Here is a 288,358-nt window from a genome sequence, read left to right on the forward strand (position 1 = left end):
AGGGAAGGACAGGAGGGTGGGCAGGGTGATGAGGGAGGAGGAGGGGAAGAAGATATAGAAGGATGGAGGAAAGGTGGAAGCAGGGGAGAGAGAGATAGAGAAAGGGAGAGAGAGAAAGATGGGAGAGAGGGGAGAGGAGGATGGGGAGAGAAAGAGAGAAAGGGAAGAGAACTGGCAAGGGAGATGAGGGGGAAGAGATGAAGGAAGTGGAGGTGGAGGAAGAGGGAGGGAGGAGGAAGAAGAGAAGGAGGGAGAGGATGGAGAAGAGAAATGAGGGAGAGGACAAGGAGGAGGAAAGGTGGATGCAAGAGGGAGAGAGGGAGGAAGAAAAACTGAGGGAAAGGAATAAGAGAAAAGGAGGAATGAAGGAAGAAGGTAGAGGGAAGAAATCGAGGGAAGGGGAGGATGGAGGGAAATGGAAGAGGGAGGGCAGAAAGAAGAGATGTTGGAGGAAAGGGGGGAGGACTGACAGGGAGATGAGAAAAAGAGATGGAGAGAGACAGCAGAAGGGAAATGGGGCAGGGAAGGGATGGAGAAGGGAAAGGGAAGAGGGAAGGAGATGGAGGGATGAGGAGAGGAGGTGAATGGAGGGCAAAGGGAAGGGAGATGGGGAGGAAGGATGGGAGGGAAAAGGGATGGAAGAGATGGAGGAAGGAGGGATGGGAAGAGGAAAAGGGATGGAAGAGACGGAGGAAGCAGGGATGGGAAGAGGAAAAGGGATGGAAGAGATAAGGGAGGGGAATGGGAGAAGGAAGAACGTTGAAAGCGATGGAGGAGGGATGGAGGGAGGAAGGATGGGAGGAGGAATAGAAGTGATGGAGGAAGGTTGGAGAGAGGAGGGGAGGAGGAGGAGGGATAGAAGAGATGGAGGAGGGATGAAGGGAAGGGGAATGGGAGGAAGGATAGAGGAGATGGAGAGGAGAGGGGGAGGGAAGGAAGGGAAAGGGTCACCGGGGCGGTGTGGTGTAATGGGAGGAGCACTTGATTTGGAGTTGGAGGACCCCGGGTTGAACACCGGCTCTGATATTTACCTGGGCCCTTCAGGACGGCAACTTCCCCTCGCTGGGCCTGAGAGTCCTCGTTTGTAACGGGAGGGGCGACGGCCGCCTTCGAGGCCCTCCCGCAGGCACGCGTTACCTTTAAGGCAGAATCGATCGCCGATCGCGTCGATCCCAACAACTCCCGCTTTCCCTCCCGCCTTCCCCTCGGTTCACGGCGCGGGCTCCCGCCAGGTCCTAGCGCCTCATTAGGCACCCAGGGGGAGGACCCCGAGCCAATCTCGGGCCTCGGGGAGGCCGCTGACGCCACGGGCCGGAAGCGAAGGCGGCCAATAGGGCCAGGATGCGATCGGCGCTCGCCTCGCCAGGGCTGGAGCGCGGGGTTTTGACTGGGACGCCGTCGTTGTTGTGACGGGCCCACGCCGCGGCCGCTGCCAAACGGTTCCGGGCCCCGCACGGTTCCGCCCGTCGTGCCCGCCCCCGCCCCTGCCCTCTCCTCCCCTCCCTTTCCCCCGCCTGGCGTCGGCGCGTCCGCGGCCCCATGGCCTTCGCCCCGGTAAGGACGGACCAGCCGGGCGGGGGGAAGGGGCGGAGCCTGGGGCCGGGGTGGGGCGGGGGGAACCGGGACGGGGACGGGGCGGACCCCAAGGCTCCGGAGCAACAGCTACGCCCCGGCCCGGTCAGGCGGGGAAACTGAGGACCGAAGCCGGGAGGCCCCCTGCCCAGCCCCGCCTCCTGGACTAGGGAGGAAACTGAGGCACGGGCGGCCTGGCGGCTTCCCCAGGGACACAGCGCAAGTTGCAGCAAAGCCCGGGTCCGAGGTCGTGGCTGGAAGGGGTCCGAGGGGTCAAGTCCGTCCAGACCCTCGTTTTACAGGGGGGAAACTGAGGCACAGGGAGGCCACGGGACTTTGCCCAGGTCTCTGAACTGTGAGCCAGAATCCTCAGGGTGAGAGGTGGAAGAGATGTCAGGGGTTCTCAAGTTCGGACCTCTGATTTTTGCAGAGAAGTAAATGGAGACCCTGGAAGTCAGTCAGTCGACACTTATTAAGCACCTACTATGTACCCAGCACTGTGCCAAGCACTGTTGGGGGTGTTGGGGGTACAAGGAAAGGCAAAGGACAGTCCCTGCCCTCAGGGAGCTTCCTAGTCTAATGCAGAAGAAAAGCAAATAACTGGACAAATATTACAAAGGGAGAAAGAGAATAAGCATTTATTAAGCACTTGCTGTTTTCCAGGTACTGTGCTAAGTGTTGGGGATACAAAGAAAGGCCAAAGACAGTCCCTGCCCTCAAGGAGCTTACCATCTAATGTGAGAGAAAAGCAAACTGTGGAAGATATTACAAAGGGAGAAAGAATAAGCATTTATTACACACTTACTGTTTGCCAGTTACTGTGCTAAGTGTTGGGGATACAAAGAAAGGCCAAAGACAGCCTCTGCCCTCAAGGAGCTTACAATCTGCTGGGGGAGACCACAAGCAAACACCATGCCGCACACAAGCTATTGGTGGCATAAATAGGAAGCAGGAGAGGAGAGGAATTAAGAGGGTTGGGGGAAGGCTTCCTTTAGAAGGTGGGATTTTAGCTGGGCCTTAAAGGGAGGGGAGGTTCCTTGTCCCAGAAGCTGGTACTCCAAATCCCTTTAACTGTACCTTTGGATGGACACCAGTCAGGACCGGGACCTGTCCATTGTTTCAGCCTCAGAATCATCTGCTGATGGACACTTATCACAGTCGGGGGCTACAAGGGACCTCATAGAACCCGATGATTTAGAGCTGGAAGGAAGCTTTCAAGTTCTAGTCCAACTCTCATTTTTCAGATGGGGAAACTGAGGCCAGAAAGTGGAAGTGTTTCTGAGTCAGTGCCAAAGCCCAGACTTGAACCCAGTCCTCCACTTGCTGCCTCCTTCATATGAAAGTCAAATGTATTGAATGCTGTCACTTTCATTGGAATGTAAACTTCTTGGAGGCAGGGACTGTTTTTGCTTTCCCTGTGTATCCCCAGTCTGTAGCATAGAGATTGACAGAGAGTTAAGTGTTTAATAAATGCTTATTGAATGACCAAAAAACATGTCTTCCAATTATTAATTTTATCTGTACTCCCAACTGTAACCATGGACAGCAGCCATACTCTCTCCAAGCCCTGTCCCCTAGAGGAGGTTGCCCCAGTCTCAGAAGCATCCTCTGGGTTAGTACCATCCCAAATTGGGGCTTGAAAGAAACTCATAGGACCACAGGATTTGGATCTTCAAGGGAGCTTAGTTATCATTTATTCCAAGGGTTCTTAACCCATCTATGGTCCATGAACTCTCAAGGGCTTCTGTGGATAGATTTCAAGGGATACTTGAACATGGTTAGGGAAAAAAAAAATACATCTTTTTCACTAACTTCTACCTGCCTTTTATTGAATTATTTAAAAAACATAGTTCTGAGGAGGGATGAAAAGACATTACCAGATTCTGCCTGGGAGGGGTTCCATGCTGCAAAAAGGGTTAGAAGCTGCTGATCTGGTTGAGCCCCCTCACTTAATACTACTCATCTGAGGCTTATTTGGAAGGAAATGCTTGATAAACATTGCACTGTTTTATGAGTTGTTATTTATATATGAGGGAGATTGAGTCCCGAGAGGGGAAGGGATTTGTTCTATCTCTGGCTTTTGGGTTCCTTAGCCCTTCAGATCCAGTTGTAATAGGAGAAATGAGTTGTGGGTGGGGTTTTTTGGTTTGTTTTTTAAGATTTAGAAGATGTAGATTCAAATCTTATCTACCTGTGTGACCTTAAGGCACCTCCCTAGGTCTACTTCCTTATTTGTAAAATTAAAGGTGGGGCAGCTACAGAGCTCTGAGCCTAGAGTCTGTAAGACCTATGTTCAGATCTAGCCTCCGACACTTACTGTGTGACTCTGGACAAATCACTTAACCCTATTTGCCTCAGTTTCCTCATCTGCAAAAAAATGAGCTGGAGAAGGAAATGGCAAACCACTCCAGTATCTTTGCCAAGAAAACCCCAAAAGGGGTCACAAAGAGTCAGACACCATTGAAAAAAATTACTAAACAACAACAAAACTAAAGGTGTGGTCAAGAGGACCTTTAAGCCTCCTTCCAGTTCTAAGTCTCTGAGGTTAATTAGCTCCAGAGCTAAGAGACCTTAGAGATGATCTAGTCCAACCACTTCATTTTACCCAATAAAGAAACCCAGGTGCTGAGAGAAGTCAATTGCCCCAGGTCAAGCTGAATTTGAACACAGAATTTTCTCATTCCAAAGCCCAGGGTCCTATATCCACTCCACCCAGAGGGAAGGTAAACTGGATCCCCACCTTACCTCCAGTTTTCGAAGGGGGAGCTTTATGTGAGAAGACCTGGAGGGTGGAAAGGGCCCATTCGTTTACCTTTTTTGTAAGGCTTCTGCTGTTTTGTAAACTGCAGGGCTGAAGGCTCCCCTGTTTGCTGGAAGTCTATTAAATGGCTGGGTGGGTAACTGAAAAGTGAATTTCATTTCCTGGATGAAATCAGGGGCGCCTTTTGAAAACCTGGTGACCTCTCCTTCCAGGAGGATCCAATTTTGGAACGTTATTTCAAAGGCCATAAAGCTGCAGTGACTAGTGTGGATTTCAGCCCCAATAGCAAACGACTTGGTAAGTGTCATGCACCCCTTCCTCGGTTTTTGTTTTATTTTTTTAAAAAAACTGTACAAATGGAGAGCTAGCTTAATGTAAAGGACAGAGCGGGGAAGTTGGAATCAGGAAGGGGCGGGGCTAAAATCTGGCTCCAGACACTCACTAGACCCGGAGCAAGACCCCTGCCCTCTCTGTGCTCAGGTTTCTCACCTGGAAAACAGAGGGGTTGGATTGGACAGCAAAGCCCCTTCCAGCTCTGAACTAGGTTTTGTGGCACATTTGTTCTGACCTTAGCAAACCAGTTTGCCTCTGTGCCTCAGTTTCCTCATCTGCAAAATGGCGGGTTTGGGCTTGACCTCGAAGCCGATCCAGCTCTAAAGCAGTGATCCTTTAAGAACTGCCAGTTTGAGATCCACGAACTTGAACTTGACCCAGCCGGGAGATTTCCGGCCGAGGGTGGGGATGGACAATGGGAGCCTGAGAGTGGGGGGAGGGCGGGGGTGGAGTATTTCCTCGGAGTCCAGCTCGGAAAAGCCCCTCCCCGTCCTGGCCTGGGGGTTGCGGGGAGTGACTTCGGGATGGAGCCAGCCTTTCCCAGGCGTGGATTTGGAGGCGGGGTGGAGGGGTGCGCTCCCTCCCCTCACAGCTGGAGACGCAGCTGGAACCCAGACCAGGGGCCCCGCCCGGGGAGGGCCGGGGGAGGACTCAGGGAGGGGTCAGGCTCGGGAAGAAGGCGGGTTTCTGTGTCCCGTGCGCGCCTGCGTGTGTGCAAGTGTGCGAGTTTGTGTGAGTGTGACCCGAAGTTGCCCGGCGCGCAGGAGGAAGTAGTGAGCCCCCGGGAGTTTGGGCTCTGGGTTCCCGCCGCGTGTGGGGCGGCCCCCCAGCAGCTCCCAGCAGCTGCACAAACTTTTCGGGCGGCGGGGAGGGGGAGCGGGCAGCGGACTGCACTTTGGGCAGTCCCAGGGCGCGCGCGGGCGCGGGCGGCGGGCGCGCGCCACTGACCATGAAGGTGCGCGTCCCAGCCAGGTGGGCTTGGCTCGGCAGGGGCTGCCTGCTGCTGGGCGCCCTCATGGTGGCCTATGCAGTCGTGGAATTGTCCGTGTCCTCGCTCCGCGCCCCTTCTGGAGACATCTTCACCTCCGGCAGGTGGGAGAGAGGCTTACCTGGCCCCGGGGCGAAAGCAGAAGACTTGGCCCAGCCCCTCTACGTGAAGCCCCCGCCGGACTCCGCGGCCCCAGGGGAGTGGGGAGAGGCGAGCCACCTCCAGCTCCAGGGGGACGAGGAGAAGCAGGCAGAAGAGCTCATCGAAAGGTATGCCATTAACATTTACCTGAGTGACAAAATCTCTCTGCACCGGCACATCCGGGATGATCGCATGTACGAGTGCCGGCTCAAGACCTATGACTACCGCAGGCTGCCCACCACCTCGGTCATCATCGCCTTCTACAACGAAGCCTGGTCCACTTTGCTACGGACCATCCACAGCGTCCTAGAGACATCCCCTGCGGTCCTCCTGAAGGAGATTATCCTGGTCGATGACTTAAGTGATAAACTGTATTTGAAGGCTCAGCTGGAAACCTACATCAGCAATCTGCAAAGAGTTCGTTTAATTAGAACCAAGAAGCGGGAGGGGCTGGTCAGAGCCCGTCTCATTGGAGCGACTTTTGCCACAGGGGAAGTGCTCACTTTCCTAGACTGTCACTGTGAGTGTAACTCAGGGTGGCTGGAACCTCTGTTGGAGAGGATTAGTCAAGATGAATCCGTAATCATTTGTCCTGTTATAGACACAATTGATTGGAATACATTTGACTTTTACATGCAGGAAGGGGAGCCGGTAATTGGGGGATTTGATTGGCACTTAACATTCCAGTGGCAGGCAGTCCCTGAGCATGAAAGGAGAAGGTGGAAATCCAGAGTTGACCCCATCAGATCACCGGTTATGGCAGGAGGGCTATTTGCTGTCAGTAAAAAGTATTTTGAGTACCTCGGTACTTACGACACAGGGATGGAAGTATGGGGTGGTGAGAATTTGGAGTTGTCATTCAGGGTTTGGCAGTGTGGAGGGACCCTGGAGATTCACCCCTGTTCTCACGTAGGGCACGTCTTCCCAAAGCGAGCCCCCTACGCCAGGCCCAATTTCCGACAGAACACAGTCCGGGCTGCAGAGGTGTGGATGGATGAATATAAAGAGCACTTCTATAATCGAAACCCTTTAGCGAGGAAGGAAAATTACGGTGATGTGTCTGAAAGAAAATTATTGAGAAGACGGTTGAACTGCAAGAGTTTTGACTGGTATTTGAAAAATGTATTTCCTGCATTGCGTGTGCCAGATGATAGACCTGGCTGGCATGGGGCTATTCGCAGTGTGGGAATATCTTCGGAATGTCTCGATTACAAATCTCCAGACCGTGATCCCACAGGAGCTCATCTGTCTCTGTTTGGATGTCACGGACAAGGAGGCAATCAGTTTTTCGAGTATACGTTAAAGAAAGAGTTACGTTTTAGCGTCCAGACAGAATTATGTGTGATGGTCCCCCACCAGAAAAATTATGTTGGAATGCAGTACTGTCCTAAGCAGGGGTCGCCTGTTCCTGAAGAGATTATTTGGCACTTTAAAGAGGATGGAACAATTTATCATCCCCAATCTGGTCTGTGTGTGAGTGCTTACCGTACATCAGAGGGGCGGCCTGATGTACAAATGAGAACTTGTAACGCCCTTGATAAAAATCAGATTTGGAGGTTTGAGAAGTAGGCTGGACACGTGCACAGTTGTGTTTATAATTTATGGTAGTCTCAAAAAAAAAACAAAAAAGCAGCCTTGTTGAGGATTGTATTTTGTTAAAAAGTTATTTGAATGTAGACTGAAACCATTCCAGAAAAGCTGTTTCATTATCTTGTCTAATACACTGAAACTGGTGGTGGGCCCAAAACCACTTTTCATATCAGTAGATGCCTTATAGACTGAATTCATTTTCTAAGCCCAATCCAACCTGTCCTTGGCTGAATTCTTTGTATGGTGAGAGAGCCCCAGAGGCTTTTAGGTTCCAAACTTACAGTTCAAGAAATAAAAAATCAGCAGTATGAGAAATGGCTGATATTAATGCATAAATTACTGACATTTGAAGATTATGTGCAGTGTGATTACAGTAAAACTGGCCTGGTAAATATAAGATTTTTATTTCACCCACCAATTTGAGTTTTTAGAGTTATAGTGTTTAAAAACCAAACAGGTGGAAGAGTGCATCATTAGCCTTTGTTTGAATGTTTAATCACAGTTCTAGAGCAATTGGATAATTGGGTTTGGGAATTATGCAATTTAATGCTCAGAAGGCTCAAGAAATAGATAGGTGTCTAAATGAAATGGAGAGGTATCTGCAGTTTTGAAGTCACTGCATTTACCTCATGCATATTGATACCTCTCATTCTGGCTTAATAAGAAATCCCGGTGAATTCCTTTATACACATATACACATGCTCATTCTCTTGATGCAGTTCTTTGATTTCATAAATAGAGGAGAACCAAGGGGGTTCTTCTCCTCTTTTTTAAATTAATGTTTAATCATTTAAAGTAAACACAGTGGAAATGTCCCTGAAGCTAAGACCAACAGTATTTACATTACTGTGTGAATCTGAAAGTAAATAATTTGACCAAAGTATCTGTAAGTATTCTTTCTCTTTATGGCCATTGGTTAGGAAAATTAAGTATTTCTTAGCCCTGCAATCTTCAAATCACTTTCCGTTTTTCCCAACTTATCATATGTAAGTGTCGTTGATCGACCTACCTCCCGTCTATGAAACTTGAAAAGGGTTGTTTTTGTTTTTAAATTTTAAATGAGCTGAGCTCAAACTTCTATTATGTTTTGGTTGGGGAATGAATGTTAGCTGTAGTTAGCCAGTCACTATGTTTATATGGTTTTGATAACTGTTGAATAAACTTTTAAAAAAATTTTCTAAAGTAATCTTTTGAATGAAGAATAAGAAATGTTTCCCAAACAAAATTATTTGAGAAGCATTGCAGCATTGAAAATTATATTTTCAATATTAAAAAAAAACTTGTTCTATTTTAATTTGTCTTGTTTCTTTCTATGAGACTGTAACCAGGGTGAAATGAAAAGTTCCCAGTTTATAAAGACATGATTTTTAAACTTGAGGCTTACCCTTCACTTTTTATTATTTTTATTATTTTTTATTATTAATTTATTATATTATTTTTATTGTTTTAGGGGTTTATTGACTCAGGGGATGCTACCATCCATTCTACAGTTTGCTTTCAGAACATTATTTAGCTCGCAACACTTCCAGTGTTTAGGTGTACAGTGACATCAGAAGCGAAACTGATATCTTCAACTCCTGAATTACTGTGACATTTTACTTGGCCACTGTTCTGTTAACTTGTTTTTCTAGCCAAAGAGAGGCCTTTTAGAAAGCCAGACTTCTCTAGATATGAAACAAGAGTAACCTTGTAGAAAGAAACTTTAGATCGCAGCTTAGCTAGCATCCTCGAATGATTAGAAAGGATGCTGCCTCCCTGGTTATATGCCGTGGGTGAAGAGTCAGACCAGGGGAGCCAGGATCAGTCGATCAACACTCATTTATTAAGTGCCTTTCAGTATGCTAGGCATTGTGCTGGGCATTGGGGAATCCAGAGCAAAAGTGAAACAAACCAGAGGGGCCAAACAGCTTTCACAACCTTGAATAAGCTCATCAGAGTCTGGATCCACTTTCTAGTTTGACATGTTGTAAATTTCATATCCAGTTCTCAAGTACAAAGTCACAGTCTAAGGTCAAATATAAATTATTATTTTTTTGCTACCTGAAGTTTGTGTTTCTCTGCACCATCTGTCTCTTGTATGTGGACAGTTTAAATCACTCAGATAGTCGCTTTAGTAAAGTTTTTAATGAGATAGGAATTTGAAACTCCCGGTCAAAATGAGGCATGTGAACTGTGAATTAACATTGTGGACTTCAGATTTCCACACTGACCTCCATTAATATGCATAAACTCAGTGTGGGTATTTTTAATAATAAGGATGTGCACCTCAAGACAAACTTGCAACTGAATTTAGTTTACCCAGAAGGATCCAATTCACTTTATGTTGAAAAAGTAAGAATCTCCTTGGTCTTTATATGTTTGGGTGTTCAGTTGTCAATGAAAATTTGTACTTTGTCTTGAGTTGCTGTTTTGAATAATTTGTGAAAGAATGTTGAGATGTTTTAGTCTATTGTGAACAAATGGCTCTCTGTGATCAGTTAGAATATAGACCCATTTTTTTTTCCTCATGGTTTTAAAAGTTGCAATGGAGGAACATGAAATAAACTGTATAGCTTTTTTTTTGTAAACAAATGCAGGTGCTTTGATTTATCCTCAGAGGATCAGCTGTCACCGAGAGCCATTTTTGATAGTGGGCAATTTCACTTTATAGTTTTCTCATTCATTCAGTAAATATTTATCAAGTGCCTACTATGTGTCAGGCACTGTGCTAAGCACTGGGGGTACAAAAAGAGGCAAAAGATAGTCCCTGCCTTCAAGGAGCTTACAAGAGCAGATAACATGCAAACAAATATATTCAAAGCAAGCTATATACAGGATAAATAGGAAAGCATTAACAGAGACAAGGCTTCCTGTAGAAGATGGGATTTTAGGTGAGATTTAAAGAGAGACAGGGAGGTCAGTAGCTGGAGTGGCGGAGGCATATCAGGCATGGGGACAGCCAGAGACAATGGCCAGAGCCCAGAGATGAGTATCTTGTTTGTAGAACAGTCAGAGGACATGTTGGGGTATAAGGTGTAAGAAGACATCTTAAACTCATTATGCCCTCCGCTCCAGCTACAGACCTCCCTGGCCCACTGTGCCACCTATCAAAAATTTACCAAAACTATTTTGATTATGGCTCTTGTTGGGAATCTATGTAGGTAAAGGGGCCAGGGTGGGGGAAAGTCATGTATGTTATCATGTTTGATCCTTACAACAACCTTGTGAGATTTCAAATATGAGTAATTATCTTCTGACCTGTTGAAGCTTCCCTCTAGAGTATGTGTAAAAGAAATGTGACTTTCTGAGGTGCTAGAGTGATTCTAGATGGTACTGCTGCAGTTAGGTCAAAGGGAACAGTTTTCAAAATGGAAAAGCAAGAGAGATTATGGTTCAGAGAGAACTGAATCCTACTCTAGGTTAAGAACTAAGAAGAGGAGTTTGTCCTTCCATCTCTGCTAGCTAGCAGATCTGTCCTCCTCTCCATCTACAACAGGTGTCCCTATTTTCTTTCCTCGTACTCTCCCCTTAGCCCCTTACAATCTGGCTTCTGCCCTCGGCATTCCACCAAAACTGCTCTCTGCAAAGTTTCCAATCATCTCTTAATTGCCAGATCTAATTCTTGTCCTTCTTGACTCCTCTGTAGGTTTGGGCACCGTTGATGACCCGCTTCTCCTTGATACTATCTTCTTTCTAGGCTTTTGAGACACTAGAATTTCTTGTCCTCCTCTCATCTGTCTGATAACTAAGTCTCCTTTGCTTCATCCAGATCACGTCAGTAACCATGGGTGTCCCACAGGGCTCCGTCCATCAATACTGTTTCACTTGGTAATCTCATCAGCTCCTGTGGATTCACTTATCTCTGTGCTGCTGATTCTCAAATCTCCTTATCTATAGCCCTAACCTTTCTCCTGACTTCTACTCTTACACCACCAACTACCTATATATAGAAGATCATGAAATGGAAGTCCCATAGACATCTCAAATTCCACAAGTTCAACATTGACCTCTTTATCTTTCTTCCTAAACCCTGTCCTCTTCCTAATGTCCCTATTATGTCTGAGTGCACCACCACCCTCCCAGTCTCCTAGACTCCCAACCCAGGTGTCTTCCTTGACTCCTCACTTGCTCTCCCCATATCCAGTCTCTTGCCGATGCCTGTTTGTATTGAATTCATAACATCTCTCCCATAGGCTCCCCTATTCTCCTCTGACACTATTCACCACCCTAGCGTAGGCCCTCATCACCTCACTCCTGTATTGACTCAGTGGCCTCAAGTCCCTTCCCCACCACACTCTACTCTCCACTCAGTTGTCCAACTTACCTTCCTAAAGTACAAGTCTGACCATATCATTGCTTCTATTCAGTAAATTCATGTGGCTCTCTCTTGCCTCCAGTATCAAATAAAGAATCCTCTTTTAAGGCCCTTCACTGTATGGTCACTTTCTCACACCAACCCTCCCCTTTCACGCCCCCAGTACTCTGCAATCTAGTAATGCTGGTCCCCTTTCTGGTCCTCAAACCCAACTCTCCATCTTCAGAATCCAAATTTTTACTAGTTGCCCCCATGCCTGGAATTCTCTCCCTCCTCACCTCTGCCTCCTGGCTTCCCTGGCTTCCTGCCCATCTCAAAAAGCTTACCTTCTGAAGAAGGCTTTCCCAGTCCTCCTTAATCTTAGTGCCCTTCTTCTGTGATTCTCTCTGATTACTCATTTATGTAACTTGCTGTGTACACAGTTATTTGCATGCTTCTTGGGAGAAAGAGCACTTTGGGCCTTTGTATCCCAGCACAGTGCCTGGCCCATGGTCATTGCTGTTTACTAACTAGAGAAGTGACATGATTGGACTGGTGCTTTAGGAAAATTAAATGGAGGATGGACTGGAGGGGAGAGAGACTTGAATGGGGTTCACCGGCCAACACACTATTGCAGTGATCCAGGTGTGAGATGATGAGGGCCTGCACCAGGCTGTGGCTGCGTGAGGAGAAAAAGAGGTGTGTACAGTGAGTATACTGGGAAGAAGGTGGGAAGACCTACAAATTAATGACCTTGATGACAATAGTTAGCAAAATTCTAGAGTAGATTATTTGGATTATTGTGAGCATTTCAAATTAGGAAGCAGGGATGACCTGGAGCCAGCATTGAAGTCTCTGAGAATGCCAAAGTAGTTTTATTTGGTTTTTGGTAAAGTAACTAGGTTGATTGGTCAAGGGAATAGTGCAGTATTCTGGATTTCAGCAGACATTTGGCAGAATAGCGTTCAATATCTTAATGAACATGATGGAGAAATGGAGGCTAGATGAGAGGAGTTAGGCAGATTCGTATGTGATTGGACAATCGCATCCAATGAATACTGATTAATACTGATTTCAAGAGACACCTATAGTGGTGTAGCACAGGGCCATCCTTGGCTCATCTTTGATCAATGACTTGAATGAAGACAGAGAGTATTATCATAACATTTGGAGATGACCCAAAATGGTTGTCTTAGTTATTAACATTTCTAATACCTTAGATGATAGCACTTTAAGCTTTGCAAAGTGCTTTCAAGTTTACATGTGTTAACTCTTTTAGTAGTGTAAAGCAAAAAATCTTGCATTTAGGTTAAAAGAAAATCAACTTCAGAAGTACTATAAGGATGCCTGACTTCAGGGTATTTTGTGTGATGAAAGGTTTTGTTTGACTGAAAATTCAGCATGAACCAATTAAAAAATCCAGTTCAAATGGGGACCTCTTCTAAGTACCTGTTCACTGTGTGAAATCACCAAATAAATCCACTGAGTAAATTAGTGCTTTGTGGCAGGTGTGTGCCCCAAGGAGGCAGGTAAGGGTCCTTTTCCCTCCTGCACAGGTGACTCGGGGCAGATTCACAAAGGGAAAGTGTTTCTTCTTAAGAAGGATCCTGGAGCCCCTGGGAGGAAGGTCCCAAACTGCTCAGTTTAGGAGCTCCTCCACTACTGAAGGAATTTTTCTGGTGCCTGCAGCCTTGGGGAGAGACTGGGTGATTGTGCTGACAGGAAACCATGGCCACCTGTGTCTGACTAGCTTTTTGCTGTTCTCCCTCCCAGCCTTCCTGCTTTCTCTGTGGTTGCCACCCCCTCTCTTTGCCCCTTTGCTGCAACCCCAAAGGCCACATCTAAGGGCCTATGAATTGGCTATGTGTTCATCAGTACTTCTCAAGAAGATAATTGCCCATTGGGTGATGAATTCACATCTTTTCCAGGAAATTTCAGCAAGGCCTCCTAAGTGGGAATGTCAAGAATGCAGAACAATGCCTGGGTGTACCTGCCAACTACATTTACAGCTCCCTTCTTTTGACCTTTTATCTCCAAAGGATCCATTCGATGATGAATGACAGAAAGCTGCTGACATTTTTAACTATATACCATGTTTATCCAGGGTGGGGTTTCAAATGGAAATACTCAAAAGCAAATTCTAAGCTGGCACAGGACTGCACTGACATCAGTAATTAAATAACCTTTTCTTTTATAATATATATTGGGCTTTGGTGTGACCATTTCTTTCCTGGGGAAGGACAGTGCAGAAACAAGGAACTAAATGGTATGTAAATTGCAAGTATTTTACAAGACTGAGATGAAATAAGAATCCATAAAAATCCCAGCTCTACCCCTCACCCAAATTGATAGTAGCATCCCATGTATCTGCTGACTGGCCCGTTTTTCTTTTCTGTGTCATCACTATTTGCCTCCCTTGGGCCAGATGAGGTTCCTAGGCCTGGGGCAAGACAACGAGGCCCAGAGAGGTGGAGGGACTTGCTAAAACTCACATAGGTGACAAATAACTCAGCTGTGTCTGAGCAGAGAGCCTCGGACTCCAAGTTCACCATCCTGAGCTTCCTCTGAGCCTGACCAGTCTTTACTGCTGTATCTCACAATGCAGATAGAGGTCTCCCTGTCTTTCATGGGCTCTTTATTGCTGAATATATGCTGAGTCACTGGATCCAGCAGCCAGTGTTTATGGAAAACCTAACCGCAAGCAAAGCACCTGGGCCAGGCACTATGTGGGGAGCACATGAAAGATGGGAGAGAATCATAGAATCTCAGAGAATATCCAGTTAGACTTAGTTTGTTTGTGTCCTGGCCCTCAAGGAATTGACACAATTAAACAAGATATAGGAACTAAATGAATGAATGTCGTGGTCATCCTTCCAAGTTTGTCTGTTTAACAAATTCAATTCAGCACGCATGTCTGAAGCCCCCTATATGCAGACACTATACAGGAGGTAGAAAGATGAAAAAATGAAGTCCAAAGACCAGCCTAGCTAAGATTAGGTATATCTAGATGCTTAGCTACCGAATGATTGATTTGGCCCCCCAAACTCTTGAAGACCATTTACTAAGTGTGAAGAGCTGGGCCAATAGACAGGAGAATAGCTGTTCTTATGAGAGCAAGGGTGACTATCATTTAGTAGCATTACCAAAAAGTCATCTCGGGCCAGCGTACTAGAGTGCCATTTAATTCAGATTCTAGAGATAGAAACTTCATGATTTTGTTAAAGCTTGGCAGGAGCGCCTCTTACATGTCCTTCAATGATCTAAAGCCCATGGTTTTATCAGGATGAATGTTCCCTCCTCCAGTGGAGATCGAAACTCCTTCGTGTCTCAGAAGATGGTTTCATGAATTGCTGCGACTATCTCTCTTCTATATCACACCACTGCACATCCAGGGATCTTTATATAGTGTATTTCTAAAGGGGGAGGTGGAAAAAGAGATTGCCAAGAAAATTAAAGGAGGAATATTTAGCCAACTTTAGCCAACAAATATTTATAAACTTGGAAATCTCTTTAATGTTAGTTTTTATAGAAACAAATGTATTAAGTACAAATAGTTTTAATGTATTTGTTAAGGAAATTATAAGATTCTTTGTGACCGACCATAGCTTATCTCCCCTCCCCTCTCCCTTTAAGCAGTAGGATCATAGATTTTTACCTTGAAGAGGCCTTAAGAGGTGGTCTTCTCCAGCTCCCTCATGTTACAAGTGAGAAAACTAGGCCCCAGAAAGGTTCCACAGACCTGTACAACCTGTGGCTTGCCAGAGGATTTCCTCTACATACAAAGGATGTTTTCCTCTACATTTTTCTCAGACCACCTGAAATCCTTTGGCATGCTTCAAGCAAGCATTGAAAGCCTGGGTTAAGAGATTTTGTCTGAACCCAGGTCCTCTGACTCCAGATCTGGCCATCTATCCCCTTTGCTGTCACACTATTTGTTTATATATAATTTGAAACTAATACAACTACATGGGGTGTATGTGTGTGTGTGTGTGTGTGTATGTTCTTTCAATAACACTGACTCCTCCGTTAGTGAGAATTCTTATGTTCACATGCAAGTAAACATGAGGAGATTTTCCTAATTCAGAGATAGAGGCAATGTTTTTGTATGCTGTGACCACTGCAAGTGTTTGTTTGTACCATAGATTGCACCCCCGAACCCTCTCCTCAGAAGCCTCAGTGCTGTTGTTTGTAGATGCTCCCTGGATTACTTACCCTTCTCTACCTAGTCATGAAACATTTACTGGTTCTCACTGAGTAGACGGTCCAGGACCTATGCCAAGGGGGTTGCAAATAGTAACAGTTCCCATTTACGTAACATTTTAAAGGTTACAAAGCATTTTTTATTTTCCCCCTAGATTACAGATAAAGTAGGAGGCCGGCCTTAGAATCGGAAGCGCTGGGGTCCAGTGCTTCCTCTGAAACATTCTGCATGACGGCCAAACTGATGAAGCTGAACTAAGTAAGACAGTAAGGAGTTGACCAGCACGGATGGAGAGTTTCCTCAATGGAGGCTTCATATGCAGATAAAATCAGTGGTCTAGACTTAAAAAAAGTAATTACAGATGAAGAAACTAAGGCTTGAGGTCAAGGAGCTTACTCATTGGTCATAGAATTAGTAGGTGTCATGGACAGGTCTTGAGCCCAGTACCCGAATACTAAGCCGTCCCTAAGGAAATAGCGTCAAGGTGGCAGTTTAGTGGTGTGGGTTTCTTTTTTATTGTTTTTGTTCATTCTTCAATGTAGCTTTAGCCACCTCAGCCCCTACTGTTAACTTATTTGATAAGACACATTGTAATGAAACTTAGATACTTAATTCTCACTCTTTCCTATGTACAGTTAACTGTGGGTACAACCCGGATAGTTTTGCTTTAACCAAACAACGATTGTCTCTTGTGTTCTTGATAGCCAGTGCCTCTTGGGATACCTTTCTCATGCTATGGGACTTCAAGCCACAGCCTAAAGCTTTCCGCTACGTGGGTCACAAGGATGCTGTGACCAGCGTACAGTTTTCGCCGCTTGGAAACTTAGTGGCATCTGCCTCACGAGACAGGACCGTCAGACTGTGGATTCCTGATAGGTGAGCGTACCTGACGGAAATGGATGTTTTCTGAAGTTGAAACGTGAGGGGAAGGAGGGAGTGTTTGGCTATGGAGGGCTTTGGCTGGATTTGATAATAATAACAAATAGCCTACAATTATATAGCTCTTACTATGTTCCAAGTGCTTTACAGATATCTCCTTTGGGGGCAGCTAGGCAGCCCTGGAGTCAGGAGGACCTGAGTTCAAATCCAGCCTCAGACACTTGACACACTTACAAGCTGTGTGACCTTGGGCAAGTCACTTAACCCCAATTGCCCTGCCTTCCCCCCTGCAAAAAAACAAAAACAAAAAACAAAGAAATATCTCCTTTGATCTTCACAACAACTCTAGGAGGTAGGTGCTGTCATTAGCTCCATTTCACAGATGAGGAAACCGAGGCAAACAGAGGTTGAGTGACTTGCCCAGGGTCACACAGCTAGTAAGTCTCTGGGGCTGGATTTGAACTCAGGTCTTCCTGATTCTAGGCCTGGAGCTCTATCCACCTATCTGCACCATTAATCCATATGATCACAAAGAAAAACATAATAAAATCTTTACATTAGAATTGATATTTATACATTTCCTAGAGCCTCCAAATTGTTGAATCACTTAATTATCCATACTAAACTTAGTTTCAATATAAAAAAGACTTCAAGCCTTCCATGGTCCCTCTGTCCCCCATTTGCTTAGCTGAAAACCTCGCCTTATATATACATCACCAGAAAATTGGGGGGATTGGTCAAGGGGTCACTCTTCTCTCCTGTTCTACATCTCACATCCCTCAAATGTCTTTCCCCACCATGGGCTCCTTCACCCCTGCTTCACACGAGATAGCCCTTCTCCTTGCCAAGGTAAACCCCTCTGCATGCACAAATTCCCATTTTTCATCCCATCTTCCCTGGCAGAATGCTCCCTCTATCATCCCCATTTATCTTCAGTCTTTCCCTGCCCACTGCTACTTGCCTGCAAACATGCCCACGTCTCCTTCATCCTTAAAAATCCCACACTTCATCCATCCTCCTGTCCCTGATAGCTAGTGGCCTATAGCACTCCTCCCTTTCATGGCTAAACTCCATGAGGAGGCCATCTACAGCGAGGTGTCTCCACTTCCTCTCTTCAGAACCTCCTGTCCTCATCATTCAATTGAAATTGCCTTCTCCAAAGTTACCAATATTCTCTTAATTGCCTAATATGATGACCTTTTAATTTTAATTTAATTCTTTTATTTTTTATTCTATTCTATTTTATATTCTTTTATTCTGTTCTATTTATTTTATTTGATTCTTCCATTTACCAAAAGTCTATTTTCTCTCCTTTCCAGCTCCCACCCATTGAAAAAAGAAAAAAAGCACAAAACCGTTATCACAAATATGCAGAGTCAAGCAAAATAAATTTCTGCATTGGAATGACCTTTTCTTAATCCTTATCCTTTCTGAACTCTGCTGCCTTTAACCCTGTTGACCATTCCCTTCTCTTGGATATGCTGTCCTTCCTCTGCTTTTGGTGTCACTGTTCTTCCCTGGTTCTTTTACCTGTCTGACCACACCTTTTCATTTTCCTTTGCTGGATCTTCATCCAGGTCACACCCACTGACTGGGGATACCCCCAAAGCTCTGTCCTTGCCTTCTCTTCCTCTGTTTTGTGAGCTCATCCAGTTGTCATTTCTCTTGTTTTTGTTTTTAACTAGTTTGCTAGTTAGATGAGCATAAGGTAGCATTTCCAAGTTGTTTTAATTTGCATTTCTCTGATGATTAGAGTTCAAACAAATTTGTGAGTCAAATCTATTTTTAACATTTTCATTCAGGCCTTTTATCAACTGTTCCATCCAGGCTAAAGCCCTGTCTTAGGTACACTCTGAACCATGAGTATAAGGTGAGAGAGCCACTGTCTTCTGCCCTTCCTATACCGCACCTGCATTGTTGTGTTCAGTTCTCGGTGCCATATTTTGGGAAGTACTCTGAGAAGTCAGGAGGCTCCAGAAGAGAATGGCAAGATGGTAAAGGGCCTCAAGATTCCACTGTGTAAGGATCAGTTAAAGAATTGAGGATATTTAGCTTATGATGTTTCCTGGGAACATCATAGCTATCTTTAAGTCTCTGAATGGCTGTCCTGCAGAAAAGGGATTAGATTGGTTATTCTTGGCCTCAGAGGGCAGAAATAAGAGTGATGGACAGAAGCTACAAAGAGGCAAATTCAGATTTGATATGAAGAAAGAATTCTAATCATTTATAGCAGCAAACATTTGTTAAACATCTCCAGGTGGGGAAATTCAAACATGAAAAATGATATAGTCCTTGGCTTATGGAGCTTATAGTCTAGTGGGAGGGGGACAGATATATCATGTACACAGGTAATCAGTAGTATGCTGGAGCCAGCTTGTAGGAGCTCAAAAGACCAATTGTTAAATTTTCACTATGAGTATTTACATCTTGGAAATTGGCAAATGCAAAAAATCAAGGCTTGATTTATTATTTTGTTGATTGTCTAGACTTTAAAAAATGATGGATAAAATGTTAATAATGCAAATTAAACTTTAAAGTACATACATACCACCTCCCCCCGCCAAGCTGGTTGTTAAACATTTACCAGCATACCCCTGGGTATGTTTGGTATAGTTTAGCATGTGATAGGCAAATTGCTATGAGAAATGTAAAGAGGGAGAAATTACTTTCTTTTCAAAAATAAATCTTATTGGTGTATTTTGTATTTTTTTTTTGTTGTTGTTCAGGCATGTCCTACTCTTCATGACCCCTTTTGGGGTTTTCTTGACAGAGATACTAGAGCGGTTTGCCATTTCCTTCTCCAGCTCATTTTACAGATGAGGAAACTGAGGCAAACAGGGTTAAGTGACCTGCCCAGGGTCACACAGCTAGTAAGTGTCTGAGGTCAGATTTGAATTCAGAAAGTTGAGTCTTCCTTACTCCAGGCCTGGCAGTCTATCCAGTGCACCAACTTGCTGCTAGGTGGCACAGTGGCACATTTTGTTTTTACTAGCCCTAAATTTCACTCTGTATCCTTCTTCTTCCTTTTAGAGAGCCATCCCTTATTATAAAAAATTTTAAAAGGAAAGGAAGAAAAAGAAGAGAAAAAATGTAGTAAAACCTATCAGTACATTAAGAAAATGGGACATTGTATGCAAAGTTCCAAGTCTTTGGTGAGGAGTGGAAGGAGGTGTCTTCTCATACCCAGGAGAGATCATGGTCACCCAGAGAATCAGGGAAACTTCATGGAGGCATCTAAGTTGGGCTTTGAAGGAAGTGAAAAGCTTCGACAAATGGCAATGAGAGTTGGAAGAAGAGTCTGCTCCAAGCACAGGGGGCCGTGTGTGAGTAGAAGGCCGAGAGATGGGAAAGGTGCCGTGAGGACATAGCACAGAGATGAATCTGCTTTGTCGGGGCATGCCTTCCAGCAGGGGAATCAGCGGGAAATTTGGTAGGCTGCTTGCCAGGGGAGGAGCTGAAATGTTATTATGGAGGAATTGGGAGCTGGTGAGGGTTTGGTTTGGTTTGGTTTTTGATAGAGGAGTAGCATGATTGTAGTGGTTAGGCAGATTACTCAGGAAGGAACGTTGAAGAGGGATTAGAGAGGTCATAGTTTGCAGACAGGAAGGCCCTCTGAAGGTTATTGGCATATTCTAGGTGGGAAGAGTTAAAGGCATTAAATAGTGGTTACTGTGGGAGTGGAGAGGAAAGGCTAGGTATGGGAAATATTGTGGAGCTAGAAAGGTAAGCTTTTGGCAAAGAACTGGATGTTTGGGGTAAGGCACAGGGAAGATCAAAGATAGTGCCAAGAGGGATGTTGAAGGTCGTGTTCACAGAGAAAGAAAAGTGTGTGGGGGAAGATGTTGATTTTGAAGCATTGAGCCATCCAGGTGAAGATACTAACCAGGCCACTGGAAATGATGACAGTGGATTCTAGGGGGAAATCTGGGGTGGAGAGCTGGGTTTGGGTGTTCCCTGCAGAGATATTGAAGCTGTATTAACAGATGAGATCACTAAGGAGGAGAGTGTAGATAGAGAAAGGGCAGAAACTTGTAGAACAGATATATTTAGGAGGCAGGTGGAAGATGAAGACCTAGAAAAGAGGAACAAAAAAGGAGTTAATGGATGAGGAGAACCATGAGAGCCATGTCTTGGAAGCCAAGGGTGGAGATGGTGTCAAGTTGAGGAGGTGGCCAAAAGAAAGTTTAAGGAGACCAAGGACAGGAAAAAAATGCACTCAGGTTTGTCAGTTAGGATATTATTGATGATCTGGGGGAGAGCAGTTTCTTTTTTCTAATTTTTAAGTTTATTTTTAACATTTATTTTTAAAAATTTTCCTTCCAAATTCTCTCCTTCCCTTCCACCTCTCCCCCATCTACTGAGAAGACAAGCAACATGATATCAATTATACATGTGAAGCCATTTTCAAATTAGCTATGTTGCAAAAAACAAAAAACAAAAGGTAAAAAATACAAAGAAAGGGAAAAAAGTATGCCTCAATTTGCATTCAGAACTCATCAGTTCACTCCCTGGAGGTAAATAGCATTTTTCATCGTGAGTCTTTTAAGATTGTCTTGTATCATTGTATTGCTGAGAATAGTTAAGTCATTCACAGTTGATCATTGTATGGTATTGCTGTTACTGTGTACAGTGTTCTGGTTTTTATCAATTCATAAAAGTCTTCCCAAGTTTTTCTGACACCGTCCCCCTTTATCATTTCTTATAAAGCATGATGGTATTCCATCACAGTCATATACCACAACTTACTCAACCATTCCCCACATAACAGTAAGCACCCTAGCATACCCAGAATGGCCTGTTAGCACAGGTTCTTTGATCTGCTTTTATTAATTACTTTAATTAAACACATATATCATTCACTTAGTTCAGGGTCAGCACCCTGAACATAGAGAAAATACAAGCAGAGAAATTAGCACTGATCAACAGACAGGGCTTCCAACAGTCTGAGAAATTAATACATACATAATCACCAGAGAGGGAAGCACCAACATCTGGGTTTTCAAAGCCCGGGGGGCTCCTTAACTGCTACTCAGAGTCTCATCTGGCCAAATCACATAAACATTCTACCCACGAGTGAGCCCCAAGGCAAAATACCAACCTCAGAGTACACATATAGTCAGAAGGTATCACAATGCACATGCTTCAGTGCCTAATTATGAAAAGGCGTGAAAACCTTCCTACAAGCAAGCTTCCCCTAAGCAAGGTTTCCTTTTAAGCAAGTTTCTCCTGCAGTGGGCTCCATGTGACTCAGGAGATTTCACAGCTATGAGCTGAACACGTCACATTAGCCTATTAATGAATGGGAAAGATCTTCCTATTCCATTAACATTAACCACAATTGATGGACATACTTCAATTTCCAATTCTTTGCCACCACAAAAAGAGCTGTTAGAAATATTTTTGTATGTATAATGTCCTTTTTCCTTTTGGGAAAGCAATTTCAATAGAGTAAGGGGGAGCAGACTCCCCAGGACTGAGTGGGTGCTGAAGAATTAGAGACATTGAGTACAATCCAGGACTCTTCTTTCCAAGCATTTGTCAGTGAAGAGGAGGAGAGAGTGAGGATGTGGTAATAGTGTCGAGGTGGTGGGTGGGGGTGAGGGAAGCTTAGTTTTATTTGAGAGGAAGATACAGATACTTGAGACCTGAGTGTATAGAGTGGAAAAATAACTAGTAGAGAAGGAGAGATGAAAGATGTAGGACAGTGAGGGAATTAATGATTTCAGGGGTAAGAGAGCAGGAAAAAAAGGTCAAGCATACAGTTGGAGGGTCTTCTTCTTAGGGGGTCTTCTTAGGGTGGCCTTCTCTTCCTTTAAAACTGGATGGATAGAGAGGGTGGATAAGAACAGTGTGAGGACTGGAGGAGGAAGGGACATGAGGGCATTCAAGTTGGATGATCTCAATAAAAGTAGGAAGTTCATGAATGAATGAAAACATGTTTTAAGTGCTGACCATGAGCTCCATGCTGGGGCCTCACACAGAAAATGAAGCCCATCCTTGGGTGAGAAAACTTCTGTTGGATGGTTCAGCTGCAGGGCAGATGGAGGGGCCTGGAGGTTCTCAGTGTGATGCAGCAGCATCTTTGGAGAGGGAAGGAGGAACTCGTGGAGTTGGGGCCTTGAGAAGAAATATGGTTCAGAACCATCACCATGGAGAGCGCAGTAGAGAGTCAAGAAAAGGAGAGGGGAAAATGGTTGTTTGAAGGGACGGGAAAGAGGCAAAGACGGTTCTGAGGTTTTGAGCCTGGTAATTAGAAAAACCGTTACTTCTGTAGAAATAAGGAAGTGAAGAGAAAGGAGCTTTGAGGGGAAGATGATTTCAGCTTTGGATGTTTGAGGTTTGAAGTAAGGGAAGTATAACCAGACAGTGATAACTCAGCAAGTGCCTGAAAAAACAATCCATGGAGGCCTGGGGAGAGGTTGGGGGTGGAGATGTAAACTTGGCAGATATGTATTGAAGCCATAGGAATGATTGAGACCACCAAGGATGTCAGCATAGAGAATGAGATTGGCCTGGGACAGAGCTTCTTCGATGAGGGGACATCAGTATGATTATTGAAATTTTCAAGCATGGAGGAAGGGGTGAGAATAGAGAAGACTGAGAGTCAGGCTCTAACTCCTTGAAAAGGGGGAGAGAGTGACCTGAAGACCATTATATTGTGATGACAGGGATAGGAACCAAGATATGGGATCATACTTTTCAAGCTATTTTCTGACCATTCCCACAGAAAAGGTGACAAACTTCATAAGGAACCACTAGTGTTAACACAAGTAACTGATTTCAGATTTAGGATTATAATCAGTATTTAATTTAATTGACATAGCTCAGATTGAGGCAAAATTCAAGGCAAAATAGCCGTCTCTCCCTGAAAATTCCATTCACTTTTTAACTATATCATTTTGTGAAGCATTTTTTTTTTACTTTGACCATAATAAAATCAAAGCAAAAACAGAATCCAAAACTTGTTAGTGTCGGAGCCTGTGCCACCTCTTGTAGTTACTTCTTTGATTCTAAGGATAGAAAAATTTTCACTTAGGGAAAGGAGAAAAAAAATCTTATGGCTTATCTTCAGTCTCCATAACTTTTATTATTATATGCATTTCTTATAACATGTATATTTGTCAGGGTACAAAGGGACCCACGATGTTGTCATAAGCGTCTCCTAGTGTCAGGGCATCCTCCACCAATGCAGAACGCAACCTACTTTAAATTATAATCTGAGAAAATTGTTTCAGAGTCAAAGAGGTATGTGACTTGCCTGAAGTCACACTGCTTATTTTTGTATTTATTTTTAAACATAATTTCTTAATTCACATTTGTGTTTTATTTCAATGTTGAAAGAAATCAGCCAGGAATCACCCCAAAAGAAAGTGCCCCTGCCCTGTAGTGAAAGCTAGGCTCATAGGAATACCCCTGCCACTCTTTGGGTAGAGATGGATCCCTTTCTATTGGAGACAGATGGAAGAACACACAGGTGGGGCACAATCTATACTAGTGAAGGGCAGTGATCCCACTGAGGAGATCAGGTGCTTTGGAGTAGACACTTCAAAGGCATTTAAGTACCAACTACTTGTAAGAGGTACAAGTTAAAAAAATAAAAGCAATTCTCAAAAAAGAAATTGTACTATGGTCATTGAAACATTTAATAATTCTATTTTATACTTATTTAAATTTAACAGAGAATCAAAAAGTTTGCCATTTCTATAAGAGGGCATTGCTTTAGAGCAGGGTTCTTCACCTTTTTGTGTTGTGGCCCCTTTGGCGGTCTCTTGTGAAGCCTACAGACTCCTTCTCAGAATCATATTTTTACATGCATAAAATAAAATACAGAGGATGGCAAAAGAAACTAGTTCTGTTTATCCTCCATCCAAGTTCATGTTTTACTCCTGAAATCTTCCTGTGGGCCTCTCGGGGGACTGTAGACTCCAAGCTAAGGAGCCCTACACTAAAGGCAGCCACAGTATAATGGACTTGGACCCCTAGGCCTAGTATCCTGATCTGCCACTTGGAACTGTGTGACCTTAGATAAATCACTGAACCTCTTAGGGTATCAGGTTCCTCATCTTTAAAATAAGAGGATCTGCAAGACAGCTCTGAAGGACTCATCATGAAAATGCTCTCCCTCCCCAGAGTAAGAACTGATGGAATCTGAATACAGATTGAGGCATTCTTTTTTTACTTTCTTTATTTTTCTTGGGTTTTTATGTTGGTCTATGTCTTCTTTTACAACATGGCCATTGTGGAAATATGTTGTGGATGATTATACATGGATAACCTATGTCGAATTGCTGGCCTTCTCAGTGACGAGTGGGGAGGAAGAGAATTTGGAACTCAGTTTTTAAAATAAATGTTTAAAATTGTTTTTACATGTAATTGGGGGAAGTAAAATATTAACTTTTTTAAAAATAGAAAGTGAAATAAGAGGATCTGACTAAAAAGTTGATAAGTTCCCTTCCCAGCCTTAGTGTCTATGAATCAGATGTTTGAGCCCCAAATGTTTCCAGCGCTCAGAGAATAAGTAGGGCAGAGTGACCAGGGCTTTGTCTGGCACTGGGCAGTTTGCCCTATGACAGGACATTTAAAAGAGTTATAAAAAGCAGAATGATTGTGTTTTTCAGAGGAAAGAGCCAGAGGGTGTGGTACAGATGGGGTTGGCAGACAAGACAGGGAGAGGAAGCTGGGGAGCAACTTGATTGTCTCCTACTTCCCTCAGGTAGTTCCCAAGTTTGTGGGGCTCAGGTTCTGGCTAGGCCTCAGGGTGGAGAGAGAGCCCAGGGCCTGGCCTAGCAAGCCTATCCTTCTAGGGCTGACAGCTGCGACTTACATGCCACCTTGGAAGAGAGGGCAGGCAGATCAGGGACCAGTGGCAGGCTGGGAAGAGAGACAGTACATTGGCTCTGACATGCCTTCTTGAGGATACTTCCTCCTCCCTGATCCTGAGGGCCTTGTGTTTCCTCCCCAATGTTGCCTTCTCTTGATTCTCACATCTTTCCCAGGCATTGAGCAGGGACTCCAGGGGCTGCCCTCAGGAAAGGGAAACATTCAGACCTGGGCATTCTCTGCCGTTGAGTCAGGATAGTAACGTGGGAAAATCTTACCACTGCTGCTTACTTCCTACGTGACCTTGGGCACATCTCCTCTATAAACCGAGGGGGTTGGCTAGCTGGCTTCTGATGTGGGGTGGGGTGGATTTCAGGTGAGACAGGAGAAGATGCTTAGCCCCAGAGTCCCTGCTGGAGGGCTGCCTCTTCCTCCTTCCCCCTTGGATCTTTTCCTCAAAGCTTTGCCCTCCCAAACTGCTGAGCAGAGGGCTGTATGTGGGGTGACCTTGGGGCCAGGGCCTACCTGGGAGGATGGAAGAGCCCCTCTCCTTCCTTAGCTGCTTATGCCCAGTCATGAGACCAGAGACCGCTACTTTGGAAGGACTGATGCTCCCTGCACCCCTCAGTACACCTTGTTCCAACAACCTGGCTGAAAGAGCACTAGGCCAGGCGATTCTAATCCCTGCTTTGACACTGAGCCTCTGTTCCCCTCTCTGTGAAATGAGATGGTTGGACAAGGTTTTCCCTGAGGTTCCTTCTAGCTCTTGCAGTCTGTGAGTCTGTATGATTTGGGCCTTATGTAACTTTTATCTAATTGCAAATTTCTAGGTCTTTTTTTTCTAGAGAGTAATCTGGCAATACATAGTAAGAGTTACAAAAATAATCCTGCCTTTTAAGCCAATATCTCCATTAATATAACTAAACCTTGATACATTTTATCAAAAACATTTAAAAAAATCCATTCCAGGATTTTTTATAACAGCTTTACATATAATAACAAAGGACCTGAATGTCTAACAGTTAAGGATGGACCAAATACATTACAGTACACTATATCAGGGAATTCACATGAAAGAATATTATTCATTTAAAAGGGACAAATATGATGTATTCAGTGAAACCTGGAAAGACCTCTATGAAATAATTCAAAGGGGAAATAACCCAAATACAATGCTAGGAGGACCAGGGAATGAGAATGAATGGCCAAACCTTTGAAGAGGTGATTGAAATGATGTTACGGTGCTGAAGGAGTCAAAGCATCGTGGTACGATGGAAAGCTACTTAGCTCCAAAGTCAGGACTTTGGCTCAAATCCCAGCTCTGCCCCCTTGGTACCTGTGTGTTGTCAATCTCCCTGGCTTCAGATTCCTCAAGTCAAATGAGGGAACTTGGATGCGATGGCCTCCTAAACTCCTCTAAGTCTTTGATCGTATGATTCATTTAAATGTAAATACTTTCTACACAAGTTGACTATGTAAAATATTAGATTTCACCTCAGCTTGGCCTTATTTTCCATAAGAGTTGAACTAGCCTCTTGGACCTGGGGCATTTGTTTCCCTCCTCTGTGAAAATGAGAATTTGAGCTAGATGATCCTTTTCGTCTCTTCTAGGTCTTCACTGCCCTTCCCTAGAGCATCTTTCCATTTGCTATAAATGAATACTCTCTCCCTCTCCCCTTCCGTAACTCCCAGTAATCAGGTTTCTTGGATGACAGATGCGAAGAGACACCTCAACTTAGCACATAGTTATTATCAAGAATTCGTTTAACTAGGAAGCTAATAAACAGCACTATCTATTCCTTGGCGGAGGGGGGTTATGGGTGAGCAGCTTCCACAGTGGTGGCCTCGTGGTATCCTAGAATCTCTGTGTCCGTCCAGGTATAGTGTTAACCTCTCTCTTAGCCCACTTTGGACCCCGTTCCCCCAAGTCTTTCATGGCACTTGCTCTTGGAGACATTTGCAATGCTCCTTCCAGGCACCAAGATTCACAGTTAAGGCTCTGCCAGCGCTTCCTAGCTACATGACCATGGGGAGGTCGTCTACCTTCTGTGAGCCTTAGTTTTCTCATCTCACAATACTGTGGTGAGGGAAGTGCTTTGTAAACTGGAAAGCGCTTTATAATTATGATCTACTGTCATTATTGTAACATAGCATGATTTAAATTCATTATACTCTGGGAAGATCTGTAGACTGTATTGTTCTGGTGTTATCAAGCCCCAGAACACAGATGGCATAGCTTTCTGGAAAGAGGTCTCCACAGAGTTTGGCCTGACCATTGACATGGAAAAGACCAAGTGCGTGATAAATGTTGGTTGTGCAAGTTGTATCATGTACTTGGATGGACATAGACATACCCACAGATACACACATATTTGGGACAAAGAACTCAGGCCCAGAATTGAACAGAAGGAGGAAAACCAGTTAGACTGACTTCAAGAAATTGCAGACCCCAAGCTTCCCATGGAATTAATGGCCTAACTCTTTAATGCTGGCATTGCTGTAGGGCAGTGAGACATGTATTAGAGTAGTCTCTGAAGAAATCAAAAGAAAGATCACATGTAGGTCAGGGGTGGGCGTGTCCAGGCTGCAGCACATAACCAGTGAGAAACTTTGAGGAAGAACAAGAGTAAAAGATGGCATCAGGGACCTTGTGATGAGAACAGAAGATCGGCTGGTGCTGTGGAGGAAGGAGCTATGACAGATGGCTAGCCAGAGTACTCCACTGGCACCTTTGTGTTGTCAGGAGAAAGGGAAGGCCTCTGGCACATTTGTAGGAACTTAGGCTAGTACAATGGTCGAGTCACCAGGAATGACTCGGGGCATGGATGGGCCACAGTCTGCACCACCGAAAGGCATTTCCAAATTAAAAAGATCACAGACCCCTTTTTGTATTTATTGACCTTTGGACTAAATATACCATGTGGCTAAAATGATGGCTTTACTTGAGCATTCACAGGAATTTATAAACATGAAGACAGCATTAACAATAAAAGTGTCCCTGTGATTCACATGTTATCTTGTTGGCATAGGTAACTCCCATGTGGGAACCCCACACTCATGCAGATTGCAGCCCATTTGGGACAGTAGACTAGCTCCTAGAAGTTATTGGAAGCATAACGATTCAGTGGCTGGCCCAGGGTCACTGAGTACAAGTCAGAAGGTGGAATTTGACCCCAAGTGCTCTTGACTCCAAGTCGATCACACCATTCTGCCCTCCAAAAGGGGAAACAGAACAGCTACTCACAGCTAACCCTTATAAAACAACTACACTATGTGCAGGGCACACAGCTAAATGCTTTACAAACATCTCATTTGATCCTCACAACCCTGGGAGGTAGGTACTTTATTATCCCTATTTTTCAGATCAGGGAACTGAAGCAGACAGAGGTTAAGTGATTTGCCCAGTGTCACTCAGCTAGTAAGTGTCCAAGGCCAAATTTGAACTCATATCCTCCTGACTCGAGGCCTGGTGTTCTTTACAGCTTGCTGTGCCATCAGCTTGCCTTCACATGATTTTATAATTACTCAATAAAACAGATTGAGGCTTATGCAGGTTCTGAGTTGAATTATTCTAATCTCTTCATGCCTGAGACTTTTGGCATGGCATTAAATAAATTCTATTTCCTGACCAGTTTCCCATAAGATATCACTAATGTTAATACCACTATCCGAAGGGAACACTTTCTAAATCTTAGTTATTAGCAAGATAAGAATGTTTTGGGAAAAATTAGGACTTCTCAAAGCTCTTTCCAACCCAACCGCAGAGTTCTAGGCTTCCTTCTGGCTGCAGTCTCTGCCCTGCCCCTTAAAAGGGAGCAGTTATAAGGGCCTCTTATAACTTCTCCCATTTCTTTTTTCCCTTCCTTCACCTGTCCCGAAACAAAGAAAGCTACAGCAGCAATTCCGTACTATTGAAAAAGGAAGGAACAGAGGCCAGAATTGCTATGATTTCATTGGTCTAGGAACCTCCTGAGGGAGGAAACACACACCACCCAAGCAAACCTGCCTGTGGCTGCTCCGCATTTTCTGCAGTCTTAGACAGTGGCCTAGATCTCTCAGAGGTTAAATGATTTGTCCAGAGTCTCACTGCCAGTATGTATCAGAGGCAAGTCTTCAACTCAGGTTTTTCAAGGTCTAAAGCCAGCTCTCAGTATCCTTAAGAAGGAAATTATATTAAAAACTATTTTTCTTTTATTTCATCTAAGGGACTGGGATAGGTGAAAAGAAGGAGGAAGTAGGTAACAAGGAATGTGTTTGCAAGGTCTTGGCTAATGCTGATTAATGTTAGCAGAGGCGGTACTTGGAATACACAGTGTGGAATGAAAAAGCTACGGATGGGACGCCTACTCTTTTTCAGAAAGCACACACACACACTCACTCTCTCTCTCTCTCTCTCTCTCTCTCTCTCTCTCTCTCTCTCTCTATTTCTCTCTCTCTCTCATTCAAGATCACGTTTGTGTGTTTTCTCAAAACTTTCTTGCAACCCTCTGTTTAAGAACATCAAAATCTTGCTATTGTCTTTATCAGTTGTAGCCTTAAATTCTCCCTCACCACCCAGAATAGCAGGGTGAATGCACAATGTCTGGCAAACAGCCATTCAAAATATTATTTTCTTTATTTCTGGTTTAAAACTTAATAGCTTAATGCACCGGGGGGGTGGGAGGGAGTGGTGGTGGGGGACCACCTGCTAGGATTAGTTGTGGTTTCTATTACCAAAGCAAATTTTAAAATGCAGTGTCATAAGGACAGGTGTGGCAAGATCTTTCCAATTCTTTCTATTTCAACAACAGGTGATTTTTAATAACACTTATTTAAGTCAGTTTGCTAATTCTGAATGATGTCTAATTTAGTGTATTCTAACAGCCTCTGTGGGAAATATGTTTCCAGGAAAGGGAAGTCTTCCGAGTTCAAGGCGCATACTGCCCCTGTCCGAAGCGTAGACTTCTCCTGTGATGGCCAGTTTCTTGCTACAGCCTCTGAGGACAAATCCATCAAAGTTTGGAATATGTATCGGCAGCACTTCCTGTATTCCCTGTATCGGCACACACACTGGGTGTGCTGTGCCAAGTAAGTTTAAAAAGATTCAAGTAAACTTACATATGTGCTTCCTGATGGGTGTCAAAGTTTCCAGCAGCATCTATATTTCAGAATCTTTTTACATTTTTTTAATGTATCAATAACAAAAATTAGGAGGGGAAAAACCCTTTTTATCAAAATACTAATTTCTCTGCAGGGGTCCTTTTTAAAATAAGTAAATTCTGCAAGTGAGAAGCAGCATGGCATCCTTATAGTCAGGAAGCTCTGGCTTCAAGAGATATCACTAACCTATCCTGGCTGTGTGACCCTGGCCGAGTCCACCCTTCAATGCCCTGGACAGGTGACTTTCTAGATCTAAAAGTTGCCAAGCAGGTGCTAACCTGCAAGAAATACCCCAACACTCTATGGAAAATTTCAAATTTACATAATTTACAGTATAGGAAATAACTTGTTTTGCATTACCTTGAAGTCTCGAAGGTAAAGAACTTTTGCTCTGGGGTCCTTCATCTGGCTGGTGGCGATACTAGTGCAATGTGATTTCTTCATTCCAATTCATGCGTGTGTTATAGACCAAGGCTTCTTAAACTTCCCCCTTGTGACCCACAGTTTAATAAGCATTGTAAACAGACATAAGGAATGAAAAGCTAAACGGGCACCTGGGATGATCCTCTGAGGGCTCTGCAGACATCATCTTGTTGGTGGTGTTCATAGCATAATACTGAGCATGTTACAGTCTTCATCTTTTCTTTATCTAAAGTATTCAACTCAGTCTGTGTATGTGAGTGTTTAACTGGTCCTGATTTTATAATGGAAATCAATGGGAAAAATGGATGGGTGGGTGGATGGATGGGTGGATGGATGAATGGATGGATGAATGGGTGGATGGGTGGATAGATGGGTAGATGGATGAATGGATGGTTGAATTTGGGTGCGTGGATGGATGGATGGATAGGTGGATGGATGGATGGATGGATGAATGAATGAATGGAAACAGGGATAAATAGGTAGGTAGATAGAAAGAGATGATAGACATGATAGAGGGAGAGAGGAAGAGAGAGAGAGATGACAAGGAGATAGATGGATAGATAGAAATGATAGAGGTAGGTAGATATAGAGATGACAGAGATAAATGGATGGATAGATAGGTAGGTAGATAGTGACAGACAGAAAATAGATTAGAACTGCTAGATGGTTGGATAGAGATGATAGAAATAGATAAATACAGGGATGTTATAGAGATAAGTGGATGGATGAATAGATAGAGATAGAAGGGTAGATAAAGCATTTATATTAAGCCCTTAATGCCAGGCACCATGCTAAGTGTTGAGAATACAAATATAGGCAAAAAAGAAACTCTCTACTCTCAAGGGTACATTTTTATGAGAGACGATTACATACCAAAAGGTGCTGGAAAGTGGCGGGGGGGGGGGGGTGCAGTCCAAGGTATATGAAAAAGTTTAGAGAATAATTAATAGGACTAGGAGAGAAATGAGTATGGCTGACCCAGGCACTTCCTGAAAAGGCGGTCCTAGGTAGGAATTCACCTGCCAATTAGAGGAAGGGGCTACAGGAGTCAGGGCATCTTCAGGGTGAGAAGGCTGCTGGCTCTGAGGTGGGAAAGTCTGAAGAGTCAGGGGTAGAGGTGGGGGAGAAGTGAATACATTGAAGCAAAGTATTCCTTAAATACAAGCTAATAAGTACATCTAAATAAAGGAGTCAAGAATTGCTGGGACAATGTAAATATTTTGAAATTGGCAAAGTAAAGGCCATGAAAGGAAATTACTAAGCAAAGAGGCTACTTGAGACTTGTTTTTAAAAACTGAAAGTGGAGAATCGAGACAGAGAGAGTCATGTACATGCCACAGAGTCCCCAGCTTATTAAAAGGGACATTAAAAAGTTAAATGAATTTTATTTTTATTGTCTTAATTTTATTCCCATAGGAAAAAGTCCCAGAAGCCTTGTTTTCCACCCGCTAAAATGGAAATGGAATCACTCTAAAGTTCTAAATGAACTATCCTTTCCCCTATACAGTGAGTTAGCACTAGTACCAAACTGGATATGATTAGAGAGACTTAGAAGGAAAGGACTCACCACTGCTGCTTCCTTCCCGTTGCTCGCAGCATGGGGAAGGAGGTCATTTTAGTGGGGGGAACACTTGGAGGCCGACATTTTGACATTTGTACAGTTGATTTTAATAATGATCGTCCTTTCTTTGACACTAGTCCCAGAGCTGAATATGGATGTCTTGTTACAAACCAAATTTATTCTGTACTTTATACAATGTCGATGTCCCTTAAATGTAAAATAAGGTTACTAATGATTCTGTCAGCGCAGCCTGGCTTAACTCTTCTTTCTGTTTTTGGAACCGAATTTATGGAAATACTTTGAAGATAGGCCATCTCTACAGAAGTTAATGAATGAACCTTCTGTACATATGGACTTCCTTCTTAACAATGACTTCAAATTCAGTGCAGATTATTTCCTAGTTTCTTAATTGCAGAAGATTTTTTTTAATAAAAGTTAAGTTATTTTAACTTGCATTGAAACACTTATTGTAGTCTTATAGCGACATTTTATTTTTAGGTTGTGCAGTTTGTATTTACTTGATTTTTTAAATTCTTTCTATTGTTTTGAGTGAGAAATTTGATTCAATAAATATTAGGTGCCTACTGTGCTCTAGGGACTGGGAATGCAAAGAAAATAATGAAAGTCTCTGCCTTCAGGGAGCTTATGTTCTATTAGGGAGATATTACACACACAAATAAGTGGAGTATGAAAAAATTGAGGGGGGGAGGGAGCAGTAACAGATGGGAGAGTCGGCAAAGGCTTAATGGAAGAGGCCCCTAATCTGGGTCTTGAAGGAAGATCCAGTTCCTGAGAGGCAGAGATGAAGAGGAAACCCATTCCAGGCACAGAAACCAGAGTCTCTGCGACTGCACAGAGGGGGAAGTGGAGAAATGAATTCAGTGACTGGCTGGTAACTCAATGTGGCTGAAACACAGAGTTCATCAAGGGTAGTAGTATGACATAAATCTAGAAAGAGAGATGGGAGCCAGGTCACGAAGGGCCCTAAATGCCAGGCAGGCTAAGGAGTTTTATTTTATTCTCAAGGCAGTGAGGAGCAATTTTGAGTAGCGATGGCACCTGTTCTGCCTTGGGCAGTAGGTAGATGATTTTTGTAGTTGTAAGGAGGTAGAACGAAGATGGGAGAGACTCTTGCCTTGAAGGCCCACTCTGCTGGATCTTTCTGCTTTTTTCACCATCCATCTAACTCTTTTCTTAGCTCCAAAGTAAAAAACCACCCATTGCTGAGATGCTGTGTGCTTGGTGAGCTGAGTTAGTGATTCCAATGGGATGACCAGTTAGGAAGCTATGACATTCATCCCAAGATGTGATGAGCACCTGGTCTAGGGTGGTAGTACTTGAGGGGAGAGAAGGGGCTGGATGTGAGAGATGCTGTGGAAGACTTGGAAACTGAGCAGGTGTGGGAGGGGATGGAGAGGAAGGAATTAAGGATGGCTCAGAGGTTATGAACCTGCATGACTGGAAAGATGGTGTTGTCCTTGACCTTAAAAGGGCAGTTTTGAAAAGGAGCAGATTCAGGAGGAAAGAGAATGAGTTCTGTTTTATATATATTCAATTTGAGGTTTCTATGAGATGTCCAAGAGTCAAGTGATGTGTGACTAAGGTTCAAGAGAGAGATTAAGGATGAACATGCAAATCTGGGAATCACCTACATAGAGATAGTACCTGAAAACAGGTATTTGCAGAGTTGTTGAACTATCCAAAGGAGTATTTGTAGAGAGAGAAGAGAAGAAGGCTCAGGACAGAACTGGGAAAGATTCCCACTTGGAGAGGGCAGGAGATCGGTTAATGATGAGCTAGCTAGTAAAGGAACGTATTAGCGGTCTGACTGGTAGGAGGAAAACCAGGAGAGGACAGTGTGCCTGAAATGGAACTTTGACCCCACACATTGGGATCGTCCATTATTGTTATCATTCTCACCAATTTTTTTTTTCCCAGCACTCAGCACAGTGCCTGGTACATAGTAGGCACTTAATACATGTTTATTGACTTTATTATTAAAACTTAAATAGTTTGTTTGTTACTTTGAACTTTATCTTATGAGACTGGTTTATAAAAGACTATCCAAATTATTTGATCCCAAATTTTCCTAATATAATAGAACTGAAAGGATTGTTAGAAATTATCTCATCCAAGCTCCTGCTAGCTGTTATCATTCTAGATAATAGATAATAATAGATAATAGACTCTCACCCTTCTACTGTGCTGCTGATTTTATCATCCTATGAAATTCTGTTCTGTGGCCTTCTATAAATTCTCTCTTGGGAGATGCCCTCAACGGTCTTAAGCCCTTCTGCTGAGAGTGTTAATATTTAGTGGATGATTGTTATTACCTACTCTTGTCCCTGAGTACCCATCCCCTTTTCTGGGTACTTTGTTGATGACTTTGAAGCCTTCTCTCACATCCAAATACTGTTATTAATGTACTGTCACTTGACTTACGCTTATATTTTTCAATTGCCTTTTGAATCACCTACCATTTAATGGAACCATTGTCTCATGATTCTTAGCCACATGGCCCCATACCAGCAGAGCATTGGATTTTGCAACAGCAAAAAACTTGGATTCATTAAAAACCCTGTGCAGTTTCACAAATAGAGATCAATCTGATGTTCTCCCCTTATTTGATTGTGGTCCCAATTTGTAGCATATGCACACACACACACACACACACACACACACACACAGTCCCAAAAGTCTTAGTGCAGTTTGAAGCTTTAAAAAAACAATACGAAGACTTGTGGGACACTATATATGTGCTGATGGACTGACTCAATGGGCTGCTCTTCCCACTTTATATTTTCTGGGCCCTTTGGGTTTTTCTTCAATTCTGTTTTTGCAGTGTGGATGTTTAGGCAAATCTCTTTCTTAAGGAGACTTTGTCGTGTTCCAGAGTTCAGTGAAATGAGCACAGTAAAAAGGAACCCTTGGAGAGCCTCATCATCACTAGGCTGTCCCTTTCCAATTTAGTCTCTGCACAGGACATCCACAACATCAGTGAACAGCTTAGGTGAGCACATCTCACTGAATATGCCTCTGCTTGATGTAATTTCTCAGCTGACTGGTGAACAAAGTTATCTCCACGATGGCATCACAGATAGAATTTTGAGTGATTTTCACATTTGGGGGGAGCCATTAAGACCACATTTTGTTTTACATTCTTAAGATGATTTGTTAAAATCAACATACAAACAATACAGCGAGTTCTCATATTCACTTCATCCCTCAGTGTGATAACTATAAAGATATAGTCTGCTGTGGAAATTGCTCATTTCCATCTCACATTTTCATCATGGATACTCTTGGTGCATGCAGAGAACATTCTCATAAAGATTTTTTAAAGATGAGAAAGTAAGCAAAGGAGGTGATCATGGTTGTCTGCTTGTTGCCATTTTGTTTTTATAAAAGTGCCATCTATGATTTTTTCCAGTCTTTTAAAATCATTTTCTCTCCTTTAAAATTATTTCACCTCTAGCACAGATTTTTTTTCTGCGTGTATCTGGTTAGATTCCATTTCTCTTCCCTACAAATGACGTTGGGAAGATGTTTCATTGCTAAGTTCTCACAGAGTACATTGGCTCTTGAAATGGTAGAGTGCAAATGTGACGGAGGTTGTGGTTGAAAATAATTCACCATAGGAATGTCAGCCTTCTCTTTGAGTTCATGTTTGTTTGTTATATTCCTGCCAATTTCATTTACAAAAGCACAGTATAATTTAGCTTAGCCAGGCTCATGCAGGTTCATTTTCTCCAGTGGTTTTCACTGTTTCGTGAGATTACTGCTCATAACCTCCCATCCTCATCCCCCTCCAGAATGTTTCACGAACTAGTGAACTGGTGGTGTTCTTGTTGCAGTGGCTGATCATTTGGCAGGGAGATGCAGGGTTTCCTACTAGAAGTGGTTTCTGAGCACCAGAGCCATCATAGAGTGAGGCAAATTAGGTACTCAACTGAGGTGCGCAAAACTGGAGGGTGCCCAAAACAGACTACAAATATGCATCTACTCTCTCAAGCTGATTAGCCCCGCCCACCATTAGGTTAGTGGGTCACCCTCTTGCCTCGAATGCAGAATTAGCTAATTGTGGTGTTGAGGGGCCCCTTTGGCCTCCTTCTGCTGAGTGTTTGGGGCTGATTCAACTTCTAAGATGTGGTCATTTTCATGTCTGTGGGTGTTTTTTCCTTCCAGTTTTTCAGAGCTTACAATGTTTAAACAGGTAAGGGTGGAGCTGCTATATTTGCACAAATTGTTTCTTGCCCGTAAGTGCCCCTTCCTCTAACTTACTATTGACTTTGGACTTTCCACTCCCATGGAGTCGGGGAGCTGAATGCTGAATCCGAAAGGACTCCCACGTTAGTGACCTGTCATTTTCTCCCCACTGAGTTACATAGTTTCATTTTTTGTCATGAACTGCTTGGGTAATATTCCTCAGAGCCTCCTAATAAGTAATATGTGTAACTGCCCATATCGCCTCGGTGTGAGGAGCACTCCACAAGTCTTAGAGCACTGTAATAATCAACCTGATTTATTATTATCAATGAGCACCATTAATATTAGAATTATTGATGAGAACTACTAACCATAACTGGTTATCATCAATTCTTTGAGAATGAAGGAGAAAAGAGATCTGAAGGAGAGAGGAATCCTGGCCTGGGTCAGGAAGTTCCGTGCTAGATAGGAAGCTTTCTGAATAGGAAGTAGCAGTTTGTGTTTGTCCACGGGTGCCAGCAGTTCCTTTGTTTTTCAGGCATGTCCAACTCTCCATGACCCCATCTGGGGTTTTCTTGGCAGAGATACAGGGTGGTTTGCCATTTCTTTCTCCAGCTCATTTTACAGATGAGGAAACTGAGGCACACAGGGTAAGTGACCTGCCCAGGGTCACACAGCCAGTAAGTGTCTGAGGTCGGAGCCACCTAGCTGTCCTTAATAATAATAATAATAATAATAATCATGATAGCTAGCATTTATAGAGTCCTTCAAGGTTTGCAAAGCACCTTACAAATATCTCATTTGATCCTCACAACCATGCTGGGGGGTAGGTACCACTCTTATCCTCATTTGATAGAGGAGGAAACTGAGGTACACAGAAGTTAAGCGATCTGCCCGGGGTCATGCGCCTAGCAAGTGTCTGATGCAGAATTTGAACTCAGGTCCTTTTGACTCCAGGCCCAGCACTCTAGCACCTGTGCCACCTTGCTCCTAGCGGGTGGGAAATTGCCCAGGAAAGCTCAGAGGGTGAAGACAAGAATCCCTGTGTTTGGTGACTCCCTGAGGAGGCTTTACTATCCTGGAGCCCGTGGTCCGGCCTTGAGGGAGAATCTTCTAGGACCTGTTGGACCTGAGGATTGCTCCTCGATTCTGATGATTCTCACGGGCACAAGAGAGCCAAGGGATCAGAGGAGTCTTGTTAATGGTTATGAAGTCCTAGGCAAGAGACGAAAGCACTTCAGGGCATGGGCGTGTGGTGAAAGCATCCCATCCTGCCACTGCGCCCCAGAAGAGAGAGGCCACTTTGGGAAGGTCTGAGGACAAAATGAGCGCTTCTTTGTTTTTTAATTTGGAGGCAGTCAGGATTAAGCCACTTGCCAGGGTCACATATCTAGTAATTGTATGAAGCCAGATTTGAATTAAGGCCTCCTGACTCTAGGGCACCACCTAGTAGCCCCATGACTGGGAAGGTCTGACCCATAAAGTAGTGGCAGGAGACTCCTGGCCAAAGATGGGGCCTGCTGAGCACAGTCTGTTAAAAAGACATTTACCCAGAGTCTTAAAAACCCACCAAAAAGGCTTTAAAAACCAGCTACAGAGCTACCAGGCTAGATAGGGTAGCTAGAGTGCAGGAGAAAGGGTAGCTTTGCAAGGAACAGATCTAGGGAGAAGGTAAGAATTTATGACCAAACAAGAGATAGAGAATGTTATGAAATGCAAAATGGATGATTTTGATTACGTGAAATTAAAAACATTTTACACAAACAAAACCAGTGCTACCAAGATTTGAAGGCAAGCAGAGGGACATCTAGGTGGCTCAGTGAGTACAGCACCAGCCCTGGAGTCAGGAGGACCTGAGTTCAAATCAGGCCTCAGATACTTGACACACTTACTAGCTGTGTGACCTTGGGCAAGTCACTTAACCCCAATTGCCCTGCCTTCCCCCCTCCAAAAAAAAAAAAAAAAGGAAAGCAGAAAGCTGGGGAACAATTTTTACAGTCAGTGGTTTTTTGATAAAGGCCTCATTTCTCAAATATATAGAGAACTGAATCAGATTTACAAGACTACAAGACATTTCCCAATTGATAAATGGTCAAAGGATGTGAACAGGTAGTTTTCAAATGAAGAAATTAAAGCTGTCTATAGGCATATAAAAATGCTCTAACTCACTATTCATTAGAAAAATGCAAATTAAAACAACTTTGAGGTATCACCTCACACCTATCAGATTGGCTAATATGACGGAAAAGGAAAATGATAAATGTTGGAGAAGATGTGTGAAAACTGGAACACTGTGGCATTGTTGGTGGAGTTGTGAACTGATCCAACTATTCTGGAGAGCAATTTGGAACTATGCCCAAAGGCTATAAAACTGTGCATACCCTTTGATTCAGCAATACCACTATTAGGTCGATCTCCCAAAGAGATCATAAAAAAGGGAAAAGGACCTATCTGTACAAAAACACTTATAGAAGTTGTTTTGTTTTTGGTGATAGCAAAGAATTAGAAATTTAGGGGATGTCCATCAATTGGGGAATGGCTGAACAAGTTGTGGTATATGAATGTAATGGAATACCGTTGTTCTATAAGAAACAATGAGCAGGCAGATTTTAGAAAAACCTGGAAAGACTTATGTTGAACTGCAGTGGTGGGATTCAGCCAGTTCGCACCAGTTCGGGAGAACTGGTACCTAATTTTAGGTTGAGTTTGGCAAACCAGTTGTTAGTGGGGGGCTAACCGCCATGTCAGTGGTGGTGGCATCTCTGCTTGGTTCCGTGGAGAGCAGGTTGTTAATTTATTTGAATCCCACCACTGCGTGAACTGATGCTGAGTGAAGTGAACAGAACCAGGAGAACATTATAAACAGTAACAGCAACACTGCGTGATGATCAGCTATGATTGACCTAGCTCTTCTGAGCAATACCATGATCTGAGACAATTCTAAACGACTCCTGATGGAAAATGCTATCCACATCTAGACAAAGAGTTATGGAGTCTGAATGCAGATCGAAGCAGACTATTTTCACTTTTGGTTTTTTTTTTCTCATGGTTTTTCCTTTTTATTCTGGTTCTTCTTTCACAATATGACTAATGTGGAAATATGTTTAACATGACTGTACATGTATAACCTATATCAGATTGCTTGGGAGGGGAGGGAGAGAGGGAGAAAAATTTGCATCTTAATTTACAAAAATGAATGTTGAAAATCTCATCTTTACATGTAATTGGGAGAAAAGTACTATTAAATGTTTAAAAAAAGAGTAACTCTAGAGGAGCGCAGACTTTCACCAGAGACAGTACGAGAATGCAGCTAGTCATCAAACAACAGCCTTAGCTGTGCACACAAGTGTACTAAGTGTGGATCCTAGAATCACAGATTTGGATCTGGAAGGGACCTCAGATAATAGCCAGCATTTACATAGCCTTTAAGGTTGCAAAGCACTTTACAAATATCCCATTTGAGCCTTACAATAACCTTCAGAGGGAGATGTTATTTTCCTCATTTTTTCAGATGAAGAAACAGAGAGGGTCAGAGACTTGTCCAGTATCACACAGCTAGTAAATGTCTGAGGCTAGATTTGAATTGAGGTCTTCCAGCCTTGCCACCTAGCTGCCTCAGAGATCATCAAATGAGGAAACTGAACAGTTTAGAGTTTAAAATCTTTACCCAAGGTCCCAGGGCTAGCAAATATCTAAAGTATTCCTGACTCAACTCCAGTCCTCTCTCCCTCTCTCCAATCTGCCACATTGGAAACCCAGGAGGTACACTAGAGATCTGAATGCAAAGAGACAAGTTGGTACCATCATCAGTACCAGTGAGACTTGGCAGATGGGTCTAGGAGTAGCTCCCATTCAGAAGTAATCTTTTAGGTGAAGGTTGTGAGCTAACCTATTAAAATGAATAACAGCAGGTGTAAAGCTATATAGGATCCTAGATCTAGAGTGGGAAGGGACCCTAGAAGTCATCAAGTCCATTCTTCATTTTACAAATGAGGAAACTGAGGCACAGAGAAGTCGAGGCACTTGTCCAAGGTCACACGGAGAGTGAATGATAGAGGATTAATTCTAACTTCAGAGGACACCTGGTTTCAAATCCTACTTCTAGCCACTGCACCATGCTACCTCCAACATTTATATAAAAACATCCACTTCACAAGTACAAAACAAAGCAAGGCTAGACAAGGCTAGAAAAAGGTCTGGGAATTTTAGTGGACTTTGAGCGCCATGTAAATCATCGGTGTAATATGGCAGCCTAATGTGATCTTAGGCAGCATTCAGAGAGGCATTGTTCCCAAGAACACGGAGCCAATAATAACATTAGTCAACTCTGCTTAGGCCCCCTCTGGGTAGAATGTTTTTAGGAAGGACTTGATAAACAGGAGAGGGTCCTGAGGAAGGCAACCAGGGTGGTCATAGACTGATGGATTTAAAACTGGAAGGAAACTTAAAGATCCCAGGATCCTAGGTTAAGGGCCAGGATGAACGTTAGGAGTCATCTGGTCCAAACCTTTCTTTTTACAAATGAGAAAATAGAGACCCAGAGAGATAATACCTTCTTCAAGGCCACACAGTAGCAGGAGGCAGAGTCAAGGCCATGAATGCCTTTCCCCTGACTTCAAATCCAGCCCTCTTCCCATTGCTTCATGTTTCTTTGGAACATAGGAGCATTATTTGAAGGAACTTGGGATGGTTAACCTAGAGAAGAAGCATCCTGAGGGGGAGTATGAGAGTTTCCTTCAAGTATTTGATGGGCTATTCTATAGAAGAGGAGCGAATGGCTCATATCCAACCATAGCCAGACTGAGGAAGTTCCCAGTTGGCTATATACCTTGCCCCCAACCAACTACATCTGAGTTTGGTCCTGGGCATGACATTAGAGGGAAGTAACTGGCAAATTTGAGCACAACTGAAGGAGGGTGACTAAGAAGACAGAAGGACTAGAAGCCATTCCCCATACCTCTTGAGAATTGGTTGAAGGAATGGGGATATGTTGCCTTGAGAAGACTAGTGTGATCCTGATAATTGCATTCGTGAAACTGAAAACCTTATTTGGCTCCAGAGGCAGCTAATAAATAGAGGACCAGTCCTGGAATCAGGAAGACCTGAGTTCAAATCCAGCCTCAGACACCAGCTGTGTGACCTTGGGCAAGTCATTTAACCTCTATTTGTCTCAGCTTCCACATCTATAAAATGGGGATGATAATAGCATATACCTTTCCAGGTCGTTTTAAGGATCAACTGAGATAATTGTGAAGCACTTAGTACAATGCCTAGCACATGGTAAGTCTTATAAAAATCTTAGCTATTATTCCTCATAGTGGTAATAATAATAATAATAAAAAATATTATGATTGAATTGAATTATACCACAGAGGTACCAAGGGAAATTCTAGTCGTTAGTTTGTCAGCCAGAACAGCTTCAAAAGGTCTTACTGGGCTCCCATTGAGCATTTTCTCCCTCTACCAAAGGCCCTTTGTTATATTGTGTTATTTTAAATAATTACACCCAAACAATTTGCATCTCTAGTCCACCATCTCTCTTTCAAGAGGTAGAACATGTGATTCATCATTGATCTTTTGGACTTACTTTTGTTCATGTCATGAACCATCGCTCTTAAGTCTTTCCAGGTTGTTTTCCTCTGCAGTGTGATAGATTACATAAATTGTTTTCTTGACTCTGTTTTGTTTACTCTGCATCAGTTCATACAAGTGTTCTCAGGTTTCTCAGAATCCGTTCATTTCATTGTTTCTAATGGCATAAAATACTTCATTGTGTTCACATACCATAATTTGCTTGGCTATTCCTCGCAGTTGACAGGTACTACCTTTGTTTCCAGTTGTTTGCTACTGCAAAAAAAGCTGCCATAATATTTTTATACAAATGGTTCCTTTCTGTCTTTGATCTCTTCGGAGTACAAGACTTGTAGTAATATCACTGGGTCACAGTTTTGTAACTTTGGGGGTATAGTTTTTAATTGTTTTCTGGAATGGTTGGATCAATTAACAGTACTTCCACTAATGGATTAGTGTGTCTTCCTTCTCATAACTTCTTGAAAAATGAGTACTTTCCTATCTTCTTATCTTTGCAAATCTGATGCATGTAAGGTAAAACTAAAGAACTGTTTTAATTTGCATTTCACTTATTAGTGATTTGAAGCCTTTTTAAAAATAGGACTGCCTATTCATATCTTTTGATCATTTATCTATTGAAGAATGGTCCTTGTTCTTATAGATTTCAATCGGTTCCCTAGATATCTTGGATATCAGATTTTTATGAGAAAAGTTTGGTACAAAGAATTCTTCCCTGTTAAATTATTCCCTTGAACTGATTTTGTGCAAAACCTTTTCAATTTTATATAATCAAAATTGTCCATTATATTTCCTGTAGTTCTTTCTATCCTTTGGTGAAGAGCTCTTCCCCTTGCCTTGGTTATGGAAAGTATCATCTTCACTGTTCCTTTTATTTGTTTATTATATGACTTTTTATGTCTAGGTCATGTATCTGTTTGCAGCCAATCTTGGTATATGGTTTGAAGTGTTTGGCTAAGCTGAGTTTATGCCAGACCACTGGCCAGTTTGCCTAGCACTTCTTGTCAAAGTGTGAGTCACTACCCTTGCAGTAGTTGGAGCCTTGGATTTATTGAACACTATACCACTTAATCTGCTTGCTTCTGCATTTTGTGTACCTAATTGGTGCCACTGATCAACTTTTCTATTTTTTAACCAATACTAAATATTTTTTTTGGAGGGGGGAAGGCAGGGCAATTGGGGTTAAGCGACTTGCCCAAGGTCACACAGCTAGTAAGTGTGTCAAGTGTCTGAGGCCTGATTTGAACTCAGGTCCTCCTGACTCCAGGGCTGGTGCTGTACTCATTGCGCCACTTAGCTACCCCAGTACTAAATATTTTTAATGGTTACTGCTTTTTAGTGATGTAAAATCTGGTCTTGCTAGGCCTCCTTGTTTCTCTTTTTCCCGCATTACTTCCCTTGAGATTCTTGACCACGTGAATGAATTTTGATATTTTTTCTAGTTCTGTTAACTAATCCTTTGATGGTTTGATTAGCATGGCACTGAATGATTTAATTTGGTTAGCATTCTCCTCTTTTTTGTTATATTTTTATGGCTCAATCACAAACAATTAATATCTCCCCAATTATTTAGGTTTGTCTTTATTTCTATAAAGTCTTATCTTGTACATGTAGTCATATTAATGTATATTTTGGTATATGGAGTCCTGTTTTATAAGTTCTGTAGTTATTTTGAATGGAATTTCTCTTTTTAACTTTTCCTGTTGGGTTTTGTTGGTGAGGTATAAAAACATGAGTGATTTATATGGGTTTGTTTTATATCCTACCACTTTGTTGACATTATCATTTCAATTATTTTTTTAGTAGAATATCCAGGATTCTTTAAGTAAATCATCCTATCATCTGCAAAAACCAATATTTCATTTCTTCTTGGACTATCTTTTCTGTCAATTTATTTATTTTTCTTGTTATAGCTAGCATTTTGACAAATATATAAAGTAACAGTGGTGACAATGGACAACGTTACTTTATCCCAGTTCTTATGGAAAATGCAAGGCCTTTGCATTTAGATAAATAATTCTAGTTTTGGACAGATAATACTCATTTTTGGTTTTAGATAGAAATAATTTCTCATATTAAGGAGCAGTCCATTGATTCTTATCCTTTTTATTTTTAACATAAACAGGTGTTGTATTTCATCAAAAGTCTTTTTCTGCTTCTGTTGATAAAATCAGTATGATTTTCATTGTTTTTGTTATTAATATCATCAGTTATACTTATTATTTTCCTAATATTGAACCAACCCTATAATCTTGGTACAATTCTTGGCTATGCTGTTGTAGCCTCTTTGCTAAAATCTTTGCCATTATTTTTGCATATATAGTCATTAGAAGTATTGGTCTACAGTATTTTCCCCTACTTTTTCTGTCCCTGGTTCAGATATCAGGATCATATTGTCTCACAAAAGGAGTTTGATAGGATTCTTGCTTTTCCCATTTTTGTGAATAATTTATTTAAGATTTAAATTAATTTTTTGAATGTTTAATATAATTCTCATAAATTCATCTGGTACTTTTCCCCCTTCAAATTGTCTCTAGTTTTGTCAGCATATAATTGGGCAAAATAGTTTCTAATTTCCTTTGTTTCCTCTTCATTTGTTTTTTTCTTACCTTTTATATTGACAATTTGATTTTTCTATCTTTTTAAGAATCAGATTAGCTAAAGGTTCAAAAAAACCATCTCCTAAGTTTATTGATCAATTCAAAGGGTTTTTAAAAAATTTTCATTTATCTCTTATTCTTAGACTTTCTATTTTTGTGACTAATTGTGGTTTACTATTAGTTGCTTCTTGGGGTTTTTTGTTTGTTCATTTCATTTCCAATTTATTGCTCTATTCTTTCTCCCTTTTGTTGATGAGAATGTTGTGTTTAAAATGTAAAGTTTTTCTCCTAAGGATTCTTTTCAGTGTTTTTCCAGGGATACATGATTTATTCTTTCATAAATACCACCTGCTTACTAGAACCTGTCTTCTTGTGCTTTCCAGATTTTCAGCTGATGGAAGACTAATAGTATCATGTAGTGAGGACAAGACCGTTAAAATCTGGGATACAGCCAATAAACTGTGCATTAATAGCTTTACAGACTCTGAAGGGTACGTCAAGCCATTCTGGCACATTTGGGTGCTTGTGCTTTATTAAAGAAGATTTACTCTTCTATTATTGCAATCTTTGACTTAATGAAAATGACAGTGCCTGACATCTGATTCATTTTTCCTGATAGGTTTGCGAACTTTGTGTCTTTTAACCCCAGTGGTACGTGCATAGCTTCAGCAGGTTCTGATCATACAGTGAAACTCTGGGATATAAGAGTAAACAAGTTACTTCAGAATTACCAAGGTGATAATTTCTAAAGCATAGCCAATCAAGTCTTTCTAGAACCCTCCTTAAGCCTCTGAACCTCTTTGTGGCCCGGCCTGGTCCTTTTAATGAGTCCCCAAAGTGGTACCAGCCTGTCTTTGTTCTGGTCTGAGAAAGTCCACAGGCCTTAGGCAATTACTTTCTTTACAGTATCCCAGGGATATAAATAGAGAGCCATTTCTGTTGATTTTCTTTTTCAGGTAACTAAGTGACCATTGAAATGACTATTTTCTTTCACTTTTTAGCTGGCCAGCACAGATTACGTATCCTTATTTCTATCATGAATAGACTTTTAAAAAAAAGTCTCTAAGGGGTTAGGAACGGATTTCTGTTGCTCTGGCTCCATCCGTAACTGATAAGATGAGGTAGGTGCCAAGGGTGGGAAACCCAGGAGTGCTAGAAAATGGAGGAAAGGTAATTCCCTCCACTGTAAACAGATCCACTGCCACAAGATCCCAGGTTGTAAGTTTACTGCAGGTGAGCTCTAGAAGCCCAGGGTCCACATCTGAATGAATGAAATGCATTTATTAAAGACTTATTCTTCTCCTCAAGCACTGTGCTAGGCCCTGGGGACATAAATACAAAATTGTCTTTGTATCTCCCCTGTTGTCTAATACAAGGCTTTTACTCCCCTTCATAGTAGGCACTTAATAAATGGTCACTGGCTGGCTGAATGAGCCCTGTTCTTTGGGAATACTGCAGGGTCTGCTTGTTGAACAGCATACTGAACCTTACAGAACTTAACTAACTGTGGTGACTACAGCCTGAATTTAAGGCAGAAATGCATTGATTTTTTTTTCATTTTACATCATGTGTATTTTTCCATTTCTTAAGGACAATTTCTCTTCTGCCACTTATTGTGTTTGATGCCTTCCTTTTCTCCCCTTACTAATTAAATTAGTTTTTAAATTTTGAGCTAAGATATATATATAAATATATATATGTATATATAGATAGATATAGATGTGTGTATATATAGATAGATATAGATGTGTGTATATATATATGTGTGTATATATATATATATATATATATATATATATATATACATACATATACATATATTCCAAACTAGTAATAATTACTTGACAAGGATATTGGATATATAGCCAATAACTTAATAATTACAAAATGAAATACATTACACTTCCATGACACGCTCCCGTTTCCAAGAGCTCTTGTCAAACTAGACCAGAACCACATCTCCTTGATGTCAAAACAATCACTTAAGCCAGTTATTCAGATATTTTGCTTACATTATATTTTACTTTAATTGTTAATAGAATTTAATTTTATTGAGACAATCTGCAACAAAACAACCTCCTTTAAAATGAAATTTTTACTCTCTTACAATGGGGTAAAGATACTGCTTTGAAATTCTAGAACCTATTTAAAATATTTCAAAATGTGATTGACATCTCCATGTCCCTTTTTTTCCTCATGTAAATCAGTTCACAGTGGTGGAGTCAACTGCTTGTCATTCCATCCTTCGGGTAATTACCTCATCACTGCTTCATCTGATGGCACCCTTAAGATCTTGGATCTCATAGAAGGAAGACTCATCTATACACTTCAAGGACACATGGTACTGGCAAAGATATTTTACATTTTTAAAAAGATATATTTCTTTAAATCCCAACAATATTATGTTTTATTGTCCCTCTTGTTGCAGTATGTTTTTTGCTGCTGTTATCAAAGAAGTTGCCTTTATGTGATTACATATCATTTCCAATTAAACAACTTCTAATACTGTGATTTGTCACTGGATATTCTTGGTATTTCTCTCATATCCATTAGCTGCTCAATTAACCCTTCATTGTATTTGTGACTATACAAATAGGTTGGATATAATCTGTTTTTCGAGAAGGATTCTTGAGTAATCTTCTAAGTGCATAACTTCTGTAATTTTCTCTGGGGCTTTCTTTATATACTTGAGATTGTCTTTTTCCAAAATATGAGTTTACAGATTGGATCTTAAAGTAGAATTGTGCTAAATGTACTAAAGGAGAAATTGCTCATTCTGCTCCAGGATGGTATGTTATACATTTCCTGACTTGTTTCCTACTTTGCTCACAGCAGCTGGTGAGTCAGGTAGTACAGATGGTATCATTCCCATTTCCTAGATGCAGGAACCGAAGCTTCATGAGGTTTAGCAACATGCTTGTGGATACTAAATGTCTGAGATTCAAACTCAGCTCTCCTAACTTTGAGCCCAGCATGCTTTCTGGTATACCATATTTAAATTAGATAAAGCAGAAATAGATTATAAAATTTTTTATAATAACAAAATTAGTAGCCAACAGACCTAGCTAGATATGCGAAAGAAAATTATGTGTTCCAGAAACAATGTTATGAACTTAGATTAACCTAATTCTAAACATTTCTGCTTAGAGAGCAGTTCAAAGATAGGCAGATTTGCCTCTGTGTCTCTGAAAATTCTCTAACAAAATCATTTTAGAGGGAATCTCCTCAAACAAGATGAAATAAAAACAAACAAGAATAACTTAGCATGTTATCAGACCTCAGAGAACCATTTACTTTTAGTCATTCATTCTCCATTTGACCACCCTTGGCCTTCTAAAGATTCCCGTTGTATCTAGTGAAAAGTGAACTCAAGAGACAAGAATCAAGGCCTTTTTCTTCAGACTGGAGAGACTCTGTATGTTTCCACAGATAGGTAAAAAGAAATTTAATAGGTTAGTGAAAGTAGTACATAGAACAGGAGGGCATGTCCAACATAATAGTAGAGAGGAAAATGAGAAAAACTATACAAGTAATTTTTCTTAACTATGGTTGTTGTAGCCTTTGAATATGTGGCTTCAATGGTAAGTTGAAATGTTCCTAAAAGGAGGGTGATGAGAAGCTGGACCTGTCAGGGGTGGGGCAGCAGGAATGCAGGGCATAGGCCTCCCCCTCCACCTCAGCCCTTCCAGCATCGCTAAGTGCTCCCTTGAGGCTTACTGAATGACTCCGCTGCTGGCTGCCAGGGGCAGGATGGGCAGTGAAAGGAGAACCCTCCCCCTAACCTATCTATGGGGAATATTTTCATCTGAGATGGAGTGAATGAGGTCAAGATGCGAGAACAGCCCAAGGAGCCCTTTGGTGTAGCTGCCCCAGACACACTGATCAGGCAGTGTCACAAAGGAGTGAGACACAGACACTCCGGTGGAGGAGGACACCTAGCAGCAGATGTCAGCTCTGACAGGAGGGACAGCAGCGGGTCAGGGAGGCATAGATGATAGCTTTGGAAGCAGAGGAAGGCAGCAGAGAGGCCTGTGGCTGGTCAGCAGGAGACAGAGCCACGAGGGTGCAGCCTAGCAAGGATGTAAACCTGAGAGTGCAAGCTCTCCAGGATGCACCCATTCTTCCACCGGCTGCAGAACAGCCTATGGCACATTGTATCCCTTTGTTTTGGGGGCTGAGAATTATTCTCCTAGACAGTTTTCCCTTGTTATTTACTTTTATGTACTGTACTAATTTAAAACTTTGGTATTTGATTTATAGTTCTTGGTCAGCAGAGAAGGTTGGACGTGGGGTGAAGCTGTATTTGCATATGTTTGATTTCTCAAAATTCCCCACACTGAGCATAGGAGTACAGAGGAGTTTCGAAGTGATATGAAAACTGTCAGCATTTGTAGGATGGGTCCCATCTTACAGGCCCTGAGAGGCAATGCGTCGGGTAGAACACTCCACCTAGACATAGGAGACCTGACTTTTGAATCTTGCTTTGATGCTTTCCAGCAGCTGCACCATGGGCAGGTTACTTGACCACTCAGAGACTTCATTTCCTCATCTTTAAAATGGGCCTAATAATATTATACTACCCACCTGACAGAGCTATCGTGAAGTGCTATGCAAACTTTAAAATGTTTTATTAATGTGAACTGTTGTTTTAACTTAACAAAACCATTCCACTTAATTACAGAGATCATTGCCTAGTATAAAAGAAAAATTTTCTGATTTCTTATGAAACATGTTCCTAAATTTAATTTTAGAAGCTTGGAGGTGAAAAGAGTAGTATGTGAGGATTTTGAGAAAGCTCCAGTGGTTTACTCATGAATTGAGGTATACTTTATTTGACAAATATGGAGTCTTCCAAAGTCTTCTAAAGAGTAGAGATTACAATTATTCATATTCTATTTACCCATATTATTTTGGAGGTGAGACATCATTGCTTTTTTATTCTGACTCAGAAGTTAGCCTAGAATCGGTTAATTCCTTGATTCTATAGGAAAGTAATCATGTTTCACTCTTGGGTAATATATGTGTCTATGTCTGTCTGTATAGATAATGATTAGGTTGGACCAGCTGGTTACTGAGGTCTCTTCCACTCTGTGATTCTGAGGCTATAGCCTCTTAATCTTCCTCTCTGTAGATCTCTCTATCTCTGAGACTGAGACTGAGTCTCCCTTTCCCACCCAGGCTGTAAATGCAGCAGCCAGTCATAGGCTCAGTCCCAGTATGCCTGGAAGGTATGACCTCCTCTGGTTTTCTGACCTGAGTGGGCCCACCCCTCCTTAGGTAACCTCGTGGCCTTGTACTCCCAGAGGCTCACCGTGTTGGTTCTGGACTTTGCGCAGACACCCAGTCGATTGGCATTAGCCCTAATGCAGCCCAGCACTCCTGAGCTCAAGCGATCCACCAGGCTCAGCCTCGCTGGCCACAAGGTGCACCATAGGTATACACCACCAGACCTGGCTGTTTCCTTTTTTTTTCCAAAAAGAATGCTTGGTAACACAAATACATCTTTAATTTGTGGAACCTAAGGAAGCATATCAGAGTGAAGTAAAGAACATTGTGATATTGACGATAAGATGACTGGGGGCATGGGGCTGACTGGTTAGGCAGGTTCACCCTGCTTGGAGGTCTATTCCCAGGGTTCAGTTCCTTAAGTCTTGCGCTCCTTTCCTTCTGCATCTGAATCTGCAGCTTCTCTGAATGCAGCTGCTGCCATAAGTTTTATAAAGGTGGTGGTTCCTGTGTATAGATTGTTTTGTAAGTGGAACATTGTCCATGTTTGACTTAGAAGCTAAATGAAACTGAACTTGGGAAAACAGAGAGCAAACATAGTCTTTTATGTTAAGCTGTTCTTGAAAGGGCAAATGCCATATGCATTTCAGTGTGAAGTGAGTGTCAGATTGATGACCATAACAAAATCTAAAGGACTTTTAATTTATTCACTGCATCAGTGGTAGAAGCAGACAGAGAAACGCAATGAAGAGTTTGGAGTAGCAAATGACCTGTGTTCATATGTAGGCGTCCCAGCCCATTCCTTGAAATGTCTGCTGCTAATACGAATGCTTCCCAGAGTGGAACTCTGAAAAGAAATGCTTAAAGATAAAAGAAATTATGATATATTTTCCTGTTATAATTTATAATTGGTCAGGGTTACTTTAAGATTGTATGCTAGCCGTCAGCAGCTAGTGTTCAACCAGGGGTCTTTTATAGTCTGGTTTCTATGAAGTGAGATGAAAAATAGACTGTCGTTACTCTCTACAACCTTGTTTCTCCTAGAACATCACTGATCATGTCTCCTTTTTCCCTCCTGTACCCTCTCCTTCCCTAGGGACCCGTCTTTGCTGTTTCCTTTTCCAAAGGTGGTCAGCAGTTCACATCTGGAGGTGCTGATGCTCAGGTTTGTGAGCCCCCTCAACTCTCTGGGATCCTTTATCTAAAGGAAATTCTGACCTCAGCCGAGTTTGACGCTGCTGTCATACTATGCATTTTTGCTATTTGAGACAACTATTTGAGACATCTCAAATCTGAGATGGCCTCAAGGCACCTACTAGATGTGTCACCCTGGGCAAGTCACTTAACCTCTGTTTGCCTTAGTTGACTCATCTGTAAAATGGGGATTGTAATAGAACCTACCTCCCAGGGTTGCTGTCAGGATAAAATGAGATTATAGTTATAAAGCTTCGCATAGTACCTAGCACACAGTAGGTGCTTAATAAATGCTAGCTATTATTATTGTTATTATTATTACTACTTGAAGGTAGATTTGCCTGTTGGCAGTAGCCAAAAGCTATTCATAGCTGAATAAGATGGGTGATCAAGCTCAGTGATACCATTTGAGGTCAGAAATATGACAAATAATGGATCTCTTTCTTTTATTTATTTTTTAATCTTGATCATAAACTAGCCTTTGTAGCAATTCCTCTGAAATAGCATTTCCAAGTAGCGAGAAAGTACCAGATCTGGTGTCTAAAGGCTAGAGTTTGAGACCTGGTTCTCCTGCTTCCTTGTAGTGTGGCCGGGGGCCCTGCCCAAGGCTTTAGTTTTCTTCTCTGTATAGTGAGGAGTTGGACACAAAGGCCCCATTGGTGCTTCCCACCGGGACCCTTCTGTGATTCTGTGGTGTTCTGAGCATCAGCAACAGTGGCAGAATCAGTTCATTGTTTCCCGCCTTCTGTGCTCTGAGGAATGCCATGAGTTCAGATGTATAAGCTCTGCTCTGCTTGATACAGAAATCATGACTTTATGGAGTCACTCAAAAAACACCTTGTATTTGTATCGCTTCTCATAGTGTTCAAATTGGAGTCCAGCTGTCTAGTGGGAAGTCACCATAATGTACCAACATCTTATAAAACTAATTAGTCATTGGGATTCCTTTTAAAATCGATACATTTTTCATTTTTATCCTGAAAACATTAACTGTCTTTATTATTCACTTTTCTATAGATTTTATTGTGGAAGACAAATTTCGATGAAATGAATTATAAAGATCTTCTGAAAAAAAACATCAAAAGGTTACATTTTGATGCCCCACCTCATCTTCTTGATATCTACCCCAGAACCTCTCATCACCATGATAGAAAACCTGATTCAATTGAGGTTAGTATTCACTGCTTCCTGAGAAGGTTAAGGCCGTCAGACCTGAGCTCTCTCTTTCCCCAGTCTGTCCGTGTTGTCATCTGTCTCCTCCCTTCCTGTCTCAGAGGAAGAAGCATCCCTTCTCTGTTCTAATGACCTCGCCTCATCTGATCCTCAATCCCGTCCTCTCAGGTTCCTCTCAGTTCTTGGTTCAGCACATCTCCTGCCTCTCTGGTACATTCACTTTCTCCCTCTCTCTTGTACATTCACGTTCTCTCTCTGTCTCCTGGTGCCTTCTGACTTTTCATACCTTCTTTCCTTTCTTTGCTTCTGGATCTCTAAATACATGTATTTTTCCTCTTACACCACCTGCAGTGGGATTTCGAGTGGCCACAGAAATGCTCACTGAACCCATTGGCCGCCATCCTGTGTCACTCCTTTTCACTGCCAGGCCCATACCATGAGTCATCTAGACTTTTTTACTTCTCCATGTCACTTGTTTTCCACCTTGATCACTCTAGAAAACGGTCTTCTGAACCTCCTAGTTACCAAATCCATTGGCTTCTTCTGAAAATTCATTTTCATTGACCTCTCTGCGTTTGACATCACTTCATTCTTCTATAACTCTATCTTCCCTTGGTTCCATGACAAAATCCTTATGGTTCTTACAAGCGGTTTGCTCTAGCAATTCTCTAGGAGAGTTATTAGCTAGTAAGGCCAAGGATTGAGTATCTGACTTATGGTAAGTATGGAGAACAGGAAGAATTCATCTAGCAGAGAGTAACCACCTACTGTACCATATAAGCCACTGTGCGAGGAACTTAGGATACACAGTCAGAAACAGAGGAACAGGAACACGCTTAAGATGCAGGCTGGTCTCCCCCTCAGGAGAAAAAGCAGAGGGGCTTAATAAGGAATGCATTTCCCCACCTCTGCTCTAGAGTCTGTCCTCTCCAGATCCTTTCACTCATCTGTGTGTTTCTGACTCTCAGTAGCATGGACGAGTCTCTCTTACTAATTTTGTTCCTAGGGTACTTTGGTGAGTGAAAACGTCCGCATGCCTACCTCTGCTTAAGTGGCATTGTTAGTGCATTGTCATAATATGAGGCATTTGGCAGGATTACATGGAGTTTTTCTTTATATTAGGTGTTATTTTGGTTGCCTTGCTAGTTAAATGCCTCTTAGATTTGTTGTTTATATGAGTTTAAAGTGCGGTTTGGAAGACTTTTAGTACACTCAACACTTAGGCAGCATTTTTAAAATTTAACACTATAAATAAATCATTTTAATTTTTAAAAGTTAATAGCTAGTAATAACAGCTAGCATTTATATGGTACAAAAGGTTTACAGAGTGCTTTACAAATAGGAATTCATTGGTGACGCCTTGCTCGGAGAATGCGAAGGCAGCTTTTTACCGCCTAATGAAATGAAGAGAGGTCATCCACTGCTTTCCCAGGGCGTGGATCTAACACATGCCAGTGAACCTCTCAACACTGAAGATTCCAGATCCTTGGACAAAAATACTGGGGACTTTTGGGACCCAGAGGATATTAGCATCATTGCTGTCAACTGAGTGAAAGCCTCGGGGGTGTGCTATTATTAATCATTATCCCCATTTTACAGATGAGGGGACCATGCTCAGGATCATGCAACTAATAAGTGTCTAAGGCTGGACTCAATCCCAGGACTTTCTGACTCCATGTCCGGAGCACTGTCTACTGCTCCATCTAGTCAATAAGTCAGTAAACATTTATTAAGCACCTACTGTGTGCCAGGCCTAAACTTTGGAGATACAAAGAAAGGTAGAAGATTGCCCCTGCTCTCAAGGAGCTCACAGCCTCATAGGGGAGCCATGTCAGTAGCTACATTCAAACAAGCTATATGCAGGATAAAATGAAAATAATCTCTAGAATTAAGAGGGGTTGGGAAAGGATTCCTACAGAAGGTAGGATTTTAGCTTGGACTCATAGAAAGCCAGGAGGGGGAGATGAGGAAGGAGCATATTCCAGACATACAGGACAGCCAGGGAAAGCCCCAGGAGTCAGGAGGTGGAGTGTCTTGCTTGTGGAACAGCCAGGAGGCCAATGTCACTGGATCAAAGTTGGAGTATAAAGGAAAGGCAGGAGGGCCAATTAATGAAGGGCATTCAACACTAAATAGAGGCTTTGATATTTGATTACGGAGGTGATAGGGAGCCACTGGATTTATTGGGGATGGAGGAGAGGTGACAGGATGGCTTTAGGAAAACCACTTTGGTAGCTGAGTAGAGGATGGGATGGAATAGGGAGAGACTGAAAGCAGGAACCCCCCTCCCTCCCCCAGCTATTGCCAGGCCTTGAAGTGATGAGGGCCTGCGCCAGGGTGGTAGCAGTGTCAGAGGAGAGAAGAGGGAGTAATTGAGAAATGTTCTAAGGTTAAAAATGACAGGCCTTGGCAACACTGGATGTGGGGGTGAGGGGGTAAGGAGTCAAGGTGATACCTAAGTTGCAGGCCTGGGTGACTGGGAGGATGGCAGGGCCCTTGACAGTAATAGGATAGTTGGGAAGCAGGGAAGGTCCGATGAGGAAAAGTAATGAGTTCAGTTTGGGAAATGTTGAGTTTAAGATGTCTATAAGAGATCCAACTTGAGAGGTCTAATAAACAGTTGAAGATGCAAGACTGGAGGTTAGAGCCAGATAAGTAGATTTGAGAATCATCAGCATAGAGATGGTTATTGAATCCAGGAGAGCTGATGAGATCACCAAGGGAAGTCAGATAGAGGGGGAAGAAGAGGGCCCAGGACAGAGCCCTGAGGGACACTCATGGTTAGTGGGCATGACCTGGAGGAGAGCCCACAGAGGAGGCTCGGGTGAGTTAGAGAGAGGAGGGGGAGAACCAAGAGAGAGCAGTGTCATGAAGACCCAAAGAAAAGAGAGAATCAAGGCAACGGGCTGTCAGTGGCTTCAGAGAGGGCATGAGGGAGGAGGATTGGGAAGGCTCCATTGGATCTGGCAATTGAGAGATCAATGAGAACTTTGGAGAGAGCAGCTTCAGGTGAATTATGAGGCTAGAAGTCAAACTGTAGAGAGTTAAGAAGAGAGTGACAGGAAAGGAAGTAGAGGCACCTGTAGATGAGGAGTTGGGCCTCAACAGGCAGGAGAGATATGGGATGATAATGGGGCTTCTGAGGATGAGAGAGGTGGGCACGTTGGTAGGCAATAGGGAAACAGCCAGCAGAAGGATGGAGAGATTGAAGATAAGCGAGGGAGTGGGGATGGTGGAGGGGGCAATCTCCTGCGGAAGACAGGATGATAAATGGGGTCACTTGTGCATGGAGAGGGCTTGGCCTTGGCCAGGAGAAGGGCTGCTCTTCTTGTGACACCAGGAGATCCAGCTGCTTCCATTGCTTAAACTTCAGCAAATTGTCAAGAGCCCTGCGGAGAGCATCGTACTAACTGTGCATGAGTCTCTATTCCAAGCCATCCATTTTACAGATGGGAAAACTGAGGCCTGAGGTAGGAGGCCACGACTTGCCTGAGGTCATATGGTGACAGAGACTGAACTATAAAGGCTTCCTGACCCCCTCTAAGTGTGTGAGGAATGAAGAAAAGGGAGGGCCGGGACCACCCCAACCCTGGAGTTCAGGGGCTTCAGTGTTCTTCTGTTTCCCAGCCTGGCTGGTCATCCTGGCCTGTGATGCTTCAGCTGCACACCTTCCCTGGTTTCCTCCTGAGACAGCAGATCAATACCTCTCCTTAGTCTTGGGAGAACTAGAGGGTGAAGTCTGGCTGGTAGTAAGGAGCTTTTTGGAATCTTCTCCCACACCTCGAACAAGCTGTACCAGTTCCCTCCCCTTCCCCTGGCTTGTCATCCTAACATAGTCATTCATTCATTCTTCATTCATTCATTCATCATTCATTCATGCACCAAACATTTATGAAGTCCTTACTGTGTGCAAGGCACCACGTGTGCCAGGCTTTAAAAGTGCAAAGACAAAACCAAAAACTTTTGCTCTGAAGAAGTCCACTTAGATCCATAATATAAGGAGGAAGAGAGCCCTAACAACTAGGAGGATCAGGAAAGGCTTCATGGAGGAAGTGGCACCTGAGCTGAGCCTTAAAGGAAATAAAGGATCCTAAGAGCCAAGGGAGTGTGCTCCAGGGATGTGGGATAGCCCACTCAAAGGCATGGAGGTGGGAGATGGACTGGGAACAAGCAGGAAATAAGTTACTTTGGCTGCAGTTTAGAGTTCACCAGACAATGTAAAAGAGGCCTAGAAAGAGAGGATGGAGCCAGACTGTGAAGGCTTTCAGAAGTCACATTAAGCAGTTTGTGCTTTTTGTCTGAGAGGCCAAAAGGGAGCCATGGAAGATTCTTGAGCAGGGCAGTGACCTGGTCAGACCTCTGCTTGTGTAAAGAAATATTTTGTTGTATTATTTGGAAAACTTTATTTATTAATATTGTTTGAACCAAGCTTTATGTGGCTAGACATTGTCTAATGCCTAATAGCTAGGTTCAAACTATTAAGAAATAAGTTTTTTTCTGAGCAATAATAGAATATTTCCCTACAATATTTTAAAATTTCTTTACAATTATTAACACAATTTATATGTAAAATCCTTAATCCAATTTTGAGAACTGATTACTAAAATGTACTTAAGGCTTATATATCCCATTAGGCATATTTGGGAACTGATGAGAGAGAGAGAGAGAAAGAGAGAGAGAGAGAGAAAGAAGAGAGAGAGAGAGAGAGAAAGAGAGAGAGAGAGAGAGAAAGAAAGAGAGAGATTCTAGTTCTTAGAGAAAACCTTTTACATATATACATATATGTGTGTATGTGTTTGTATATGTGTACATACATATATACATATATATGTCCTAGCTCTTAGAGAAAACAATCTGATCTTGTTGATTTCTCAAAGTTTACATTCCATCAAAATTTTAGACTTGCATTTTTATCCTATCTACCTCCTTTTTTTGACAATATCTATTAACACCTTTACTTGTAACCCCCCCTCCTTCCTCACAACCAGCCAAACTTCATTACCTAGCTTTACTAAAACTAATGATAAATTGTGATCCTGCTGATTCAGGTAAAAAACTAAGAAAGGTCTCCAGCTGAAGCACGTCAGATCATGGGCCAGGATGACCCGGTCTGACTGAGAAACAGAAACTATCAGAAGACTCCAGCTCCCACAGTTGGGGTGGTCCAGGTCCTTGACGTTCTTTATCCCTCAGACACTTAAAGGACTCCCCTAACAACTCTGGACTAGGAGTGCTATGCCTTGCATTGACTAGGAACTCCTGCTGGTGTCCTGAGAAAACCGTCCACTCGATACCTCAGTTTACCTCTCCGTAAAAATCTGCCTGAGCCTGCGTCAGTGGATTTGGCAGCGTAGCTTAAAGGACGAGCACTTGGCATCACTGGCGTGTGAAAAGCTGCTGAAGCAAAAGGCATCTGAGCCTCCATCTGTCGGTTTCTTTCTTAAGCTCTTCTTAAAATAAAGTGAAGGTGTTAAGTTGGGGGGAAAAGAGCACCCCTTTTCTGCATGATGAGCATCTAAGTAAACGAGCGAAGTACCAAAGTGCTTCTCTGAATACAGATCGATTTGATTTTCAAATGACATTCATATAGATCTTTAAGGTTTGCAAAGCATTTTACATACATTATCTTATTTGCTCTTCACATCCCTGGGAGGTATGTTATTATCCCCACGTTACAGATGTGGAAACTGAGATTGAGGTTTGGTGACTTGCACAGGATCGCACAGCTACTAGGTGTCTGAAGGGGGTTTTGAACTCAGGTCTCCCTGACTCCAGGCATACACTGTTCCACCTAGCCTAATAAAAGGGAAAGGCCCTCATGTGAGTCAAACTAGAGATTGTTAGTTGGTTCATTTAAGGTTAGTTTGAATCTAGCTTGTGGTAGTTTTTGTTTCTTTTTTTATTATTATTTTTGCAAGGGGTTGGAGGGACAGAGAGGGGAGCATCGAATGACTTCAGATCCCTGCTTTCTGCCAGGGCTCCAGGTCAAACAGTTCTATAGCGAACTCTTGCAGCATGTTTGGGTAGAAAGTAAATTCTAGAGACTTGGACAGTATCAGGTTATGTTTATTACTTTGGAGAAATTTGAGACTTAGTGTGTTTTCCAAATCAGACCTTAATGACCGAATCGAATGGGTATAACGAATGAGGGATGCAGGGAAAAGGCAATTGTATATTATTGACTTATCTGATGAGCTTTCTGGCAGTAACCCGGGAATCTCTTAACACATTTAGCAGCTTATTTTCCGGCAGGATGGTTGATATTTTACTGTGTGTTTTCTTTGAGGCTCATTTGGAATTTACATAGTGATCTTAATCTTTCCATGGAAATCATTTGGCCTCTTTAAAAGCCCTCTCTCCCCTCCCCTCCTAACCCCACCCCACCCCCACCCTGTTTGCTAAGCACTGATGTTTCTTTGGTTCAGGGATATTGAGTCCCAGCCAAACCCCATCACCACCTGATTGGAGAATGAAGTGCCTCATTTCTTAATGGGCGGAGGTAGCAGCCACAGGACTGCTTCGTAAACAGCAGAAAGGAGACAACCTGAGCAGATGTATGAAGTGTAAAAGTTCAGGTTCAGGCACTAGCCGTGGGTAACATTTCCCGGTTGTGAGACTAACTCAGATATACTGAAATAAAAATGGGCAGGTTTCAGAGTAACTTACTGGATGGACAACTCTTGACCTAGGCCACCTTGCTTCCTAAAATGAAATAAAAACAACTTTCATTGGGTGGTAAGAAGTCCTAGAGGAAAAGAAGCAGATTCTAAGGATCTTGTACATGCTAGTTAAGAAGCCCCATCAGCTGGCTTTCACTGTGCCCTCCCTGGTGCTGGACATGGGTATTAGAATTCAAGCATGCTTGTGTGAGATGGTGAGCGGAAGGCCCCCAGAACAGTCTTCCTTCCTCCATAGCTGTTCATGAGGAAGGGACAGCCGAAGGAGCAAGGCTCCTGGGAAGGGACCTCGGAGGCCATGCAGTCCAACCCTTCATTTTACAAATGAGACACAGGGAAGGGAAGGGGCTTTCCCAGGGTCACCCAGGTTGTCAGTGGTAGAATGTGGACCTGGTTCTCTGACTTCAGAACCAGGGCTTTTCCCACTCGACCAGGCTAGAGGTGAAGCCCAGTGTTAAATTGGGTATGTTCTAGAGGAGAGCACCTCTTGCAGAAGCCAGTATTCTAGATGGCTTTAGAGAAAGATTCAAAATCATTAAGAAAAATGCATTCATAAAATGTTTTTTTCAGTGCTTTGGGGATTTGCAATCTCCATGCTAGATCTATTAAGTCTGTATTGTTCTCCCAGGAAATTAACAAGGCCCATAGCTCAGTAACTGTGTGATGCTGCTTTATGGGTGTCTTGGAAAGGGCTTTTAGCAGATCCCTACAAGGGATCAGTTTATTTTCTAAAGTAAGGAATTTGGGTGTTCATTGCCAGCTCTTTGGAGCAGGGGTGGGGAGCCTTCAGCCTCGAGGCCACATGTGGCCTTCTAGGTTTTCAGGTGTGGCCTTTCATCTGAGTCCAAGTTTTACAGAACAAATCCTCTTATTAAGGGGATTTGTTCTGTGAAGTTTGGATTCAGTCAAAGATTTTTGCCATTGATCATACAGGTAATTTTTACTTTTAGCTTAGGGTCCTGCTCTGGTACCTGCTTTGATTCTCCAGTGATTATAAAATCCTAAGTGGTACTAACTGAATTTCTTTTGTACTTAGTTATAGGACTGAATAATGTGAATTATTAGCGTTTCTAGAGATTAGCTGGAAATGTTGCTTTTGTTTGCTCTCTTGGAAAAGGACAATGAAATTATTGGGGTTTTTTCCCCCAAATCCAGAGATTGAAACTTGTATTGGCCTGTGCGGTAATAGCTCTAATGAAGCCAACTCTATGAAATGTCAGTTAATTTGTTGTGTTTAGAATGCAGATGTTTTTCAAAGCAGCCTCTGAGATGTTAGATACTTGTGAGTTCAGGTGACTGACTTCAGTTGTCCTTACGTAATCTGATTCTGTCTCCATGGGTGCACAACGCCTGGTGTACGCTAGATGGCAGCAGATAAAAGAAAATAAAGCATCTGCTCTGCTCTCTGAACTTGGAGAAGAAGACTGGCCTCCTTTCACTTCAGCTCCTTTCTGTCCCTGGAATGAACTTGGGACTTATTCAAAGCTGCTTGGCAGGAAGGAGCCGGGGTTTGCATTCACCTCGGCGGAGTCACGAAGGAACATATTTCCTCGATGGCAGAATTGCAGCGAGGTTGGAGCCGTCCCCCTCGTTCCTGCCCCTACATCTGTAGGTCCAGTCATCCACAAGTCAGAACCGGTCTGGACTGGTCAGGGCAGGGTTATGATGAATAACAATGATTTATCACTGGGGCAAGAGTACCAGGGAGAGGGGAAATGCACCAACTCCTCCACGTTTGGGGCTGGACTTATAGAAATGTTCTTACTGCTTATAGAGTCATGGTTACGGTTACCTAGCAACTAAAGCGTCTCAAAAATGAACCTATTTTTAATTCACCGTGCATTTATTAAGATTGTAATAAGTACAGGGCACACATTTTGATGGATCTGTGAACTCATCAATGTGTAAGGACGCTGGCCCATCCATACACTCTTATCCTGTGTGACTGGTCCATATCCTCCCTCCCATAAATTCTTCCCTAAGGGGCCACCCAATGTGCTGGAGGCCCTCTGCATCTCTTGATGTTTTGTGAACACCAGTAGGGTACCAAGGCTATCCGTCATTTTATCCCTGGTTCATTATGTGACTAGTCCAGTTCTGTGGTGTAGAGGGGAGCACTGAACTTGTTGACCTCTAAGGTCCATTCCAACCCTAGATAGACCTATGACCCTGTGACCCCTAAATCCAAAGCATTTTCCACCTTACCTGTCATCTAGTTTTATTAGAGGCCAATGATATCAGTAACGTGTGAGTTATCTTCCTAAGAGTGATCAGGTACTGCTGTGCCCATGCGGCACCAAGCTGAAAATGCCATCCATCTGGAGGCTCGTCTTCTCCTCTGAATCAATTTATACTGTACAGCCAGATGACAGGGATACGGAGCCCCTTTTAGCCTCTATCCACATTGACTGTCCTGGCAGTGCTTCCAGCTCAGCTCCTCAACTTCAACCCAGCACAAAAAGTAGGGTCTTAATGATAAAGATGAAAAAACAGGAAAAGGCATGTCAGCAGAGAGGAAAAAATGGGAAATGCCTCCTCTGCCCCACCTCTCCCCCCAACTTTCTGCCCTGGAAAGTGGTCATAGGATCCCAGATGTCCAGCAGGAAGGGACCTTGGAAGCCCCTCATTCTACAGATGAGGAAACATGCCAGAGAAGTGACTGGTCTAAGGTCACAAGTTCAAAGTAGTAGAGCCAGGACATGGAATGTGGCTCCAACCCTAATGCCTGTGCCCTCGCCCCTCAGGATATCAACAGTGCACAATTTAAAGTTCTAGTGTTGATTTAAAAAAAAAATAAATGCCTACTCAAATACCCAAATCTGAAAACTTCTGACAAATATTTTTCATGAGGTGACAACCTGAACGTCATACATTTTAAAATGTAGTACCTTCTTCCAGAAAACACTAACATTAAGCTTTTTTTACATACAGATTAATCCCAAGCTTGAAGTGGTAAATTTACAGACTTCTGACCCTCTTGTTGTGGATATTCTGTCTTCCGAATCTTCGAATACAACGGTAAGTTTGCTATCAAACGTACGTGAAAACCCTGATTTAAAAGAAATAAATGAATTTCTGTTTTATGAAGGCTAATAGCAGGTGAGACTCATCATCTCACATTTTAGAAGAGGAGAAATTTTGTATTAGGAAAGCTTATTTTAATGACCACCAGAGGGAGGTATATTCACGAAATGTGGTGCTGAAGGCCCAACTCTCTTCACCCTGAAGCTCCTCTAGTCCTTGGTCTCATCATTGTTGGCCCTATTAAGGTACCACTGGGGTGGCTGACTAACAGCTGCCATCTAACAGATGGCTTGCTTTGTGAGTCACCTTCTGTCCAGGCTTCCAGCCTCACTTCTGGGCCCCCCTTTCTTCCATGGCCGCAGGTCCATGTCATAAACTTCGTTACACTCCCTGGCTGACTATGCCCAATCAGGACTCCCCATACTTGCTATTTAACTCAGAAACCTCTGATACTAGGACCCCGAATGTTCCATTTCCTCCTGGATGATGGCTTATTTGTTTGTTCTGTAAATCTCATGGTTTTTAGACCCATTTAATCCTCACAGGACAAAAAAAAAAAAAAAAACAAAAAACAACCTTGCTTAGATCACTGAGGCTCCTAAGTCTTTGCTAGTGCAAAGCAGGCCCCGATTGATTGGTGTCAGCTTTGATCAGTCACCTATAAGGTAATGCCTCTTTTAAAATACTGAATGTTCTCACTAAGTTATTAATTCCTGTCAGCAACAGAAGTATAGACATTGCCGTATGAACAGTGATTGCTAGGTGACTTCTGGAGTCAGAAAGATCTGAGCCCAAATCCGGCCTCAGACACTTACCAGATGTGTGACCCTAGGCAAGTCACTTAACCTCTGCCTCCATTTCCCCTGCTGTAAAATGGAGATAACAAGAGCACCTGCCTCAGATGAGATAGTATTTGTAGAGGGCTTAGCACAGTTCCCTGGCACATAATGGGTACTGAATAAATGTTTACTCCCTTCTCTACTCTCCTGCAGTGATCATCTAGACACTCACACATAATAGGTACTTACTAAATGTTTATTCCCTTCTCTGTTCTCCTGCAGTGATCATCTAGACACTCATTAAGGCTGTTGTCAGTGGGAAGAATGTAGTATGAAACAGGTCGGTTAGCCAAACGGGGCTTCTAAAGTGGTGCTGCAAGGGAGCTTAGTTCACATAGTCCTGAAGGGGTTCCGTTGGAAGACCATCTTGATGCCACTGCCCAGCTAGACCTCCATAAGGGAGTCTCTCTTAGGCAGGCAGTCATATTGAGGGGCACCTAGAGAGATGATTCCCAGAGTCCGGAATCTCAGGACAACAAGGGTTCTGGAGGTGGCCCTGTGGTCTGAACTCACACGGCAGGAAGGGTGAGCATTGCATAGGTGTGTTCGTTAGCTCACTTTGATAAAGAGAAGCATGGTTTATATTAATTACTTTTCTTCACCAACCCTTTGGAGGAGGAGGTGCAGGCATTTGTTGCTGTTGTTTGTCCTTCATTCTCGAAGAGGACCGTGACATCAGGAAGGTGATGCCATGACTTGCATATGAATTGGAGTTAAGTGAGGGAGGGCTGCGCAAAGTCACCAGCCTCCTCCTTCCTCCAGAGCCATCTGGGTCTAGTGGCCAGATATCCATCAGGACAAGTAGAGGTAGCCCCACAGTCATTTGAAAGATGAAAAAATAGGGACTCCGAGAGGGCAAGAGACTTGCCCAGAGACACACAGCCTGGGCTCAGATTTTGTGCCATCACAATAATGCTCATTAATAGCATGAATTAGATGGGGAGCTCCTTGGGGGCAGGGACTGTCTTTTGCCTTTCTTTGCATCCCCAGCGCTTAGCACATTACCTGGCACATAGTAAGTGCATAATCAGTGTTTACTGACTGACCGACTGAGTTGGTAATTTGTGATATTTAAAAGAGAGGAGACATGTCAGCATCTCAGAGCAATTCTGTCCTTACTATTAGTTCTAATGAGGTATCTCTCCCCTATCCCCTATACAGCATTTTTTAGTGGCACATGGGTGCAGGTAGGAGTCATAATCAGTTTTCCCCCCATTAAAGGGGTCTTTAGGTATAAAAAAGAAACCAATGTAAGATTCCCCTGGCCTAGAGGATGCGCAGACAACCCAAGGCCCCTGGTCCAGAAGCTGAGCTGCGCTGCTTTGAGACAGGCGTTTTCAATAGTCAAGTATATTAGTGGCACCCAGCAGCCCAAGGGGCAGATGTCCTTTATTGCCTACATGGGACAGAGAGATGGGTTTGCTGGTGGCAATGAAGCAGCTCAGTCCCCCAGAAGTGTGTAAGCCCCTTTTATGCCTATCTTTGTATCCTCAGTGCCTTGTGTATCAGAGGGACACAGACAGACAGACAGACAGAGCATTGATTAATCACCCGGCTATGTGCAAGGCCACTATACTAAGTACTGATACATGTAAAAGCAAGCCAGACAGTCCCTGCCCTCAAGAAATGTAGATTCCAACCAAAGAAGGCAGCACATGGAGCAGTGGGAATGTAGTCGTTGGAGGAAGCAGCCTGGTGGTCTGGTTCTTGGCTCCACAAAGGATCACCCACCAGAGCCAGGGGATCTAGCAGTGTAGTCCCTTTAAAAATGCTTGTTGAATTAAAATGATTACTTAACTAAGCTGGATTGGGTAATAGCAGATTTCTCTCTAGGAGATGTCATAAAAATATGCCCTCTACTGATAATAGCCTTTTATGACAACAAAATATTGTATAGACATCATCTCCTCTGATCCTCAGAACAACTCGGTGAGGCAGGTAGCAACTCGAGGATCATCATTCCCATTTTCACAGAGTTTAAGTGACTTGCCTAAATTTACACATTAAGTAAGTGACCAAGCAGGGACTTCCACATAGACTTTCTTTTCCCTACGCTACCAGATTGCTCCTCATAGGTCAGAGTCCAGATGGCCTGGACCTGTGCTTCCCAGGGCAAAGTTACAAATGTGCTGCTCAGTGAAAAACGCTGAAAATCACTCGTGTGGGGGTGGGGGTGGGGGGAGTGAAATAATTGGTAGGAAGGTAGGAACTGTGCTAAGCCCTCTACAAATACTATCTCATCTGGATCAAATTGTTTGGTCAATATGAAGTCCAAAAAAAGTTGGCTATAAATTGGTCTTAGATTGAGCCTAGATCATACATTCATAATTAAGACTTATATGGGTAAATTATGTACTGCAATCTTATAAATAGCTATTTGCCCTTTGGAAACGAGTAAAGAATGCTGATTTCGTTTATTTTATGACTTACTCTCTCCCTGGAGGTATGGAGCCTCATTTAAAAATAATTTTGGTCCCTGTAAAGTTTCAGTATTTGTTTTCTGAGCTGCTTTGCTTTAAACATTCAGGATGTACATGAATTCTTTAAGTAGATCATGGGACAATCGGTTTGAAAAATGAAATGAAATTACTTGAAACTAGTAAGCCATCTATTACTCTCTGTTAATCAGTACTTTTAAATTTATCTTCATTTTCTTAAAGGGCAGCTTTCCCTTCTCCCTTCTTCCAACAAACCATTTCCCCCCATAATCGTAAAGGGAAGTTATGTCTTGGCATAAGGCACGTTTGAGTTAAATCCTTTTTAGTGTTAAGTTTGCATGTGACTGTAACCTAATTATACAGGGAAATGTAGAAGGTCAAAAAGAGCAGCGTTTATATGGCTTTTTGTAGACGAAAGGGTTTCCTGAGAAATATCATCAGAGTAGGATTTTTAAAAGGATTTACTGTCAAATCTTAATGGGTTAGACTTCTTTGTAGGATAAGATCATGTCTGTCTCTTCTTTGTTACAGTGGTTAAGAAATAGTTTTCCTGAATTTCCTCTTTGATCACCTGATTCGATGTTATTTCCGGGCTGGTCTCAGACTATACTACAATTGACTGCAATTTTTCTCTCCTTAAGTATACCCATGTGTCATTTTAAAAAGAAAGTGGAAATACAGCGCTTGGTATCTCTGTAGATCTCAGAGAAGACTCATAAAGTCAGCCACTAAAGTGATTTCCCTAAACTGTAGCTCTGACCACGTCTTCCTCCTCTTCAGTAAACTCCAGGATAAAACAAAAAGCCCCTCCCAGTGTGGCGGGGAATGAAGTCTCATTGTGCTTACGCTCTAGGCTCCAGCCATACCACACCAGGCTCCTTGCTGTTCTCACACACAGGACCCCATCCATCTCCTGTGCCTTGGCCCCCACTTTCCCCCATGTCTGGAATGCACATACTCCTTATCTCTGCCTCTTACAATCCCTTTTTTTTTTCCTTTATAACTAAGCTCAGTAGCCTTTCTCTGTTCCCCCATCTGCTGGTGCCTTCCCCTCCTCCTGTGGCAATGTTTTAAATATACTTATATAGGGATATGTTCCCCACCTTCTTTAGAATGTCAGCTCCTTGAGGACAGCTGTTCTTATTTTGAATTTTGTATTCCTAGCCCCTCACATAGTGCTTGGCTCATAGGATAAAGGGTTGGGTTTTTTTCATTTTGGTCTGTTTTTTTTTTAATAAGGACTAAACATGGGAATGTTTAGTCTAGAGAGAAGGCTTAAGAGGAATTTGATTTGTTTTTGAGTCATTTTTCACTCATTTCTGACTCTTTATGACCCCATTTGGGGTTTTCTTGGCAAAGATACTGGAGTGGTTCGCCATTTCTTTTCCCTAGCTCATTTAACAGATGAGGAAACTGAGGCAAACAGGTTAAGTGACTTACCCAGGGTCACATAAGTGAAATGTCTAAGTCTTCCTGATTCTAGGTTTGGCACTCTATGCACTATGGCGCCACCTAGCCACCCTCAGGAATTTGAGCTTACTATTTTAGGGGCTTAATAAATAAAATACTGATGCCAGATTACCTTTTATCAGCCAGACCTGGAAGGACTTCAGATAGTATCCAGTCCAACTCATCTCTGAAGTAGGGGAGAGGGGCAATGTGCTAGCATGAAAAGATTTAGAGAATTAGAAAATTAGATGGATTTAGAATCAGAGGACCCAAGTTCAAATCCTGCCCTTGTCTCTTACTAGCTGTGCAAGAAGAACATAAGCAATTCTAATAACTTCCTTCGTTATCAGTTTCCTGAACTGTCAATTGAATGCATTGGACTAAAAAAAGCCTTGGTTTCCTTCCAACTCCAAATCCATGATCCTCTGAACTAGGGCTGCCAAGATCAAAAGGAAAAGAACCCCCCAAAGTTGTCCTGGAAGCCAGCTGCTGATTTCTGTGTGGCAGGACCAGCCCAGCTGCTCAGATACCAGCTGGTTGGCAGAACTGTCTCCAGCGGTCTCTACAAGCAGTTGGTCATCTAGCCTCTGCCTGAAGGCTCCCAAGGGTTATGCGCTCCCCCCACATGAGTGGTAATCCATCCCTGGGTAACTCAAACACTTTCAAAAGGAAGATTATTTAAATTTCTTTTATACTGATTTAATTTTTAAAATTTTAAATAATGAATTTTTCATTCTAATCTCAGCAAGACAGGATACCTTGTCATTATTCACTGAGGATGTGATAGTTTCTGGATCAAAAGAGAACATTCTCTTACTTGGCCACCTTGGTCACCCGATCTATCTCTATTAGACTTTTTCTTGCAGGGGTCACATCAAAACTGTCCTGTGTGCATTAAAACCTTGTTCTTTGGATGATCTTGAGACTAAGATTACAAATGCAATCTCTTCAGTCACAGTCATCAACAAAGTCCAAAAATCAACAGACTATGGTTACGTTGAATTTTAATGATCAGTATCTTAAAAAACTATATAATCTTTTAAATGTATTTCTGGTACATTTGTAGCATTTATACTTCTGAAGTTATCAAAGCTTAAGCTGCACTAAAACTTCTGGGACACGCTGTATTCCAGAAGTGTTCAGTCCTGGGTAATGTGTACTGAGCCAGTAACCTCCATCACTCTGGACTCAATGTTTCTATTATTAATGTAAATAATAATCATGAAATTTCGGGTCCAGACAAAAGAAATTTCACACATTAGCTTTCTGCCTACCATGTCCCAGTGTTGCCTCATTAGATTGTAAGCTCCTTGAGGGCCGGGACTGTCTTTTGCCTCTTTTTGTATTTCCAGCACATAGCACAGTGTCTGGCACATAGTCGTTCTTAATAAGTATTTATTGGTTGATCAATTGTTGCTCAGAAACCAGGACAAGCATGGCACCCACGAGTCAGTCAGAAGATAGTATTAGAGTACCTAGCCACTCTTGATGAACTCAGGTCGCTGGGACCAGATGAATTTCATGGCTGGAGAGTGGAAGAACTGGTGGGTGTGATTGCTGTGCCACCATCAGGGAGATTCAAAAGAACATGTTAGGGGAAGAAGTCCCAAAGGCCCGGAGAAGGACACACACAGGTCCTGATTTTGAAAACAGAAAGAGAATCATCGGCAAATGTTGAACCAGGGAGCTGGATTTGGATTGCTGAGAGAATTCCAGAGTAGATCCTTAAAGAGATGGTCAGTAACATCTAGAAAAGGAAGCAGTGATTCCAAAGATCTAGCATGGCTTCCTCAAGAACAGGTCATGCCAGTTTAAACTTCTTTCTTTCTCTTTCTTTTTTTCTTTCTTTCTTTTCTTTTTCTTTCTCTTCTTTCTCTTCCTTCCTTCCTTCTTTCCTTCCTTTCTCTTTTTTTGATGGGGTTATTAGATGAGTGGGTCCAGCTAGATTTCAGCAAAGCATTTAATGAAATGTCTCACACCGTTCCTGTGGAAAAGATGGAGAAATGTGGACTACAGGGTGACCCAATTAGATGGATTCAAGGCTAGTTGAATGGTTGGATTCCAGGCAGTCATTACTTGGTCAATGGCAGCTTGATGTTGTCACAGTCTCCAGTGGAGTGCCCTGGGGATCCACGCTTGGCCCTGTGCTATATAACATTTGTTTTTATCAGTGATTCAAATACAGGCACAGATGGCCCAAAGCCAGGAGGGGTAGTTGACATACTACAAGACAGTCAGGATCCACAAAGATCTTGACAGTGTAGAGCATGAGGATGAATCAAGTCAGATGGAATCGAGGAGAAATGGCAAGTCTTACCCTGGAGTTCAGACAATCACAACGTGTCTTACCTGTTCCCTTTGGCCCCAGAAGGCAGAACCAGGAGCAGTGGGTGGATATTGCAGAGGTAAATTTAATAGTGTTTGAGGAAGAAATTCCTTAGTGGGGGGAGGGGGGGAGGTCTTCTTTGGCACAGGTTGGACTGAATGGCTTCTGAGGTCCTTTCCACTTCAGACCTGTGCTTCTCTTTGGAACAGACTGGTTTATTTACTTCTTTACTTTGAATCCCACCAGAAACACCAGGTGCTTCTCATACCAAGTCTAGCCATATCTTCCCCATCCAGTTGCCTTTTTTTAAAAATCCAAGTTAAGGTTAGAATGTAAAACTTGTATTAATTGCTTTTAAATCTCATCTCATTAAATCCAGCCCATTATTTCTATCTGTAAGGATCTGTTTTGATCCTAATTCCATCATCCCTCTGTTCATGATCCATCCTTTCTCATTTTTTGACATCTGCAAATTGTGTAAGCATGCCATCTCAGCCTTTATGCAAGTCATTTATAAAAACATTGAACTGAAGAGGAATGAAGACCAGACCCTTGACCTTAGTTAGGGAAATTGATAATCAAGAACGTAGACACAAAAAAGGGACTAATTACTCATCTGATTGTAATTTTGTTAACCTTACTTTTTATGAAGTTACTCTCAAGAGTGAGAAAATGAGATAAACAGCTATCCAACTTTGAAATGCTTTCTTTCCCAAATTCCTGAATCTCTATCCTGATGCTATACCCAGGGAATGAAGTACTGATGACCAATACTCATTTAAAGTTCAGCGTCATGTATTTAAAATGTCCTAGTCTTCATTTGTTTGGTCCCATGGGTATGACATCATATAATCAAAGATAGGCTGTGGCATTTAACATACCGCTAACATGGTTTGTGTAACATGTGGCATCTTTCATTAAAACAAAAACCACTGTGGCAAATTTTGGTTTGATTAATGCCACTGTTCTACCTTAATTATGAAAATATTTTCTTTTTTATCTTGAACATTAACATGATTTAAAAATCCCCAGGAGTCATAAATGATGCAACTTACTAATTTTCCTTTGTAGGCCAAGCAAATTGCCAAATCCTCATTTATTAACAAGCTTCCCAGTATTTGTCTTATTACTAAGAAAAATTAAATTCATGATTTTGATGGCAATGGAGAACTGTACATGTTGAAACTTTGGGTATTCTTTTTGGAGAACTATATTATATAGTATGCAACACTGTGTCTCTGCATATATCTTATTGCAAGTTAAAATGATTATTTCAGAAGAAATTATTATTTTAAACTGATTAGATACTTTCAGTTTTGACTTTAAAATCTTGGATCTCAAATCAGTTTTGTCAATTATCGATCAGATATTTGAATGCCTGCTAACATGTCATCAGCGTCTTCAGGGAGTTTTGTTTGAAATAAATGTGTGAAAAGTTTAATAATGGTTCTTTATAACAGTATAAGAGATGGCAAAGCAGTGACCTTTCAGCCAATAACTGACAAATTAATGGTATAAGCCCTAAGTGTTTTGGATTGAGAGAAAGGAAAAAAATCTCTGTATCCCAGAGTGGATTAGAAGGCTTCATGGGTAAAAGATTTGAGCTGGTCTAGAATGAATGGGGAGTTGGGTAAAAGGATCAAAGGAAGGAGGGCACGGGGAAGGTTGCAGGTAGAGAAGTCAGCCCATAATGTCACTACACTGATAAATACTGGAGACAAGCCACCATAGAAAGAAAAATTCAGCAGCCTAGATTGTACCAGCGTCTGATCTCTTTCCTAAGCTAAGCTAGTACCCAGTGTGTCCAGACCTACAAGGAAACCAGGGAGCATGTGCTGAAGCAGTTCTTTGGGAGCCCTTGCTAGCATTCTAACAAGAGTGTAGGGTGTAGCGCAGCTTGGTTCATTTCTTTCTGGCCAATATACTACTTAAATCATGACTGCAAGCAGCATTTGGCCCCGTGGGGAATCTCAAAGAAAGCAAATAGAGGATTTGTTCTCTTCTTTGAGAATGCAAAAGACATTGCAGATATCTTCCCAGATTCCAAAAACTCGTTGCTTTCCCCCGTTCTTGGAAAAGCCGTTTAAAACCATTCTCTTCACCGCTGGCAATGGTTTAGATTTTCATCTATCAGCAACATGCTGATGGTTTCATTTTTAGAAAGGTTTGCCTTTGCCCCATTGTTGGGAAGAGAAGACTCCTAGCTTCTGGGGAGGTTTTCCTAGGCTATCCAATAGCTGAAAAATACAAATTTATTGACAAAATAGATGTGTAGACAAAGCAAACTTAGAAATACAAAGAGAATATTTCAGTGGCTGTTGTGGCTGTTGTGGCAACAGGATATCCTGGTTACTAGACAACATTGCATAACTAGTCCTGAGCTATTCCAATTCTCAATGCTTATGTAAGCAGAGATTTGGAAAGGCTTACTTGAAAGAACATAGTGTATACAAACTTAAATGTCCCAAAATTAAAATTTATAACCTTGAAAATAAAAATAAAATGGTATTTATTGTCCCCAGATGCCCCCAGCTTCCTTTTCTCACGCATTAAATTCAATGAGAACCATTGTTCACATCCCCAGCAATTTTCATAGGGTTGTGATGTTTCCCCTGCATTTGAGATACAGAAAAGATTCAGAATTTGGGTTGTGTTGGGTTACGTTTTTGTTGAAATCGCCACAAGCGGAACAAGATATTTTATAAGTTGCCCTTTGGTTATGTGGCTAATGAAGGCAGTGGGGAGAGTACTGAACTCAGAGTCTCAGGATCTGAGTTTGAATCCCTGCCCTGCCTTTCTCTACTTGTGTGACCACCTCTCAGGACCTCAGTTTTCTTTGGGATTGAACCCTGGAACCTCAGTGGTCTCTGATCTAGGTCTCTAGGTCTGTGATGTATAAAGGATGAGAGCGGGGCTGTACGTTGGCATTCACTTAGCTTTCAAAAGCCACTTGACAGTCTTTTATTTTTATTATATATTACATATTAATATATTATGTTACATTATTTTTACTTTTATTATTACTTTGCTATTCTGTTATTGATTTAATTATTTATTTATTTATTACTTAATTTACATTATGTTATTGTTACTTTGGCTAAGAAGAATATATAGTTTTCTCTTAAACAACCTCCCTGTGAAGTATTTGAAAGAAACTAAACATAGAGAAAACACTGGGTCTCAGAGCAATCAAGCTGGAAGGGGCCTTAGAGGGCCCAGCTCCTTCATGTTATAGCTGAAGCCACCACAGTCCTGGTCATAACAGATTGAGATGTGGGAGACACCTTAGAGGTCATCTACACACCACTCTGCTCTTAAAGTTGAGGGAACTGAGGCAGAGTCATCAGGTGACTTGCCCAGGGGCATACAGGTCGTAAGCAGCAGAGCCGGGCCTCAGGTCCAGGGCTCCTTCCTTCACATTGCCCTGGACTGTGGTAATATCCGTCCACAAGAGCAGTTTGGTAGCAGCAGAAGGCAAGAGGTGTATCAGAGGAATTTTTTGAGGAGTTGATGAAGTGGAAGCAGTTCATAGAGGCTTACAGTGAACAAAATGAAAAAAAAAAGGCTAGATTAAGTGAATGGCCTGTGGTAACATAATGTGTTAGTGACAGAAGTGGGGTGGAAGCCTTTGACTGCTTCCGGTCCAATATCTTTCCACTACCCTGTGACTCCTATCATTAGAATAAAAATCGCTAGTCTTGATGTCAAATGTTAATTAATTTAAATCAATAAAAACAAAATGGACTATCAGAATCAAATTAGGATTATTCATATTGGTTTGAAATAGTGTTTTTTATTTCTCACTTCTAAAGTGGGGTTTAAATTTTAAAAAGCACAGGCTTAAAAAATGGCTTACAATTCAAGTTTTATTCATGCTTTTTGTTCTTATATCATGGTGGGATGTAAACCCACCCTTGCCCCAAAGAGTGTTCTGCCTTGTGACAAAGGAAAAGATGCCATGTGTATGTGACATTCATTCTGCACCTACAATTCCCTACTATCTCTCTACCAAAAGGAGGAAGGTGTGTTTCATCATCTGTTTTCTGGGACAAAGATTTGTCATTACAGTTTCTACAGGTTTGGTTTTCTTTTTGAATTCTTTTTGCATTACTGTGGTCATTGTGTATATTTTCCTGCTTCTACTTACTTCATTCTGCATCAATTCGTATAAGTCTTCCCATGGCTCTCTGAATTCTTATACTCCTTGTTTCTTATAGCACGTTCCATTATATTCACATACCACAGTTTGTTTAATCATTCTCTAGTCAGTGGGCATCTGTTTAGTAGTAGAGTGTTGGACTTACAGTCAGGAAGTCCTGAGTTTGAATCCGGCTTCAGAGACTTATTAGCTGTGTGATCTTGGGAATGTCACTTAATTGCTGTTAGCCTCAGTTTCCTCATCTATAAAATGAACTGTTTTTGTTGTTCAATTGTGTCTGACTCTTCATGATCCCATTTGGGGTTTCCTTGGCAAAAATCCTGGAGTGGCTTGCCATTTCCTTCTCCAGCTTATTTTACAGATGAGGAAACTGAGGCAAACAGCCATAAAACGTGTGTCAGAGTGTGTTGTGTGTGTGTGCACACACGTGAACATGTGTTACAAAAACCTTTTATGAGAATTTGCAGGGGAAGAGAAGGATATATTCAGAAGTGGAGACTAAATAAAAATAAAAGATAGTAATAATTTTTAAAAATGCATTTTGCTTCCCAAGCCTCTAGAAACATCCTCCTCATCGAACCCCAAGTTGAATTTTCACTTGAACAGCAAACTGAGCTATTTCGTACATGGGGAAAAAAAAGTGAAAACTGAACTCCTGAAAAATATAACAAAGCATGTTATAAAGCCAGTTAACATTTGGCTGCTCTAGTCTGTTTCAAGAAATAGGTCTCTGGGTTTAGGACAGACACTTCATTCCATTAGAGGAAATGCTGTGCCTTGGGAAGCAGGGGTGGCTATTGTTTGGGTTTTAAGATAAAAATCTGGAAACAAAATTTAGGAGGGGAGCCAACTCTGAACCCAAAGACTCCTTGGAATGACCAAGTCTCAGAGGTGAAAGAACTCTTAAACCCCCAGTAGCCCAACCCACACTTGAGCAGACATTCCCTCCAAACCAGGGGTTCCTAACCTTTGTTGTATGGCAGACCCCTTTGACCCCGGGTGAAACTGCCTTCTTAGAATACCATTTTTAAGTGCATGAAATACATAGGACTACAAAGGAAACCAGTTTATACTGAAGTACAGTTATCTAAATGCTAAAAAAAAAAAAACAAAAAAAACCAGCTTCATGGGTTCCCCACACCTCTGCCTGAAGACCTCTAGTGAGAGGAGAGAGTTCACTGTCTGCCCAAGCTGCTACTCTGAAACAGCTTTGATTATGAGAAAGTTTTTCCTTAATATCTTTTATGTTTACTTTCATCTGCACGTAATTCACTATGATGAAAAATCGACCAAAAGAGATGGTGTATTGTGAAGCATTAGTGTAATATTTATTCTAAATACATATTTTTAAATTAAATATTTATTAAGCACTTACTTTTTAAGCTAGGCCTTAGGGACACAAATATACAAATTAGAGTTACAACAATTTTCAGTCATAAAAATTAAGATTATAACAATGGTCCAAGCACCTTATGTTTTATGTATCCTGAGATGTTTCGTTTGCATTCATATGTTTGAGGGAAAGAAAAAAAGACAACTTCTGCCAGAAATTCTTTGTGAATTCATTAACTGGCATTTTATAGAACAATTTTACTCACTCATACTTTAGACACTGAAATACCTTATTTCCTTGAAGTTCTCAACAGAGGTGACTTAGGATCTATACTTTTCTCAGATGTATGCTTTTCCAAAGAAATCAGTGTTTACAAAGAAATATTTAAAAACCTGTTCTTTGCAGGCCAAATTAAGTAATTCCTTTTTAGTGTTTCCTTTAGAAAATTAGCACATTTCTGGGAATTGGGGGCGTAGACGTTCCAGGTATCACTGCTGCCTCCCAACTTCCTGAGATACTGTACTCACAAACTATGACCTCGCGCCTGTAGGAGTAATATTGTCCCAGGGCTAGGAAGCCGAGCCGTATCCCCAGTTCTCACAGCTGATACTGAGGCATGCAGAAAATGCCCAACAGCTATCAGCCCACACATCCAGTAACAACTGGTTCCTTCCTCTTCCTGTGGAAGAGCAACATCCTCTGAGATGAGAAGAAATGTACCCTGTGGAATGCAGGAGCAGCCGTGAGCTTTCACACAGGAAATTACTACTGTAGCTCTCACAGAAAACGGCTTCTGTCACTTGGACTGTCAGCCCATCACGAGCTTCCTGCTGACCCAGAAGATGGTTTACTACTGACCTAAATGCCATTCGTGGGTCTCTCAGGGTTTCATGGCAAGTCTTGAACTTAGCGTTCGGCGCTTCTGTAAATATATAACTACCTGGTTTTGAATTTTTCAATGTTGCCTGTAAATGAAGCCAGTTGGCTTTTATATCTCCCTCTCTGACAGTTAATATTTATACTTGGTAGTGGTGGTAAGCAAGTCCACATTTTTAAATACTCTGATTTTTAAGGCAGTCATTTGTGTTTAGGCATTTAGCTCATATGAAATGCATAGGGCACATTTTAGAGGTTATTAAAAAAAAGTGACGTGGTGTTAGTGAAACTGGCTGTTGAGGCTGAAATCTTGTCCTTCCTCAGAGCCTCGTGTCCTTGAATATATGGTGCTATTACTTTTGAGAAGGGCTGCTTGTTCTTCCATATGCTGCAACCGTATTGGCTGTTGCATAAATGAAAGTTTTCTTCCTGAAAAAAAAAAAAGAAAAGAAAAATCTTCTAAAATCTCCAAACTTGAATTCCTATTGAAGGAATAGTTGTCTGATTTGAACTTTTATTCTTCCTACCCGTAGTCTGAGTTTTTGCTTTGGATAGAGCTGTGTTTAGTTGGGTTCCCAACTGTTATCAAACTCCAACAAGTTTGTTGGGTTCCATCCCCTGAAAAAAAAAAACTTTCAATTTTCATGTTTCAATTAATTATCAAGTCCAATAGCTTTTTCTTGTGCTTTGTCCTCCCTGACCTATCTTTAGCATTGACACTGTTGATCCCTAACCCTACCCTTCTTCCTTGATAACCCACCTCCCTTGGTTTCTGCAACATTGCCCTCTCCCAGTTCCCTTAGTCATCTTACAAAAGACTCTCAGTTTCTTTTGCTGGTTCGTTTTCCTCCTCCCATCCCCAGACTATCAAGATTCTGCCCTCTTCTCTCTACCCTTGGCAAGTGTATCTATTTCCATGACTTCTGTGGTCACCTCTAAGTCCCACTTCCTTCCTTTGGACTCCAGTTCCACATTTCCAACTGCTTTCTGGACATCTTCACCTGAATAGCCTATCATTACCACAGATTTAACATGTCTGAAATGGAATTAGTCAGCTTCCCCCACAAAACCTGTTCTTCCTAAGAACCTCCCTGTTTCTTCTTTATGGCCCCACGATCCTCCCAGTCACTCAGGCTAGAAACCTCAGAGTCACCTTTGGGGCTTTCTGCTTCCTCACTCCCCACGTTCAATGGGTCGCCAAGCCCTTTCCTTTCTTCCTTGATAATATCTTACACACAGTTCTTCCCTGCTTACTCAGCCACTACCCTAGTTCAAGTCTCCATTATTTCCTGCCTACACCATTGTAATAAGCCTCCTGGCTTGTGATATCTTCCTTCTTCAATCAACTATTTACCCCAGATAATGAAATAATCTTCCTTATATTATCCCCCTACTCAATAAACCGTAGTGGCTTCCTCTTACACCTGGGATCATATATAAGCTTCTCTGATTGACATGATACTAGTCCCTTTCTATCTTTCTAGGCTCCTTTAAAAGTTAAAAAAAAATTTTTTTCAATGAATAAAAATCTGGTTTTTTTCCCTCCACCTCAAACTTCTCTTCCTACCCCAACAACCATTAGGAAAAAAGAAAAACAAAACCCTTGTAACAGCTATGCCCAGTCAAGCGAATGAGTTCCCACTTTGACTACATCTAAAATCTCTATGTCTCTCACTCTATACCTTGAGTCCATCTTCTTGCACTTTACTTCCTTCTATGGCCTCTTCGTTGCAGCCATACTGGCCTATTCTCAGCTCCTTACTCATGGTGTGCCATCTTGGGTCTCTTCACCTTTGCAGTCCAGGAATGTACTCCTCACCTCTGTCTCCTGGAATCCCTTGTCTTCTTCAAGACTCAGCTCAAGTGTTGACTTATTTAAGAAGCCTTTCTTGGTGCCACCATCAGGTACTCATCCCCCCCTCCCTAAAACGCCCTTGCATACATTCTGTACACATTCTAGATGCACTCATATATGTCCATGGTATTTCCTGATAAGTTCCTTGAAAGTCAGGGACAGTGTATTTTACTTTTTTTTAAATCTAGAAATTAGCTTAGCTCCTAGCACACAGTGGGTGCTTAATAAATGTTTGTTGATTGATAGCCATGTCTGAGCATGCCATTTTCTTGCGCAAAAACATGGAATGGTTCCCTGTTGTCTGGAGGATAAAATCCAGATGAGACTGACCTTTCCAGTCTTATTTCTTTGTACTCTTTTTTATTAAATGATTCCCAAATCTTGGCCTTTCCTTTCCACCCACATGAATTCATATAGACTCTACTTCCTTCCCAGGTCCACCTGTGAAAGCCGTTTTCTTCTTTCAAGAACCAGGTGTGGTTTCCCCTCCTCCACAAAATTTTCCCTGATCTTCATGGCTTAAAGTGATTTTTCCCCCTTCAGATTCCCTAACAACACTTTGTCTGGACCTTTCCTTTGCATGTATCATATTCTCACTCACATCACCTTTATTTGGCCAGGTGCCTTAACCTTCCCATGTCATTTAAGGGCACAGAGTAGTTAATATATGTTGATCTCAGCTGAAATGAACTGCAAACATGGTTGCAATACTCTGGTCAATTTTACTGAGCCTTGGCTATTGGTTTGTGAGGCGCCTTTTTTTCCGTCAGTGAGATAGGATGATCCAAAAGGTTTGGCCCAGATCTCTGATATTAAAAGGGTAAAATGTATACCGAGGACTTGGCGGTTTCGGAACAGGAACTCGGAAGTGAGTCCTGTAGCCAGAGTGTGTCAGTAACTGTCTGCGGAGCTAGCTATCTTCTGGGTTTCACACCTGTTCCCAAGTGGTAAGTCCTCATTCCGTGACTGGTGGCCACTTGTCAGCACAGCCCTTCTGCCTAATGCAGCAAAGGCATGTCAGAGCTAATTGAGTCTAAGATATGCCACTCTCTGATTGCTTCCTCTCCAGAAGGTCTGTCATATGGAGGGCTCTTCAACTTTCTGTCAATCTCAATTGTGTGGATTTCACTTCCTGGCATGAATCATTATTTGATCTATCATTTAAAACCATTTGTTTAAATCTGTTCCAGAATATATAGTAACTATATCAACATGTATTTATATGATTGATTAACAGCAGTACCCTCCTTAGTTTATTTGGAGGAGAGGGGAGAAGGCTAAAGGGAGGCTTGTTTTTTCTTCCAGAACATAGATTCCAATGCACCGTAAAATAAGAAAGAATCAAAGGCCTTTACAAGGTGTTATTAGGGGCTACTTGCCTTTGTTATTGTGGTTTGGTCTTTTTTTCAACTTTTCATGACCCCATTTGGGCTTTTCTTGGCAAAGATACTAGAGAGGTTTGCCATTTCCTTCTCCAGTTCATTTTACAGATGGAGAAACTGAGGCAAACAAGGCGAAGTGACTTGCCCAGGGTCACACAGCTGGCAAGTGTCTGAGACCAGATTTGAACTAAGGAAGAGGAGTCTTCTTGACTCCAGGCCTGGCGTTCCATCCACTGCGCCACGTCCTTTGGAGAGATACAAATTCAATGGAAGATATTCCATCAACTTGGTTGCAGCGTTAGTCCTATTTTAACATTGACTTTCCTGGTGATATTGAGGATCCATTCCCAGAGAAAATGTTCTACAGAGGAATGAGGTTAAAAGTATGGGGGAGAGTAGTCATAAGACTTTCTTTATTGCAAGTGATTTTACAGTATTTTCCCAAGCCTAAGACATTTCCTCTGGTGATGCCCCTCTAATTGTCATTCCTCTTGTTGTAGGAATAGCCCCCATCCATGAGAATCTACACTTAAGCTCTCCAAGATCAGTTCATTTCCTTCTTTTGGGCCTGGAGATGACATGTAAACACTCATTCTTACAACACGAATAGGGCTAAGTTGTGATCGTGGATGCTACTTCCCAACTGAAAGTCGCAGGCTTCAGGTCCAGTAGATTCCTTCTATGTGTTCTGTGTTTCAAAAGCTGCTGAAGAAGCCTCCCTAAAATGAACACGGCCCTAAATGTGGACTCAGGCAAAGCACACGCTCAGCAAATGTTATGGAGTCAAAGGTTTGCATGTTCAGAGGGAGCTTATTCTTAGTGGAAGTTTTAGAACTCCAAGAAGCCATCTTAATATGGGAACCACTGCGTCCATAAAGAAAAATAAAGGTGTACGTAGAGAACTGACTGAGCATGTGCAGAGCCTAGCAAAGGAATATGGCTTTTCCTTTGATGTTCACTTTAAAACACGCTGTAGTCTCTTTGTTCTGTTTCAGTTCACGATGAAAATGTGTTGTGTTTCATTGAGGAAAAAAAAAAGATTGCTAATTTCAGATTTTTAGATTCTTGTTCATTGTTATGAGAATGTCAAAAAGGATTTTTTTTCTGAGAAAAATAGCTTTATTCTAAAAACAACAAAAAACTCACAAGCATTTATTAAATACCTGCTGTATGCTAGACACTATACTCTGTGCTAGAAATAGTAGCAAATTTGAAAGAAACAGTCTCTGGCTTCGGGAAGCTTACACCTAACTGGGTTGTAGAGTGCTGGTAACCAATGAAATGACATGGGAAATTCCCAGCAAATAAATCTTCTTGGAAAGCAATAAAAGGCCATTTTTTTTCAATAATAAGGATGACAGTAATAACTAACAGTAATATTATTACTTGGAGATTTACAAAGCATTTTACTAGGATATCTAGGGAGTGCTGTAATGCATAGAGTGCCTGGTCTAGAGTTAGAAAGACTTATCTTCATGAGTTCCAATCTGGCCACAGACACTAGCTGTGTGACCCTGGGCAAGTCATTTAACCGCGTTTGCCTCAGTTTCCTCATCTGTAAAATGAGGAAAAGGAAATTGCAAACCACTCCAGTATCTTTGCCAAGAAAACCCCAAATGGGGTCATGGAGAGTTGGACAAGACTGAAAACTTCTGAACACCACCACCAACTTAGTGGCTCCATGATAGAGTACCAGGCCTGGAATCAGGAAGGCCTGAGTTCATATCCAGCCTCAGACACTAACCCTGAGCAAGTCACTTAATCTCTGCCTCAGTCTCCTCATTTGTAAAATAGGGCTCATGCTAGTACCTCTCCCTCCCTCTCTCCTCCTGCAGTTATTTTGAGGACCAAATGAGATAATATTCACAAAGTATTTTACACATCTTCAAGTGCTATTGCCTGTAATCATTATATGACATACACTGTGCTACTTTAACATACTAGAATAGGGAACAAAAAGAGAAAAGCAAGAAATGCGAGAAAATCATCATTTTCTTTGAATTCATTTTGAAACTAAGGAAGACCTGTTTCTATAAAAATGTTTTCTCATTGGCATTTTAGACAGGCTTGAAGTTGTGCTTATTTCTGCTCTTAAGTATCACAAATACCTCTTTGTACATGTTGGCTGGATTAAATGATAGCCCTAAGATTTAAACATCTGGCCATGAAGGGCTTTGGAGTATTTCCCTTTCCCTCCCCTCCTCGACCCAACCCAGGCCTGGCCACCATTTTTTTTTTAAGCTTAGCATGTGGCAGTGGCATTTTGGAGGCCACTGCACTCAGCCGTGTTAGCAACTTTGGAATTGTCTCTTTGTAGATCAGGTGTTTGGGTCCCGAGTCTTTCTACCGCCCTTTTTACCACATGTTGATGTTTTCTTCCTATTTAGAATTGATGAAAATGTGCCAGTTCCTGCCTCTGAGTCTCAATATGAAAAATTCTTTATCTTCATGGTATTTATACCCTGAAACTATGAGATAAAATTCAGTGTTTTTTGTGGAAATCTAGCAAAAGATTCCCGAATGGAAGATTTCAGGTGTATGCCCAAAGTCAATCAGTAAACATTTACTAAGCACCTTCTATGTGCCATTCTTTTCCCTTGCATTGGATATGTTTTCATTTCCTCATGTGTACAGCTGAGAAACCTGAAGGGACGTGATGTCCCCATAGCACCGGCAGTAGAGTAGAAAGAACAGCCTAAATGGGGAAATGGCCATCCTGGCCTCGACTGCACATACACAGGGTGCTTGGGTTCAGCTGGCAGGGGAGGGAAATAGCTTAGAATGGTGGCTGAGGGTGAATCCACTTCCTTTCTTCAAGAGCCAGACAAAGGAGGTGACGCAGTCTTGGCAGCAGAGTTGGAAGAGAACGAGGGAGAGAGATCCAGGCTGTCACACAGCTAAGTCAGAGCACAGGCTCGAACCCTCACCAAAGCACAGGGTTAACCTCTGAAGAACGCCACAGGCCACTCCCACCACCTCTCCCTGCTTAGCTGGGTGACTCTGGGCACGTAGCCTCACATTCTGGGCCCCATCTTCTCCTCTGCAAAATGTGGAGCATACCCCACTAGCACTCGATGTATCAGCCTCAGCCTCCCAGTGAGGACAGCTTTGAAGTGGCATTTACTTCTTTTGAGAAGAGGCGGCGGTACAGTTAATAGAATGAACATGTGAGAAAGCATCTATTAGTTGTTTACTGTGTGCCAAGGGTTGGGCTGAGTGCTAGAATAGAGACACAGAGGGAAGACTGTGGTGAGTGGTGGTCAGGAGGAGAGTGTTATGGTCCAGAATGTTAGAGATGGTGAGTAGAGCCCTCGGAAGGGAGAACGGGGAGAGAATAAATTGGTATACCCTTTCTAGGATCAGTGACAGTTGATATGAATGGGGGGGGGTGTCCTTAGATGGTATGGCATGGGGCCTGGTGGAGCAATGGTTAGCGAGTGAAGTAAAGCATGGCTGGAGCCAGGCCAAGTTACCTGTAATAGGCAACTGAGGCAACCAGCAGTCAGGACAATAGAACCCCTGAGGAAGGTGTTCTAGCAATGGAAAAGCAATGGTTCTTGAGTCAGAGAAGCTGGATTCAAATTCTACCTCTAACACTTAGTTCCAGTGTGATTTTGAGCAGGACATTTAGCTTGCCTGGGCCTCAGTTTCCTCATCTGTAAAAGAAGGTGGTTGGATCTAATGGCCTTTGGGGTCCCTTCTAACACTAGATCTGTGATTGTACGGTCAGTTGTAAATAAAGATTCAAAGTCCTTCAGGCATGGTTTCTGTTCCATGCGGCTTGATGGCCAGCAAAGAGAGAGAACAGAAAGCAAAATGGACTTGGTGTCAGAAAACTTGGGTTTGAATCCTAATTCCATCGTGACCGTTGGCAAGTCGCTCCCTCTCAGCCTCAGTGTCCTTATCTCTAAAGTGGATGCGATAATACCTGCAACGCCAGCCTATCTGGCAGGCTTGTGGTGGAAAAGCTCTTTATAAACTTTAAAATGTTACATAAATAACAATAATTCTTATTTTGAATAAGACTAAGACTAGTTATGTCTAGTACTTGAAAGCACCTGAGAAATCAAAGTCTACAATGATCTTGAAAGAACTCTGGAAGAAAGGGTTACAGGCTTTATTGTTTGTCAACTCCTTTGAGCAGAGAATTCATGAAAATAAACGTTATATCAGCAAATTGGGAAGGACCGCCCGTGAAGCTCTCATGCTTTGGCCATCAGAATCACAGAATTCTAAGTCCCCGGTAATTATAAACTTGAAGAATGGTAGGGATTTTCATTCCCCCCCCTTTTTTTTTTTGCTGGTGAAAGAAATAGCAGAAACCCAAGCAATTAGGGTGCTGACTCTTTAAAGGTGAGAAATTTCTCACCAAACATTACTCAAATATAAGGGCTTAGGGAGGGGAATGCTCAAACACTTAGATAAATTACAAAAATATTTGCATAGACACATGAACTAAAAATAACAAAGTGATCGCCGCAGTGAAAGAGGTGAAGGAATTTGATCAAGGCTGGCCTTTAATTTATCTGAAAATAGCAGTGAGCAGGAAGCTCTTCAACAGGATAACCTGAAACTTCTCAAGCATTTCCACTATTCACAACTTAACCGAAGGAGCCCATTTCAATCTATGTATGCATTCATTTAAAAAAATAATGTCACAGTCGTAAAATTAACTTTCACATTGGATTTCAGCCTTGATTCAGATACCATCAAGCTGTATTAGATAAACAGAACAGGTTCCCTTCTGAGGTGGTGTAGGCTAGAAATTCAATCCAACAAACATATATTAAGCACCTACTGTGCTAGGTTGTAAGGATTCAAAAACAGTATGAAACCAACTCTGCTCTCAGGTATTCTCCTGAGGATGGCCTGGACAGACAGAGGGATTCCAACACGTGCCCAAATAAATTGATCCAAAGTATGTTCAAGAGGGAGAGCATTCTGGTAACTAGAGGGATCAGGGCAGACTTTGGGTACCAAGTAGTGCTTTGAGGCAGAAGAAAGAGAGAGATGGAGGTGGCACATTCCAACCTTGGGGGACCAATTGTGAATCAGAATTCACGAGACCCAGATCCTAGCCCTGGCTTTGCCACACATAACGGCCATGTGACTATGGGCACGTCATCTATAAAGTGGAAATAATCACATTTGTCCTAACCTCTTGAGAAAGCTGTTATGAAGATCAGATGGAATGTGTTATATGAAAATTCGTGATCAAATGTATTATTGTTCCTTTTTTTTTAGTCAACAAGCCTTTATTAAGTACTTGTGCCAGGAATTGGGCTAAGTGTGTCGCGGTGAGAATGCAGATGCACCAAACTCCAGAATCATTGATACTATGGCCCCTGTTTCCATATTTGCCCAAATAGATCATGAGTTTTGGGCCTGGTCAGTCATTTGTGGTCCCGTGCGATCTGAAATATCCATCTTTTATCTATCGTCCTTGCTGTGTGACCTAGTGACCTACACAGTGTTCCTTTAGACAATAAGCTCCCCCCAAAACACCTACTCTTTTTCTTTTTTTACAAAGTATTTATTTTTAGTTTTCAACACTCACTTTTATAAGATGTTGAGTTCTAAATTTCTCCCCCTCCCCAAGATGGCATACAATCTGATAAAGGCTATACATGTATTATTATTATTATTAATTATAATTAATATTAAACATATTTCTACATTAGTCATGTTGTGAAAGAAGAATCAGAACAAAAGGGGAAAACCATGAGAAAGAAAAACAAAAAACAACAAAAGAAAGAGAAAAATAGTATGCTTCGATCCGCATTCAGGCTCTATATTTCTTTCCCTGGATGTGTATAGCATTTTCCATCATGAGTCTTTTGGAATTGTTGCATTGCTCAGAAGAGCTAAGTCTAACAAAGTCAGTTATCACACAGTGTTACCATTACTGTGTACAGTGCTCTACTGGTTTTGCTCACTTCACTCAGCATCAGTTCATACAAGTCTTTCCAGGTTTTTCTGAAGTTTGCCTGCTCACTATTTCTTATGGAACACTAATATTCCATTATACTCATATATCACAACCTGTTCAGCCATTCCCTAATTGATAGGCATCCCTTCAATTTCCAATTCTTGGCCACCACAAAAAGAGCTGCTGTAAATATTTTTGTACATGTAGGTCCTTTTCCCTTTTTTATGATCTCTTTGGGATTCAGCCGGATCAAAGGGTATGCACAGTTTTACAGCCCTTTGGGAATAGTTCCAAATGGTTGGATCAGTTCACAGCTCCACCAACAATGTGTCAGTGTTCCAATTTTCCCACATCTTCTCCAACATTTATCATTTTCTTGTTAATCAATCTGATAGGTGTGATGTGTTACCGCAGAGTGGTTTTAATTTGAATTTCTCCAATCAATAGTAAAACACCTACTCTTGACCCATGGAATTCATTTATCGTTTGGTCTCTCATTAAGATTTTGTACATCATTCTTTTCATCACATACCAGGTGACCACTAGCTTCTGCTCTTTGCTGTGGTCCAGCATTCTGGTTATCTACATTATTTTGGATTGCATTATGTAAGTGCTACCCAAACATTTCTGCCCTGTTTTTCGTGGGCACTCTTTGTCATTCAGCTCGGTAGGATTGTAACAATGACCAGCTGATCTAGGCAGCATCATGCTTTCTGGTCCATTCTGTATTGGTGATCTTAACTTTGTAAAGCTGCTTCCTCAACCTTCAGGCCATCTCTACACATGATGCTTTGTGGGCAGTATTCTCTATGCAGTCATTTTATCAGGGCTCATCTCTAAACAAAAATCAGCTTAAATACCACCCCCAACAGCAGCAGCAGCAGCAGCTGGATTTTCCTTTGGGGCTCCCAGGTGGTACTGGTGGATGAGAAACAAATTCATCTGCAGAAAGTGAACACACACATAACTCGTCATCACAGCCACGACTCCATTTTTTTTCCGGTTAAGGTGACAGAACAATGCCACTACAGTAGCTGGGAATAGTTTTGGAGTGGCTGGGATTCCCTCTTTCTCTACAATCCAAGGGCATGATGCACAGAACTCACAATAAAAAGGACTGACTCCTGCAAAAATCTGCTCTCAGCCAGCAGATCTGGACAGCTGAAGTTTCTAACTGGCCCTCAGCAGACTTAGGAGACACAGTGAAAGTGCTGCCATATGACAGACAGGACAGAGGAGAACTGCCCAGCTGTTTCTAATTATGGGTACCTGCCTGTACGTTGTCTAGGTGGGCAAACCTGCTTCCTTGACTCAGTCCCATTCCACAACCATTAGTTAAATGCCTTCTGTCAGCCAGATACTGAGGATGCCAAGACAAACAGGAAAAATACCTACCACATATTATTGAAGGAAAGCACAAAACCAGATGAATTAGTTCTAAGTTACTTCATAAGCAAGGGAGCTAGGTGGCACAGTAGATAAAGCCCTGGGCCTACAGTCAGGAAGATCAGAATTCAGATCCAGCCTCCTAGCTGTGTGACCCTGGGCAAGTCACTTCACCGGGTTTGCCTCAGTTTCCTGATCCGTAAAATGAGCTGGAGAAGAAAATGGCAAATCACTCCAGTGCCTTTGCCAAGAACACCCCAAATGGGATTACAGAGAGTTGGACATGACTGAAATGAATGAACAACAATAGTTCTTTAGCAGGGTCAAAGTAACAGACTCTGGTATTGATGAATACGTCACATTTTTTCCCTTTGCCAAGCTGTATGTGTTACTTATTTCATTGTGTTCTCAGGATGGTGGTTCACTCTTAGTATTCAAGTGAGTAATTTTCTTGTATCCACAACAGTGGAAAAATCATGTGTACATACAGCGCATAGGGGCAGCTAGGTGGCACAGAGTACCAGGCCTGGAGTCAGGAAGACCTTGAGCCTTCAACTAAAATGGCGAAGCTCTATTAAAATATGTGTGTCCCCTATAGGGCAGCTAGGTGGCTCGGTGGACAGAGTACCAGGACTGGAGTCAGGAAGATTCATTTTCCTAAGTTCAAATCCAGCCTCAGATACTAACTAGCAAGTCACTTAATCCTGTTTGCCTCAGTTTCTTCATCTGTCAAATGAGCTGGATCAGGAAATGGCAAACCCCCTCCAGTATCTCTACCAAGAAGACCCCAAATGGGGTCATGAAGAGTCAGACATGACTGAAACAATAAACAACAATGACTGATTGATGGCTAGATGATGTGTATGAAGAGGCTGAAACACGTAATGAATAAGGAAACAAAAATCTGTAATAAAAGATGTCATACAAGAAATGTCAGACTACAAAAGATCAGCCCATCATATGGCAAGAACAGGGGATGACCAATAGACCGCTCAAGTACTCCAATCGTATCTTCATGATGTGGAGAAAAAAATGAGGTAGGCCCCCAACACTTGATGGACTTATGGGGGTTCTGGACAAGAATCCAGATGGGGAGTCCTTAATGGTTGTGATCTTCATCTCCATTAGAGAGCATAATTACAGGTCCATTTGAGGTATGATAAGCATTCCCTCTTGAATCGGCTTTATAGTAACATAGATATCCATGAGGTGAGGAAGTTAGAACCCTACCAAATGAGCAAAGTCATAAATTAACCACTTGGTATATGTTTTTAATTTAATTATCTAAAGACCTTTTGTAAAGGCACCCCACTATTATGTTGAATTTCTTGAGTGGGATAAAAAATAGTAAATGGCTGCATAACTAAAGCAGAAGCATTTGGGTGTCAGTGGGCTGGGAAATAGCTTTGACAAAGTGATGCCAGGAGACAGTTATGTAAGAATCACAGAAGAGAATGGTCAGAAGGGGCAGCAGAGAGCAGCCAGCCCAACTGGTACCAGATCCAGGGAACCTTCTACAACACCCCCTGCAAGCCACCAGCCCCCTGGCCTTTGTCGGGTAATGTCAGAGGTCCCATGACTGCGATTCCGCCTTGAGATGGTTCGTATGGTTGGGAAGGTTTTCTTCACATCAAACCTAAGGCTTCCACCCATTTTGACTAGGTCTGTCTCCTGGGGCCAAGCAGAGCAAATCTTATTCCTCTTCTTCGGGACCACTCTTCAGTACTTGAAGGCAGCTGGTCTGTCAAACCATCACTCCTCCAAGTCAAACATCCTTAGTTCCTTCCGCCGATCCGGCTTTGGCATGTTTTCCAGTTTTCTCACCATGCTGGTTTCCTTCTTCTGAACCTGATCCAGCTTGTCTGGGTTCTCATAAATATGGTGCCCCCAACTGAACTCATGCAATGTGACCAGAGCAGAATATAGCAGTACTATTGTTATCTCTTGGGTCCTGGACTCCATGTCTTGCCATGGAGTCTATGGTAGCATTAGCTTTTTTTCTTTTTTTCCTTTTTTTTTTCTTTTGCTACCACATCACATTGACTCATCTTAACTTTACAGTTCACTAAAAACCCCAGATTTTTTTTCTCACCAGAGTTTCTTTTCTAGTTCTATCTACATCCTGCACTTTTTGAGGCTGATTTTTTTTTTTACCCTTGTGTTTGTCACTATAAAATTTCACTGAATTTGACTTGGCCCATAGTTCTAATATGTTGAGATTTCTGGATGTGGTCTCTGTATTAGCTGTCCTTCTACATTTCATGTCATCTTCAGATCTTCTAACCATGCAGGCCATATCTATCTAAGCAACTGATAAAAATGTCAAGTAGCCCAAGGCCAAGGATGGATCCCTAGGGGTGCTCCATTGGACGCCTTCCTTCAAGCTAACATTGAAATGTTAATGCCTATTCCTTGGGGCAGCTCATTTAACTAGCTTCACATTTACACCTTTGTACTATTATCTAGTTTCTATCTTTCTATCTCTGCCTCCCTAAAGACTATCGATTGATCCATCCACCAGCAAGTGTCTATTAAGCTCTTACTATGTCCCAACCAGTGAAGCAATCCTGCCCTCAAGGAGCTGATTCTCTGAAAGGGGAAGACTGTGTGTGTGTGTGTGTGTGTGTGTGTGTGTGTGTGTGTGTGTGTGTGTGGAGAGACATGAAGAATAGACACAAGATAATTTAGAGGGAGAGGGCAGCTAGCTAGCACAGTGGTTTGAGGACTGGGCCTGGAGTCAGGAAGACTCATCTTCCCAAGTTCAAATCCAGCTTCAGATACTTACTAGCTGTGTGACCCTAAAAGCCTGCACATGTATAATCTATATCAAATTGTTGCCTTCTCAAGGAGGGCATGGGAGGGAGGGAGGGAGAGAACTTGGAACTCGAAAGTTTTTTAAAAGGTTAAAAATGTTTGTTTATATGTAATTGAGAAAAAAATGTGATAAAAATTAAATTAAAAAATAAAAATAAAAATTTTGCTGAAATTTAAGTATAGTAGTAGTTAGCATTTAGGTGATGTCTTAATGTTTGCAAAGCTCATGTATTATAGCCCTGTGAGGTGGGTGCTCTTGGTATCCCCATTTTGCTGATGAGGAAATGAAATTTAGAAGGGTGACTTGTGCAGGGTCACACAGCTAGTAATTGTTTGCAGTGGATTCCAACTCATGGCTTCCTGACTCCAGGTGCAGGATCCTACCCACTGCACTGCCCAGCCACCTCCATAGCTTTCCTCTGATCTCCCAGAAGAGTTCCTTATGCACCTACCTCCCCTTGTTCTTATGAGGACCAAACAGGATAACATTTGTAAAGTGCTTAGCACAGTGCCCGGCACATAGTAGGCATTTAATAAATACTCCTTCCAACATTCATAAAGTGCTTAGCACAGTGCAGTGCCTGGCACATAGTAGGCACTTAATAAATGCTCATTCCTTTCCGTTGCCCTATGAAAAAAGGAAATGAGGTTAGTCTAGCGTGACCAGTCCTCAACAAAGTTATGCTGGTTTTTACAGGTCACCGCTTCGCTCCCTGAGTGTTCTCAAACCATAAATATTGTTCTAGTATTTTTCCACAACTAGAAATCAAGCTCACCGGTCTGATGCCTGCAGACCCTCTTCCGTCTTTGAAAACCAGGACGACATTTGCTCTCATCCAGTCACGTGGCACCTTGACACATTCTCTCTGATCTTTCAGAGATCATTGACAGTGAGTGAGAGGCTCAGCTTCCACCTCCATCCATAGCCCTCTGGGGGCTAGTTCATCTGGGCCTGCTGATGCTCAAACTTACTAATAGCAGCTCCATGCCTTCTGTCTGGCTCCTTGCTTATCTGCACCCTCCCCAAAAAGCAATCTGTTCTCTTCTCTCAAGTCTAAAGATCATTTTATTTATAAAAGAAAAAAGATGCACAGTGACTGAAGAGGCAAAGTCACAGAGTGGCCAGAATGCTGGGCTCGGAGTCAGGAAGACTGGCCGTCGAATCCAGCGTCGATTCTTACCAGCTGCGTGAGCCAGTGCTCAGCACAGTGCCAGCACATGGTAGGTCTAGAATAATAAATATCACTGACTCACTGACCCCAGAAAAGTCACTTAATCATAATCTGCCTCAGTTTCTTCAACTCAAAATGGGCATAATGATAGCAGCTATCTCTCGAGAGTTGTGAGGATCAGATGAGACTGAATCCTAATACCGTTCTTCATCTACAAAACAGTTATTTTATCTACCTGTGCAATAACCCGTGAAATAGTTAGGAGAAATCCCAGAAGGATCGTCACTTTCCCCAGGACCGTTTTTCTTTGAACTCCATCACACATGATATAAAGATGTTTTAGTACTAGTACTGCTACAGTAAATCCACAGAGTTCACCCTCCTCACCTTCCTTCATTGTCAACAACGTGCCATCTTGGACAGCTGACCTCCACCTCCTCTGAGCCTTGTCTTGACCCAACATGACTTTAAAACAAATAAGCAACTACCTTTTTTTCTCCTGTCCTTAGAATCCCCCCTTTCTTCTCTCTTCCCCAGCTTCAGCACATTATTTTGGAATTTACCTCTCCTGATAATTTTTGCACTATCATGCCCCTTTTTTCTACCCATCTTTACTTAGTTTCCCTTGATTCCATCCACTCCTGTCTTCTCTAGGAAACTGCCCCTTTGGTCATTCCCCCTCATTCACTAACCTTCAGTCTCTCCCTGTCTATTAGCTGAAACAAGCCCAATGCTCCTTTATCCTTTAAAAAGTCCTCACTAGATCCCAGCTAGGTGGTGAAGTGGATAGAGCCCTGTGCCTAGAGTCAGGAGGACTCATCTTCCTGAGTTCAAATTTCACCGTAGATACTTACTAGCTGTGTGACCCTGGGCAAGTCACTTACCCTATTTATCCTCATGTGAAAAATGAACTGGAGAACGAAATGGAAAACTACTCCAGAACAGGATCACAGTCAGGCATGACTGAAAAATGACCGAATAACAAAGATCCCACCATTATTGCTAAATATACCTTATATATCCCCTCCCTTCCTCAGCTAAATTCTTTGAAAAAAACTGGCTGCAGGGGCAGCTAGGTGGCGCAGTGAATAGAGCACCGGCCCTGGAGTCAGGAGGACTTGAGTTCAAATCTGACCTCAAACACTTAACACTTACTAGCTGTGTGACCTTAGGCAAGTCACTTAACCTCAATTGCCTTGCCTTCCCCCCTTCAAAGAAGAAAGAAAAAACTGGTTACACTCAATGCCTCCACTTTCTCTCCTCTCCCCCTCTCCATTCAGCTTCCGACTTTATCATTCAACTAGAACTGCTTTCACCAAAGTTGCCAGTGATCTTTTAATTGCCACATTTAATGTCCTCCTTTCCTCCTGCACACACTCTCTCTCTCTGGGTTTTTCTGACTTCTATTTCCTGACTTGCCTACTCACCTGTCTGTCTGTTCCTTCTCAGTCTGTCTCGCTGATTCATCAGCCGTATCATGCTCAATAACTGTAGGTGTATGTCTGGTCCCTCTTCTCTTTTCTCTATAGACTCTGTCTCAGTAACTTCTTTGATTCCCACGGATTCAGTTACTCCCTCTGGGCACATTACCTAGATCTATACATACTAGTCTCTCTTCTGAGCTCCAGTCTCAAATCACCAGTTATCTTTTAAACTGGATATCCTAGAGGCTTCCCACTCATTATCTCCCCTGGACCCCAGAGCCCACCATCCTTTCAGTCACCTAGACTTGCAACCTCAGTATTGTCCCTGATTCTCTCCTCTCACTGACCCCACATAGCCGATTCATCGCCAGATCTTGACATTTCTATTTTCCCGTTATTTCTTGAATATGTTGCCTCTTCCCTACCAACACAACCACCACCTTCATTCAGGCCCTTGTCACCTCTTGTCTGCACCATTGGAATAGCCTCCTATTTGGTCCTGAGTCCTGAGTCACTCCCCACTTGAGTCCATCCATCCACCACACAGCCATCAAAGTGATTTTCCTAAAATACATGTCTGACTATATCATCTCCATACTCTGTATAAACTCCAGTGGTACCCTGGTACCAAATATAAACTCTGACATTCAAATTTCTTCATAGCCTGACCCTACCTAACTCTCCAAGATTCTTACACCTTATTCCCCTTCTTGTGGGGGCCACCTCCATTCATCCTGATCAGTATCTGGCCACTGAACCCAGATGGCTCTGGAGGAGAAAGTGAGGCTGGTGACCTTGCACAGCTCTGCCTCACTTAAATCCAATTCACTTGTAAGTCATGGCCTTACCTCCTTGATATCATGGGCCTTTTCGAGAACAAAGGACAAACAATAAACCCCTTCTTGTACCCCAAAGTCCAATCATAATGCCAATCGCTATTACGAATACATAGTGCCCCACCTCCTATCACTTCTTCCTTTGCACTGGCTGTCCCCCTTGCTTGGAATGTCCTCCCTTCTCATTTCTACCTCTTGGAATACTTCTCTTCCTTTAAGACTTGGCTCAATGGCTATCTCCCACACGAAGCCTTTCCTGATCACTCAGGTGCTACTGTCCTCCTTCCCAAAACTACCCTGCATTTATTTTGCATATGTCTTTTTTTTTTTATCATTTGTGCCCATGTTGTCTCCCCTATCGTAATGTAATCCCCTTGAAGGCAGTAACTTTCACTTTTGTCTTCAGATCCTCAATGCTTGTCACATTGCCTAGCACATAGTTAGCACTTAATAAAACTCAATGCTTGCTTGATTTTTTAAAAATAAGTTTTCATTGATGTCTTTTGCTTTTTACGTCATCATAGTTTTCCTCAGTATCCCTCCCTCTCCACCTCTAAGAGAACCATCCATATCTAAGAGAACCACATACAAATAGTATTTTTTAAAGAAAAAAAAAAGAAATGGAAGAGGAAAAAGCACAATCAATTGATACATTCAGAAAGTTCAGAAACACATGCTTCATTCAACAACTGTGCGAATGAAGGGGTTATGTAACATTCACTTTTTTTCCCTTTGTGCCTATTCTTTCTATATGTTGTTGCACTCTTTGTGTTCACTGGTTTTTTTTTTTGGTTCTGCCTACGCCACTCTTCATCAGTTGATGGAGATCTTTTCATGCTTCTCTGTATCCATCACACACATTATTTCTTACAGTGCAGTAATATCCCATGACATTCATATACCATGTTTTGTTTAGCTATTCCCCAGTCAATGGGCATATACTTTGTTTCCAGTTCTTTACTGTCACAAAAATGTGCTGCTATAAGATTTTTGTTGTATATAAGGACTTTCTTCTTATCATGGGTCCCAGACACAATCATTTTATTCTTTATCATGTTGTTATTCAGTCATTTTCAGTTGTGTCCAATTCTTCATGGCCCCATTTGGGGTTTTTTTTTACCAGAATGGTGTGCCATTTCCTTCTCCAGCTAAGTGTACAGATGAAGAAACTGAGGCACATAGGGTTGAGTGACTTGCCCAGGGCCACACAGCTAGTAAGTGTCTGAAGCTAGATTTGAACTCAGAAAGATGGGTCTTCCCGAGGCAGCTAGGTGGCTCAGTGAATAGAGCACCGAGACTGGAGTCAGGAGGATCTGAGTTCAAATCTGTTCTCCAACGCTTGATACTTACTAACTTTGTGACCTTGGGCAAGTCACTTAACCCCAACTGCCTTTCCTTACCCCCTTTAAAAAAAATGGGTCTTCCTGACTCCAGGCCCAGTAATGAATGGAGTCTCTGGTTCAAGGGGTGTGGATATTTTGGTCTCTTTATTTACATCATTCCGAATTCAAAATGGTTGTAATGATTCACAGTTTTGCCAAGAGTGCAACAGTGTGCCCACATTCCCACAGCCCCCCCCCCAGTGTTGATTGTTCCCATTTTTCATCGTCTGCCAATTTTCAGAGTATGAGGTGAACCCTCAAGGTTGTTTGGATTTGCACTGCTCTTCCTGTTGTGTTTGTCCTTCATTTCATTCGAAGAGGACCGTGACATCAGGGAGATGATGACTTGACTTACAGCTCTCTTTGATTTGAGTGAGGGAGGGCTGTGCAAGGTCACCAGCCTCACTTTCTCCCCCAGAGCCATCTAGGTCCAGTGGCCTGATATTCACCAGGACGACTGGAGATGATTCAGGATGCAGAGGGAGACCCTGGCCCTTTTAGGCTAAGGCCTTTTCATGTACTCACTTAGAGTGAGGTAATACCCATTCAGTAAATAGGCCTCTTTTTTTTTTTGGAGGGGGGAAGGCAGGGCAATTGGGGTTAAGTGACTTTCCCCAGGTCACACAGCTAGTAAATATGTCAAGTGTCTAAGGCCGAATTTGAACTCAGGTCCTCCTGACTCCAGGGCCAGTGCTCTACTCACTGCACCACCTAGCTGTCCATTGATCTTATTAGTAACTGACCAATTGATTTTTTTTAAAATAAGGTATGCCTTTCCAGAACCACATACTAGCTATCAGCCCCACACCACCACATCTCAGTGATACCTGTGAGGCCTCACTTGCCTCTCTATATTAATGTTGCTAGTTCACTCCATACATTATCAGTATTTTTTCACTTGTATGAGACATATCAGGTCATGGGTTTACTGCTGTTTTTCATATTGTCTGAGGAATTAGTAACCCTCTCTTCTTGAGAGGCATTGCAGTATGGTGAACATCAATCTCCTTTAGAATGTAAGCTCCCTAAAGTGAGGAACTGTTTGGACTTTTGCTTTGTAGCCCTAGGACTTAGCACAGTTCTTGGCCTATAGTCAATACTTAATAAATGCTTATCAATGGATCAATTATGTACCAGGATGTTAGGTGCTGAAAATAAAAATAGAAAAATGAGACAGGCCTTGTTCTCTAAGAAGTCACATTTTAGTAGAAAGAGTGATGTGCTTACAGTCTGAAGCCCTAACTTAGCATTCCGGCTCTGCTACGAATATGGTCTTGGACAAGATATTTAACCTCTTTGGCCTTCAGTTTCTTCATCTATAAAATGAGGAGATTGATCTAGAGGGCCTCTGAGACCCTTTTCAGCTCTAAATCTGTTTCTGTGATTCCCCTTCTGTCGAACCTCTATATATGGTATGTGTGTGCTCATCCATATGAACAATGTTCACCCTCCCCTTCCTTTTTCAAACAAATCCACCTTAAATTTTTCTCTAGTATTCAGGCAGTTCTGTTTTCCCCACCCTCATTAGGTGCACTCTATCCCTGGCTAAAAAAAAAACCATCATCTCTGTTTTTTGCCATGGCCCAGAAATATGAATCCAGTTCTCAAACACCAGAGAAAGCTTGGGAAATCATTTTCAAAATCCAGCAAATAACAACGCACTCTCTAAGTCTACAACAGTTATTTTGTGAGAGCCCTTAAAACATCTTAGTTGTGTTGTCTTTGATCACACAGGGGATGAGATTACATATTTATGATACAAATCTCAGAGAATTTTTGTCAAAATAGGAATATTTAACTCTCAACCGTACATTTTAATCCAAGTCCATTTAAATCAAGTTGACCTCTAGGATTACTTCCTACCTTTTCTTTTTCATCATGAAGGATAATCTTGAATAGGAGTCTTTTCTCTCTGTCCATGTCATCCTGTATTGGTTATGGCCTATATTAGAAGGAGAAGAAAGTGAATGCATTTCTGTGCAGCCCAGTTAGCACTTGTAAACATTTGGAAAGCAGGCATCTTTCTCCTTTGAAGTTACTGAGGATGTTATTGACTTGTCATTTGACCAGCTTTGCCTTCTCTCCCTTTGTCCCTCCACAGCCTCTAGTACTAAGTTAGGATCTTGGATTTAGTAAGAGTTAAGTCTGGGAATTATCTCACCCGGACGCAATCATTTTATCCTTCATCATGTTGTTGTTCCGTCATTTTCAGTTGTGTCCAATTCTTCGTGACCCCGTTTGGGGTTTTCCTACTGGAATGCTTTACCGTTTCCTTCTCCAGCTAATTGTACAGATGAGGAAAACAGGGTTGAGTGACTTGCCCAGGACCATATAGGTAGAAAGTGTCTGAGGTCAGATTTGAACTCAGGAAGATGAGTCTTTCTGACTCCAGGCCCAGCACTGGATGCACTGCACCATCTCGCTGCCCAATCTTTATCATTAATACACAACAATCACCCCCTTTGCTAAGGAGGAAGGGGCTGGGGCAGTGGTACATGGAAGACACAAAACTTCCCCTTAAGAAATTAGCTGCCTGCCTTCTACTAAAATATGTAAAAAATGGAATGTAAGTAGGAGAAAATGTGCATGTAGACTTGGGTCATTTATTGGGTCTGGTATTCCCTGCCCAGCTATGTATTCAGAATTAACGAGACTCAAGAGATAATAACAGAATAAAGGCATTCAGTGGACTTGTGATCCCAGGAGCATTTTCTGAGAGGAATGAATTAATCACCCAGATATGCTAGGAGGCCGAGAATGGATTGGATTTTTGTATTTCTGGAGTATCCAAGTATTCTGGCCTCCCCTCCAAAAAAAAAATGTGGTTTCACAAGGGTTTTGAGGATGAGGAATCAAAGACAAATAGCTAACCTTATTCCCAAACTCTGAAGGCTATTTTAGAAAGAGACTATATAGTTCTTCCTGGGCAAAATATAAAAACAAAGAATACAAATTAGATGTCTTCCTCAAATTTATGTTAATGAACAAAACAGAATTGATTGATTTTCTCCTGTTTCTGCATAGTAAAGACTCTTGTTTGGTAGGAACATTCATGTAAGCATACAGTATTTATCTTGCTAAAAGTCTGAAATGGAAATTGTGAACCAGCCAGGTGATATGTTCCCAAGAGGGCCGTGGGAGCCATTCTGCAGCTTTTTCCCCTATTCCCTAGCTTATCCAGGTTAGGTTCAACTAACCACTGATTTCTGACCTCAGGAAAGAATTAGGAATTGAGGAAAAGAGCCAGCAGTTCAGCACAACTATGAGTCACTGCTGAATCCAAGCCATTCCCACTGCCCTGGGATTCCCAGATGAACTAAAGGTCAGCCTGGATCCTGATCTGAGAGTAAATGCTCATCAGCCCAGAAGAAGTCCACCAGCCAATCCCTTTTCCAAGGGTTTGCATGCAAAAGAAATGATTCTATGAATATTTTGTACTTTTTAAAAAAAAAACTCAGGAGACTAGTCTGTTTGTAATTGTTTGTGGTTCAGTTGTTTTTCAGTCATTTCCGACTCTTTGTGACCCCATTTGGGGCTTTCTTGGCAAAGATGCTGGAGTGGTTCACTATTTCCTTTTCCTCATTTTACAGATGAGGAAACTGAGGCAAACAGGGTTAAGTGACTTGCCCAGGGTCAGCCACTACTAAGTGTCTGAGACCAGATTTGAACTCAGGAAGATGAGTCTAACCTGACTCCAGGCCCCAAATTCTATCAGCCGCACCACCTAGCAGCCCATTGTAATTGTACATTTCATACATACTCTGACAACAGTAGTATTGGCTACTGGTCTATTTGGTCTGCTCCAAACTCATTTCCCTTAAGTGTAGATCTGACCGTGTGACTCCCTTACTCCATTGACTCCAGTGACTCCCTATTACCTCCAGGGTCAAATTTAAACTTCTCAGTTTTGCCCTTCATGACTTAACTCCAACCCGTCTTTGCAGCTTCATATATCAGTGACTTGCCCTCTGCAGTCTAGCTAAATTCAGATTGTTTCATTCTTTCTGTCTGTAGCTCATCTAGAGCAGCGCCTCCAACAGAGTAGATGTGTGTTCACTCATTGTACCTCCCACGGGGTCCTCCTTCTCTTGGCTCCATGCCTGCCATGCACGTCCTCCTCACTTCCACCCCAGAATCCCTCTCTTCCTTCAAGATGCAGCTCAAGCTTCCCGCTCTACAGGCAGAGCCTTTCCTGACCCCACCACCTGCTAATGCTCTCCCTAACTAGCCTGTGTTTAACCACTCAGTAGTTCTGCTAATTTATTGTCCTTATATTTGTTCTTTATATACTTAGATAGGACCTTGCGCTCTCCCCCAGTCAGATGGAAACCACTCGAGAAGAAGGATTATTTCATTCCTTGCATTTGCATCCCACTGGGCCTGGGACATAAGTGCTTGTTGATTGATTGACTGCTGGGATATGGCTGTTGCTTTTCTGGCCCGGTCACTGCTGGCAGTGGGAGACCTGAAGGCCAGGGGGACTTTCTTATTCTCTTCCTTGCATACCAAGAGGTTCCCCTGCTGTGCTTCACATACGGCTCCAGCAGCTAGGAAGAAAGAGATGAGAAGAGAAGATCACCTGGGTAGTGGGACTTCAGGCGATCTCTCCTTCCTCTGAATCCCTGCAGACTGTGTTTATGCCTTGTCTTTATACTTTCTACCTTGTCATCCTAATTATTTTCGGACTTGTTTTGTCTCTTCTCCTAGAGGCAGAGGCTACAATGTCATTCCAGTTCAACTTGGTAATCGACACCTGTATTGTGTCTTATATAAAGAAGAGGCTTAGCAAATAACTATTAAACTACCAAATAAATTATTAAATATTAGAATATTTTTAAACATAAGGACCTGTTTCAAGGATTAAGGCTGGAGTATTTAACCTAGGGTCTTTGGGGGATGAGGGAGGATATATATATATATTTATATATATATATATATATATGTGTGTGTGTGTGTGTGTGTGTGTGTGTGTGTGTATACATATACACACACATATATACATACACACACAAATAGTTCAATTTAACTGGCTTCTTTTATAATCCTATGTATTTTATTTTACGCATTATTCTGAGACCAGATGTCACAAGACTGTCCAAAATACAAAGATACAAAAAAGATTAAGAACCTCTGGAAAGGGGAAAGAGAATATGCACCCTCACTTGCTAGTCTATCATATAATTTTTTTTTATTCTTTTTTTTTTTGGCCAGGTTGATTTTTTTCCTTTTTTGTGCAAAGGAATTTCCTCAGTCTTCCTCCATTTATTTGTACTCTGTGACAACAACATTCAAAGTTAGGGCTGTTGGCTGTGGGAAAACATCTGCCTAAATTTTAGCTCTGATATTTCCAAAAAAATAAAAAAAGAAATTGGTTACCTTTATGGTTTGGCAGTCTGGTACTTTGTCACCCTTTTAAATTCATGTACATAAGTGAATAATCTTCCAGTTGATAATGGTGACCTCGTCCTACTGTGATCACTTTTCCGATTGTATTTTTCATATTTTTGCGTGTTACAGTTATTTGTGTATGTGTATTATATCCCTTCATTAGACTCCATGTTGTTATGATGGCAAGTCCCATGTCATACCTAATCTTTGTGTAACCCCACCAGTGATCTGCATATAATAGTTGCTTCCATGTTTGTTGGGTTAATGTTGACATGGGACTATAGTCATATTTTTACTAGTTTCAAAATTTGGTGCCAGTTGAAAAGGTAGATTAAAGCTCTTTATTTACCTACATTCTTTGGGTGCTTTGCCTTCCCGTAACTGCTTGACTTTGACTAGTCTTGCCTCTTCTTCCTTGACCGAGCGACTTTGCTCCTTTGTTTTAAAGTTAGAATATGTGTGTGTGTGTGTGTGTGTGTGTGTGTGTATGTGTGTGTGTATGTGTATATATGTATATACATATATACATATATCTGTAGGCCCACATGCGTGTGCACATGCATGTATATATGTTCTGGGTCTTATGGGAAAATGACCCACATGCAGGTAACCCAGTTTACACATACTCAGACATTCTCTTGGATCCATAATGCTCCAGTGATGCCAGTCACAGCCCACCCATGATGCCCATTCTGATCTCTTAGCTAAATCTTTCTCTTTGCCCTAGAGGGCCCACCCAACATGCTGGGGGCCCTCCTTGCTTGATCTTGGGAATATACGAATGTCAAACACCTAAGCTGTCCATCCGTTCTCTTTCAATCTTGACAGGTGACCAGTCCAACTTTTTTCCCCCATTGGTACCTTCTTTAATGGCAACAAGCATTGGGGCAACTAGGTGGCACAGTGGATAGAGCACTGACCCTGGAGTCAGGAGGACCTGACACTTGACCTTACTAGCTTTGTGACCCTCAAAAAACCCCACAAAAAAACAAGCTCTAACTCTGTGTCAGGCACTGCACTAGGCTGCATTTGTATCATTTCTCCTCATAATTCCTTATTTATAATGTGTTCCAGCCTGTGCACAGCCACCATGCACCTCTCCATTGCTTTGGGGGTGAACATAGATGATCTCATCCGCCCTTTAAAAAGCGTTAATACTGGGTAACTCTGTTCAGATAACTCAGGTATAGGGATTTTTTTATCCTGTAGTGGTTGGTGAGGGATTCCTCTGACTCACTCATCCCCCAGAGGTCCCAACATGGAGGTGGAAGATTGCTGCTTAGCATTAGGAATTCGTCCTGTAGTCACAGGATACAGTTTGTCATCTTGTATGTGTATCTCCTGTCCCTTCATGGTTTTCATATTACCATTTATTAGAGATACACTTGTTTACCCTGCTAATTATCAAATTCCTTCCCATTATCTCCATAGCGGAATATCAGTTGTGACCAGATCCTATGTATTATTTAAGAGAATTCTCAGTTCTCCTGGCTTGGAGAATGAAATTTACAGTCCTAAATGCTCCGAGTTTTTATGTGGTTAAGTGAAAGCACAGTATCAAAAAGGGGTTGATTTTTCGATGTTCATCCATAGCCTGCTGGGGCCATTGTTTTGCTTCCCAACATTTTCAATAAAGTTTTTAATTCATCTTGGTCACATCGGATTTTGGGCCTCATAAGATGATAATGAGTTAGGTTCATAGGATGATAGAGAATGCTTTCAAAACTTAGCTTCTAATTGAAGTATTACAGGCTAGAAAAGTCATTTCTGTGAATGCATTTGAAATTTCCTTTGATGTTATCAGACATGGTTCAAGGGGTATTCTTTGTATCTTGGAGGTGGAGTTGATTTGGCTTCTAAGGTACATCCCTCAGGACTTCTCTGGCTCATTGGGATCAGTATAGTCTGTTAGAGAAAAATACACTATTAAAGAAATGCAGCATTGAGGGAAAGATAGGCTGGCTGGCCTTTGAGTCTGGAAGACCTGGGTTGAGGTCCTACAGGCAGAGGGTAAGCGACTTTCCCAGGACCACGAATGTTCAGACAGAGAAGTAATAATCAGAAATCCATTTTTGATTGAAGATTTTTTTAATGTATAGAATGGTTATCCTCCTTTTTAAAATCAGATTTAAACTGGATTTAGCTTACTCTTTTTAATAGCAAAACATTTAATCCCTCAGACAGATGTAGGCAAGGTGTAGTTTATGTTGAAAACATCAGTGCTGACTGAATTTCCTCTGTAAGCCCTGAGCTTTGTCCTTTTTTTTTTTTTAATAATTGTCATTCCCAGAATTCCCTTTAGGTGAAGATGATTTGATTGGTATTTCATGTTGTACTTTGTGGTAGAAAGAAATTAAAAATCTTTTATTAAGTTTACATTTAAGAAGTTCCTTGAAGGTTGGAAATTATGAATCTCTTTCTTTCCTGTTACGCCAAAGGGAATCCCAACTGCTAACGAAACACCACCAGATGACAGCAGTCCCCACTTCTTAAACCCTGCCTTAGCACCTTCTTCATCAATAACCTCCACAGCCAGCATAGAGAAGAAGCCGGAAGACAAGGGTGACAGCTCTTTCGCTGCTACTGACAGCCAGAAGAGCATCCCGTTGGCTGTAACCGATGCCTTGGAACACATCATGGAACAGCTGAACGTCTTAACCCAGGTGAGTGGGTACAGACTGACAGCCCACCTGTGGGCAGTCATCACACAGAGCAGGCCTAAAAAGTGAGGGGTCCCAAACTCACCAGAACAAACAGAAAGTTCTGCTCTAGTCACACCTGAGATGAAAGGTTTCCCTATTCAAATGGCCATCAAGGAGCTGGCCAGGCCATTCTCACCTCTCCTGTCGCAGAGGATTTAGTGATTCTCACCTTTACCCAGGGCTGACTCTTCCTCCTGGGCCCATGATCCTTCCCTCCATTTCCTTTCATGAATCTTCAGTCTTGCCTTCTTGCTGACTCCTTCTCCACCGCTTTCAGATTTGCTCAGGTCTCTCCTATCTTAGAAAACACTTGGGGCTTGTTGGAGAGTGGGGTCCTTTGGCCATATTCCAAGCATCTCACTCTTCCAGCGCTGCCCCTACTTACCACCCATTGCATCCTGGGCCATCACCAGTCATCTTGGTGAATATCTGGTCACTGGAGGAGAAAGTGAGGCTGGTGACCTTGCACAGCCCTCCCTCACTCAAATCAAAGTCAACTGCAAGTCATGTCATCATTTCCCTGATGTCATGGTCCTCTTCCAGAACAAAGGACAAACACAACAACAACCTGCCCCACTTCAGTGTGTGATCCCTCACCTGCCAGACCTGCCTAAGTGCATGACCATTCACTTCTTCCCCACCAACCCAGTCTTTCTGGCCACTCACACTCATGCCCAGGGCACATTCCTTCTTCTGCTAGTCTCAAGCCAGTTTCCAGTTTGTTCTAGACCACAAGCAGGAGCCTGAAGGGCCTTCCTTAAGTAGGCCCTGAGCTCTTCCTCCTCCCCCAGCATCTATCACCTCAAAGCACTTGCATACAGTAGGGGCTCAAAAAATGCTAGTTAAATAGGTGGATCACTGCACTGCTTAAGCTAATAATTACAATGCAGATAAGGATTTCTTTGATGCCCTGTGACCAGAAGGGAGCAGCACAGACTCTTAAGCAAAGAAATGGAATATTATATGCTGTATTTTTTGTCCCACTCCTGGGGCTTCAATTTTTGGTTCAGGGACTTTTTTGTGCAGTATTTTCCTATTAGCTCATTGTTTTTGTATGCGTGGTTGTGGCAGCAAGCTTTTAGGTCTTAAGGACTCAGAAAATGTAATCGTCTATGATGAACTACGGCCTCTGTTTAAAAAACGTTATGCGAATGTCACATTCATTTCTGTAGCTACTCTGGTACTTATCTCTTGTTGTCTTAAACCTTCCTGTTTTAACTCAACCCCCTTCCACATTTCTCCTCTCCCCCCATCCCCTTGTCCTTTTTGGTTTTAATTTTTTGGACCTGGCCTGTAGAGTTCTAGGAAGAAAATCCCTCTGATGCAGATTGGAACTTGTTCTACAATTTTGAGTCTTGCAGAGTTGACTGGGATATTGAGATGTTAAATGACTTGGCCAAGGTCACGTGGCCAAGTTTGCGTCAGAGGGGAAATTTGAACCCAGGTCTTCCTGATTCCAAAATCCCCTCCATTGTATCATCCCTTCTTTTATGTTGTAGGACTCCCTTTTATGTTGTAAGGATACTTGGATGTAGGGAGGGCAAACCCTTCAGCTCGTACACCTATAGAATTCTACTTTTGATTTCTGTCTTCTCCATAGTTACTAGTTTGGGTCCAGCAGAGTACTCATACTTCAGGGGTCTGTTTAGCTCCTTGGGTTTTAGTTTGGCTTTATTCAGGAAAGAAATCCCTGGCCTTGGAATACACTAAGAGGTAGGAGGCATAGCACCATATGCTGAATCAGCAAGGGAGATTAAGAAGTAGCGGTCAGAGAGAGGGGAGGAGAACCAGGAAAACGCAAGAGTCAGAAAACCAAGGGAGGAGGGAGTACCGAGGAAAAGAGGGTGATGGCCATGATCACTGTTGACCTTGGACAGAGGCATTCTGAGCAAAGGGTAAAGTTGGAAGCCGGATTTGTTGCTGTTGTCATTAGATTGTTTTGGTCGTATCCAACTCTCCGTGACCCCATTTGGGGTTTTCTCAGCAGAGATACTGGAGTGGTTTGCCATTTTCTTCTCCAGCTCATTTGACATATGAGGAAACTGAGACAAACAAGGTTAGGGTCACACAGCTAGTTAGTATCCGAGGCTAGTTTTGACTCAGGAAGACGAGTCTTCCTAACTGCCCAGGAAGCTAGACTGGAAGAAGGGATGGGTCTTGTGCCTGCATTCTAGGCCACCAACCAATCCAGTGTACTTTGACCAGTCTGGAAGCCTCTCCTCTCTACCAAATGAGGCTTCTAATTTCTGCAGGAATAATGTTACAGGAGGTGGGAAAAATATAAAGGAAGGGTGGTACCCTATGAACTGCTTGCCCAGAATGAAAATGTCAGGCTAAACTAGCCCATGTGGTCTGTTCAAGTCCTGCCTTGGCCCACGTGGCCCCCTGACCCTGGACAAGCCAGGTCCCCATCAGGGCCCACATGCACGCAGCTTTCCAAGACTCTCAGGTGAAAAGCAAGTGCCCACGGGCTTTGGTAGAAGGGGTTTCCTCCTCTCTGGAATTTCAGCCACGGTTTTTAAAAAGCCAGTCCTTCATCTGAGAGTTTTCTTTGTGGAGCTGCATGGCATTCTGGGGCCTGTGGATCCTGAGGGCCTGAGTTGTTGCAGGTTGTCCAAGGTGTCACAACATCCGACTCCCATGCCCACCATCTCCCCAGCCAGTCTTCCATAACCTGCAGGGCAATCCCTCCCTCCCTCGACTCCCCCCCTGCAAAGGCCACTTCCTGGCAAAAGCCTCTCAGCCCGCCTGAGGTCGGATGCTCACTTCCCTCCTGGCCTCCAACTTCCTCTTGTTACCAAGTGGCCTTTCCCTTCCTCATCTTCCCCAGCACCGCTCACTGGGGCAAAGGATGATTCCTTCCCTGCCCGCTTTGTCACCGTCTGGACTACAACTTTGAAGTCAACTGTACTTCTTCCTAACTTTTTGAAACTAAGCCTCATGTTGGGGGATGGGGGAGGGGGTGGGCGGGAGATGAGGAAGAGTCAGAGGAGGGAGGAAGGAGCCCCACCCAGTTCACTTTCCAGAAAGTCCATGCTTCACTGGGCCGTCAGCCTCTTAAATAAGCACATTCTGATTCACTTTGTTTCAGATGACTCACAGCTTCCTGGCTAACTCAGACCTGGGCAGTTTGTAACTGTTTCTGAATTGGGAATCAATTAAAATTCAATTAATCACATTTTTCATAGGAAGTTGCATAGAGCAAGCTGCCCTGATCTTAAAACTCCTGAGAGTCTCAGAAGTGGCTCTTAAATGCCAGTGATTTAGAAATGTGGATTATAAAATGGAAAAATTCATATTGCTGTGGATGAAATCCTGGACCTGACATTGTCTGCTTGTTAGACTCTTCTAGTTCCTCAAGTCCACCTTTTTGGAAGGAAATTCCTTCCTACATGTATGCCTTATGTTATTTAAGGCTGCCTCTCCATGGGCACTTTAAATGTGATGCATTGGCATGGGATGGTTAGGGACCAGAGGTGGGGAACCTGTGGCCTTAAGGCCACATGTGGCCTTCTAAATCCTTAAGTGAGGCCTCTTTACTGAATCCAAATTTTAAAGAACAAATCTTTTAGGATTTAGAGGGTCACATGTGGCCACAGGTTCCCCAAACCTGGTTTAGGCCTTGTCTTGCTTGGAGTGGAGATGGATAAGCATAGGGGCAGATCATGGTTCTAGCCTCCTCAAATGCAGTCTCCTCAAGTGTCTACTCAAGTGTCTCTCGGAGTATCAGTGGAATGGGTTCAAAATAAGAATTGAAAGTCAAGAAAATCTAATTTCCTAACCCTTCCCACTCTTCCTAATTCGGGGGTTCTTAACTTGTGGATCCCAGAGGGAGTCCATGGAGAGATTTCATGGGATCTGTGAACTTGTAGAGAGGGAAAAAAAATTTCATCATTATTTTCACTCACCTCTACCTGAAATCTAACATTTCCTCCATTTATTTAAAAACATGATTCTGAGAAGAGGCCCACAGGTGTGTGTCCAGGTTGTCAGAGAGGCCCATGACACCAAAAAGGTGAAGAACTCCTACAAGGTGATTCCTTAAAGACTTCCTATTTTCCCTCCTTTCTCAGAAACCCACTGATCTGCTCAGGCTTGAAAGACCTAGGGACCTTCTAACTTTACATGATTAGCACCTGGAGTTCTTAACTTACTGTCTGTGAGCTAGTTTTAAAAATGTTATGGTAACTGTATTTCAGTAGAACTGATTCCCTTTGTAATCCTATATATTTTATTTTATGCTTTGTAAAACATTATTCTGAGAAGTCATCCATAGGCATCCAAGCTGACTGCCCAACGGGATCAATGATCCCATAAAGATTAAGAATGCCTACCCTGAGTCCTGGTGTCTGTGCCCTTCCAGCAAAGGGTGATGAGACTTATCATTATAATCATCATCTGTTCATTCCATTGTCCTCTTTTGGTAGACCGTATCTATTCTGGAGCAGCGACTGACATTGACAGAGGATAAATTGAAAGACTGCCTAGAAAATCAACAGAAGATTTTTAACAGAGAACAGAGAAGTTGAAAAGAAAGCTCGAGTAGACATGCCAACAAACACCTGTTTTTATAGGATCTTAGAAAGACAATTCTTCCTGTACTTCAACAACATGCAAACCATTACAACATTTCTTAAGTCTGAGCACCAAAGCAAAACCAAACCAACAAAAAAACAAAAACCTACATACAAGGACTAATGAAAACATTGGCAGGGAGGGCAATCAAAGCCAATTGAAAACACTGAACATTTGGAATTTTTTGTCTCTACTTACAGTTATATAGTTGTAGCATATCTATGATGTGTGTAAGTGAATATGAATTTCCCCCTGTATTCATCAAAATGACATTCTCATTTAGACGCTAGATCCTGCCAGGTTAGGAGCCCACTCTCTGGATGTAAATTAGTCACATCACATCACCTTCGAATGGGGTTCTTTAGAGGGCAGAGCTGAAGGACTCATTGGCCTCCAGAAATATGTAAGAAATCCAGGGAGTAGGTTACTTACCTGGCTCAATACACCACTCTCCATTCCACTGAAGCTTTTATCAAAAACAAAGTTTCCTTTCTTAATAATGCCTTGAAAATACAATCTAAAAAGGATAAGCCACTGAGAATTTCCCCAACAAGTTGACATCTAAGAGTACACATGACTTTTGACTAACAAAGTTATGCATGGTTACAGGTTTTTATTTTCATTTGTTTTCCACTGTTTTGCTGGTGGTCAGCCCCCTCCCTCCAAGGGGGAATAGCTGTCATTAAGGACAGTGAATAAGTAAGGAAATATGGAGGCACGTACTTCTTTCCTTTGAAAGATGAACACACTGCACCAATGCCTGGAAGCAAGGGTTCCTAAAGATTATGTTAATGTGATTTCAGGATGCTCAAGAGCCAAAGCAGAGCAAGAGGGATAAACTATGTTGCAATATTACTGGGTAAAAAGGGTGACTTCTGGCTGCTGAATAGCAAAGCCCTTTTTTAAAAAAAAAAAATTAACCTGCAGCATCATCATCATCTATCAATCTTGTCACAAATGGTGGTTGAAAAACACAATAAAAATGAGCCGACCCTTTCTAAAGAATCTTGATTTCAGATTAAGTTTTGTTTTGTTTTGTCTTTTTCCCTAAAACAAATTTTAAGATCAAAGTGAAGAAAACCAGGCAAATTATTGAAGCATATGGATTTTTACAGTCATATGTTAGCTTGAGTATTTGGTAACAGTTCTCTGATGATGGGCATTGACCATATGTAATCTGCAGGTTCTGTTTACCTGTGTCAAAACCAAAGGGAACGTTAAAAAAAAATCAATTCATATTTACAATGTTTGCAAGTGACTGGGGAAGGGGGCTAGACTTTTTTAAAAATGAAGTCCTTTGTTGTGTGTGTGCATATATGCATATATATTTAATATTCCCACACCTTAATTTTATCTTATCTATGAAGTCAAAAACAGAGTTTTTGGTCATCTGTTCATGGGGTGCAAGTACCTTCATATCAAACATGGTTTGAATTTTTTAGACATTTCCAAATGCTTACAAAGATTAAATGGTGTTTTTTAATAACCTCCTTGAGAAAACCAATTTCTGTTTACTTCTCTACTCTGTTCTTCAAATAATAAAGACTATTTCTATAACAATTTTGCTTATGTTTTTCATATTTTTTAATGAGTAAGGCCTGGGAAAAACTAGACCTCCTGACCTCTATAGCCACCATTTTTATGTGACTCTATAGAATTGTCCATTCTGATTTTTCTAAATTCTGTGAGAATGATAAAATAAAAATGTTTTGAAGAATTTTCAGTATTGACATTTAAAATTTTTCTTGCATGAGTTTTCCTAGGGCTTGATGAAATTCAAAAAAATCCTGAGGCCACATGGTATGGTGGAAAGGGCACTCACTGACTCTGGAGTTAAAGGTCCTGGATTCAAATTTTGACTCATTTATTACCAGTGTGTCCTTGGACAAGTCACTTCCTTTCCATGGGTCTCAGTTCCCTCTTCTGTAACAGGAAGGGGTTAAACTAGATGGCTGCTGAGTTCCTCTCTTGATCTTGGAGCCTTCTTTCCCAACTAAAAACTCCGAATACCATTTTCTTTTAGAAGGCAAGAAAAACAAAATCTGTCTCAAAGATTTATAGTCATGCAGAACAAATCCCTACATTGGTCACGTCAGAAAGAAAGAAAAAGAAAGTGTGTGTGTGTTGTAGTGTGTGTGTGTGTGTGTGAGAGAGAGAGAGAGAGAAAGAAAGAGAGAGAGAGAAAGGGACAGAGGGAGAGAGAGAGAGAAGAGGGAGGGAGGGAGGAAGAAAAGAAGAACATATGCTTTATTCTGCAATCTGAACCTATGAGTTCTTTCTAGAGATACATAGTCTATTTCATCATGAGTCCTTTTGAATCATGGTTGGTCATTCCATTGATCTGAGTTCCTAAGTCTTTCATAATTGTTCATCTTTACTATATTGTCATTATTGTGTAAATTGTTCTCCCGGTTCTGCTTACTTCTCTTTGTATCAGTTCATACAAGTCTTCCCAGGTTTCTCCAAAACCATCCCCTTCATCACTTCTTACAGCACAACAGTATTCCATCACATTCTTATACTATAACTTGTTCTGCCATTCCCCAGTTGATGCACATCCTCTCAGTTTCCAATTCTTCCAATTCCAAAAAGAGCTGCTATAAATATGTGTGTCCTGTTCCTCTTTCTTTGGTCTCTTTGGGAGCATAGATTAGTATCCTGTATCATCTTCAAATATCTAAGGATAGAGACAATGATCCACATGCAGATAAGCCATTGCTGCTTTCTCCCTCAGGTGGAGAATTTCCCAATTATTTTCAAAAAATAAAGAAGGGAAAATAAGGGCTCCTTCACCTCACCCTGGGCTGCTATAATTGCCATATTAGGGCTTCTCGCAGCTCCCTGTGTAGACTGGCAACAAGGACTGGGGCCAGCATATATCACCGACCTTAGAAATCAGAACGAGATCCATGATAACAAGAGGAAGAATGAAATGAAGCCTGTTTGTCCAAGGATGGGGACCCAAGCCAGTGGTGTTAGCTCCCTTTTCACTATTTAACTTTCCTTTTCTCTACACTCATAATGGTTCCCCAACAGGCACTGCTGATGAATGTCGAATCCCTCTTCCCCAAAGACATTGCTTCAGACATTGAACAGCAAGCCTGATGCAGCGGAAAGCACCCCAACTCTGGTGTCTGACGTCTGGCATTCAGATTCTTCCTCCAACACTTACTATGTGACCTTGGACAAATCACTGTGTCTACTTCAGCTTAGTTTCTGCACAGAGGGGATTAGACTAGACAGCCTCTGAAGTCCCTTTCAGCTGTAGATTAAGGATGCCCTATGAACATCACATATACCCCTTAAGTGTTTTCTCTCTAGAAAATAATAATATAAGACTCTTTCAAGGCCCTGTAGTTGGAATGAGTATACTTTAAGCCTTTTTTTTAAAAAAAATCCATGCTAAACATCCCTAGTTCTTTAAACTGACCTTCAGATGTTATGTTTTTGAGCCCCTTCATCATCCACATTGCCTTCCTCACCATATGCTCCACCTCCCCAAAGTTCCTTTGAAAAGTTGGCACCCAGAACAGAACATAATACTCCAGGTGTGGTCTGGCCAGCATAGAGTACAGTGGGACTATTGTTTTCCTTGTTCTAAACTTTAATGCAACCTAAGATTGCATTAGCTTACTTTTTTTTTTGACAACCACATCACACTGTTGACTCATACTGGGCTTGGAGTCAACTAAAAAACTGAATATTTTTCATGGAAATTTTTATCTAGTCACATCTCCCCAACACCACCCTCCTGCCTCTCCCCTGGTACTTGTACTTTTAACCTAAGTTTACATTTATCCCTATCTAAATGCCCACTTCCTAGATTGAACCCATTATTATAGCTTGTGAAGATATTTTTCATCTTGATTCAATCATCCACTGTATTAGTTATTCCTCATAGATTTGTGTCATTCACAAACTTGAGAAGCACGCCAGCCATGACTGTGACTTCTCCCAAGTCGCTGATAAAAATCTATAGTGGAACTGAGCCAAGAACAGAATCCTGAGGGCATGACACTACAGACCTTGCTCTAAGCTCACACTAATGTATTAATCCCCAATCTTTGGACACTGGCAGTCACCTAACTGGGATGTACTGTCATCCATCTAATCCAATGATATCATAAGAGACAGCAGGTATCTTCATTTAAATTGGCAGCATCGTGGTACAGTAAAATGAGCACTGGTTATATAGTCAGGGGACCCTAGTTCAAATGCTGCCTCACAAGAAAAAAGCTTTTACAGTGGAAGGAAAGAGGGGGGAGGAGTGAGAAGGAGTGAGTGAACCTTACTCTCATCAGAATTGGCTCAAAGAGGGAATAACATACACACTCAGTTGGGTATAGAAATATTATCTTGCCCTACACAAAAGTAGGAGGGAAAAGAGATAAGGAAAGGGGAGGGGTGATAGAAAGGAGGGCAGATTGGGGGAGGGGGTAGTCAGAAGCAAAACACTTTTGAGGAGAGATAGGGCAAAAAGAAATAGAATAAATGAGTGGGAGGAATAGGGTGGAGGGAAATACAGCTAGCAATAGTAATTGTGAAAAAAATTTTGAAGCAAATTTCTCTGATAAAGGCCTCATTTCTCAAACAAATACAGAACTGAGTCAAATTTATAAAAATAGCCATTCCCCAATTGATGAATGATCAAAAAATGCAATCAGTTTTCAGATGAAGTAATCAAAGCTATCTATAGCCACATGAAAAAATATTCTAGGGGCAGCTACGTGGCACAGTAAGTAGAGCACCAGCCCTGGAGTGAGGAGGACCTGAGTTCAAATCCGGCCTCAGACACTTGACACACTAGCTGTGTGTCCTTGGGCAAGTCACTTAACCCCAATTGCCCTGCCTCCCCCCCCCTCAAAAAAAAGTAAAAAAAAAATATTCTAACCCACTATTGATTGGAGAAATGCAAATTAAGACAATTCTGAGGTACTATCTCATACCTATTAGATTGTCTAATAGGACAGAAAAAGGTAAATGACAAATGTTGGAGAGGATGTGGGAAAAATGAGACATTTAATGCACTTTTCATGGAGTTGTGAACCGATTCAGCCATTCTGTAGAACAATTTGGAACTATGCCCAAAGGACTATAAAACCAGGAATACCCTTTGACCTAGCAATACCACTACTAGGTCTGTATTCCAAAAGAGATAAAAAACAAAAAGGAAAAGGACATATATATACAAAAATATTTATAGCAGCTCTTTTCTGGGGATAAAGAATTAAAAACTGGGGGGATGCCCATCAATTGAGGAATGACTGAACAAGCCATGCTATGTGATTATGATGGAATATTATTGTACTGTAAGATATGATGAGCAGGATGCCCTCAGAAGATCCTGGAAAGACTTGCATGGGCTGATGCAAAGTGAAATGTGCTGGGCACAAAGTAACAGCAATATTGTGAGGTGATTGGCCATGAATGACTTAGCTATTCTCAGCAACACAGCGATCCAAGATAACTTTGAAGGACCTGTGATGAAAAATGCTATCCATCCCCAGGTAAAGAACTAATGGTATCAGAATACAGATTAAAGCATGTTTTTTTTAAAACTTTATTTATTTTTATTCAGGTTTTTTTTTGGTCTGTTTTCTTTCACAACATGACTATTATGGATATGTTTTGCATGACTACACATGTATAACCTATATCAAATTGCTTGCCTTCCCAATGAGGGGTGGTGGGGAGGGAGGAAGGGAAAGAATTTGGAACTCACAGTTTCAAAAACAAATATTAATTGTTTTTACATGTAACTGGGGAAAAATAAAATACTAAGCAAATAAATAAATAAATAACCCTTGTCGGCCTTGTTCTCCTCATCTATAAAATAATGGAAGCTGTTCTAGATGTGCCACGGCCTCTCAGTCTAATTCTAACTCTAGAACTAAAGTGCTATGGTCCTGCAGTCAACAGCCTTTCCCTTATTGGTGTCTCAGTCTAGAAGCTCTGCCAATAAAAGAAATGTTAGTCTTCCACAACTAACTCTTTTTTTTATTTTATTTTTTATTTATGGAATAAAATAAACGTTTCCATAACATAATACAATAAAAAAGATGATTGTACATGAAACTGCGATTCTACTACGCACAACTTGCTGTTCCTTTCAAATGTATAACAAAATTATCATGTATTTTTTTTTCCTTTACAACTAACTCTTAACAATCACTCTACACCTTTTTGAATCCTCACAAATTACACAAAGATTAATTTTAAAACATAAAAGGTCATACTTGGTGGTATATTTTTCCCTCTTTTTTTGAAAAATGTGGATCATTCCCCATCTCTAGTCTGACAGCTGCCTTGCCCTTCTCTGTTAATTCTGAAAGATGACCTGTAGCAAACAGTCAGTGATCAAGTTCTTTGAGGTCTCTGTGGGATAATTCAACCAGGTCAAGAGACATAAACTCATTGAAATCAGTTCCTTCCTTTCTTCATGAAAGCCCTGTTCTCCTGCCGTAGGATGATGTGGAAGTGACCTCGGCTTCTTAAAAACTAACCTAATGAAGTTCAAGCTCAGGCAGTTCCTACCAAAAAGAAAGGACTTATAATTCTGACACAGCAATAGACTAACTGCTCTCTGGAAACCAGCCCATCTGAGAATGGAGGAGGTTGGCTCCTGGGTGGTGATTTAAAAAAACGAACATGGCAGCCTCTGAAATGGGCCCCCAAATACACAAATGGACCTGGGAGCTCATCAAAGTGGGCATTCCTTCCAATAATCAGATCACAACCATCCATGTCTGGTCATCCTGTGAGACTCTTGTACTACCATAAGGTCACCACAAGGGGGCATCCAATGTGATAGAGGCCTTTCTCTTTTATCAATGGAAGAACTGGGCTGTCCATCAGTTAAGCCTTGTCCTTACCACATAATCATCCCATCTTCCTTTTCTCTTGCATAGTTCTGTGATGACCCCCCTTATTTACATCACTTCTTCATATGTACAGCACTTAGCGTGGTGCCTGACACATAGTAGATGCTTAATAAATGCTTATCGACTACATTTCTGTTTGTAATGTGTTGCTCAAACAAACCATTGCCCTTTGGGTGAGTCTCACTTTCAGTCCTTTGGAAACTGTTACGTTCCATGTCTCAACTATAGCTTATTAGCAATAAAAATACGGGACTTTGTTTCAGAGACAAGCTTAGAATCACAAAAAAAAAAAAATTTTAACCTACAATTTCCTGAAAACAATCTAACTTGATTTCTTCCTCCTGCTCAACTGTGGGCTCAACCCATTGCAGTGCCTTCCAAAGATAGATAGATAGATAGATAGATAGACAGACAGACAGACAGATGGACAATTTAGAAAAAGATGGCTGAAGACAGGTAGATGGATGGATGGATGATTTAGAAAAAGAGAGATGGCTGAAGAGAGACAGACAGATGGTTGAGATGATTGAGAAAAAGAGGTGGAATAACATATTTGATGGAGAAAAAGAAATGGATGAATAGAAAGATGATAGAACACATGGGTATATGTACATGCATGTTCATACTGATAGACAAGCTCTATAGGTTGCATATTCACTTGCATATCATAGTATGGACAATAGACTTTCTTCTTCGGCTTAGTTTTTCCTGTGTATATAGTTAAGCCAGACTCTTTTGAGTGGTTATGGTTTTAGTTTAAGAGAATCTGCAGTGTTCCAGGGTGTTGATGAAACCTGTGCCATGTCGTCCTTAAACAGTTAATATCTGGAGGACCTCACCATTTATAGAGAGTCTTCTTTGACTTGAATTCTACGCTGGTTCTCTCTATTTTATACCTTGCCTGTTTTCAATAATCACAGTATCAACAAACAAGGTTATCTCTATTGTTAGGTTTAGAAGAACCTAATATAATTGCATACACATAGGACAGCCTTTATGGGAACATTTTGCTCTACCCAATCAAATGCTTTTTTGATAGCAAACAAGTAATACCTGTAGTAGGATGTCATACTGTACATCTTTTGGTCAATTATGTTAGTAGTGTTTTGCCTTAGTTTACTGTGGAATATCATAAGGAATTCCATAGCTACTATGTAATATTACTTGCCTTCTAATATCCTTATGAAACATACTCTGTGTATGTAGATTGTGCTCATAAAAATTTGTGTGTGTGTATGTGTGTTTGAGAGAGAGAGAGAGAGAGAGAGGGAGCAGCAAAGTGGCACAGTGGATACAGTGCTGGGTGTGGAGTCAGGGAGACCTGAGTTCCAATCCAGCCTCAGACACCCAGTAGTGTGTGACTCTGGACAAGTCATTTAACTTCAACTCTGCCTCAGTTTCCTCATCTATAAAATGGGGAAATAGCACTTACCTCCAAGGGTTGTTGTGAGGATCAAATGAGAAAATATTTGTGAAGTGCTTTACAAATCTTAAAGAGCTGTACAAACACTATCTATCTTTATTACTGTTATTATTTCTTAGATCTAGAAAGGACCTGAGAGATCATCTCTTCCAATCCCCTACCCTATTTGACTGCAACCCATACTCTCCTTGATCACTGGCCATTTTAGAAAGTAGGCAATATGTGTTTTGGTGGTGGTGGTGTGGTGGTGGTGTTAGTGTCTCAGAAATCTAAAGATCATCACAGGGAAACTTAACATTTCCTTTTTGCTGTATGGTGTGAAGTTTGACTTCCCAACTCTCCAAGTGTGCACCTCAAAAGAAGAGTTGTGCATGTCAGGGAAAATCAATGGTTACATATGAGGATTAGTCATTCATCACTGGTAAAACCCTAAAGCTTCCCAGATATTGATCAGCCTTTCCCAAGTAGAGGTTACTGTCATATAATTTACAAGTAATTCGTGAACAGATTTAATAAGCAAAACAGCAGGAAGGTCCATGGGTACATTTAGAAGTAGAATTATCCCAAATCAACTAATATGTTCTCTGCCCCGAATTTTCCTTGGATGGTCTGTACCCCCTTGGTTTCAGCAAGTCCAAAGGTTTGCAATTTCATGCACCGGAGCACTTTTGAATGTATGTTGGCTTAGCAACATGGTGTAGTTGTCAAGTTGTCCTCTGTTAGCTGTACATGCCTAAGCTGGGTAGCGTGATGGTAGCCTTTGCAAGGAGAAAAAAAAAATAGGCTAATGACTGTCCAAGAGGCAGAGGTTAGTTGCAGCCACCACCAAATTGCCAAGTACTTCAATTGCATTTCTATGAATCCAGTCTCAAAAAAAGGAGCCTGTCTTTTTACTCCAAGAGAATGGAGGACAGCTTCTGGTTAGAATCTGGCCATCTGGGTCACTAGGGACGTCTCAGACACCAGCCAGGAAGTAAAAGTCACCAAATTAAATCAAAGAACACTATGACCAGCCCATTTCTGTGAGGGTTTCAGAAAAGTAAAAGCCAGGCTAGATGTGTTAAATGATGTGTTTTTACTTGCTCTTTAATAGAAAGGACAAAAGCCTTTTTAATCTAACCATGTGCTGCTAGTAGATATGGCAGATAGACACTATTACAGCTACTTTGACACATCCTTTCAATTTATTATCACAGCTCTGATCCTTTCAGCAGCTTTCCATGTGGGATGAAATGAAGTCTTGCCCATGGAAATTTACACAGTAGTATCTTAGGTACCTTGCAAAACCAAAAACTATTCTCTGATCAAAAATTTCTCCATTTTCTATTCATTCTTTACACCTGGGATTCTTAACTTTTTGTGTGTCATGGACCCCATTGGCTGTCTGGTGAAGGCCTATGGACTCCTCAGAATCAGGTTGGTTGCCTATGTTCAGAATGGAAGAAAATGCTAAATTTCAGTTAGAGGTTAGTGAAAATTAGAATGTATTTTTTTCCTATCCATGTTCAGAGACACCAAGGTAAAATTCCACTGTGCTTGTTAAGCTTTAATAATCAACAGTCAACAAGCATTTATTAAGCTCTTACTGTGTACCAGGCACCGTGCTAAGCTAACAGTGAAGTAACTAAGTCTCTTGCCTCTGCATCTTGTCTTTTTCGATCTCTACGCCTACACCAAAAGGTGGTAAGATAGATGAGAAGTGAGACAGGTATTTCTGTGTGTGGATAGAATCTTTTTTCTTTCCTCAAGCAGTCAAGTCTCCTAGCTTTCCTTCTCCTGCCCTTCCTGGTACATTGGAAAGGACACTCCCTAGGAAGTGAAAGGACATGGGCTCTTGTCCCACCTCAGATACTGACTACCTGTTTAGTCTGCTTGGGCCTCAGTTTCCCAACATTTGTTAAATGATAGGGTTGAGCGCCTTCTGAAGTTGGATGACTTTCTCCTGCCTCTTAGGGCCCAAACATTCCCTCAACATGGCCTAGATAATTCAGGTGGAAAAAAAATTGGTTAGACCAGAGATTACCGGGATTTGTGGACTGAGATGGCCCAAGGAAAGAATTTCCTTACTGCCGCAAGACGGGAAGCAGCCCAAGGCGGGAAGCAGCCCAAGGCGGGTTGGGGGGTGGGGAGGGGAAGGACTTCTGGCTACCAAGTCAGCTTTGGGGTCCTTTTGTGTTTCTCAATTCTAATGAAACCCTACCTCCACCTCAGGTTGCTTCCTTCGCCTAATCCCTGGAGGAAATCCCTCCGCTTTTCTGAGAGATTAAAAAAAAAATTAGAACAAAGAGAAAGTCGCAGGAACCGCTGGGGCCCTTTGCTATAGAATTTCACTGAAGCTTTTCCAAGCCCTGATGATGGAACCCGAGGGCTTAGAGTGTTTATTCCTACACCTGTATTGAATATCAAGGTCTGCGAGAAGATTAATGATTTAGAAGCTGCCAGTTCTCGCAGGGGGCTATTGTTTATTAGAGTCCTGACTGCAATTGGGTCGGAGAGAAAATGATGTGAAAGTTCAGACCTGTTAAATCCTCTGTCTGCTCCAGCTCAGGCAGGTAAGAGGTAGAATCGTTTAAGTGAAAGAAAGTCGTTCCCCGCCCCCGCTTCCTGTTACCTGTAACACACAGAAGCCTGCTCTCCTTCTTTTGCTCCCTCCCTATTCCGTCTCGGTGTCTCTCTTTCTGCCCTCCATCTCTGTCTCTATCTTTCTGTCTCTATCTGTGTCTCCTTTCACTCTTGCCCTCCTACCCTCCCTCCACCTCTCCTTCCCTCCTCCAATCTCTTCTCCCTATTCTCTTTCCTTCTCTATGCCCCCCTATAATTCTCTCCCCCTCCTCCTTCCTTCTGCTGGCTCCCCCGCTGTCATTTCCTCTCCCTTCCTCTTTCCCTCTCTCTCCCTTTCCTTCCTCCCCTCCTTCCTTTCTCTGTTCTCATGCACATAGATTTCTGAAAAGGAAACATTAAAGACCCAATCCTCAGGTGGGAAATGATAAAATACTTGAGATGGCGATCCCTCCTTGTGAGAGAGAGAATGTGTTTCTAACCCTGCAATCATTTACAGTTTCATTCATTCAACCAGCATTTCTTTTGTCACCATAAACTAGGTGCTCCGAGACAAAAGGCCCAGGGTGTAATTTAGAAGCAGATGTCAGGTGATAAAAATAAATATACCTATAAAAGAAGGGAAGGACCTTAGGGGGACTTGGGGTGGCGGTATCTGATTTTGTTGTTTGCAATATAAAGTGTGTTTATTCAAGGAAATTGCTCTGTTTATTCCTAAAGGCATTTTGGAATCTGCAATGGGAAGCAATTAAAACCAGTAAATGTACACAACTGGAGATGATAAAATCCTGTAACTGTGTATTCACAAGTAACTGGAGCATTTGGTGCCATTAGGCTCATTGTCCAGTGTGAGCCATAGAACCAAAAACACCTTGTAAGTTGCCTTTCCTCTCTTTCTACAGCCTTTCTCAAGGATTGTTACCTATTGGTAAGATTTGGTCTGTAACTCTATTATACAGGAGAAGAAAAAAAAAACAAGTTTTGGACTCTATAGCATTTTGTGTAAGCAATATCCTATGTGATAAGTGGGCCTCAGTTTCTTCTGTAAGATAAGGACACTGAGAACATGATCCTTTAAATTCTTCCCAGATCTGATGTCCTATGATCCTATAGAAAATATCACCCCATTTGGAGCAGCTAGGTGCAGTAGACAGAGCACTAGCCCTGGAGTCAGGAGGACCTGAATTCAAATTTGATTTTAGATACTAGCTGTGTGACCTTGGGCAAGTCACTTAACCTTGATTGCCTCCCGCCAAAAAAAAGAAAAAGAAAAAAGAAAATAGGACCCAGATCTCAGAACCTCAGACCATTATTTTTTTTAAACAGTAGTATTCCTCCAGGTAGGTGGCACCATAATGGATAGAGCACTTGGCCTGGAGTCAGGAAGATTCATCTTCCTGAGTTCAAATGTGGTCTTAGTCACTTACTAGCTGTGTGACCCTGGGCAAGTCACTTCACCCTGTTTGCCTCAGTTTTCTCATCTGTAAAATGAACTGGAGAAGGAAATAGTAAACCACTCCAGTGTCTCTGCCAAGAAAACCCCAAGTGGGGTCATGGAGAGTTGGACAGGTCTGAAAAAGAACTGAATAATGTGCAAATGCAGGATAAGAAGGTATGGCTAGACTGTAATATGTGATGTTGGATGGAGTACTCATATGGATACATCAACCTGTTGAAATATTAGGGGTAAACCTTTTTGGAGGGGAAAGAGCTGGTACCTGTCTAGTACCTTGAAAATAAAGCCAATTCTCAATTATCTAAGTCAATGAAGGGGATCATTGGTATGGGTAATAGAAAAGCACATGTCATCTACCTACTTGGCAGTAGCCCTCCCAAAATCCTTCCAAATGATCAGTATTCCTGGACATAACCTGGCTGTAGTTCATTTCCTTCCTTCCTTCCTTTCTTTCTTTTTATCATTTTGATACCTTTTGTTTTCACATGACAGATGCTTACCAACAAAGTAAGCCCCATACAAAATATGTGCCCTCCGAGACAGCCAATTAATTGTTAACAAAGAAGAAGGGAAAGGCATATTTTAACTTTGATAGAGTACAGCAATGACATATATTTGACCAGAATTCTATGGCCATTTATTGTCGACTTGAATTACATTTTCTTAGTCATTGGCTTCTTATTGGTTTCCAAGGATTCTGCTTTCTTCACTCTACACCATATTCCTCTAGAGTCTTCATATTCACCATTTCTGTGAAATAATTTCAATATATCAACACTTTTTCATCTGTTGTCTAATCATTGGGCAAATATCTTTACTTCGATTCGCTTCAAATATCTTTGCATAACAAAGAATGCTGCTATGAACATTTCTGTACACGGGTCTTTTGTCAGTAACCAATATGACATATAATCTTAGTGGTAGAATATCTGGGTGAAAGAGTATGAATAATTTGGCCATTTTTCTTACATCATTCCAAACTGTTTTACAGAATAGCCATTGAACCAACTGACAGTTGTACCAGCAATGAATTAGCATGCTTAGCTTCCCACAACTCCTCCAATAATGATTTTCTATCTTTTGGCATCTTTACTAGCTTGATCAGCATGAGATAGATTCAAAGTTGTTTTAATTTTTATGTCTGATTATTAGCAATTTTGGACATTTTCAGCTTATATTTGATAATTTGTATTTCTTATTTTGTCAACTTTTCCCATTCTTTAACAATTTGTATATTAGATAACTATCTTACTCATTTAAAATTGTATCAAACTTCCTATAGGTTTTGGATGTCAGATTTTATCAATTATTTAACGCAAAGGTGTTATTTTCCCCTCCATGTATTTTTTTCTGATGCTAGCTGCACCGATGTCATTTGTGAAAATGTATTTAATTTCATATAATCCAGGTTAGGCCTACTAGTCATAGGTATCCCACAAAGCTAAGTCCCAGACCCTTTTCTTGTCTCCCTCTATACTGTTCCACTTGGTGATCTCATCAATTCCTGTGTGTTCAATTATCATGTCTATGCTAATGATTCTCAAATCTACTTATCCAGCCCTAACCCCTCAGCTAGTCTCCAGTTGACTGTTAGACAACTTGAACTAAATGTACTATAAACATATTAAACTTAACACCTCCATAACTGAATTCATTCTTTTCCCCCACTAAACCTTCCCCTATTCCTAGCTTCCTATTATACCATCCTCTCTCATTCAGGCTTGAAACCTAGGCGTAATCCTTGACTCCTCAGTCTCTTTCACCCCCATATCCAATCTGTTTTCATAGTCTGTGAATTTTACCTTTGTAGCATCTCTTGCATATGCCCACTTCTCTCTTCTGACACTGCCAGCACCACATACCTGGATTATTATAATAGCCTGCTGGTAGGTCTGCATGCCACAATTCTCTCTTTACTGCAGTCCATCTTCCAATCATCTATCAAAGCAATCTTCCTAAAACACAGGTCTGAGCATGCCACCCTACCTATCTGACAAATTCCAGTGGCTCCCTATCATCTCTAAGATCAAAATTTAAATTCTCTTTGGTGTTCAAAGCCCTTCATAACCTGCACAGAGTTTTCAGTTTTCTTACACCTTATTACCCCACCACACACACACATACACACACACACACACACACACACACATCAATCTAGTGACACAGTCTTCCTTACTGGTCCTTACATAAGATGCTCCATCTCCCAACTCCAGGCATCTTTACTGGCTGTTTCCCATACTCTTCATTCTTTCCCATCTCATCTCCACCACTTGGCTTCCTTCAAGTACCAGGCTAAAATCTCACTTTCTACAGGAAGCCTTTTCTGATCACCCTTATGGCTAGTGCCTTCCCTCTGTCGATCATTTCCCATTTATCCTGTATATAGCTTGTTGGTACCTAGCTGATTGCATGTTGTCTCGCTATTAAACTGTGAACTCCCCGAGGACAGGGACTGTGTTTTACCTTTCTTTGTATCTCCAGCACTTACTTAGCACAGTGCCTTATACATAATAAGTAGCTAATAAATATTTATTAACTATTATTTATTATTTTGCCTTTCATAATCTCTTTGACTTTCCACCTGTCCTTAATTAGGAAGCTTCTGTTCTCTACTTTTTTTAATGTTCTGACTTTTAATATTTTAGATTATCTATTTGAAACTTACAATGGTGCAGAACATGAGCTACTTATCTAAGCCAAAGGTTCACCATAGTGCTCTCCAGCTCTCCTTCTAAACCAATAGGCCATTGCCCAGTAGTTTGGGCTCTGGAACTCAAGGTTGCTATGGCATCTGTTTTTAAGTCCTATGAGTCTATCACATTCTACTGATCAGATTTCCATTTTTTTAAATGAAGTAATAGAACTGGTATTTTGTTAATATAGTTTGGGATATGGTAACACCAAGACCCACCCCCCACCCTTCCTCCCCATTATACCTATACCTTGATATTTTAAAACTGTTTTTTCTCTAAACGAAATTTGGTTTTACTTCATCTAATTCTACGATTGATGATCCTTTTGGTAATTTCATTGGTATAGTACTAAATCTGTAATAGTATCATTGTTACTACATTGGTGTAGTTCAGCCATGAATGTTGAATCTTTCTCCAGTTACTTAGATATTTTCTAATTTCTATCAAAAAAATTTTGTAGTTCCATTTGCATAAATCCTACATGTGTTTCAATAAATTAATTCCCAGATATTTAATTCTTTTTGCTGTTATTGTAAATGGAATTTCTCTTTTCCCTGGATTTTGATGACAGTGTTAAGAAAGGTTGATGCTTTTTGTAAATTTATTTTGTATCCTCCAACTTTACAAAAATGATACATTTTTTTCGTGTGTGCTCTACTAAAGCATCAGGTTATCTGCAAATAGAAATAACTTTTGTTCTCCTTGGTCTATGCTTATTCCTTCATTCCCCACCCCCACCCCCACCCCCGCCCTGCCATATTATTGTTATAGCTAGCCCTTTTAACCACTATATCAAATAGTAATAAAAACAAGGAGCACCCTTGCTTTATCACTGATCTAACTATGAAAGTTCTATTGTTTCTGTTGCATGGTTTGAACATCCTTATGACTACAGGGGGTACCACCATCCTTCAAGTCACCCAAGTTTGCAACCCCAGTGTTATCTTTGACTTCTCTTTCTTGCTCACTCCACATATCCAATCAGTTACCAAGTCTTATAATTTCTTTCTCTATAAATCTCTTGAATGAATCTTCAATAAATTCAGTTATCATGTGATTCCCAGATGTCTTTATCTAGCCACAGACACTCTTGTGAACGTTATAATCACCAACTGCCTATTTTGAACCAGATATCCCATAGATATCTCAGACTCAACATGTTCAAAGCAAGCCTCAGTGTCTTTTGTCTTTTCCCAAAGCCTTCCTCTCTTCTAAAATTCCCTGTCATTGTCCAGAGTACCACCATCCTTGGGCAGCTAGGTGGCACAGTAGATAGAACACTAGCCCTGGAGTCAGGAGGACCTGAGTTCAAATGTGATCCTCAGACATTTACTAGCTGTTTGCCTCAGTTTCCTTATCTGTAAAATGAGCTGCAGAAGGAAATGGCAAACCACTCTAATATCTTTGCCAAGAAAAGCCTAAATAGGGTCACAAAGAGTCAGACACAACTGAAACGACTGAACAACAACCATTCTTCTATTCCTACAGACTCACAATCTCAGCATCAGCCTCAATTCCTTACTCTCACTCTTCCCACATAACTAATCTGTTGCCAGATCTTGTAATTTCTATTTTCATAACACTTCTCATATATGTTTCCTTCTCTCTACACACAGCTACTACTCTAATTCAAGTCCTTATTATTTCTTGCCTGGACTATTACAGTAGCCTTGTCTTAATCCTCTCCTCACTCCAGACCATCTTCCACTCAGCTGCTAAAGTGATCTTCCTAAAGCAGAGAGAGGTATGAATGACCATGTTGTGTTTCCACTTACTAAATTCTGGTGGCTCATCATTGTATCTAAGGTCAATAGAAAGTCATTTAAAGCTCTTTACAACATTGCCTTTCCTTCCTTTGCAATCTTCTTGAATTATCTTTCCCTGCATACTCTCTATGACTCATAAATACTGGCTTATGTGCCAGTCCTCACATTTGACACTCCTCCCGTCTTCATCCATGTGCGTTGACTGTTCCCTGTTTCTGAAATTCTCTACTCCCAACTTCTTTTTGTTTTTTAATGCAGGGAGGAAGGCAGGGCAATTGCAGTTAAGTGACATGCCCGAGGTCATCCAGCTAGTAAGTGTGTCAAGTGTCTGAGGGTGGAGTTGAACTCAGGTCCTCCTGATTCCAGGGCCGGTGCTCTCTATTCTTCTGTGCCACCTGGCTGCCCCCCCAACTTCTAACTCTTAAAATACCTGCTTTCCTTTCAGATTCATCTCAAATATCACCTATTGCAGGAGGCCTTTCCTGGTCCCCTTGGCTCCTAGTGCTTTCCTCTCTAAGTAGCTCAGCACACTACCTGAAACATTTCTTTTGAATCATGTCAGTCCTGTCTGACTCTTCGTGACGCCGTTTGGAGTTTTCTGGGCAAAGATACTGGAGTGGTTTGCCATTTCCTTCTCCAGATCATTTTACAGATGAGGAAACTGAGGCAAACAGGGTTAAGTGACTTGCCCAGGGTCACACAGCTAGTAAGTGTCTGAAGCAAGAATTCAGCTCAGAAAGATGAGTCTTCCTGACTTCAGGCCTGGCACTCTGTCCACTGCACTCCTAGCTACCCTCTAGACCTGATGCATAAGTGCTTAACAAATGCTTGTTGACTGTTGATTGGTTGATAATACCTGCTCATGGTTTAGATTTTTAACAATTTTTATCATATCAAGGAAAGACTATTTTATTCTTTGTGTTCTTAAAATAAATAAGTGCTTTATTTTGTCAATGCCTTTTTCAGTATCTATTGGCATATCGAGGTGAATCTTAATATTTTTGTTGTTTTTATTATTTTTATTGTTTTCATTTTTTATTATTTTGTTGTTAAAATATTATTTATGATGTTTATCATGTTTCTAAAGGCAGGCAGGCAGCCAAGAAGCATTCATTAAGTACTTATGTGTTAGGCATGGTGATATAAAGAAATTGGGGGGGAAGCCCCACAAAGCACCAAACCACCCAAACAAACAAAAAAAGCTCTCAAGGAGCTCATACTCTAATGAATGAAGTGACTTGTCCAAAGTCATACGACCAATGTGTGCTGGCTCTCTAATGACTCCACCATATTGTCTTCCTTTGACTACTTAGATATCATTCTTATTGTCGTGTAGATGTTTAATGTTGATGTTGTTTCATTATCTGCAATGCCTTAAAACATAATGTAGTTTTCTCTTGGTTTTTTGAGTGTATCTAGTTTTATTTTTGATGAGTCTGAGATCAGGACTGCCATTCCTGCTTTTTTGGATCAGGCTGAGATGTAATAAAATTCTACTCCGAACCCTTATTTTTCACTATGTATGAATGTTTATGTTTTAAGTCTATTTCATGCATATAGCAAATCTGGGGGTTTCACTGGTCCTCAGTACATTTTGGGTTTGGAAGCACTGATATGGTCTAACCCTACTTTACATGACACCCTCTGCAGCATACCCAGCAGAAGGTCACTCATCCTCTACTTGTGTTCCAGCAACAGGATCCCTCCATTATGAGACAACCCAGTCTAGCTTTAGATCTAATTCTTCTTTATTTTGACCTGAAATACTCCACGTAAATTCCACTCTTGACCTTTAACTCTTTCCTCTGGAGCTAAACAGAATAAAAAGTTTAGTCTCTTTTCCGCCCAAAAAGACAGCCTGTGGTCAAAAGAACACTTGACCTGGAGTGAGAGGACACTTGGATTTGAATCCTATTCCTGACACTTAATAGCTACGTGACTTTGGGTAAACCACTTGTGAGTAACCATTTCCTCATCTATAGACTGCAGAGCTGTTCTGAGTCTCAAATGAGATGATGTGTATAAGTCAGTCTGGAGCCAGACTGTCAAAGACTTTGAAGGTCAAGCTGGCTGAGGAATTTGTGTTTTATTCTAGAAACATTGGAGAGCTTTAGGAAATATTTTAGGAAAGTAATTTTGGAAACTGTGGAAGATGGATTGGAGAGGGGAGAAAATGTTAACAGAGAGACCAATTAAGTGACTGAATTAATCTAGGCAAGAGAAGTTAAGAACCTGAAGTAAGGTGGTGATAGTGAAAATGAAGAGGAGACAGATACAACAGATTTTTTTTAAAGGGAGAATTGACAGGTACTGGAAACTCATTGAAAAATGGGGAATGAGGGAGGCAGCTAGGTTGCGTAGTGGATAGAGCACTGGCCCTGGAGTCAGGAGGACCTGAGTTCAAATGTTACCTCAGACACTTGACACTAGCTATACTACCCTGGACAAGTCACTTAACCCCAATTGCAAAAGAAAGAAAGAGAGAGGGAGGGAGGGAGGAAGGGGGGGGGGAGAGAGAGAGAGAGAGAGAGAGAGAGAGAGAGAGAGAGAGAGAGAGAGAGAGAAAGAAAGAAAAAAAGAAAGGAAATGGGGGATGAGAGAGAAAAGAATCAGGGATGATGCCAAGATTGTGAACCTGGGTGACTGCAAGTATGATAATATCTTCTACAGTAATGGGGAAGTTTAGAGGTGTGGAAAATCAAGATATGGAAGAATAATGTTCTGTTTTAGACAAGTTAATTTTAAGGTGCCTATTGGACATCCAGGAGGACCTATCCAGTAGGCATGTAAGATTAGGGTTCAGAAGCAAGATTAAGATTTGGAATATATAGATTTGGGAGTCATCTGCATAGAGCTAATAATTGAGCCAGTCACAACTGATGAACTCACACATCTTAAGAACTTTATAAATATTTGTTGAATTGAAATGCATTTCCAGTGTTCTAGTTTTGTTAATGATTTCACAATAAAAGAGGAAAAACTCTTATTTTCATTTCTCTTTAACTACTTTCTCTAAAGCAAACTGAAGCTTTAGGGTTAACCTGATCTAATGAAACATTTTTTTTTATCAGTTAAAGCCCCATAATCAGTAACTCCCACATCAGAAGGTCAGTCACATTTGCAGAGTTACTTATAAATAGTTGAATTAGCCAATGCCAGCTATTTGGAAATAGCTACCTACATAATAATGGCGCCTTGTTCAGTCCTTAGGGCTTTGCGGTGAATCAGTCTAAAGAAGGATTTTAGTTCAAAATTATAGGGCAAGTGGTAAGATTAAGATTTCAGGAAAATAACCTTTGGAATTTTCCCCTGGTGAATGGAAAAAATCAGCAAGAAAGATGTGCTCAATACACTCTGTACAAAGGAGCCACGTTTTTACAGGTAAACAGCACATTCAGGGTTGAAAGAAAGCACTAAAAGCCACAGTGTTGTGGGAAAAGAATTACCTGAATGAGTTTTTCAAACAGCTCTAAGAGCTTTTATTTAAAATGGGAAATATTAGCCACAAACCTTGTATTCTGTTTTTTGCCATCAATGGTTCCCATGAGCTGACCCCCAGACAGGTGGGATCAGCCATTGTTGTTTAGGTACATAGAGATAGCAGTCAGTGACTGCCTGTGTGATGTCATTTCAAGGAGTCCTGGGAGACCTTCCTATATACCCTGCTCAAAATTATCTTCCCCAATCCACCTGGCACTAATGCTGAAATAATCCAATGAAATTATGCAATACTGAAATTATCCAATGCTACATAGCATTGTAGGTTGAGAACTAGAAGGGATTCTGCAGACCATTGATCCAATCCACTCATTTTAGAGATGAGGAGACAGCATTAGAGAGGTAATGGTCACCCAGGTAAAAGAACCAGGAATCAAAACCAGATGGTCTGAATCTAAATGCCATGCTCTATTCTATACACCAGTGGCTCCCCTGGTACAGCAGGGTTTTATTCCCATTGGTGACAGGATTGTCCTGGCTAAGGGTGGTACAGTAGACAAAGGACCTCCATTTAAGTATCAGATCTGACTACCAATTAGCTGGTTGGCTATTTAACCTCTTTGAGCCTCAGTTTCCTCATCTGTAGATTGAGTGTTAGGATTCTTAAACTTTTATGTCATGGAACATTTTATCAGTCTGGCGAAGCTTGTGGATCCCTTGTCAGAATAATGGTTTTCAATGCATAAAATCCATAGGATTACAAAGGAAACCAAATATATTAAAATAAAGGTATTTTTTTCCCCACCCAAGTTCACAAACCTTCTAAAATCTGTCCCGAGCCCCTGTTTGCAACACCTACCCCACTGGCTTGATATAAAGTGCTTTGTAAAATATAAATCCCCATTTAAATGGAAACTATGATTATTAATAATGTAAAAACTATAACAATAAATTATAATGGTATATAACATATGATAGTATAAACTATAATAACGTAGTATTGATATTTCAATAGTTAAAAGTTCCACAATTTCCTGGGTGTGGTGATCCTAACAATACTAATGGCAACCTTCTGTACCTTTGTATTAATAACTCCTGTGAGTATAATTAAAGTTTACAAAGTGCTTTCCTTACCTAAGTGCATGACCAGAAATGAAGTAGGTAGTGTTACTAGTATTACCCCAAGTTTGCTGATAGAAAATCATTACCCAGAGAAGTGACCAAGCCAAGGTCACATAGAGTTAGAGACTTACTTAGTATTACTCCAAGTTTGTGGATAGGAAATCATTACCCAGAGAAGTGACTAAGCCAAGGTCACACTGAGTTAGAGAAGTGATCTGAGATAATTTTATTTTGCCCAAAACAGAACAATAAACCTCATCCCCTGGGTAACCTGGGCCCCTCCCTGAAGGAGGCAAGAAGAGAGGCTGTAGCTAGAGTGACTGATAAATGTCCATGATAAACGCTGACTCCAAAGAAATTCTACCAACTTTTCTGTTTAGCCTCGTTCGGTCTACTCCTGCTTGGTGTACCTTAAGTCTTTACCCTGTATGGGCCCATTTATAATGGATTCTAGCTCCTTTGTCTTCCTCAGTGTATAGCTACACAGGCCCTAACAGTTGTGGGACAGATATCCAGAGGTTATGACTTGTTGGGATAGGGGTTACTTATTAGCTATGGTGACATGACATTTCTCTGACCAGGCCCTAGCAGGTAGCACTTCTTCCCAAGAAGACTTGTCTTGTATGAGTGACTATGACCACTAGTTTTTTGCATGTTATTTATTAGCTCTGTGGCTAAGATGAACTGAGTTATGAAATGTCTCCATTTTCTGAAATCCTTTTAAAAAAATGAATAGAAATTTTTAAAGCATCCAGATTTAAGACATTTTTGTGCCACTAACTGTCCAATCAGTTTCAACTCCCTCAAAATGGATATAAATATGTAGTATTGAAAATAGAGGAGAAAAAAATGTCCTTGAGTCACCAACCTAGGACCTGAGATTTCATTTTCATGGCAGCAGCTTCAGGGGAAAGTGGGATCTTGTGGAAGTAAACCTAGATCATAGGATCATAGATTTAAAATTGGAAGAGATCTTAGAGACCATCTAGTCCAATGCCTTCATTTTACAGATAATAAAATTGAGGCTCAGAAACATTAAGTGCCTTGTGCCAATGCCTTGTCCAAATTCATCCAGGTAATAAAAGAGCAGAGCCAGAAGTTGACCCCAAGTCCAATGACTCCTTTTCACCTTATTTTAATGCCTCCCTTGAGTACAGAAGCATCCATCTAGGTGGAGTCCATTTAGTAAGTTCTAGGCTGAGGAAGTAGAAGCAATATCAATGTACACCAATGTGCTGAGTCACCAAGGTTTCCCCTAATTCAGTTCAAGAAACGTTTATTATATTCCAGGCACTGGACTCGGTTCTAGGGACAGAAAAACAAAAATTAAACAATATTTATCCTTGGGCTTACTGTTTAATAAAGGGAGACAACATCCATAGATGTAGAGACAATAATTTTGAAAGGAAAGCATTAGCACTTGAGGGGATCAAGAAATCTACCTTTGTGTAGAAGGAAGCTCTTGAGCTGAATTTTAGGGAAAATTGAAATTCTAAGAGGTAGAGATAAGGAAGGAGGGCATTTCAGGCATGGGGAACAGCTAGTACAAATGACTAGACTGTAAAGTTTGCAAAAGTAAGTAATGTGTGCTATGCCTTGAAAGGTAGGATCAGAAGTTAAGAAGAGGGCTGGAAAGAGAATGAGTTCTGTTTTGTACATTTTGAGTTTGAGATGCCTACAGGACGTTGATTTGGAAATGTCCAGTACATTCTTGGTGATGAAGAACTGGAACTGAGGCAAAGCTAGATATATAGAGCTGGAAGTCATCTTCACAGAGATGATATAGAACCCATGGGAGCTGACAAGATCACTAGGGCAGTGAGTAGAGAGAGAAAAGATAAAAGGCACAGGACAGAGCTATGGAGTATGCTATCACACAAGAGGAGGACATGGCAAAAACCTCGGGACAGATCAAGGAGGACTGAGAAAAGACCTTCAGATCTGGCCGTTCAGAGATCTCCCAGATGGAAGAGAACAGTTTAGGCTGGTCGATGAGATCAGAAGGCAGATTTTCTTGAGGTCAGAAGGAACTGAGAAGCAGCAGAAGAGTACCTGGAGGCAATGATGTAGGCACCTTTTTTTTTTTTTCTGGGAATTGAACTGTGCAAGACACAGGATATTCGAATGGGAGATGAGGGAAGGCTAGCCAAAGAAGGTGGTACATGAGATGAGTCTTAAAAGAAAATAAGGATTCTAAAAGGTAGTATAAGGTGAGGAAGGCATATATTATGATCATGGAGGGATAGCTAGACTTTGGAATCTCCAAATGGCTAGTAATTTTGGACACACCAGTCCAGTTTGGCTAGAGAATAGAGTTCAAGAAGAGGATTATATTATGCAAGGGTTGAAAGGTAGGCAGAAACCATATTATGGAAGGCCTTTAAGTGTCAAACTGAGGAATTGGTATTTTATGCTAGAGTTGAAAGGGAAAAACCCTGAGTTTCTAGTACTAGAAGGCCCAGGCAAGTCAACTGATGCAAAAATTTGCTAGGTCCTTCAAAGTATTCTTAAATTCTGATCTTTCTATTATGATTGATCTTGTTCATTAGGAAGATTAATTTGGAATCTACTGCAGGACAGATTGGAAAAAGGAGAAACTGCAAACACGGTCTTCTCAACAACTGCCTTCTCTCTGTCTTTCCCTCCTCCCCACCCCATTATTCCTAGATTACATGTGTCAATATATACTGCCCTAAAACCTCACTGACCTTCTGGAAAACTTTGCAGACCATAATGCCCTTCCTTGGACATCATTTTCTTTTGTGTTTTACCTATCTAATGGAATATAAGCTACTTGAGGGCAGGGCAAGGACTGTCTTGCTTTTTTATATTTGGGTCCCAGTACTTAAGCAGTGATTGGTATATAATAAGCCTATAATAATTGCTTTTTTAAAAATCATCCATTCATTCAAGAAGATCAATTGAGAGGCTATTACAATAGTCCAGGCAAGAAGGGATAAAGACTTGGACCAGTGGTGGTAGCATTGTGTGTAAAGAAGGGATAAATAGAAAAGATGCAGTTTATATGGAACCTGTGAAATTTGGCAACTGACTATGAAAGAAAGGGAAGGAGAGAAGAATTAAGATTGGATTCTTAGAAGAGAAGAATCAAGAATCCGATCTCAATTCTTCTCTCCTTACCTTTGGATATCCAACCCAATGAACACTTACTGAACACCTACTATGTGCCTGGCAGTGTGCTAAGCCTTGGCTTGCTACAAAGAACATCCTTCAATAAATCTTACCAGAGTGTGTTAAGTTTTGTGCATGGACTGTCTTTCATTTCTTCAGAGTGTGGCAGATGGCTTACCACAAATTTGCCCGTCTAGAGAACATTTGCAGTTAAATGGTGAGTAAAGTGTTCAGGAGAGTCTGATCACCTCTCCTACCTCCAAATTCCCTGCAAGTCCCCAGACTAAGTCAATAATAAACACAGTTCATGCCTGGGACTATTCTCAAAGCATTTCCAGCTTGGTAGGATTTGATGAGTGTCTGTGTCACTGGCATAAGTCTTGAGCACCCAGAGTTGCCACTATGCTGTTATGAGATACTAGGGGACTTTTTCACATGAGTAGCTACCTAAAACAAAAATGTTATTTGACTAGGTGAATGAGTAAATATCTAAGAGTAGGAGAGATTGTCAGATATTACCAACTTGGAGAGGAAGTCCCTTCTCTCTGATGAAGGTTTCACATCTCACCACCTCCCTACCCTCACCTCCAAACCTCAGTGACGATAAGCCTTCAAAGAAACTAAAAATAGCTCTTCATTATGGAGACCTCTGATTGGGACATTTCTCATTTCCTTATAGATTCTAAAAACAAGCCTGTTGCAGTTAAAGGGGCTACTGGGCCATGGACATACAAAAGAGAACTAAACCAGAATAGAGTAGTACTGGGTAAATCCAATGTATTCAACTCAACAAATGCTTAATAAAGTACCTACTACATGCAAAGACTAGGAATACAATAATATATAAAATGGTCCCTGTCCTCAAAAAAGGTTATATTCTACTAAGGAAAATTTCTATAACAAATATTAGAAAGGAAAAAATACTAAAAAGTCTCAGAGGTTAAAATGAACTTTTATTTAATCTGATTTTAGAGACTGTATATTGCGAAAGTATTCTCACCTCTCTCTCTCTCTGTGTCTCTCACTGTAGCCATAATGGCTTTTGTTTTCTTTGAATGGCTCAGCTTGCCTCATTGAGCCTCTGGACACTGTGGCTTGCTCTTCCGGGGCAGGAGGCCCGGGGAGCATGCCGGGAAGCAGACAGCTTCCTGTGTGAGGAGTCATGGGGCTGGCTGAGGGGAGGTGTTAATGTCTATGCTAGGGGGAGGGGCCAACTCAGGAACCAATCGGCCCTGGTCATTCGGGCGGAGCTTGATGATGTCACAAACTCTATAAGAGGGGAGAGGACAGCTTGAAGATTCTCTCTCTTCCTTTTCCGGTTGGAGCCAGCGACAGTTACAACGACAGTTACAGAGGCAGTTACGACAGTTACGTCAGTTACAGCCACAGCGACAGACACAGCTGAAGCAGGAGCTGCCAGTAGCAGAGCTAACCTACGGGAGGAAGCTGAACAAAGACTTCAGGCCAGTGGGTAATCTTATTACCATCAAGGGGGAAACATGATTTTGCTTTACGCAATCATGCTTCTCTGTAGCCTCCTGGTTACTCTTGCAAGGCGTACTTATTGGGCCTGGAAGATTATGATCAACATATCAAAATGGGGCTGCTGGTTCATGGGTTGGTTACTGTGGAGCCTAAATAAATGTTTTGATTCTTCTGCCTTCTACTTTGAGAGTTTCTTATATCCGGCGATTCCGAACCTTTCAGACATGTTTATGATCCTCTTCGAGATTATAAACTCTGCCCTCCTGATACATTTGGCGTCACGAACAGGATCGCTAGGTATAAGATCTCTATTTAGAAGCAGAACAATTTCAGAGGAAGAGATGAATATCCCAGGATGGGAGGATCCATTTTATTCCTCCCTAGCAAAAGAATTGGCTAAAAAAGCTGGACCCTGTGAAAACTGGGAACCAAGGCTACGGAGAGGAGATCCTAGGGATTTGGAAAAGTGTTTACGAGAAGTTGGGATTCAGTCAGGGGCATCACTATCTAGGCAAAGCTGGATAGTGTTATCAGCCTACCGGCTAGTATACGAAAGATTGAGATTAAGTGAAAGACGTAGGGGCACTCCTACCCCACAGGAAGAAGAGGAATCTCAGATAGCAGGAGACCAAACTGACTCAAATGAGAACTTTTCTATTAATGTGGCTAAGAGCAACAGGAGACCAAAAAAGCCCAGAGTGCATTTCAACCCAGCCCAGAAAGAGCCTGACTGCCTGCTTCGTCCTAGCCATGGTGGCAGAGGAAGTGAGTGGGGAGAGAATGAGACAATGTTAGGGGTTGAGGCACAAAACACTACTGGGGTTCAGGATGTGCCTCACACAGAGAATAGGAGATGGTTAAATGATCAGACAAGGGCTCGACCCATACAAAGGAGGAAGACAGAAACCCGAGGTGAAGATTCAGTTACAAGGGAAATTCAGGAAGATTTCTCACCGCAAGAGGTCACAGATATTTTGAGTAGATTCAGCCAAAGAATAGGAGAACCATTGATATCTTGGATGGTAAGACTCAGTGATCAAGGGGCCGGTGGAATATCAGTAGATGGGACAGACTGCATGAGATTCATAGGTATCAGCCATGATCCTCTAGTTCAACAAGCTTTTAGGGAACATCATCAGCAAGGAGATGGTGATAGCAGGACTACTCTGTTGGCATTAGCCGCTGTGGGATGCAATAAGAGATATGCTACTGATTCTATGTGGCCCACTGAGCACAGACCCTGGTATTCACTTAGAGACTGTATCATGAGACTAAAGGAGGAGGTAATGAAGACTGCCATTATGACAGGAACTGCAGACAAATATTACAATGATTCAATGGAACTGCCTCATAGGAATTTAATAATTAGGACAGCTCCCCCTGCTTATAAACAACTAATTTTGAATTTATTACTTGGAGAAGTAGGGAGCCGTCTTACAACAGTGATAAATAAGATTTTACAGTTATATGACTTAGGTGACTGGGGAGGGGATAGATCTCCTCGAGAGAGAAGGGTGAATAACCAGCAAACTTGGCGCCAAAGGAGAGTAACAAGGAAAGAAATGTTTACTACTTTATTGAGAGCAGGGGTAGGTTTTGAAATGATAGATGGAATTCCAACCAATGAATTATATAGAATGTACAGAGATAAAGGCCTTGATAACACGAGAAATAGGGAAATAAGAACTGCTCCTGCAAGCCTACAAGCCACTCAGACTGAAGGTGACCTTGTGTGATTAACGGATGAAAACTTGTACATTTGGGGAAAGGCTGGGAGGACAATCTTAGTCTCTATCTAGGGTGGGATCCTCTTGGCTTCCTCATTATGTTCCTTTTGAAAAGAAACATTTCCCACCTGAGTTTGGCTCTGATGTTGGATCTTTGCATAACTGAAATCTCAACCAAACTTGAGATGATTTTATTTGAAGAATTATAGTCCATACTTGTCTATTCTTTTTGTCCTTTGTTTTGGCTAACCTTGTTGCTAGTTTTGTTTCCTTCAGGCTTAAGCACCCTGCACTTTCCGGTGACTGCCTAAGCATGTAGCATTCTTGGAATTCCTGCCAGCTCGTTAAAGAAATGACCTCTGGAATGGGACTTTTTGGGGGCAGGGCCATCTCTACATCCAATTTCAGCATGAAGAAGCTATGGAAAATGAGACCTTCACCCCTCACCCCAAGATTTTGAGCCCCAATCATTCAAGGGGGGGTGGAAATGATGATAGTGTTCTGTTTACTTATTTTGTGTTATCCTTGCTGTGTTGTTTTATTGTTATGATATTATTGATCCTATGTAGTGGATACAAGGATTTAGGGGTGGACATTTGAATTGTTGATAATTGTTTTGGGGATGATTGATTGAAGAGATTATTTTGCTGGGATCTAGGGGTGGATCGCATTTGAATCGTTAACCAATGTTTGGGAATGTCACTGAATGATATGTTTTGCTTTATTGTGAATGATATGTTTTAGTTTCCTTTGTAATTGAATCACAATGTATGTTCTAGGATACATGGCTGATTAGATTATGTATCCTATAACAAGGGGTGGAGTGTAGCCATAATGGCTTTTGTTTTCTTTGAATGGCTCAGCTTGCCTCATTGAGCCTCTGGACACTGTGGCTTGCTCTTCCGGGGCAGGAGGCCCGGGGAGCATGCCGGGAAGCAGACAGCTTCCTGTGTGAGGAGTCATGGGGCTGGCTGAGGGGAGGTGTTAATGTCTATGCTAGGGGGAGGGGCCAACTCAGGAACCAATCGGCCCTGGTCATTCGGGCGGAGCTTGATGATGTCACAAACTCTATAAGAGGGGAGAGGACAGCTTGAAGATTCTCTCTCTTCCTTTTCCGGTTGGAGCCAGCGACAGTTACAACGACAGTTACAGAGGCAGTTACGACAGTTACGTCAGTTACAGCCACAGCGACAGACACAGCTGAAGCAGGAGCTGCCAGTAGCAGAGCTAACCTACGGGAGAAAGCTGAACAAAGACTTCAGGCCATTACAGCGACAGTTACAGCGACAGTTGGAGCCAGAGGCAGTTACAGAGGCAGTTACGACAGTTACGTCAGTTTCAGCCACAGACACAGCTGAGGCAGGAGCTGCCAGTAGCAGAGCTGATCTACGGGAGGAAGCTGAACAAAGACTTCAGGCCAGTGGGTAATCTTATTACCATCAAGGGGGAAACATGATTTTGCTTTACGCAATCATGCTTCTCTGTAGCCTCCTGGTTACTCTTGCAAGGCGTACTTATTGGGCCTGGAAGATTATGATCAACATATCAAAATGGGGCTGCTGGTTCATGGGTTGGTTACTGTGGAGCCTAAATAAATGTTTTGATTCTTCTGCCTTCTACTTTGAGAGTTTCTTATATCCGGCGATTCCGAACCTTTCAGACATGTTTATGATCCTCTTCGAGATTATAAACTCTGCCCTCCTGATACACTCACTCTATCTCTCTGTGTCTCTGTCTCTCTCTGACAGTCTCTTTCTGTGTGTCTCTTTCTCTCTGGGTCTCTCTCATTCTTTGTCTGTCTCTGACACTGTGTGTCTCTGTCCCTGTTTCTGTCTTTCTGTTTCTCTGTCGTTGTCTCTATTTCTCTGTCTCTATCTGTCTGTCTCTGCTTCTCTGTCTGTGTCTCCATCTGTCCCTCTGTCTCTCTCAACTGCATGTGACCCAGGTAAGCAGAGTCTCTTTCTTGCTGGGGGCATAGTCAGTTTGATGGATGCCAATTTGGAATGCCTCTATCAGGTAGAAAGAGAACTGGATGCTAGGGGATTTGGTTCAGTGAACAACAAATCCCAATCAAATCCATTTGCTCCCTGACGGGTAAAATGGAGCTTGGGAGAAAGGCAACCAAGTGAAAATGTAATTCTGAACATGTTAGGAGGAGAAAGCTGCATATGGTACAGACTAGCATGCTTTCTGAGCCCTCAAGATCATAGGCTGGGAGATTTTTTGCTTGCTGTTATCTATTCATTCAGCTTAACACAGAAAAAAGTATTCTGTGTATGTGAGGCTAAAGATATTTGCATCTGGGACGTTTTAATTCTGGTCTTTGGCAACCAAATAAATACATTTATTGGAAAATATGTCGAGGCTGCTTGGGATAGTGGAAAGCTTAACTTCAAGTCCGGGGACCTGAAATCTCATCCTGTCTATATGATCACTCAGTCAGTCAAAAAGCATTTATTAAGCACCTACTGTATGCTAAGCACTGTGCTAAGCCACCTGGGGACATAAAAGAAATGCAAAAGATAGTCCCTGCTCCCAAGAAACTCGTGAAGGAGACCACATGAAAGCAAAAACAAGGTATTGGCCTATATCATTTATAAGATCCCTTCCAGCTCTAGATCCCTATGACTTCTTCCTCAGGGAAAACTCCCAGTACAAGAACACCTCTCCACCAATGCAGATCTCAACCCCCTCTGTTTTAATAGGTAGGTCTTAGAGAGTTTCCTGAGGCACAAAGTTGAATGACTAAACTCTGAAACCTGAGCTAGTTTCACAGGTGGGTTTTGAAATCGGATTTTCCTGACTCTACCAATTTGTTTGGTTGTTCGTCCTTCATTTTTTTTGAAGAGGACCGCGGGTCCTCAGGTGATATCTCGACTTGCCTGTGAACTGGATTTAAGTGTGGCAGAGATGCACAAGATCGTCAGTCTCACTCTCTCTTCCAGAGTCACTGAAGTCCAGTGGTCAGACAAAAGTCAGAATGACTGAGGATGGCCAGGGATGAACTGGATGACCTTGGAGCCTGCCTTTGCTGTCCAGCCAAGCTCTAAGCCCTCCCCAGTGCCTGCTTCAGCAGCTTTCCTGGCCTCTGGAACAACAGCAACAACAAATTTGATAGCTAGAATAAAGAAGCCTTGCATCATTCAGAACATGCTTTTTAAAAAAAAATGTTTAAAAATGAGACTGTTACAAGAGTAAAGAGGATGGCCAAAAATCCCTTTCCTAGTTCAGCGAGAAATCCACCATCTCTAGCAGTCAGACTAAAGAGAATTTTTTTTTAAGACAGCTAAGTTACCGGGTGATGATTCCATTTTTCAGAGCCACCATGACTTGGTAAATAGAGAACTAGGTTTGGAATCCTCCAGAAGACCTGGATTCAAGTCTTGCCTCTGACCTATAATTCATAAAGAATCCTATCTTTGTGAAGCAGAACATATCACTTCACCTCCTAGTGCCCCAGGCAACACTTTAAGGTCAAATAGAAGATGGACTTTCTCATTCAGAAATTTCCCCGTGGTCAAGGAAACTTCTGGGTCAATCCTATCTCCTATCCCTCTCTGCTTTACAAAGGGATCACCCCTCCCATTTCCATCTAGGCTTCTTCCAGAAGGATTCAATTTATACATTTTACTTTACACAAAACAGGGTGGTGCCTTGGGAAAACAGAAACTGAGTCACAGGACTTGAGTTTGAATCCCAGCCCTTTCATTCCCTATCTATGTGACTTGAATTTTATCCAGGCTGAATGAGCCCAGCCCTGCCGTGATTAGCATTTATGCCATTTCCGCTCACAATTGTGTGTTCATTTTCAGTTTCCCATTTAAATTTGTTGCCAGTCTGTGAGTGGATTGGGGACAACAAAAGATGCCCCATGCTGCTTGGCAGCTCTCAAAATTCCAAGTTAAAGATCCAAAGTCTCAATTTTCCTCAACTTTTTTTTTTCATTTTCCCTTCTTCCAGCACATAGAAGGTACTTAATAAATGCTTCATGACTGATTTCTCATTCCAAGAAATGGTAAAAACTTGCTCTTCATATGAAGAAGGGCTTGGATTCAGAGAATACACTATATATCATTTGAATTACATATTTCATTTTTAACTAGTAAGAATTAATTTCCTCTCCCCCACCCCCGCCACTTCCTCAGTTTAAAACCCTTGAAACAAATGTACATAGTCACCAAAAAAGCCATAACCTTGAAAAAAAAATAGTTTTGCTCTAACAGGGCCCAGCCAAACTCATTGGGTTCGCCTTTCATTATTCACCCCCCCACCCCCATTGCTCTTTGCCTGGCCTCATCACAGCCTCAGGAATTTAGCCAAGTGAAACTGACAGCCTTGTAGTGGGGAGGACTGTTTATCCAGGGTCCAAAAGTGTGGACAGAAACAACACAAATGTCCCCACTTCAGCTCTAATCTGAGCCATCTAACCTTCAACTTGTGTGGAGGTGGGGGCCCCAGGGGACCTGCAGGCAGAGGAAAGTCTTGCCAACAGGCTCATCAGAATCTGTCACCAAATACCTCTGCCTCCAAAATTAAATCACACACAATCGTGGTAATACAAATAATTACTCAATATTTGTCATTTGCAAGGCCAAATAGTTCAAATTTATAGAAAGCTGGTCTCAGGGCCAGAAAAACCTGAGTTCTCTGAGTAAGCCTGGGATCTTGGTGTTCTAGCCTAGGGCCTAGGCAATTAAGACTATGAGACAAAGGTGCCAACCTACGTTGGTTGAGGGAACTACCATTATCTGAGTGAATCTTGTATCAATAAAATCACAAATTCCAGTCCCTATCACCAAAATTCACATAGTGTTTTCCTCACCATAACCCTGTGGGATAGGAAATGTACATCTTACGACCGTCATATAACAGATGAGGACCCAATAAAGAAAGAGGGTTGTGGAGGCCCCTTTTTTTAGACACAGAGAACAGAAGGAAAGCCGAAAAGAAGCAAAGATAAGCAGGATAGTTTTGGGGTTTTAGATTATATATGTTCAATCATATAAAACCTAATACCATATTAGTCATGTTGTGAAAGAAGAAATAGACCTAAAGCAGGAAAAAAAAAAACATGAAAAAATACAGAAGGTGAAAAATAGTATGCTTTGATTTGCCTTCAGACTATACCAGTTCTTTCTCTGGAGGTGGGTAGCATTTTTCATCAGGAGTCCTTTGGAATTGTCTTGGATCATTGTATTGTTGAGAATAGCTAAGTCATTCACAGTTGATCATTGTTACAATGTTGCTGTTACTGTGTACAATGTTCTCCTGGTTCTGCTTGCTTCACTTTGTATCAGTTCGTGTAAGTCTTTCCAGGTTTTTCTGAAATTTGCCAAGCAGGATAGTTTTGAAAACTATAAGTTGAATGTATTATATACTGAAAAAGAAAAACAAGAGACCTGCAGCTTCATGTACAATTCTCTTCCTCCTATTCCATGTGGCTGGAAATGCTAAATTTTATTTGGTGTTTGGTAAGTTTGGAACAAAAATAAGATTTTAAAAAACCGATGAGGACGCTGAGGCTTTAGGAGGCAAAGGAACATCCCCAAGGTTACCTGTGGAGTGAGCGGCAGAGCTGGGATTCAAACCTAGGTCTTCTGGCTCTGAGTCTAGCGTGTTTCCTATGTAAGTAAACAGGGGACCTTTTAAAAATCTTGTTACAATGGGTAGAGCCTGGAGTCAGGAAGAGCTGAGTTCAAACCCAGCTTCAGATGCTTCCCATCTGTGTAAACAAGTCATTTAACTTCTCTCTGCCTCAGTTTCCTCATATGTAAAACAGGAATGATATCAGCATCTAAAATGACTGTTGTCATTTAGCTTCAGTCTTCTCATCTGGAAACATGAATAATAATACCGCCTACCTCCTAGGATTGTTGTGAGGATCAAATGGGATAATTATTGTAAGCACCGTTCCTGGCACATAGTAGGTGATATATAAATGATTATTATTAACAACAACACAAATAATAGTAACAAATATTTATAATTTATTTTAATTATACCACAGAGTTGCTAAGGGAAATTCTAGTAATGATGCCATGCTCTCCTCTGTCAAATGGGGATAAAAATAATAGCCCCTTTCTCCCTGGGTTGTTGTAAGGAACAAAGTGCTTTGCAAACCTTAAAATGTTATCTAAATATCTACTATTATCATTGGTAATACAAGTACTCCTCCTCCTCCTCACAATGACAAAAAGTGATAGTTGTCTCAGCTTCTTCATAAATTCACATACAAAGGTGAATGAGATAGGAACTGGAACTTCATGGGATCATAGATTTTGAAGCTAGAAGGGAACTTAGAAGTCATCTAATCCACCCCTTACATTTAACAGATGAGGAAACTGAGGCCCAGAGGAGTTAAGTGACTTACCTAAAGTCACATAGCTATTAAGTGTCTGAGGTAGGATTCGAACCCAAGTCTTTCTAATTTCAAGTGTAGTTTGTTTCCCTTTCAAGAATTTGATAATAATCTTAAATATGAAATTCAAACGTTTAAAATTTCATTTTAGATCACAAATCTCAGAAGGGATTAAAGGCATCCGATGACTTAGAATCCAGCCCTCCCATTTTACAGCTTATAAATAGCCAGACAAAATTTGGTTTATTTTTTAATTGGGCCTTTTGAAATTACTGAGTAAAATATTGACTTATAGCTAGTAGTGTAGTAATATACTGACTTACAGCTAGCAGGAATCCACTGCCAATTTCTGCTACCCTATTTTACAGAATAAATGGGTTGGCATGAATTGAGTGGTTTGCTGAAAGTCATGTTGGTAGTTAAATACTGCGTATAGTAACCAGTACCAGGCCAGACAGCTTATTGTACCTAACGGAGACAACCATGGTGGACTTGAGTGGGCTACAACAATTACAGATGAGAAATGGAAGATTGGGGAGGGGGAAGAGGGAAAGAGCCACTCATGTAAAGAGTTAGAGGACCAATGCAAATCCATGCAAAAAGATAAAGGGAGATGGCAGTAGACCAATGGAAGACTGTAGAAGAGTCACCCAGGTTGGGCAGCATGACCACAGATTCCTTGAGAACAGGGATCATCCCAATTTTCTATTTATGGCCTCAGTGCTTAGCACAGTTTTTTTTTAAATTGTTGTTCAGTTGTTTTCAATCATGTCTGACTCTTTGTGACCCCATTTGGGGTTTTCTTGGCAAAGATAATGGAGTGGTTTGCCATTTCTTTCTCCAGCTCATCTTACAGATGAAGTAACAAGCAAACAGGGTTAAGTGACTTGCCCAGGATCACACAGCTAGGAAGCATCGGGTGCCGGATTTGAAGTCAAGAAGATTCAGCACTCTAACCACTATACCACCTAGGTGCCCTAGCACAGTGGTAGGCACTAAATAAATGTTTCTCCATTCACTGGAGGGGAACCCACATCAATGAGAGAATTATAGAAGCAGCTAGGTAGCTCAGTGGATAGAGTGCTGAGCCTGGAGACAGAAAGAGCTGAGCTCAAATGTGGCCTCAGAAATTTCCTAGCAGTATGACCCTGAGCAAGTCACTTAACCCCCCTCTGCCTCAGTTTCTCTAACTGTAAAAGGGAGATAATAACAGTGCCTACCTCCCCAGGTTGTTGTGAGAATCAAATAAGATAATATTTGTAAGGTGCCTGGCACATAATAAGTGCTTAATCAATGTTCATCTCCCCCTTATAGTAATGCTTATTATAATAACATACTAATGATGACAAAAATTTAAAACTCTTTAAGGTGTGCAAAGTGATTTGCATGTCTCATCTCAACCATGTGATGCTCACAAACGGCTGGTGCTTTCATTAGCCCATTTTGCAGGCAGGGAAACTGACCCTCAGAGAAGTTCAGTGATTTGTCCAGAGTCACACAGCTAGTAAACATGCACAGCTGGTTTTGACCCCAAGCTTCCTGATTCTAAGTCCAACAGTCCTTCGGGTTCAGTACTGCCTCGGGAGTCAGGAGGTATGGGTAGGAATTCTGCTTCTGACACTTACCAGCTGTGTGACCTTGAACAAGGAAGGGGACTGCCCCAGGGGGTTGACCCTGGAGGTCCCTCCTGGCTCCAGAATTATGGTTCTAAGATCCACCGGAGTATTTGGACTGCATGAATAGTGTTTGTGCTAGCTGGCTACAATAATAAACTTGATGGTACTTTGTAAAATGTTAGTGGTTGTTGTTATTAGAATACAAAAGACATAAAAAAGAAACACAGACTCTAGAGAACCTTATAGTACAGTTGGGGGAAGGGCAGGAAGGGAGTGGGAACCATAAAACTTGTCTTCAATTGAGAAATAATGTTGTATTGACTGATTATATAACTGCTGAAGGGAAGTATTTGGAAATTAGGACCATGTGACGGGCTCACCTGGGCACATCTGGGAAGGTAGTATGTACATATTATAGTGGGGGCTGGTATTAGGATGCAGCATTAGCCTTTTTTTTTTTAATAGTTTATGACTCCTTTTGAGTCTCGATAGCTATATGACGCAGTGATTTGCAGGACCAAGTTTTATTCAAAAGGAGTTTTATCTTAATTCAATGATAGAAAGGCATGTACATTCCTTGACTTTTTATTGGTACTTTTCATAGCATCTTTTTGTGAAATAAAGATGAGAACCCAAAGTCAGTTTCACTCTGCTGTCCTGCACTTTTTGGAAGAGGGGAGAGAGGGGAACCAGAACTGCAATTTCATTGGTATAACTGGCTGACCCTTGCCCTGAAAGAGATTAAAGAGGCAAAAGAGCCATATGTACAAAAATATTTATAATAACTTTTCATAGTAGCTCCAAATTGGTAATCTAAAAGGCTTTCCTCCTATTGGGGAATAACTAAACAAATTATGGCATACGAATGTCACGGAATATTTTTGTGCCACAAGAAATGATGAAATGTGCTGTTTCAGAGGAAATTGGGAAGATCTTTATCAACTGATCAGAGGGAAATAAGCAGAATTAGAACCACTTCTAGGACAACAACAATATAAAGAAAAACAACTTTGAAAGACTTTAGAACACTGATCGATGCAATGATAAATTATGAGTTCAGAGGACCAAAGAGAAAACTTGCTATCTACTTCCTGCTACAGTAGTGCAAAGAGAGACGTGCATATTTGGACATGGCCATAAGGGTAACTTGTTTTTCTGGATTATGTATATTTGTTTTTCTTTCTTAATGGTTCAATGAGGTGAGGGACAGTGGAAAGGACAGATAATAAATGCTGGGGTTTTTTTTTTTAAGGACTTGCATGAAATAATGAAGAGCAAAATGAGCAGAACCAAGAGAACATTTTATACAGTAACAGCGATATTGTTTTAAGAATGACTTTGAGCGATTAAGTTATTTTGAATATTATAAATACCTAAATTATCTATAAAGGACATATGAAGAAAGATGCTATCTCCATCCAGAAAAAGAAGTGATAAATAGAAATATGTATAGAATAATTTTACATATATATACATATACCTATACCTATTTGGGTCTAATGGTAGCCATCTCTAAGGCAGGGGAGAGGGGAGAGAAGAAAAAAAAAAGAAATTTACGTGATAATTTTGTTGCATATTTGAAAGGAATAGCAAGTTGTGTGTAGTAGACTTATAGTTTCACATGCAATCATCTTTTTTATTGTACTGTTATAGAAATGTTTTTTATTCCATAAATTAAAAATAATTTTTTAAAAGAATCTATTGGAGAAAATAATTTTTCATTGTGATGAATGAGTAAATTTCTACCAACACCAAGCACTACTTAGTCTTAGGTGCCTGGGACTCTGACAGGTTAAATAATTTGCTTAGAGTCACATGGATGGTATACCAGCATCTGAACTCAGGTCTTCCTGACTCAGGCATATACTTTATCCACTGAGTTCAAATACTGGTCCTAATTCCAGCTGCCAGTGTGATATCATCCTTCTCTTCTGAATCTCAGTTCTGTCATTTGTCAAATGACTGACTAGGACTAGGTGACCTATAGGGTGCCTTTTAGCCCTAGGGGCTGCTAGGTGGTACCAGGGATAGAGCACTGGATCTGGAGTCAGAAAGACCCAAGTTCAAATCCTGCCTCAGCTACTTATTAGCTGTGTGACCCCAGGCAAATCACTTAACCTCTACCTCGGTTTCCTTCACTGTTCAAGAGATAATAACAACACCTACCTCACATGGTTGTTGTGAGTCTCAAATGAGATAGTAATAATGAATAATCAAATGAGACGATACTTATAAAGCACTTAGCACACAGTAGGCTGTCAATAAATGTTTTATTCTCTCCCTCTTTGTCTATTATTGTATATTTGATTGGTAGCCTTAGGAAGTGGGGAGGAGAAGAGAGGGCCACTTGGAAATCTTTACGTTCTGAAAAGGAAGTTTGGCAAAAGAATGCTTGCTACACTTAGATTATCAGGAGGATCAGAGTTCAAATCTTGTCTCTGATGTTTACTATGTGACCCTAAGCAAGTTCTTTAACCTCTTTGGGCAAATTTCATTTCTGGTGGCCTCATTTTCCTCTACTGCCAAAAGAATGTAAAAATACCTGCACAACCTACTTCCCACAGAAGTTTTTTTGGAGAGGTGGGGGCAGGGGGGGGGGGGGTTGGGGTGGGGTGGGATGGCAATCGGGGTTAAGTGACTTGCCCAGAGTCAAACAGTTAGTGTCTAAGGTTGGATTTGAACTTGGATCCTCCTGATTCCAGGGCTGGTGCTCTAGTCACTGCACTATCTCTTACAGCATTTTTAAGGACCATATGAGATAAGGCATAAAATGCTTACAGATGGTACCTACTATTATAACAAGTTTATCTGGAGACTGTGGACTTTATCCTACTTTAAAAAATTATAAATGTGCAAAAAGGTTACAATTCCATTCTCTTTTACTCATTTAAATCCCACCCCCTCCTTGATTTCAATTTAATTCAGCCTTTCCTGTCGTTTCCTCACTAAAGCACATTTAAGTGATTACTGGGTGTCCTTCCCCAGGTCCCCCGACAAAGCGATCCCACAGGAGCCCAGGTAAACTTAAGCGTTTCCTGGAGTCTGCGATTGTCTTTATTTTCAAGTGACCTTCCATTTAGCGGGGCTTTGGCGCCGGGTCTTGTGCTTTCATGGGGTGAAAAAGCCCTTCCTTTCCTTCGCAGGTCTGCAATAACAAGGGCTCTGTGGGGGAAGAGGAAATGAGCAGCGTCCTTAACCAGAACACCCTGTACCTTTCTAAACATTAACCATTGTTAAGAGACCGCAGTGCGCAGATGTCCTGGCCGCAAAAATCAACAGCTGGAATCAGACATTACCTGCAGATAGCCAGATTCTACCACAAAGTGCTTTTAATTTCTTTCAGTCTATCTACAGTTAAAAAAAAAATCTCACCTCTCTCTCTTTTTTTCCAGCCCCAGTTGTCACACTTCTATCTCTCTTTTGCAAATTACCTGTTGATCTAGCGTGCTAAGAAAACAGTAAAGGCTTCCTGCATCATTTGTCTAAGGGAGAGCTGGCACAGTGCCATGTGTGGCACATCCTCTTTGCAAAATGACTCGAGGAGTGGGGAGGCAGCTGAATTAAAAATAAAAAAAAAAAGCCCCAGTCTCTGCTTCCCCTCTGTTACAAGGGGTATCTATTGGAAAGATCTGTGTTTGCACTCACAGAACTCACTTTGCTCTTGCTATTTACTGTTTGGGTTTTGGCCTTTTAAATTTTTCCTTCTTTTGGCAAATGTGAACCAGAGAATTAAAAACTGGCTGATCCTATCAAAGAGCCCAGGGTATTAGAAACACCTAGAGGCAATATCAAAATCACGACCTGCTTCCAGAATATCCTTTCTGCAAAAACAAAACAAAACAAAAAAACAGTTTTCCTATGACATTGCTTTCAACTTAGTGGCTGCATTTGCCTAGCACCAACTCCTCCTCTGTCAGTCATCATACAGGCACGGTGGACAGAACTCTGCTCCTGGTATCAAGGGAGACTTGAGTTTCAAAGAGTCAGTCAATCTACAAGCATTTATTAAGCTGGAAGGGACTTCAGATGCCATCTACTCCAATGCCTCTTTTCTTTACATATGAGGAAAGTGAGACTCAGTGAGATTAAGTGATTTGCTTTAGGTCAGCTCCAGAGGCATAAACTCTTGGAAGACGTGAGAGCTAGCTAACCTGCTCCAAGTAAAATTTCCAGCTTTTTCATATCCTTGGGTTCCACTAATCACACTTTCCTGGTTTGTCATCACCCTTGGTAATGACTCTGGGAAAAATCTATGATCTGCCATTGACTTCTCTCATCTTTCTCATTCTGTGTGTTTCAGGTCAATGTTATCTTGACCCTAAAGACAGGCAATGTGGGACAGTGGAGAGAACACTGCTCTTGGAATCAGGGGAGACCTCAATTTCAATCATCAGCTAATCAGCAAGCATCTTTTAAGCACTACTATATGCCAGACTAACATTTAATAGCTCTGTTCTTTATGCAAGTCATTTAATGTGTCTGGGCCTCAGTTTCTTCATCTGTAAAATTGGAAGAATAGTTCTTAAAAGTTCTTAAAAACCTCTCCCTCAAGGGGTTGTTGTTGGGAAAGTGCTATAAAAATGTAGGCTATTTTTCTTTTTCCCAGCCCTAACATTTTATAATTTTAATTTGCCAAGCATTCATTATAATGAATATTTCAGAACATCATAGGTTCTCAGATCCACAGCCAGAAGGGTTCTCAAAGGCTGTCTAGTCCAACCCTTTCATTTTACAGATAAGGAAACTAAGGCCCTCAAGGTCAGCTAGTAAATGCCATTTATCAGGTTGTGTTTATTAATTGAAATTCAGATTGCCTGGAAGTTGCAGCAGATAGAGAATAAAAATAGATGTCATAATGCATCACCAATTTTGAAAGAATAGGGGGGAAAAACCAATATTAAAACCACCCTGAACATAAGTCGATCTTTTGATCGTAGTTCAGAAGGTATGGTAGGATCTTGTATAGGATCTGCCCTCCATGCGGCTGCCAAAATGACCTTCCCAAAGCAGCACAATTGACCATGTCGTTCCCCTCTTGCCTCTAGGATTTGGCATTTAAAGTCCTTTACAGTCTGGCCCCAGCCTATTCTTCCAGGTTTATTGCATGTTACCCTCCTTCACATGCTCTATGATCCAGCCAAACTGGACTAATTGTTCTTTCCCAGACCATCTGCTGCCTCTGTCTCTGTGCAGTCTGTCCCTCTCCACTGAAATTCAATCCTTCCTCTTGTCTGCCTCTTAGAATCCCTGGCTTCCTGTGAGGCTTCACTCATTTGCCTCTACTTCCTTAGAAGCCTTTCCTGGTCCCCTTGTTTGGGAGTGCTCAAACCCTCCTCGAATTATTGTCTACAAACTTTTCCCTTATGTGTTGTAACCCCTTCTTTCCAGTAGAATGTGGGCTCCTTGTGGTCAGGGACCATTTTTCCTTTTTGTCTTTATATCTGACTTAATAAATGTTTATTGAATTGAATTATAACTCTATCAGCACATTTGAGGGAAGGGAGGAAAGGGGGGAGGTAGAGGGGAGCTAGACTTGTGATTTTTTTTCTTTTTTTTTTTTTTTGAAGCAAATGGGGATAAGTGACTTGCCTGGGGTCACACAGCTGGTATGTGTCTGAGGATGGATTTGAACTCAGGGCCTCCTCCTGACTTCATGGCTGGTGCTCTATCCACTTCAGCACCTAGACTGGTGATTTCACTCAACATAAAGAATTCCCAATGAGGAAACTGTTCACCAATGCAGATCTTTACCAGCTGCCCTTTTAAAGACTTGCCTGGGGCCTTGAAAGGTTAAGTGATTTGCCCACAGTCACACAGCCATGAAGTTTCAGGGACAGAACTTGAACCTGTGTCCTTTTGACTCCAAGGGCCCCTTTCTGTCCACTATGATGTGGTCTGTATACAGCAGGTGCTTAATCAGTGTTTGTTGGCTTGGATTGGACTGGATCATAGTATCTCAAGGTCATTGATGTGACAGTCAGTTACTATCATATGCAACTTGCTGAGACTGGATGGAATCCATACTTCCCTGATGACAGATCGGGGAATATGTTGCAGATATAAGTCTCTAATATCAGCTTGTGTGTTCGCCATGTATTTCCCTCTGTCCTAGAAGCACAGTATAGACTGGGAGAGCTAGTACTAGTAAAAAGGATGTAGTTACCTGAATTTAGGGGCTGTTCTGAAGGGGGCAGATAGATGGGAAGGCTCTCTGTCAGGGAGGGAACCCAGAATAGATCCAGTGGGTCATGCCGTGCTACAGTCAGGTTAGCAGTAGGACCAGGGCAGAAGCACATTTAGCTCCGGCCGTAGCCACCCTTCAGAAATATAAATGATTTAGGCAGCCAGAGTGTTAGGAAATCTGTCCATTCTGCTTCCCCTATCAGGATTTCAGATCGGAACTCTCCCCAGTCTTTCCACCTCCGGGCCTCGAGCAGCTATGAGCCTTTCTTTCCTGTTTACCCGACATGGCCTTTTACTGCTGAGTGGGGTTCATTTTTTTTTCCTTTCTTCCTTTAGCCTTCTCGGGCGCCTTACATGTTTGTTTCCAAAATTCTACCGGGTTACACAGGCATCTTTTAGAGCTGGTTATCCTGTTTGCAGACAAGAATCACTGCCTTGTTCCCAAAGACTTTAGAGTTTTAGTGTCCTTGGAATAGCTTTTAGTGTTCAATTGTACTTAATTCTTAAGCTTATGATCTGTCCACCAACATTTTCAGGGGAGACCTGAATTGGAATTGGTTAAGAAGAAGAAAAAAGTCTGAGAGGGAGAGAAAAGGAAGGGGGGGGGGAAGAAGAAGAAGGAGGAAGAGGAGGAGGAAGAGGAGGAGGAGGAAAAGGAGGGGAGGGAGGGAGAGAGAGAGAGAGAGAGAGAGAGAGAGAGAGAGAGAGAGAGAGAGAGAGTGAAGGAAGGGAGGAAGGAAGGAAGGAAGAAAAAGGAAGAAAGGAAAGAGTGAAGGAGAAAGGAAAAATGGACAGAGGGAAAGAAGTTAAGCAAAAACCATAATAATGCTAAATTCTGCTAAACAAACCAGAAGCAATCTTTGCAAACAATAGGATTAATAATCTACGGATTAGCAGTGTCGCTGATCCCATCAGGAGTGTTGTGGGAACAGGCAGAGCAACCTGTGGGACTGGGTTGAGCTGCCATGGTCATGCCAGGTCACCATGGCCCTGCGTGGCATGACAATCAAATCCCAGAGCTGGAAGGGTTCTTCTCCTTGGTCACCTGGTAAAGCCCATCCCCATCCCTCACCAACAGCATCCTGGAAAAGTCCTTCAGTCATGCAGTTTAGCCAGGCAGTAAGACAGAAATTGCTTCAGCTGTCAAGGCTACCCCAGATATTTCATAGGATTTAAAGCTGCAAAGGATCTTAGAGATGATGTAGTCTATTTTACAGATGAGCAAACTGAGGCAATTTTCCTTGAGTTTCAGACTACCATCCTAACCCTTTTGTAGCACGTGGTGCTCACCTATTCATTTGATGGTGGGTTTTTTCTAAATATTATTTTCATTTCTATCAAAAATACAAGCTCCAAAAATCCAACTCCCTTCTTTACTAAGGTGGGACATATGGGTAAAGAACACTGCACATACTGTCAGACTCAGTCATTGGGTTGATTAGTTTTTGCTGAAGATTTTTTTTCCCCTTTTTTATTCTTTGTTAAAAAGGGATGGCTCTCTAAGTAGGGTAGGTAAGGGATATATTGGAAAGTGAAGATGATGTATAAACAAAAGATTAAATAGCGTGTGTCTCTGCTTGCTCAACCGTGCTTTGCACTCTCTATAACTGACACTCCAGCTGCTGGGTGGAATGTCTCCTACTGGGTGAGTGGCTCTGCCGCCGGATGTCATGGTTGATAGGGGTGTGGGGGGGGTGGAGTGGAGAAAGCTCTTCCCCTCCCCACTCTTCCCCCACACAGTGGGCCCCTCTCGAGAGTAACTCCCGCAACTTCCTGGAATGGATTGCCTCTCCAACTGCCTGATTATGTCTTTTAAGGGTCACCTGGGAGCATGGCCAGTCACTTCTCCTCCAATGACATTGCTCCCTAATTCATACTTTTTAGAAGGATAACAAGGTGTTAACATCTTGCATTAACACATTACGTCCCCTGGGGGGAGGAAGGGGAACCAAATCCCTGCTCCCCCATAAAATTCCCCTTCCTCCTTTACAGAAATGGGTGGAATGTTCCATAGGTTATCAGATTTACTTGATTTGTTTCTTAGCTGTTTTGAGCTATTTTTTTTTCTTTAATGTTACAGGGAATGGCTTGGTGGCTGTGGGAGAGGAGGAACATATTCAGAAATTTTTGTTCAATCCTTTCAGTCATGTCTGGCTCTTTATGACTCCCATTTGGGGTTTTCTCAGCAAAGATATGGAATGGTTTGCCATTTCCTTCTCCAGCTCATTTTACAGATGAGGCAACTGAGGTAAACAAGGTTAAATGACTTGACCAGGGTCGTACAACTAGTGTCTGAGACTGGATTTGAACTCAGGTCTTCCTGGCACTCTATCCACTGTACCACCTAGCTGCAGAAATTAAGGCAATATGAAAACAAAAGATATCAATAATTTTTTTAGTAGTGCTGCCAAGAATATTTTTTTCAATATATTTTGAGTATTTTTGATGGTTCTTTTCTCCAATCAATCTAAATCCTTGGAGGGGAAAAAAATGCCCTTTCACCCCATCCTTTCTCATCTCCAGGACCATGATTGATTGATCATTCTCCTTTCTTCTCTACTTAATAAACCCCAATGGCTCCAATTGCCTTGACAATAAAATATAAAGTCCCTATTTGGCTTTTAAAATACTTTACAGTCTGGTCCCTACCTGCCTTTCCAGCTCATGCTACGTTGTTCCCCTGCCTGCACTCCATGGCCCAGCCAAAGTGTCTTCTTGCTGGTCCTCACATACGGTGCTCCACCTCCTCCTTTCAAAAGTTTGTACTGGCCATCCTCATGCCCACAATGCACTTCCTCCTCACTTCTACCTCTTAAAATCTCCCGGTTCTTTTTTTCAAGTCTTAGGCTTCCTAGGCTAGGCTTTCTATTTCTTCCCATTTGGACCAGTTCAATAGGCTTTCAACCAGTTTTCCAATATCTTCCCTCTCCAGACTATCCTCCACCTAGCTGCCAAATTGATATTCCTAAAACACAGCTGTGACCAGGTCACCCTCTTGCCCAAAAAGCTCCAGAGGCTCCATCTTGCCTATAGCATCCTATATAAACTTCTCTGGCATTTAAAGCCGCTTTGCCTACTTTTATCATACCTTACTGCCCTATATTGCTGCCTACCAGATCTTCCTCAATGAACTAATGACTAAGAGGGGGCAAAAAAAAAAAAAGTCTAGATAGCCTTTAGGGAACTATTTACAGGATCAAAAGCTGGAAGATACCTTAAGGGCCCTCTAGTCCAACCCTGGCATGGTTTTATTTTTAGGTAGAATTGTCATATTTTTATTATATTAGCTTGGCTAATCAAGAATAATTTCCTGAAAAGCTGAAAAACAATTGAATAGTACATAGATTGTATTCCTCTCAAACATTTTAGTCAAAAGACCAACAAAGATGAAATTTCACCACAGTTCAAACTGCAACTTGACTACGTACATCCTATGTGACCTTGAGTTAAGTCACTTAATTTCACTGGGGTTCAGTCTGTGAAATGAGTGGGATAGTCTAGGTGCCATCCAATTTCCAATTTAAAAATCCTACCTGCCATTTTATACATAAGGATATTAAGGTTGATGGAAAGGAAGTGATTTAGGGGCAGCTAGGTAGCACAGTGGACAGAACACCAGCCTTAGAGTCAGGAGAACCTGAGTTCAAATGTGACCTCAAATACTTAGTAGCTATGTGACCCTGGGTGAATCACTTAACTGCTATTGCTTAAAAAAAATAAATTAATTAAAATAAAAAAAGTTTTTTTAATGAAGTGACTTGACTTGACCATGAGCACAGGGATTGTAAATGTTAGACATGGGATTCAAAGCCAGATTCTGGGATCATAAAGCCAGTGCTCTTTCCACTGTCTCAAGCTGCCCCTCTCCACCAGTCCCATTCAGCACTCTGACACAGAAATTCATTATTTTGACACCAGTATTTTCCTGGTGATTTTATATGGACTTTGATGACTCTGGAGGAGAGTGTGAGGCTGATGATTTCGTGCTGCTCTGCATCACTTAAATCCAATTCATGAGCAAGACATCACCCTTGTGACGTCTTTGGGCCTCTCTGAGAATGAAGGATGAGCAACAAACAAGGCTGGCTACAGATCCAGAAAGACTAATCTTGGAAGAATCAAAATTGTCATAGGCTTTAAGTACAATCTACTTAAACCAACAATTGTACAATCAGTGATCAGTGGCACATAAGATGGGGCATTGAAGGTATAGTTTCTAAAAAATTAAAAAGAAAGGTATAAACTTAACAGACCATATTAATAAGAAGAACAATATAAACACATGATTAAATCAATTAAAAATTCATGACCAGAAGGGGAGGTGGGCTGGTCACAAGAGAGCATTAAGGAGTAAGATATCATAGATTCATAGCTTTAGAGTTCGAAGGGATCTTAAAAGGTCATTAAGCCCAACCCACTCTCCCATTATACAGATGAAGACAGTGAGACCTAGAAAGTCAGGGTTACCCAAGGCTACACAGCTGTTAAGGTATAATTAGAACCAGTGGCGTACCAATAAATATTTAATAATCAGCTATTTTTTAAAAATTATGCATGCCTCACTTTTAAGTTTAAACTGCATTAATAATATTTTTACCATCACCTTCTTAAATTTAGACAACAAAAATAATAAATCAAGCTCTGATTTGTAGCTTTTGCCAATTTCTAAAGTTGTAAACCTTCACACTGAAAATTTAATCATCAGCTCTTGGGAGCCATACAAGCTGACTTCAGCACACTCTCGATTTTGATTCATGTCATCCTGAGAGTGTCCACTACACCAGACTGCCCAACTGCTACACTGACCTCAGTCAGTCAGGAAGGCTTCCTATGGCTCCCTCCTTGGAAGATTTATGGGAAGACTAGGGCAAGAATTGAGAGCAGCTAAATAGCACAATGAATAGAACACTTGGCCTGGAGTCGGGAAGACTCTTTGTGAATTCAAATCTGGCTTCAGACAGTTACTAGCTGTGTGGGCATGTCACTTCACCCTGTTTGCCTCAGTTTCCCAATCTGTAAAATGAACTGGAGAAAGACCTGGCAAACCACTCTAGTATCTTTGCCAAGAAAACTCCAAATGGGGTCACAAAGAGTCAAACCCACCACTGAAAACAACCCAATAATAACCACAAAGGGCAAGAATTGAACGGGATGAGATTTGTGGAGTCAAAACCTATATCCACAAGCTTCAGAGCTGCTGAAATGTGTCTCATCTTGCCAGCCCTTTCCCCATTAATATATAAATATCCTTATCATTTAACACCTTGGAATCGAATCTAAGAAAGGAATTGACAGCTAGCTGAGAATTAAGCCATTTGGGAATAGAGCACAGTAGACCTGCTATAACTGGGTAGCAGACTCTATTAGGGTCCACCCAACATGCTGGAGGCCTTCCTCCATTTCTGGTGACATCCCAAGGATACCTGTGTATTACACAAGCCATAGGTCCATTTTCCCTATGTGCTTTCCACACAATCAGCTCGTCTTTTTCAAGTCTGTATTTCTTTGATGATATTACTTTTCTCTGGTTCTCCTCCATAATTCCTTGTTTCCAATATGTTGTAGCTCTTTATACACCTCCCCCCATCTTTCACCTCTCCATTATCCTATGAGTGATACTCATTTGCAATTTCTTGTACATTGTAGTTTTCTACATATTTCAGCTAACAACAGCACAGTAGAATTGGGACTGAGCCTAGACAGAGAAGCCCTTAATAAAGAAATTCCAGAGATGGGCACCCTCTCTTCAAGTCTTAGAGGGTTGCTTACAACACTGAGAGAGGTTAAGTGATTTGCCTCAGGACACACAGCCAGTTATAGGACAGAAATGAGACTTGACTTCAGATCTCCCTGGCTCTGAAACCAGCTATCTATAGCACCACATTGGCTCTTGGTAATAAAAAGATGGGACTTTGGTTCAGGAAGAAGTTTGAGATCATTACAAGAACTTAGCAGTTTCCCAAAGGCAATTCAGCCCACTCACCTCCTGTTCAATTCTGGGCCCAACTTATGGTCCATTTGCTGTGTCTGTCCAAGACATATATACTGCTGAATGAGCTCTCTGGTTTGTTTATAGAACTGCATACCATAATTTGGACAATAGCTATTCTCCATCCACTTGGCTTTTACTGAAAGGATAGTCAGAACAAACTTTTTTGAGTAGCTATGGATCTTACCCAGGACACTCTGCTAAATATGTCAGTAAAAAAATCTTTTGGAAATTAATTTTTTTTTGTGAAAAAGACACTGGAACATATGGATCAGAAAAAATGAAAGAAAGAAGCCAAGGACTTGGTGATTACACAGAAGCCTCTCACTTAAAACATCATAAATACTTTCTTTGAGAAAAGAATCAGGAGCTGTTGGACACAGCATCAAAAAAATTACAAAAATGAAATTAATTATGTTTTAACAGACAGGAAATGACTTGTTACTGATGTGGGAGTCATTCCTGAATCAGCTGTCTGCATACAGTCAAACCACTAACTTGTTAGAGCAAAGACCAAAATTAATATAAAGCTTAGAAAGGGGTGGGAGTGGGAAGGGGGAAAGTATGGCATGCAATGAAAATACCTCAAGCCTCACTTATTTTAACATGACTAATGCCAAGAGGGAGGTTTCGCCTCCCATTCACCAAATAGGCAGAGAGAGAGAGAGAGAGAGAGAGAGAGAGAGAGAGAGAGAGGGAGACAGAAAGAGAGAGAGAGACAGAGAGAGACAGAGAGAGACAGAGAAGACAAAATGGAAAGAGTGAAAGCGTAGGTAGAGAGGTATAGTGTAGGAAGTGTAGGGAGAGAGGTATTCTAATACACAGCTGGGGAAACTGGATAGGACCAACTCTTCTGGAAATCAATTTGTAATTATGGGAGAAAAATGATCAAACTGTTCCTTTCTTTTGGCTCAGAGATCCCAACACTAGGTATATATGCCAAAAGAGGTTAATGACAAAAAAAAAAAGGAAAGACCCCATTTATAACAAAATATTTACAACGTTACTCCTTGTGGTAGGGGAAAAAAAACTTGAAAAAATGGGCACCCATCAATTAAAGAATGGCTGAACAAATTGTGGTATGTGAATGTAATGGCATATTATTGTAAAGTAGAATTGAATATGAGGAATTTGAAGAAATATGGAGAATAGCTATGAAGTGATGCATAACAGAGAAAGCAGAATCAAGAGAACCATTCATTTATGTAAGGGATAATAACACCAAACAAAAAAAAAAAGAACCCAAACCATCAAGCATTGAATAATTGGAGTAAACAATCACAGTCATAGAGAACCAAATAATTGTTGTTTGTTATTCAATCATTTAAGTCATAGCCAATTCTTCATGACTCCATTTGAAGTTTTCTTGGCAAAGATAGTGGAGTGGTTTGCCATTTCCTTCTCCAGCTCATTTTACCGATGAGGAAACTGAGGTAAACAGGGTTCACTGACTTGGCAAGAGTCACACAGTTAGTAAGTGTCAGAAGCTCAATTTGAACTAAGGTCTTACTGACTCTAGGCCTGACACTCTTATCACTGTGCCACCTAGCTGCCCAGAACCAATAGTAATAGTTAGCATTTATATACAAATGTTATCTGATTTTATCCCTACAACAACCCTGGGAAGTAGGTGCTATTCTATCTCTATTTTATGGGTGAGAAAATTGAAGCAGTCAAAAGTTGTAGATTGTTGAGGTTCAGATAGCTGGTCAGGATCTAAGGATAGCTTTAGACTCAGGTCTTCCTGATGCCAGGTTCAGTGATCTATCCACTGTGTCATCCAGTCAGGATAGAGATAGGGGCTATAAATAGGGAATGTGGTCTACCAGGGGTGGGAAACTTACAGCCTTGAGGCCACATGTGACCCTCTAGGTCCTCAAGTTTTTTGTTCTGTAAAGTTGGATGAAGTCAAAGGGTTGCACTTGAGGACCTAGAGGGCCACATGTGGCCTCAAGGCTGCAGGTTCCCCTTCCCTAGTACACTGTCCAATGTGGTTGCTATTTCAACTGGCTTTTCTTAAATTCTTTTTGTTACAAGGAACAGTCCAATGGCAAAGGGGTAGAATTCAAAGGGAAATGAATGAGTGACTATTTTTTTTAAAAGAAACTATAGATCTTTTTTAAAAAGTAAAATAAAAGTAACTTTAAAAAAGAAAGAAAAGAGAAAATGTTAAGAAGGTGACTATTCATTCTAAATCAGGCTTTCTTATTCTTTCCCTTTTCAATTCATATTGCTGATTTTCAGAGGACCTACCCCAGCTAAGAGCCCTTGGGATGCTACCTTGTAAGGAAGTTGATGTTCATGGAGCACATGAGGCATTGTATGTGTGTGTGTGCTTTGCATAAGATCACCTTCATTTTATCACTGAATCTTGATTAAGTTTAGCAGTTAACTTTTCAAGAGCTCTGCAGCATTATAATTAAGGAAAGAAAAGGAAGAACACCAGCAGTGCTGTTCTGAAGTTGTTTCCCTCCTACCTTTGTTAAACTAATTTTCAAACTGATTCATGGAGCCAGGCATCAGTCTGGTAACAATCATTTCCCAGCCTTGGAGGCTGCCTGGTTTTATGATCTGATGTTTAGGAAATCCTCCTGCCTCCTCAATCCAGATGGGAAATAGAGAAGGAGTTTCTGCATCTATTTCCCATATCTAAAAGCTTCTTTTAGCCTTTCACTTCCCAGGTTAATCATGTTTGGGTTTGGAAGGTCCTTAAGTCTATCTTTTCTTCCTGGCCCATCTGTTTTTTTTTTCCTTTTTTTTTCTTTTCACTTTTCTATTCCTTACCACAGACTCTTTGTAGCCTCTATTCTGTGGTACTCTCCACACATGCATTTATACTTGCTAGTTGGATCTCTGGTGGAGAAGAGTAGTTCTAGGATAACCTGTGGGTACCAACTCATGAGCCCCCACCAGTGTGCTTTCCATTAGCAGTCAGGCAGTAGATACAATTAGCTCTTAGCAAAAGTTACAAAATATTCCCTTGAAAAACCTAGAGCTGTCTCCTCACAAATATGTATAGCATGTATGGGAATAGCAGACACAAACTTAGAGGCTGTATTATGAAGGCAGAATTTATGATTTCAAAGAGAATCATATATATGTCTGAAAGGTTTGGAACCGCAGGATATAAGGAATTCTCTAGGTAGGAGGCAGAAGAATTAAAGCATGTATTTAAGCTCCAAAGTAACAGACCCACGAACCAGTGTCCCCATTTTGATATTTTGATCAAAAGCTTCCAGGCCCAATAAGTCTGCCTCACAAGAGTGACCAGGAGGCCACAGAGAAGCATGATGGTATAAAGCAAAATCATATACTGCTTCCCCTCTACGGTAAAAAGATTACCCACTGGCCTCAAGTCCTTGATCAGCACTCCTCGGTCCACACATGGGTCAACTCTGCTACCGGCAGCTCCTGCTTCAGCTTCAGGTGTAGCTGTCTCTGGCTCCAACAGGAAAAAAAAGGGGTCTTCAAGCTGTCTTCTCTCCTCTTATAGAGTTTTTGACATCATCAAGCATCTCCTGAATGACCAGAGCTGATTGGTTCTTGAGTTGGCCCCTCCCCTTAGGACCCTGGGAGATTCACATCCACGTAGATTAGGTTAACACCCAATAGGGCATGGCTCTGGAGTTAACACCTCCCCTTAGCCAGCCCCATGAATCGTCACAAAGAGGCAGACTTAAACCTACGTGGTCTAAAAGCCTCTGCTGTCCCAGACATGTAAACTAGGCCCTCCCTGGAGTTAGCCCTACCTTGGGCCCTACCAAGGTTCCACACCTAACAGGGCTCTGGGCTGGGTCCCAGCACCCAGCAAGGTTCAATGAGATAAACTGAGTCATTCAAAGAAAACAAAGGCCATTCTGCTTACAGAGGCACATATGTAAGTACTACGTGTACCCAAAGCTACTCATCCCTATAGCACTGCTGGGCTTTGAAATACTTTCTCTACTATAAAATCCTCACAAAGCATCTCCTTGGGTATAGCATTTCTGCTGGGTGAGTGGAGAGCTCAGCTGGGTTCCCAATGGTCTATTCCTTTCTAACTTAAGTCATTATTATATAGGATAGTGCTCTTTTGAGTCCTTAACCAATCTTTTCTTTGCTGCCAGAGGTCACTCTCCTTGAAGCTGCTTTGAATGACTGTCTGTCTGTATCTGTGTCTGTCTAGGGTATATCTCTGCTCCCTCATACTCTCTCAAACTGACTGTTCCTCCAGCTGCTGGATGGAGTATCCCCTTTTTGGCAGAGTAGCTCCTTTGCTAAATGGTACAATCCACAAAGGCAGAAGGAGACAAAATCCTTCCCCCCGCCCCCGCCACCTCCCTTCCCCCTCTCCCCCTCCCCCACTGCCTCACTGAGCTCTCCAGCTTTGAACTTTGGGGATTATATTGTCTCTATTTAAAGCCCCTAACCTGGCCTTTTTATTATTTTGTTGCTATTATTGTTCATCAGATGGCCAGGATTACTTTAATTCCATCAAAGAAAGGTGTTCACATTTTGTAGAGTGATCACTGGGTGTTAATAACTTGTTACCACATTTATACCTCTCCATTTCTGATTATATCCTGGCTGATACATTAACTGAGTTGGGTAAAGGACCAAGTGCTCCCTCCCTTATGCTTCTGTTGAGCAAAAAAGGAAATCTGACACATGACTACACTGAAAATCAAGACTACTCTGTCATAGTCTGAGTCAACCTGAGTTGACTCTTGGCTGTGCCATTTAGAGCAGCTAGGTAGCCCAGTGGATAGAGAGTGCTTGGCTTGGAGTCAGGAAGATTCATCTTCCTGAATTCAAATCTGGCCTCAGATACCTAGAAGCTGTGTGACCCTGGGCAAGTCACTTAACCTTGTTTGCCTCAGTTTTCTCATCTGTAAAATGAGCTGGAGAAGGAAATGGCAAACCACTGTAGTATTTTTGCCATGAAAACCCCAAATGGGGTTACGGAGAGTTGGACATGACTGAAAAACAACTGAACATCTGCCATTTAAAACTGATGTGATCCTGCGCAAATGACTTTAGCCTTTGGGTCTTTGGTCTCCACATCTGTAAAATGAGGGGGCTGGTCCAGATGGCCTCTGAAATCCCTGCCAATTCTAAGGCAAGCCATTTACTAGGCTTCAATTTGCACATTTAAATTGGACTAACTGGCTTCTGATGGCCCATTTAGCTCTAGACCTTTAATCTTGGGATCTATGATTCTACGTAACTTTGATCCATTCACTTTCCCCATAGAACTATCCAACAGCGGATCAGGCTACCTGGGAAAAATCATGGCTGCCCTCTTGGTGAACATCTTCAAACAGGGATTTAATGATACCTTGGCATGTGGTAGATAAAATTCTGGTTTGGTCATAGGTTGGATCAGATGACCTCTACAATCCCCTTCTGCCCTAAGATTCGAGATGTCTTGGTGGTCCTGGATAATGTATTTCCCACCCCAAGTTGCCTTTACTGCCTATTTTCACTATCTTGGTTAACAATGCAGGAGAAAAGGAAAAGACTCAGAGGAAGAATGAATGGAGGAGATAAATCTAAGAAGTCCCTCTCATAGAATTACTTATTTGTCCTTCCTTTAACTCTCTCAAGGACCTCATAACTGCAAATTGTAGCTTCAAGCTGTTACAAACAGCCTCCCTGTGCACTGTGCTGAATTTTAAGGAAACCTTCAGAATCTGCCTACATGGGTGAACTAGGAACCACTAAAATATGTCAGACCCCATGATCAATGTTTCCTCCTTTATCTTTATCCTTTTAATAAATCATGAGTATGATGTGGTATTTTGTAATCTGGCACCAGTGTTCATTGATCAGGGTTATAAGCCTCGGGAAATCGTCCAGGACACATCTAAGACATTATGAAATTCCTGACTTGGCTGCTTTGATCTCCATAGTCAGAGAGTTAGTGTGTTCAGCTGTACAAATAACATTGAGTTCAGGCCCTACTTCCTAGGCAAATGGTAAAAATTGATAATGTCCGAATTTTTCCAGGAGCACAGGTGCTTCAGATCAATGGGGTTAATCTCCCGGAAACTATTAAAGCCAGGCTAGCATCCCTTCATGAAACAAAGAGCTTCAGTGTTTCCCGGTGCTCTCACTCAGATTTGGAGAATCTGCTGCGGTTTCTGGGAGCTAAAAACTTGTCTCTCTCAGAGCTGATTGCAATTCATTAACATGCAGGGGGATGCTGTGTTCTTAATAACAATAATAATAAACTCTTCATACTCACTAATTATAGCTGTTGACATCCTGTCTTCGAATTATTAAAAGCTGACTCCCCTGAAGGCTTGTGATATATATCTCGTTTTCAAATAGAGGACCAGCTTCATATTTATAATGGGTCTTGTATTTCTTGCTTTCTCAATGGGTGTGGGAGGAAGAGAATCTGGAAATGAAAAGAAAATGAAAATGAATTTTTTTTAAAAAAGATGGGATCAAGCTCTAGGTTCAAAGAATCGCAGAATTTGAGAACTAGAAGGATCTCAGGGGCTGTCTAGTCTAACTCATACACAAGGAAATCACCACTATAGCTATACCCCACATGTGGTCATATAGCCTCTGCATAAATAACCTCCAAGTAGGGAGAGCTCCCCCACCCCACTTTGGCAGTTAGGTAACACAACAGATAGAGTTCTGGGTTTAAGCTGAAAAGACCAGTGTTCAAACACTACCTCAGACACTTATTAGCTGTGTGACCTTGGTCAACTCATATTACTCTCTTAGCCTCAACTGCCTCATCTGTAAAATGAGAGGACTGGACTCAGTGTCCTCTAAGGCGCCTTCTAGCTTTAAATCTATTATCCTTTCAGAAAAACCTATAAAGACTTACATGAACTGATGCAAAGCTAAGTGATCAGAACCAGGAAAACATTGTACACAGTACACAGTAATAACTTGCCATTGTACACATTATATAATGATCAACTATGACTGACTTAGCTCTTCTCAGCAACACAATGATCCAAAACAGTTCCAAGACTCATGATGAAACATGTTCTCCACCTCTAGAGAAAGAGCTGATGGAGTCTGAATGCAAATCAAAGCATACTAGTTTCACTTTCTTTATTTTTTGTAGGTGTTTTTTTTTCCTTTTCTTCTTTTTCTTATACAACATGACTAATACGGAAATATGTTTTCCATGATTGTACATATGTAATCTATGTCAAATTGCTTACCCTTCACAGGGAGGAGGAAGGGAGAAAATTTGGAACTGAAGATTTTATTTAAAAAATGAATGTTAAAAATTGTATTTATATGTAATTGGAAAAAATAAAATACTGTTTAAAAGAAAAAATAAAGAAAAAAATTTTCATCTATGATCCTATTACGTGACCTCTCTGGTAAGTCCTGGAGGATATGACACTCCTCATGCAGCTTTTAGGCTAATTAAGAATGGTATATCCTCACCTTTTCATATTACACAAAACTGAGAGATTTAGCTAAGACAATTGATGGCAGAGTCTAGGCACAAAGGAATCTTGACAGTCTACAGCAGAGGTTAGCAAACTAAGGCTTCAAGGCCAAATTTAGCAAGCTGTCTGTTTTCCTACAGATGAAAACTAAAAAAAAGTTTTTAAATAGAGTAAAACTTTAATTAATAATATAAAATCCATCCATGGCTCTTGAGTCACCACCAAAACAGGCAGTGACAAGATTTAGCACATAGGCCATATTTGCCAGCTCCTAGGCTAGAGTATTGGGCTAATTCTAATCAGATAAAATTCCACAGGGATAATCTAGCCTCATCAGGCTGCCATGTCACACTGCTTTACTCATGTTCTCCTTGTGGTCTACTGAAACCCACAGATTTTTTTTTAGAACAACTGCTATATATGTAGGCCACTCTCATCTTATACTTGTACAACTCTGCTTCACTTAAATCCAATTCACACAAAGGTCAAGACATCACCCTGTGTTGTCATTGAAAACAAAGGACAAACAACATTTTGGAACTAGGAATCAAAGTCAACCTCACTGGCTTGTATCTTTCAGGCTTTATTCATTTTTCTCTTTTGAAGATTTCTCTGGCGGGAATAGAAAATTGCCTTCCTTGTCAAACACTCCTTTCTCAAAGAAGAATCTGATCTTGTCTCCACTGGTCAAAAAATAGTCAGTATTGCCCACATCAGCTTTTCCAAATCTCCTAAAACCTCTTGTGGTTCTCTTCCATACTTTCTAAGCTTGTTTAATATTTTACTGAAAAAATTAAGGCTACTCTATGAAGCTGCCTTTTCTCCTCCTCATCTCACATCACTCAGCTGCCTTTCCAATCTCACATCTCACATCACTCAGCTTTGCTCTTGTCCAATCTTGACTCTCCCATTTTTACATGATTTTTCAAATCACTGATAATGGTTCTGGAATCACATTGGTCAGTTCTTTCAGGAAATTAGCCAGGTCGCTAGAAGTCATCCAGAGCAACCAGATGTTCACTTATTCTGTTCTTACTTATATTGAATATCAGCTACCTATTAATCATTTTCAAGCTATCATTTCCAGTGTAAAGGTCCTAACAAAAAAAAAAAAAAAAAACCAAAAAACCAACACCATGAATTAAGCAGCTTCTCTTTCTCTGTTATCATTGTCCTATCTACCCCCCAAACAATATTCCTTTCCCTTCTTGGAACCTCCTTTTCTCCCAATAGAGCCTTAAAAAATAGCTAATAATAATAATAGCAAACATTTATATAGCACTGACAGTGTGCCAGGCATTGTGCTGAGTGCTTTACATGTATTATTACCATTATTATCTCATTTTATCCTTATAACAAGCTGGGGAGGTAGATGCTGTTATCACCCTTATGTTACAGGTAAGGAAACTGAGGCAGACAGCAATTACATGACTTTCCCAAGATTCGTAAGTGTCTGAGGCCAGATTAGAACTCAGATCTTCCTGACTGCATGCCCAGCTGCCACTAAAATCCCTTTCTGTTGTTCTTTGCTTCACTTGCCTGCCTCAGCTCATTCTGAACTTTAGCGTTCTTCACACTATTTTTACCCTGTGAGTCATACTCTTATACACATCTTTGGCTATTTGCCCGTGCTTTCATCTTCTGTATATATTTTTTAAGATTTAAGTTGGTGGACAAGTTTCCCGGTGTACCTATATTTGTCTCTCCAGACAAATGCTATTATTCCTCTATTAAGTTCAATATTATAAAAATTGTTCCTGGAAGTGGGGGACAGAGGGGTTTTTTTTAAGAATACGGATTAGCTACAGATCTAAATGATTACACTTTGAGTAGAGATCTTTGGAGGATCTTTTCATGGCATTAAATTTCCCCACATGAGCCTGAGTTCAGAGGACCTGGATTAAGCACTTGCTATCTGTGCAGTCTTGGGCAAGTAGATTCACCCTTCTGGATCTCTGTTTGCTGATCTGTAAAAAGAGAAGGTTGGACCAGATGACTTCTGAGGCCTCTTCCAGATTTAAACTCTGTTCCCATCAGTAAGAAGCAAGTAGCTTCTATAATAAAGTATCAGCTAAATCCATTTAGGGTCATAGACTTAGCTCTGGAAAAGGCTTTAGAGGTCATCTAATCCAACCCTCTCATTTTCTAGCAGATGCCCAGTGATTTGGAGTAACTCACCCAACGTCACACAGATAATAGTAGAGCCAAGATTTGCGTCTCCATCTTCTGAAGTCTAAGTCATTTTTTTTCCACCCCACCATGATGCCTCATATTGCGGCTGAGTTTTATTTTTATTTTGGTGATCCTAGCTGTGGTAATTTACCTACAAAAGCACAAAGCTAGGAGAATGCACAAGACCTCAGGGAGTCAGAGTCAGGGGGAGGGGAATAGTAGCTTTGATCAGGCAAAGGAACAAACAGGCTATAGGGTGGCTAGGGCTGGGAGAGGGGGGAGGGGCAGGAATCCTACATTTCCTACACCAGTCCCCAGATCTGGGGGGCTGTGGTGAGAAATGGGACCCTGGCCCCGTCCCCAGTCACCCCATGATAGTTTTGGCTCTGGTATTTTGACAAAGAAAGATTAGAAAACAACGATTGTCTTTTGACTCTCCCTTTCATTCCTGTAGTGGTTGGTGTTCACACTGGAATCTATATATTCGTGTTTGAGACTCAGTCCCTTGACACAAGGTGAGGAGAGCTGCAAGAAGGAAGAAGAGATAGTACACTTTGAATTGCACAGAGAATTTTGATAACTGGATGATCTCTTGACAAGTGTTTGCAGCCCTGAGCTAGGCTCACATTCCACTTCCCATTTTGAGGTTGAACTATCTAACCCATCTAGAGAGGGTTTCACAACACTTTTAAACCAATGAACACAGCTGTGAACTTGCCAGGCCCTGGTGGGATCTCCAGGGTGGGGCAGCAGGAGAGTATCATTTCTTGTCCTCTCTCCTCCCTCCCAACTCTTGGAAACACTATGGTACAGCAGGAAAGGCAACCTAGGGCAAATCATGGAACCTCGACTTGCTCATCTGTAAGAGGAAAGATTAGACTAGGTAGAGTCAGAGGTCCCTTCCAACTCTAGAGCCTTTTCCCATGATCCCTCCCTCCCTCCACAACCTCTCCTCCTGGAGCTTTCTCTCCAACTAGTTTCCCCATATCCACAATGGACTCTTCTTTTTGTATTTTTACCTATTTTATAGGCTGCCTTGGCCAAAAGCATTCATCACCTGGTGGCTCTCCATCTGGTGCCCAGCCTCTCCACAGTTAGGCAGGTTGGCCCTCAGACAATAAATACCCACTGGTTATCATTCGACCCATGTCTGCTTTCCCAGGTTTATCCATGAAGTCCAAAGGAGAATGATATTTACATATGTTTGGAGGCCATGTTCATCTTCAGGGCAGTGATGCTTTCCTGATTATTACCTGCCTCATCAGAAGGTAAGCTCACTGCTAGTAGAATGTATTTTATTCTTTGTGTCTCTAGCACCTAGCACAAGGCATGGTATATAGTAGGTGCTTAATACTTACTTTTTGTTTTTTAAATCATCTATAAAACATGTTTTAAAATGTGACTGAAGCAACAAAAAAAATCCAGTCTCCAACCAATGAGTTAATTTTCTTTTTTTTTCTCTTTCTTCCCTCTCTTTGCTCCCTCTTTCTTCCCTGTCTTTTTATTTCCTCCTTCCCTTCCCTTCCTTTATCTTTCTCTTTCTATCCATCTTTCTTTCCCCTCTCCTTCCTTCCTTCTTTCCTACCTGTAGCTGTGACGTGGATTCATCCTGCAGGTGTATTATATCTGGATATTAACCTGCCATGCAGAAACTGAGCTAAGTTTTGACCCTACTCCCCAAGAGACTGAGGTGGTATAAAGGAGAGTATGCCTTAGAGATATTCAGAAAAATACTTGGGCATCTATTCTGGCTATAACTTTTAAGTAAATTTTCCTTTGAAAAAAGCTAACCAATGTTAAGTGGTCAAATGGAACTGGGGTGCTAGTCTCTAGCCCCTCACAATAACAACAACCATAGTAATAATAATAACACTTCCAACAACTAGCATTTATTCAGTGCTTGCTATGTGCCAGGCACTGAGCTAAGCACTTTACAAATATTATCAGCCACTGGGCACTCAAGTCAATGGTAGAAGAGAAGAGATATACTCGGACCCCTCAAGCCACCTTACTACCCTAAGGGGAAGATGTAGTTAGCTTGTCTTTAAAAGAGAGAGTCAGAGCATGTGGTGCACTTGTTATGATAAGCTGGGGCTATATGCAAACAGTGGTAACTGCTTCCCTGGAGAAGTCAGGACTAGCATAAGCAGAACCCTCCCAAAAAGAGAATTAGTGTCCAAGAATATATGAAGACTACACAGAACCTCAGAGATCGAAGGAACCTCAGAGGCATCTAATCCAACCCAGGCCTGTACAAGAATCCTATCCACAAAATGCCTAACAAGTGGGCGTCAAGTTTGTGCTAGAAAACCCCAAGCCACCTCCCCTCCCAGGCCACTGATCCACTTCTTGTCCCTCTATAAAAAGTATTCTTTCCTGTCATCTTGTCATTTTAAGCCTTCCTGCGGTAGTCCTCCATCCTCCTCATCCACCCACAGACAAGGAAACCAACTTGATTTCTCCCTGCCTGTAGTTTTTAGCTTTGTTTCCTGTTCTTTGCTCACAATCTTGGCAAGAGATTTCTCTGCCATTTAGAATCTCCGTTGCACATTCTCTTCATTTGTTTTGCTTAATATCTCAACTGCAAGGGCAGTTATACTGCCCTTTTTCTCAAGGTCATAGGACTAGAGCTGGAGGTGCCTTAGAGACCATCCAATCCGGTGATGTCATTTTATACAGCAGGGGTCCTTCGCCTCTTTCTGTATGTCACCGACCCCTTGGGCAGCCTGCTGAAACCTAGGGAACTCTTCTTCAAATCAAGGTTTTAAGTGCATAAAATTACCGGACATTACAAAAGAAGCCAACTGGATTGAAATAAAGATGTCCAAGTTCATGGACCTCTTGAAATCTGTCCATGGACCCCTGACCGATCAGTGGACCCCAGGTTAAGAACTCCTGTTATATAGATGAAGAAACTGAAGCCTAGGGAAGTTAAAATGACCTGCCCAAGATAATGCAAATCGTAAGTCACAGAGCCAGCGCCCAGCCCCAGGTCCTTTGACAGTGGGGAAATGTTTCAGTGTCACTATTGATAGGTCAGCAAACATTTATTTTTTCCCCAAATTAATAGTATTTTATTTTTTCCAATTACATGTAAAGATAGTATTCAACATTCACCTTTATAAGATTTTGAGTTCCAAAATTTTTTCTCCCTCCCTCCCTCCCCAAGCAATCTGATATAGGCTACACATGTACAATCACATTAAACATATTTCCACGTAAGTTATGGATCGACAAGCATTGATTAAGCCCTTATGATATGCCAAGGACTACAGAGGACACCGATGGAAAATGTGCCAGACTTGAAGCCAAGAAAGACATAGGTTCAAATCCCACCTTTGATACATAACAACTTTTTGATCATGGGGCAAGCCAATCAACTTTGTGTGCCTCACTTTCCCTATCTGTAAAATGGGGGGAAAATGATACTTATAGGGTCTGTTTCACAGGGTTACTCTAAGGATCAAATGAGATAATGTACATAAGGCACTTTGTAAAACCCTATATCAAAACCAGCTATTATCACAAGTAGTAGCTGAAAGAGGCATTAGAAACCTAGTCTCAGACACTTAACAAGCATTTATTAAGCACTTACTGTGTGTCAGGCACTGTACGAGGTGCTGTGGAAAAAACTACAATGAATGAAAAAAATGCCTACTCGCAAGGTTCTTCCATTTGAATGGGAGTGACAGGGATGCATACATACATACATATATACATGCATACGCACATACATATACATATATGAATATGAAGAATAAAAATAAAAGAATAAAAAACAAATATATACAAAAGAATTTGAAAGGAAGGGATACTAGCAAGGACCAGGAAAGGCTTTAGTTCTAAGGTTATCCTTGAACTGTATTTTAAAGGAAAAGAAGGATCAGGTGAATCAGAGGTGAGGAGGAAGTGAATTCCATATGTGGGGGACAGCCAATACAAGGCACAGAGATGGGCAATGGAATGCTGTGTGTAAAGAAGACAGAATGTACATTTGGCTGGATCACAGAGTATGGGAGAAGGAAGGAAGGAAGGAAGGAAGGAAGGAAGGAAGGAAGGAAGGAAGGAAGGAAGGAAGGAAGGAAGGAAGGAAGGAAGAAAGGGAAGGAAGGAAGGAAGGAAGGAAAGAAGGAAGGAAGAAAGGAAGGAAGGAAAGGAAGAAAGGAAGGAAGGAAGGAAGGAAGGAAGAAGGAAAGGAAGAAAGGAAGAAAGGAAGGAAGGAAAGGAAGGAAGAAGGGAAGGAAGGAAAGAAAGGAAGGAGTAAAGGAAGGAAAGGAAGGAAGGAAGGAGGGCAGGAAAGTACCATTTATTAAACGTCTTCTCTATGCTAAGCACTTGACAAATTTGATCCTCACAACAACCCCAGGAAGTGGGTGCTATTATGATCCCCATATTACAGTTGAGAAAACTGAGGCAGACAGAGGTTAAGTGATTTGGCTTGAGTCACACAGCAATTAAGTGTCTGAGGTCACATTTGAACTCAGGTCTTCATGACTTCAGGCCCAGTGCTCTATTCACCAAGGCACCCCAAACCTAATAACATCCAGGGAGGCTAGAAAGAGAAGTCAGGGTCAAGTTGTGTAGGGCTTTAAAAACCTTCACAAAGGATACTGTATTCCAGAACAAATAGGAAGCCAGTAGAGCTTAAATAGAGGAGTAACAAGGTCAGATCTGAGCTTAAGGAAAAATCACTTTGGAAACAATGTAGAGGATAGCCTGGAGGATAAACTTGAGGCAGGGGAACCAATTGGGATATCATTGCAATAATCTAAAAGATAATCAGGACCTGAACTAAGGTGGTTTCTGTGTGACTACAGAGAAGGGGTCAGAGGTAAGAGATGTTGTGAAGGAGAAAAGGACAAGATTTGACAACTGTTTGAATACATGAGGTAAGAGAGGTTGGGATAACCCCAAGATTGTGAACCTGGGGGACTGGAAGGATGGTGATACCTTTGACAGAAATGGGGATGTTTGGAAAATGGGTGGATTTTGAAGGGAAGAGTATGGGACATCCAGGTTGAAATTTCCAATAGATAAGTGGTGATTGAATATAGTTAGGTGGAGGACTGGATACTATTGGGTTTAGAGTCAATAAGACCCGAGTTCAAATCCCACCTCAAACATTTACTACCTGTGTGCATTAGGCAAATTATTTGACCTCTCTCTGCCTTGGTTTCTTCATCTGGAAAATGGAGGTAATAATAGCGCTCACTTCACAGAGTTGTTTTGAAGGCTAAATGAGAAAATAATAGTAAAGCATTTAGCATTGGGCCTGGCATATAGTATGCATTATATAAGTGTTAGTTATTATTATTAATAGTATTGCTCACTTCACAAGGTTGTTGTGGGGATTGATGAGATTGTATTTGTAAAGCATTTTGCAAAACTTTAAAGTGCTATATAAATACCAATATTATTATCATTGTTGTTGTTGTTGTGACAGACACGGCTTCTTTTCCACTGTCCCAGTCCTCCCTAAGTCCCCTTTGAAAAGAATTGGACAGCTGACTGGGTGAATTAACAAGAATTTGATGAAATATATCAAGACCCTACAAAACGGCAAATATGAAGAATACAGAGAAATGTGGGCGGATTTGAAGAAACTCATACAACACGAGGTTAGCAGAAGCAGAAAAGCAGCATACCCTGTGGCTACCTCTATGTCGATGGTCAAAATTAACAACCTAAATGCTATAAATTTATAATAATCAAGCATGGCCTTGAAGAAGAGAGAAGAAAATTCAACTCCTTTCCTTCTTTTCAAAGATGAAAGAATAGAGTATGGAGCTGATATATTTTTTAGTTTTGTCAATTGCTTTTTTTTTCTATTTCTTTTTTATTCTTTGTCATAAGGGATGGCTCTCTGGGGAGAAGTGAAGGTGACATAAAAACAAACAGTATCACTAGATCAAAAAATAAAACAATTAGGCATCACCGCTTTGTGGTATATTTTGAACAAACAGAAATGACCACTTTCCTAAGAAAGGACACGAGCATGGATAACGACAAAACTCCAATGTACAAACACAATGTACTCAGATCCCAGGAGACACCCTAGATGGCAAATTAAAAGAAACGGTCTGCAGCTTCTCAGAGAATTGCAATAGATAAACAACAATTTCACGTATCTTTAAGTCTCGAAGGGAAGAAAGCGGCTTGTCTGTGAAAGGCAATCTCTTTAATAGGTGGCTATGGTTTGAACAAATACCTATGTAGTAATTAAGAAAACACCCATGAGCCTGAGTAAAGGGGCCCCTTCTGCAAAATCTGCTATGTAATTACCATGTTGATAATGACAGACCAGTTGGTGGTTAAGGGTCTCTGACACTCACAGGATAGGCTTGAATAACCAGGTTCACCTTCACAGGTTGCTACAGCAGCATCAGTGAACCCACAAAGGTATACGGTTCTGACCCAGTTAACCATGTGATAATGGCCAGGGACCACAGGTTCAGAGAATACTGTAATTACCTACTATGTTCCAGGAGGCACTGAATTTTTAACCTGGAAGGGATCGTTGAAACCTCTCCTGGTTTTTCCTACCACCATAAACTGCTAGTGTCTTTCCTTCCTAACTACTTTGTATCACTGCTACATAAATCATTCTACATGTACTTATATTATTTTCCCCAGCAGAAACTTTGAGAGTAAGGATTGTTTCATCTTAGTGTTTTTGTATCCCTACTGCCTCACACAGTTCATGGCACACAGTAGGAAAACAATGATGTTGTTCTATTGTTTCAGTCATATCTGACTCTTCATGGATGGTCTCATTTGGGAATTTTCTTGGCGAAGATACTGAAGGGGTTTGCCATTTCCTTCTCTAACTCATTTTACAGATGAGGAAACTGAGGCAAAGTTAGGGTTTTAACTGAGGATTAAGTGACTTGTCCAGGATCACACAGCTAGTAAGTGTCTGAGGCCGGATTTAAACTCAGGAAGATGAGTCTGCCTGACTTCAGGCCTGGTGTTCTATCCACTGTCCCACCTAACAGCCCTTAGGATAGTAATAGAAACAACATGTAACATTTATATAGTCTAATATTTAAGGTTGCAAAGCACTTTACAATTATTATCTCATCTGATCCTCACAACAACCTTGGGAGGTAGGGGCTGTTATCATTCCCATTTTACAGATAGGGAAACTGAGGCAGACAGAGATTAAGTGACTTGCCCAGGGTAACACATCTAGGAAGTGTCTGAGGCCAGATTTGACTCCAGGTCCAGTGTTCTATCTACCAGACCACCTGTTTGCCTCATAAATCTAGAGCTGGTAGTGACATTAGAGGCCTTCCAGTACAATCAATACATTTTACAGATGAGGAAATCGAGGCCCACTGAGGCTAAGTAACTTGTCTGAGGACAGGCAGTAAGGAGCAGAGGTAGAGTTTGAACCCGGGTTCTCCAACTCTAAAGCACTGGCTCACACCACTGCCACATGAGAATTCTGATAGGACCAGAAATGATTAATTGGAAAGATAACATCTCTAAGATAATAAATATTTCCAAATAAATAAATAAGCCAGGTTTCTTCACCCAGTAGAAAACAAAGGCATTGGATAGCATTCAATCTAATTCCACAAACACTTTTTTAAGCACCTACGGGGCGCAAGTCACCTCACTGGGGCATAAGGATACAAAGACAAAACCAAAACTGTATATAAAGACTTAGGATTATTTTGTATGTAACTGAGTAAAAATAATATTAGGATTTGGTTTCAGGAATCAACAAAGTCAGTTTATTCCAGTGGCTTTTTTTAACCTTTCCATTTAAGCCTCTGCTACAGACCTGGGGACTCGTCAGACAATATTTGTATCGCTCAGTATCACCACAACTAAGAATCCAGCAATAGACTCATCTTAGGTGTGTGTTTGGCACTGGGAAGGCCTTCAGGTTCTACGCAGCTGGAGTAAGGGCTAATAGAGAAGGAAGTGATGCATAACCAGAGTTTCACTGGCTTCCTGAGTGTGTCTGAGTCTATATCTCTGAGAAGGAATAATTGCAGGGGGGTGGGGAAGGCTGGATGATATAATGGCTGGAGGATCTTACAGGCTAGACTTTAATTTAACCCATCACAGCACACTCACCAAAGCAAGGACAGCTTGTGGCAATGGATTTGTGATGATCTGATAGACTTCTTGTGGCTCAGAGGTGTCAGACAAAATGAGATTCACTAATAAACAACCCCAAAGTAGAACCAGGAGAACAGCATGCACAAAGACGGACCCACAGTTCTATAAAAGAAGACAACTAAAGAAAACAGAATGCATATTGACAACATGCAAAAGGCAACAATTTACATAATGCAACCAGATAACTAATGTTGGAATTGTTGACACATGCTACCTTTTTCTTAGCAAAAAGGTAGGAAACTACTATGGCAGCATGTTATATAGTCACACTTGTTATATCAGTCAGTTTTAATTAACTTCAGTTAATTTTTCAGTTATGAAGAAGGCAACTATGTTATGGTGTTTTTGGAAAATGAATATGGTTTGAAAATCAAAATTCAGTAATAAAACATTTATAAAATAAATAACCAAGAACCCACTAGTATTATGCTTTGGGTTTACAAAATATTTTCACACACTGTACCCAGTGGAATCAATCTTTTAACATTCATTTTTAATCCAAAAGATTATAAGGAACAGTGAAAAAATTAATAATAATAATTAAAGCAGCTAGCATTTATAATAGCACATTAATGTTTGCAAAATATTTTACAAATATTATCTCATTTTATCCTTACAACAATCCTGGAAGATAGGTGCTATTGTGTTTCTCACCCACCCCCACTCCATTTTACAGATGAAGAAATTGAAGCAGACTTAGATTAGGTGTGTTGCCCAGGGTCACATGGCTAGTAAGTGTCTGATGTCAAATTTGAACTCAGATCTTCCTGATTCCAAGTCTAGTGCTGGATTTGGAGTCATTGGACCAGGGTTCAAATCCCACCTCTGACTCTTACTATCTGTGTGATCTGGGGGCAATTGAAATAACATCCACTTGGCTTCAGTTTCCTTATTAGTAAAATGAGAAGGTTGGACTAGATGATCTTTAAGATCCTTCCAACCTTACTATAGGATTAGTATTTTATAGGAGTATATATTTATTTATAGAATTCTATAATCACTGTGCTTCTCTGTTTCAGTCACGTCTAACTCTTCATGACCCCATTTGGGATTTTCTTGGCAAAGATCCTGGAGTGGTCTGCCATTTCCTTCTCTAGCTCGTTTTACAGATGAGGAAACTGAAGCATACATGATTAAGGGACTTGCCCAAGGTCATACAGCTAGTAAGTGTCTAAGGCCAGATCTGAACTCAGGTCTTCCTGACTCTAGGAACTCTATCCACTGTGCCACATAGCTGCCCTTGGACCATATCTTAGGTTCTCAGTTTCTCCACCCTCAGTCAGTTTGATAAGAAACGTTACCTCACCACCTCCTTGACCAAGGCCAAGTTCAGAGAGCTGGGCCTCTCTTCTAAACAATAAAGGCAGAGAACCCTGGGGCATTGCTGCTTCATTTCCAGTGCATAAGAAACTTGCTTAAGAGCTCCAGTGGTGTGGAAAGAATCCAAGTGTACTTGCGTTTTTGCAGCTGTACTTGGGTGTGCTCTGGCTGTGCCGTCTCCTTTAAAAGAGGGTTAGCAGGGTAGTAACTGACCTCTGTGAGTCAAAGGCCATCTGATTATTGCCTTGACCTTTGTTCTGTTTCTTTTTAACCTGTAAATAGCACCACCCTCATACTTTCAATTTCCTATCTTTACCCAGGGACCTGCCAAGAAATCATTCAGGACTGCCAAACAAACATCAATAAACTCAAAGTCCTAAGAATGCTGGATTAGGAGTCAGAAGACATAGGTTCAAATCCCAGTCCTTCTACTTGTTGCCTGTGTGACCTTAGCCAAGTCATTTCAATTTTCTGGGTCTCCGTTTTATTAACTCCTTATCCCAGTTTCCATTTGAACTGATAAACTGATGAATTAGGTCCCCCAGAGGAAGGCGATATCTTTCCCTCAGCATCACAGGAGTTCTTTGTGGTTTGTACTATACTATAAGCTTGAGGCCCCCATTCTGATGTTTTCCCCAATATCAATCTCCAGTTAGGATTGGCATCTCCTTTATATAACTGATACCTTCCTGTGATTAGTATCGCAGCATCATTTAAACAATTATCACTGATTCATTTTTACAAAGATATTCACTAAGAAGATATAACAAGAATAGAAGTAGGAACCATCGCCTTGAATCAGGGCACACTCTGTCCTCCACCACTTCAGTCCCTGGAGACTGGAGGAAAAGGTGGTCTCAGAGTTAATGCACTTGTTACAAGTGTTCACCCCAGTAAATTCACTTCCCAATGTGGGGCCGCTAATGGACGAAGTGGCTGCAGAAGAGTCTTCTGGCTGCCTGGTCTTCACTGCTGGGTTGGGTGCCACAGGTCACTCTCCATAGCATTTCAGTTACTGTTGGATGGTAAACAGACCAAAACAATATCTGTATGTGCTCCATGTGGCAATCGCATTAAGCAGAGAATGCTTATGAGGACTTATAATCCCAGTTCTCCATTGCATGTAAAATAAGGAAGCTGGATTTTATGGCTCCTAAGGTCCATTCCATTTCGAAATTTATTATCTTATGAGCCTAACCTCTCTAGACCTCTCGTCTATAAAATAAAAGACTTTTCCTAGAATCTAGAAATTTAGATACAGTTACACTTGATTTTAAAATGTAAAAATCACTCTTAGTTTGTAGGCCATACAAAGACAGATAACAAGGCAGATTGGCCTGCAGACCACAGCTTGCCAGCCTCTATTTAGATAATGTCCAAGGATCCACTGGGCTTTGTGACCCTAACAATTATGGCCCTCAGTTTCCTCATCTGTAAAATGGAAGTACTGGACTAGATAAGTTCTAAAATCCTTTCTAGGACTATATTCAATAATTCTATTAATATCTACAATGTAATAAACCCCAAGATCTTTGAGCCACATATAAAAAAAAGCAAGAAGATAAGTGTCAGAGGTCCTTAGTCAGCTGTCTTCTTCTTTCCTCAAATTGGAGGATAGCTTGGAGATTTACTTAGTGGCCTATTTTTAAAATTAAATTAAAATTTTTTTTTCAATAAACAAAAATCTCCCCCCTCCCCCTCCATTGAAAAAGAAAAGAAATAACCAAGACCCTTATGACAAATATGTATAGTCAAACAAATCAAATGATCACATTTGCCATGTTGAAAGATTTCTTATTTTGCATTCTGGGTCCATCAGGACTCCAGTCATGGGGCGTATAGCTCCCTTCATTATCAGTCTTCTAGAATTATGGTTGGTCATCACATTGACCAAAGTTAAGTCTTTCTAGGGTGTTTTCTTTATAATGTTGTTATATAAATCATTCTCTTGGTTCTGCTCACTTCATTTTGAATCAATCCATATAAGACTTCTAAAGTTTCTCTGAAGCTGTTGCTTTCACCATTTCTTATAGCCTTATAGCATTTTTGGTTATCTCTTTTCAAAAGCAATGTTTCATAGAATCATGGATTTAAGAATACTAAAGATCATCTACTCCAGACCCACCCCCCCCCATTTACAGGTGAAGACCCTGAAGCAATTCACTTGCCTGTGTGACCTTAGCCAAGTCATTTCAATTTTCTGGGTCTCTATTTTATTAAAGGTATTTAATAAGTATTAAGTGGAGGACCCAGGATCTGAAACTTGATCTTTCAATCCAAATATAGCAGCATTTCTGCTATACCACACTACATCCTTATCAGCGCTCCAAGAAATGACCCAGCTCTTCTATGAATGTTATTTTTGCCAACAAAAATGGCATGCCTCTGGATTCTATGCCTGTTGTTTATGAAGGGAGTGGAATCTAGGATCCTACTACTTACCAAGATATGTGGTTGGAAAATTCTGAGACAGACCTATGTAAACTAGGCCAGGTAACCTTGCTCCTGGGTGAAGGCCAAGGGTGTGTAAGCTGCAAAAGGAAATGCTAACCAACCCTTAACCAGAAGAGTTGCAGTGAACTGCATGGGGTGTAAGCTGTTTTGTTGGTTTTTTTTTTTTTCAAAGATGGTCTGTGCTTCCAGACAATATAAGTTGAATGATCAAATGGCTGACATTTCTTCCAACTTAATCTTGTGTATTTTCTCAAAAATAAATTTCTTGAGCTCCTTTGCTAACAAAGCAAATAGTTGGTAGAAATATCCAAGAAGCAATTTAAGATGCTTCACTGGTTTTATGCATTTTAGACTTGAGGAAACAACAATTAGGACATTTTCGGCGATGAAAAGAACTCCATTAAGTTGCCACAAATGTCAAAAGTCCTTTGCTAGGCTGCCACTTATGTAATTGTTCTATAAACACCCACGCACCGGAATAGACCTACAACACCATGTGTGAGTCACTCAGAGTTTCTATGCACACACTCTCCATAAAATGTTCTCCCTCCGGTTGGGATTTATTTTTTCCAAATAATAAAAAAAAGAAAGAAAAAATATGATAGCGAGCATCTCAAAAGTTCTTTCCGTGATTTTTTGGAAAGTCTGTTGCCTCAAGTGAAAGTCTTTTCAATTGCTACGCTCTTTTGTTAATAAAGCAGCCAGATGGGTGAAAACAGGTTGAAACTGAAATATTCCCGGAAAGAATATCTCAAAACAAGCTTGAGAGCTCTTCAATTTTCAAATGGATCTTCATCTTCTTAGGTACTCTTTTAAAGGATTTATTTTTTAAATTCCTCCCTCCATCTTTATCAATTATGGCACCTCACAGGCTATAAGCATATGAATGATAAATCAGTCTCTTTAGAAAATGTTAATAAAAAGGAAATACATCAGAAGGCATGAAGTATTTCACTTAGGGCAGAGTCACTCTGGGTGAATACAGATTCATCTAGACCAAAGCTATCAATAAGCAAACATCTACTATGTGTTTAATCCTGTGTGAGTGCTGGGTAGGATAAGGAAATGTAAGATATGATCTGTACCTTGGAGGTCATTTGCTTAATGTAACTCTATTCAATTCAACAAACATTTCTTAGGTGATCACTCTATATGAAACACTGTGCTAAGAGTTGGGAATATAAAAGATGAAAATTGCTGGCTTTTCTCATTCATCCATCTCTCAGACTTCTAGCTACTTGATGAAGAAAGTATTACACATGTGTTTCTCCTCACCTTGAAGATAGTGAAACGGGGGTTAGTCAATAAACATTAGATTGTACATTGCTGGAAGGCAGGAACTGTCTTTTGCCTCTGTTTGTTTCTCTAGTGTTTAATGTACTGCTGGTACATAGTTAGGTATTTAATAAATATTTATTGACAGACTGACAGAAAGTATTATAAATGTGATTCTATTCACTTTGAAGATGAAGAGATGAAGAAAACCTAAAGTTTGCTCAGTTTGTAGAAAGAAATATAGCAGAAAGCAAGTATACTCTCTGGGGATAGCCTGGCTATATCTTCCTCTCAGGGTCTTAGTGATAGCCTAAGGATTTTCTCATGTTTCTTCTTTCAGTTCATCTGCTTGAGCCCCCACTAGTGGTGTTGCTCCTACTGCAATTTCAGCATTGTTTCACATCAGTTGCCATAAGCAAGAGTCCAAGAGATTCACCAAACTCACTGCCAAAGAGAAAATTCCTGAGGCCCTGTTAGATAATTCTTTTTTAATACCTCTACTGCCAGTCAAAGAGCCCACAGTTCACCATGAAGTGAGTTGACTGGAACTAGAGACTGTTGCTACTATTTCTCCCAGAAATAAGCTCTCTAGCTTCTTCCTTCTGGGGAGATGCCATCAGAAGCATCCTATGTATGACAGTCCCTATCACAAATATAATCTAGTTTGGGGGTGATTATGGTATGCACACAAATCATTAAGATGCAAAGTAGAAATCAATATGGGCAAAGTTGGGGCACAGACAACATTATCTATGAAAATTTAGGGGGAGAGATATTTTTTTAGCTAAGTTTGAAGGTCTCATGGAAGATGTAGGTGATACCTGGGCTGAGTCTGGGAAGCAGAGTAGAATCTCAAGGCAGAAATGAAGAAGTGTTCTAGGTATATTGGAAAAGAACAGGGAATACTTGATTTATTGGACAGAGGTACTTCCCACGGAATAGACTCTGGCTCCTTGACGAAGGACTTACATCTTACCAGGCTTTCAAAGCAACTCCTGATTGGTCCCTATTGAGTAGAGACAGTCCAGAAGATGATTGGTACGCACGCATGCACACGTGTGTGTGTGTGTGTGTGTGTGTGGCATGGGGTGGACTCTAGGAAACCTCATCTTCTTCTGTTTTCTATAAGAGATGCCTTTCGAAGGATTTATTATTCGGAGGGGGGCAGGCAGAGAGAAGCCTTGAAATGTAAAGAAGCAAGTTCATGATGAAGGAGATTGCAGACTTATTTGAAGTGGTAATTGCATAAAGGGGGTGTTTTTCCATTAGGAGTTCCATGAAAGGAAGGGAATTCACATTTATGTATCACCTACTATGTGCTAAGTGCTTTGTAAATATCTCATTTGATCCTTCCAACAAGTCCGGGAAATAAGTGCTGTTATTATCCCCCTTTTACAGCTGAGGAAACAGAGGCAAATCATGATTAAGCGACTTGTTCAGAGTCACACAGCTAGTAAGTGTCTAAGGCCAGACTTGGATTCTGGTCTCCCTGACTCCAAACCCTGACTCCTGGCTTTTCCTACTGTACTATCTAGCTGCCTCATGAAACCTAAGATACGGAGCTCCACTCCTCCCACCACCAACAACCCACCAAATTCGGGACTGGAGCTTGGGGAGAGAAGGAGCCAGGATTTATAGATTTAGGAGGCATATGCATAGCAGTGGTGACTGACTGCATGGAAAAGGATGAAGTTGTCAAGCAAGGAGAGAGAGAGAAAGAGACAGAAAGAGAGACAGGGACAGAAACACACAGAGAGAAAGAGAAAGACAGAGAGGAAAGAGAGAGTCAGAGAGAGAAGGAAGGCAGAGAAAGAGAACAGGGCTGATGAATGACTCTGCCCACACTTATGGGGTGGGAAAAGGAAGGTGGACCAGTGAAAGAGACTGAAAGGGGTTGGTATGCATAGAATTCTTAATTTACCATTATGGAAAATGCCTAACAGCCCAGAACTATTGTTAAATCGTATTTTCAGGGAAGAAATTATAATTCCCTTAGAGTTAGCAGGGAAATTTCTATTGTAGACTGGGGAGCAACCAAGTAAATATCCTCACCTCCAGACCTACTGCCCCACTTGCTTTGCTTGTTTGAGAAAATGAGTTATTATATCGATTGTGAGGGATTTAAGTTTACTTAAGAGTCCAATTTAGGCTCAATGTCAGGAAAAAAAAATTCCTTACAATTAGAGCTTTCCAAAAGCTGAAGACCAGAGTCCAAATCTGACCTCAGATACATACCAGCTGTGTGACCCTGGCAAGTCACTTAACCCTGTTTGCTTCAGTTTCCTCATTGTAAAATGAGCTGGAGAAAAAAATGGTAAACCACTCAGGTATCTTTGAGAAGAAAATCCCATGGACAGTTGGTCCATGGGGTCATGAAGAGTCTGATACAACTGAATGACTGAACAACAATACCAAAAGCAGAATGTGATGCCTCAAGTGATGGTGGTTTTCCCCTCCTTACATGTCTTCAAGTAGGAACTGAAAAGCCCTTTGTCAGGCATGTTACAGGGACACAGGGTATCATATCCTTACCTACGAGTGCTCTTCCCAAAGGAATGTAAATTTTGATCACTGAAACCTCACAAGATATCTTGGGGTTTATTGGCTAGATTTCTTTCTTAAGGACCATGTCTTAAGCCCAAATCACTCTGGCTCTCATTGATTGGCCAATCCCAGCCTAAGCCCCATGTGGTCGTTGTTTGGACAGCTCAGAGTGAATGTAAATAGCAATTTTTTTTTCTGTTTTGGCCAGAAACCCTGAGGGTCCTTTTTTTAAAACTAGGTAAAAGAGGCCATTCTTTGCCTCATTTTTTACCTAGCCTTAATCACTGAATGGGCATTGCCTCAGTCAAACTACCTCAGTCAAGGCCTCGGAAAGATCTTAGCAAAGGCCAAGTTCTCCCACTGCATCGGGGCCATCTCCAGTTTTCTGATCTATATCTTTCCACTGGACCCAGATGACTCCAGAGGAGATCTTATTCACTTAAATCCAATTCACTTGCAACTCATGGCATCACCTTCCTGATCTCATTGTCCTCTTCAAAAACAAAGGACAAACACCAACAATATTACAGGGAGGATTCCTTTTATGTACAAGTTAGATTAGATGGACAATAAAGTTCCTCCCAACTCTCAAATCTTATGGCTATTGTCAGTGGACCAAGGTGAGTTGGGACCAATATCTTCCATGATTTGTCAGGACATGGCTGGTGCTTCATCTTGAATCTTGGAACTGTTAGCAATTTAAAAACTCTACTGTGAGACCTTAGACCAGTCCTACCACCTCTCTGGCCTGGGGTTTCCTTATCCAAACAATGAGGGAGCTGGCCTTAGTGATCTCAGCTCTAAGAACCATCAGCGCTATAGCACAAGCCTATAGCTCTCACTTCCTCTGCTCCATTCCCATGCCACAACAAGCCCTGTGAGGGTTTGGAGAGATATGTTGCTAGGCTTTGTACCCATACCCTCCCTGCTGTGACTCCCAGGCCAGGGGACTCTCAGTGACATTTGTTTCCGGGAGGATCTTTCTTTGTTTCCATATCCTAATGTATAATCGTAAGCCTAGACTAGAATTGACCATAAAATCCCAAAATCGTTTCCACTGCTGGCCTTAGTCCTTTCTCCCCATTCCACCCAACATACATACACACACACACACACACACACACACACACACACACACACAAACACACTGTACCCACATCCTGTGGATCTGGGAGTCTCATCTTTCTGCAATCTAGCCAATGTATTTAGGAAGAGTGCTGTTCCCAAAACAAAGATGTAACTCTCCTGCTCATTACATTCCACTGATGCCCGGTTGCCTCTAGAACCAAATACAAACCCCTCTGGTTAGCTCTTAAAGCCCAGTATAGCCTGGCTCCAAACTACCCTTCTAGGCTTATTATATGTTACTCTCCATCACATATGCCATCCTCCAGCCAAAACAGCCTTCCTGTTGCTCCTTATACATGATACTTCATCTCCTCATATCATTCCTTTTCACAGCCGTCTCCTCATTCCTGGAATCCACTCTCTCCTCATCACCACCTCTCACAATCCCTAGATTTCTCAATAATGCTGCTCAAATGCCACCTTTTACAGGAGGCCTGTATGAACCCTCAGCCGCTAGTGCCTTTCCTCCACCCCATTCCCATGTATTTACTCTGTATATGCTTTGCATTTACATATATTTGTATATATTCCTTACTAGAAGTAAGCTCTTTGAGAGCAGAGACCTTTTCTATCTTCCTTCCTTCCTTCTTTCTTTTTCTTGGGGGGAGGGGAGAGTAGATTTTATATCTCCTACTCTGTGCCTAGTGTTTAGAAGGAGCTTAATAAATGCTTATGGATGGAGTTCCTTCTTGGAGTATTCCCCAGCAGACATAATTCATTAGAACATTTACAAAGAGGGTTAATCTGTTTACTTTCCTGAAAAAAAAGATCATAAGTTATTTATCTTCAGATAGATAGTAGCTGTGGACATGATTGGAATGCTAAGATCAATGCAATTCAGTTCAGCAGTTAGGCATCTGTTATTTGCTGGGCACAGTGTTAACTCTAAAATGACAATAACAAACAGCTTTTGCCTTCAGGAAACTTACATTCTACAGACAATCAGAAAATGCCTTCGTGGTCTCTGAGAGGTTTCTAGAATTCAGTAACCCACCTCAGTCATTACATCTCTCAGCCTTGTGGTATTTTGCCAGCCTCTACCATGAAGCATACTCATTGTGGTCACAGTCTTCCTATTTCTTCCATCCTAAGTACTGATGGGGCAGCTTCTGGAAGAAGAAATTCTGCATTGGTCTTCCATGTGGTTGGTAGCAGTATAGAGTAGGAGTAGTGGGTAGGTAAAGAACCAACCTTATATTTAGGAAGACCTGAGTTTAAGTCCATACTGACTCCACAATTCTGGGCAAAGGACTTAACCTCTTAGTACTCTAGTTGCAGGGAAGCTGCCAACCTACAAATGTAGAGTTTCCTCATTTAAGAATCCCCATATCAACTAAACCTCATCTCTTGAAGCTATCAGTATTATTATTAATGTCCATCTGTTAAATTGAGTATGCTAATACTTGAAATTTCACTAACCTCCTCTTCCAATACTTCATTGGGCTTTGGAGATAACTCACTCTGACTCCTCCAAATCTCCTTGATTAGACTGTGAGCTGCTTGGGAGCAGAGACTATTTTTTGTTGTTTTTGCCTTTCTTTGTATCCCCAACACTTAGCACTGTGCCTGGTACCTGGTCAGCACCTAATAAATGCTTGTTGATTCACTAACTAAAAGCTTTTCTTAGTGGAATATAAACTCCAACAAGTCCTGCCAACCTGGAAAGATTTTGAGTACAGTGGGCCCAGAAATGACCAAGTTAACTAAAGGGAGAGAAGTATTTTTGGTCAGAGAAACTTTCAAAACTCATTAATCTTATCATAAAGGAGTTTCTATCTGCATCGGGGGTGGAATATCCACGCCAATGAAGTCACACTTACTTGACAAATTATTATTCGGGAGTTACTTTGACCCAAAAAATTCATTGCCTAGTGAAAAACCTCTCCAAATTAGACAAGCTGATCCTCAGAAAACAGACTCACAGTCTATTACTAGGCCTGTTTTGTTCATGAAGTACATCTTAAAAGGGCCTACCAGAGCTTGAAATCTATTGGTGAAGCCAGGGTCATCTCCAGGCCTTGATGGGTCACTGGCTAGGACTTTAGTCCTGCTAATATGGCATGTGTCATTATCCTCCATTTGGCATATGAGGAAACATTCAAGAAAATGACTCTAAATTAGTTTGGGAAGGATTGACTTTTCTCCTATATTTGCTCGACCCAGCCATGAAGCAGGGGTTATCATTAAATTTCTTCAGGGTTTTTTATATTTTTTTTGCTGTCTCCTAAAATCAAGGTGGGGGTGGGAGAAGCCACAGAACCTGAGTCTGAATTCACCTACTACGAGAATGACTTGGGACAGGCCACTTTAATCTCTCTTTAATCTCTGAAACACCTGTTAAGATGAGGGTGCTGGAATAGATGACCATTTCTAGCTCCATGATCCTATGGTGTTTATGACTTCCTAAGATCACTTCAATAATAAGTATTTATTAAAACGCCTACACAGGACAGGGCATGATGTTAAGTATTGGGGGGCAACAAATGTGCCACAGACCTTGCTCTCAAAGAGCTTACAGTCTAGTAAGGAAACACATTTACACATGAATACATATGACACAAGAGAGAACAGAGCCAGAGCCAAAATTTAGGTTTTCCGATTCCAAATCCAATATTTTTTTAATGCAGGATTCTTTATGCAATTCAATAATCTTTATGGCAGTGATAGGAATAAAGAATATACCTGTGATTTACTGATAGAGGGAACTCCCAGGTGAAGAAACTCCCTCCACCAATGCAGGTCAGCACTTTCTCTGCAATTTATAGTTGTAGAGCATTGCCTAGAATACTTGAGCTTGCCCTTGGTTACAAAGTCAGTATGTCAGAAGCAGGGCTTGCACCCAAGTTTTCCTTGCCTTGAGGCCAGCTCTCTACTAATTTTTGGAAGTGATGTACCTGAGAGCATTAAATTTAGAGTAGGAGGCTTTGGGGTTTGAATCATCTCTCTGACGCTTCCTGCCTCTGTGATCTGGGACAAGCCACTCAATTTCTCTGGGTCTCAGGGTCTGTTGTCCTTACTGTTGTTGAGTCATGTCTGACTCTTCTCAACTCCATTTGGCGTTTTCTTGGCAAAGATACTGGAATGGTTTGCCATTCCCTTCTCCAGCTCATTTTACAGATGAGGAAGCTGAGACAAGCAGGGTTAAGGGACTTATTCTGGGTCACACAGCTAGTGTCAGAAACTGGATTCGAATTTATGAAGATGATTCCTAATTCTTCTAGTTCCAGGCATGGCACTCTATCTACTATGTTACCTGGCTGCCCATAGGTCTTAGTTTCCTTATATGTAAAATGAAGTTGGACTGTATGACCTCTAAGGCCCCTTCCAGTTCTAAACACCTGATCCTGTGACCTGGCCCTGTGACTGAAAGGCTCTTTTTGTTTGCTTTAAGAAATTCCGGAGTGCTTAGTCCTCCCTCATTCCCATAGCCTTGGGCTCAACTTTGCTTAATGACATTTTGCCCTAATGCCTTTACTAGAAGGAGGGTGGGGGTGGGAAATGAGCAGGGATGAATCATCTGCAGGAAGTATGTGTGTTGGGGGAAAGGGGGGAAAGAACTGTTTCCTTGGAACAGTGAACACCTCCCTGATGGGGTGGGATCCATTTCTTTCTAATTGGGCATCCATTCGGCAGTGGGAAGCTGTGTCTGCCTTTCAGGTATCTTCAGGTAAATTGGGCCCTGTTCTTTCTGCTGCCTTCCCTCCCTGCCCCCACCCCACCAGATCTGTACCCCACTAGAAAAGTAACTGCCCTCCCTCTCTCCCCCAATACTCCTCTGAATGATCCTAATCACTTTCCTGACATTAACCAATCTCATTATGTAGTCATAAAAGATTAGCAAATAGCAGCCATGGCTTTGTGGATGCTTGGTTTTTTCCCCACCTGCTCTATTGTTCAGGTTGGGGAATCTGAGGGTATGTAAGTATAGTTAGTTCTTGTTTTCCCTCCCTACCTATGAAAGGGAAAGCTTTCCTCACTCTCCTGGTACTTTGAGGAGACAAAAACCTCTAGAACAGGTTTTTGTTTGCTTTTTTTCTAATTGTTATCTTACTGGAGGTATTCTCTGGATTCTTGAAATTTTTTTTAAAACTTTTTACTATTTTATTATTTATTTTAAAACATTCTTCTCTTTTTAAAATTTTGAGTTTCAAATTTTCTCCCTCCCTTCCACCCCTCCCCCACCCACTTAGAAGGCAAACAATATATCATCAATTATGTATGTGAAATCATGCAAAACTTAGTTCCCCATTAGCCATAATTTTTAAAGAAGCAAGAAAAATAAAGCGAATGAGATAATTCTATAATTCAATTTGCACTCAGAGTTTTATCAGTTTTCCCTCTGAAAGTGGATGGCAGTTTTTCATCATGGTCCCTTCGGAGTTGTCTTGCATTACTACATTCATCAGATTAGCCAAGTCTTTCACAGTTGATCATCATTCCACCAGTCTTAAATCCAACACTCACAAGTCAAGACATCAACACCCATGATGTCATTGGTCCTCTTCAAAAATGAAAGAAACTTATTTACAGCAGCTCTTTTTGTGGTGGCAAAGAATTGGAAATCAAGGGGATGCCCATCAATTGGGGAATGGTTAAACAAGTTGTGGTATATGAACGTAATGGAACACTGTTGTGCTATAAGAAATGAGGAGCAGACGGACTTCATAACAACCTGGAAAGAACTATGTGATCTGATGCTGAGTGAGGGGAACAGAACCAGGAGGACATTACACACCATTACAGATCCACAGCATCTGTGATGACTAACTCTGATAGACTTGACTCTTCTCATCAACGCAAGGTTCAAAGACAGCTCCAAAATACTCACGATGGAAAAAGTTATGCACATCCAGAGAAAGAATTATGGAGTCTGAATGCAGATTGAGGCAAACTGTTTGCTCTTTCTCTTTTTTCCTTCCTTTTTGGTTTTGTTTCTTCTTCCTCACGATGCATTCCATTGGCTAAAATTCTTCCTTACAACTTGACTATTGTGTAAATAAGGTATATGTAGAACTTCTACCAGATTCCATAAAGTCTTGGGGGGAAGATAGGACGAGAGGGAGGGAGAGAAAATTTGGAACCTAAGAACATGTGGAACTGAGTCTTGTAAACTAAAAATAAAAAATAAATTTAAAAAAATAAAAGAAACTACAACAATATGATTACTATGTATTTCCCTCCATTTCATTTTCCTCTGTTTCTTCTTCTCTGTCTTTTTTCATCCTGTCCCTTCTCAAAGTCTATTTTGCTTCTAACCATTGCCTCCCTTAATCTGTCTTCCCTTTTATCATTCCCCTGCCTTTCTCTTATCCCCTTCCCTCCTATTTTCCTATTAGGTAAATTATATTTCTATACACAACAGAGTGTGTATATGTAGTCTTCCTTCTTTGAACCAATTCCGGAAAGAGTGAGGTTCAAGCATTGCCTGCCACCTCCCCATTTCCCCCTCTACTGTAAAAGCACTTCCCTGTGCTCCTCTTTTTACATGAGAAAATTTTCCCCATTCTATCTCTCCCTTCCCCCTTCTCCCAGCTCATCTCTCTTTCTCACCCCTTCATGTTTTTGGAGATCATTCCAACATGACTCATATCCATGCCCTCTGTCTATGTAAACTTCTTTTAACTGCTCTACTAATGATAAAGTTCTTGGGAGGCAGAGAAAAGGGGTTTTAACCTTCTTTTGTGCTGTAGACCCCTTTGGCAGGCTGGTGAAACAACCACCAAGATAGCCAGCACTTCTATATCCATTTACGGTGTGCAAGGCAGTTTACAATTATTATCTAATTGGATGTACATCCCAACCCTGGGAAGTGGATGCTATTATTAACCTCATTTTACTGAAGAGGAAACTGATACCCAGAGAAATAAATGTCTCACCCAGGGTTATATAGCTGTCAAGAGTTAGAGGCAGCATTCAAACTCAGGTCTTTCTGACTCTAAGGCCAGCACCTAGCACAGAGCCTGGAGCATAGTGAGAAGTACATAAATGCAAGTTGTCATTAATGATTTCCTACAGGCTGATTTATTACTTTATTTTTAGATCTACTGATTCATGGGGGGAAGGGAGGGGAGGAAAGAGGGCAGATGGGGGTTAAGTGACTTGCCCAGGGTCACACAGCTAGTGTCTCAGACCAAATTTGAACTCAGGTCCTCCTGACTCCAGGACTAATGCTCTATCCACTGCACATCTAGCTGCCCTGGCTCATGTTTTTCAAAAGTTGGAATATTCTTTTCTAGTTCTCCTCTTACCCATCTGACTGTTCCTTCTCAGACTTTATTTTTTGCTAGATCATTTACCACCACCCCCAACTAGAGGTATCCCCAAGTCCATATCCAAGGCCCACTCTACCCTCACTCTTGGTGAAATCATCAGTGTCCATGGATTTAATTATCATCTCTATGCAGATGATTCTCAAATCTATACATCTAGCCTTCCTCTCTCTCCTATACTCTGGTGCTCTATCACTAACTGCCTGTTGGATAGAACCTAAATATTCCTGTGTATTGGACCTGGCTCTTTCTGTCTCCTGATAGTTAAATGCTCAGCTTGAGAATTTACATGTGAGAAATCAGAAAACCTAGGCTTGATATATTGTTTTGTTGATTGTGCAGATTTAAGAAAAATGGTAGTGAAAATGTTAATAATGCAGATTAAAACTTTTTTTTGAAGAGCTAGATGTTACAGGGTTAAGGGAAGCTAGGTAGCCCAGTAAACAGAGTACCAGGCCAGAAGTCAAGAAGACCTGAGTTCAAATCTGACCTCAGACACTTACTTTGTGACCCTAGGCAAGTCACTTCACCCTGTTTGCCTCAATTTCCTTATCTGTAAAATGAGCTGGAGAGGGAAATGGCAAACCACTTCAGTATCTCTGCCAAGAAAACCCCAAATGGGGTCATGAAGAGTCAGACAGGACAAAAACAACTCAAAGACAACAACAGATGTCAAACATTTACCAGCATACCCCTGCCTATAGCCATCACAAACTCAACGTGTTTAAAACAAAACTCTATTTCCTCCCCTAAACCAGACCTTCCTCCAAATTTCCCTATTTCTCTTAAGACTACCATCTTGCTTACAATCAATCACCCAGGTTCCTAATCTCAGAATCATCCCTGTTTTTCCTCTTCCTCATTTCCTATGTCCAATCAGTAGCCAAGTCTTGATTAGATTTCCCCACCTCTCAAACCCTTCTCTAGACTCAGGTACCACTCTCCTTCATGCCCACCACTTCCTGCCTAGATTGCTACAAAGCTGCCTGATGTGTCTCCGTACTTCATCACCAATCCAGAGAGCTGCCAAAATAACTTTCCTGAAGCACAGATCTGACCATGCCATTCATAAACGTTCGGTGTTTCCTTATTGTCTCTAGTATAAAATACAGATTCCTAACCTAAAATATAGATTCCTAGAAACCAAAACCTTTTTAAAGCTCTTCATGGACTGTCTCCAAATGACCTTCCAAAGTGACTTTGCATACTCTTCCTCCTGTCCACACTATCCTTTCCTCCCTGCATGTCCTTGGCATCAAAGTCGTATACATGGGGACTGCTGTCAGGAAGACTTAAGTTCAAATCCAAACTCAGACACTTACTAGCTGTGTGATCATGGACAAGTCACATGAGGCTAATGCTCTCTGCCTCAGCTTCCTCATCTGTAAAATAGGGTTAGTAATAGCACCTGTCTCCCAGGGTTGTGAGGACAGGAGATAATATTTGTAAAGTGCTTTACAAACCTTAAAATGCTATGTAAAAGTTCTCAATAGTAGCAGTAATGTTGATTGTAATAATATTATATAAGGTAATAATATAATAATATAATCTGAATAAGAATCAATGGAACTAGATGGTCTCTGAGTTCCCTTTTAGCTCTACATCAATGATGCTATGATAATACAAGGTGTCCCAAAGCTATTGAAGCTTTCTACACTAAAACTTTTTGGGATACCCTATAATACAGCGACTAGCTAGTTTAAAGGATTTCTTGTCCAATCCAGCTTCCTACTTACAGCCTATTTTCCTTTTGATGACTAGTGATGAACGAGGGATATAGAATTCCCATTAATGCTAACTGATGTTATTTTAGCAAATTGCCTTTTAGCTGAAAAAGCCCATTCTCTGAGTCTTTCCTAACACGTTGGCCAGTGAGAATTGATTAGCTGGCCAGTGAGTTCCAGTCACTTCATGAGATAAGCCCTTCTGATTCTTTGCATGGATTGGCTACTGGTGGTGTTGGGGACTGGATGACACCATTGCTAACCCTGTCTACATCTAGGTACAGTAACGCCAAATCCACTCACTTTGTTCTCTTCATCCTTGGTGTTTGTTCACATGGTCATAGCTTTAAAACAGAAAGGGACCCTAAGGAGTCATCCTACTTGAAACTGCAGGATATTGCAATACCTCATCCTGGCAAGGAGGTGGCCCTGGGCTTCTGGCCATATCAATGGAACTCAAGTACTGACAGGATCTACCCAACGTAAAGGCTGCCAGTATAGGCCTGGAAATAGACTGAGTGTCTGGGGGTAAAAGGACCAGTCTCCTTAAATTCACAGAGGCCTCATCCCTAGAAGATTAGTTCTGTAAGTTAATGTTTTGGGTGCTAGGAACTCTTTAAGCTGTTGACCAAGAAGTAGAAAAGTTATGTTCAACCCAGGAGCACAGAGCAAGAAGGGACCTCAAATAATAGAAACCTAGCCCACCCCACTCATTTCACAGCTGAGGAAATTGAGACAGGAAGAGATTAAGGGACTTACTCAAGGTCTTTAATTCAAGAAGTAACTGAGGTGGGATTTGAACCCAGGTCTTCTGCCTCCAGAAGCAGTCTCGTATTGTTTCTCTGGATTAGCAAAACTGTACCAATGAAATCTTAGATCTTCTGAAGCCTCTTATGAATGAATAAATTGTGGACAACTCTTCGTTCTAAATCAAGTAGGTGGTGAAGAGGATAGCCCACTGGCCTTGGTGTTAGGAAGACCTGAGTTCAAATCCAGCCTCAGATACCTAGTGGCTGTGTGACCCTGGGCAAGTCACTTAACTTCTGTATCAGTTTCCTCAACTGTTAAATGGGGATCATAATAGCGCCTACCTCCCAGGGTTGTTGTGAGGCTCCAGTGTAATATTTGTAAGTCACTTCACCCAGAGGAGGTACTTAAGGGATGTCTATTTCCTTCCTTCCTTCCTAAAGCTTAAGCCTGGCTCTGTACTTTGGATGATGTGACTGAGGTATCCCATGGGAACCCGAGAGCATCACATCAAAGTAAACCCAGTATTTATAGATTCATGGATATAAAAACCATTTCCCTCAGATTTTCTTTCTTCCTCTTCAATCAAATTCAGCTCCTTAATTTAAAAAAAAAAGCATTCATTTGTCAGTAGTTTTTATCTAGCTCTTCAGAAATAAAGCTTTAAAATTTAAAACTACTAAAATGGAGTGGAGATTTTTGTTTTATATTCTCTAACTTGCTTCCAAAATAAACTGTAAATTCCAAGCTTATTCTTGTTTCCCAGGAGATACCACTGTGGAGGGCTGTGTGGCTAAGGAGTATTTTTCCCCATCCAGCCTTTGGGGAATGAATAGAATTGATTCTCTCTGACCTCTTCTATCTCAGCTAAAAGAGCCAACTCAGGGTGTTGCCTTCTTTGGGGGTCCCAGCCTCTATTCCCCTACCCTTTTTTTACCTGGGCAACAGGGAAGAGCTAAAAATCCAAAGATTCCTGGTACAGAGTGATCTGAGAGCTGGGAGATAGATTAGCTTACAGGATTTAGTGGTTTTTTGGCCCAGGGAAAGGGGCCAGGCACCACAAAGTGATAAAACTTCAAAATGCAGATTATTAATAAAATTCATAAAGCTCTGAACCCCCAGGCAATTCTTTTGATCACCAGGCTAAAAAGATTTCCTTGGCCAATTAAATTTGGTTTAATGAATTGCTCATTGGTTTCCCCCACCCCTTTATCAACATGATCAGCAAAAAAATGCCAACTCAGAATGCAATTAAAATGATGTTATCTTTATCTAGAAAAACAATCATTAAAAATATCAATACCCAGGAAGCAAAATTTAAAATAGCAGAGAAACATTTAGTAACTAACCAGGACTCACACAGCTGTTGTTCAGTTGTTTTTCGGTCATGTTTGACTCTCTGTGACCCCACTGGGATTTTCTTGGCAGAGACACTGGGGTGGCTTGCCATTTCCTTTTCCTGCTCACTTTACAGATGAGGCAACTGAGGCAAACAGTGTTCAGTGACTTGCTCAAGGTTAGACAGCTAATAAGTGCCTGAGGTCACATTTGAACTCAGGTCTTCCTGACTCCAGCCCCAGCACTCTATCCATTGTACCAACAGCTGCCTCTAAAGACTCAAGTCTCCTGGAAATAATCCTCCATCTGTTTCTGCCACCACTCACTCTCTCCCTGAGTCTTCCTCCAAAGAGACTTAAAACTGCTGCTGCAACAGAAAAAATTCCCCTCTCCCATTCTGCTGCTGTCATAGCTTCATCCATTCTGAAGGGGAGACCAAGTCTTTAGTCCCTTAGCGCCCCTGACAAGGCAGCCAGTCCAAGTCTTGCCAAAAGGAGTCATTCCACCACAAATAATGGTCCAAAACTCTAATAGGCAGCTTTCAAAGGAAAAAATCCAAACTATCAAACATATGAAAAGATGTTCCAAATCTCTAATATTACAGAAATGCAAACTAATGGACTGAGAGGTTAAATAGTTTGCTCAGTCACACGGCCGTGGCTCTGTCCCTGCCTCATATCCATCAGACAAAAAGAGGGAAAAAAAATGACAGTTTTTGGAAGGGCTTTGGAAACTTTTTTTTTAAATAGTATTTTATTTTATTTTATTTCTCAATTACAAGTAAAGACAATTTTTAAGTTTCATTTTTTAAAACTTTGAGCTCCAAATTCTCTCCGTTCCACTCTAATATCCACAATTTGATGCAGGTTATACATGTGCAATCAAGCAAAATGCCTCAGAAACTTAATGCACTGCTGATGGAGCCCTGAACTGGGCCAGTCATTCTGGAAAGCAGTTCAGAACTATACCCCCCATGTCCTTAACCAGTGCAAACCCTTTGACCAATCTATATCACACCTAGGCCTATACCACGTGGAAAAAAATCTCTCTGTACAAAAATATTTATAACAGATCTTTTTGTAGTAGCTAAGACCTGGAAACTTAGGGAATTTATTTAACTATTTCTCTATTGAAGAAAGGCTACACAAATTATAGTATATGAATGCAAAAGAATATTATAACATGTGGTATATTATACTATCATGTTTTATATCTATCTATACGTATGTATGTATGTATGTATGTTGTTCAGTTGTTTCTGACTCTTTGTGACCCCATATAGGCAGTGGTGGGATTCAAATAAATTAACAATTGGTTCTCCATGAAACTGAACCAAGGCCCCAACGCTGCTGACATGGTAGGTGCAGGCCCTGCCCCTGCTAACAACAGATTCACTAAACTCAACCTAAAATTAGGTACTGGTTACCAGTGTGAACTGGCTGGATCCCACCACTGCATATAGGGTTTTCTTGGCAAAGATACTGGAGTGGTTCGCTATTTCCTTCTCCAGCTCATTTTACAAATGAGGAAAATGAGGTAAACAGGCTTAAGTGACTTGCCCAGGGTCACACATCTAGTAAGTGTCTGAGGCTACATTTGAATTCTTCAGGATGAATCTTCCCAACTCCAGGCCAGGCACTTTATCCACCTGGCTATCCATATGTATGTATAAGAAATAATAAAATGGATGGTTTCAGAGAAATCTTGGAAGACCTATATGGACTCATGAAGAGTGAAGAACCAGGAGGACAATTGATACAATAATAACACTGTAAAGAAAAACAGTGCTGAAAGACTTGAGAACTCTGACTAGTACAAGGACCAGTTATGAGTCAAGAGGCCTGATGATGATGCATGCTACCTATCTCTTGACTGAGAGGTAATGGACTCAAGATTCAGAATAAGACACGTTTTTAGACACAGAAAATGTAAGAATTTGTTTTGCTTAACTAGAAATATCTGTTACAAGAATTTACTAAATCAATATATGACCCACAAGGAAGTTTCTTTGACTCTACTGCTCTTGGGGGACCTCTCCTGAAAAGTGGGGGAGGAAGGTGCCCCAACACACTTTGTTTAAAGCGTTTTCCTTCCTTGGATGTTTCAACTGGGCTATTGTCTTAGAAAGCATCATAGGTTTTTTATCCTGAGTGATTCTTGCCTGTATCTTTCCATAGAGGACCTCCAAAGAAGACTTACCCAACACACAGGAGGCCTTCAGCTGATACTTTTGATATTTTTCTGAATACCCTGAATCACAGAACCAGATCTGAGAGGGACCTCAGAAGCAATCTAGCCCAGCCATATCACTTTACAGATGTGAAAACTTAGGCCCTAAGGAATTTGTCTAAGGTTTACCTAGTAAACATCAGAGACAGGATTTGAACTCATGTCTTTTAACTCTAATGCTCTTGTATCCTACAGCCCCTAGATGTAGCAACCAAGCAGGGCATCTGTTATCCCTCCCTCCGGCTATATGGCCAGCCTGCCTGCCTTCCTGATCATATGTGCTAATATGCTGCATCATACTAATATTTATCTTACATCCTTCCATTGACTTTTGAGTCGCCTGTAATTTTGATTCTTCTGAGAACATTACATGATTTGTAGTCAAAAATGAGCCTAAACAATTATTTGGTTGTCTTTTTTTAAAGGCTGGGCATTTGTATATATTAATAGGTTAGGATCACTGGAATCACCATACAATTTTATAAATGCTATTCAAAGCCCACTGTCAGACCTCTTCATTTCAAGGCTTGGCATCTTTTCGCTTCTGCAATCCCCATCTAGCATCAATGTGCTGTTAGACTAATTTAATGGATTGCCTAGCCAGTAGCAAGTTGTTATCTGAGCTGGGGAATGCACTATCTTCCAAGGCTGGATGGCTCCAGTTGTTAGGAAGTTTGGGGTTTTTGGTTTGATTTGTTTGTTTTTTTTTTTTGTTTTGTTTTGTTTTTTGCTTTGACATCAAGTCCACCTGGTTCTACCTTCTGGTGCCATACAGAACAAATCCAATTTTGTCAGTGTCTCCCTGACAAAATCACCTTGTATATATTTTGTACATACTTACGTGTGTACCATTTATCTCCCCTGATAGAACAGAAGGTCCCTGAGGACAGGCGGGGTGTCATTTCAATTCCGCCTTTGTATCCCCAGCACCAAACACTACTCTTCTGGCTCCATTTTTACACTGGAAGACAATGGGAAGTCAGGGTTCATTTTGTTAAATTTTTTAAAAATTCTGTAAAGAAAGTTGCTTTACATCTGATGTTGCTAAAATACTTTTACTTGGAAAACTGTAATAGAAATGACATTTCTGAGCTGAGAGTGCTCAGCATTTCCATGGAGGCTTTCCTCCAAAGAGCACTTACTGCCACTCTCACTTAGAGAAAAGTGAAATCACAGTGAGATGAAGGAGTGTTCCAACCCTCAGAAGCTCTATGAGATGGGTGGAAAAAGCCCACGTCAGAGTGCTTTTTGTTTGGGGGCAGAGTGTGGGGTGGGGGAAGGCAATGAGAGAGACAGACAGAGAGAGAGAGAGAGAGAGAGAGAGAGAGAGAGAGAGAGAGAGAGAGAAATGGAGAGAGAAAAGGAGACAGACAGGGGGAGAGACAGAGACAGAGAGAAGGATAGGGATATTGAGAGAGAGAGAGTGGTTTGCCATTTCTTTCTCCAGCTCACTTTACAGATGAGCAAACTGAGGCAAATAAGGTGAAGTGACTTGCCCAGGGTCTCACAGCTAGTAAGTGAAGTTATTAAAGTATTGTTATCCCTATATCGCAGATGTAGAAACTGAGGCTAGTTTATGTACCTTACCCATGACCATATGCTACAAATAAGTATCTGAGGCAGTATTACAACCTAGGTTTCTCAACTCTAGGTCTGTTGCTCTATCCACAAGGCCAACTTGCCTTTATCTTTCTTAGGATCATAGATTGAAAGCTGGAAGGGACCTTAAAGGGCATTAAGTCCAACCCCTTCACTTTACAGATGTGGACATGGAGGTTGAGAGAGGTTTAATGACTTGCCCAGGATTATAAGGATCTAAGGCAGGATTGGAACTCAGGTGTTCTTGACTCCAAATTCAACCCAACCCTTTCTTCACTGGAACAGATCGATAAACTTGTCTTAATCATCATCTGAGGATGCCCATTATGAGCAGAATCATCTTAATAATAGTGATACTTAATACTTTTAACATTTCCCTGTAAATGGGTTATAATGATGGAAAACCCACCAGGAACAGTTGGAAATGAGAAAGTCCATTTCCAATGTGATTTTAAGAAATCAATCTTATTATAAGCCAGGTAGTTATAACCGTATAGAGCTGTAACCAGGCTAGCACAACTGGGGCTCTGTACTGATACCTGGAGGGAATGCACTTCTTCTCCCTAAGAAGACCTCAACCCTCATGGGAGCACTAATTTCTGCAAATTGGATTATTCACTGGCCACCAGCACCTTCCACCCAACTGTTACTGGAAAAAAAATTTCTACTCACTCCTCCGCAAATATGAAAGAGCAACAACCCCTTTGTAATCCCCAATTTGAGTCAAACCTTTGGTGTAGAGTGAGTGGGAGAAGCTTTTGCCAAATGAGTAGAGAGAGCATTTATCTTGCATTTGCCAGGCTTCAACTCACTGAAGTATCCCCACTGGTCTGCCTTCCATCTAGAAACTTGGAACGTCTCTCTGATAAATTCTGTGGACGTCTTCCCCCTTGACTAGGCATAGATCAATTTCTACAGCAGAAACAACTTTTGCATATCAAAATATCGTAGTGCTAACTATTTCTTTGTGATGGTATAAAAGAGTTCTTCTTCAGGTAGATTGGATTAGATGTTCTCAGCATAGTAATAGATAACATTTACATGGGCAGCTAGGTGGTGCAGTGGGTGGAATACTGGGCGTGGAAACAGGAAAACTCAGACATTAGTTGTGTGACCCTGGGCAAATTACTTAACACTGTTTGCCTCAGTTTCCTCATCTGTAAAATGAACTGGAAAAGGAAATGGCAAACCACTCTAGTATCTCTGCCAAGAAAACCCCCCAAAAGGAGTCATGAAGAATTGGACACACCTAAACAGCAGCAGCGCTGCTGCCTCCTCTGAGACTACCCCCACTTTATCCTGTCTGTATCTTTTTTGTTCATAGTTGCTTACATGTTGTCTTCCCCATTAAACTGTGAGCTCCTTGAGAGGGAGGACTGCTTTCTTGCCTTTCTTTGCATTTCCAGTGCTTAGCACAACACCTGGTATACAGTAGGTGCTTAATAAATGCCTGTTGACTAAAATAGATTTGGGCCATGGATCTAAGGCTTGAAATGTAGACTTAGTGGTAGACTGAACATCTATTGTTTGGAGACCAGTTCAATGACATTGAGAGAAGTTTCTCACCAGATAGATGAGCCTCAGGGTGATGAATATTTTGGACCAGAGCAGTTTTCAAGGAGCATCTACCATATAGCTTGGGGATTGTCATCTGAGCTGGTGAAGGGATTACCTACACTGAAAAACTCATGGAAGGCTTGAAGTACTTTGAAGGGTTATTCAGAAAGTATGTTCAGAAGGTTTAATGACCAGTGCAATAAGCAGAGTATGGTAATTTTTGTTGATCAGTTTCTTTAGTGCTGGAACTTCCTTCAATCACCACAAAACATAATAAATTAAGACCTAAGGAATTACTCAAAGTTCAGTAAATTTATCCACATGGCTAGTTGGTATGATATGAGAAGCTGAAAGGTCTTCCCAATGGCTATACCCAGTACTGTACACCATACTTTATTTGAGTGCTGTCAATTGCACAGTATTTGCTAAATGTTTGTGGTAATACTATACTTCAGATCAGTAATCGTTAATTGTGACTTGATTGTATCATTGGCTAAAATGACTGCTTTTGAGGTAGGGGACTGTGGGTATGGAACATCATATATGCTATCAGACTCAACTAACGTGTGTTGGTTAGTTTGGCTGAGCTGTTTTTTTTTCCTTAAAAAAAAAAAATTTGTTACAAGGCATGTCTTTCTGGGAAACATAGTGGGGAAGACTGTAATTAGAAATAAAGATGATATAAAAGTAAAAAGATATCAATAAAACTTTCTAAAAATAAATTTTGAATGTGGGAAAAATAATAAAGACTCTTCTGAACTAATAAGTAAATGAATACATTTTAAAAATAGCTTCTCTACTAGCTACATGTTCCTTTGATATCTTATTTTACTAAAAATATGAGATAACATATGCAAAGCACTTTGCAAACCACATAAATGTTGTTGAGTCATTTCAGTCGTGCCCTACTCTTCACGGCTTCATTTTGGGGTTTTCTTGGTGGAGATGCTGGAGTGATTTGACATTTCCTTCTCCAGCTCATTTTACAGATGGGGAAGCTAAGGCAGACAGGGTTATGTGACTTGCCCAGGGTAACAAAGCTAGGGAGTGTCTGAGGCCAGATTTGAACTCAGGAAGATGAGTCTTCCTGACTCCAGGCCCAGCACTCTAACTGTACCACCTAGTTGCCCATTAAGGGATAATAGCTTCTTCTTCTTTTTTTTTTTGTCATTTCAGTTGTGTCTGATACTGGATATCAAAAAAGGCTTTGTTGCAGAAAGTGGAATTTTAGCTTGGACTTGAAGAAAACCAGGGAAGTCAGGAAGTGGAGAGATTTTCAGTCCAGCAATTTTTCAATTATAGACTGCCTCTCAATCGTTATGAATTCGACTCTGTCAGGGAGAAACTATCAAATGAGTAATACTTCATGGTTTTCCCTTTTTCTCTTTTCTTAGAAACATAACTGGTGGGTGGCAAAGTGAACTCTGAACCTGGGATCAGGAAGACCTGAGTTTGAATCCTGCATCAGACACTTACTAGATCTTTGACTCTGGTCAAATCACTTAACCATTCACTGGCTCAGTTTTCTCATCTGTAAAACAGGGATAATCATAGCATTTACCTCTCAGGGTTGTTGAGGACCAAAATAAGATGAGATAATAGATACAAAGTGCTTTGTAAGTGCTTAGTTACTATACAACTTTATAAACCTTAGTTACCTTATAACTAGTAATAGTAATAGTAATAATAGTGGTAGTGGCAGCTAGGTGGCTTAGTAGACCTGGGAGTCAGGAAGACCTAAGTTCAAATCCAGCCTCAGATACTTACGAGCTGTGTGACCCTAGGCAAGCCACTTAACCCCTCTTTGCCTTAATCTGCTGGAGATGGAAATGACAAACCACTCCAGTACCTTTGCCAAGAAAACCCCATGCCAGGTGTTGACATACTGTGGGCCATGGGGTCTTGAAGACTAGAACAACACTGAACAAGAACAACTAAAGTAGCAGCAGTGGCAGTGGTAGTGGTGGTAATGGTGATGGTGGTGATGGTGGTGATGGTGGTGGTGGTGGTAGTAGTAGTAGTGGTGGTGATGGTGGTGGTGGTGGTGATGGTGGTGGTGGTGGTGGTGGTAGTAGTAGTAGTGGTGGTGGTGGTGGTGGTAGTGTAATTATCTGTATTTTCAGTCTGGAGAAATCACAATGCAGACTATAAGTAGTATACAACCACCTAGATAAGTCTTAAAAAGCTATTTGAGGAACACACTTTAAGCGAACTGTCCAGGGTCACAATAACATTTATTGTTATGTTGATCAGAGGTAGGATTTGAATTCAGGCCTTCCTAACTAGAAGGCTGAAACTGTGTCCCTCAGACCAGACTGTCTCTGTATTAATTATATAACCTTTTAAAAATTTCCCTACAGGAATTAAGTTAAGTTTGTGGTATCCTCCATTCTGAGAAAAGGTGGTAGGGGTGGTGGTGGGGGAGAGCTAGTAATGGGTTAATTAATGCTTGTTGATTGATTGAGGCCAAATGCCTGAGCTAGCACTAGAAGAACTGGGGTGGGGAGGAGGAAGGGGGAATGATTTGTGTATCATTTCAGGGCAGTGGTAATCTGAGACAGAGGAAGGGAGTTTGTGTGCAATGGGAGGGGAGGCAGAGAGATTAGAGAATTAAGGAAGTAGGATGTTTATCAAGAGATAGGCTCCTTTTAGACATGCTGGGGGAAGGTTTCATTCAAAGAGCCTCTAGAAAGAAGAGAAATGTCATTTCTCACTTCCTTTCCCTCCCTGCCCTGAAGCCTGTATTTGAGCATTAGGTTTACCACGAGCCAGCAAATTACTTCTCCCTAACCTGAGTCCCTTCCATCATGAAGTTCATTTACTAGAATTCCCTTGTCTTGTCTTATCTGAGTATGTGCTATTAAAGGCAGGTAAGGAGCTCATTTGGATGGAAAGAAGATAGCCCCGAGATGATCACTGATCACAGAATCCTAGAGACAGAGGTTACCTAATGCACACATCCACCCTCATTTTACAGATGAGGAAATGGTCACACACATAGTAAGTGTCTAGATCAGGATTTGAACTCATGGCCCCCAACTCCAAATGTAGCATTCCTTCCATTGCACCATACCTCAGGGCAGCTAGGTGCTGGCCCTGGAATCAGGAGGACCAGAATCCAAATCTAGCCTTAGACACTTATAACTGTGTGACCTTGGGCAAACCTTTGTTTACCTTAGTCCACTGGAGAAGGAAATGGCAAACCATTCCAGTATCTTTGCCAAGAAAACCTCATGAACAGTATTGGCATTTTGGACAGTATGATTTTAACTTAAGCTATTCAAAACACTAGAAACAAAGCAGGGACCCACCGATTGGGGTATGACTGAATAAATTCAGGTATGTGTAGAGTCAAGAAGAGTTTAAATCCTTTCTCTGATACTTATTAGCTATGTACCTCGGATTTCTCAGAACTCAACCCACTCTGGAGGCCTTGGGGTCTGGGGCATTGCCTGTCCAACTAAACTAGGAATGGGAGCCACTATCCAATACATAAGGATCCCTGCAGGCCGCATATTGACTTAGAAAATCACAGATTAACATTATCTGTGTTATATTGTAGTCTTATGTATTTTGTTAAATATTTCCCAGTTACATGTTAATAGGGTTTGGGGCACTGGGGAGTTTTGTGAGTCCTGTGTTTGACATCTCTTGGTCTAGGGGGTAGTACATTAGATCTGGGGTCAAGAGGATCTGGAGTCAAATTCCTCTTTAGACAGTAGATCTGTGACCCTGAGAAATTCATGTAAGCATTGTCAGCCTCAGTTTCCTCATTTATAAAACAGAGATAATAATAGAGCAGAAATCCTCTAAACCTTCCATCCCTAAATGGCCCCAGCCCAAAACCCAGGGATTACTACAAAGTGCTAAATAGGCAAAGCCTGGAGAGGCTTGGAACCCTTTCCCCCAATACCCTCCCCTAACAATGTCCCAGCAGAGTTTCCTATTCCTGACACTGCACCCTAAGGACTCCTGTTGTTCAGTCATTTCAGTCTTATCTGACTCTTCATGACCCCATTTAGGGTTTTCTTGGCAAAGACACTGGAGTGGTTTGCCATTTCCTTCTCCAGTTCACTTTACAGATGAGGAAAATGAGGCAAACAACATGAAGTGACTTGTCCAGGGTCACACAGCTGGTAAGTGTCTGAGGTCACATTTGAATTCGGGTCCTCCTGACTCCAGGCCCTGCACTCTGTCCACCTAGCTGCCCACAAAGGATTCCTAGCCCCTACCATATGCCTGGAGCTTAGCTCACCTACACACATTATCTGCTTTCTCAATTAGAATGATAGCTCGTGATAAGAATACTTCACCTCTGGCATTGTAGTCCTCCTTAGCAGAACTTCAAGGTCCCCTTCAGCAAAGCCCCAAACTCGAGGATGTAGAGGTAGGGGTAAGAATGCTCTGTCTTGGTAGGCTTGGTAGAGGCGTAAGCATAAGAGGACCCAGCCATATGAACATTCAACTTTTGGACAATTTAGCAATCCCTAGAATTCAGGTGGCTGCCCTTTCCTTCCCAAACATTTAACAAAACTTTTCATGATGTTGAAGTAAAAACTCAATTTCTTCGTTATCAACATCAAAACCAGATGTCTGGTAAGCCTGTGCTCTCTTTGTTAATTTCTCTATAAAACTGAAATCCTGGGGCTCCCAATGAGAACCCTATTTTATCCTGGCAAATTCTCCATTCTACTCTCTTCAAAGTCACTATTTATTAAATGCCTACTATATGTGTAAATTTATCCAATAAAGACAGTCTAAACCATTATAATGCTAGAATTGGGCTACGGGATAAACCTGCCTTAGAGGCCAACCAAGTAACAAGTTTCTACTGAGTGGAGTTTTGACATTTTCAGAGGTACCCTTAACTCTCAGTAGGATATCCAAATTCAGTGAATTCAATTAACCCTCTAAGCCAGTTCTTGATGTGAGATCCATAAGCCTTATGTGGATGGATTTCAGGGGGCTTATGAACTTGGATTGGGGAAAAAAATTAATTTTTATTTAAAATTAATTGGTTTCCTTTGTCATCCCATGCATTTTATCTTATGCATTTGAAAATATGATTCAGAGAAGGGATCCATGGACTTCACTAGATGGCCAAAGGGGTTCACAACACAAAAATAGCTTAGGGATACCTGATCAAAGCTCATTAAAGTATTCCTGGCCTAGCCCCACACATCTTATTTCCACCTTTTGGTGTGAGAAGATGAGTTGCTGGAAGTTGTTCCTGCTGAGTGGAGTCATCATTTCTTTTATACAAGTGTTAGACTGTGCACATACCTACATAATACTATACTATGCTATGCTATACTAATATGCGGCCATTTATATGGCAGTATGATGTTTGCAAAAGCACTTTACAAATATTATCTCAGGTTTTATCTTAGCAGCGAGGTGCACAGTTGCTTCAATCATGTCTGACTCTTTATAACTCCACTTGGGGTTTTCTTGGCAAAGAGACTGGAGTGGTTTGCCATTTCCTTCTCTGGCTCATTTGACAGATGAGGAATCCGAGGCAAACAGGGTTAAGTGACTAGACCAGGATCGCACTGCTAGTGTCTGAGCCCATATTTGAACTCAATTCTTTCTGACTTCAGGCCTGGTGTTCTATCCCCCCAGCCACGTAGTTGCCTAGCAGGGACATAGGTATTATTATTATGTCCATTTTACAGACAAGTAAACTGAGGTCAAGAAAAGTTGCCTGACTTGCCCAAGGTCACACAGCTACTAAGTGTCTGAAGCTGGATTTGAACTCCAGTCTTCCAAGTCCAGCAGTCTATTTACTGCCCTTGACACCTAGTGAAAGAGGTAAAGTCCCTGAGGAAACATTGGCCATGTTATGGAGGCAGCCAACCAGCTCCTGTGGAATAAGGAAGCATGCTTAATCAGTAAATACTTGTCAAAAGGTCACTGTGTTTCAGGCACTGGGCTAGGACACGGAGACCCAGAGACACAAAAGTCACATAGTTCCTGCCCTCTGGGAGTTTACATTCCATCCTAAGAAACACCATGTGCCTGTATGAGTAAATGTAAATACAGACAAGATAAATCCAGGAGAACCAGGCACAGTTGGGATCAATCAGGAGAGGCCTCATGTAGGAGGCGGTGCTTTAGCTGAGCTTTGGAGGAAGCTCGGGGTTCTAAGAGGGGAGTGCATTCCTGGCATGAGGAGCAGCTCGCGTACACGTACAGAGACGCAGGCACCTAGAATACGTGGGGAACGAGAAAGACAATTTGGCTAGACCATAGAATGTAGAAAGAGGAGTCATGCACAATGACCCTAGAAAGGTCAACTAGAGCCAGGTTGTGAAAGGCTACAAATGCCACCCCGCAGACCCTGATTCTGAACCTGAAATCCTTGATATTTTTTAATAGGTTGATAACTTTTTCAATATAATTGGTATGTATTTTATGTATCTAAAAACATGATTTTGAGAAGGGCTTCAGCCGACTGTCCAGTATACGGTAATAGGTAGCCACTGGAATCTACTGAAAAGAAGAGTGACATAGTCAGACCTATGCTTTAGGGAAATCTCTTTCTTATGAAACGGTTAAGTATTTCTCAGCACTGTTCCACACAGGATGTTTCACAATAGGACTAGAATCCCTAGAAGACAGGCTAAGTGAATGTTACCCTACGAGTTATAGGGTAGGGAGACACTATGATGGTAATCTGTTTTCTAACAAATTAGTAAGTGAGCTTGATTTAATTAGTGATGCATGTATAGGCAGCTAGTCATAGTAGACAGAACTTCAAGCCTGGAGTCAAGAAGACTCATCTTCCTCAATTCAAATTTGGCCTCAATTACTAGCTGCATGACCCTGGGCAAGTCACTTAATCCTGTTTGCCTGAAAAAGGAAATGGCAAACTACTTCAGTATCTTTGCCAAGAAAACCCCAGATGGGGGTCATGAAAAGTCAGACACAACTAAAATGACTGAACTGTTGCAGATATTTCCATGTAGAAACTAATCTCACAGGTTCCTCTTCCCCTCTTTATTTTCATAGAGAAGTGCAAAAAGTGGAAGTCTAAGTATGAAAGTATCAAAAGAATGAGCTTCTGGGAGATAAACTGCCTCACAGTGTTAATTCAGTTTGGCTAATTTATTATCTTGCTAGGAAAGGGATTACTGTCTATCTTCTCCCAACCACTCCCCCTTCCTATTGTCATTTACAAAAATTGGGAAAGCTGCAAATCATTCATTTTAAGAGAAATGCAAATCAAAACAACTTTAAGGTTTTCCCTCCTTCCCAGGAAATTGGCAGAGATAGTATTGGACAGAGTTAGCCGGTGCTGGAGGGACTGTAGAAAATGGTCTGTGTTAGGAGGAGTTGCAAGAAGACAGGCAAACACCACATGTCCACCCATTCTGGAAAACAGTTTGCATATGAGATAAATGTCACTAAAACATCCAGACCCTTTGACCAACTGTGGTGCAAATCCATTCACCTCCCTAGGTGTCAATTTCTTCAACTGTTGTATTTGACGGTCTCTAGGATTTCTTCTAGCTCTAAACCCATGGAGATTGACCCAGGTACCTCCAAGATTGAAAACATAGCCCAAAATATCCATAGTAGTACTCTTTTGAGGCAATGAAGTGGGTGCCCCTAGATTGAGGAATGGTTGAACAAACTGTGGTATATAGATGTAATGGAATATGACCGAGCAACAAGAAAGGGGACAAATGAGAGGATTTCAGAGAGACAAGGGAAGACTCCTATGGACCGATACAGCCTGAAGCAAGAAAAACCAGTAGAACAGTATAGACTAGAATAAATAAATCAGAACAACATTAAAAGTCAGCCAACTCAAATATCGATTTAATTCTAATAACCAATCTTCTTCCTGGAGAGGAGTTATCCCTCTCTCTTCTCTAGGGAGAAACTGGGGTATGTGGCTACAGGTTCAGAATTTTGCATATACAACAAATTGGTTTTGATTATGTACTTTTTCTTTGTTACAAAAGAGGGTTGTGATTTGCCCAGAGTCTCACAGGAAGTAAGTGGCAGAGCCAGGATTTGAAACCAGGTCCTTCGACTTTCAAAGCCAGAAGGTCTCTCCCATTCTTATTCCCCAAAATCCTACCCCTCCTGGTCCCTAAATTCCTCCCTCTGCCTTTTTCACTGTGCCCAGTAGAGCCCCTTCTTCCTGGCTCATCCCCTCCCTTCCGCCATTATTAGCAAACCTTTCATTCTCTAAATCTTCGTACTATACAGTACTTGTCTCATCCCCCGGCCCTAGGTGAAACCTGCCTTTTTCCTTGAGGACTTGATCTGCTTTCATTTACCCCTAGGTACTTGACTATTCCTCCTCACACCTTGAAGACCAAAGGCCACGAGTAATCATCAGCCAAACCTTCAGGACCTTTGCTCTGTCCTCATCTTTCAATGACCTCCCCTCCTCTGTAATTCAGTGCCAGAAACATTCCATCTGATTGTACGGTCCTCTTTTGATCTATGCTGTCATGGTGTGACCTATGGGACAGTCTTCCACTATCTTCAGTGACTTTAGTACCTGGTTTACAGTCTTCCTCTCCACCCAACATATGTTGTCTGCTAGTGAACTTGTTTATGCCCTTGCCTCTTTACTCTTAAACCCCTACAGTTTCCTTGTTCACCCTACCTCTGAGCAGAACTGCACCCCACCCCCAAGGTTCTGAACTCTCACATTCTCATCTCTAACCACAGTCTTGTCTTCTCTCTCTGTATGTCTCTGTCTCTCTCTGTGCCCCTTTCTCTTTTCTCTCTCTCCCCTCTCCCTCCTTCTCCCCTTCTCCCCTTTCCTTCCCTCCCCCGCCCTGCCCCCACGCCCTCTGCTGTCTCTCATATTCTGCACAATCTCTCTTGTTCTTGGAAAACAATGTGGTTCAGCAGAAAGAGAACTAGTTCTAAAGGCAGAGGACCTGGGCTCAAATCCTGGGTCTGATTTTTATTATCTTTGTCACAAGCTTCCTGAGCTTCAGTTCCCTCACCTGTAAAATGAGGGAATTGAAGTAGATGGCCTCTAAGGTTACTTCTATTTCTAAGACTATTAACCTTGAATTCAATGCTTCCCTACTCTCTCAGTCCATCAACTCCCTAACTGATTTTACTTCCTTTCTGTGAGGGGCATCATTTTATTCGTTCAAATTTTATCAGCTATTATTATATTAATATTTTATATTATATAATATTATTATATTATGTTATATATTAATAATTAATTATTAGAAGTAATTAGGTGGTACAGTGGATAGATTAGGTAGAGTCAGGAAGACCTGAGTTCAAATCCAGCCTCAGAAACTTACTAGTTGTATGATCCTGAGCAAATCATTTAATCTCTGCCTGCCTCAGTTTCTCATCTATAAAGTGGAGATAGTAATAGCACTTACCTCCCAGGACTGAGAAATGAGATATTTGTAAAGAGCTTTAGAAACCTTAAAGTGCTATACAGAAATATAGCATTACATATACTATATTATACATATTATATATAATATATACATAAACACATACATACTATATAATATATAGAAATATAGCACTATATATACTATATTATATTTACCATATAGGAATACAGAACACATATACATAAACATGTATATACTAGATAATATATAGAAATATAACACTATATATACTATATTATATATACCACATAGGAATACAGAACACATATACATAAACACGTATATACTATATAATATATAGAAATACAGCACTATATATATTATGTATACCATATAGGAATACAGAACACATATACATAAACACATATATACTATATAGAAATATAGCACTATATATATTATATATACCATATAGGAATATAGAACACATATACATAAACACATGCATACTACATATAAATACTAGCTATTATTAGTTGTATACATATCACCTCCCCCTTTAGACTTCATAGTCCATAGGCTTTCAGGCCCTCTTAGAAGAGCAGGGACTGTCTTTCGCCTGTCTTGGTCATTTTTTTCCCTATCTTTGGTGCTTAGCACGGTACCTTGCACTTCAATCAGTAAATATTTGTTAAGTATCTACTAGTGCCAGGCACTGTGCCAAGCACTGGGGATACAAAAAGAGGCAAAAATAATAGTCCTTGTCTTCAGAGAACTTACAATCTAATAGGGGAGACAGAATGCAAACAGATATATATGAAGCAAGCTACATACAGGATAAATAGGAAACAATAATTCTAGAAGCCACTAGAATTAAGAGGGGCTGTTGATGGTTTCCTTTAGATAGTGGGATTTTAGTTGAGATTTAAAGGAAGCCAGAGTGGTCAGTAGTAAGAGCACAGAAAGGAGATCATTCCAGGCCATGTGGGACAGCCAGAGTAAATGCCAGGAGCCAAGAGATGGGCTGTCTTGTGTTCATGGAACAGCCAGGAGGCCAGCATCCTTGGTATATTTGTTGTTGTCATTCAGTTGTATCTGGCTCTTGGTGATTCTGATTGTTTTTGGGGTTTTTTTGGAAAAGATACTCGAATGGTTCGGCATTTCTTTCTCCAGTGGATTAGGCAAACAGAGGTTAAGTGACTTGCCCAGGATCACACAGCTAGTAAGCCTCTGAGGCTGGATTTGAACTCATGTCTTCCTGACTCCAGACCCAGCACTATTTGCTGAGCCATCTCTTAATAAATACTACTGACTATCAATTATTTTTATGTGCCAAGCATGGTGCTAGGTGTTGGTGTAATGGAAACAATATTGGTCTGAGTTACACTGGTTCAAATTCTGACTGGACATTCACTAGCTGTGTGACTCTAGGGCAAGGGCTTTAACTCCCCTGCACCTGCTCCCTCTTTCTCAAAATGGGGATAATATTTGTACTAAACCCCCATCCTTTACAGGATTGATGAAGACTAAGTGGGATAATGTATGTTAAAGGGTTTTACCATAAGGACAGGGGAAAAGCCCTGGGCTGAGATTGTAAGTATATGGCATAGATTAAGGTGCTCCATAATTGCTAGTCTTCATTATTAAATAAGGAACTTCTGGATAAAGAGACTCCCTGTAGCCATGCAGGTCGTCACTCTACAATCTTAGAGAGTTGCCAGGTTGGGTGACTTCCCCAGGGTGACTTGACCAGTGTGTAACTGAGGGGAGATTGGGACCAAAGTTTTATTGACTATGCCATACTACTCTCCCCCCCGCCCCCGCCCCTGCCTCCAAGTTTGCAATTATTATGGTCTTGAATCCATGGTTGTCGATTTTAGAGGTGCACTCTATTTTTTCATAGTTGACTTCCTCGTCCAGTGGTTCTTCCACAGTTCTCAACCCAATAAGCCTCAACCCTTAGTAACCTCTAACATCTGCCTTCTCTGAATCCTACTTGGGAGTTGCTGAGGCATGCTGGAGGAAGTCACAAAGCCACAGGTTGGGAGCAGAAGTGGGGTGTGGGGTAGGGAGAGGGTGTTGCAAAATCAGTAAAAACAGAAGATGGGAAAACCAGAGCCTTGTGTTGAAAAGGAGAGTCTTAGAGAAGAGGTTGGCAGAGGAAAAGTGGGGCAGATAACACGGGAAACTTGTGATCATTCACTAACTCATTCGTTCATTCAACAAATCTTCATAACAATAATAACAACAGCTAACATTTATATAGTTAGGCACTTGACACAACATCCTATATAATGAAGCATCACAACAATCCTGGAACATACATGCTATTTATTATTAAGCTCATTTTACAGACGAGGAAACTGAGGCTAAGAGGTTAAGTGACTTGCCTGGGGTTGCACAGCCAGTGTCTAAGGCTAGCAAGTGTCATAATAATAGCTAACATTTATACACTGTTTACTGTGTGCTAGGCAGCTTTATAATTTATAATTATTATCTCGTTTGAGATTCACAAGCACCCTGGGAGGCAGGTGCGATCATTATTCCCATTTGTTCACTTGTTTCAGTTGTGTCTGACTCTTTGTGACCCTATTTGGGGTTTTCTTGGTAAAGATACTGGAGTGCTTTGCCATTTCCTTCTCCAGGTCATTTGACCGATGAGGAAACTGAGGCAAACAGGGTGAAGTGACTTGCCCAGGGTCACACAACTAGCAAGTCTGAGGCCAGATGTGACCTCAGGAAGAGAAGTCTTCCTAACTCCAGGCCTGACACTCTATCCACTGCACCACCTAGTCCAATGTCTATCTACATATACACATAAACATGCTGTTTCCCTTTTTAGAATGGTTAGGGGCAGGGACTCATTTTTGTCTTTGTAGGCCCAAGGTTTAGCAGTGGTTGGCTCATTGTGGATGCTTAATAAATGCTTGATTGTCCCATGAAGAATGGGTTGAAACTCGGGTGGTTCTGGCCTTTCCCCCTCCCCTAGATGCAGCATTCTAACCACTGAACTACCAACTGCCTCTATTCTGGGATGTTACACAGTACAATTTTGTTTGTATCTTGTCTACATTAAGTCACAGGGTTGTTGTGAATGAAGCTTTGTAAACCTTAACACATATAGAAATGTGACTCTTTTATTATTTGATCAGAGCTGTAGTATGGGAGGGGAAGAAATGTGACATAGGGTCAATCAAACCTTAAATCGCTCTGGAAACGGCAGTTATTATTATCCAGCCAAAGGTGGAGGATGTAATGGGCAATGTTTTGAGATAACAGGTTGGAGTCTGATTGTGGAGGGCTGAGTGAAAACATGAATAGACTCGGGTTTTGGTGGTGGTTTTTTTTTTTAATGGGTTTTTTTTTTAAAGGCGCATGTCTAAATGTAAATATAGACCTCCTTCCATCTCTGGACAGGTATTATTAATGGGTGAGGAAATACCAAACCTCGTTTCTCTATCGAATTAAAGATTCTATTGTGTAGTTATGAATCACAGGCTGTTGGGGCATTAAGAGACCTTAAGAGATTAAGAGACAAACGTTTCATTTCACAGGCGAAGACGTTGAAGTCCAAGAATCAAACAGCATTGCCCAGGGTCACGGGATAATAACCGAGCCGGTACAGATAGGCACGGGTATTTGGAAGATGATTTTAGTGGAACGTATTGCTGTTTGCAGCTCCAGGAAGGAGGCGTTTTCAGCTCTGGGCGGGAGAGGGAGCTTTTTTCCAGGCTACCCAAAAAAGGAATAATTCGGAACAGTTGCGATTGCCACCTAGGTGTGCGCGTTCCTTTTAGCAGCAGCCTGCCTGGAGGCAAAAACCAAAAATGGCAAGGGGTGGCTGGGGGAACCTTTGCGACTTCCTTTCCCCCAGCCCCCAAACCTGCAATAAGCAAACAGAAGAATAAGAGGGATCCAGGTAGTTTAGTAAGTGCACCAGCCATTGAAGAACCCCCAATCCCCGCCCCCACCGGGCCGGCTGTATCACCACTCACCGGGAACAGCAAAAATAATCCAGGTTTTGAAGAGCAATGAATCAACGATTTGGCTTCAAACCCTTTCTCCTTCGACATCGAAAGAACTAAATTCAAATCCATTTACTGCCCGAGGCTATCAAATCAAACATTTATTAGACTACTACCGTGCACTACGGCAACAGGGTTACAAAAAAAATGCAACAATCCCTATGCTCAAGAAATTTACAAACTAATCTTTCTGGGCCTCAGTTTCATCATTTGTAAAATGAAGAGTTGGGCTGGGTGTCCTCTAAATTCTTCCAGTTTTAAATTGAAGATTTACCGAATTCCCTCAAGACTCAGTAGCTCAGATTCCACTTTCCGCAGTAAACCTTTCCGGGTCCCTCGCCTGGCACAGAATAGGCGCTTAATAAATGCCGGCTGGCCTTAAGATTCTTTCCCTCTCAATAACACTCCGATTTGGAGTGGGTGCTTTTATTTTGCGAATGGGGGAACTAGGAGGCCCCAAGCCTTCGGAACCGAGCCCTGCAATCTCTCGGCCCCCTGCTGGGCCAGCACCAGCACACAGGTGGCGCGCTCAGAACTGGGGCGGGCCCCGGCTACTTTTAAAGAACCACGTGCTGATCCCCAGGAATGCACTTCGGGGGGAGGAAGGAGTGAGGAAGGGTCGCTCGGTCCCCACTCCTGCTCCCAGCCAGGCGGTTTCGCGCCCTTCCCGCGGTTTCTGCCCAGTCCCAGGGCGCAGGATCGTTGGAGGTGGGGGGCAGGGGAAAGGTAGCTCACTTTAGTTACCTGCTTGGTATGCAACCCAAAGAAGGCATTTCTAGAGGCTCCTTTCTCTCCTCCTCCAGTCCTGGAAAAAAAAAATAGGCCTCTCCAGCTTATAGGACACCCCTCACCCGGTAGCCCTCGACCCTTCTCTACCCCCAGCCCGGGAAGAAAATCCCGCCCTTTGCTCCAAGCACCTGTCTACTCAGTTACGTAACATTTAGTCCCCTCAGCAGGAGGAAGAGGGAAAGTTCTGCGCAGGCGCGGGGGATCCTAGCGCCCGAAGTAGAAGGCGAGAGAGAAAGGGCCGCGGGGGGCGGGCAGTGAAAGCCGGGTGGGCGGAGGAGAGGCTTTCCTACAGTCACGATTCCCTCCAGCTACAGTAGCCAATGGCTGCATCGCTTCCCTGAGCCCCCACTCCCTACACCCGGCTGATTAAAATTGTAGCAGGTTTCCCACTCCCCTCCAAGAGAAAACCCGCAGTCCCTGCTAAAGAATTTCCCTTCTGGTTTATTTCTCCTTGGGCTGGAGGGGGTGGGGGTCGAGGTTGCATGTTCTATAACGAGATGTGCTCCGACCCGGGCGTTTAAGGGGCCGCGGCCCAGACAGCCCCCTGTCAACTCGTCTGCACCTTTGTTAGAAGTCTTGCTCCCGCTCCAGTGATTTTCAGTATAGAAATGATTAACGAGGGTGACCCTGGGTAGCGGTCGGGGGTGGAGACTGAAGGGGGGGTGGGGATGGTGGTGGGAAGGGGGGGGAGATGAATGACTTTAGTTCCTCCTAACAATGGGCAGTAAACCTTAATGCCACCAGCACGGGGGCGGGGGGGGGGGAGGAGGAGGAGAGAAGCATCTAACCTAAAACAAAACAAAAAAACAAAACAAAACAAAAAACACGTTCCATCAAAAAAAAAAAAGGTTTTTAAAATTTTTTTAAATTGGGGGGGGGGGGCGTTTCCAGAGAGCTCCTGCTTATACATTCTCTTTGGATTTTGAAAATTAGCTTTAAAACGAAATTGATTTTCTGCACGGGAGTTTGCTTGCTTCAACAACAACATAATCCTGTTTCAACAAAATCTCCTTTTGTTTCCGGAGACCTTGGTTTCAGGATTCGACACTCTACCATTCTGAGCAGCGCCAGTCCAAACAAAGCGCCAACTAAATGAACACCAGAGCTTTGCTCTCAAACATCAAATACCGCACACACATCTCCTCCCCCCTCTCCCCCTTCCTCTTCAATGGGGGAAACGGCCTTAAAAAAGAACCTTGGGTGCAAATGAGTTGGAGGAGAGAAAGAAGTCAGAGGATTTTTTTAAGGTGGCTGGAGGGCTTTTGTGTCTGATAATTGGACCATTTCTGTGCAGAAGTTCTGATGCTATGTGTGAACTTCAGGAGAAGAAAACAAGAGACACTGAAATACCCCGGTTTAGGTACCCTTCTCCTCCTCCTCGTTCTCCCTCTCCCTCCTCCTCCTCTTCCCCCCTCTCCCTCCTCCTCCTCCTCTTCCCCCCTCCCTCCTCCTCCTTCTTCTCCTCCTCCTCCTCCTCCTCCTCCTCCTCTTTCTCCTTCCTCCTGCTGAGCCGCAGAGGCTGCTTGTTTGCTCTCGGCTTTATCCGGAGCGGAAATTCCTTTCCGTTTTTGTGAATGACAAACTCATTAACAATTCATCAACACAACCTGTTCCAGCCGGCCCGTCCCCACGGCAACAGCCCCTTCCGCGGGCGCTCATTGGCTGACGGAGAGAATGTATCCATTGAGACGTTCCATGTTTGTATCCATTGAGGAGCTGCCTCGCGCAGGGGGTGTGCGAGCCTTAGTCAAAGGGACATTGCTCAAATAAAGGACTGAATCATATTATGAGAAGACTACCGGGTTGACTGTGGTATGTACCCAGGAGAGATTAAGAGCAAATGGACTTTCTTGCGGTAGCACCGGAGCCGGATCCCAGAGCCATAAACTAATTGGATTTCATTCACTCGGGGAGAAAAGAAAGCGGTCTGGACTGGGGCGATTACGGCTCTTCATTCAGAGATCCATTGACAGGGAGACCAGAGACTGAACGGCTGTCTGGAGTGTTGCAAGCCTATGCTTCTGAAAACCCAAGCGTTTACTTTTCCTTTCCTCGCAAATCTCTCAATTCTGGACTTAGAGGCTGCAGGTCTGTTTCATTATCCAGATTCCATTCTCCGGTGCTAGTAAGGGTTGCTGCTTTGGGGGTGAGCTCCGGGTAGGGGAGCCGCCTTCTAGCATATGCCTGCAGCGGGAAGCATCTGTTAGGCACCGCTCCCTGGCCCTCCGCTTATCCTCATGATAGATACGTTCAGACCCGTGTCTTTCGTGTCGGAAATGGCGATTAGTAAGACGGTGGCGTGGCTGAACGAGCAGCTGGAGCTGGGCAGCGACCGGCTGCTGCTGCTGGACTGCCGGCCGCAAGAGTTGTACGAGTCGTCCCACATCGAGTCGGCCATCAACGTGGCCATTCCGGGCATCATGCTGCGGCGGCTGCAGAAGGGCAACCTGCCCGTGCGTTCGCTCTTCTCTCGCGGAGAAGACCGTGACCGCTTCACTCGGCGCTGCGGTACGGACACAGTGGTCCTGTACGATGAGAACAGCAGCGAATGGAACGAGAACACGGGGGGAGAGTCCGTGCTGGGGCTTCTGCTCACGAGGCTGAAGGACGAAGGCTGCAGGGCATTTTACCTGGAAGGTAAGGACTGGTTGGACCGCTTTTCCCAGTTTTTGCGACCCTGGAGATAGGGAGATGGGGGAGGGGGGTGGTCTAGGGAGATGTTGTGGATGGGGGGGTTAGCGCCCTGGGGGAAAGAAGGGGACGACCGGAAAGACTCCTGGCTTGCAGTTTTTTATCTTGTACCATTGCCCTGGTTCCCAAGGTGGGAGAGGGGTGACACGTGCGGTAAATACCGGGGTAGTTGTGCAAGACCAATCCTGGGTGGCAGGGCCTGGGACCAAGGAGGCGCTGACGCTTCCGGCCTCCAGATTGCACATTTATTGGGGCGGGGGGAGCTTTTCTTAGAGTCAGATGTGCTTTAATGCCCCGCAGCACTCCTGCCTTAAAAAAGAGGCAATTAAGAAGCAAAACACGGTCGGGGGTGGCGGGTGGGGGTTAAATTGCGCCCAGATTGGTTTTTATTTTTCCTCCTGGAAACTGGAAAGTTGTCAGGTTGGATGCATTTTGCGAGTGTTGGGTTTTAGAAGCTGAGAGTTGGTGACTGACTATAGCGTTGCCCATTTTAAAAAATAATTGTGACGATTTTGTGCCTGTGTACGGGATTGCTTATTTGATTCTGTCTGTACCCAAAAGCGCCCCATTAACACGCATGCCGCGAAAACTACTACTGAATCATCTCAGGTTACATTATTTCTTTCCTTTTCTTGGCAGGTGGGTTCAGTAAGTTCCAAGCCGAGTTCGCTCTGCATTGTGAGACCAATTTAGACGGCTCTGGTAGCAGCAGCAGCTCGCCTCCCCTGCCAGTCCTAGGACTGGGAGGTCTGCGGATCAGCTCGGATTCCTCTTCGGATATTGAATCTGACATTGACCGAGACCCCAACAGTGCCACTGACTCGGATGGCAGCCCTTTGTCCAACAGTCAGCCTTCCTTCCCCGTGGAGATTCTTCCTTTTCTCTACCTGGGGTGTGCTAAGGATTCCACCAACCTGGACGTTTTAGAAGAGTTTGGCATCAAATACATCTTGAATGTAACCCCTAACCTGCCTAATCTCTTCGAGAATGCCGGAGAGTTTAAGTATAAACAGATCCCAATCTCAGATCACTGGAGCCAAAACTTGTCTCAGTTTTTCCCGGAGGCCATTTCTTTTATAGGTGAGACTAATTAGCAATAAGTTCAAATGACTTTTAAATGCTAAAACAACTACCAGCTTTTCTCTGGAGTTAACCTTTAATCATTGTCACTGATGCTAATTTATTGGAAATACCTGTTTCAAAATGTTTTGTAGGGCACTATAGGGTATTTTTCCCCCTTAAAACTCGTTTAGGCCTAAAAGGAAAAAAAATGTTCCCTTTAAAAACGGCCTCAGACTGCTTATGAAATGTCAGTTAGCAAGCATTTATTAAGCGCTTACTGTGTCCCAGGCACTGAAAGCAGGCCATGTGAACGATTGGACTACAGAATTTTTCCCTCCCACACACAGTGATTCCCAGTTGAAGCAAAGGATAGAAAGCTCTGGAGGCAGGAATTCTCACATCTTGCTGCAGGCTTTTTTTTTTTTTTTAAAGACCTGGAAGTTATTTTAGGACAGCCTGTTAATTGTTGGAAAGCTGTGTGAATGCTAAATGTTGTAATCTAGTTGAATGATACTGTGATACCGGTTATAGTGAAGGGAGTATAGGTAATCCGAGCACTGCAGGAAGAAATGTGGGCTGGAAGCCACCGAGAAACTAATCCCCAGCCATTGTAATGCATTTCCTATTACAAAGGAACTCATTTTCAAGCAGTGTTGACATCCTGTTCCTCCTAATGGGCTGTCCCCAGTGACTTCCCTCTTTCTTTTAAAATGCCTGAATACCTCCATTGTTAGCTCCACAACAGTTGGAGAATAATTTAATAGACCTTTGCAGTCTGCTTGTCTGTATAAAAGGCTTTCACGGCCATATTGCACTGTTTCTGGTATTCACATGCTGAGGCAAAGAATGTACACATTAAGGGAGTTTTTTGTTGGCAGAAACTTTATACAATAGCTCCCTTTTTAGCAAACATCTAAAATATGTAATTGTGCTCCAGCAGAGACAGTTTATCTCAATGATATAGCTTCTCCTGTCTGTAGGGCTGGCCTGCCACAGACAGTTAATTTTTGATGAATTAAAAAATACAGCTCTCTGTTTAGGCTGATTCCAGTTTTCTGATCACTCTTTTTTTTCTCTCTTCTGTATGTTCCCAGATGAAGCCCGAGGAAAAAATTGTGGAGTCTTGGTGCATTGCTTAGCCGGAATCAGTCGCTCAGTCACAGTCACTGTGGCTTACCTCATGCAGAAGCTTAACCTGTCCATGAATGATGCCTATGACATTGTCAAGATGAAGAAGTCCAATATCTCCCCAAACTTCAACTTCATGGGCCAGCTGCTGGACTTTGAGAGGACTCTAGGGCTGAGCAGCCCCTGTGACAATCGGGTACCAGCCCAACAGCTTTATTTCACCACTCCATCCAACCAGAATGTGTTTCAAGTGGATTCTCTGCAGTCCACGTGAAACCTGGCTCTGTTCTCCTCCTCGCTGGGGAGAGGTCCTAGTCATCTAGGGCAGGTTTTTCTTTGTTTGTGGCCCACGGTGTCAAAATGATAAAAAGCTGTCGGGGTTGTTAGACAAGGTTACCATGTTTGGAATTGGTTATTGCAAAAAGGGAGAAAAGTGTTATATTCTCTGTGGAGGAACATGAGACGCTGTGTACATAGCTCCTGGCAGGGTTCTGGGCCCCTGTGTGTACAAGCCTTCCTATGCAGAGGCAGGAGGCTTGAGGACTTCCAAGTGCATAGGCTAGGACTAAAGGGTAGGAACCCATATTCTTTAAGGATTGGCTGGATGTTTTCCTTTTTTGCATTTGGAATTATACTACATAATTGTCTTCAGTGAAGACTGGTTCATTTTTGAATTAGAGGAGCCAAAGAGAGGTGTCAGCTCTGAATCTGGAGTTACCTACCTGTTTGCAAAGAACTCAGATGTTTGATTGTTGTAAATATTTCACTTTTAAATCAAGTTGATGATGATGGTTGTTCTTGTGAGTTTTTTTTTTCTCCCCTTTGATTAGCTTAAAAGAAATCATCCAAAGGGAGGGAAGAATCAAAGTATCACTCCATTACAAAATCATTTATCTTTTTTTTTTAATTTCTAATCCAAAGGGTACATTTTGCAGCATGCTTAAAAAACAAACAATTGTTTCAGCTCTGGCAGACTCCTGGGTTGAAATTCAAAGACAGAATGTTGCCCCTCACATTCTGTGAGTGTGGTGCAATTCTTTATCTTCTGACATATATCTTTTCCTTGTGATTTTCCCCCATTGATGTAGTTTGACTATGCCTTACCTTTTGTAAATATATTGGCCTGTGTTCTCATGGAGGGGTTTTTCTTTTAAAGACACAAGGAAAATCTGTGTTCGCTTTTTATTTTATTTTTTACTTTCAGCTGTGTTCAACAGTGCATACCTCTGTACAAAATTCTTCAGGGAGAGTCACCTCAAAATGCAATATTTTGGTTTGTTTTCTTTTTTTTTTTTGTAAAAAACAAAAAATAAAAAAAACTGGAAGTGTGTGTGAGCATGGGTACCCTTGTGTTTGAGAGGTGAGTGGCACAGTTTGCCAAGAAGGGAGAGTTACTTTGCTTGATTATGTTCGTGTTGTAAAATTTTAAGCTGGAATTTTATGAGAATGTTATCTTAAGTTATTAATAAATAACTATTTTGGTTATTGAGAATCTGATTTTTTTTTTCTCCCCTTCTCCCTTCAAGTGTATTCCTACCAACTTCTCCATCATGCAAGAGAGTGATATGTTTTAGGGGTCAGCATTTCTTAAAGGTTGTAAGGCATTATACGAAAGGAAATAGAGTTAAGCTTTCAAAATTACCTTACTTTCTAACTTATGCACTGCTGTGAAGCTCTCAAATGTATGGGCACTGAATGGAAACAAGGTTTTGACCAGTATTAACATGGTACTGAGCCTCAGTTTTTTTGTCTATAAACTGGGGATTATACCTATAGCACTCTACTTCACAAGGTTCAGTGATATTTACAGCTAAATACTATAAAAGCTGGCATTTGTATGGTCCTGTGAAGTTGGCAAATTGCTTTGCAACTGTTTTTTCCTATTTGGTCTTCACAACAATAATAATAGGGAGAAAATAAACATAGTACCTACTATGTGCCAGACCCTGTGTTAAGCACCTTACAAATACTTGATTTGATCCTCAAGACCCTGAGAGATGGTGGTGCTATGATCTCCATTTTACAGTTGCAGAGGTTTAGTTTTTTCTATGGAGTCACACAGCTAGTGACAGGCAGGATCAGAACCCAAGTCCTTGGAGCTCCCAAGTCAGGTCCTCTATCTACTTTGCCACTTAGCTGCCATTATAAGATAATGTCGTTCAACTGTTAAAGCGAGTGTGACTCTTCATGGTCCCATTTGGGGTTTTCTTCGCAGAGATACTCAGTGGTTTCCCATTTCCTTCCTTTACACATGAGGAAACTGAGGCAAGCAGGGTGAAGTGACTTGGCCAGGGTCACACAGCTAGTGTCTGAGGTTGGATTTGAACTCGGGAAGAGGAATCTTCCTGACTCAAGGCCTAGCATTCTATCCACTCAGCTGCCTTGCTATCCCAGTAGCTCATCTTTACCTAGGATCAAAGGTTTACAAGCCTCTGTCTCATTGGAGATCATGGATCTTTATCTCTGGGGGTTGGGCCTCAGCTGGAAAGAACTTCTGTTCACTCAGTCTACCCCCAATCTGTTCCATTTTGCAAATGAAAGGGAGGCTAAGGAAAGTGGTGGGATTTGAACCCAGATGTCCAACATCCAGAGTTGATGCCACCTGCTTCTGAAGATAAGTAGAAATTCTATTTCTATCCATTTCATGAGACTGCATTCTGGACATAAAGGAAAGGCTTGGGCCTTCACCCCAGAAAAAAAAATGACTAATAAGGGTAATAATTGCCCTTAACACACCTTGCCAAAATATCAAGGATTGTATAATAGTGAATAAGCAGTAAGGAGAGGTGCCAAAAACGATAGCCTGGGACTTCCTCTGTTTATTCACAGAACAGGACAGCCACAGTGCCAGCTTCCCCTTCTCCTCCTGCCAGCATCCTCTGTGAGGAAGAATGGAGAGTTTCGCTGGCGAGGAGGTCAGGACTGCCTGGACCCTCTGCGGCCTGGGGCTGCTGCATTCAGAGATTGCTTCTGCAGGTCAGCCCTGTGGGCCTTATGTTTGAGCTTGGCCAGAAGTCAGCCCTGAAACCCCCGCAGCTAGCTTTGAACTGATTCCTTCAAGTTCAAGGCCCTTGCATCCGGTGACTTTTCCCAGGAGCCCACCCTTTCCTTTGCTTCTCCGGGAGGGTTTATTTTGCTATTTCTCTGTGAAGAGAAGCCTCCTGACGTCACAAAAGACCAATGAATTCTGTGACCTGGCAAAAACCAGCTGACCTTCCTTTGCACACATATCCTTGTCCCCAGGAACAGGAATTGGGCTACCCAGTGGAGAGAAGGGCCAATCTCAACATTCTCCCCCTCTCTACCCCCACCCCTCACCCCGGGACAAACCCCCAAAAGGAGAGTTGTGATGTGTCATAGACCTGAGCTAAAGCTTGTGGCACAGGTCCCTACCTCTTCCTCTTAACAATTTGGCCCTTTCATCCTACTGAATTTGAACTCAGTGGACCTAAGTTTGAATCCTGACTGCTAGGTAGGTAATATCACCATGTGCCCTTAGATGACTTATGTCATCTATATCAAGAAGTGAAAAGGTTAGACCTACCTTAGAGGCCATTTAAACCAACCTCCCTCATTTTACAGATGAGGATCTGAGGTCCAAGGAGGGTAAAAGTGGAATTTGAACCCAGGTCCTCTGACTCCAGAATGCTTTTCATGAGTCCTTCTGTAATGTAAGGTTTACCTAGATGTCTCTAAGAGCTCCCAAACCTATGATTCCATAATTCTAGTGTCATATGTAATGTCGGAAGGTCAGAACATTTAGGGGAAGCCAGAAACACTATGAAATTTAGGTCCATCAAAAGGCCTTTCTTTCTAAGCCACTAAAGTATGTCTGAAAGGAAAACAATGGCCTCTCATTCTGGGTCAGTGTCTTTGGGCCCAGCACATGAGCTGGGAAGAAGTAGGATGCAGTTAAACTTGGCTTGTGTTAATCCAGTTCTGAACAGTTTCCGCTCCTGGCATTCCCTAAACTGGGCCTGTTCAAAGTGGAAATCTGCAAACAGCTCTGGCAATATCCTGTCCAGCTGCAGCTCAAGAAGTTGGGCCTTTTCTTCTCCCTCCCCTCCCCCCATCTCCCCTCTCTCCTTTCTTATCCCCTTCTTCCTTTCTCTCCTCTCTTTTTCCTCTTCCCTCTCCTTCCCCCTCACTTTATTCTCTTCGTGTTTCTCTCCTTCTTGCCTCTCTCTCTTCTTTCCCCCTTTCATCTCTCCCCTCTCCCCCCTTTCTTCCCTATCTCTCTCCTTCCTCTTATTCTCCCTCTTTCCTTTCTCTCTCTTCTTTTCCTCTTTTCCTCTTTTATCTCTTCTCTCCCTTCTCTCTTCTTCCCACCTCTGCTCTCCTCTTCTTTCCTCTATTTATCTTCTTTCGTCTCTCCTCTCTCTCCCTTCCTTCTTTCCTCTTCTCCTCTTTCATCTCTCTCCTATCCCTCCCTCCTTCCTTCTCTTCCCTTTTTCTACTTTCCTCCTCTATTCTCTTCCTCTTTCCTCACTCTCCTCTCTCTCTATTCCTCTCTCCTCCCTCACTTTCCCCCTTTTCTCCCTTCCTTCCCCTTCTCCTCTTCCACTCTCCTCTTTTTCCTCTCTCCCTCTTCTCTGTCTCCTCTCTCTTCTCTTCCCTTCTCATCTCTTTCACTCTTCTCCATCTCTTCTCCTCTCTTCCTCTCTTTCCTCTCCCTCTCTTTTAATATGGTCGGTGGATAAATTTAGCCAGCTTCCTCTTTGTGGATTATCAATCTCCTTTCCTCCTAGAACCCACATAGATTGAGTTCCTCCTGCTCCGCCAGAGCCAACAGATGGCCTCCCCAGCACTTCCTCTCCTTTGACTGTGGGTTTGTTGTTTTGTCAGTCCCCTTCTGAAATTAATAATGTTTTCTGGCCCTGTGCCATAAGCCATTACCCCAAAGGGGAAGTAACACATCTGCATAGCAGGAAGCCATGCAGGGTCACAGTGTGAGCCGGACTTGTTGAGCATAATTGAGCACCCAGCCCATTAAGCCAGCATCCCCCCCCAACTTTATCAGGGTTTTTCTTTGGGGGGTGCGGGCGCGAGAAGGAGCCAGGCTGTCTTTAAGGAGCTCAAGCTGTGAAAAAGTTTCCAATAAATTGGTAGCAAATGCTCACTGTTGGCTGGTCTTAATAAAGGAGGGAGAAAGGGCAACCTGTGTTAAAAGGCCCTCGTAAAGTTAGGGCCATTTGGGCTCTCTTGTCCCACCCCTCAGCCAATTGTCTCAAGGCTGTTGAACACAGGAGGTTCTCGCTTCCCTTCTCTTCTCCCTCAATAAAATGGACCAGTGTTAAATCAGTGGTGGATATTTTTGAAAACTATAGTTCACATAAGCCCAGAAAATGCAAGGATTTCTTTTCTCCCCATCTCTATATTCTCTGCAAGGTGGAGGGCTGTTAACTGACAGCATCTCCCCCCTTCCGCTCCCCCCACACATACACCGTGGGTCTCCTTGTTCCTTTGTGCTCCCAGGTCAACAAGTGAAAGAGATAATTTGGAATCTTGGAGTCCTTCCACTTCCTGAATGGAGGCTAGGGCTGGTTACTACAGCAACCTTTGCCGGCTGGGTAGCGCTGGAGACCCCACACCTGCTCTCCCCATTAGCTGGGGCTTTGTCTCAGGGAGGCATTACCTAGCCAGGGCTTTCTGGAAGGGGAGCTGCGGATCTGGAGGGAAGGGAGCTGCAACTGGTCTGGGTGGGATCACTGGGGGAGGGGCAGAGGTACAGATCTAAGGCACTGCAGACTGCTAACATTGGGGATTAGGGTTACAACTGAAAGGAGCAATGGAGGGGAGCAAGGGCAGGGAGCCCTGTATAAAATGTCAACCTGCAAAACAATAAAAATAACTTCAGTTATGGCTGAGAAAAATAGTTAAATGACCAAAAGGTTTCCTTTTTTGTATGCAATTAAAAAATATTATTGACATCTTAATGTTACATCACCTTTATTTCTCACTCCCCCACCCTTTGAGCCACCTCTTTTAACAAAGATTTAAAAAGCAAGGTGGGGTGGGGGAACGCAGATCAGCAAAACAAGTGAATCTTGTTCAATTCAAGTTCAAATTCAAGTGAATCTGTCACTACATGCAATATTCCACGCCCTAGAGCTCCCACCCCAGCAGACAAGGGAGGGAGTTGAATATTTTTCCTGGAGAGGTTACAGAATTTCCTTATCTGGGGCAGGGGGTGGAGCAGAGAGGGAAATAGGTGTTTGAAAAAAAAGATAGCCTCCATCTATTATCTCCTTTCTCCTAAAGCACTCTCTTAAATTTTGGGGGATAAGCCTTGAATCTCACTTGTAATGCTTGGCCAGCAGCACAATTTACATTTGTATTGATTCAAGGTCTCTCTGGCCTTTTCCCATACAGTACCAGATCCAATTATGGTAGCACCCTCACAACCTCTAACTCAGTTCTTCATCCTCATCCTAACCTCCAATTTCTTTTCCTCCCTGCTCTTTCCCAGGCCATTTGCCCCTTGAAATGGCTACAATCTCCTCTGTCCCCAATATCGAACCCCCTTAGTGAACCAATTCAACTCTCTACTAGCCTCTAATCCTGGAATCCCTTGCCAGAGTCCTTTTGCATGTCAGTCCTTGCTGATCTCCAAACCTGGACTATCCCCATCATATACCTCTTCCCTCATTTATATGCTGTGGAATGGCTCTAGAGGAAGTCAGGGGATATCTCATGGGATGGGGACCATTACACATGTGTGTTATATACTCTTAGCTGGGCCCTCACTGTAGCAACAGTTCTTCCTCTTATTCTCCATCTCAATCTGTGCAATGGTGGCTGTTCTAAAACCTGTTCATTTATCCTCAAACCTCCCAAGGAACTCCCTCTCATTTCCTCTCAGATAGGGAACTTACTTAATACCTCACTGAAAAATTGAGGCCATTCACTCCCTCCTCATCTATTCTCTTCATTTTCCACCCCTCAGATTTCTTCCCCCACTGTGGGTGACAAATAAGCCCATGTATCTCCTGTCCTTAAAAAAAATTCTCATAATCTTATAGTCACCACTGGCTCTTCTTTTCTCCTCTTCAGCCATGCTTGGCTCCTCTACTTCCTCTCTGGGCACTGGGTTTCAAACCCTCAGCCACCTGGCTTCTCCATCATTCAACTGAAACTACTCTCTCTAAGGTTACCAATGACTTCTTAGTTGCTCAATTTGATGGCTTTTTCTAAATCCTCATATTTCTTAACTTCTCTGCAGCTTTTGATACTGTCTATCATCCTTTTCCAGGTAGTCTCCACTTTCTAGGCTTTTGTCATCCTATACTTACTCCTGGTTCTCCTCCTAGCTGTCTAAGCACTCCTCACTTCGCTTTGCTGGAACTCCATCTTGCCTTGTGGATCTAGCCCAGGACTCTGGCCTTAGACCTCTTCTCTTTTCTCTTTACAAATCTCTGCCTTAATGCCCTCATCAGTTGTCATGGGTTCAGTTTTCATCTGTATGCCAATGACTTGCAACACTATATATCCAGCCCTAGTTTCTCTCCTGAGCTCTAGTCCTATCATCATAATCTTAATCATAATAGTTATAATAACAATATATTATATTATAATATAATATAATATGATATAATATGATGTAATATGATGTAATGTGATGTAATGTGATGTAATGTGATGTAATGTGATGTAATGTGATGTAATGTGATATAATGTGATATAATATGATGCAATATGATATAATGTGATGTAGTATGATGTAATGTAATATAATATATAATAATATAATGTAACATAATATAATGTAATGTAGTTTAATGTAATGTAATGTAATATAATATAATGTGATATAATGTGATGTAATGTAATGTGATATAATGTGATATAATATGATGTAATATGATATATAATATAATGTAATGTAATATAATATAATATGATGCAATATGATATATGTAATGTAATGTGAGGTAATATAATATAATATAATGTGATATGATATGAGATAATATAATAGTAATAGTAATAAATTACCTTTGGGACATCTTGAGCTGGGTGTCCTGCGGGCACCTCAAAATTCAGTCTATCCAAAACAGAACTTGTTATCTTTCCATCTAAATCCCTCTTCACTTCCCAAGCTTCCAGGGTACCACCATCTTTGTAGTCACTGGGTTCATAATCTTTACCCTCAACTCCTTACTCTCATTTACTCCACAGAGCCAATGTGTTACTAAGTCTTATTTCTATCCTAACATTTCTCATTTTTTTTCTTTTTTGCATTCAGACAAACACTGTAGCTCAGACCCTTATCATTTGTCAACTGGACTATGGAAAAGCTTTCTAATCTGTGTCTTTGCCTTGAGTCTCTCTCCATTCTGATCCATACTTCACTTAGTTGACAAAGTGATCTTTCTAAAGCTTAGTTAGGCCTGCCCGCGTCAGTTTCCTACTCAATAAACTCCAGTGGCTCCCTATTACCTCAAGGATTAAATATAAAATCCTCTAGACTTTAATGCTCTTCACAATTTGTCTACTTCCTATACTTATAGCACTCCTCATATTCTTAGATTCAGCTAGGGTGGCCTACTTGCTGGTCCTCATAAATGACAATCCATCTCATGTCTTCATTTCTTTTCACTGGCTGTCCCTCATGCCTGGAATATCCCACCTTTTCACTTGGACTTAGAATTCCTGGCTTCCTTCAAGACCCAACTGAAATCCCACTTTTGACTGTGTAGTCTTGGGCAAGTCCTTTAAACTCTCATTCCTCTAGACAGAGATTAAATTGCTTTGGTGGTAGGATTTTTCTCACCTGGGAATTCTTCCACGTCAAAGATACCAATGAAATCAGATTCAGTCCTAGTCCCTCTCCTTATGTATGTTGTTGTACTGGGTTCCAATCAATTCAAGAATTAATAAATGCCTGTTCAATTAGCCACAGGAGTATGCTAGTAAATGTTTAATGACCGGCAGTCTGGGAAAAAAAAAACCCTACATTTTTAAAGTTTAATTTGTATTATTAAGTCCATCACTTTCTTAAATCCAGACAATGAAGGAAACAACCAATCAAGCCCGGATGTGTAGGTTTCACATTGAAATTTTAACAATCACTTTCAGGAGGCACCAGTAAATGTAAATTCAGTAACGAGGTAAATTTAATAAATGGCAATTTGGGGATTGGACAAAACCTTGGATTTGGAATCCGAAGACTTGGGTTGGATACGTAGCTTCGAAGATCAATTACTAAGCTTCCTTTCACCCCAGCTCCTTCCTTTGTCAAAGAGGAGGACAGATGATAGGATACTTGTACTACCTACCACCGGGGATGGTTTTCAGGAAAGCCTTTGTAAACCTCAAAGCCTATGGAAATGTGACAGATTGTTATTAAACAGATGTGATTCTCACCCCATAGGAATTTATAGTCTTCTCTTTCCTTCCCTTCCCACCCAATAATTTGTAATTGATTTTCTTAGTCTGTGGATTCTTCCCAGAGAGAATGTCCCATCTCCTCACATCTACTTATCAATTAATCACTCAACACACTTTTAGTAAGCTCTACTTAGTGCTAAACACTGGGCTAGGGGACTTGTGGTTGTTTGTCCTTAGTTCTCTAAGAGGACCATGACCTCAGGGAGGAGATACCATGACATGCAAGTGAATTAGATTTAAGTGAGGGAGGGTTGAGACTTGGGCAACCATGACAAAAGTAGGAGGGACCCTAACCAGAGCTCCCATTCTCATACAAATCCTACTCCCATTCAGGCCTAGCTCCAAGCCCCCTCCTCCTCATAGCTTTCTTTGACCCCAGGCCTCACAGACTTCTCTGTCTCTTAATTCCTACAGTATTTAATCAGCACAGCCCTAGTTAATCACTTCCTTGTTCTCCAATTGTTTCCTGTCTCAGTTTTCTTTATCCAATTAGTTTCGGAAGTTCTTTGGGCTGTATCTTGGGAAAAGAAGCACACACCCTCTTCTTTTGTACCCCGTATTGTAGATGGTCTTTAGCTCAATAAATATTTTTAAACGGATCAGTGTGCGTTTCAAAAAAGAAAGGTAAACAATTATACTAGGCTTCAAACACCTTTCTAAAATCTGTCTGGGTTTGGAGATTAAAGAAAATGACTGGAGATGACTGTATCTGAGGATGAGGCCAGTTAGTCAAGCAGTAGGTCAACAAGCATTGATTTAATTTTTTTTTTAATTCTGAACTTAAACACTGAAAAAGGGAGCACTTGCACACACCAACAGAGCACAAACAGAAGATTCCACGAGAAACTGTGAATCTCCATTTCCCACCACCTAACTCTCTTTTAGAAGCATACAATAAATTCCAAATGTTACTTTCAAAACAATCCTGTTTGTGTCTCTGTCTGACCTTGCATCTGTTCCCTTTGTTTGGGAAGACATTTTTAAATGGTTTTCTTTTTTGGCATCACTCCTGCTACATCTCTTCCTTTCTCTTCCCTCCTCCCCCGACTGAGTCATGAGAAAGAAAGGAAAAAAAAAAAAGACAAACCCAACAACCTTGTAATAAAAAAGCAAAATTAAGCAAAACAAGTCAACAGGGCCATAGCCAAAAATGTATGTGTCTTTCTGCATTTCATGTCTATCTCTGTCAAGAGGTGAATGATATGTGTTATCCTACTCCTTTGGAGACACAGTTGGTCCTTGTTTTGATCAAATTTAAGCCTTTCAAAGTAGTTTTTCTTGACAATATGATCTTTGTCTGAATTATCCTCCTGGTTCTGCTCACTTCACTCTCCATCAGTTCCTCAGATCCTGTATTCCCAGAAATCATCTCTTGTCATTACTTTTGGTTCAATAAATATTTCATGACATTCTTTTGCCATAGTTTTCCAATTTTATAATTTCTTAATGTCACATTTTCATAATTTTTCAAGCTCATTATGTACCAGGCACTATGGTAAGCACTGGATGGATCCCTGCCCTCTATCTAGCAGTTCGCATTCACATAGGTGAGGCAACATGTCAATGACTAGTTACCTGCAAAATAATATACCCAGTAGATGACAAGTAATGTCAGAGGGGAAGGTACTTGCAGCTTGAGGGTGGGGGGAGTGGGTACCAGGAAAGACTTCGTGCAGGAGATGAGATTTGAGAAAAGTCTCCAAGGAAGCCAGGGAAGCTGGCAGAGGTGAGGAGGGAGAGAATCTAAGTGGGCCAGGGGCCTGCAACCACAACCTGAAAGCAGAACCTCTGAGCCTGGTTACCTGGCAGTGGGGTTCAGTTTAATTCAAGAAACATTTACCAAAAAGTCTATGTGTCATGACTAATGTGAAAATATGTTTAATATGAATGTATATGTAGAGCCTATATCAGGTTGCATGCTGTCTCTGGGTGGGGGGAGGGAAGAGAGAGGGAGAAAATTTGGAACTCAAAATCTTATGGAAGTGAATGTTGAAAACTAAAAATAAATAAATAAAATTAAAAAAAAATTAAGTTAAAAATCATTTGTCAATTTTATTTAAAAAAAAAAGACTCTATCATGTACCAGGCACCCATGTACCATGGGTGGTTTTTTGGTAGACAAAAAATATAATAGGTATCAATGTCAAGGAAAGGGGCAGCTAAGTGACCCAGTGGATAGAGCGCAAGGCTTGGAGTCAGGAAGTTCAAATCTGGCCAAAGACACTAGTTGTTCGACCCTGGGCAAGTCACTTAATCTCAATTGCCTCAAAAAAAAAAAAAGGCAAAAATAATTCTTAGGTTCTAGTACAGTTTATTTGCTGATTCAAAGATATTTTGGGGTTTGTGTTTTCAGTGTGAGGATTTAACATATGTTTAATTATAAAAGTATATTAAACATCCGGTATATAATTCCAGCCACCCATGTCTTTCTAAATATCTGTTGATGTTGTTCAGTTGTGTCTGACTTTCCCTGACCCCTTTTGAGGTTTTCTTGGCAAAGATACTCAAGCAGTTTGCCATTTCCTTCTCTAGCTTATTTTCCAGATGAGGAAACTGACTTGCCCAGGGTCACACAGCTAGTAAGTGTCTGAGGCCAGATTTGGAACTCAGGAAGATGAGTCTTCCTGGTTCCCAGCCCACTGAGCCATCCACTATGTCCCCTAGCTGCCCTTCTAAATATCTAGGGGCTGTTAAACATTTGCAACCTGTTGTGATAGCATTGTTATCACCTTTCTCATCTTCCTTGATGGAATTCAGATAGAAGTTTCTACACTGTGATTATTCTTGTATATTAATGTTTTGTGGACCATTGCACACAAGGATAACATAATTGCTTTTGGAAATTAAGTCAAAAAAGTCAAACAAGCATCTACTAACCACTCCCTATGTGCCAAGTACTGAGCTAATCCCTGGGCATACAAAATAAAAACACAAAAACAAATCCAATCCCTGCCCTCACAAGGAGTTCCCAGTCTAATGAGGGAGACATAGGTATGTATACACGTTATATATATATAGCTCTATGTACACATGTATGCACACATGTCTATACATAACATGTATATATGTTTGTATACATATACACACAGGGGCAGCTAGGTGGCATAGTAGATAGATCACTGGGCTTGAAATCAGGAAGAATCATCTTACTGAGTTCAAATCTAGCATCACTCACTAGCTATGTGACCCTGGGTAAGCCACTTAACCCTGTCTGCCTCAGTTTCCTCATTTGTCAAATGAACTGAAGAAGGAAATGGCAAAGCACTCCAGTATCTTTGCCAAGAAAACCCCAAAAGGGATCGTGAAGAGTCTGAAAGGACTGAACACCAACATTCAGTAGACTATTACAATGTATATTCCTTGAAAGTGGTGACTGTTGTCTTTTTCATTTTTTGTATCTTCAGCACCTTCCTTACGGCTTGTAAAACACTGGAGAATTTACTGACTTTTCCCTGAGCCTTGGTCTTCTCATTTATAAAATAAGGATGTTGAATGACATGGATTGCAAGGTTTTGGACCATCTCTAGACTTAAGCTCCTATAGGATACTTGCCCAGTGACTGTATGCAGTGAACACTTAATAAATGCTTTCTTTATCTAGTTGTCCAGTCCTATACTTCCATTCTACGTTACCCTGTCTTCGGTGGAGTAAACATAAACTACAATACTCATTCTTCTTCCCCAAACCCTGTGGTGTTGCTTGGGAGTGGGGATCTCAATTTACACCAGAGGAAGTGGAAGAAACCAGAAGGTTCCTGACTTGCCTAAGTCGAAGATGAGTGACAAGGTTTTAGGAGAACTAGGAATAGCACTGCCTGGAGTTCACTCTAAAAGGGGCCTGCCTTCTTTGAGTGTAGTAATGACCCAGCAAAGAGTGCTGGATCTAGAGAAAGTGAATCTGGGTTTGAATCCTGCCTCTGCTGCCTGTATCGTATTAGGCAAGTCACTTAACCCCTTGGGTCTCAGTTTCTATATCTTTAATAAAAAGGGATGTGGGACAGTGTGACACAATGGAGACAGAGTCAGGACCTGGGTTCAGATTCTCCTTACAGGACTTATTTGCCCCTTAGATGGCAAGCCCTTTCTTCTCTCTGTGTACAGATGTCTCCTCTTCTGTAAAACAAGGGGGATGGATTTGGTAAGCTATAAGGTTTCTTCTATCTCTAAATCTATGATCCTTAATACCTTCTTCCTCTGCCCTTCCTCCTAGCAGCTGGTCCGTACCTCCTACCCACTTCACTAGCCATAAATTACCAACGGTGCTTTTCCTAAGGAACTGTGAAGCCACAGGGCAGCTGCCTGGCCCTCTCCTGACCCCTGCCCACAGGCAGGCCCCTCACAGGAATTAGTCAATGAAGCTGCTCTGCACAATTTTATTTCCTAGCTGTGATTCCTTAGGGAAGAATGAATGCCCAAGAAAGCAAGAATTAAAAAAGGAAAAAGAGACACAGCAGCACAAAGAGGAAGGCAGGAGAAACAAGAAAGGAAGATGGGAGAGAGGAAAGAAAGGGGGAGGGTGGGACCCATAAACTATAAAGCCAGAAGACTGTTTCCTCTTATCTTTTAATGACTTTTGTTAAGTAAGCACCATTAAGTGGTGATTCCTCCAATTGCTGGTAGCCTCCCTCCCTTGTTTTTATTCGCATTTATTCTCTTTGTATTTATTCTGTATATTTATCAAATATAGGATCAAATGAGATGACATATGAAAGCATTTTATCTGCCTTAAAATGCTGTATAATGCTAGTTATTTTCATTATTATTAATTACGATTTGAACTTGTCTCCCCATTGGAATGTGAGCTTCTGGAGAGTAGGGATTGCTTTATTCTCTGTATTTGTATTCCCAGTCCTCTGAGCTTTGTCAATAACTGATAAATTGCTTGTTGTTTGGGGAAAAGAAAGTTAAAGGATAATACTATAGGACTTCTACCCTTCACTGTTTCAGGTAAGTTTAAGTGTTAATGACCAACGCCGCCACAATTATTCATCCAAAGCTCCTGCCAGTCTTTCAGATAAATCCAAAGACTATTTTTCCCTCTCCCAACATAATTCTAATCTTACAGGATGGGGGTTGGGTGAGAAGGAAGGGCTCAGCATTCAAACTTCTTTGAAGTACATCATGTTCTCATAAATTGCTTTTTAAAAACAACTCAAGCACAAACTAGTTAATCGATTAGCAACTCTATCCAGGGTTTAGCACGTAGAAGGCAATAGGTAAGGCTGTACATTGCAGGGATCAGAGTTTTGTGGCTGGCATGTTTTTAAAGCAACACTCCAAATCCCAACTAAATCTTCAATGTCTTAAGACAATTTCTGGTTTCTAAATTTTAAAATCCAATCGTCTCCCTCCTATTTTCTCTCCCTCCCCTCAGTCAAAGAAGAGTTCCCATATTTTTTTTTCTTATCTGGCTTTTTTTTTTCTAACCTTCCAGGATCTTTTTATTTTTTTTTAATTAGTGCTAGAAGAGACTTCATGGATCATCTATTCCAAACATCTCCTGCAGATAAGGAAACAGACTGAGGAAAAGAGCTTAGAACTGGAAGGAACCTTGGGACCAACTCCCATATTTAACAGGCAAGGAAACCCAGGAGAGATTAAGTGACTGGGAATGGCAAAGTGGGGATTCATAGATTAAGCTGAAGGATCATTGAAGATCAGTGAGGACACAAAGAAGCAAAAACAGCCCCCTGCCCTCAAGGAACTGATGTCCCAACGGGGTCTACAACATGAAATCAGCTGTGTACACATGAGACACATGCGGGGTAGATGGAAGGTGATCTCAGAGGGAAGGCACTAGCAGGAAGAAGGACTGTTTCCAGCAGAAGGTGGGATTTATTTGGCACTTGAAGGAAGCTAGGAGACATAGGTAACCTGGGGGAACAGCCAGTGGACTCACAAACTCCCTTCACAGGTCACAACTCCCCTTATTTGAGTACAACTTTCTTGTGTTCTCTGGGGTAGAGACTGTCTCAATTTGGTGTGTGTGTGTGTGATATACTACATATATAATCATTATATATACATACATACATACATACATATATATGGAGAGAGAGCGAGAGAGAGCAAGAGCAAGAACGAGAGAGAGAGAGAGAGAGAGAGAGACAGAGAGACAGAGAGAGACAGAGAGACAGAGACAGAGACAGAGAGGAAGGTTGATAGGGCAGTTAGGGGGCATAGTGGATACATCACTGGGCTGAGAGTGAGGAAGATCTGAGTTCAAATCCCGCCTCAGATACTTCTTAGCTATGTGATCCCAAGCAAGTCACTCAGCCTGTTTCCCTCAGTTTCCTTGTCTGTCAAATGGGCTGGAAAAGGAAGTGGCAAACCGCTCCAGTATCTTTGCCAAGAAAACTCCAAATGGGGTCTCAAAGAGTCAGACATGACTGAAACAACTGGACAACAAAAGGGGGGTTTGGAGAGAGAGAAAATTGATTCCTGTTTTTTTTTTCTTAATAGGAGGTGGGATATGCTATGGATGTAGAGTGTTCATTGCACTTTAAGATGAGGGCACAGTTATTATTAGTTTTGCTCAACTGTTTTACTTTATTACAAGAGACCTCTCAAGAAGTGGGATAATCTGTAAATGTTTATAATATAAAAACAAAACATCACCGAACTGAAGGCATAATTTTTTTTTCAAATTGCATTTGAATCCTCAGAGCCCAGCACATAGTAAGCACTTATTAAATACTTTTTTGGCTTATTCATCCCCATTTTGGAGTGGGTGAATGCTACTTGTGTACTGTGAGTAGGGTAAAGGAGAGATCTAGAACTCTTTAGGAAAATTTAAGGAAAGAAAGTAGCAATTTTTTGGGGGCTCAGTTTCCTTGTCCATAACATCAGGGCACTAGGTATCTAAAGTCTTTTCAGATCTAATATTTTGTTCTATGTCTCTTTCCTTGAGAAGTTGTCCTGAATTTTATTTACTTGGGAAAAAAAAAGCTCAAATTATGTTAATACTGAAAAAAAGCATTTGAGAGAAAACCCATAAATACTGACTGGTGTATGTGTCCCTCTTCTCTTTCTACAGAATCTCTGAGAGTCATCTACCCATTAATCAAGGCCAGCCATTTTCACTGAGTAGGGAACTAGTAGGTTTTCCATAAGAGATGTTCACCAATGGACCACATCATTACCAGTTCGCTGCTAATGAAAAGAAGTAGAGAATCTCAGTTCCAATAATGCTTACTGTTTGTTAATTATGAAGGGACACTGGATTAGGTAGAACAAGGAGTGTGAGTAGGCTGCACCATTTACCCAATGTGGAAAAATAACAAGCATAAAGGATGTCATAAGGAATTCTACGAAGGGAAGAAAAAATGGGTTAGTCACATGATGAGATTGAGGGATGATAGGTAGATAGGTAGAAAGCTCTTCTGGTATCCTTGACATATCAAGAGAAAGCAAAGAAAGCCTCTAGCTTATTGGATATAGTGAATTTATAGGGAGATATGGACAAGAGTTTCACAGGATGGGCAGATAAGCATGGCTTTCAACATAGAGAAGTGGAAAGAACTCCTGAATTGGTGAGATTCCAGTTGCATTGAAGGGCAGCTAGGTAGTACAGTGGATAGAAGGGCCTGGAGTTGGGAAGACTCATTCATCTCTATGACTTCAAATCTTAAGACACTCATTAGCTGTGTGACCCTGGGCAAGTCACGTAACCTTTTTTTTTGCCTCAGTTTCCTCATCTGCAAAATGAAATATTTGGCAAATCACTTCAGTATCTTTGCCAAGAAAACCCCAAATTGGGTTATGAAGAGTCAAATATGACTGAAAACAACCCAACAGCAACAGGAGCATTGGAGCATAAATGTTGTGTGTTGTCCTTTCCAAGACAATTCTACTCTAAAAAAAAGTCCTGCTCCAATGCATCTTTGTGATGTGCAGGTGGTCTTGGGTTCTCAAAATCTCTGCCAGTATAACATAAACTCTACTAGTTTCTGGGATAAAATGGCAGAGCTGAAATATTATTCTAAGCATGGGGATGGCTGAAGATGGAGATCACCCATGGAGTCGTGTATGAAGACCAGACAGAAAGCCAGTTTAGTTGGATTACAAAGTGCAAGAGGACCATGGGCCAAGGAAGCTGGAAGATAGTTTGGCATCAGGCTGGGAAGGGCTTCAAGCCTAAATGGAGGAGTTTATAGTTTATATTAAAGTCAATGGGGAGATGCTGGAGTTTAATGAATAGGAGATGACAAATTTGCACTAAGGAAAAGAAATCACTTTGGTCACTCTGTGGAGGATAGGCTGAAGTTGGGAGACTTGAGGCAGAGAAACCAATTAGGAGGCCTATAGAAGAATCCAGGTGAGTGGTGAAGAGGACATGAACATGTAGCCTCTGGTATGATGAAAACCACAATTAGAGCTGTCACTAGGGTAAGGTAATCAGGGCTCTGCCTCAGGGTGCCAAATTTAAATACAACTTACAGAACTTTGAGTCCTTTGGTCTTGACCTATGCCCTCCCCAGCAGTGACTCAGAGTCCCATGATCTCTAACTCCCAAACAGAGTGAGGAACCTACCTCCACCTCAGTTGAGGATGGTGCTTAGTCCAACTGCAACAGGGTTAATTATGGTTCTGGTCACTGGCAAGTTTCATTTCCCCTAAACAATCTGAGCTATCCTAAAGGGTCTGTGAGTTGAATGACTTCCAGTATTTTGGGTGTGGTCCTTCCATAGCCTTGATTCTCCTTTCTGTTTTGTTTCCTACATTCTTCCTGATGGTGCAGTATTGCATTGACCTTTGGGATTGAAGGATACATCGGACTGACTTCTGAGTACATGATGATGTCAACATCCCTTTCCTGGGTTCATGACTCAGGTTTCACAGTCCATAGTCATCTGCTGAGCATCACTGCATGACTTTCCCCTCTAAGTTTTACCATAGAGTGGCTTCTATTGACGCTCATCTGTCACTTCTCTGCCCACTCACACAGCTAGGTGAGATCGCCTTGCAGTTTATTTTCGTCAGCCTGGCATTTCACTACCCAGAAGGGCTGAGTGTCATCTGCAGACTTTGAGGTTTCCCTATACTCTCTGCTCTGAATAATTTAGAAAAATGTCAAGGAAGACTGTTCCCACATGAGGTTCCATTATGAGCCCTTGGCTTCTCAGTTTCCTCTTCTGTAAAATGAAGGACCAGATCAAGGGTCCTTAACTTGCACTCCACAAATTTGTTTGTTTTTTAAAAAATACATTTTGGGGGCAGCTAGGTGGCACAGTGAGTAGAGCACCAGCCCTGGAATCAGGAGGATCTGAGTTCAAATCCGGACTCAGATACTTGACACATGTACTAGCTGTGTGACCTTGGCCAAGTCACTTAACCCCAGTTGCCCTGCCCAAAAAACCAAAACAAAAAAAAATACATTTTGATTTAAATTTATTAAAAAATTTAATTAAAATTTAAAAATATTTTGATTTAGATACAATCGATCTCTTTTATAATCCTCTATATATTTATTTTATGAATTGAAAGACATGATTCTGAAAAGGGATCTACAGATTTCATCAAAGGGGTCCATGGCCCAAAAAAGATGAGGAACTCGTAGCCTAGATAATCTCTGTTGTTTTTTTTCCAGAGCTATATCTACGATCCTAAGCTTTCTATACAGAGAAAAAAAAAGTGTTCATAATCTACCCTTTGCTTCTTCTCCTTAAGGTCATTTAATCTCTCTCTACCCCTTCCCCCCTTTTCTTTTTACTGGCCTTTGATTTCATTGGTATTGGAAGCTACCAAGGAGAATCTTTCCCTATCAATGCAGATGGGCACTTTCTCTTAATGTCTTAGAAAACCTTAATGTTTTAGAAATCATCCTTGCGATGCCAAGACATTTAGGAACTTATTCAGGGTCCCACAGCCAGTCTGTATCAGGTGAGGACTAGAACCCAGGCACATCTTGACTTCAAGACTCACTCCCTTATTCACTATACTATGCTGCCTCTTAGGTCATTTATTTTTTAATAACTATTAACTCCTATTACATATTACTTTTTTTTTAAAGTAGTCTTAGTTGTACAAACTAATCAAAGGCAAAGGCTGCTTACATTCCCTCTTAGAGAGCCTTCTGACTGTTATTCACACAGGATACTCTCCTGGGTTTTGGACTGCTTGTCCCCCATGTCTGAAATGCACGTCCTCTTCATCTCTGCCTCTCTGGATCCTTGGTTCTCTTAAACGCTCACTTCAAGTGCCACATTCTATATGAAACCCTTCCTGGCCCCCCCAGCTACTAAGTTACTAGTTCTCTTCCCATAAAATATTAGTTTGTAACAGCCCCCCCATATATACACATACATAAATATGTGTGCGTGTGTGTATGTTTATGTGTATATATTTGTAATACACACATGTATGTGTATAAATGTGTATGATACAGATGTGTGTTATATATACTTGTATATATGTTATCTATACATGTGCATATATGTGTGTCTGCATCTATGTGTATGTATGTATACGTGTGTGTGTATATATATGTGTATATATATATGTGTGTGTGTATATATATATATATATATATATATATACATATATATATATATATCTTCCCAGACAGAATGTTTTTGTTCTTCCAGAACCTTGAGCAACACACAGTAGATACTTAATAGGTTTGTTGATTGATTTTATTCACCAAACACCCACATCCTTCAAGGCCCATCTAAAGACTGATTTCCTAAAGGAAATCTCCTGCACTCTCACTTTGGTTTTGAGACATTATCCATTTTTGCCCATCCTGTTGTGTATTTCCTTCTGTCGTTTTGGGATCTTCTGGGGAAATGATTTTCATATTTGCTTTATCTGCAAGACTATTTGGATAGTTTAACATGATCCAATTTATGGCTTTATAAATCACGGAGGGAATAGATTAGATATACAACCTATAGAAGTAAACAAACACAGTAACAGAGTGTTTGATAAACCCAAAGGTCCCACTTACTAGGGGGAAGGATTCATTGTTTGACAGAAACTGTTGGAAAAACAGGATAGCAGTCTGGCAAAAATTAGATTTAGGCCGAAACCTCCTATCATGTCATATACCAGAATATGTGACTTCGATATAAAGTCACATCATGAAGAAATTAGAGCAGGAAGGAAGAAATTACCTTTCAGATCTACAGATAAAGGGCAGATCTCATGACCAAACAAGTGATAGAGAGGATCACACAAGTTAAAGTAGGTAATTTTTATTAAGTAAAATTAAAAAAGTTCTTTGCACAAGCAAATGTAGTGTAGTAAAAATTAGAAGAGAAACAGCTAACTGGGGGAAAACATCTTTGCAACAAGTATCTCTGATAAAGAAACAAGCTATTTAAGGAAGTGATTCAAATTTATATGACTAACAGAAATTTCCCAATAGATAAATGGTCAAAGGATACAAACAGGCAGTTTTCAAAGGAAGGAATCCAAGCTATCGACAATCATACAAAAATTCTCTAAATCATTAATAATTAGGAGAAATGCATATTTAAGCAGGGGGGGTCCCCTCTCCACAGGGATTGTTGGCCTGGAAGATAGCTCTGGGTGAAGGACCGTTAGCCTAGGGGAACACTGATGTTTCCAGGGTTCTTGGATTTAGCTGCCTACTGCAGGCAGTTTGGTCAACGGTTGGTGTTAGTGGTAAGGAGGACATCTGGTTCATTATCATTAAGGGTGGCTTAATCTCAATGATGGCTACAGGCACCAGGATGGAAGCATGGCCACCGATATAGGGGGCACTGCTATTCCCCAGGTTTTGGGCTCAGGGTCATGGGCTATTTCCATTGGGTTCTGAAGGGAGGTGGTGGTCAAGGAGGTGGCAGTGATTTGACTTTTCTGGCACATACCACTTGATGTTTCTACCTCAGAATGTCTTTCTTTTTTTTGATAGAAGGGGACAGATCAGAGAAATGATAAGGAGATAGAGCTGACAAGACTGATTAGATATGGGACTACAAATGAGAACAGTTGAGATTGAGTGAGATTGTGAATCTGGAAGATTAATAGTCCCTGGACACAAAGAGGGAAGTTAGAAGGAAGGAGGATAGGGAAGGGGGAAAGATAATGATTTAGGATTGGTATGCATTGAGTTTGAAATGTCTGTGTGGCATTCCGGTGGATATTTCCTACAGGCAGTTAGAGAATGGATGCTCAAGAAGGAGCTCAGGAGAGAGCTGAGATCTGGATATGTAAATTGGAAGTCATTTGTATAAAGCATTGTGATTGTTGAAGCCGTAGTAGATGTTGAGATCAACAAGAGAGAAAGTGTAGAAAGAGAAAAGGAGATCCCCTGGGGGACACAGCCCTGGGATAGATTCTTGAAAGGGAATGGGGACATGGACTAGGATCTTGCAAAGGTGAGTGAAAAAGAAACTTCACGTTAGTAGGAAGAGAAGGAACTATGGCTGGGCAGTGTCATGAACATCCAGGGAGAAGAAAGTATCCAGGAGTACTGAGTGGCCTATAGTGTGAAATGCAGCAGAGAGGTCAAGGAAGATGAAGACTGAGAAAGGGCATTGGATTGAGTGACAAAGAGATTATTATCATCATTAATGACAATAACCTTACATTTATAGGGGGCTTTACAACTCACAAAAATAATTTTTAATAATAAATATTATTATTGAAATTTTACAGATGAGGAAAATGAGACAGGAAAAGATGAGATAGAAAAGCGTATTGAGGGCTAGAACCAGAATCAGGAAGAGATGAGTTTGAATTCTGACTCAGATACTTAGTAAGTCACATGATTTCTGTCAACCTTAGTTTCCTTGATGGTAAAATGGGGAAAGTAATAGCTCCTGTCTCCCAGGGTTGTTGGGAGTATCAAGTAAGAAAGTGCTTTGCAAATCTTAAAATGCTATGTAAATGTGATTATAGTTACTATTAGGCATTGAGTCCTGCCCTCGAAACTCAGAAAACCTCACTCTAAGTCCCTCTTCAAGACTCACCTCTTACACAAACTAGCTGTGTGTGACCCCTGGACACGCATTTAGCCTCAGTGCTCTAGGCAAGTCTGTCAGCCTATAGGCAGAACGGATGAGAACCTGCTTGGTTCCCTCGGTTCCCCATCTCGATGAGGGGACCCTCTCTCCATCCTATTATCATTAAATAACTGATAGATTGGCAGAGGTGATTTCTAGTCTCAGCTTGGATACTGTATTACATAATTTCTTTGCTTTTCAGTGTGCTCACCTGCAAAACAGGCACTGGGGTCCTTTCCAGGACTAAGATTCTCTGCTTCTTTTTTTTTTTTTTTAAATGGACTTGTCAAATGCAAGTCAGAAAGCTAAAATTCTTCCTGAGGGAGTCTGGTCAGATGTCTGGAGAAGAGCCTGCTTGGTCTTGTTTAATTGCTCTAAAGAGAATTGATTGTCTTAAGAAGGAAAGAGGGGAGGAAGATCTTTAGGCTGTTTAGACCAACTACACAAGCTGCAGACCTAGAAATCTGCACGTCCTAAGGGGGCATCTCAACCTCCCAACTAGGGCCCTGCTCCAAACTGTTGATTGAGAAGGAAGTTTTTCTTAGAGAGATAAGTGATCCCTTGAATGTAAACTGCAGATGAGTAAAGAGGGAAACATTTTGTTTATCAAATACTTCCTGGGTGGTAGACACTAACTTTAAACCCAAGGAAGCCCCAGAAGCCCCTCCTAGGATCAGAAACCTATGGAATGGCTGTTGCAAAGCTCGTTTCATTACCACGAGTAGTTTTCCCAAGTTAAGGAAGTTCCTTAAATATCCCCAGTGCTGCTAGTGGGGCTCACTTCCTTTCTGCTAGGAACTTTGTATCTAGCACTTTGGCTTAGGATGGAGGTGTGGTGGCTCTGTGTGTGCCCTCAAGTATATTAATGTGTGTTTGAGGAGGAGGGTAGGGCAAGGTCTAAATAAACCTTCTATCCTTTGAGAACCTCTTGACCATGACTGTGACCTGCCAATGGGGGCTTCCTATCTATTGATGGGAAGGAAATGGGAAGTTAGACCATGTGGGACAGAGGAGGATTTGTTTGTATGTTTAAGTTTTTATTGTTTTCAGATGTTTAGTCCTAGCGAAAAGCGTCCCTTCTAAATAAAACAGAAAAAATGATTATTGTCTTTACTTTATCTGCTAAAGACTTTAAAGCTTAACATAATCCAATTTATGGTGTGATTTAAGTTCCTAAGGGGATTGGCCCATAGGTGGAGAAAGATAATACATATTTGTGTAATACACAAATATCTGCAAATTTATCTATTCATCCATCTATGTGAATAAATCAACAACATTTATTTAATGCATAGTGGATAGATTGCCAGACCTGGAGTCAGGAAGACCTGAGTACAAATCTTACTAGCTGTGTAACCCTGGGCTGGCTGTAGACAAGTCTCTAAGAGTAAAACGTATAGTCTAGGGCAGGGAAATTCCCTCTGCTAATGTAGGTTGAAACCTTCTCTGAGAGTTGCTAAAAACATAGAGAAGCTAAGAGACATTGGGTTTTCATAGCAGCACATGAGAGAAGGTCCTGACCTAAACTGGTAGAGGGACTTTCCCTCTCTAAGGAGCGTGAAGGTGCAGAGTCGTAGAAAGCACTGAGGAGTTAGAATCCCACAGACACGTGAGAGAAAGTGCTGACTTGCATTGGTAGAGGGTTACCTCATCTGTGAGTGTGCTTTATCAATGAACTCACAAATACAGTCCTCATTCCTACCCCCTACAGACACTCATTACAGTAGAGATAAATCAAGAAATAAAAGGAGATTTGGAGCAGATAACCCAAATCCTTAAGGTAACAAAGACCAATCCACCTTCCTTCTCCTCATCATTTTCCTAGGGAAAAATGGAAAGGAGGGAGGAAGAAAGCCATTCACAGCATCCGGTAGGGTGGGAGTGAAAGGCACACCTGTCTAAGCCTTAAGGGTGGTCACTCACCGAGCAATCAAAGACCATATAAATGAGAATGGAGGAAATTGAGAAGCCCCAAAGGATGAACAAATGGGGGCTATTGAAGGAGAAAGGAAAACCAAATCCCTACTGGTATGGAGATTTGGGGCTTGGTCAGGCCCTTTCCCTCTTAGCCAAATTGGCAGTGATTCTCAGGTCACAGAGAGGTCACCAGGGACAGGGGGAAATATCACTGGTTATTGGGGACAATTAGAGGTTAGTTTAGGTATTTGAACTGGGGAAGGGAAATAAATCTACTGGGAGGTCTGGCCTCTGGATCTGGGTCATGGAGGCATAGATTTAGAGTAGGAAGTGACTTCAGAGGTCATCTAGTTCAACCCTCTCATTTTACAGTTGAAGAAACTGAGGCCCAAAGAGATTCTGTGACTTTACAGAGCCATAATTGGAGCTTAAAAGTCCAGGGGATCCCCAATAAAGTCCTAGTCCACATCAAATAAGGGGCTTCTTTTAGGGAAAAGTGCTGCCTAGATTTGTAAACATTTTATTTTAAGGCTTCACCTTTTAATGAGAACCAGTATGGAGCAGGAGAAGAGAGATGGATTTGGAGTCATACAACATTGGTTCCAATCTCACCTGATCTATAAAAAGAGGATAATAATATCACTTACTTCCCTAGGGTTGTTGTGAGGATCAGATATGATGAGATACATGAAAGTGCTTCTCAAGCCTTAAAAATTTTAGCCATTATTAAAGGAGAGAATAAATTGAAAATGAAACTGAAAGTCTCTAATTTCTTATAATTTAAAAAGTGGGTGTGAAAGTATACAAGCTCTTTAAATCCACAAATAACTCAATTTGAAGCAAATGCTCTTTTTTGTAGTCAACAAAAAATAAACGAAATGGGATATACATGATACATCTTAGTCAATTTTGTGAATATGAAGATGAGGTCTGCTCTGTCAATCAATAAACATTTATTAAGTGCCTACTATGTGCTTTGGATAAGCTTTTAGGAAAGCCTGCCTGTTTCTTACTCTGGACTTTCATCAGGGATGCTTTCAATGAATCTGTAGATTATATTCCCAAAGATTTAAAATCAACAAGCTTTTCTTAAAGGATCTTTTGTTTGGAAAAAAAGTCAATTGTTTCATTTATTGATTCTGGATATTTTATCTTATATTTATATTATATAATATCTATATTATATCAAATGGCAAAAAACACTTTGCACTCTTTATGCTTTTCTATTTGACAAAATGCCTCAACAAACCAGCAACTCACATGAGATGCCATTTTGGCTAACTCTGCTGACGCAGATCAAAAAGCAGTTCTTATCAGCATATACCTGCTGACAAAAATGAGATCTCTTCTTCATTTCAAGGAAATGGTCACGTTATACTCCAGCAGTATTGTCAGGCGCAGGCAAACCTAAAGTGGTCTGGCTCTGCCCCTTACGAGCTGTGTGACTTTGTGCTGGATTAGATCACTTTGTGAAGTCCTCCCTGCTCTAAATCTCTGAAGATGTTAGGATTTCATGTCCCTGTGGTTTGCCATATTTTGGTGAACTAAACCAAGCTGTGTCTTGCAAATTTTTCACTCTTATTTTATTTTAAAATATTTTAATTGATTTCTTTTGTTTTCAAATATACCCATCCTAAGACTGATCTTCTTCCCAGAGAGCCATTGCACAGACAGTATTTCAACACAGCTCTTTTAGCCTTTGAGGTCAACTCTCTATTATGTCATGCCAGTTTTCCCTTTTCACCTGGAGATGTGAGAGTGTGAGTGTGAGTGTGTGTGAGTTTGTGTGACTCTGTGTGCTTGAGCCTGCCTTCAGGAGTACATCTTGACCTTTGATTTCATCAGTGTTGGAAACTTCCTAGGCTGGAAATCTCTTCCACTGATTTATATCAGGAACTGATCTATAGCCAGCACTCTTAGACTTAGAGTAACTTACCTACAGACACATAAGTAGTAGGCGGTACAGGTTATTATTAAGTAGAGAGGAATTGAATACAAATCTTCTTGACTTCAGGTTTGGCCCCCCTATTCACTGTATCCCTCTTCCTCATCTATGTGATGATATTCCTTTATCCAATAAACATTTATTAAGTGCCTGTTATATTCCAGATAGTGTGCTAGGCTCTGGGAATAGAAAAATAACTCTCTGAGATTGTTTCCAGCTCTGAGATTCTGTGACTCCTATGGTGAATCTGTTTATAGACTGACACACATTATTTAAACTCTGGTATAACATAGTAGAGTGGTATGACTTTCTGTACACACTAAGTGCGTAGTCAGTGCCCAATAAATGCAAGAGAATCATGTATCTTTAGCTGTGTGTATCAATATAGTTTGGACAGTAATGATCAGGGTTATCATCTTGTTCGAAGAGGTAGATGAGAACATGAGAGACACGTTTTCCAGAGGATTGAGCTGTTACATCCTAAATTAAGAATCTGGCTTCTGCTTTTTGTATTGTTTCCTGAAAAATATGTCAATGGGCACAGGCTATCAGAGTACACCAATGGGATTTCTGGATAGATTCCATGATAGACTTGATGTCATTCACTTATAGGCTCATTGGATTTTATAAGTCAGAGAGACTTTTACCCTAATCTCCTTATGTTACAAACAAAGAAACATTTATAATCCCCCAGTTACACTAATTAACATTCTCTCAACATTAATCTTTGTATAGGCTGCCTGGAATGTGGTCGTTTCTCACCTTTGCCTGGGAGAATTGCTAACTTCCTTCAAAGGTTAGCACAAATATTCCCTTCTACAGGAATCCTACCCTCATTCTCCTTTCTGCCTCCCCATCAGAAATTGCTTTATATCAACTTTATGTTCAATTTTCTGTACATGTGTCATCTACCTTCTCTCCTAATATAGTGTAAGCTCTTTCAGGTCAGGGGTATAGGAGACATTTAATAAGTGTTTGCTTAATGAATGTCAAACACATTTTTTTAAATAGTATTTTATTTTTTTCTGCAATTACATGATAAGAAAATTTTTAGCATTCATTTTAACAAGATTTGAGTTCCAAATTTTTCTCCCTTTCTCTCCTCCCCTCTTCTGAAAAAGGCAGGCAGTTTGATATAGTTTGTACATGCGCTATCATGTAAAAATATTTCCATATTAGTCACAGTTTTGAAAGAAGAAACAGATCAAACAAAAAAAAATGAGAAAAAATAAAGTAAGTGGGAAAAAATATGCTTCAATCTGCATTCAGAGTCTATCAGTTCTTTCTCTGGATAAGGACAGCATTTTCCTTAGTGAGTCCTTTGTACTTGTCTTGGATCAGTGTTGCTGAGAAAGTTGCTGAGTCATACAATGTTGCACATTATGTACAATGTTTTCCTGGTTTATCTCATTTCACTTTGCATTAGTTTGTATAAGTTTCTCCAGATTTTTCGTAAATCAGCTTGTTCATCATTTCTCATTGTACAATAGTATTCCATTACATTCACATACCACAGCTTGTTCAGCTATTCCTCACTTGATGGGCATCCCCTCAATTTCCTATATTTTGCCACCACAAAAGGGCTACCATTAATATTTTTGCATATGTAGGTCCTTTCCCCTTTTTTATGATCTCTTTGGGATACAAACCTAGTAGTGGTACTTCTAGATCAAAGAGTATTCACAGTTTGGTTGTCCTTTGGGCATAGTTCCAAATTTTTCTCCAGAATGGTTGAATCAGTTCACAACTCCACCAACAGTGTATTAGTGCCCTAATTTCCCCAAGTCTTCTCCAGCATCTATCATTTTCCTTTTCTGTCATATTAGCCAATCTGATAGGTATGAGGTGGTCCTTCAGAGCTGTTTTAATTTGCATTTCTCTAATCAAAGTGATTTAGAGCACTTCTTCATATACCTATAGAGCTTTGATTTTCTCATTTGAAAACTGCCGGTTCATATCCTTTAACCATTTATCAGTTGTGGAATGGCTTCTATTTTTGCAAATTTTACTCAGTTTTCTACATATTTGAAAAAAATGAAGCCTTTATCAGATGCACTTGCTGTAAAGATTGTTTCCCATCTTTCTGCTTTCTTTCTAATCTTGGTTGCATTGATTTTGTTCACATAGAAGCTTTTTAATTTAATATAATCAAAATTATCTATTTTACATTTTGCAATGCTCTCTATCTTGTTTGGTCATGAATTCTTCCCCACCCAATAGAACTGACAGGCAGACTATTTCTTGCTCTTCTAATTTGCTTATGGTGTCACCTTTCATATCTAAATCATGTCAAGGGTCTGTCATATTTAACTTTTCCAATATTCTATTTACTTCCTTTGTTTCTTTTTTGTTTATTTCAAATATATTTTCTTAAAGTTGGATTTTTCACCTTCTATATAGTCAGAAGGTCAGGCAGGGCCAGGCCCAAGTAGCTGGTGGTGGTGAGAGTTAAGAAACATTAGAAAGAAATAGTCGTGGAAGAGGTGGGTTATATACGGTGACTGTAATGGGAATTTTTTTTCTCTTTTATCACTTAGATGGCTTTGGATGATCACTTATCTTCCTTCTAGCCCTAAGATTCTATGATTCTTATTCTGAATTTCCTAAGGAGTCACTGTCCTTTTCTGACCAGGTAGAAGAAAGAACTAATAGAGAAAAAAAGTCAGATAATTCTACCTAAGACTTAGCTTGTATGAAGCATGCTAGATTACAGGATAGACGTAAAAGGGCCCTGGCAAAGCACTTCCTCACTTTACTGATAAAGACACAGAGGCCTAAAAAAGCTGACATGACTTTCCCACAGTCCCATAGGTATTAAATTAGCAGACATGGCATTTGAACTCAGGGCTTCTGATTCCAAAACCAATGTCCTTATTCTGTCTCTCATAAGGTCTCTTGCTCAGTATTTCATCTCTGCTTCACTTCCCTTTCATCTCCAAACCATTTCTTCCTTCAGGAGGTGAGTCTAGGAACCTTGGACTACACCCCTGGTACCAACCTGGGCTCTGATGTAAGCTCCCAAAGGGTTGGAACCAGGAGTGTTCTGGCAAAATGTTTAACAACTGACTGAAAAACAAATTACTTGGGTTATACTTTTAAATTTAATCTGAATTACTAACATTTTCTTTATCTGCTATTAAGTCTAAAAATAAACATAATGATAAATTAAGCCCAGATTTATGGCATTTGCTGATCCTAAAGGTGTAAATATTCCCAATGAAAAAATAACATTTGGCTCTTGAGGGTCCTTTCAAGCTGACTCCAACACCCCCTTAGCAGAGCTGTCTTGCTTACTTGTATTTCTCTGCATAGTGCCTGGCACACAGTGATTAATGGGGTTGAATGTTCTCTCTCTCTCTCTCTCTCTTTCTCTCTCTCTCTGTCTCTTTCCCTCCATCCCTTTCTTTCTCTTCCCCTTCCTCTTTCTCTTTCCCCCTCCCTCCTCTTTTTCACAGCCTCTTCCTCTGTCTCTTTCTGTGTCCTCTATCTTCCTCTCTCTTCATCTTTCCTCTCTCCCCCTCTTTCTCTCTCTCCCCCCATCCTCCTCCTCTTCCTCCCTCCCTCTCTCTCGGTCTCTCTCCCTCCCTCTCTCTCTCTCTCCCCTCCCCTTTCTCTCTTCCTTCCCATCCCCCCCTTCATCTCTCTATCTAACATTTATCAATTATCTTCCTATTTACCTATCTCAACTGTTTTTGCTTTCGAAGTTGCTTTTTCTCAGTTTTTACTCACCCAGCTTTCCTGCTATTAGGAAAATTAGACCCACCAATGAGAACATCAAACTCTAACAATGCTCATCTTGCTGTGAACTAGAATCCCAGGACAAAGGGGCCTCCATAGCCCTCCACAAGTGTCGGCAGCTGAATGGAAGTCCACTGGGAGAGATCGTTAGCAGATCTTTCTCTCAGAGAGAAATGACTTTCAGATCCATGGGAAACCTGATAGTCATGAGCCTGTGCCCCTAAAATAAGCTCTTTTCAGAGTTTTCCCAAGCTGTCCTTGTCTCTTGATGAGAGGCGCCCCAGGTTTGTTCTCAGAAGCTGCTTCACTGATTCCTATTAATCTATGTCTTCACACAGATGGTTTGAATTAATTTAATTTTGGTAAGAGGTGGCATTCAAGTCAGGGTGCCATTTTTTTCTGTGTAGATTGGTAACGGCATATAGGAGATGTCAGCCTGTTTGAGAAGGTGGACTAGCCAGGGATGAAGGATAGTAGATATTTCACTGGTACCCAGGGAAAGCTAAAAGACCTACCTAGATAGGGAAAGGTCTCTAGTACTTTTGGCAGATTCTCCCTGGAGGATTTATGGGAGGGCATGGATAAGAATCCCACAGGATGAGAGAGTATAGACAAGCTATGCTATGAGCATTGGAGTCCCCTCATAGAGGAGATGATGGATCAAGGGAAGTCTATTGAAATAGATACCCTAAAAAATAGGTATAAATCCTAGTGCTTTTAGCCTTGATCAAGAGAGTCAGAGAGGGGAAATGTGCACAACTCATTGGTCTGCTGGATCGATCCTTTAGCCTGGACCAACTGTTGACATGGCAGGAGACCACAGAATAAGATACTCAGAAACTAAGAGACAGGGTGCTAGACCTGGAATCCAGAAGACCCAGGTTTGAATCATACTTCTTGTGCTTACTGTGTGATCACGAACAAGTTTACTCCAGTCCTCAGTTTTCTCAACTGTAGAATGGGGACGATAATCCTTCCAGAACCTTGCCCAAGGTCACAAAGCTAGCTCTAATTTGAACACAGGTCTTCCTGACTCCAGGCCCAGCACACTCTCCAGTGTGCCACTTAGTTACCTCCAGGACCAGAAAACAGAAACAACAACAATAATGAGTTAGCATTTGCATGGGCAGCTAGGTGGCTCAGGGAATAGAGCACTGCTGGTTGGCCATCTCCCTGAGTTCGAACCCGGTTTCAGACACTTAATAGCTGTGGGATCCTGGACAAGTCACTTCACCCTGTTTGCCTCAGTTTCCTCATCTGTAAAATAAGCTGGAGAAGTTACTCCAGTATCTTTGTCAAGAAAACCACAAAAGGGGTCACAAAGAGTTAGACATGACTGAAAATGACTGAACGACAATAACAGCATTTGTACAGGGCTTTAAGGTTGGCAAAAGTTTACTTATGTTATCTTAGTTGAGGCTACTAGGTGGAAGTGGTTAGTGTATTGGTCCTGGAGTCAGAAAGATCTGAATTCAAACCCAACCTCATGCACTTACTAGCTGTGTGACCTTGAATAAGTTATTTGACCTCTGCCTACCTTAGTTTCCACAACTGTAAATGGGGATAACAGTACCTACCTCCCAGGGTGGTTGTGAGGATCTAATGGATTAATCTTAGCACAATGCCTGGCACATAGTAGGTGATACATGAATGCTTATTTGAACCTTCAATCTGATCTCAGACCCTGTCCATACTGCTGTCAATCTGACCACCTTCTACAGAATTCTGTTGCTGTTTCCCTTCTCTGGAAGTTGGGTGATAGAGCATTGTTTTATTTTTATAGTCTATCTTCGTTTTCCAGCCCCTGCAAAATGAGCATGAAAATGCATTTTAATTTCCAACACCTTCTTCACAGAGGGTCTAAAAAAGAGCATCACATTGGTTTCTTGATTAAGCATCAGGCATGCTTTGATTTTTCTGGGGTCCTGTGTCCTTGGAGCAGCATTATCAGAATGGTAATGGAATTTGAAAAAAGAAAGTGCAATGGAAGAGAGTGACCTCAATGCTGGCCATGGTGGCCAGTGGCTGTGAAGACCAGGTTGGGATCCAGCAAATGGTGCCAAGAATGAATGTATTACACTGGATAGTAATGACTGCAGAGAAAGGAAAAGCCCCAACCCCCTCAGAAGGACCAGGGAGAAAAGTGATTTGACTACTAGGTTGGATGAATATGCTGCAGTCTGATGTCCTTTTCTAACAGGACTGGATTGACTTAAACAATGTGTCCTTTGTATTGTAGATTAAAAATCCCTCTACTTTTTTTTGGGGGGGGGTAGGGAGGGAGTGGTAACCTCTTGCCACTCCATTCCTTCCTGCTTATCTGCCCTGTCTGTTGCTTCCTTATATGGCCATTCTCGGAAGTGCAGGAATTTGGATGTGATGGGAAAGGGTATTTCAAACTTGTCTTGATGACATTCATGTCAGGCAGGAGATGTATGGGGGTCACCCCACAGCAGATAAACACAAAACAGACATCTGCTGGGTTCCATCGGCTTGTTCATTTCAGTCACCTAAAATGCCAATGGACTAAACATTGTAGGCATCTCTCCCTCCTGGTTCTTTAAGATCTATACATACGTACACATACACACACATGCGTATTTATGGAAACATATCATACATATACATACACATATACATATACACATGCATATTTGTGAGCATGTGTGTACATATACATATACACGCGTATATTTGTATTTATGTGCGCATATTTATGTGAACATATGCTCACATGTATGTATATATATGCATGTATATGTATCCAGACCTGTGATTTCATTAGTATGGGGAACTCCCTGGTGCAGAAACTCCCTTCACTGATTCATAGCAGCAACTCGTCTAGAACTTAAAAGTCCCAGAGAGATGCTTGGAGTCCTGAGAAGTCACATAGTAAGGGTGTATCAGATGTAAGGCTAGAATCCAGGTTTTCCTGACTCGAAACCTGGCCCTCTATCTACTCGCTATGACAAGGGTTCTCGATCTTTTTTTTTGTGTTGCGCACCCCTTTGGTAGTTTGGCAAATACTATGTACCTTTTCTCAGGGAAAAAAAAAGTTTTAAATAATTGAAAAAAAAAGTTAAGTTTTAGTTAGACAGCTAGGTGGTACAATGGATAGTGCCAGGCCTAGAATCAGGAAGACCTCAGTTCAAATCTGGCCTTAGATGCTCACTAGCTGTATGACCCTGGGTAAGTCACTTAGACCTGTTTGCCTCAGTTTCTTCATCTGTAAAATAAGCTGGAGAAGGAAATGGCAAACCACTCCAGCGTCTTTGCCAAGAAAACCCCATATGGGGTCACAAAGGGCTGGACATGACTGAAATGACTCAAGAGCTACAAATAGTAATGACAATCTTCAATTTTATATTCCTCTTCGAACTGCCAAGAGGGGTCCTTTTGATATCATTTGATCGTCATACCAATTCTATAAGGTAGGTAGGGCAGGTATTACTCTATCTGCCTCATTCCTGAGGAATTTGAGACAGTGAAGGAGTTAAGTAATTTGGTTTAAACCATACAGCTAAAGAGTAATCAAGTTGTCCATAGAGCTCAATGCTTTGGCTCCTAGTCTTGGATTATTTTTCTCCATATCCTGACTCAAATTTGGACTCTAAGGCTGGTAAGTGATGGGGAAATTTGCCATCTTTATTGCAAAGTCTCAAATCAGCTTTCATGCCTCAATAGCAAATAAACTTTGCATTTAATAAATGCTTGTTGATTCGAATGAAGTGAAACATGAAAATAACCTAGAATGAATCCTAGAACAGCGCTAAAAGTTTGCTTGGTTTGTTTTTCAGCATTTCACCATCTCCATGGTCTTTTTTACTGAATGTGGTAGAATTGCCAACATAAGCTAAATGTAGTTCTCTGACAATAATAATGAAAAAGATCCATTTTATAAGGAAGAAAGGAAATCTGTGCGGAGGAGAGAGTCACAATCAGCCTTCACTCAGGTTGCTTAAGAAACACACTTTCTTTTTTCTTTTAAAGTTTTATTGATGCGTTTTTTTTAACATTACAAACTTTTACAGATGACTCCCACTTCCTGAGAGGTCTCTTAAAACAAAGTAAAATAGTTAAGGAAAACTAATAGTACATCGACCTCATCTGAAAATGCCTGCAACATTTCACAACTATAGCATCCCTTTTATTGTTGTCCGGTTGTGTCCAACTCTTCATGACTCTATCTGGGTTTTTGTCGGCCAAGATCCTGGAGTGATTTGCCATTTCCTTCTCCAGCTCACTTTCCAGATGAAAAAACTGAGGCAAACAGGGTTAAGTAACTTGCGCAGGGTCACACAGCTAGCAAAATATCTGAGGCTAAATTTGAACTCATGTCTTCCTGATTCTAGGCCCAGCACTCTGTCCACCTAGTTGCCCCAACCAAGGGAGATAGGATAGAACAAAAAAGAGAAGAGAAGACAAGCCTAGCACAGAGTCTTGGGGGACACCACTGATTAGTGGAGGTGAAGTGAACAATAACCTTTGACTTCTTGTTACATAAAGGGTGTTCCAAAAATCTCAGTGCAGTTTTAAGCTTTAATACCTTCAGAAGTATAACTGCTACAGACTTACAAAGAAATCCTTAGAAAGTCTTTTTATTTTTCTTTTACACTTATTTAGCTTTGTGAATTTTGAATGATGCATTTTTAATTTGAACAAAACAGGGCGCCCTGTCACAGGTCGCATAAGTGATAGTTTCACTTTTTTCCCCTACAACTAGACAATAATACTCAATTAGGGTAAAATCCCCTAATCCTTTCCTTTGGACCCAGAGGTAATTATGTATTCAGAAGTGACTAGGGGAACCCCAGATTTGTCATTATCAAAGGCAGAATGGGTCCTCTTGCTTGGCCTCCTAAAGCCCCTGATGTAGCTCCATTAGATTTTTTTTCCTTGTGGTGTCACATCAAAGCTGTCATGTACACACCCAAACTTCATTCTTTGGGTAATTTTAAGGCTAAAATTACAAATGCAACTCTTTCAATTCCTGGGCAGCTTCTCATAAAAATTTTTACCAAACTCAAAAATTTATTACAGTGACACACATAGCACAAGACAGTGTTTAGGCTGAATTTTAATTTTAAACTATCACTATTTCAAAAATTTAAATATCTAGTCTTTCACATATTGTTTTTATAAGTCTGTAGCCATTACACTTCTGAAGTTATTAATTTTAAAACTGCACCAAGCCTTTTGGGACATCCTTTATATTCACATACCAAGGTCCATTCATGTTTTTTGTTTTTTTTTTACAAGTCACTTCCTAGTAAACAGCCCAACTTTCTTACAACAAAAGAAAACAGGCAAAACCAATTAACACGGCAGATTGTATCTCTCAGCATGGGCAACATCTAGCACCCACCTTCCCCCACCTCCCTACCAAGGGGAAAGAAGCACATTTTATCATCTGCCCTTCAGACCAGAGGTTCTGAACCTTTTTTTTGTATCATCGATCCCCTTTAACAATCTGGTGAAGCCCATGTACCCGTTCTCAGAATAAAGTTTTTAAATGCATAAAATAAAATGCATAGGAACATAAAGTAAAACAGATATATTACAATGCAGATACCAATTTTTTTGAAAAGCATTTTTATTTAAAGTTTTGAGTTCCAAATTCTATCCCTGCCTCCCTCCTCTCCTCCCTTCCTGAGGTGATAAGCAATCAGATATAGGTTATGATTGTATAATTATGTAAAACATTCCATGTTCGTAATTTTATCAAAATATTAAAAAAACCCCAAGATAGCAGAACCCAGGTTAAGAACCCTCAGTCCCTCTGGTCCCTTTCAGCTCTCTATCTCTGGAGCTATTACGGTAGACATTCTTTGTTTTTTTTTTTAATTTGACCTATTTCAGTTCTTTTTTTTTTTTGCCAGGGCAGAAGGCAGGGCAATTGGGGTTAAGTGACTTGCCCAAAGTCACACAGCTAGAAATTGTGTCAAATGTCTGAGGCTGTATTTGAACTCAGGTCCTCCTGACTCCAGTGCTCTACTCACTGCGCCACCTAGCTGCCCCTATGGTAGACATTCTTAAGCCAACAATTTCCCTACTGCACATACTCCAGAGACAAGACTAGTGGTCCCATTTAATTCAAGTTTAGATACTTTTTTTTCTCTAGGCAATCAGGGTTAAGTGACTTGCCCAGGGTCACACAGCTAGTAAGTATCTGAGATCACATTTGTACTCAGGCCCTCCTGACTCTAGGGTTGGATGCTCTATGCACTGTGCCATTAGCAGCCCAAGTTTAGCTACTTGTTTAGATTTTTTTATACCCACAAAATAACAATATCTTCCAAATCGAGGCTGCCTATGGGTTTCACTTTTTAATATTCACTTTCAGGTTAGTCTTTCTCTTGGGAGACCCCCACCTAAATGGAGGAGAGCACCCATGATTTGTTAAGGGAATTGACTTGAAAGCATCTCAAACCAGGACAGCTCAATTAAGAAGAAAAATACAAGAACTTCTCCTTCTTTGCTAAAGAGGGGGTAAAAGCTAGAAAGAAAGAAAGAAAAAATAAAACCTTTATGACCTCTGGTGCCATTTGATGCTCAGGGGTGAGGAGGTGACTGACGACTTTACAGTTTTGAAAGAACTCCTGCTCCTAGCCCCCTAACAACCTTTTAATGATGGGTTTAATCCTCTTGCTCACCAATTACAAGCCTTCCAACTATTACCTTGAGAGCAGAAGGAGGAAACAAGGTGTATTATTACAGCCCCATCATCCTTTAGTATTTCCAATTTACCTCTTTCAGGCCCAGCCTGTGCAAAAGGTCTCATCCATTCATAATTTCCAGGAACCCAGAAGCCTATGAGAAGCATTGTGGCAGATCAGGCTTACAGCAATCTGGCATTCACCGAGCAGGGGAAATCAAATGGGGCCATCCATTAACAGGTCAGTCAGAAGTCATTAGGACCCCCCTCCTTTCCCACCCCTTCCCTTGCTTTTTCTAATTGATGATAGGCCTTCTGTCGTTTCCAGAGGTTGGGCTACTCAGTATGTAATAGCCAGTTGGCATTCAGTCAACTCTTCCCTTTTATAAGTCTGTGGAGCCAAAGATAAGACATTTGAACCCCAGGCAGCCTTCTGTCTGGCTACACCCTCAGTTTCTGTGGCCCATATCTTTTTCTTTTTTCTTTTTAAACAACTAGACAAAAATACCCAATTAAAGTAAAGCCAGCTAATCCTCTCCTTTAGACCTGGATGTAATTATGTATTCAGAATCAACGGGGGGTGGGGAGGCCTCAGAGTTGCCATAATCAAAGCCTGAAGTTTCAAACTAAAGGGTTGGCAGATGGATAAAGGATATGATGGAGACAGGCTCCGTTCCCTTAAAAATTATCCTGCTGTTTATTCCAGAGTGCACCAAGTTGAATGACAGTTTAAATTTCTAAAGAAAGAAAAATTAATTAATTTAAAAATAATAAACTGGTCATGAGGCTTTAAAAATGCATAGATATGTGACTCAGGAGATATATGAGACAGGAGTCATAAAATGAATTCTTTCTATGCTATTTCTATAGCCATGACATTTCTAGCTCTTCCTTTTAGGCTGAGTTCAAGTGAAACCTCCTATAAGAGACCTTTCCTGGTACCCCCCCCATTATTAGTACCCTCATTACTTTGTATATATATTGTATTTAATTATTAATTTATTAATGTATTTATTTAATTATTAATTATAATTGTATTTAATTGTCACATACACATATATACATATACATGATGTATGTGCATGTATATGTGTGTGCGTGTATGTAATTTACTTATCTGTGTATATATTGTTTCCTCCCAGTAGAAAGTAAGCTCCTTGAGTGCAAGAACTATTTCATCTTAGTCTTCATATCCCCAACATCCAGCACAGTGCCTGGCACAGAGTGGGCACTTAAGAAATGCTTACGAATTGAATGAATGAATGTAAAATAATTTGCCTATGTTTAGTCCCCATTGACAGTGCATTTCTGTGTACAACTATTGGGATTTGTTCTAGGCTCCTTAATTTTTTTTTCACACCAACTGTTGTCTAGCCACACTTCCCCCATCCTGTACTTGCGAAGTTGCTTTTTTGAAGCCAAGGGAAAAACTTGACATTTCCCTTGACGTTTTCGTAGACTTGGAGTCCAAAATGAATCATCAGTGTGACTCCACAGCCAAGAAATGCTTATCAAATTTGCCAATGACACAAAGCTGGGAAGGAGAGCTAAGAGATAGGATGACGATGAAGTCAAAATCCCCAAATGGCCAGACAGACTACAATTGGCCAAAGTTAATGGGGTTAAACTTAATTGAGACCAATAGGAAGGCCTTCATCTGCATTCAACAAATCAACTCTGCCAGTACAAGATGGGGCTTTGGGTGGGAATGATTAGATAAGCCTTCTCTATGAAGAAGATCTGGAAGTTTTACTAAACTGCAAGGTCAACGTGAGTCAACAGTATGGCATGTACGGCAGCCAAAAAAAAATGCTAATATGATTTTAGACTTAATTAAGAGAAGTGTGTATTGTCCAGAACACAGGAAGCAATAGTCAGAGAATATCTCCAGCACTTTATTCAGGAATCGTGTTTTAGGAAGAACATGGACAAACCAGAAGAGGGCAACCAAGATGATGAAAAGACTGAAAACTACATCATGATCTGAGCAGAGATGATTTTTTTGGGGGGGGCGGCGGAAGGACATTCTTTAAGAGTTGAAGGGCTGTCATGTGGGCAAAAAAGCACTAGGTGAAAATGACAGAGAAGCATTTAGTTTTGGTGAAATTGAAAGCGTTCTAAGAGTTGGAGCTCTCCAAAAATGGAATGAGCTTCCTCAAGAAGTAGTGGGTCCCTTCTTACTGGAGGTCTTCTGAACAAAGGCAGGGGAATCACCATTTGGGAAGCTAATGGATTTTTACAATGGAGAAGATGTTTTTAGGTATGCCTTGGATGAGGTGGTTTCTGATGTCCCTAAACTGTGAGTGCCTTCAGAGCTTTTGACTTTCTTTGTATACCCAGCATTCGGCACAGTGCCTGACATTTAGGAGAAGTTAATTAGATCCTAGGCTATAAGAGAGATATAGAGTCCAAGACCAGAAATGTGACAGTCTCCTATGGGGATTTGCCCTGCTCAGAGCACACCTGGATTACAGCATTAAGTTGTAGGTGTCACATTTTAGAAAAGACATTGTCAAGCTGGATCAAAACCAAACAAGGGCAAACAAGATAGTGAGGAAACTAGGGACCATGTCAGATAAAGATCTGACGAAGGAGTTGTAGATGTTTGGCCCAGAGAAGAGAAGGCTTAGGGGACAAGTATTTTAAAAGGCTGTCCTGAATGAGAGGGATTAGGCTTATTTTGCCTGGCCACAGAGGGAAGAACTAGGAGTTATTGTTATGCAGTTGTATTGATTTGTTTCTGACTCTTTGTGATCCCATTTGGGGTTTTCTTGGCAAAGATCCTGGGATGGTTTGCCATTTCCTTCTCCAATTCATTTTACATGTGGGGAAACTGAGGCAAACAGGGTTAAGTGACTTGCTTGGACTTACACAGCTAGTAAATATCTGAGGCCGGATACGAACTCAAGAAGATGAGTCTTCCTGACTCCAGGCCCAGTACTCTATGCACTATGACTCCACCTCACTGCCCAGAACTAGGAGCAGTGGGTGAGAATTGCAAAGGGGAAGATTAAAGCATTATATAAGGGAAAAACTCCCTAGTGATTAGAGTTGTCCGAAAGTAGAACGGGCTTTGAAGGGGACTAGTCAACCATCTTTTTTTGGAAATCTCCAGCTAGATAAGTTGTTGTTTGTCCTTCATTCCTGAAGAGGACATTGGGGAGGTGATGAAAGTGCATTGGATTTAAGTGAGGGAGGGTTGTGCAAAGTTACCAGTCTCACTTTCTCCTCCTGAGCCATCTGGGTCAATGGTGAAATATAGATCAGGACGACTGGAGATGGCCCTGGATGCAGTGGAAGACGTTGGCCTTTTCCAGCTAAGGTCTTTAACAGGTCTAGGTTTGGCTGAGGCAACACCCATCCAGTGATTAAGGCTAGGTTCCTGTCAGAGAAAGTGTAGAAAGGATTCCTATTCAGCTATTGTTTGGAATAGATGGCCTCTGAGGTTCCTTCCAACTCCAAAATTCTATCATTCTGTGATACTAAATTTAGAACCTCAAATTAATTGGTGTTTCTAAGGTTACTCAGGTAACCTTATGTATAGGTAGCACAGTGGATAGAGTGCTGGGTCTGAAGTCGGGAAGATTCACCTTCCTAAATTCACATCTGGCCTCAGACACTTACTAGCTGTGTGACATTGGGCAAGTCACTTTACCCTGTTTGCCTCAGTTTTCTCATATGGCAAATGAGCATGGCAAACCACTCTAGTATCTTTGCCAAGAAAACCCCAAATGAAGTCACGAAGAGTTGGACCGACTGAACAAAAATACATCCATCCATCCACCCATACACACATATATATGCATTTAGTAGATGAAAATGTAAAGTTCCCAGTGTTTATTTAGCCTTATATTTTTTCTTGTATGTCATTCATAAATGATGATTTATTGTAATGTTATAGGATTGATGATTATTCTTCATTAAAAGACAAGGAATTTTTCCCTGAAGTAACATAAAAATTAAAGAAGCACATCATAATGCTTCCAGTCCCCTCCCATAGCCATCACCTTAGGAAGCATCTCCTATGGAGATGTCATCTGTGGGGGCTGAATACTAGGACATTACCTATATAAATGAAGTCACAGATCCATTTCAATCCTCTATCCAAAATCAAATATGTCTCAGTGTTCCACTTGGCTTCTATTTGGCTTCTTTCCCCAGAATAGCTCAGAGTACACACAGTAGGGACAGTAGATTTTCTCTAAAAGTTTTTCATGGCTTTACTAGCAAAGTCCTTCCTGAGGTGAAGCAGTTTTGCTTCCATTATTTCCTCATAGGAACAAAGGTACGAATGCTCATTTAGTTCTCACGTTATTTACCAAATAATATGGTGGTGTGAGAACTGTCTTGCCGAGATTATTATCTTCATTCTAGTGAGAGACTGGTGACTTACTTAGGATCACACAGTGATCATGACTGTCAGAGCTTCTAAGACTTGATACCCAAAGAAACGGTTGATGGACATCCTTACAGAGGTCACTTGTGACAACCTGCAGAGAAAAGCTATGGGGGTTGAATTGGCTTCCCAGTTTCTAGATGCTTGGGGAAAAGATCTAAAACGGTGATGCTATTTGGTGTGAGAAGGAATCTTCATCAAGAGCCTAGCTACAGCCCAATAAACTTCCTCCTTAGCAGATGTTTAAAAATGAACAAATAAATAAGTGGACACATGAATGAATGAATGGATCTAGGTTCTGTCAGTTAATGAACATTTATTATGTGCCTACTATCTGCCAGGCATTATGCTAAATGCTGAGGGAGAAGGATTATAGGATTTGAGACCTAAAAGAGACCTTAAAGTTCATCTAGCCCAAACTCTAACTTTTACAGGTGAGTAAACCGAGGTCCAGAGAAGGGAAACGAAGGATTAGAGTTGGATTCAAATCCAGGTTTTCCTGATTTTATAGCCAATATTCTATTCCCTATTCTAGTCATTTCCCCAAAGCCATAAGGAAACCTGGGATGACAATCCAGACTAGTTCTATGAATTTTATCCTAAATATCATGAATTATGTAGGACAAGCTGCATGTCTCTAAAAAGGGAATCTTAAAAACTGCTCTTCTTGTAGTCACCTAGACTTTGGCTCAGCATCTCTTCCCTAAACTCTGAAATTCCCTGAATAGCCCCTCTTCCATTACAGCACATGGATCCCCATCCCATCCTACCTCCAGCAGCTCCACTTTCTGGATTCTCCCCAGTTCTCTATACTACTCTAAAAGCTCTCGATTCCTACTTGGAGTCTCAGCGTTGCCCTTGAGGCTTCCAAATCTATACATTTCTTCTTAGGAAAACATTAACATGCCAATAACTTTCCTCCACCTTAATTACAGTTCAATTCCTCTGGCCCCATTCGGACTGGTTGTTCCCTCCCAATCCAAAGAGATTTTCCTGGAAAGGGTGGCCACTGTAAAAGCCTTTAACTGTTCATGCCTTGGTGGAGCTAATAGAGGAGGGGGGAGACACAACACCTACTTGAAAGCTGCAAAAATGCAACAAAGGGAGAGGTCCCACTGAGTTTACTGTTTGCTCATTATTTTTTTTTAAAAAACCATTTGAATGCTTGCAACAGTCATCTAAACACCAAACAAGAAGGAAACTGGGTATCTCCTGTGCAGATGTGCAAATCATACAAGATTCTCTGATAAATGCCAACACAGAGAGAATTTTGTTTGATGATTGCAAATACGAAGCAAGGCATAAAACAGGGAGACATAAGAGTCACCTGCATAAAGGACAAAATCAGAGCTGTTGTTGAGAGAGAGAGAGAGAGAGAGAGAGAAGTGGGGGGAAGGGGAGAGAGCAGTGCAGGAGCTCTCTGAATTCATGGCTGGTTTAGCATCCATAGGCTACCACCTCTCCATTGACACTCTAGAAGCAGGCTTCACCATCGGTCCTCTGAAGTCATGAATGATTGCTGATCACGGTCCTGCCTCCTTCACTTTCCACAAATAAACTATTGCTATACTCATCTCTGTACCTTATAATTACCCAACCCAACCCTTCATCTTCTAATTGCTAACTGTTCACAGATGCCATTACCCATTCCCTCCTCCCCAAGGGTGACCCTGACTGAACCCCTCTATTCAACTCTTCATCCTCTCTGTGGTGTTGTCATTTGTCACCACCACTGCTAATTCCTCGGAACCCTCCCAGCAAGTGCTGCTACAAAGCCCTCCAATTGGCTGCCTGTAACTAGGAATCATTTCTCACCTCTTCAGTGTTGCCCTTGCTTTGTTCTCTTATTCCATGCTCCCCCCCTCCCACCTGCTCTCGTTCTGTTTTCTCAAATTCTGTTCCTTTTGATAGGAACAGGGCAGAGTCCCCTGGATGTGACAGGAGTGGCCAGTGATAGAGGAAGCCCAGCACTTAGCACAGTGCCTGGAATATAGCAGGTGCTTAATAAATGTTGATTAATTGATTGAAGCCTTTAGAGATGGATGTAGAAAGCCACTCACTAGTGAACAACAGTAGTTTTAGGGAGTGGGACCCTTAAAGAGAGAAGGGCTCTTGTGAATGAACTCTAGAAAAGCATGGACACTCAGAACTCAGTGGGAAGTTTCTCCTAAGGAAAATTTCAGGAGTAGTCCATCCACAAAGGGGGAAAAGGACTTTTTGGTTCAAGAGTCAGGAGATGTTCTCTATGCATGTGTCTATTTTTGCATTTCATCTTTGAGCTTACTCTCCCTATTGTCATTGTAACATGCAAGGGGAGAGCTTGCCCAGATATGAAGTAGTATCTTTAAAAAAAATGTTCTTCAAGTTATAGTATGTGATTATGATTGAATACTATTGTACTGTAGAAATGATGAGTATGACGCTCTCAGAAAAACTTGGGAAGACTTGCATGAGCTGATGCAAAGGGAAATGTATTGTGTACAAAGTAACAGCAATATTGTAAGATGATCAGCTATGAATGACTTAGCTATTCTCAGCCTAAGGTCTTCTGGTTGCACAGCGCAAGAAGCATGCACCCAGAGGATCTGAGCAATCTGATCTATCAGCAATGTCCTTCACAGGGACTAGGCTTTGAATGAGGAAATAGAAAGTATCCCCCAGCTATATTAGTAAATGGTTATTAATAATCATTTTTCTCAGATGTAAAGAAATATGTATATTCTTTTGTTGTTCCATTTAGAAGATGCCACAAATCTTTTAACTCTAGTTTCTCCAGATATTTGTTCAATTCCGTATTTTCCCTTTTATCTTTCTGTAGGATGTATCCAAAACTGATAGAGGGATACTGAAGTCACTATTGTGTTTTTGTCTATGTCTTTTTGAAGCTCAGATAATATTTCCTTTAGGAATTGGGATGCTAAGGCATTTGGAGCATATGTTTGTTACTGATATTGATTTGTTGTATATGGTTCCTTTCAGCATAATATAGTTTCCTTATCTCTTTTTATTTTTTGAATGTTTATTTTTGCTTTGTATGATAAAGTATGGAAACTCTTATTTTTTTTTTGGATTCACTTAATGCATAGTAAATTTTTTCCATACCCTCAAAAAAATACTGTTCTGGCTATAGCTTATCAATAAGTCCATTTTAAAAAAAGCTAATAAAGTATAGCTGATTATGATTGGTAATAGGGATAGTACTAGAAACCCCAGTCCTACAGATTACCCCTAGAACCATGAGGGGAGAAGTAACTAGTAGTAACAGTAATTGTGGTAGTAGTAGTAGTAGCAGCAGCAGTAGTAGTTGTGGTGACGGTAGTGGTAGCGGTGGTAGTAGTTGCGGTGTTGGTGATAGTAGTAGTACTTCCTTGGGGAACCTAACATTCCAGCAGGAGTGGGAGGTGGTCAGGTAAGCTGAGAGGGATGGGAGGTCAAAGACAGAGGGAAAGGATCTGTATATACAAAAATATCGTAGTGTTTCTTGTTGTAGCAAAGAACCGGAAACAAAGGAGTTGTTCAACGATTGGGGGATGGCTGAACAAACTGTAGCATACAATTGGAATGGAATGTCATTGCACAGTATTAAATGGAGAATGTGAAGGATTCACAGAAAATATGGAAGCCTTCTATGAAAATGAAATGAACAGAACCAGGTGAACAATTCACACGAAGACCACAATAATGTAAAGGAAAACAACTTTTAACTGTGTCAGAACTCTAATCAATAACTATGACCTCAGAAGTTAGAAAGGCATGGATTTAACTCTTGTCTCTGAGGCTTAGTAGGTGCGACCATGCACAGGTAATTTAACCTCTCTGAGTCCATTTTCTCCTCTGTGAAATGAGGGAGTTGAAATGCTTGGCCTCTAGTGTCTGTTCCAGGTCTAGACTCTGAATTCCTCATGGGCAGGGACTATTTTTTGTTTTTGTTTTGCCCCTTTTTGCTTCCTCAGCTCTTAGTGCCTACATGTCCTTAATAGTATCCTTAGTCCTTAATAGTCCATAGCATATCCTTAATAAATGCTTATTGACTCAAACACTGGTCCTAAGACTGATAAGGCACAACTCCCATCTATTGGCAAGAGAGGCGACAGACTAGTGGCCTGGACTGAGACATGTGGTTTTAACATGGCCAATGTGTTGATTTGTTTTCCTTGATTCTACTTATTGGTTCCGAGGGAGGGTTTCTATTTGGTGATAGGAAGGAGAGGGAACCTGGCGAGAGGTGACTCAGCAGAGGTTAGTAATAGAGCTACAGAAAGAAAGAAAATAGCATGAGTAAAAGAAAAAAAGCACAGAAGATAGAGGATCAGAAAGGGATACAATCAGGGCAATTTTGTTACTACCTTGTTAAATTTAACATACACTTTTAAAAACAAACCGCAAAACAGAAAATTTAATGCTTTGACTACACCCGCCCCCTTTTTATTTTTTCTTTATAATATATTGGAATGTTTATTTCGTTAGTGATTGTTAAATGTATAATTTTTAAAAATTAAATAAATTACCAGGTCATGGATCCAGTCAGGCCATTGCAGCTAAGTGGTGCCCTGGATAGAGTGCTGGACCTTTAGTGAGGAAGACCTGAGTTCAAATATGGCCTCAGCCCTGTATTAGCTGTATGACCCTGGGCAAGTCACTTCACCCTGTTTGCTTCAGTTTCCTCATCTGTCAAATGAGCTGGAGAAGGAAATGGCAAATCACTCCAGTATCTTGTCCAAGAAAACCCCAAACGGGTTCACGAAGAGTGAGACACAACTGAAATGATTCGACAACATGGACCCAAGGTTTTGAGGAGACAGCCTTGTTTCTTTTATCTGCCCTTTACTCTCATTTCTATTAGCTGCAGGTTTCTGGGAAATCTGGTGCAGAACCCTGGAAGGAGACTGAAGCAAGGGATGCCAATAGGGAGACAGGCTAGGCTGGAAATGATCAGAATTAGACTGAAGCCTACTAGGCCACAAAATAGCATTTCTCAACAACTTTGAACTTTGCCATTATTTCTTCCCTTCCCTCCTCACTTGCACATAGCAAATTGTATATTTAACTATTCTTTTTTTTTATGTTGCCCTTTCCCCTAGCTTGTACATCTTTTTGGCCTGTTACATGGTTTCTCATTTACTGTTTTTGTTAGAAAATCTTTATAATTCTTTGAGTCAATGTTATGCTGAGTATAGACTCCAAAAGGTGCAGGGTCCAAGAAAAATAGAGCTCTATTATCTTACTTGTAGAAATGAGTATAAGGGAGAGAAATCAAAAAAAGAAATCCTCATTTCACAAAACTGAAAATAAAATGGATAACAGTCAATTGGAGAATGGTTGAACAAACTGTAATACTAGGAGACAAGGACCTGACCTGTGTTTTCATTGACATAGAAAGGTCCTGGTAAGAAATTTTGTCTAAGCAGGATGATTTCAGAAAAAACCTGGGAAGACTTACATAAACTGATGCAAAGTGAAATGAGCAGAACCAGAAGAATATTGTACAGAATAATGGCAATATTGTACAATGATTAACTGTGGATGACTTAGTTCTTCTCAGCAATACAGTGATCCAAGACAATCCCAAAGGACTCACACTGAAAAATGCTCTTCACCTCCTGAGAAAGAACTGATGGAGTCTGGATGTAGATTGAAGCATTTTTTAAAAACTTTATTATCCTTGAGTTTTTTTTTTGGGGGGGGATGTCTGTGTTTTCTTTTGCAACACGGTTAACATGGAGACGTTTTGCATGCCTGCACATGAATAATCTATATTAAAATTCTCGTCTTTTCAAAGAGGGAAGGGAGAGAGGGAGAGAATTCAGAACTCAAAATTTTAAAAAGTGTTAAAATTTTTTGTTTGCATGCGAGAAAAAATTAAAATTAAAATAATGGGGGGGAAGAAATTTTGTCTAGAACCTTTTATATAATTTATAGCCTTAGAGAGTTATAGCTGAGAGATTAAATGACTTGCCTAGAATCACAAAGCCAGTATGTGACTAAGGCAGGATTTGAACCCAGGTATTACTTGCTCTTTATAAACCTGCTCTATATCCATTATGGCATGATGTTTCTCATTATATGTAAATATAGCAAAATGTTATTTCATTGTAAGTATAAGGTGTATTTGTTGCCCACACAGGTTGTCATGTATGTCCACATTGGTTTGTCTAAATGTGGCTTGTGGAGAGGGTTTAACAAGTATCTTAGGCTTCTTGTCCAGCCCTCTCTGGAGGTCTGCTTCCTGCCTGTAGGGGAGCCAGTGAAGGGTTTATGAGGCTGCTCTCCACAGAGTTGGTACCAGACAAGAGTTTTACCTCTCTCCCTCCTTTCTAAATATTGCTAGTCTGGGGAAAATGATTATTATTAGGCTGAAGCTACTTTCCCAGTCATTATCCCTTATAAGGGGAGGAATACTCCAAGCTTGTGCCTGCAGTCTCAGCTGGATCAATCTGACATCTACATGGCAGACATATTGGAGAGGGGAGAGTTTGGAAGCCTACTTACATTTTATGAAAATGGTTTACATAAAATTAGGATAATTGTTCAGTACTTCAAAATAATTGCCAATAAATATAGAGTGTATATAAAATAAATACATAATATAAATAACTATATATAATATAAATAAAATAAATATAGAATTCTTTGGTAAGTACTAAAATGTGGAACTGTTGTACTCTGGGAAAAGTATATGTATGGAAATATGTTTTATATGATTGCACATATATAGCCTATATTAAGTTGCTTACTGTCTTAGGGAGAGGGAAGGGCAAGTAGGGAGGGAGAAAATTTGGAACTGAAAATTTGAAAAAATTGAATGTTAAAAATTGTCTTTACATGTAACTGGAAAAATATAATTTAAAATAAAATAAAATGAACCTTAGCAGCACACATACACACACAAAAATATAATATTTAGAGTCAGAAGACCTGAGTTAGCACCTCGGCTCTGACCTCATCCATGTAAGCTGTTCTTACCTTTCTAGGCCTCAGTTTTCTTGTCTTCAAAATGAAGGGACTGGACTAGGTAACCTGCAGGGTCCCTTCCAGCTTTAGATCCAGTGACGTGCAGGTAAATGTTAACAATAGTCTCTCTGGGAAAAAAAAATATGTCCAACACATTTTGTGCATTATTAATATTCTCTCCATCAATTTCTTAAGTCTAGACAATCAACAAAACAATAAATCAAGCCCTGATTTGTATCAGTTGCTGGTTTCTGAGCTGCAAATTTAACAACCAGCTTTCTCGAGGCAGTTCAAGTTGACTCTGGCACACTCCTGTTAGAGCTATGATCTTATATTAGAGGGTATTTCTTCAGAAAATTATAGTGCATAGAAAACTGGCCTTGAAGTGAGAAAAATCTGGGTTGAAATCCTGCCTCTGACAAATACTATCTGGGTGAACTTGGGGCAAGTCATTCAGTCTCTCAGTGTCCCAGCCAACTCTCTAAAACTATAATTGACCAAGCAATCAAAAAATATTTATTAAGTTCTTATCATTGTTAGGAGGGGATTACTCATGCCGGGAGTTCCCTAACTGGATGGAAATCATAGGTCTAGATCAAAAGAAAAAAAATTGTTAGAGTCCTACAGGTTTTTTTTTTAAATTTCTCTAAATTTCTAAAAGCCTGCATTTCTGGTCGGGGTCAATTCATCAAAACTTCAAGTTTTTCGGAGGAGTTTCAAATATGCATTGAGGGAGGAAGTTTCCATAACATATAGTGCCTACCCTAGGGGCAGCTAGGTGACACAATGGATGGAACAGTGGGCCTGGAGTCAGGAGGACCTAGAGTTCAAATCCAGTCTCAATTACTTACTAGCTGTGTGATCCTGGATAAATCACTTAATTTCTGTCCTCAGTTTCCTCATCTGTAAAATGGGGATATAATAAGAACACCTATTTCTCAGGGTGTTGTGAGGATAAAATGAGATAATATTTGTGAAATGCTTAGCACAGTGCCTGGCACATAGTAGGTACTATATAAATGTGACTATATATTTCATATTTATATAAAAGCTATACATATAATTATTGCTTAGTATATATCATACATACTAAGGAATAATGTACATAGTATATACATATATATATATATAATTACTTATTATTACACTGGTGAAATCACTAGACTGAATGACCTCATTCATGCACTGCTAGAAAGACAAATGAATTTAAAGAATTACTTCCCATGAAATTCAAAATGTCAAAGAAAATACTTTTGATTATTTTTAAAAAAAATATTCATGGGATCACCTCCAGTTCAGTGCATGCTGCTCTTTAGAATTGTAAATATTCTTTTTTTTAATCTCTAGAAAAGATCTTCCAATACCTTGCTTAAACAACAAAAAGATTTTCCTGGATTATTTATTTCTAAAAGGAACTACTTTAATTCCAAAAAGTGTGATTGGAATAACCTTTAAAAAATTACTCCAGAAAAACGTGTTTATCAATCCAGCATAGTTCAGTTTTTAAGCTCATCTGTCTATTTAATTATCTTCCTTGCTAATTGTTTCATTTGTGTTTCTTTACTGGCAATTTAGAAGATATTCTCAAATCGAAAGGATTGCCTGAAACTTCAATTCCCGATAGAATCCACAGAGAGAGGATTCTGGGAAGATGGCAGAAAAGGCAGAAAATTACCTGGCTCTCCCAAATTCGCTGTGTAAATAATTAAAAATGACATCTTAAAAAGTGAACTTTGAAGTCGCGGAAATAATTAAAAGTTGAGGTAAAGTATTTGTCAAGCCTAAGGCATCTTGGGAGGACTTTAAGAAAGACCTTACCTCCAGGGGCAGAGGTTGGGCCTGATTGAAGTGCAAACATCTCTGGGCAGATATGGATGAATCAACCAACCACACGCCCTGGGGGCAACTGTGAAGGCAGCAGCCTCAACTTCCGGAACTTTCCTGCCGTAGACCGGGGAGGGTGTCGGGGCGCTTGGGGGCGTGGTCAGAGGACTGATCGGGGAAGATTGCAGGGCCTTCTGCCTGGCGCTGGATGCTAGTCCCAGCCATGCTGACCCACCCTCTACTGGGCTGTAGCTGTGGGCACATGCTGGCGAGTGTGGTTGCAGAGGGTGGGGCCCTGATGGCTGTGGGCACTCACGGGAGAGCAGAGGCTCCGGTTTCGGTTCTGGGGCACATTGGTGAGCTGAAGCTTGTAGCCACAGCAGGGTCCTCACGGAACTAGATAGCATTGCTGGGGGTCCTGGTTGTGGTTTAGTTGTGAGAGGTGTACCTGAGATCAAGCAGTCAGATACAGCTCAGAAAACAACAGTGTGAAAAACTTGAAACTTGAGACATTGTCCCCCACACCTGGGCATTAGAGCTTGTCTCTAATATAAAGTAAATAGCTAAGAAATAAGCCACTTTAAAAAAAAAAAGAAGCAAAGAGAAAGAACTGACCATAGATAATCACTATGGTGATAGAGAAGATGTGGGTTCAAACTCAGAAGACCGTGAAGTCAAAACAGCTAGTTCTATGTTAAAGAAAAATGTAAAGTAGTCCCAGTTAGGGGGGAAAAATAAGAGTAAAGCAAGAAAATTATGAAAAGAAAGTCAACCAATTGGAAAAAGGGATCGAAAAATTTACAGAAGAAAATAACTTCTTAAAAATTAGAGTTGGACAAGGGGAAGCTAATGATGGTATAAGACACTAAGAAATGATAAAACAAAATCAAAAGAATGAAAAAATAGAAAATGTGAAACATTTCATTAGAAAAAAAACTGACCTGGAAAACAGAGGAGAGGTACTATAAGAATTGTTGGACTACCTGAAAGTTATTCTCAAGAAAAGTGAATCTAGACACTATACTTCAAGAAATTATTTTTTTTTGAGGGGGGAAGTCAGGGCAATTGGGGTTAAGTGACTTGCCCAAGGTCACATAGCTAGTAAATGTGTCAAGTGTCTGAGGCTGGATTTGAACTCAGGTCTTCCTGACTCCAGGGCTGGTGCTCTACTCACTGCGCCTCCTAGCTGCCCCACTTCAAGAAATTATTGAGGAAAATTGCTCTGAAGTTTTAGAAATAGAGAGTAAAATAGAAATTGAAAAAAATACCAATCACCACCTGAAAGAGATTCCAAGATGAAAACTCACAGGAACATTACAGACAAGTTTTGAAATTTCCAGGTCAAGGAGAAAATACTACAAGCAACTGGAAAGAACCAATTTAAATACTCTGGAGCCATAGTCAGGATAACTCAAGATTTAGCAGCTTCTACATTAAAGGACCAAAGGGAATAGAACATGATATTCTGAAGAGCAAAGGAGCTGGGTTTCCAACCATGAATAACTTGCCCAGCAAAGCTGAGTGTACTCCTCCATGGGGGAAAGAAGATATTTAATGAATTAAAGTACTTTCAGCTATTTGTGAGGAAAAGACCATAACTGAATAGAAAATTTGACCTACAAGAATCAGGGAAAACATAAGAAGGTAAGCATGAAAGACCAATTATAAGGTATTTAATAAGATCAAACCGTTTACTTCTTATATGGGAAAATGTTATCTGTGACTCTTAATTATGTTATCATTTCTAGGATAGTTTGAAGAAGTATACATACATAGAAGGCTTGGGGTTGAGTTGACTATGATGGGATGATCCTAAAAAATAGAATTGGGTACAGAGAGGTAAAGTGGAGTGATTATCTTATACAAATGAGTCATGAATGGAAAAACTGTTAACAGTGGGGGGGTAGGAGGGAATGGAGGGCTGGTAGTGCTAAAAATTTAATCTCATCAAAACTGCATTAAAGAGAGAATAACATATACATCTAGAAATGTGTGAAAGTCTTAACTTACAGAGAAATAGAAGGGCGAGGGGATAGGATAAGGGAGGAACTCTTAGAAGGGTGTGTAGATCAAGAAATAGGAGGGTAAAGGGAGAGGATAAGGGAGGGATTCTTGAAACTAGTGTGGATCAGAGAGGCAGCAGTCAGAAGTAAATTAGGTGTCTGAGGAGAAATAGGCCAAAAAGAGGGGGAGAAGGTTAAACAGTGAGGAAAAATAAAATGGAGGGAAATGCACAACCAGTAATTATAACTTTAGATGTGAATGAGATGAACTCACCCATAAAACAGAAATGGATAGCAGAATGGATTAAAAACCAGAATCAGACAATACAAGAAACAAATTTAAAAATGAGAGATACACATAAAGTAAAAATAAAAGACTGGAGTAGAATTTATTATGCTTCAGCTGATGCAAAAAAAAGAGGGTTAGCAATCATTCTCCAACAAAGTTGAAACTAAGATAGATTTAATTAAAAAAGATAAACTGGGATACTACATCATGACAAAAGATAACATAGATAATGAAGTAATATCAAAACTAAACCTATGTACGCCAAATGCTATAGCATCCACATTTTTAAAGGAAAAGCTAAATGAATTACAGATAGGAAGATAGTAAAACTATAATAGTGGGAGACTTCAACCTTCCCCTCTCAGAACTTAGATAAATATAACCAAAAAATAAGTAAGAAAGAAATCAAGGAGACGAACAGAATATTAGAAAAAGATGTCTGGAGAGAATTGAGTGGGAATAGAAAGGAATGTAGCCTTTTCTCAGTGGTACATGGCATCTTTACAAAAATTAACCATATATTAGGGCATAAAAACTTTATAGTTAAATGCAGAAAAGCAGAAATACTAAATGCATCCTTTTCAGATCATAATGCAATAAAATTATATTTAAGAAGGGACCATGGAAACACAGATTAAAAATTAATTGTAGACTAAATAACCTAATCTTAAAGACTGAATAGTTTAAAGAACAAGTCATAGAAATAATTAATAATTTTATTAAAGAGAATGATAATAATGAAACAACATGCCAAAACCTATGGGATGCAGCAAAAGCAATAGTCAGAGGAAAATTTATATCTCTAAATGCTTATATCAATAAAATAAAGAGGAGACCAATGAACTGGGCATGCAAGCTAAAAAACCAGAAAAAGAACAAATTAACAATGCCCAATTAAACACTAAATTGGAGCTCCTAAAAAATTAAAGATGAGATTGATAAAATTGAATGCAAGAAAACTGTTGAATTAATAAGTAAAACTAGGAGTTGGTTTTATGAAAAAAAATACAATAAAATAGATAAGCCTATGGTGAATATAATTTTTTAAAGAACAGAGAAGAAAACCAAATCGCTAGTATCAAAAGTGAAAAGCATGAATATACCACTAATGAAGATGAAACCAAAGCAATTATTAGGAGCTATTTTGCCCATTTATATGCCAATAAATTTAACAATTTAGGTGAAATGAAAGAATACTTACACAAACACAAACTGCCTATATTAACAGAAGAGGAAATAAAATATCTAAATAAATCTATTTTAGAAAAAGAAATTGAACATAAATGAGCTTCCTAAGACAAAAGCATCAGGGCCAAATGGATTTACAAATGAATTCTGTGAAACATTTAAAGATCGATTAATTCCAATATTAAATAAATTATTTGGAATAATAGGCAAGGAAGGAGTTCTACCAAACTCCTTTTATGATAGAAATATGGTGCTGATGCCTAAACCAAGAAGAGTAAAAACAGTGAAAGAAAATTATAGACTAATTTCACTATACTGCTCAGAATAATTTAGTCATTCGCAGTTATTCTTCAAACAGCATTGCCATTAGTGTATACAATGTTCTCTTGGTTCTGCTCATTTCACTCTTCATTATTTCATGCAAGCCTTCCCAAGTTTTTCTGAAATCAACCTGCTCATCATTTTTTAATATATAATATTTTATTTTTCCCCAATTACATGTTAAAACAATTTTTAACATTTTTTTAAAAAAGTTTTGAGTTCCAAATTCTATTCCTCCCTATTTCCCTCTCCTTCCCCCTCCGTTAGATGGTAAGCAATTCAATATAGGTTATCCATATGCAGTCATGTAAAACATTTCCCTATTAGTCATTTTGTATAAGAAAAAGAATTTTTAAAAAAAGGATAAAAGAAAGTGAAAAATAACATACTTCAGTCTGTATTCAGGCAATATGAGTTCTTTTCCTGGAAGTGGGTAGCATGCGTGCTTCATCACTCCTTTGGGATTGTCTTGGATCATTGTATTTCTGAGAATAGTTAAGTCATTCACAATTCTTCATTGTACAATATTGCTGTTACTTTGTACAATGTTCTCCTGGTTCTGCTTACTTCACTTTGCATCAGTTCATGTAAGTCTTCCCAGGTTTTCTGAAATCATTCTGCTTGTCACTTCTTATAGCACAATAATATTCCATCACAATCAGATACCACAATCAATGGGTATCCTCTTGATTTCCAATTCTTAGCCTCTATGAAAAGAGCTGCAATAAATATTTTTGTACAAATAGGTCCTTTTCCTTTTTTTTCCTTTTTTTTTTTGATGTAGACCTAGCAGTGGTATTGTTGGATCAAAGGGTATGCACAGTTTTATAGCCCTTTGGGCATGGTTCCAAATTGCTCTCCAGAATGGTTGGATCAGTTCACAATGCCACCAACAGTGTATCGGGGTCTCAGTTTCCTCATATCTTCTCTAAGATTTATAATTTTTCTTTTTTGTCATACTAGCCAATCTGATTGGTGTGAGATGGTATCTCAGTTGCTCATCATTTCTTATAGCACAGTAATATTCCAAGTTAATCTGATTTTAAAAAGATAGGAAAATCAAATAACCAAGAACAAAAAATGAAAAAAGAGAAACTGCATCAAATGAAGGGGAAATAAAATAAATTATTAAAAGCAATTTACTCAGTTACATAAAATAAAATTGATGACTTGAATTAATGGATGGATATGTGCAAAGTATAAGATGCCCAGATTAACAGAACTAGAAATAGGGACTTTAAATAACTTAATCTCAGAAAAAAAATTGAACAGGTCATAAATGAACTTGTAAAGAAAAATCCCAGGATCAAATGGACTTATAAGTCTGGCACACCCCAAGCAGTGGTGAGCAGTAACATCTGCATCTGGAACCCCAGGGTCAGACTGTACAGAATTAGGAAAGGCAGATTTAGAGCTTGACAAGGAGCCAATCAGAAAAGCCAAAACATACCTGAAGGGAATCTTTTGAGGACTCTGGCAAAAGGTCTTCCAGAAGCCATGAGTTAACCCTTTGCCAAATTTGTTCTCTTAGTCTGAGCTCACTTTACCCTGGACTTTGTACGTATTTGTGAGAAAGCACGTCACTGACTTTGGGGTGCTTTGTACCAACTTCAATGATGTCAGAGCCACATACAAATGCATCTCTTCAGGCCACATATGAACTTGGAAAACCACAAATTAACGTGGTGTGTGTTTCATTGTGTTTAAAAGAAATTGTTAAAATTTTGTTATTTGAGGATTATGTTTTAATCTGGTTCAGGAGCGTTCAGGAGTGGAGTGTTTGGGCTGTGAATTAGACACCTCTGAACTATAATAAATACTTTTTCTAAAAGCTAAATAAGCCTGGCTGATTAGTTGATATCAAGAGATGATCAAGCAAAATGAGGGTGGCTTGTGAGCTATGACAATAGCCCACTACTCTATAATTTCTCGTAGTCCTCTAGGAGCCAGGGAATACTTGCTAGCCATCATCTGCAGACTCAGCTTGTGAGTGTAAGTGAGGGCTGGAAAAGCAGCGGCAGAGAATGTGGTATGCTGCTATGTGCCAGGCACTCTGATAGATGCTGGGAATACAAAGACAAAATGAGACTGTTTTTGCCCTCGAAGAACTTACATTCTATCCTGGGATACAACATACATCTAAAGGACATATAGAATAAATACCAAACCAATACATGGCCATATGTTCAATGTATGGTATTCTTAGATATGACCCAAATATAAGGAAATCCTAGTCTGGACTATCGTGATCTCCATTTTGTTTATTCCTTTGCTGGCTTTTCCCCAAATCCTTGATTGAGTGGCCCATAAAACATGTCTCTGTGCTCTGTGGTCATTGCTAATTTGCCTGATAAGTGTGAGTAAAGCTGGGCCTTGTGAGGCTTTAAGTGGCCTCAGCTGGATCACTAGGCCATTTGTTCCCTGAAGATCTACTTACTTGTATGGAAGCTGGTAAAGCTGAGATCTGAGTGAATCAGCTTTGCCCTGGGGCAGCTGGCATGTGCCCAAATATGCGGGGGGAGGTGGGGGGGTCCCCTGGCTTCTGGCTTTTCAATGAAATGGTTTACATTGAGCATGCCTGGTTTACCAGTCACACCTGTTTTTTTTTTTTTCTTAAATGCACTTGGGCTATTTTAGCTTTATACGTGTAGACAGGAGAGTAAAGGGATTCCATGAGCATCTGTTGTGGTATAGTTTGGGCACTGGGTTAAGAGGCAAGGCAACTGGGGCTTAGCTCTGGATCTGTCATTAAGCGCTGTTTGACTGTAGATAGTCTTTACCTCTTTGGGATTGCGTTTCCTCAACTATAATAATAATATTATAATAATAATAATAATCACCAGCGTTTACAAGATGCTTTAAGGTTCACAAGTATTTGATCCTCCCAGCAGCCCTGGGAGGTAGTTGTTACTATTATCTCCATTTTACAGGTGAGGAAACTGAGGCAGGCAAGTTAAATGACTTGCTTAGGGTCACATACCTAGTAAGCATCTGGGGCAGGGGAGGTCTCAACAAGTATCCTCTAAGGTACATTATAAGTAATGAATAAAATATTATTTTGCTGCTCTGGGAGCAGTACTGATTTTGAACCACTTCCACTTGCCTAGACCATCTAACTTCCCTAGGCTGAGGATTCAGTGTGGTACAATGGATAGTCCTTCAGGATGTCAACTTAGAGAATCTGGATTTGAATCTTGGCCCTTACACTTACCAGCTGAGGATCCTTAGGAAAATCACTTACTGACTGAGCCTCAGCTGCCTCATTTGTAAAATTTAGAACCTAAGACCTGTACCTCCTACACAGGGTTGTTGTGACAGAAATCCTCCAGGAGGATTTTATTTGCAGACATGCAGAAAGGCAGCTTGGTTTTGAGGAGTTAGTATCTGAAGACCCAGGTTTGAATTCCGGCCCCTGTTGCTTTGCTGGGTGTGTGTGTGTGTGTGTGTGTGTATGTTTGTGTATGTGTGTGTGTGTGTATGTTTGTGTATGTGTGTGATGCTGGGCAGCTCTCCTCCCTTTCTATGATCTTAGCTCTTGAACTGGAAGGGAACTCAAGGGTCAATCTAGTCCAATCCTTTGACTTTACAAAAGGGGAAACTGAGGCCCAGGGAAGTTATATGACTTACCTAAGGTCACATGGGAAAGTGTTGGGGGTAGAACTTGAACCCAAGTCTTCTGAATCCAGAGTCATGCTCCATTTTTAGTCTCTAGTTTCCTTAACTGTTAAGTTAAAGGAGATTGGACTAAGTGACTTCTAAGGTCCAGTTTAACTCTTAAATATTTTGGGGGGTTATTTGCAAATGAGATTTTATTCTCATTCCTTCATCAAGAATATTCTTGATATTTTTTTTAAAGAAAAATTATAGGGGCAACTAGGTGGCATAGTAGATAGAGCACCAGCTTTGGAATCTGGAGGACCTGAATTTTAATCTGGCCTCAGACACTAACTGTGTGACACTGGGCAAGTCATTTAACCCTGCTTGCCTCCAAAAAGTTATTATTATACTTTATATCACATATATTTCCCAATGTATCCTTCCTCCTCTGTGCCTCCAGAGTGCCGTCCCTTAAAACAAAGACTAAAAAAGAGGGGTGAAGATACTTGGGCTAAGCTGACCAACCTATTGAAAAAGTTTGACATAGTATGCAGTATTCTACACCCATAGCACCCCACTTCTGCAAAGAAGCAAAGGAGAGAGAGTGAGAGAGTGAATGTGAGTGTGTGTGTGTGTGTGTGTGTGTGTGTATGTATTAGAGGGCACCCCGATTATTTTTTATAATGTTGAGAAAGCAGTCAGGAATAAATAAATAAATCCTAGGCTTCCTTTAAGGCTCAGTTCATGTGTTCCTCCTTCAGGAGACCTTCCTGGGTTTTCCCAGTTGTCTCCTTGCCATCCTCCCCCATCAAACTGCTGTGTATTTTATCTCTTCCATGCAGTCTCTCACCTGTGAATATGGCCAGATCTTCTTGGGAGCAGAGACTCTTCATTAGAATGTAACTTCCTTGGGAATAGGGTTTGATTTGCTCTTCGTATTTGTATTCCCTGCACCTAGCACAGTGCTTGGCACATAGTAAGCACTTGCTGCATGCCTGTTCGATCAATCCACAGGCAATTATTAAGCTCCATCATTAACTGACTGATTGATAAATTCTTTGGGGAAAGAAAGTCAGTCACATGCACTGTACAATTGCTGCTTTTTCCTTTAGAACCAAATCTGAACCTTATTGTTGTTCAGTCATTTCGATCGTGTCTGACTCCCCATAATGCCATATGGAGTTTTCTTGGCAAAGACACTGGAGAGGTTTGCCCTTTCCTTGTCCAGCTCATTTTACAGATGAGGAAACTGAGGCAAACAGTGTTAAATGACTTGCTCAGGGTCACACAGCTAGTATCTGAGGCCAGATTTGAAGCAAAAAGATAAGTCTTCCTGATTCCAGGCCCAGAACTCTATCCACTGCGTCATCTAGCTGCCCCGAACCTTAACTTTACCCTCTTTTTAATTGCACCTACACATGGAGCTCTTTAATGATATTAGATGAGAGGTCATTCTTTAAATGAATTTTAAAAAATTCAATTAGCAAACGCTTATTTTTCTTCTCTCTCTTACCCCCCCCCCCCCAACTAAAAAAAGAAGAAGAAAACCCTTGTAATAAATAGGTTTAGGTATAGTTAAGCAAAAAAAAAAATCCCACCCCGGCCGTGCCCCAATAATACATTTTGTTATGAATCTCTCATTTATCACCTCTCTGTTAGGAGCGTACATTACCATTATCAGTCCCCCTGGTAATGGTGCCTTCTTTATCTTCCCTTTCCCAGTGTTAATAGCTGCATGTGGTGGCTTTGCTTCTTCTTAGATAATTAAAGAAAAAAGAAAGCCCAGCTCTCAGATCTAGATTTAGGGGGATAGGGACTGAACTTAGCTAAATGGAATTTCTTGGTGAGGAAAGTCTCTCTACCTATTCGAGTTGGCACCTTCTCTGTAACTTAGACTCTTAGATTGCTGCTTAGAGCATTGAGAGGCTAAGTCACTTGCCCAGGGTCTGTATCAGGAGTAGGACTCAAACCCAGGTTCTACTAGCTTCAAAACCGGCTCTCCAGCCATATTAGACAGATCTTGTTATGATTTAAAGGCTTTTCTCGTAATGTAAAGAAAAAAAAAACCTGACTAATGAAAGATGGCAGTAATCAAAGTTTGAAGCTTGTAGCTTGCCTGATAGAACTCAAATCTATATTGTTAAGATTTTTCAAATGTTGATGACACACCAGAGAAGAAGAGGGCATTCTTGCCTCCTGCCCCCCTCCAAACTTGGATGAATTTTTCCTTTGCTTAAACTTGTGAGGTTGCTCAATTTGCCCTTTGGTAAAGATTTTAAAAAGGGTAATATTTTTAACTATAAAGCCTTGGTGTGATGGTTTCTATTTTTCTGGAAAATCCCTTTTTTTACCTTCCCACCCCGCTCAAGCAGCAGAAAGAAGGCAGTGCCATATAAGTCTCTTTATCCTCCTCCAGTATGTTTCATTAAGTCAGTTCCCTTCTTGTTGGGCTTACATCAGCTTAGCTTCCAAATTTGATTCACTTGTTAGGTCTATTTTTACTTTAGACATGAAATCTGAATGTGTTTCTAAGCCATCAGAAAGAGTGATTTTTCTTTTTTATTTTCCATCTAAGGCAATGTGGTGCCTTCCTAATCATGTTATTTATAGCTATGGGCGGTTAAAACAGAGCACAGACAGGCTGCCTACATAGAATGTCACAGGTTTATTGCGGGGTAATTAGTCACTTGTATTGAATTGTTTAGTCACGAGTGGAGAAGGATTGGAATTTTAAAATCCAATTGGTTTTGTTCTCTCTGCTGACATGTTGGGGAGCTTCATTTAGGCAGGTGGGAAACCCTGAGCTCTCACCACCCCCTCAGGATCGTGGGTATGGGGGAAGTCATGGACTTTTCCTCAGTAATTAAGGGGCTTGAGATAAAGGATTGGTAGAAGAAGAGAAGCTAAAGGTAAAGGATCATAGATTTGGAGACTGAAGGGGCAAATCCCCTATTGTAGCTTTTAAAGCCCTTTATAATCTGGCTTCTTCTTACCTTTCCTGTTTACTTATACCCCACTTCACTCTACTCTACGATCCAGTGACACCAGTCTCCTTGCTCTTCCTTGAACAAGATACTCCATCTCCTGATTCTGGGCATTTTTGCTGGCTGTCCCTCATGCCTGGAATTCTCTCCTTCCTCATTTCCAACTCCCCACTTTCCTGTCTTCCTTCAAGCCTCAGCTAAAATCCCACCTTCTACAAGAAGCTGTCCCTAGTTTCCCTTATGTTGGTGCTTTCCCTCTGAGATTACTTCTAATTTATCCCGTACATATCTTGTTCATACACAGTTATTTGGCTGTTGTCTCCCCATTGGTCTTGAGAACAGGGACTGGTTTTTAGCTTTTCTTTGTATCATTAGCGCAGCATTTAGAGCATAGTAGATGCTTAATAAATGCTTATGGATTTGACTTCACTGAGGCCTTTAATTCTTTCTCATTTTACAACTAGGAAACTGAGGCCCCCAAAAGTTAATTGACTTGCCCAGGGTCACATAGCTAGTAAACTTATGAGGCAACATTTAAATTCAGGTCTCCCTGACTCCCAATTTAGCACTCCATTCCCTGAGCAATGAAAACTGTTTTCATGTTTTTGATGGGCAGGCTTAGTTCTGCTTCTCCTCAGAAGCCATGATCAGAAATAGTGGGTGAAAGTATTGCCAAATGTGAGATGAAAATGAGTATGTCAAGTTATCGCATAGAATGTCATGACTCAACTGCCATGTACATTAGAAAAAAAAAACCCACCAGATGTGGTATCAGAAGACCTGAATTCAAATCCCCACTTTGTTACTTGCTATCTGAGTGATCTGGGACAAGCAGCTGGGCCAAGACAAAAATGTTCCAACTCAGTCATGTTGTGAGCTGCAGAGGAGGGGGATATGAAGCACTTTGTAAACTTTAAAGGGAATCATCAATATTGATTGTTATCATAGATCAGAGATGAATGAAATTTTACTGATCCCTTCTGGCCCAGCTCAGGGGACATTTTCTACATTGAAGCTTCATGGACTTTTCTAGCTCTTGCTGATCTCTTCCCCGTCCCCCCTTTTTTTGTGGAGGGAGGAGGCAAGGCAATCAAGATTAAGTGACTTGCCCAAGATTACACAGCTTGTAAGTGTGTTGAGTGTCTGAGGCCTGATTTGAACTCAAGTCCTCCTGATTCCAGGACGAGTGCTTTATTCACTGTGCCACTTAGCTGCCCCTCTTGCCTTTCTTAAATCCAGTGGCACTTAACTGTCATTTGAACATTCATCATAGACCTGCCTAACAGTGCCATACTATTAGCTATCATTTCTTCAGTTAGTCATGGACCCCCAGCTATTTGTAAGCTTATTGATATTGGGAGTCATCTTATACTTCTTTTGTTTCCTTCCTAGAAAGGAGGTAGCTAGGTAGTACAGGGAATAGAGCACAGGGCCTGGAGTTAGGAAGATTTGAGCTTGAATCCAGCCTCAGACACATTAACTATGTGGTTCTGGGCAAGTCATTTAACCTCAGTTTCCCTACCAGTAAAATGAGGATAATAATAGCATCTACCTCTCAGGGTTGTTGTGAGGATTGAAGGAGATAATATTTGTAAAGGGCTTGGCACAGTGCTTAATAAATGCTTGTTTCTGTCCTTTCTTCTACTGAGCACATAGTGAACGATCAACAAATAATCCGCTGAAATTGAAATTGGTTTGGGGAGCAGTGCTTTTAGTGGATTTCTACCCCACCCAATGTCTTGAACTAGAAATATAAAGAACCTTGACCAGGTAGCTACTATTGTGATAGATTGCCCAGAATTCAAGTCAATTGATCAAGGTCTGGTGTCTTGAGGAAGTGGAGACAACGCTGAGACTTTTAATCACTCAGACTAAACATTTCTGACCTTTCACGATTAAGGACCACAGAGTTGATTTACATGGGAATTGCTTCAGTTAAACTGCTGAGTTTGAAATGACTTATTTTTAGCAAAATACATTCTCTTGCTAATTGCATAATCTTCAGTTTAGGATTTTCATTCAATGGAGTTATAAAGGACCTCAGGATAGCTAGGTGGCACAGTGGATAGAGTTCAGGTCCTGGAGTCAGGAAGACCTGAGTTCAAATTTGACCTCAGACACTTAGTAGCTGTGTGACCCTGGGCAGGGCTCTTAACCCTGTTTGCCTCAGTTTCTTCATCTGTAAAGTGAGCTGGAGAAAGAAGTGTCTTTGCCCAGAAAAACCTGGAGGGGGTCATGAAGAGTCGAAAGGGAAAAATGGTGGCTTGCACAGTGCATGTGACTGGCTTTCTTTCCTCATAGAATTAATCAATCCATCAAAAGTCAGAGAGTAATAATTGCCTGTTGGCTGATTGAACACGCAAGTGCCTGCTATGTGCCAAGCACTGTGCTAGGTGCGAAGAAAACCCCAAATGGGATCACAGAGAGTCAGACACAATGAAAAATGACGGAACGAAAAAGGTCTTCGGAGTTTATTGAATTTAACCTTTACATGAAACATGAATTCCTTCCCTGTAAAATGTCTCTAAAAAGTGATAACTCGGCTTTCAAAAAAGAGAGTTATGTCACAAAGCAGCCAATTTCATCAAACAATTATGACAACTTTAGTTGTTAAGAACTTCTTCCCTATAGCAAACTAAATCTACTCCCTCTGAAACTTTTCCCACTCATTCGCATTAGTGCTAGCCTCTGGAGCTACAAAGAAACAAATATAATGCCTTGTCTAAAAACAGGCATTCAGAATTTGGAAAATAGCTATTGTGGTCTGCCACGTCACCAATTCCCCCTCCCCCTGCTCCTGCCCCCAGTGTTCTCTCTAGAGACTAAACATCTTCAGTTCCCTCAGCCCTTCCTCTTGTGACCTTACCATCTCTGTTACCCTTCTCTAGCTGGGTTCTGACTTGTCAGTTTTTCCTCCTCAAGTGGGATGCCTGGAGGAGCAGTGAAATGAGTGATAGGTTTGAGGTCAGAGGACCTGGCTTCAAATCTCAGATCTTTTACTTGCTGCCTGTGTGGGCTTGGACAAATGACTTGGGGGCCTCGTTTTCCTCGTCTGTAAAAATGGAGCTCGACTAGGTAAGTTTTAAGCTTAGAACCTCAAGTTTTAAGTCCCGTTCCAAGTGTGGCTTGACTAAGGCGTGAGATAATAGGATGACCACTTCTCTTATTCTGAACATTATCCTTGGGTGATTAATGTAGGCTGATTGTATTAGCTTTTTTTTGACAACTGTGTCACACAATTGACTCGTATTTTCCACTGATCAACTAAACACCTCAAATTTATTTCACAAGAATCACTGTTTAGCCATTTCCCCCCCCACTCCATCCCCACCCCTTACACTTGGGTGGTTGATTCATTAAGTCTAAGCACAGAACTTTACTTATCCCTATTATGTTTCACGTTGTTAGGTTTAACCCTTGTTTTTCTAGCCTGTCAAGATCTTTTTGGGGTCTTATTATTCAGATTATTATCAGACATATTAGCTACCCCTCCAAGATTAATAGCATACGTCAAGTTGATAAGCATGGCATCTATGTCTTTATCCAAGCTGTGGAAAAAAGTGGGTCATAACATCACCAAGGACAGAGACTTGGGGCACTATTCTCCTGAGTAGAGAGGTAGCTAGGGGACTAGAGAGACAAGGCTCCATGGTGCAGTGGTTAGAGTTCAGGTCCTGAAGTCAGGAAGACCAGAATTTAAATTTGATCTCAGGCATTCACTAGCTGTGTAACTTTGGCCCTCCGTTTCCTCAGCTGTAGTAGGGAAATTACAATAGCACTGACCTCCTGGGGTCGTTGTGGAGGACCAAATGTGATAATATTTGTAAAGCACTTAGTGTGGCACCTGGCACATAGTAGGAGCTATGTAAATACGAGCAGGGAGGTTGAAATGACGCTAGCGACACGCTCCTTAGTGAACCCATATCTACTCCTTGTGATTAGTGACTGCCTTTTTTAAGCGCTCATGACCTCTCTATTAAAACATCTGTTTTCAAATTTTGCCCGGGATAACTCACGTAATGACGATTCACAATTATCCGATCTTCAAGATTTATAAAATGCTCTCTTCCTAACTACCCTATGAGGCAGTTAGTACAGGTAGGTATTATTGTCCCCATTTTATAGATATGAAAATCGAGGTGTTTTTTTTTTTGAATGCAGGAATGATTGGGTCTTGGTATTCCTACCACCTCATACAATGGATCAATGAATGAATGAATGGAGAAGATATTATTAAATGCTTATTATGTGCTAAGCCCTCTACAAACATAGAAACAAATAGAGTCCTTGCCCCCAGGAAGCTTATATTCTAATTGGGAGAGGCAATTCAGGTAGGGGAGTGGCCGCAGAGGGTCATTTTGGTTTTGAAGGTTACAGGGATTTGAAGGATACATGCTATAAAGGAGACAGAGGGAAATAGATCAGAGATTGGAAATAGATTTCCAACTGCAGTAAAGGCATTGATTTGATTATGGTTGGTATGGAAAGGGGTATGTGTGTATTGTAGTATAGGGTGGTATAGTATATTGGATGATCTATGAGGTTCCTTCCAGCTCTTGGGCTATGATCTGCTTAATGTATCATATACCTGGTAACTGGCAGAACTTTAGCCTGAACTCAGATTTTTGGGACGTTAAGGATCAGAGGATAAGGGTGCTTAGAGGAGGAAGAGATCACTGAAGTTATCCTTGAGTACTCAAATTCCAGTCCTTGTGATCTATAGGTTTATTTTCTCATTAAATGACAATTCGCAGAATCATAGATTAAGAGTTGGAAGGAATCCCAGAGGCCATTGAATCTAGTTCTTTCATTTTACAGATGAGGAAACTGATATCCGTGGAAGTTAATCTGTCAGTGGCAAGAGAGTTAGTGAGACAATTTCCGGGGAGTAGAGAGAAGCATGGCTGGAGATGGTCTAACTTTGGCGGGGTATGTGAGGCACTCACCATGAAGGCCAACGACACTCAAGAGCGGTCATCCCAGAGCTGAAAGAGTTAAGTCCTCCGGGACCTGGTCTCTGTTTTGGGAGGGCAAGTGGTTGTTGAGGAGTGCCTGTCTCTTCGTGGGAGCATCCAGAGAGGTTATGGTGCCCAAGGTTGCCAGTGAGGCAAGGCTGGGATTCAAAGTGTCAAAGGTCACCAATATAGTAAGACTAGAATTCAAACCCAGGCCCTTGGACTCCAACTTTAATGTTCCTCCCACTGTGCCCTTCTCTCTTTGTCAGTGCCTGCTGCATAGTATTCATTTAATAGATTTGTATTGAGTAGAATTGAATCTATGGTATTTCAAGGAGAAAAAAATTTCTTGGAAACCTAGAGCTTATATTTTTCTGATAGTGAGGGGAATAAAGTTTTTTATGATGGTGATATGAAGAGGAAATTATTTTATGCCTTCTTTATTCCCTCCTTCCTTTCTCCATTTAATCATTGGCTACCTGGCTTTTAGGGCTGCTTATTAAGCAAAAGCCTCTTGGCTGAGATTAATTTTTTTTTTTACCTTCAGTAGTTGACTGTGACTGTGACAAAATGTGAGACAGTGCCTATGCTCCTGCCTTTAAAAATAAACAGACTCAAAATACCTCAACCCAAATAGCTCAAAAAAGGGCATGAAAAGACTAAACCTCTCTATAGAATAGAGGCTGTTTGGAGGGGGAGGAAGGGTGGATGGGGGCTGATTGGTGGAAACTTATTTGACTGATGCAGATTCTAATGCTATTTATATTCTGAGTTAATTATAATTTTAAGCTTCTTTTGGATACACGAGCAGAACCAATTCAGCTTTCTGTAGGAGGCCAGAAGAAAATGGATGGCTGCTGCATTAGCCCCACATTGTACTGCAACCAAGGTGAAAACCTGCTTCTATTGCATTTGATGTGAATATTTTGGAGAGCCTAAGGTGCTGAGATTGCTATCATGTTTGCAACTTGTTACCCCTTAAAATCCAATGAAACATCGTTGCTTCTTTGAACAATAGCTTAGCTGTTGTCTTCTCCAGGAAGACAGAGGGAGAGTGACTAGAGTGCAAATGAAAGCCAACTTTGAAGGAAGACTTCCTTTCCTTTTTCTAAGTATTGAAGAGCTGGAAGTAGAAACAGTATGTACAATGGAAAGAGAATTAACTCAAGTCAGAGGATTGGGTTTTCAGTTGTTTCTCTGAAGCTTTGCTACGTGTGTGACCCACAGCATGCCCCTTCATTTCCCTGAGCCTCTCAGTTTCTAGGTTCCTATGAACTGTTCTCTAGTAACTATATATATGTATATATGTATGTATATGTATATGTATATATGTATACACACATATACACATACATATATGTACATATACATACACATATGTACACATACATATATGTACATATACATACATACATATATATACACACATAAATATAGTAATAATAACAGCAAGCATTTATATAATGCTTTAAAGTCTGCAAAGTCCCTTACAAATATTATTTCATTTCATTCTGCAAACAACAGAGAGAGGTAGGAGGTACTGTTATTCCCATTTTCCAGATAAGGCAAGAGGCAATTTCAGAAATGAGGCAGAGGCTAAATGACAGGTCTAGGGTCACACAGCTAATAAGTGTCTAAGACTAGATTTGAACTCAGGTCTTCCTAACTCTGACAACTAGGTGGTACAGTGAATGGAGCAACTGGACCTGGAGTCAGGATGACCTGAGTTCAAATCCAGCCTCAGACACTTATTGGCTGTGTGGCCCTAGGCAAGTCACTCAGTCATTTTTGCATCAGTTTCCTCGTCTGTAAAATGAGCTGGAGAAGGAAATGACAAACCATTCCGGTGTCTTTGCCAGGAAAACCCCAAATCGGGTCATGGAGGGTCAGAAATGACTGAACTTCTTGACTCCAATTCCAATGCTATTCACTGTGCTGCCTAGCTATGTACCATAGGGGCTCTGTGTACTATGTATGAGTATTATGCATTTGGGGATGATCCAGGAGGTCCCTTCCAACTTTTTAGATCAATTAGCCTATAGTCCTCGTGTCTCAAGAGCCTGAATTCAAATTCTGGTTCTGACACTTATTAGATATATGATCCATCAAACAGGTCATAGCTCTGGAGCTAGAAAAAAACCTCAGAGGTCATGTAGCCAAACCCCTTCATTTTATAGACGAGGAAATTAAGACCTAGCGCTTAAGGGACTTGCCGAAGTCCCAAAGGTAGTAAGCAGCAGAACTGAGATTTGAACCTAGGTCATGCAATTATAGGTCTATACCTAGAAGGGACATTGGGTGTCATTTGTCCAGGCCCTTGATTATATAGATGAGGAAACTGAGGTTCAGACATTTGAAGCAACTTTCCCAAGGTCTTGGAGAGGCAGAAAGGGGCAGAGCCAGGATTCAAAGCCAGGTCCTTTGACTCAAAATTCCATGGTGCCATGTTGCCCATTCTCTTCTGGGTCCCAGTTTCACCAGCTGTAGTATGAAGAGATTGAAAATGCTTTTCAAACTTAGCATTCTATGAGTCTATGGTAGTGTCTGAGTTTGCTTCTCCCGACATCACTTAGGATTTCAACTAGAGAAGAGAAATGAGATCTTGAAAATATGGATGCTTTGTGTGTGTGTCCTCCTTCTCCATTCAGCTGTAAATTCAAGGAGAATAACAAGTTTTGTATTGCCTCTCAAATCAGCTCTTTCTAGGGAAAGAAAGAGGAGAGTGGTGGGTATTGTAGCTTGGTGGTGGTGGTGGTGGGATTGTGACTCATATCTTTCAACTTGTCTATAATTTCCTCTCCTCTATTCAATCTCTCAGGTACCCAGCCTCCATTAAAACCCTACTCATAAGATCATAGATTTACTTGGAGTCTTCGCTGTGGCATGAAGGCAGCTGCAGTGGTGTATTGGATAGAATGTTGAGCCCAGAGTCAGGAAGATCCGAGTTCAAATCTGGCCTTAGATACTTACTAGTGGTGTGACCATGGGCAAGTCATTTAACCTGTTTCCCTCAGCTTCCTCAACTGTAAAGTGGGAATAGTAGCACTTACCTCTCAGAATTTTTGAGAGGATTGAATGAGGTAATATTTGTAAAGTGCTTAGCACAGTGCCTAGCACACAATAGGTATTTAATAAATGCTTTCCCCTTCCTTCTCTAAGGTATATCAGTGGATTGCAATCTTTGATAGGTCCCACTAAAATGGAGAGGCCAAAGCCAGGTATGGCCTTTGTGTTTGTCTAGAGACCAATCTAGTTAAGTTTGGAGATATTCATCATCATAATGGTCGCAGGGTAATAACTTCTGCTGCCTATAATACTCCATAGTGGCATATACTAAATCATAAAAGGGCTGTAATCAGAATCATGGAAGGGCAGAGCCATAAGTAGCAATTTTGATGCCTCAGGCAAGCATCATGAACCATGCCATCAAATCCATTTTTAAGACAAATTCAGTTGTGTCAGGGAGACCCTTGGACAGGAGGCTCTATGGAGGAGTCAGAAAGGGGAAGGGGTAAAAGGGAGGGAACTAGCATTTATGAAGCACCTACTATGTACCAGGCACTATGCCAAGCGCTTTACAAATATTATCTTATTTGATTAACATCCCTGGGAGGTAGGTGCTGTTATTATCCTTATTTGGAGGTGAGGAAACAGAGGAAGATAGAAGTTATGTGACTTGCCCAGTCTCCCAGCTAGTGTGTACAAGGTCAGATCTGACTTTGGGTCTTCCAGACTCCAGGCCCAGTGCTCAATCCATTGCATTACATATACACATATGAATATTTATATACATACATCTAAGTGTTTTGTAATCATAAAACACATAAATATGAGATCATTACTCTAATCTGTCCACCCAGCTAGATTCCTTGAAAGAGGGGGACACTCATTTCTTTTGCTTCTTGATCCTTAGAGTGCCTAGTATTTTGCTGAGGCATTTGGTAAGCATCTGCAGTTGTTCAGGTCAGTGGTCCAGACTGGGTGGGGAAGATAGTTTGGGCCTGGTCTGTTAGAGTCTCATTGATGTTCTCCTCTACACCATTTTGGACCCAGAGGAGCAATGAGTGGAAGATGCCAAGAGATGGATTTCACCAACAACAATTATAGTCATCCCCAAATGGAATGGGGCTTTCTTAGGAGGTGAATTCCTTGTCTCTGGAAGTCTTCAGCATGAAGCTGTTACACCAACTGTTGGGGAATACTTGGTCAGCTATGGGTAGACTAGAAGGTCTTTGAGGACCCTTCCAACTCTGGGATTTTAGGATTCTCTGTGTCACTTTCTGTCTTGTTCTCTCTAGCACTTGTCTTATTTTCCCTACCCAACCCTTGGGCAAATCTAATGCAATGAAATTTAATAGGAATAAATGTAAATACCATATTACTCATGGGTTCAAAAAAAATCAACTTCGGATGTACAAGGTGGGGAATACTTGGCTAGGCAGCTGTTTATTTGAAAAAGATCTGGGCGTTTTAGTGGCCTGCAACCTAAATATGAGTCAATAATGATTTGCAAGCCAAAAAAAAAGGGTTTATTAGGTTCCATTTCAGAGAGGCATACAAAGTGTCCGGGACTAGGAAGGTTATTTTCTTGCTCTACTTTGGCCTGGTTATACATCTGGAGTATTATGCCCAGTTTGAAACAGCAATGTCAGAGAGAGAGAGAGAGAGAGAGAGAGAGAGAGAGAGAGAGGAGGAGGAGAGGATGAACCAAGAGGGTCATATCAACACCTCCCTTGTAACTCCAGTTGGGGCAGCCAAGGACCTTTTGTTCTAAAGCCCTGAGGAAATAGCAGCATCCTTTGCAGCCATCATTGAGGGGAGTAAGCCTCTGTAGAGGCCTAATGGGGCAACTTCCTCAAATAACCACAGCTACCCAAAATGTGGAAAAGAAAGATTTCATCGTCAAAGTGCTTGGCAACTGTCAATTGGTTCAGAAACAGATACAGTTTTTAATCAATGGAAAATGAAGAAGTTGGATTATCATTGTCCTTGCTTCTGTACTCTAAAAACCAATGGGCCTTTCCATCTACCCTGCATCTGGCCTTAGAGTGTGCTAGAGGCAGCCCCAACTGATCCTTGAGAGCCAATTGTTAAGTTTTCAGCATGAGAATTTAAACCTTGGAAATCTGGAAAAGGCTAGAAAACAAGGCTTGATTTATTGTTTTGTTGATTGTCTAGACTAGTGAGGGGAGAAAACATTAACAATTCAGATTAAACTTAAAAGTCTGTACTGCATGTATCCTAGTCCCCCATAGCTGGTTGTTAAACATTTACCAGCACACCCCTGAGCTGAATCCTCCTATATATTTTGTCTCCCCACTATTAGAATGTGAGCTCCCAGGGGCAGCTAGGTGTCAAAGTGAATAGAATACCAGCCCTGGAGCCAGGAGTTCTGAGTTCAAAACTAGCCTCAGACACTTACTAGCTGTGTGACCCTGGGCAAATCACTTGACCCCAATTGCCTAAAAAAAAGAAGAATATGAGCTCCCTAGAAGCCAACTGTCTCACTTCTCTGTCTATATCCTTAGTACTTAACAGAGACACACAGTGCATGGCATACAGTGAGTGCTTAATAAATGTTTTGAAATTTATTAATTCACTTCCTTACATCACATTTTAGGAAGGTCACTGAAGGGCTAGGAAGTGGCCAGGGAAAGAAAGTAAAGAGCTGTGATGGTGAAGAACCTTGAGTCCATGCCCTATGAGCATAGTAGAGAAGGGAGGACTTGGGGAGGGGGCCATGACAGCTGCCCTCAAATATTCTAAGGGTCATAGCGAAGTAGGATTAGACTTATTCTGCCTGGTCTTAATGGGCATCAGTGCTTTTTATGCTTAAGGGCATTTCCTGTTTATCCAAAAGAACAATTAACTTTTGTTTCATTTCTCATTTAATTTACTTGGCTTTTTTAGGTGCAGGGGTATTACTTTGTACAAATTACAATTCATAGCTGTTAAAGGAATGTGACCTTAAGATCTCATGATGCCACAGACCTACCTAGGTACCCAGTGACTTTCCTACTTCCGTGATTCTGAAACATTTGACATTATGATGTGCCGACTGAACTTCATGGGTTGGGTGATCTAATCCCCTGTGACTTTCTATATCTTTTTATTCTTGAATCATTCATTCATCCAACAAATAGCTATTAACCACAGGGCTGGGCACTGTTATAAACACTGGAGATAGAAAGGCAAAAATTAAGGAATTTACTCCTCCGTTGTCAAACATTCTATTAGGCATCGCACAAGTTCTGCCCTTTGTGTGAGAGAAGGCAGAGACAAAAGTGTTCGATTTAGAGGCAGAGGTCCTGGGTTCAAACCACAGGTCTGCTACTACTAACTTGTATGACTTTGGACAAGTCAGTTAATCTCTTAAGAGTGAAGTTTTCACATTGGTAAAGTGAGAGTTGGACTAGATTAAATGATTCCATAAGCATTTATTAGCCACCTACTACTCTGTGGTGAGTGTTGTGCTAGGGCCCTGAGGACACTAAGACAAAGATAGTTTCTGCCTTCAAGGAGTTTGCCTACTACTAGAAAAATAACTAGGTGGTTACAGATAAGTAAATTTATGTATACAAAGTGCTATTGGTGGTGGTGAGGGGTGGGTGGAAGGTGGAAGGGATCTGGAAAAGGTTGTAAGATTGGTCCAAGATTTTAGTCTAGCAATTGGCAAATCTAAGTTTCTCATTTTCCTTAGGGAAAGGCCTGGGCATTTGACTGGAAAATCTAAAAACTGGACAATCTATAGTTCTTGTTCAGTGACCTGCTGAGTGACCCTGGACAAATCATTTAGCCTTTCTTGGCCTCTGTTTTCTCATTCACAAAATGAGAAGTTTGTATTAGACAGCTGCTATGGTCTCTTCAAGCTTGAAACTCCAGTGGTGATGGTGGGAGACTATCTAAGATTTCCTTGCTCTCCTTTGTCCTGGGAGAGGAAGTCCCTCATGCCTTGTAGAACTCTGGCTATTTAGAAAAAAAAATGTCAGCAAGCAGGTCACAGGGATGGACTTGACATAGTCATGCATACCAAAACACAGCTGGCCAAACAGGTTTTAAGCTGTAAGTGTTGACAATACCCCATTAAAGAGGAAAAAAAAAAAGATCCTGTCAGATTTGACTCCCCTCTGTTTTAAGAATGCATTGGATTCTTTTTTCTTGGCCAAACGAATGTACCAATGGTTTTTTTTTCCATGAAAAAAAGAGAGAGAGGCTGTCATCACTTTGGTGCTTCCTAGTAACTCTATAATAACAAACCAGAAAAGCAAAGACCAAAGAAGAGGGAAAATAAAGTAAATTTGATGAGGAAACAGATCTGGGTTTCAGGTTTCCATTGGATTGTTGTAAACAACAGCAGGTGGGGAAAAAAAAGATTTTTCGAAAAGTACTGGGACAGTTTCCTTTTAAGGTTTCATCACAAACAACTGTGGACAGGGGTAATAGAAGACAGCCATGCCAAAAGCAGAGAGAGGAAGAAAAAAAAAAGTCCCGTGGGCAAAAAGGAAAGGTTAAAATGAAAGCATCAAACTGAGAAAAGAACCCACCAATTTTTCTTCTAAGACTGGTTGCCCTGGCCTGATACTCTGATGTTCAGTTATTATGGTTGAACGCTTATTGAGTTTTCCTACAGGAAAAGAAGACTGAATTTGGGGTTAGAAGGCCAGCCATTCAAGTCTCAGCTCTGACCTGGGGGAAGCAAATCCACTTCTCTGAATCACGGGATGTGGAGCTGAAAGGGATCTCAGAAATCATATCGTTTAGAAATTCTTAACCTGGTGGTCCACGAATTTGTATTAAATATTTTTTATATCTGTATATAACTGGTTTCCTTTGCAATCTTATGT

The 288,358-nt window shown here is 41.3% G+C and overlaps 3 protein-coding genes across 3 annotated transcripts; all 3 read left to right on the forward strand.

The window, feature by feature from the left end:
• Positions 1 to 1,370: 1,370 nt before the first annotated feature.
• POC1B (POC1 centriolar protein B) lies at positions 1,371 to 108,195 on the forward strand. Its single transcript, XM_036759859.1, has 12 exons — positions 1,371 to 1,554; positions 4,546 to 4,630; positions 16,564 to 16,735; positions 30,446 to 30,625; positions 45,460 to 45,567; positions 45,696 to 45,811; positions 47,284 to 47,417; positions 51,399 to 51,467; positions 52,514 to 52,666; positions 62,278 to 62,364; positions 101,797 to 102,021; positions 106,488 to 108,195. The coding sequence occupies exons 1-12, from the start codon at positions 1,540 to 1,542 to the stop codon at positions 106,587 to 106,589; spliced, it is 1,446 nt and encodes a 481-aa protein (XP_036615754.1). The 5' UTR covers positions 1,371 to 1,539; the 3' UTR covers positions 106,590 to 108,195.
• Positions 5,417 to 8,679, forward strand: GALNT4 (polypeptide N-acetylgalactosaminyltransferase 4). The gene has a single exon (XM_036759858.1). It carries the CDS (start codon positions 5,616 to 5,618, stop codon positions 7,362 to 7,364), a length of 1,749 nt encoding a protein of 582 aa, XP_036615753.1. The 5' UTR covers positions 5,417 to 5,615; the 3' UTR covers positions 7,365 to 8,679.
• Positions 108,196 to 212,129: 103,934 nt separating the features above from the next.
• On the forward strand, positions 212,130 to 216,883 carry DUSP6 (dual specificity phosphatase 6). The gene is made up of 3 exons (XM_036761268.1): positions 212,130 to 213,147; positions 213,841 to 214,281; positions 215,358 to 216,883. The coding sequence occupies exons 1-3, from the start codon at positions 212,748 to 212,750 to the stop codon at positions 215,663 to 215,665; spliced, it is 1,149 nt and encodes a 382-aa protein (XP_036617163.1). The 5' UTR covers positions 212,130 to 212,747; the 3' UTR covers positions 215,666 to 216,883.
• The last annotated feature ends 71,475 nt before the right edge of the window (positions 216,884 to 288,358 follow it).

The sequence above is a fragment of the Trichosurus vulpecula genome, chromosome 5 (genome assembly GCF_011100635.1).
Source record: "Trichosurus vulpecula isolate mTriVul1 chromosome 5, mTriVul1.pri, whole genome shotgun sequence".
NCBI lineage: Eukaryota > Metazoa > Chordata > Mammalia > Diprotodontia > Phalangeridae > Trichosurus > Trichosurus vulpecula.

Bases quoted from the DNA above. Each gene is read 5' to 3' on its own strand.
- POC1B (XM_036759859.1), top strand. The intron at 30,626-45,459 runs GTAAGTTTAAAA...TGTGCTTTCCAG, and splicing joins CACTGGGTGTGCTGTGCCAA to ATTTTCAGCTGATGGAAGAC. The intron at 47,418-51,398 runs GTACTGGCAAAG...CTCCTTCCCTAG, and splicing joins ATACACTTCAAGGACACATG to GGACCCGTCTTTGCTGTTTC.
- GALNT4 (XM_036759858.1), top strand. From the start codon at position 5,616: ATGAAGGTGCGCGTCCCAGCCAGGTGGGCTTGGCTCGGCAGGGGCTGC.
- DUSP6 (XM_036761268.1), top strand. From the start codon at position 212,748: ATGATAGATACGTTCAGACCCGTGTCTTTCGTGTCGGAAATGGCGATT. The intron at 213,148-213,840 runs GTAAGGACTGGT...TTTTCTTGGCAG, and splicing joins CAGGGCATTTTACCTGGAAG to GTGGGTTCAGTAAGTTCCAA. The intron at 214,282-215,357 runs GTGAGACTAATT...GTATGTTCCCAG, and splicing joins GGAGGCCATTTCTTTTATAG to ATGAAGCCCGAGGAAAAAAT.